This window comes from Dicentrarchus labrax, unplaced genomic scaffold, assembly GCF_905237075.1.
Source record: "Dicentrarchus labrax unplaced genomic scaffold, dlabrax2021, whole genome shotgun sequence".
Lineage (NCBI taxonomy): Eukaryota > Metazoa > Chordata > Actinopteri > Moronidae > Dicentrarchus > Dicentrarchus labrax.
Window position 1 is genome coordinate 8,178,905 of NW_026136704.1, and position 217,557 is coordinate 8,396,461.

Here is a 217,557-nt window from a genome sequence, read left to right on the forward strand (position 1 = left end):
TCACTGAATCAGAGAATAAAGAATTTAATTATCTGTATTTCTTACTATTGAAGAACGCATTTCAATACTTTTTAAAAGGAAAAAATACAACTTTTATTCAGATATAAACAAATTAAGCTTATTGTCAGCAGAAAATAGAATCTAGTTTATTGGAGTGTGTATACGATATGTATTACTTTCAGGTTCAAGGTCCACAACGAATTACAGTTGTAGCCATCGTAATTAGTAAAAAATAAAAGCTCATAATTTGTTGTTGCAACAGAAAGAAAATAATGAAAGAATGTGTGACTGCCTTTAGTTCACTGGCAGATAATGAACAACAAAACACATTCTTCTTCCATGTCAAAATCTGGAAGCTACATTACCTACATTGCAACTGGACCGCCAACAACTTGGTCAGAAATTCAGGTGCTATTAGCCACCTAAAGCCGGGGTCTGTCTGAGGTTTCTGCCTCTTAAAAGGACGTTTTTCCTTGCCGCTGTCACCAAGTGCTTGCTCATGGTGGGAACTGTTGGGTCTCCGTAAATAATGTTATAAGGAGTTCGGTCTAGACCTGCTCTATTTGACAAGTGTCCTAAGATAACTTCTGTTATGAATTACAAATAAAATTGAATTGAATTGATTTAGGTGTTACACACTGGACCTGTACGCAAGATACTGAACCCAAAATAGCTTCCGATAGCAGGCCAGTACCAGGCATGGCAGAATATGTGAATGCATGAATGCTACTCAGCAATGATGCTACTCTCTTAAAATAATTCATGGTGCGATTTGGCTCCTCCAGCATGTGAACCTTTATGTTTCATACAGCTGCTAAAGTGTTGTAAACATGAAAAATCCCAAAATATTGAGGTTAGTCGAGTGCGGCACTTCAGTAATTCAGCTCTTAACTCAACTCAAATGCTTTCCCATTGGGAGCGTTAACTGCAACAGTTGGCTCGGTAATGAACTGCAACCACAACACTTTTTTCACAGCCTCAATTTTGTGACTGCGTTTGTTTTTCTGTCAGTGTTTTCCTGTCCCCTCCTTCTGGTGTGTCCTCATTCTGCTCACACGCCTTCATTCTGTTGTTTTCCTGTGTGTGAATGAGAGGAGAGCATCTGGACTGCAATGGGTGGAGAGTGCAATGGTAAAAGCTTAATGAGCTAAATGAGTTCATTCGTTAAGTAGGCTGCAGTTCTGTCCCTTAGTGAGTTTCAGGTGGGAGCACGAAACCTTCTCTAGAGAGACGGAATGAGTTATGCGTGACAGTGTGTTGTAGAGATAGTTTAGCACTTTTCTGAAGCTTCTATTGTGGTTCATACATCCCTTATAATCTATAATTCACTCTAATATAACTGCCAGTTAATAGCCGTAGCGATGTGACACCTTGATATCCTGTTACACAACGTGTGTGACTGTGTGCCTGTCTGAGTGTGTGCAAGACAGAAAAGTCAAGAACGAATTGGAACAAAACAGGGCGGCAGTCGCTCATCTGTATTGCAATGAATGAGGTTAGAAGCACTTGAGCACTGTTGAGCCTTGTTGAGCAGAGCGCCATCTGTCCGTGCTGACGCCGCCCTCGTTTCTGATGAATATTAAACAAAGGTGTCACTCCAAAAAGTCTTCCTGCCTCCCAGTAACTGCTACAGTGTAGGAAGTGCTTGTCGCACTTGGAGACTGATTGATGTAATCGCTGGTAAGAGGTGCAGACGGGCCTCTGGAGACAGCCGCACTCTGTTCTCTGTCTGTGTGGGTGTCTTCATCAATGCCAAATCTCCTAAGGAGGATAGAAAAATGTCAAAGAAGTATGCTAAGTAGATCTTTGCTGTCTGTCAGTCTACAGTTAGTTTTTAGTTAGTTTTTATGAGTTGACATTTGAATTGTTAGTACAGTGTGATAATGTAAAGAATTCAAAATAAATTAGGCGACCTATCATTAAACATCAGTTATGGTTTGGTTTTAGGGTTCAAACTCAATTAATGTAGGTTTGACCTTCATTCTTCTTTACATTGAGGAGGATTTATTGACAGAAATGGAAGTTGATATTCATAGATCTGTTTTCATTAGTGTATAGTATAAATATAAGAATTATGTTTTTGTTACCTTAGATTAGTGGTTCCTAACCTGGGGGTCAGTACCCCAGTAGGGGTTGCCAAAGCTCCTTAGGGTGTCACAAGGAGTTCTTGATTTTAAGCGGTGTAAGAAAACTTAATGTACACAGTAGGCCTATATCTCAGCATTTTGTTAATTTCCGTGCAGGAAACTAAATGAAATTTTTATTTTTAAAGTTTAGATTATTATTTGAGACAAACATTTTGAAGATCCAACACAGGCTTCACTCTCTGATAAAAGAAGAGATTAGAAAGGGTATAACAACCAAATAGCTTACAGAACAATGGCCAAACAGCAGGGAGAAGACAAAGCTGAATTTGTAAAAAAAAAAAAAAAAAAAAGAAGAAGCCTATTAAGAATGTATGATTGTTACAAAAATAAAAAATACCTAATAGACAGAGAATTGTGTCAAAAGTTGCTAAAATATCAGTAAAACTAATTTCTGATGCAATATTCACAGGAAATAATCTGCACAAAACGTTTTCACAAACTCCATAAAACATGTCACTTAGTCAGGGGTCGTATGTTTAGGCAATGATAAACAGAATCCCTTAAGGTAAATAGTTGGGAACCTCTGACTTAGAATGAGCCGTTATAGAGTCTATTATATTGAACTTCTATTCATCTACAGTGGCTCAGGACTGACAAACCAAACACTGGCTCTAGATATGGGTTTTTGTGGCCACGGTAGAGACACTGTGTATGTATTCAGTTGGTTGCAATCTGCAATTTCACCACTAGATGCCACTAAATCCTACAAACTGGTTTATTAACAATGGAAAAAGGGGTCACTTGTCATAACAAACTAAATTATCACCCATCTTTTAAAAATCTCAATCATCAACATTGTTTCCAGTTGCTGTTTTCAGTGGAAAAACCTCAGATAAACCAATCTAAGGACCCAACAGCAGACAGACAATGTTAGTGAGTAGCTGGTAAACATAGTGAAGCCTTTCATAGCTAAAGAGCCAGAGACATTTCCCCTCCCTGGTAGAGACCAAAACAGAGCTAAAACAGAGTAAATATTGGATTCATTAGATGATTTTATAAGGTGATGATAAGTGAACTTTTTTCATCTGTTGCCCTCAAGTGCTCCAGAGATCTATTAATTCAGCTTTAATTCACTGTGTTAAACGGTTGTTGCCATGGTTTGTACTCCATACCTAGGATGGGTGTCTAGGATGAGGTTAGACATGCTGCTGAGGGATGAGGTTACGAAACAAATGGGCCTCCGCAGGTTTAGTAATTCAGCTGTGTGTGTGCAGACACAGGTAAAGGAGATGAGTGGCGACAGGCATGAGATTTCATTTTGCCTCTGTAAAGCCTCACGTCAGTCCAATTATCTTGATTGTTATCAGTGGCTCGGGACGAGTGTTTGGTTGTAGTCAGAGCCGTTGCAAACAATATTCACCCATTTATTCCTGAAGAGAAACTCACTGTGAGCTCAAATCAGCTGACTTACTTTGTCAAGAAGAACATATTTCAAACAAATTCAGCCTGAGTGTTGGGCTGTGTGGAGTGATTACAAATACTACCCTGTTCTCTGGCTGGATTTAACTCTCAGCTCTGACCAATGACAGAGCGGGAAACAGTTACATTAAACAAACAACCATCACAGTTAACAAAAGCTTCTTCTACATTTTTTTTTTTTGTAAAAACATATTTATTGCATGTTTAAGAAAATACCAAATATTCATACAACTTAACACTTGAGTTTGACACTGCAGATAAAGTTGGCAACTTGCTCAATTGCTAAATTTTTTAACACAAATTTAGAAGATGAACATAGAAAAAGTAGATTTATTGCATTGTTAAGATAAAAAGCTCTAAACTGAGTTCAGGCTACTTCTTGTGAGTCAAACTTCCAGTGGGTTTCAAATGTATGCCATGTCAAAAAATTGAAGCCACTGTTGCCATGTTTCCATTAATGTATTTTATGCTCATTTCAAAGTATCACATTAGAAAAGTTGATGGAAAAATAGTTAATGTGCTTAAAGATGAGATGAGAGATGGAAGTTCTGACATAGCAAACATTTAAATCACATGACTGATCAGCTGTTTCTGAGTCTACTATGGGTCTCCTCATCGCTCCCATGGCTCTATAATACACCCATGATGCTCTACACAGGTCTAATGTAACCTTCCTCACATTAATACATAAAACAAACAGAAATGTCATATTTCCATCCTGTTTTCTGCATTGTTTTTCACCCTTTGAGGTTCGGCAGGTTAGCTTTAATTACATCATCGAATTGCTGCCACTTACTGCTTATCTCAAAGAGCCAGCTCCTAATAATCGCACAATGGTAGTTGATTGAAACAAGCATTCTTTTCCATTTTATTTTGCTGATTTATTAAAAGTTCTGTAAAAAAAAAAAAAATTTGTTTATTGGATTGAAACACAGCATGGGTGTAGGATTTGAAAATATCTGACTTTGGCACCCCCCAGTGGTAATATCAAAAAATACATCACCCCCATGTATCTGATCCAAGCACATTGAAAAAGTGGTTTGAAAGCATCATATAGAGTGCACCAGTTTCACTGCGGTTGTCTAATTTAATAAAAAACCTTGCAAACCATTTGAAACTATAATCACATAAACGTTCTATACTTATTGGCTTTAATGTCAGTAATTGAACTTAAACCTATCTGTCCACCATGACAGTTACTGGCTGGACCTTACTAACAACACTATAATAAAATGATAACAGTAAAACAATGGTGGCTGAGATACCATGAGAAGCACTATGCAGCCAGAGGTCAAAGGTGAGCTTCACTGCGGTAGGTGGGGACACCCAGTGGCTCCAGTCCAGCCAGCGCTGTGGTCCGGCGGACACTCACCACCAGGGTACCATCGGGGTTAAGGGTCCCACTGACTGACAGGGGGTCCATATCCTCCGGGAACAAGGACTTATGGGTAAATGTGTCACTGATGCTTCCATCATCAAGTACCTGCAGGACAGAGACAGAATGTTAGGAACAGATGGGCTGTGGATTGAGGGATAAATCGTAGAAGGAGGGGAAAGACGTTGGAAAGGGTTAAACAGAGGGGAGAAAAGATGATGATAAGAAAGGTCACCGAGCACTGGAGGATGAGGAGAGAAAGTGAGAAGAGCAAAAGGGCTAAGAAAGGCGTGAGGGTGAGAAATGAGGGTGAGAACGAGTGAAAAAGAGAGAGATGAAGAGGTCAGTGCTGCTCAGCTGGTGGACAGAGAGGGAAAAACAGGACTGGGAGGAGAGGGAGAGGAAATGAACACTGACTAGTTCTCTCTGAAGACGTTTTTGGCTGTTACAGGCCTTTAATGCGAGTTGAACGTTTGTGGATTTTTGCCAATTTGTCTGCTGACCCCTGTTAAAAAGATCTCCCTGCACCGCAGCAGAGGCTCTCCCTTCTTCTTCCTCTCTCTCACCTTTTAAACATGATTATCATCAAACTGTGACAGAGGCGAGAGAGAAGGCAGGACAGGCAGCAGGCAGGCTGCAGCTTGTCTGCAGATTAGCTGACAGAACATGTCTGAGTTTGACATGGAGGACAAAATGTAGTTGATTATATATTTATTGTAGTACCATCGGTCACTGCTTGTTTATGAGAAGACACTAATATTGCCTCATTATCTGCTGCTGTATGCACAGTAGGGCTGATATTTTCAATATTATTCAGTGCTTCACAGCCTTTTAAGGTTTAAGTAATGTCTACTTGTGACCCCTCACCATCAGTGTTGGAAAGTAACTAGTTAGTATATTTACTAAAGTACGGTATTTAAAACAGCAACAAAGACCTTTTATTTTGTGTTGATTCTGGCGGCCCCAACTTGTTTAATTGATTTCGGGGGGGCGATCCGACCGGATCCAACTCCACTGACAGGCATTATAACAGCTATATAGAAATAGCCAGTATAAAGAAATATATATTTTTGCTGATTCCCTTTATCATCTGGTGAACTCTCATATTTGAATGACTCCAATTTGGAAATAATTTGATTCATCTATTCATTTACAATTATATAAAACAGGGGAAAGCAGCAAATCCACACCTACAGTACACTATGTAGCAGTTGTTGTTGTATTTATATTATTAATATCAGCAGCAGTAATTGTGTGATAATAACAGCTTTAAGCAGATTTGGTTGATTTACTTGCTGGTCTGAATATTATTCCTCCTCCTCGAAATTTGCCATGTTTCTACAGTAGCCCAGAAGGGACAAACCAAACGCTGGCTGTAGATAAGGACTTGCGTATTTTTCGCGCAGTTTCTCCTACACACTTCACAGCTCAATCTCATTCCCAGGTCATAAATTACAGATGTGAGAAGGGTTCAGTTGGTTGCAATCTGCAACTTCACCACTAGACGCCACTAAATCCTACATACTGGTCCTTTAAAGATGTTGAGTGCTTCTAATGCTGCAGATCAGATCCAAAATGCAACCAACTGCCCTCAAAACTGTGTGAGTCAGATAGCAGACGTGAGTAGGTTCCCTTTTACACCTGATTCATTCCTAGTTATATGACAACTGTGTGTGTGTGTGTGTGTGTGTGTGTGTGTGTGTGTGTGTGTGTGTGTGAAAACACACTTGAATCATTTTCACATATGCTCTGCTACTTCCCGCTCACAACATCAGAAGTACAAAAACACACCTCTGCTAATTCATTCACACACACACACACACCTTCTGGGCGTGAATGACGACATGGTGGTTGTAGGCCATCACGACTACGTCATGCGGCTCAAACTGGCTGACATCAGCTGACATGTAGTAGCTGTCTCCCAGACATCGCACCCCACCACCTGTACTGCTCTGTCGGCCTGTCACAGCACCGCCTGCAGGAGCTGCAGGGAAACAACACAGGAGGTCTGTTTAGAATGACATGTAGAGGTGTGAGAGAACACGTAGAGCAGTGATGGATGGATGTTTAGATAGTTGGATAAACACTGAAACTCACATACAGAAACATGCATTAATAAGAATGCAATTAATATAATATTATGAAATGTCAATGGAAACGTTTAGAAATGTATAGAACTGAATGAATGACAAATGTTATAAAATGAATTACAACATGGCATGAATTGTCTGGGATATGATTTTACTTATCATAATATTCTTCATTTTTGGAATACATTTATATTGGAAACATGGAGCCACAAAGTGCTCAATATGTCATAAATAAAAAATAAATATTATTAAATAAATGGTCATTTTAATAAATTGTGTAGAATGTTTAAATAAACATAAAAAATGATCAATAATTAATGGATTCTTTTTAAAAATCCCCTTCAAAGGTTTGTGTGTATTTCATAATGTCACTTTTTCTGGAAGTGTGGTTGTCACCAGTTCCCACCCCTTCACATTTTGGCCAATCACATGCCCCCAGCCGCCCAGGCTTCCTAACCGCTAGCTAGTGGAGCCACCACACAGAAGGACTGTCTTTTTTAGTTGTGTGTTTTCCTCTGAGGAACATCTTAATGCTGTGAAGGTGACTCCAGCACTGAGCTCACTGACTACATGTGGTAGCAGTTGTTGAGATTTCTTGATTAAGAGAGGCAAAGGGGGGTGTGATTGGCTGACAGATGAAAAGGGACATTATGAAATAAAAGGCGAGATGGAATATCTGGGAATTGGGGAAAATGCCATTATGAACTCAGATCTTCTTTAATGAAATAAAGTCAACTCCAATAAAACTATAATAATAAGAATGATGAAATAACATTTCATAATAATAGTCACAATTCTTTCACAAATTATTGGTTCATTTACAGATTTTACACAATTTGTTTACATAATTATTTATTTCAATGTCTTATTTATTTATTTAATATAATTACTGAGCACTTTGGGGCTCCATATAAGTGTTATTGCTCAGTTGTTTGGGGCATTTTTGTATTTTATGTTCAGACTAGAACACAAAGACTATTAAATACCACAAGAGACTGAAGATTCTGTTTTGGCTGTAAATGTGGTTTACTGCCAGTCTAGAAAAAGAAAATCTTTCTCTAAAGAATAGACTCAGGAGGAGCATCAGATACTTGTGGGTCTTATTTTTTATTAGATTTGACATGTGAGACCTGAAATATTGATTATGCTTTAATCTGCCTGTAGCATCACACCAGTAATAAACCTTTTTTTTTATTGTGGTGGTTACAGCTGTGTGCGGCAGCAGAACTGTTTTAAAACTTCATATTAAGACTTTAGTAGCGCCTGTGTTTTATATAAGCACTTTTTTCTTTTATTTTTCCACTCTGATATTAGTACTTTATGTGGCCCAGTAGACGGTGTCTGGAGCCATATAGACTCTTTTTCTCACAGAGCACAGAAGCTCTTATGACTCTGGCTCATTACTTTCTCTGAGCCACAGGTCTTTTTCTTCTCCATGGCACTTTGCTTTCAATCAACCCGCTACTGTAATGTGAGATACTAATGCCTCTTTCCTGCTGGTGGAGGAAATGAGTGAAAGAGGCGCTACCCTATGCCTCAACAAATGCTACCAAGGTGCCCATGAGCAAGGCACTTAAGCTTCAACTGCTCCAGTAGAGCTGTTAAGCATGATTATGCTAGAAAAAGGCTCAGCCTTTTTTGTCTAGGATTTTCCCAATATAATAAAAAATAGCCCATGATCAGTGATTTGTGCTTGGTTGACTGCCACAGAACAATGATTGTCCAAGCAACCTATGAGCACGGCAGGCTTTGGATTTCTTCACATCAGTGCTGTTCAGAGGGCAAAAGAGCAATACTCTGTCTGTTAATGGCTTAATTGATTCAATCAATAAGCCACAAAATTAAGATACTTGAACTTAAAAACATAACATTATTAGTGCACATTAGTAAAGCGTTGAATGGAAATTTCTTATTTATTTATTTTTTTCATTGAACTTAAGCCTATCACTTTGTCCAGTGGTTCCCAACCTTTCACTTACAGAAAAAATACATGAATTTCACATACAGAAACACATAAAATAATAATTTAAAAAAATGTACACAGCAGGCTTATGTCTCAGTATTTTGTTTAAATTCTACAAGGAAAGTAAATGAAATTGTTATTTTTAAAGTTTAGATTTATATTTAAGATCTAAACTATGAAGACCTGAATGCAAGCTACATTCACAGAGCCTTCACTCTGATAAACTGCCTCATCCTGCATTAGAAAAATAAACAGTTTAACAACCAAAGAGCTAACAGAACAGGAAGAAGGAAACATGGAATCTGTCAAAAAAAAAAAAAAAAGAAGCCTATTAGGTATGATTGTTAAAAATATTTAAAAAAATATAATAACATAACATAATACAGACAGATAATTGTATAATTGTATTGGGACCATTGACTTAGTCTAAAATGTGGCCATAACAGATCATTAAATTATATGTCTATTTCTAAATGAATGTGTTGAATTTGACACCCTTTTAGATCCACCCCTGCTTCACACCCCACCGGGAGCATTTCAGAGGCGCGGCATTTTTCTTAACTTGCTTAGATTTTGTTGATATGGTGATTTTGGTGCATCTACCATGGGTGAGTAGGCTGTGTAGTTAAAATGTTTCCTTTTTGTTTGTTTTTCCGATTAGGACAAAAATGGTCATCAAATGGTAAGGATGTTTTTTTCCTAGGACAAGCTTGAAGGTCAGTCTTTCATCAACAATATTATGTAATTTAAGACCTTTATACAGGATTCTTGTTTTAAAATGAGTCAGCTGGAGGCACTGTTTCCAACCAACTCATGCAGCTAATGTTAGCTTGCATGCAATGGCTATCTATAGGTGATTTCATTGTCTACCTCGTTCCAAAATAAAGGACCAAACTACTAGACATTTTGAGTGGTAAATCCACCAACATTTTCATTGCAGAGAGACAGGCTTAGCAACAGTAACTAAAGGAGACAGAGCTTAGAGATCAGTCAATTCTCTTACCAGTGTGTCCATAGGAAGATCTGCTGTGCCTGCTGAAAGGGGCTAAACAGCTGGGTCCCCCGGGGCCCTCTTCTCCAAACAGACTGGAATGATCAGCGGAGTCAAGAAAGGGCTCAAAAAGGGGATCCAGAGAGTCAGACGATCCTCCCAGTGAGCCCTCCGACCGATAGGAGCTGGAGGTGCTGTAACGCGATGATGAACGGTAGGATGAGGAGGATCTGCGGCTGGAAGATGTCAGTGATGCCATAGCAGAGGATATGTTGTAGCCTTTCACACTTGCACACACACTTAAAAAACACACTCCCACTCTCAATATGCCTCAGCCTCAGAAAACAAGACCTTTTCTCAGGTTTGATTTGTGTTCCTCTTCAGAATAAATACTGACAAAATAGAGTCAAACATGCGGGTTACGAAAAGCTATTAACCTCTCACTTTTGTCCAGGGGTCTGTTGTGGGGCTTTATAAAGCCCTGGTGCATTGTGGGTAAGTAGAGCACAGCGTGGGCGCTATAGTGTTCTTCCTTTAGCCATAAATGGCAGTTTGTCTGACCACTGGTGCCAAGAATGTAACGGACAAACTGATAAGGAGTGGAGACCCCTTCTTATTCGTGCACACTGCACAGATAAGGCTGAAGGGGGGCTCTTGGAGATGCTTACAGCATGTGGTCAGAAATAGAAGAGTGGTGAGTGGTCAGGTCGTCCGTTAGACTGGCCGAGCACACAATGCGAACACTCTATCAATAATGCACGAGAAAATTGGCCATTTAAGTTCTGCTTACCTGCTAATGGAATAACAGATACACTCTAAAGTTCAAATCTGAAATGGAGAGTGCTTCCTGGGAGAACAGATTCAAGGCCAAAATCACAAAATGTGCAAAATGGTTTTTAGTCTGACAAAAGCCAAAGTGTATACAGCCCCTGGTTGACCTTTACATTCCCTATTTAAAAGCTTAAATTGAAGCGATGTTTGCCTATTGACAACAGAGTTGTCCTCAGTGCTGCATGTCAACGATGACATTCAAGACTCATATTCATACTTTTATAGTGTATGTGTGTTTTTCATTCGAGGATGTGAAAAATGACATTCAGCAGTACGTCATTTTGCCCTTCAAGATAATGTATCCTCAGTCATAGCAGGGACACTTCATATGTGAGCTATAAAGCTGAACAATCCAGTTAATACAAGCAGCATATATCAACATGACAGTCCCAATTTGTGCTCTCAGGTGAAACACTTGTATCTGTCCTTGTGTAAAATATTATGCATTAATAAATCTTTTACAGCATATTTTAAGAAAGGCTTTTCAAAACATATTTAAAAAAAATCTTCATTACACACAAAATGACCTGAAAAAAGTGCAGCCTAATAGAAAATAAATGACTTTTTAAAATGTAGAGACTCAGCTATCTCCTTCAACTCCTCACAGTCAGCAGTAGAGGAGTTCATCCATTCAGCTCTCCTGCCAAAGGTCCAGTGTCTCCACTGGGGATAGTTTTAGTCTCTGGGTGGCACACTGTGGTCTCCAGAGCCCAGAACACAGTATCTCTCCTGACCTCTAATAAATGGTGTGTCTTTATGAGGTGCACTGTGGCTGTATTCAGAAGAGAGAGAATGATGTTAATGAGGTGAAAGCAGACAACTGAGAGGAAAAGAACATCAAAGAAACTGCATTTAGCATTTTCGAGCATCAGTTAATCATTGTCAAATTAACTGTGATCCTCCTAAATCTTTCGTGAGCACCATGGTCACGACCAGCGACTGCAGTGTCTTACACCGATGTGTAGTTAATGCTATGTCAGGGTGTGGCAACTGGTAGAAATTCTGGAGCTGTAGCTGTTTGCACTAAACCAAAATACCCACTCAACTAGTGATATTCCCGTCAGCCTCAGTTGTACTTTAGCTATATGTTACCTTGCTAACATGCTGAACATCTGAGCATGAGTAAAAATATCCTGGTTACAACCAAAGCTTTGTAGTAACATAAATAGCCTGAATTAGATATAGATACAAAGAGACGTATAACTCCGTCTAAATGTGTTGAATCCATTGTATTGGTGCTAAAGGTCCAGGATTTAGGGGCATCTAGTGGTGTAATTGCAGATTACAACCCCCTCACCTCCGCCCTCTCATTCCAAGCGTGTAGGAGAAACTACTTTGAATGCAAAACTCACAAAAACAGCTTATTCTAAGATAACAAAAACACAACAATTCTTATTTTCTTGTGATTATATACTGATGAAAACTTAACTATGAATATTTTATTCCATTTCTGCCAATAGATACTTTTAAATGTTACACACTGGATATTAGATTTTGTTAAGACGTTATTGCCATTATGGCCATTTTGTGAGATATCGTAGTTGTCAAATTCCTGATATCTCCATATACAGCTGCTGGATACCTGTTAAACATCAACATATTGACATTGTCTTGAGAATGTTGACATTGTTTGTATATAGCTTAAAGCACAGCTGTGCAACCTCACAAAACCGTTAACGTAGCTGTAGACTAGTGTTGTTTTAGCAATGTTCACATTTGCTTACAATAATTATGCAAATGTCTCAAAAGTAAAGATGGACTGATAGGAACCATAGCTCATGTGTCCTTATTGATATATTGGATTCAAACTGTCACAGACATCTTAAGTCACTGAAATGAAACTTCAGATATTAGGATTTATTTAAGTCTTGACCCAGATACTGCTGGTCATGTCCCGTTCACAGCCTGTGTGGCAGCCACCCAGGCCCGAGCCAATAAAACAGATTTTTTCTCTGTGACAGAGATCCGATCTTTTCTTGGCTGCCTGAACTGGGGTGATCAGATGTGGTTCCACCCTGTTTCCTCGGTTATGAAAAGATGAGAATTGTACCACAAAGAAACCAGATTGTCTGAAGTGATCTTACACTTTGCGCTAATTTCTTGAGTTGCCTATTATCATTAATTCTAGGTAAGAACCAAGGTCTGTTCTGCCTGTTTAGAAATGTAATTGATGCAGTAGCTACATTACATTATATAATGATAAATGCAGTGTCTGTTCCTCTTTTATCTCAGAGCAAGTCTGGTGCCCTGTCTACCAGGTAACCTAGGTGATAAGAGATGATCAGAAAAAAAGACGACCTGCAGGGTGCAAATGAGAGCGAGAGTATATACACGAGCAACAAACATCCTCCTTCTTGGAAATTACATGTAATTCTGAAGCCAGGATGACAAATGAAGCATAAATTTGGCATTTTCGAACAATAAGAATATGATCTTTTTGCAGAGGATCTGAAATTCCTAGGGGACTTTCCCTTTTGTGTGTTTGTGTGTTGTGTGTGTATGCCCACTAGTCTATACACTCCTTAGTCCTCAGGTGCATCCAGGAATGTTTGACATTGGCACTGGGTGAGAATCTAAGTGGCTTTCTTTAACAGTCTTGCAAAGTCAAAGTGCAGGTGCTGAAACAATATTGCCTACTAGCAACGTACATGGAAAAGGAAGGCAGGTAGAAATTCCAGCAACGCTTGCTGCAATGTGGACAATAATTCAGGTAGTTCCTGACATCAAGGTCATGTGCTGCAGGTGCATTGGTCTGATTAAAGACATGATGCTCCTCTCTTGCTTCTTGCTGTGAGGTTCTGTTGGAATGTTAGTGGTGTTTATTGCCCCCAAAGAAGATCAACTTTAGGTTCAAACTGTCAATTAAAATGATAAAGAAACATGGATAATTAAGATTAATTTTTGGTTGATTTTGGTCAAATCCTTAATGACCTATGTGTTCCTGACATAACTGTAACTGCATCATGTGACTTCAGCACCTGAGACCGCAGTTAACCTGTCTCCTACCAGCAGTCAATGTCAGTTTCTTTCAGCCATGACTATGATCACCCCGTAACCTTAAAGGAATGGCTTAGTATTTTGGGAAATACATTTAATCATTTTATTGCTGAGAGTTGGATGAGAAGGTCAATACCACTCCGTCTGTGTGAGAGGTGATTAGCTTAGCTTAGCATAAAGACTGGAAGCAGCAGTGGAAGCAGCTAGCCTGGCTCAGAAATACCTCTAAAGCTCACAATGTATCTCTTTTGGTATCAATTAAACTGTTGGCAAGAAAGTGAATAAGCATGCTTTCACAGAACATCATTGTTCAGTTTAGCCGCACCTTGTACACTGGCTTTCTTTAAAACTTACAGTTTCACCTATGCAGGACACTCAACATGTATCTTATGTTCTTAAAACATTTCATGGAAATCTAAAATTACATTTCAAAATACCTAAAACATTTCAAAGCCACCGCCTCCTTCACGCTTCAAAAGGGGAGGGTGATGTTGCAACAGACACTGTTATATTTCAATTTAGATCTACTCCACATTACCAAGACATCAGGAACTAACTTAGACTTTTCTCATTCTGCTCATTCTCAGACCATTCATTTCTTTAGTGTTTCATATAGAAAGTGTTTCTTTTTATTTTAAACCTCATCAAGGAGCACCTTAAACACACTCCAACAAACCAGAGCTATCTGCAGGGTCCATGTACTCAAAACCGTGATGATCACACACACCAGCCTTTATTCAAACTCCATCACGTCCTGCTCTGATATTTCCCTTCCCTTTCTCTCTCCCTCTCTCGACCCACCAAATGGATTACTGAGCTCCCCAGGGGTGATGATGTCATGGAAAAATGAAATACCTACTGCTGTAGGATCAGTAAGTAAGGCTTGACTGCTGTCCTTTGCTCTGGTAATAACTTAATAATGATGATGTCGTCATGTCAGGGAGTTAATTGCAGCAGGCTTCATGATGTGAATGTCCAGTAGTAAATGGTGTTGAAAGAGGTGAATGTAATAGTTCATTATCTGGCCATAACCATAAAACACTACATGGAATCCAATGAGATTAATTTAGCTCTCCACACGTCTCCTCCCATCTATCTGTAACTCTTGTCCATATATAACATGGAAAAATAATCACATCACACCAGATTTGTATATAAGAACAATAACAATAGTTTATTAACTCGAAATAATATCAGATGCAGCAAACAAAGATTCATTTTTCAAATCCAAGGTGGCAATAATCAAATAATTACATTCAGCCAAAAGAGGAAGAAAAGTATTTAAAAGAAAAAAAACAAGAAAAAATAAAGACAGGGTTGAGATCTCAGAGGGAGGAGAAGGTTGAGTGTGTGTTTGACTGATGCTGATGGTGATATGCAACCCACTTAGGATGTGGACGGGACAGTACATTCATTATGGGTCATCTATTATCCTCATACCCTGTTAGTTCATGGTGTCTTTGTCTCTGTTGGGTGAGTTGTATGGCTTTGCTCTCTGAACTCTCACAAGCCTCTGTTCATTGTGGTGGGGGGGTGTGTGTGTGTGTGTGTGTGTGTGTGTGTGTGTGTGAGTGCCCGGTGTCACTATGTGCACCCGCCCCCCCTGAGGATTGTGGGATGTTTTAATTACAACAGTGGAGGCTAATGTGGGTTAAACACAGACCATCCCTCTCCCTCTCAGTGAGGATTACACTCTCTATATTCCATTCCTACAGCAGTTCTCACACTCTCAGTTGTGTTCGCAGGTTTTGTCCTAATATTCACCAGTGGGGGCCGGTGGTGTGGGGAGAGAGGTCCCAAGGCCCTTTAGCTTTGTTCTAAAATGGTAAGTAGGCTATAGGGTGACAGGGGTGCCACCACCAACTGAATATTCATACGCCCTCCTGCCTTGAAACTGTCCAACAGATGTTTTGATGTCTTTTTATAGCGCTGGGTTCTCCCGCCACTATCACACACACTCACACACATAGAGAGAGAATTTGGACCTCCTCTCTCTGATAGGTATCCAATGTCAGCGCTTGCCTGAAGCAACAAACTAAAACACACTGCCCAGAGACACACACTCACACAAAAAGAACCATGTTTCACTCTAAAGACATCTGTCTGACTCAAGGACAGTGGGGCGCTTTTCTGTTATTAGGCTACAAAATATTAATCACTTCCGAACAGAGAGGAGAGCGAGAAACACTTCCCTTCATCATCCGTTGCTTTACACAAACCACTAGGAGTTTTCTGGGACAGCTAACCTCAAAAGATGTCACTTAGAAAGAGCTTGTGGCGGTGAGGAGGGGGGTAGAGAGAGTGAAACATGGAGCGAAGGGGAAAAAGACACAAGGGTGGAAAAAAAAGACAGACAGGAGAGAGATACGCATCTCCTGTTCATCAGGCGGTTTCATAATCGCGGGCTAATTGCCTGTCGGCAAAGGTAGCACTCAGACGTCCTCTCGGTTATGTAATGAGCCCCCTGTGGGGACGGATGGATGGAGGGAAGGAGGGAGGGAAAGAAAGAGAGGAGGGGGAGAGTGGAGGCAGAGGAAAGGACAGAGACAAAGAGGGGTGGGAGGAGAGGAGGGTGAGGGGTCAGGAAATGACAGGACAGAGACAGAAGGATGGAGAGGGGAGACATTCATCAGGCTGTCTGTCTGTGTGTGTCAACGGGAAGTCTTTCAATTCTATTCTTACGAGGACAAAATGTTCTCATAAGGATAGAAAGAAGTGACAATCCACCAACGTGCCACTTCTACAATGGGATTAGGACTTGGATTTAGGGTCAGATTAGATTCAGGATGGGGTTAGGATCAAGGTTAAGTCTGGATAAATGAATGTAGTCATGGTCTTCAGAAGTACGACACTTAAAAACACACTCCATGTGAGAGAGAGAACAAGACAGCTGGGTGAATGAAAACGCATCACACCAAGGTGTCCGTCTTCTCTCACACACTCACACCATCTCACACACGCAGTGCCCTGGGAGAGCAAATGCACTGTGGCGGACAGACTGATAAATAGAGGAGGAGAGGGGGTGAACAATGGCGCGTTCTCGTCATCGCGCCAGGACAAAAGCACAACCTCGTCTCGCCAGCATCGCCCGGCTTTTAATGTCAACCAAAAGGACAATCGGCACACAGGGGATGCAACAGGATGTGTGGTGCCGCTGTCGAGCTGAATTTAGTAGCGTTTTACTCCTGCTCATTCAGGGAGGAGGGAGAAGGGGAAGGGAGCCAAGCTCTGGGCTGAGCGACAGCATGGAGGATGTGATGATGGTGCAACTTGGGAGGTCAAAGGTGACGAATGAAAGGCACAGCTTCAGTGGTTCCCCCTGAGTTGTCGCTGTCTTTTCCAACTCTCCTGACTGGGACTCCTCGTTTTCATTTTGAGTTCAGAAGTCAGCTGATTTTTAGCAACGTCATCCACCTTCTATATTTTCAAGATCATTTTCAGATGTTATGTACTGTATGCTTTTTTTATATATATATATATATATCTCCAGCACCAGTAAAAGTTCAACCTCCAACGAGAGAGCTCAGCTACACCAGACACTGCTTTAAAGGGAATCGCTGCATTGGAGAGGTTTTGGAATGATATACCGTGCAAGCTTAAGGAGCTTGCTGACATCTTACAATACAGCCACACACACACACACACACACACACACTTGCACAAAACTCCAAACATACGGACTCGCACATTGAGGCTTATCTAAACAGTAAAGAAGGATGTGGGGGCTGAATCTGTGCTTTAATTATTTGTAGAAAATAACTGCGCACACAAGGCTTTCTCTCTCGCAGACACACAAAAATGCACCCACACAAGCACACATGCAGGGGATGAGAGACGAGTGGTGTTATGCATGCAGGCGGGATGCATTGATGCTCTGGTCCAATGGGATTTCCTGAGTTGTATGAATGACAGTCCCTCTGGGAGAACCTCAACGGGGCTCCACACATCACTAGGGAGATGGGAGTTTCTGCATGTGTGACATAAACATGCCTTTTCACAAACATCATAGAAAAGAAGGGAAAGCATAGAATAAAAGGCAAAGCTTTTCAGGAGTCAGTATGAGAGGAGAGAAAGAAGAGCATTTTGAAATTTTGGGAAAAAAAGAAAGAAACGAGAGCTCTTCGTGAGGATCATGACATATGGCAATAACAAACCGTATCACAGTATCCTCTTTTGAAATAAAAAATAAAATAAAAATTTTGTTCACATTGTATTGTTATTTTTTTTTCCCATTAAACTATATCACACAGTGATAACGAAGAAAAGGAGAAATCTACAGCCACGTTAGCTTCGTGCAAAAAACCACATACACTGGCACGCCGCATAGGCAAAGAGATCAAAGCAAGACAACGCATACAAAAATATAGAAAATCTCCGATGCAACTCATCTCTTCACAGAAAAAAAACTTTTCTGTCTTTTCCACCCGCGCCACTTCCTGCCCAACACCCATCACCAAAGGGTCACTTCAGGAACATTCTCAGTGTGTGTTGTCGTCACTGCTGCTGCTGCTGTGTATTTTTTTAAGACAACCAAAGTAGTCATTATAGTAGATCATTATGGCAGATGTCCATCATAATGATGTTTGGAATAATGTGAACAACAACATGTTTGAGTGATAGAAAACTAGTACAATAAAAGCATATCATTTCTGTCATATAATTTGTGACAAATCTTTTTTTAAACTTTGTTAAAATACATACTATGTCCTGTCACTTTGAAGACATTCCAGCATTTGCTCATAATTGGTAGTGACAGAGTTAAATAGTTTGGCATACTCAGCAAGCCATGCCCAAAAGGATGCTATTTTGTCTCTTGCAAAGGTAGGGGCAGGGAGGGGGGAGGGAGAGGTAAGGGCAGGTCCCAGGATGCAGTGTCAACCCTCTCTCCCAGGGGAGAGACGCTGGGGGAGGTGGGCGGGGGTTATACAGAACAGCTGAGATTACAAACCGTGCTAAAGACCGGGTCAGCCCATTGATATCAGCACTTGCAAAACACATGCAAAGATAAGTCAGAGTTTTGGACTCAGTCATTCTGTTTGCCTGTTGGTGGCTTCTGTTTCTAGAGTCGCCTTGCAGGTAGGGACGGAGCCGAAAACTGTGAGCGTCATACCCACGGGCGAGTCACTGGACTGCTGTGGCACGTCCAGCACTCCTGTTTTCACACTGATAAAAAAGATTGTTTGGACGCCTTCAAAGAAAATAGAGTTGGTACATCGAATGGGGGACAAAAGCAGTTACAAGGTGGAAAGGGGGGTTGAAATGCTGCAAGTAAGGCAAAGACGGATGCTTCAGTCCAAAAAAAACCCAACATGCACGGAGGTTCGAACTTTTCAGACGCCATGAAGGAGAGGGGGAAGTTGTTGCAAAAAAGAAATCCCTCCAATGAGCTCGGAGGGATTAAACACTGAGGTGAGATGAGAGGAGTCATTGGTTGTTTGGCTCTCCTGCCCTCTCCTCCTCCTCTTCATCCTCCTCATCGAGAGACACAACCCCAGATGAGGCCACGTCGGAGACCCTCCTGCGTGGGTCGAAGTCGGGCGCGTACTCGACTCCATTGCCCTCCGTCTCCACCTGGCACACGGTGCTCTCATAGTCCTTGCAGGGGGTGTCGTCGTCCTCGCCGGGTGACAGGTACGTCTCAGAGTAAGACATGGAGTAGCAAGGAGAGTCTTGACCCCCGCAGGGCCTGATGCCCCGCCCTCCCCCGCCCAGGCTGTGGAAACCGCAGTCCCCGCCAACGGGCGCGTTCTGCCCCGCCCTCTGAAGTCGGGCCAGCAGCAGCTCCTCCCCTCCCTGCAGCGCCGACAGGATCTTGGCAGCGAGCTCGGCAGCGTTGCTGTGGGAGTGGGTGCAACGGTGGCCGCCCAGGTCACGCAGCAGCGGGTGGTGCTCGTCCAGGCTGCAGAGGCTGGAGCACAGGGTGTCCGGGGAGCCGGCCGTGGGGGAGGGCTCTCCGCTGCCACCTCCCTCTCCGCCTCCTCCACCACCGTCGCAACAGGGCCCTCGGAGGCCCAGGTGCTGGCAAAGCTGGCTGTGGATCAGGTCCTTCAAGTAGGGTGGATATGATGGCACATCTAGAGGGAATGATACAAACTATGAGCATAAAGTCTTGAAGGAAAAAGAACAAATATGAGCTGAAACTGTAATATTTCCTGTTGGGTCACTGAGTGGTTATCAAATATGAGGAGGAAATACAGCAGCAAATGATGAATGGTGAAGAGAAATGTGGCAATGCACCAGCAAAAGCTGCCAAACACAGATGAATGCAGGCTTTAAAAACAAAAACCTGTGTTAGAGGTAATTTATTAATATCAATCAACATTATGTAAGGCCTCAAAGATACACACAAAAACACTGAATGTAAAGTTGACTCCACAGGCGGCTGTTTTTGCAACAGGAAGCCAAATTATTTTATGTCAAACAGATCAAGTGGAAGTTTGCACCACTAAAAGAATCAATCATTGGTAAAAACTCAACCAATGCATAATTTAAGGAAGAATAATGTGCATGTAAAGCAACAAATAAAATAAAATAAAAACCTGTTATAAAGCACTGCATATACAAGTCCAAAGTCAACTGTGAATGAATAGAAATATGAATGAATGAAAATCAATAAGAATTTATAAAAAACTGCATTACAAGGGTGTGAAAAATACCAGCAGTTACTGTATAAGAAAAAAGAGCAATTGATAAAAATATATAAAAATATGAGATATAAATTATAATTTAGTATAATTGTAGCCAGTTCTAAGAACTACTGCAAAATGTGAATTGATAGAGAAGTGAATAATCTTCTTTAATTAATGCAACACACAGGCTGCTATATATAAAGCTCTATTCACTAAATGGCCTTTGCCTGAAGGTAAGAAGCCACAGATGAATATATGAAGATAGAGAAGCAACACTGAGATGAATGTTATTAGCTGCAGTACAGTTCATTGGTGGTTCAGTGTAATCAAGATGAAAGCTCTGGTATACACACACTCCCACACACAGCCATGGTCAAATACACTCTGTGTATTTATAACCTGCTCACACACCATCCTCACACAGACACTGTCTCTGCAGCAAAGGAAATCATATTAAACTTGCAGGAGGGATATCAAATTGCGCTGAGGAACAAAAAAAAAATGTAGGGAGGGGATGAAAACTAGGGCACTGGGACAATGAAAGATACAGAGAGGCAGAGAGGGAGAGATGGATGAGGAAGATGGTGTGTGATAGGCTATTAGGAAGGAAATAAATGTGATTCAGCTTTACCACGACTATTGTGGTGTAGAGGTACACTGTGTGTGTGCGTGTGTGTACCTGTGCTCTGTGTGGTGGGCTCGTTGGCAGGCAGAAAGTCCTCGTCATATGAGTCATCGTTGGACTCGTCGCCGTCCACAGAGGACCAGGCCCTCAGCTTAGCCTCCGCTATGGCGAACTGCTCGGCCACACCTGCGCACACACACATACACATACACATAAGCTCCACATGTACACACACAAATACACGGTCGGCATGGTAACAAGGAGGCAGCAGGCCATTGTGTCTCCATATCATGTAGCTGTTTTTGATTGGCAGGTCTGCATGAGGAAAAAAAGTGTGTGCTGTAGTATTAGACTGGACAGAGACAGCGTTCCCATTACAGCCAATGTTCTTCAGCGGTCATTTGCCTGGTGCACTTAAGATGGCTGTCACTGAGGGTTTGATAGTGTTGTTATGCAGGTTGCATTCCTGCCTGTGCAGAGGAGACAGTGAGTTGAAGAAACACAGACAAAATCTGTATGTCACTGGGAATGCCAGGAGAAAAATACTTAAGCAATGTAATCAGTATTGGCATTCTCATTGAATTAATGATGATACAACATCAGGTTAAGTTTTTATGCCGCATAAGCCACTGTTCAAGTCATAGCCAGCATGAACTAATAGAGCAATAATAAAGAACAGGTCAAAAAACAATGAGCAGTATTATTATGGCTCACATGGTAATTACCCCATAATGTTCCACAGCAGTAATAAACATCATACTCACCATTCTGCCACTACTATCAGGTTGTCTTTAACATAAATGCTTGTTTTCATCCACCAAGGAGTTATTTTGTCTTTCCTTTCTTTCTGTCAAATTCAACACATCCTGATTTCAAATCAAAAGCCTGCCAATTAAGGGAAGGCTGCAATGCATTTAATGTACAAACATCTGCAGGAAGTGTTGCAGCTCAGAATAAAATAAGGCTCTGCACACTGAACTAAACTGAATTCACACTCTGTCCACTCGCTTTGTGTGTGTGTGTAGAGTCTCTAGCATAGTCCTGTTCTCTTAGTAAGGTAAGTAAGGTAAATAAAGGCCCTGGCCAGTATTTGAACATTTTGTTTTAGTGTGTCGTAGGTTTTTCCTGTTGTGTCCACCCCAATGACATCCATGAGGGGGACAGATTACTATAGGCACCTCTGGTTATAATACAACACATCTAGTAAGTGCAGCCTCATAAATGACCACATAGTTCAACAACACATTTCTGAGTCAACAAAATTAAACATCACATGCTTCACAAATTTTATTTTACTACTTTATACCCTCACAAATCTGTATATACATATATTTTACACTTGCTTTGGCAATGTGAATGTCTGTTTCCCATGCCAACAAATCCCCTTTGAATTGAATTGAGCTGGATTTATTGCATATCTGTACAGTACAGATGTATTTGAGAACTTGGTGTATGCTGTTGTAAATATTATATATTTGCATAGAAATACTTTGTTAAATGATTTTATCAGTGGCTGTGTTACTGTAGTTTTGCCCAGAAATGATAACCTCCACTACCATAACAATTAATCAAACATAAAAAGTAACCAAACATACACTCACATACATAGGCATGTGAAACACACACATGTAAGGCCACAAAGAGAACATCAAAGTGTGTGTGTGTGTGTGTGTGTGTGTGTGTGTGTGTGTATGGCTGAGGTGACTCAGCATGTGCCAGAACCAGTAAGCCACTAGGTCCAAGTGACCAATCACCTCCAATCATCATCAGTAGCTGGCCAATCAGAGAGCGAGGCTCCCTCTCTCTCTCTCTTTCTCTTCATGTCTCTGCTCAGCCTCGTCCTCTTCCTCTCTGTCCATCTGTTTTGTATTCCTCCCCGTTCATCTGCTCTCTCCTTCATGTCACGCCTTTCTTCCAATCGTCTCCCTCAATAAAATGCTCCATCGACTCACCTGACTCTCCGCATTCCTACCGTTCCCTTTTCTTTCACCGTGCAATCTTTCAGCCTTGTCCCTCACTCTTCATTTTGATTTCTATCTCTCTGACTATCTTCCCTCAGTCTCCCTTCTCTTTATGTCTCTGACTCTCTCCCTGGTCAATGCTCAGTATTCATGCATTGTCTCCCGCAGAAAGAAATCGATGCTCTCATTCATCTTCCACTGTAGCAGGGCCCTGAACTCTCCTCACAAACACTGGCATATCCTCCGGCAAAATGCAGCCGTGCGGGCTGCTCTTTAGTTGTCCTTTGAAAGCCTTTTATAATTCCTTTAACTCATGAAGAAAGAGAGTTTTCACCTGCATACTGACTTTTTTATGTCACTGACCCACATACCACACAAAAATAGGGATAAATAGATAGTTTAGACACACATAGACAACTGTGTTCTTCTGTCTGTAAAAATTCTGATTTTTATTACATGATACAAATGTATAGCTGGCCAGGCATCAAAGTGCCAACTTTAACTGGTGCAGATTGTCATATTGATTTCAAAATGAAATTATTACCGGGTAGAATGTCTCACATGATAATATGACAAAATCTAATGCAATGTAATTATAACCTTAATTACAAACTGTGCTTGTGACCCAACATTGCACAAAATGTGCTCACTGTGAAGATCTGAAAATTAAACAGATTCTCTTTCTTTCTCTCTCACACACACACTTTGTACAGTTCTACTATGACTTCATCACTTTATCTAAGGGTGTCAGTGATACAGTTTGGACATACTGTAGCATGGTACAGCGGTTTGCAGTTTTACACTTGTCTACTCTCAAACTTTCCTCATAAATATCTACTCAGAAGGCAGTAACAGTAACTCCTGTGGATGACTATAACATATTTAGATAATATTTATCACTTTAAACCTGCATTAACTGCGTTTTGTCCTCTTTGGGGCAGTGGAAAAAAAGCTGTAAACACTGCACTAATATATCATGACTCCAGCGAGCCGCTAACTTTGTCTGTGTTTCAGTTGGTTGTCGGGTCGGTAGCGTACGTACAGTGGGTTTATCAAAGCTTATTCCCTGATGAAAAAGGAAATGGGGCTGATGAGAGCTGTGACTGAATCAGAACAGTAAAGTTGCAGACTGTAAAAACAAAGCAATGGGCTGGAAAATATTCAAAGCTCTGCAGAGCTAAGGGAGTTGGGTGATTATTCTCTGCAACTCCTTTCACATTACACATAGTCATTGGATTTGCTGTTAATAAAGAATATTGGTTATAGCTGCTTTAAGAAAAACAAAGTCATGGGCCCTGGTAGCTCACCTGGTAGAGCTAAGGCTTAGTTCTTACCACAGCGGACCAGGTCCAATTTTGGCCCGTTACCCTTTTCTGCATGTCAACCCCTCTCTCTCCCACCTTTCCTGTCCTATCTTCAGCTGTCAAGTCCACCATCTCCACAATGCTGCATGGTTAGATTGTGCGGTCGCTTTTTCCAACACCCAATGCCAATTTCTCCGTTTATTTAGTGTAAACCTGGTGAGCAGGACCGGTCTGACCACATACACCTCTGCTATACACACTTTACACACAGCCTCACATGTATTTTCAACATATTCTCTCACTCACACTCTTGTCTTTTTTCATTCACACACACCCACACACACACACACGCACGCACACACACACACACGCACACACACACACACACACACACACAGTGACATAAGCCTCTCTCTGTGTTGGCAGCCAGTGTCATGCACTATAGAGAGACACTGCAGGATTAACTTCAAAGTGTTGGCACAAGTTAGTCTATCAATAGGACAACCCCACCGGCATTTTCAATTCTCAAGATGCCTGATACGCACACACGCGCAAGCACTGTTGTGTGTTCTACTGCAATAAGCTTGCACCAAAACACACCAAACACTCACTTCACACATTTTCACGTGCTCACTTTACGTACTAACACGCTCACCGACATTCAAGCTGTGCATCCAGTCACCCACAGTAACACTATCACTGGGCTACAAGGAGAGAATTGACAAAAAATAAAAGCAGTCAGCACAACTGGCAGCTCCCTGATGGAATGGACGCACACTGATGATGTAAGCTGAAGAGACAAGGAGAAGTATAATGTATCGTAATGACTACCCAACTCACCCCCTGCCAGTCAAATAGACCCTGTTTATGTGGCCAGGTTCAAACAGTTCTAAAAAGACCACCTACAGAGCTGTTAAAAGCAACTGAAAGAATATATTGAATGATTGATTTATAAAAAGAAGTTATTTGGGTGCTTTAAACAAGCTGATTTGAATCATCATCATGTAAGGGAAAACAACAATGGGGGGAATGAGAAGAGAAGTCATGTATATAGTAAGATATAAAAGAGGAAAGAAAAAAGAAAGGAGAACAGAGGAGGCACAGAGGAAAATCGCTCAGTCACGGTGGCACTAGCCAGGAGCAAAACCTTACTGTGCAAATTAACCTTGAGAGTCTGCATTGCAGGGAGCGAGCGAGAGAATGGAGGGAGAGCAGGCGGGAGGGACTGGGTGAAAAAGACAGAGAAAAAGAGGCGATAAAGAGACAGAGGGCAGAGAGACACATTAAAAGAGGGGACAGTGTAAATAGGAGGAAGAGGGTATGTGTGGAGGAGAAGAGTTAAGGGCAAAGAATGTGGCTGCATACAGTCGCTGCAGAATCAAACATACACCTTGCATTAACATGCAAACTGTACCTGGATAATGATATCTGATCAATTGCATTCACACCTGGTATCTTGATTCTGACCACATTGTGACTGGCTCTCAACATGCAAAAAAAGGTAGGCAGATATGTCCAGTTTAGCCATGCTGCTGTATGGACTTTGCTTTTTGACATGCATCTGGAGATAGGAGGACATGGGACATGGAGTTCAGTGACCTTACAACTTGTTGGGCAGATTTTTTCTTAAAGGGACAGTCCAACTATTTCACATGTCAACGTCAGTTTACTACTGAGTACTATTGAGCCAGTGAAAACTGTTGTATCATATCTTCTGTGGCTTTGAGGAAGCTTTGTCAAGACTGAGAATAACCCCAATGATGTCATAGTGATATCATTGGGGTTATCTCAGCTTGGGCATGAAGATAACCGATTAATAACTGAAAGTAGTTATAAACTGTTGATGTAGTGTTTGAAAGATGCCATGGATTTGCATGATCAGTGGTGTAGGGATCCAGTATTTTTGAAGCATCAGGTCAGGATATGTTCACCTTTGGTGCTTCAATTTTGATCCATCTTTATTAATTGATTTTTTTGTCTGTTCTGTCAGTTTGACAGTGAAGACAGACAGTAAATATATGGAAAGACAGAGAAGGGCAGTTGAGGTCCCTGGCCAGAATCCAACAGGGGACATTGCACTAGTATGGCCATACTGTATATGGTCTTGACCACTAGACCAACAGGACTCCCTTGTACTCGAAATACTAATACATTGGCTACAGTGTACAGACTGCATTTACACTTTGCCGAGATCTTGTGAACAAAAGAACCTTCATGTGGTCTAGCTGATCCGATAGTCTTCCAATTGCAATGCAGAAGCTGCGTTAATATAATTTTTCAGTCCACCATATACAGTATACTGTGACAAGACTAGCTGGTTTGAAGCTAAATTCTGCACATCCATTTCTGTGAAATGCTTACTGGGAGGGTTTTTTTTTATTAAAAAGTCAGTATTTGCAACATCTTGATTTAATTGACTGTAATTAATGATTATGTGACATGTGACAAAAATACTCATTTGCACCTTTTTACATATGTTTACTTTTTTGTTATTATGGTTTTTCATTTAATTAGGATGTCTTCTGTGATCTTTATTTTCAGACATTTTCATAAGCCCTCTTACCCTAGTTGTGTGAGTCACTTTTTGGTTTATTTGTTGTCAACTTGCCTGTGCTGTTCAAAACCCCCCCTTTCAGCTTGAACTTTGAGTGCAGCGAAGAGTGTTAATGAATCAAAATAAACTAATCGAACAAACAAGCAACAGACATCTTACCGGCAGCAAAGCGTGCCTCCTGTTCTCCCTCAGTGAGGTCGGAATAAGAGTTGAAGTCTGATTCCGTGGCTGCCGGAGTGTCAATAGGCTTACACCAGCCTTTCCATTCTATCAGATGGGCCACTCTGCCCTGAGCCATTGCTGTAGGCTTCGTCACATGGTCCTTCACCACCTGGGAAATACCTGCAAGGAAAGGTTTATTCTACAGTATATCTTTTGTGATAACACATTTTTATTTTCACATGGCTGCATGCTTTTACAAGATGTACAATCGGCTGCATTCATGAACTTTTATGTGATTAATGTTGCACTCACCATGCAGGGAGGATCGCGCTAATGCAGCAATCTCTTGAATGGTGAGAGCTCTTCTTGATTTTGGTAACATTTCAATGGTGTCATCAACATTCACCTGAAAGGACAAGGGAAAAAAAGTGTGACTCAGGAGAAAACAGGTGCAGTAGCTCAGCTCAGCATGAATGTGAGCCAGCCTCTCAATACATCCTGCTATGACTCACAGGAAAGCCCAGGAGGGACTCCTCTGTTCACAGTACTTCAACTGCCTCAGTGTACTTTAAGGCCTTGGAAAGTAAAGGATTTTTTAATGAGTCAAAAGATGTACACCAACAACCACACAGGGTCATGTAGGCCTATGTGCATGCATGATCAAGCACATACTGACTTGGGCTGAACAATCATTGTCAGCAGCCACTCATAAATAGGACTATGTTTATGTTTAAACAATAAGTTAAACATGTTATGTAGCATGATAAAATAATAGTTTGACATTGTGGGAAATACAGTCATTTGCTTCCGTGCCATGTGTTAGATTCAAAACAATACCGCTCTCATATCACTAATTAACATGTTTAATCTTGTTTGTTTAATCACTGAAAATAAAGAAACATAAAAATGACAAACTGTGGCTTACGGCGAATTATGTGCTATATTTCTTATCCAGGCAACTAGTTTTTTGTGCCAAATTGCTGAACTACTCCTTTAAAGTTCTGTTCAACCAATTGTTGCTGTCTGGTTAGCATATTACTTGACGTACAAGAGAAGAAACACAAGTTGTAACAAAACAACAGGCCAGTGATACTGGTGGCTAGTTGTAGCCACAAGTGGATTGTCAAATTAGCCGGGTGGTTAATGAGCAAATGGTTTGTTCGGGTAACTGAGCTGACTCTTCTCAAGTAGAGCCTGTTGGTGTGTCTATGGCTGCAGACAAGGCTCTATATTTGCACATTATCTGCACACAGCCAATACACAGGTGAACCTCTCCAGTGGTACCAGATGTGGCTGCTAGTAGATTTCTGATGCAACTGCAAATCTGCATGTTATTGTATAGGAAAGTACTTGAAAGGAAACTGATGAAGCTCTGCGTCCAGACGGCTAGACGGGTAATTTCCCTGTGGGTGAGTTAACAGAACCAGACACTAGACAAAAGATGGACCCCCTCCTTTCGCCGTGTCCTCCATCAAATCTGTCTGCTCTGTAAAGTCAAACCACAGAGGGAGTATCGGGTGTTGACGAGTTCTTTTGTCTGCTAACTCTTTTTATAGCCCTACCTGTTCTCACGTGGTAAGCGGGCACGTCAACCGCAAAGGCCACATGCTGAGCTGACGCTATCATGTTGTTACTCAGTATGGGTCAACACACCTGGCTGACTGAGCAATCTCATGACCGTTTTAGGCCAACAAGTTTATCTCAGCAGGTGCAGATTGTGTCAAGTCCTGTGGCGACTGACAGCAGCTCTCTGAAGCTCCACCTGCCTTCATTTAGAGTAGGCTCACTACACCAACTGAAACATAGCAAGAACTTAGATTGTTGAGGCATTTTGAAGTTAAATCTTACTATTTTCCTTCCATTCATTAAGGAGTCATCAACACAGACCACATCTGACAATGAAGTTAGCTCATCCCACAAACATCATCCTGACCTTGTCCTGTCAATTCCACTTAATGGAGACAAAATTCCAGCCGACCAAACAACAAAATGATCCATCAGAAGGGCCCTGCAAGAGTGAAGGGGGATCCTGGAGCTCATGATTGTATCAGCGGCTGCCACGAGGCGCGATAATCCTCTTGTGCCGCAGAGCAGCTCACAGATCAGAGGGAGGATAATCTGGAGATAATGTGACATATACCCTCGAGGAGGGTTAGAAAGATATATTGTATTGGTCTTTAAATTAAAAATCACATGTCAGGCTGTTAATGTTGTCCACCCACAGCTAAACATTTTCTATTTGTTTTCAAATAGTTGCCCAGAGAAATAATTTTAGTGTGGTGTGGGAGGATTTTATACATCTTCAGGGATATCCAATTCAAAAACTCCTGTCTCATTCTGCCTAATGCCCCTAAAGTTGATTTCATCACTATCACTATTTTTTCCCATGGAGTATCCCATGATGATAAGACTGCTGTTTCAGAGACATATCTAGTCTGACAAAAATACTATTTGGAAAGACTGGAGTCTAGAGACGCCAAATGGTCCAACTCAAGTATTATTCAAATGTATCATTATGAGCTTTTGGAAACTAGGTCCAACTGTATGCTTTGAGCATCACCTTGCCACACAGCTCCAGTTAACAGCACCGCTGGCTGCCGGCTCTGCTCCCCTCCCCCCTCCCCTCCCCCACTGCCCTACTGAACAACAGAGTCAATACAGAGGAAGACGAGAGCAGCGCTCAGAACAGAGTACAAGCGCTTCAGACTGCTGTGCCGCATCTTTTCCACCACACACTCCGACAACATACAGCGCATACATATGCACATTTACACAAATGATCTCTAGTGTGATCCTAACTTAAGACCAAGCTGAACGTTACAACCCTTATATTCAATATCATACAGTTGCACACGTGGTATCACACAACAGTCAAGATGTTAAGCTCTCAGAAGGATAGCAGCACAAACACACTCATAATGTCAAGAAGTCTTCATGGTCTGGTGAACACAGACAGTACTGAGGCCACTCAGGTTCACTTTTGGCTTTTAAAATGTTGGTTAACTGTTGTTTCCATGAGTCACTGCAGGCGGACTAATGCGGCCTCGAGGCACACAACAGATTCTTTGACACAACACAAATGTTAAGAGCTGAGAGCACGCTGACTGTGTGTGTGTGTGTGTGTGTGTGTGTGTGTGTGTGTGTGTGTGTGTGTGTGTGACATGTATCCAAGCTCGCTGGTCTGTGTCACCTGGAAGTCTGCACACACACAAAATCACAGTTAAACGATTATTTTTGTTTTCATGATTTAGATTTATTAAAATATAATTGTAAAATCTAATTTAATTTTACAACTTGAGTCTTCGGGCTCAGTTACATCAGAAACAGTTTTGGCTGTGATTAAGCCTTTTTGTTGCCGTCACACAATGCCACAAGTTTCCGTGGCTACGCTACTTGTATTTATTGATCAGTTTTTTGGGGGGCTAATTAAGGTTATATCACAGCAGAAATCTAATTTGTGCCATTGTACTGGCTGATTGAGTCAATTACCCTTTTATTATTTCAAACGTCCACGGCGGAGCACAATGGTGCAGACACATTTTGCTTGTTGCCTGGGTTGCTTTTTGTTCAATAACTCCTCTGTCTCTCTCTCTCTCTCTCTCACACACACACACACACACACACACACACACACACACACACACACAGGTGTACACAGAAGTCATTATACAAAATGATATGACAAGGCGAGTCATGAATGGTTTCAGTGGAACAGACTGGCGTGATATCTGCCTCCCTGGTGGAAAATAACCTGAACATCCTTCTCCTCCTTCGACATGCCACGTTTTTGCTCGACTGTGAGTCCCTCTCTCTCTCTCTCTCTCTCTCTCTATCTCTCAACTTTTCCACAATGGGAACATTTCTATGGCAACTGGTCACCATGGAACAATTCCTCCGGGTGTGCCTGATTCACTGATGATGTCACACACTCCCAACAGCCACAACAGCCCAATGAATGCCTCTCGCACGTGCCTCCCTGCTCTCATCTACTGCAGACGCCGCCGCTCAGAGAAGCCACGGCTAACACAGGCGTCAGAGATGAGGCATTTGCATCATCATAGGCGAATTTAATCTCTTTGGTGGCACTGAATAGGAAGCAGATTTAGATGTATTTGAGTTTTACAACCAACAGGTCTGATTGCTGCTCCAGTTTCTGTGAAAATATGATTTTTTTTGTTTTACTAAATCTGTCTGAATATGGCTAATGTCTGTCTTTTTGGGGGTCCCTGAAGTGTAACGATAAAGAGATGTGATAAGATCAGCTACCCAGCCAACCTGCCTCTTACAGTGCCCAGTATTCAATAACAGGCCTGCACATGAAGAGCGAGAGGCTGCGTTTCATAATGGATCACTTAGGCGCTGCTAATCGTCGCCTGGCTGGCACACATCAGATTCACACCCAGATGGTGCGCACTGATGGATAAAAGAGGCAAGGTGGAGTCATCATCCTCATTACCATCATCATCCTCATCATCTCTGAGCCAATTATAAGCATCCCACTAACTTAAATCCCACAGCTTAGTTTAAAAAGCCCAGACAGTATCTTGCCTTAAGGTCTTCTAGACACAAATACAGCAGCACCACCCTTACCAAAGTGCCCTCAAAACCCCTTCTTTCCTTACCTAATATCTTATCTTATTGACAGTCTTGGGTGCAGGCTACCCTGACAGTCGGACTGTTTGCCAAATGAAACCCCACAATTAACCGGTCAGAGCCTCTGGTGCATCCAGTGGACAGGAAAATGTGTTTTCTCTAAGGCTTTTAAACTCATAAAATAAACATTCAAGGGAGCCATTATAAATGTAGCATCTAACGGAGCAATCAGTCTGACTGTTCAGTAGTAATCTCTAAAGGTTTTGTGTTCTATTTTGTGCAAAGGTGAGAAGCATTACGCTCTGTGTCACTGAGATTCCATTTAAAATCCTAAATTGAAGATTAATTGCTAATTACGCTGAATGACTTGCAAATAATTAGAAACCAACTGGTTGACATTAATGGAAACGAAAATGGAGGAAGAAGTCGGGGTTGAATCACACATTAAAGATTTGGATGGCTTGATTAATAAGGTACTTATTAAACCAGGAAGGGTTGAGAAAATAATTTTCTGCTTCATGTGGCAAATTACTGAGAGACTGTCATCTTTGATTAGGAATATCGGTGCCTGACTAGGTTATAATACAGTAGGTTGCTTGAAGCTTGGTTCAAATGATGTGTACTGATATACTGTACACAGAACATCCCATAACGTGTTTATCAGTAAACATAGATGTCGCAAATGTGGTTCTTGGAAGGGATGTAAGTTTGTGCCATTAAACCATTTTGTGAGTGAGCTTGTGAGCAGTGAGCTCCACTAAATTGAATACGTCATTTGCTTCATTTGAATCGTCACTAGCCATTACAAAGCACTAAGAAATATCAGCTAGCTTGTTTTAATGATAAAAGGAGTCTATAGCTTTGGCTAAGTCTCTCGCTATCAGCGGAGCTATATTAGTTCGGCTATATGGGAGGGTGCCTATGTTCCCTCAACCCTATGTTCCCGCATTTCTTTTTTCATAAATTTGTATGAGATTTCATCCCCCTTTCTCCCAATTTGGTAGCCAATTACACCCAACCTATTCCCTAACCCTAACCCAATGTAGGAACACAATGCCTCATTTTGAAGATGTCCTAGAAATGTGGGAACATAGGGCTGACCCCGGCTGTATTACAAACTCAGACCAAGAAGAAATTATACAAAAATAAAAATAAAAAAAGATTGTTAAGGGCACCTCGCTGAAGTCCAGTGCGCCCAAAGGTGCTGTCAGAATCAGTCTGCGCGCCAAGCAGGTCCGCGTGCTCCCCAAAAGCGCGAGGTCAGACAGGGAGCTTGCCGCGCTCCAGTCCACGCGCAACGAACCGTCAACCACTGTCAGGAGGAAGAGAGCCACGTGAAGATTACAGCGGATGAACAATCGTAAAACTCATAGTAGCTCCGCAGCATATTCCCGCTCCAAAATAAACAGTAAATAGCCAATAAATAAATAAAATGAATATTATGACAACAACGCTCCCCGCTTCACGTGGCAATGAAACGTTATTGTTCATAATATTTGTTTTAATTACTGGAGCAAGAATTACCAACTATGAGTTTTAAGGATGGTCAAAGTTGCAGTCACCATGCCAACCCGTTTCTCCCCGGGGACTCCAGGGCATCCACTGAGGGGTGATGACCATATAAGGGAATGTTGCGGTATCTCACTGCAGTTTCCCCCCAAAGAAAACCACATTCAAACACCTACATCAAATGTCAAACGTAGGCCTACCAGCCAATGCCTGTCTCCTGGAAATCGGCTGTGATTGCAAAAAAGAGGGTTTATGAAGGGAATTGTGAAGCTAAAACACTCAAAGAACCGTCTGATTTGAGAAATCAATAAAGAAATGTAAGCTATTTAAATAGGATGTAGTTTGGAGATTTCATTTAAAATTGTTTTTTACAGCACTGTATGTTTCACTGTAGTGCTATAGAACTTAAAAGGCGTCTTTAGGCTTGTACCATGCACTTTCAGAAAGTGTTTATAATCATTGTACAGTAGTTTTGGAGCACCCTCCTTTTTATTATGCATGGTACGAGTCTAAGTGTTGGGCTCAGCATTCATAGAACCCTTTATTGCAGCGTACTCTGTGGAGACTACTTGTAGTGAGATAACAGGGGGATAACAGCTACTTCCATGCACTTTAATGCCATGCCGTGTCATGCAGGTAAGGCCCTGGCAGCAGCCCAAGCCTGTTTGATATTTCATAAAGTTTGCTCTTCTTTGTCGGAGGGAGAGAAGCAGTATAACACATAAAAAACAAAACATAAGGGACATGCCTGTGATGGCATGATGCATTTTTTTCACCTCCCTGTCGTTTAATGCGCGTTTTTTGACGTGATGGGGCACGTCATCCACACAACCGAGCAGAGGCACCAAATGTCACCAAGCAACCTCCTGGCTGCAAACGTCACATAACTGCCTGCAGGTATTCGTTTGCCTACATGATTTTAACCTTTCTAACAGTTGCCCTCGTCATGACCCGACACACTCCGGGACCATGAAGGTGCTTACAGACCCGCTCCTGTGGATGGGGCATGGCGGTGGTACAGCGCAGCACGCAGAAGAACATTTCAGCACCTGGACAGCTCCCGTCCGCCACACACACACACACACACACACACACACACACACACACACACACGTGCAAATCCTGCGCGTGCTCGCCACTCTTCAAATCAGATTTGCAGAACGAGATTAAGAGGTGGGTCTCGAAATGTCAGTGCCTGGCTCTCCTTTCCAGCCCTCCACTGCAGGGAGGCGGTTCTAGTTACTGTCCGTGAAAAGAGCGCCTCGCTCGATTAGTCGCCCGCACCCATCTCAAATATTGAGTCGAGACCAATCACTCACCCCCGGGTCAAAGAATCTGTCGTTTAGCGCCCTCAGCTCAAGTTGCCCACCAGCAGAATTCAATATGAGCCGTTTAATTGGGCGTGATGAGATCAGATGCCCGGGGTGTATTGTATCGTTGAATCTAGGCCACCTCTGTCAATGAAAGTATTGTTGAGAGGAGTGAAAGATGCGCACGTGTCTTGCATCAGATTGGTGTCCAGAATGTGACAGTCATTTGAGCCCGGTACATGTAGGCTGTGCCGCCCGCTGTGAACCCGGACCCAGAGGGATTTTATGGTGACACGTCAGCAACTAATTGTCAGAAAATGCTCAGATTTCGCCACAGCCTCCTCCTGTCAGTGCACGGGTCTGTTGCCCTTTACTGCGACACACAGACACAGTCGCTTCAACACAAATGTTTTGCATTCACTGTCTGCAATGTACGAGTCCGGTAGGTCATTGTAGCCACGGGTTTGCAGCAATGACCGTGAGCCAGACCAAGGGAGCAGTTTGTGGCAGTGGGATCAACGTGGAATGGAAATAAACTGATGTGACTGAGCTTTATTGTGAGCATTAATGGGCTTGATCAAACTGAGAGGTTGGCCTTTTTTTTTTACTTGGAGAAGCAGACGGAAACTTGTGGCGGCTCTTTTGTGAGGCCCTGCGGTCATCCTCCATCTGTGGCTAATTTGTTAATTTGTTCGACGTCTTTTTATCTTAATTAATCTCCTTCCCCTGACTGTGATCTTCCTAAAAACCCGGAGCCGCGGCTCCAAAAGTGTGTCCTCTCCCCTCGAAGCAAATGAGAATTTCAGTCTTTATTTATTTTTATTTTTTATTTATTCGTTTCACTTCGGTCTCTCTCTCTCACACACACAAACACTCATTCTCTCTGTAGTTCCCGTTGTCGTGGAAACTGCAGATAGGGAGACCTCCCTCTCTCTCCCTCTCTCTCTCTTTCGCGCCCCCCCCCTCTCTCTGTGAGTCTTTCGGGCTCTCTCAGAGACTTATGAGCGATTCAACACAATTAGGTCAAGACCAGAACCAGAGTGATGTCACACATATACGGGCTGAATGTGAGAGTCAAACAGGTGGCTGCTGCTGCTGACCTACTGTATATTACACTCTTGATAAATGTGCAGGAACGAGCACGCACGGGCGCTTTATGTGGGGTTTTATGGGACTGGGGCACGCACTCCGCGACAAGGAGAGGGAGACAAGGCGCCATAATCATCAAGTGACTGAAGCGACAAATTACATAACCAATTAGAGGCGGAGAAGGGGATCTGTAAGCATGGATGTGACGGATAAATCACAGTTTGACATGTAACACTGACATCAGCGGCCACGTCTGCTTGTGTGTGTGACAGAGAGATGGAGATGGATGGATGGATGTGGGGCAGGTTTGATTTACGGAGGAGACCCAGTCAAATAAATAACTGGGGGAGACACGCGTCAGAGGTCGGGGTAGCACATAGAGGACGGGGCCCTCGGCGACAGCGGAGCGGCTGGGAGACACGTACAGCGAAGGTGTAAACAACCGTGAGAGCACATAGATGCGGTGGCAGCAGGGAGCTTGTTTCTTGGCAACAAGCATAATGATCTACTGCTGCATGTGTGCGCCTGCAAGCACCGGTGGAGTCCGTTAAAATGTGGACCTCTGCGACTGCGAACTCCTCCATGTGTTTCACTTTTACACCAAGACGAGACCAATTCCGAAATTGTTAGAAATAACGAGTTAATAAAGCTGAAGGTTCGGTTCGGTCGCATGCGTGAAGATGCGAGCAGAAAGAAGAGGTGTCCTACCTTGCAACTAAAGTGGGTCAGCGCGGTCAGAACCATCGTGTCCGGGTGAGTCTTCTCGTTACGAATATAAAAGCCGTTTTAAGAGCGCATCCCTCAGCGGTGTCAAGAGCACCTCTGTCTTCTCTGCCTCTGACTGGCGTGCTCACCAAAAAAGCTCTTTGCAACTCTCGAAGCATCGCGATGTTTAGGCTGCAGATACCAGCCCCTCAAGCTCTCCCCCACCACCACCCCAACTAAAATGCACCCCTGCGCGCACATACACACACACACACACACACACACACACACACACACACACACACACAGCACACACGCACCATTTAACCTCTAATACACTGAAATGTCATAAATTCCAGTCACCCTAAAACGCGTTAAAGGCTCCTTATTCACATATGACTCAGCAGCGCTATCATATGCCTCCACATCTCCGGCACAGCATGCTGTGCACTACAAGCACCCAGATCCACTCACAGCCTCTGCACCCGCGAAAGGCTGCAGCAAAACAAAATGCGAAAAAGAAAGAAAAAAAAACCCAGGCTCCCCTCCAGCGTGCTTTTATGAGAGCAGATTAAAAACAACTCTTACCAACTGGCGCTTTGGAGCTGATACAGCCCATTTTCTGCTGCATGTAGAGCCTTTTAGGAGCGCAATCTATCACATTTATTTCCCCTAAATTTCCTTGTGTAAGAGACGCCGAGCCGTACCTCACTGATCGAAAGCCTCTGTCACTCTCCTCATCTACGGAGGCTCCGCTGGGTTCCGGTACGCGCTGCTGTGCTCAGACCGCCGGAGTGACGCCGAGGGTGGGGGGGAGTCCAGCCATCACTTCTGCTCCGCGTTTTCGGTTTCTTCTTTGTTTTGGACTTGTTTCAAATCCATACATACAATTATATATAATATGTGTGAAGCTTTATTTTGAATTTTTTTGCAGCTTTAGTCTCTTTGCAGAGTTTCAGCTCTACGTCACCGGTTGAAGGGTCGGGTCCTGCGGTTCAGCACCACAGCGGACGGACAGCGCTCCGTGAAACGGCGGCGGCGGCAGCATGGGTTTCTCTACCGGCCTGGCAGCTGCAGAGGCTGGGGTTTCCCCTCTCGGTCACTGCCGGTCAAGTCCACACACAACACACCAGCACGGGTCCCCGGTCCCTGTGCAGCTCTTGCTGTCGCCCGGTCAAGCAGTGGATCACTGGAGAGTGACACTGATACAAAAATCCCACGCTTAACCGCTTTTATACAGCCCAAGCGAGTTTCCGCCTCCTTGCACTGTTTTGCCCAGCTAGGTGGAAGCGGAATGAGATGTGATTGGCTGGTGTCACCTTACATGGCACAGAGGGAGGAGGGAGGAGTTAGCGGCGCACACATAGGAGAAGTTGTCAACTAAGGATTGCGTTTCCCCTCATCTATCAGCTGACATAATGATAAACGAGGAGCATACTGCATATTTCAACAGGTCTAAAAAGGAATATGGCAGAGCTGATGATAGCCTGGAGCAGCAAGGTTATGATGCTGAGAAATAATAATGACAGAGCAACAAAAACCCACTTGGGCAGAAGGCGAGATAGTCATTCATTTTCCTCCCTGTCCGCAGCAATCTAACAGTCGGATGGAGAAAAGGTCGTGTTGGATCTCACAGGCTTTATTTATACATGGTGTTGTGCGGAGATGCAATAATAGGTGCATCCAATTATGGCAGCAAAAAGCACACACGCGAGGAAATGTTCTGACATTTTTCACACGCAGTCTGACACGTTTCAGGACATCAAAAGTCCATTTCGGACTCCCACACCGTGTAGTGGTCTAGCTGCAGGCTCATTACGACCTCCACGTCCATGCACCCAAATATAGGCAACGTTTCTTAAATAAACAACTGTGACATCCTCTGGTCACGCATATTCAATCAAAGTAACTCATTACGGCGCGAAGCACTCGAAGAGGGCATGAATAGAGAAAGAAGGTCTATTGTGAGGCCTAATTGTGGCCTATTTGTAAGCGACCTACTCTCGTCTTCAGGCAGGTCGGCTCTGAAGCATCTCCATTCTCCCTCCGTCTCTCTCAACGCCCACCAGGACTCTAAACATAGACCCGCAGAGCTGCTGACCCACGCGGCCGCTCCTCCACTATACGGCTATTATCTGTTACCGGAGGACAGAGCCAGGGTCCTCTGATGGGCATTTTCGATTCATTCATCCTCAAAACAGGATGATGCAGCGGCCTCTGAATGGATGCTCAGTGGGTGCTTGGTTACATTTAAATAACTGCTGTATGAAGCGCATTCCCCACATTAAGCAGACCCACAATACTCATGATATTCTTTTGGATTTGATCCTGAGCGCGGTGAGGCTCAATGTGTGCCACTATTTAAATAAAGGAAAATATTAACCACATGTCCAGGTGCTTGAAATAATCAGGACAAGTGTTTCCTGTGCGCGTATCTGGAAGACAAATAGCACTGTACTGCACTGGTTTAATGTCTTGTCCTCATCATTTTCCACAAATCGTACCCCTATTATGAATGGTGGACGTTTATTACATTCAGTAACTTGAATTTCAGCCCTTCTTTACTGTGTTCAGAAGTAAGCAGACCGACCCCTTGTTAGATGAGTTATATCTGTACATCTGATACAGCCTAAAGATCTTTAGTCTGCAATAGTGCCGAAAGACCCCAAAATTAAACTTGGATCATATGTTGCCTGTGCGTAAATGCGCGCGATAGAGCCAGAGAATGACAGAGGTAGAGTGCGAATGAAAAGCCGCTGGTGCCACAGGTGTTTTCCCTCTGTGAATGCATCCTTTAGTGCAATCATGAGAACATTTAATACTCAAATATGACCAAGTTTATAAACAGTAAACACCCTGGAATGGAATGAGACACCAAATCACACAACTTTCAAATAAACTGGGGGAAATGTGCAGCATTGCTCCTCACATCTTCAACACGTGGGAGGACAGACATTCGTCTCAATCTTATTTTTGCTCATGTAAGGCCTCTGATTTTACAGTTTAAAGAGCACAAGACTGTAATCTTCTGTACCTCCTCTTTCTCTGCAGTGCGCACTCAGCTCCCATTTCATAACACATCAAAGTTGCGGCAAAGCCACATGCAGCTTATGTAGCCCGACCAGCCCTGTATGTGCCACATGGCAATTTGTCTGGTGCTCTAGCGCCACCCAAAGGAAGCTGTAGTGCAGGCAGCTGCGGGAGCCACGGGAGTGCGGAGTGCCTGTTGCGCAGTACAGTGTGTGACTGCATAGCTGAGACTGTGCTGGAAGATGCAATTATCAGAGCCTCTCAGGGCACACTGTGTTTAGGCTGCATTATTTCATGCTCTCAGGAGTGCAAGAAAAAGGCTGCGAAAAATAAATATTCATGTTTGAAAAACAAATAACCTGAATGTACAGTTCACAACTGGCATGTTTTGGGAAATGTTTTTTTATTTATTTATTTTTTTATATATATATATATATATATATATATATATATATATATATATATATATATATATATATATATATACGTAGTTCAAAATGTCTATGTTTTGCATATAGTTGGTAATGGGCTCTCATTTCTAAATTTGCTGAGTAAAGTGTGCATCAGTTAAAGTCATATTATAAGCATATAAAAATAAATGACTGGGGAAGGAAACAGCTTTTAGACCAGTTTGACTCATATATTCAAATAATATTAGTAAAATATAAGAGAAGTCAAAACAAGACAAGTCAATTCCAACTAAAATCTACCTTTCTCGCTTTTCAGGCTTAAAAATGGCTGAGCATGAGAGTTAATTTCTCAATTTGGAAATAATAGTTTGATGGTAATAATAGCAGCTTTCAACCACATTTTACAACCTCCAGTAGATGGCGTTTGCTCTGAGTAAACCTCATCAACTAATAAAGACGAAGATGTGAGTGAAATGTCTGGGAAAAGCTAATGAGTTGTAAGAGAAAAGTATCAAAACTATATATAAAAAACAAACAGCAGTGTATTTCAATGTATGCACAGGGTGTACTCACTTCTAAATCCCCTATCAATGGATAAGGTGTAAGATGTACTTTCCTGTCGACCAGAAACCCCAGGTTGCAATGTCTGCAGGAGAAAAAATGTGTTCAACACCAGCCTGCCATCAAGCCAGCAGCCTCTCAGCTGAAGAACAAGCCACCAACAGCACAAATGGACCAATTGCTGGAGCCTGTCAAGCACAATGGTTTGTTAATGTAAAAGGCCTTTTGACCCCAGCTGAGAAAACTGGCTGTTCCCTGCTCCAGTGAGCCCAGAACAGCATGGAACATGAGGCCAACAAGGTCAAGGCCAGCAGTTAGATTGAAGCCTCCTGCCAGCAGACCAAACAGGGCTCTCAGTGCGGAGACTGCAGACTCGACTGTCTGGCTTCTCGGAGGAAAATCCAGTGAAGGAAAATGAGGACAAATGGCACTGGAGCAGAGAAACACAAGAGAAGAACAAAGTGACAGCTGTTTTGACCCAGGCTGAGAACCAACTGGAGAGCCACTGTCTCCAGTGGCAGGACGACATGTCCCTGTCCCCTCAGGGCTTCAAACCTGAGCCAGCGGGGACCTGGAGGTGAAGCAGCCAGTGTGGCAGATGAGCAGGAGAGCTGTGATGGACAGAAGTATTCAACTGGAGCAGATTGTGGAAAACAAATCAGAGATCTTTCATCTCTGTGAAGACAGTTCTAAGAACCTCATTTAGATTTAAGATTATTTTAATATTGTAAATACATCTTAGTTTTCTTTTCATTGTAATAACATGCTATATCTTTAGGGATGCTCGATATTGGCTTTTCTGCCGATATCCGATATTCCGATATTGTCCAACTCTCATTTTCCGATACCGATATCCACCGATACCGATATATGCAGGCTTTTTACAACAAAACTGTTAGATAACAACATAACATATCTCCTATTGTGGAATTAACACATTAATTCAGATTACATAGGTCTAATAAACATCATACAGAAACTGTTCTTGATGTTTTATCTGGATAGATAAAGGGTATATACATACATATGTCCAACAACCGACGTTAGCTCACGTTACGTTGTCTGTCTCTGAGAGTTTGATTGACAGCCTGGTGGTAGCAACTGCCCATGAGGGTGTTGTGGCGAATCAACACATGGCTCATTTGAATATTAAAATTAGCCATGAGTTGATAGGTCACCACACGAAAATGTAACCAATGAAATGACTTATTTTGACACAGATTTTTAGCCAATAAGTGTTAAACTAACGAGGTAATGTGTCAAAAGGCACAGGGCTAGAGGATGAATACATAAATGCAACATGGCTTTCCAAATGTAAACACTGTCTGTGCACAATAATAGTTAGCAACCAACCAGTCTGTGTAGTTGTTGTTGTTATACGTCATCTAGCGCGCAACGTCCCATGCTGCGTTCATGCAGGCTCGGAAATGCTGAAGCCTACAGAACAAACATCGGTTATAAAACCCGATACCGATAATTCCCGATATTACATTTTTGGTGGATATCGGCCGATAATATCGGAGGTCCAATATTATCGGACATCCCTAGATATCTTTTTTGTTTTATTTAGTTTTCATTCACTATAACATTGCCCTCCACCCTCTCACACCACCACACTATCCCCAAAGTTCCACAAACCCTTTTTGATCAGGACACAGTGAAAATGTCAGCAAATATGACAAAAAGTAATTTTTATAAATGTTACCTACTGCAGCTTTAATGAGAATACTCTTCTCTTCATGTATTTAGGATACTGCATGTCCAAGTAATGAGATCAAATGATGAAAGAGACTCTCAAAAAGGGTCACCGTTTCTGATCTTCCTACCTATAAATATAACTTCAATACTTGCACTCAAGTTGATCTATAAATGAGTTTTGACTGAACTTGTGTAAAAGATGAGAACGGGTCCATCATCTGAAACAAAAATTAAGGCTTCAGGCCATGCAGTCGGAATGAGTACAAGGAGAGTCAAAACCAGGCCCAATAAACTCCAAACCCCAACAGATGTCCAAAATAATTACCACAATCTGTCACCCAAGGATAAAAATAGGTGATCTTTATATATTTTGCATTATTAATGAACTACTGTAGTAATGTCATCAAACCCAGTCGCCTCTAACCTCAATTAGCACTGCGGATATTGGAAGAGAGGATCAAAGGAATCAGGAGTCATTTTGACACTCATCTTCTATCACAGGTGAGAAAATTATAGGTTTCTTTTTTAGTAAATTCCCGTTATTAGATGGCAAATATAGAAAGGTATTTAATCTTATAAATATAGTCTGATTTACAGTATGCTGTATTTGAAAATGTACATGTAGAAGTAATGTATGCTAGCAAGATCTTTCAAAGTGAAAATCAATGTATGTCAGCTTCCTGAAATGAACACCAAAATAAAAAATTCATCAAAATAAACAAAATCCAGCTATTTACGACCTGGAACTATTTCTTAGGGAGCGCTGTCACCAGGAGGTTGCTAGGCAACCAGCACAAACTCCTGATTTGTAGTGCTCAGATATTAAAGTGGTATATATATTCAGATCTCTGCAATAAAATGAATTTCCCAAACTATTCAAACTATTTATTTTAAATGTGTTATGACAATTGTATTCTGTAACACGTTGGCTATATTTAAACGTGAAACTTAATGCAGAAAATGGAAACTAGTCAATTTGTTGTTAAAACTCTCCAAAGAAAATCAAAGGAAATTTAATAAATGTCCCTTTATGGAGAAAGGACAAAGATATTCTCCCTTTCTACCTAAATAAACCATATAAAGAGCCACAGGATTAGCTGAGAAAATGCTGTTGTTTTCAGCCTTCATGAAAAATAGACTCAGTGAAAAATGCAGATCTGAGGTTTTTATATATTTTATGAAGGGACCATAAATACTGTTAGCATGTATAAATCAGTTTATATTGATAAAGTGACACACCAGCTTTCTATTCAAGGACTGCTTTATTGGTATGAGACAGATTCAATAAAGTGCCAAAGTAAAAATAAGATGAATTTACATTCAATAGATGTTGGAGTCAGTTTTCTCCTATTAACACATTTTGTAGCCAAGTTAAAAGCAGGCAAACTCGGTATCTTAGTTTGTGACTAAAATCTTGACAAGATGCTCTGCAAGAAGCCACATTGGCACATCCACCCTGCTGAAGTATTCCGCTCCTCTATGACCCTGACCTCTGACTTTCCTGATGTGACAAGTGGAGTGAGATCAATAGTGTTTGCTGAGAAAAAGGGACCTTACACCAGCACTGCAAGTGCCAGCAGCACACTGAGGAGGCTACCGAGTAAAGCTACTGAGCCACGAGCCACCCCAGCTGCGTTCCTGTCATTTGTGAAGGTGCTGTGAAGCACGGATGCTTCAGTTTGCCCCTGGCAGTGCCTCTGGTCGGCGCCCACGCAGGCAGCATAGGCCATGGCGTGGGCGATGTAGTTCTGCTCTTGGACGCCCTGGAAGAGGTGCCCCATGGGCCCACGGGCGAGCACTGCCACATCCTCTCCGCTGTGGGTGGCCGACTCTGTGGGGACAGCAGACAGCTGGACGTAGTCCTTAGTTTCTGGAGAATAGACAGAAATATTACATTGCATTAAATTGCCACTTTTGTCCAAAGCAATTTACAATAAGGAAGACCTTTAATACACACTTCTTCCATTTCCTACTTGAACTGTAATCTATTGATTTTTGTTGTCATATTACCTTGTCATTTTCTTTCTTGGTTTATAAAACAAATATTGCAAATTAAATTAAAAAAAAGAATGTCAGAGAACGAGAACGTACAACTGATTATATTATAAGGAAAGGTTATACTGTATTATAGGACATGGATCTAAACACAGTAGGGTAAAAATGTAAAGGTCATTCCAAATAGTTTTCTCATCCCCATTTGTTTCTGGTTTATTTGTTTCTGGCTTTGTCCTTGAACGCATTCAAGATAAAGAAAATAAAGCTATATGTTGCTGACTGGACCGGACTGACTTGAGGAGTGTTGTAACTGCTCGGGGAATTTGATAAAGTCTGTGATATTCTCGTGTGGACCAAAAAGAAATAATGAGTCTTACTAGTGTTGACATTGCGGATGTCTGGGCGCTTGCCGTTGGTGATTTTGTGTCCCGGTCCGTTGCCGTACATCAGCGTGGTGTAAGGCAACATGTCTGTAGCCCACAGGGGAGATTTACCTGGAACATACAGAAAGACCATGAAACAATATCTTTGATTTATCTTTTTCGTTTTTTCCTCTTTGCCTCAAAGTGGTAAACACATACACGCATGAATACACACACACACACACACACACACACACACAAGAGAAGGAGGGGTCTCTGGATCCCCAGGGTGATGCGCAAGGTCTACAGCTTGTTGAGTATCTCAGTTTCTCTCCAGATGAGCCATTAGCCTGGCGAGTCTCCTCGCTGATGAAGAGCTCAGAGTTTCACAAGCACATTAATCACTGCTGCACCGCTGGGAGGAAGAGGAGGAGGAGGAGGAGGAGGGTAAAATAAGGATACGACAGGAATAAGAGAGTAGAAAGGTGGGAACAGCATGACAAAAGACAAGTGCTCAATCAATACAGGCTTTGAAGGCTCACACAGAGATATGTTTGTGGGCTGAATCTTTAAAAGTTAAAATCGTCATGCCAGGATGTTATTCTGGGCAGCGTGGTAATGCCTCTGAAACAGCATTTAGACTTTTACAAGATAGTAAAATTGCTTGTACATACCTGGTCGAAAGTCAACCATGGTTCCAAATGGGCGAGATTTAGGAAGTGTCAAGTTAACCCTTGTATGGTATTCGGGTCAAATTGAGGAAAAATTGTATAGGTATACATTTTTTTCTACCTGAAACTGAAGCTTATTTTCTTTGATAAACATGTACAAACAGAAAAAAACAAAACAAATTGAGCACACATGCTACTATACCCCACACATTTACGTCCCTCATATGATCTTCGGGTCAGTTTGACCCGCATACACACACACACACACACACACACACACACACACACACACACACACACACACACACACACACACACACAGATAATGTTACATTATTATAATCTAAGTACAGAGAAGCTGTTTGCTCTCACTATCCCGCACTCTTTACCACCTGTCATGTGTCCACCTGCAAACCCCTTTTTTACATTTTCTCGCACTATATGCCTTGCAACTGCACATCAAGGGGGTTGGACAAAAGAGATAAATACCTCTACATCACAGAATCTTCCACCCTCAGTATGACCATCAGAATACTATTCTATATATATACGTACATACCTATATTCTATATATTCTGGTTCTGAAAGTGAATTTGAAGATGGCCTTCACTCGGAATGTGCACCACAAGGAACAACACAACCGGCTGCTGGAGAAGCCCAAGAGCCAGCCACTGGAAGAGCCCCACATACATATTTGTCTAAGAATCGACAGATTGAATGGTCTTCCTTCATTTTTTCCAAGATAAGCATAATTTATGACAACCAAGTATAGTGGATTTTTAACATCAATTATAACCTTATGGCAAAAAAACTAATCACACTTCCATTGTTAATTGTGTTCTGGTAGAGACTGATTGCAATCATTAAACATGTACTTTATCTCAATTGTTTGAAATCAAGATAAAGACAATATATGTTAATGGTTTATGAAGTAAAATTTATTTCAGAATTGTTTTTAAAATGACCCGAGGGATACCAGAGAGTCCCAAAAGTGAAGACAATACAAGGGTAAATACTCACTGGCTACCTACAGGTGTTACCCACTTACATGGAGTAAGGGGTAACAAATTCAGTGTTTAGGAGGGACCTAGAAATAAATAATACTGCAAGTACTTCAATTAGCCAGTATACATTAAAGCTTCAGGGCACAGGCAGGGAACCAAAAGGCTTAGCCTATATTTCCTTTCACAATAGCTATGTATTGAATAGGAATGTGTGGCACAAGATTGTTCTTTAATGTCAGTTCTGATTGAACATAGCATGATTGTTTTCATAGCTACAGCTAAAGAGGTGCACCCTTTCTAATGCTTAGCCGGATGATTGAAAACAGAAGCATATAAATGGAATTCAGCCACCATTCATTTTATTATTTACACCCATGCTTTTCCAACATTGACATAAACCAATAAATTAGTTTAACCCTTAATAACTTCTGTTCCTGCATAGGGTAGGTTTAGCTGGGGTTTTAAGCCTTCCAGGTAAAGGAGAGGGTGAGTGTGATGGAGAGGAGAAAGGGAGTTGAAGTAACACAGTTAAGGAGCAAGTAAGAGAGATGCTCCAAAGGGAGATTAACAGGCGAGAAAGACTGACAGAACTAGTAGAACTTAAGAGAGAATAATGTAAAGGGAGAGAGAGGCGTCAGTGACGATGGTCAGAGACAGGCACAGGGGAAGAGAGACAAGGAGAAAGCGAGGGACTGAAATAGAAAGGCGAGGGAGACAAAGGCAGCCAGCTATATGTGTTTACCCGGGCTGTAATTGCAGGGGAGAGAAAGCAGAGGAAATGTCAAGCTGCTGGTGGCAGAGGCACACTGAAGCTGAGAGGAAGCAGGCATTACACACACACAATGACACACACACACACACACACACACACACACACACACACACACACACACACACACACACACACACACACAAAACAACAAGCAGAAAATGCCACCTTGGGTGTCTATTGTCAGGGGATATAAACACACCTGGAGGGGGGAATGAATGGATGGAGCAAAGGATGGAGGGAAGAAAGGAGGAATATGGGAGGAATTTTCCAAGGGGGTTGAACTGGTTCAACCAGGCTGGAGTCAAATCAATATAATACATTCTAAAAAAATTAGATGACAACAACCTTTAGAAGAAGTAACTGAATAAAGGAATTACCCAGAATGCTCTGCCCTCGGAATGGGTATCCATTGAAGGTAACAGGGTGGGAGTGGTCAGCCATCACTATAGTGAGAGTTTCCTGCTCTTTGGTGAGTTCAAGGCCCTTGGCAATGGCGTAGTCGAAAGCAACCGTCTCATGGAGCGCCATGAACGCCCGGCCAGCATGGTGAGCCTGGTCAATACGCCCACCTGACCACAGAGAGAGGAAGGGGTTAATGAGCAGAGCTGTCTGAGTAATGGCTTCTGCTACTGCTTCGTACTTTAAGTGACAAAGAGGACATTTGATTTTTCCCCTTAAAACGAGAAAAAGTGTTTTTTTTAATTTCACAGTGACAGTTTAATTAAACTACAGACCACTGATTCATTTTCTCATTTGTCAGGGTTTAATTAGGCTGACTCATTAAGACAAAGATTTATTTTACTCAGAAGTAAAACATTTATAAAGAAAACAATGTGATTAAGCTACTTGGTCCAGCAAATAGTAAACATGGTGGAGCTGCAGACCTTGGATATGACTTCTGTGAAAGACTTGATTTGAGATTTAAAAGAACATTCGAGGTCAAAGAATTACAATTAAATAAGCAGACAGAGCTTTTAATAGCCACACATCGTTAATGTTTAATTGTTAATCCTATATATTAAAAGAACATTGTCTTAGTTAGGCAAAAAACCAAAAATACTGTTGAAGAAATAGTTTTAAAACCAGCTGTTTTAATTGGAAACATGCAGAGACCTAAAAAACGTGCAACTGATTAGCAATTTTCGGAGGACATCTGATCTAACTTTGACTTGTCCTTACAGACTTGAGACTTATCTTGAGACCTTCTATTATAGGTCTTAAGATTTAACTTTGAACCTATTGTCTGGAGTGACTTGAAATTTGACATGGACTATTTTGAAATGTCTTGTCATTTGACTTGGACTTGATTTGTATGCATTTACTTGTCTCAAACTTGTCTCTAATGACTTGTGACTTGACTTTAACAACTTAGGACATTACTCAACTACTAAGTTGCCTCAGACTTCTCTTGACTTGAGACTTGAACATGCCTTGAATAACTTGACTGACTTGTCTCAGGTAACTTTAGACTTGACTTGAGGTTTGCTAGACCTACTTTAGATAAGTCTCAGATGACTTGTGACTTTTCTCGAAAGTTTGATAAATCGCTGAGGGAAACAGTGAATTGTAATTTTAGGAGCTAACAACATTATCAGAAAACACCCTTGCCGGGTGTAACGATGCATAAATATACAGCAGATTGTAGATTCCAAAATTGAGCCTTCAGGATAAATTAAAATTGCAATGCATTTCTAGTCACATTGTTAGAGGTGAGCAGACTGAAAAATATCTCTTGGAATAAAACATAAATTGGGGAAGGGGACCCACAGAAGAGAATTTCTTGCTGTTGGATTAAGCTCATGTAATGTTTTTTCTTTAGCGCATTCTTCCGTTCCCATCCTCTCCACCAGCCGTATTGGGAAGTGAGGTAGACTCCAGTTAATAAGTTGTGGGCTGTCAGTGATTGGGTGCACCATATGCCTGCTTCTATTTATACATTTGCCTGTTATTTTAAAGTCATTGTGAAGACACTCGGTAGCACTATGGAGTCCCCAGGCGGCTGCCTCAGATTAAAGGAGAGATGGATGAGGGGGCCGGTGAGGCAGCCGTGTGGAACAGAAGCCCGTCAGCCAACCACACTCGGCTATAGCACACACTGCGGCAAACTCATAGAGCTGTATGCAGAATCAATGTCAAATCAACAGATCCACTGCAGGTACGCACTGTTCTCTAACGTGCTGTATTGTGGAGGTTGCTGCTACGACAGATAGCAGGACGATCACTTCAAACGAATTCCACATCAGTGCTGAAGTGGCTATAATATAAATGTAAACACATATTGATGTTTGAGCAAACCACAACAATTACTAGTGTAGTCATTTAATTGCCACTTGGCCCTTTGGGATTGTAACAGGATCAATAATTCAATTGATCAGCCGAGAACAGCCACATGTTTTTTCACGTGTTAGCAGAACCGTCACCTCTCTAGGGATTTTGATAGATTAAGTGGTGGAAGGTGGGTGAAGCTGTTGTCCTCACCCTCCACTAGCAGGAAGAAGCCTTTAGGGTTTTTCTGGAGGATGCGGATGGCCTTTTCTGTGGTCTCGACAATGGACGGGTCCATGTTTGGGTCCCTCTCCGCCTCAAAGCGCAGGTCACCCGGTTCAAACAGAGCTGAGGGGAGAGAAGGAGCGATCAAATAAATAGATGCAACAGTGTTTTTTCATGTAAAAATACAGTGTGTCGGTTTTATCAGCCCACAGTGGAGGTGCTGCAGAAAGGAAAGTCCCATCTTCCTCCTACTAATACTACTATTTTCAGCACACAGGAAGTGATACACCACAGTGTACGGGTAAAATCCAAGTCTCTACAGTGGCAAGGGAGCACTCAGTCCAGAAAAAGCATGATGACTGAATCTCTACATTTCCTCCACACCATCACACATCACAGAGAAGACACTGTACTTCTGTTCACTCCCTGCAGCAAAAGATTCACACATTTCCCTCAGTAGTTGGCAGAGACCAAAAATCTCTTACATTCAGCAGGTGGCCAGAACCACTGTTTCAGCTAAGTTTAGAAGTCTATTTATTACAGATATAACACAGATATCTGGACCCCAAGTAACCAATCTCAAGGAAGGCTGTAGGTTTGGTTTATCAAAACAGGAAAGATAAGATTAGATATGCCAAGTTAAAGGGGAGCTTTCTTGTATGCAAACAAAAGTTATGAGCATTATTCACTGTTACTCATCAAAATGCATACTATGTATCCTTGAGGTCTACCAAAGCTGTTGCAGGGGAATGCTTTTCCCTTCCTTATAAAACATTTGCAAGCCAATTTTGAAGTATTTTAATTCCTGATTTTTTTTACATACATCTTTACTAGCTTGAAGTCTTCCAGTTGGCATGTTTGTTGGTCTCTCAGGAGAATAATGTGAAACCATTGGCAGGACTGTGTATTGTGTCACCCACATGTGCCTCCTCGTGCGCATGCACAAGACAAACAAAATGGGGACCCACTCATAAAAATAAAATAAAACATTATAGAATACAGAATTACATCATATATATATATATATATATAATGGAGGCCAAGAAGAAGAAATACTATGATTTGATGAACATTAGGACATGGCCACTTTTTTCTGCTGTCAGTTTATGTGGAGTTGCTTCACAAGATAAAGTTACAGATTAAAAAAAATTAACTGTTGTGCATTATGATTGGTTTCTAGTCATAATGCTTGTTAAGATAACTGGCTGCTAGCTCCAGCTTCAAACATTGGAATGGCAAGAAGGCATTAAGGGTATTTCCCAAAATGTGGAATGATAAATTTTACTAGGAAAGTATGGTGAAGCTGAAGCGTTGTTGTTATGGTTACCCTCAGTTAAAGCTGCAGTTAGTAACTTTTCTAAAACGTTTTGTCATATTTGCAGAAACTTTACTATATCCTGACAGTAGTATATAGGACAAATAAACACAAAAAACACAAAAACAAATCAGGTTCCTTTGGCTCTAGTGCTCCTAATGGCATTTGCAAGAATCCACCAGGCCTGAATGCAAACAACCAATCAGAGCCAAGAAAAATGGAAAGACGCTTTGAGTAGGTGGCTTGAAGATAGCGGATTGTCTGCATTTGACAACCTGGGAATGAGCTTCTGCAATCAAATATCTTTCTTGGCTCTGATTGGTTGTTTTCATTGAGGCATGGTGGATTCTCGCAAATACCGTTAGGAGCACTAGGAGGAACCAGAGGAACCTGATTTTTCACAGATTATCTGTCTCATGTACTTTTGTCAGGATGTAGTAAATGTTCCAGTATGACAAAAGGTTATTTTCATAAACGTTACCTCCTGCAGCTTTAAATATACTGCATGCACGAACTAGGAACGGGAGAGAGAGTTTGACTATACGATGAACACATTATTCTAAATTATTTAAAGGGTACCCATATAGTCACTTTACATACTATGAATACAACAATCATAGTAATATGACAAGAGGAGCTAAATGTTGATGTAATCATCTGTGTGTACTGACCACAGTCTCACGCTGTGAATGTTTTTGCACTTTGTTGAAAACATTATGTAGGTCAGCTTTAGTAGTTTGAGTACTTGAACATAGTATATTCATGACTAACAATAATACAAGATGAAATGAGGAACCTAGTGCCTGGTGAGTCAACCAAGGACACTACAGGCCTACTGATGTTGTGTTCTTCAAGGGCTTGATGGGGATGTTCTGCCTTTATGTATCGTTCAGCTCTGCTTGAAAGCAGAGAGGGCAAAGAGTAAAAAAAAAAAACTCACCCATGAGGTAGTCCGTGGTTTCAGGGTCAACAGCATCAAAATCTGTTTTATTCCACACATAGTGGGCTACCTGTGTGACACACAGAACACACACAGAACACACTGAGTAGGAGGAAGAGTAAAAGTGCTTTGAGTCACCAGGTGAACTTTGCTTCATGAGTCACAAACAGTTTTCTCATCTGACAGTGTTGAAGCTGTGAATTCATGTGTAGCAATTCCAAACAAATCAATGTAGTGTTTTGTCAAATCATTTGATACACTGATGTCAATGCTGTAGACAAGCAGCGAGTTTTACACTCTATAAGCAACTTCTGCTGTTCTTCTCTTGTTCTTCTGGGTGATAATATTGATTACATATATTGTAATTATGCCTAAATGTGGTAACAATTTCTGGATAACGAAGTAGAAAAAGCACATTTCATTAAGAGTCAAAAAAGTGTGGTAGACAACAGCAACTTTCCATGCATAGATAAAATTTTAACCAAATGTCCAGAAAATGTGCAAAAGAAAATGGAAATTAAACTGGATTTCCATTGAGTTTGGTGCATCGACATAAACAGTTGGTGGCGCTAATTCTCCAGCCAGGTCACACACACACACACACACACACACACACACAGATCAGACGTTTTTGTTTGCCACAATTTTTTGTCTCTTCAGTGGAGCGGACGTTTCAGTGGACATTTTTATATCACATGCTTCACATACGTCATCATTTATTCACATTAATAGTTGCATTTTGTTCTTATCAATACCTTTCCACATCAAACAAGCATTAAAATATTTCTACTCCATTTTTACGTGCATAAAAACAAATGTTGAACCACTACAGTTCCACAGTAGCTCAGAAGGGACAAACCAAACACTGGCTGTAGATAAGGACGTTTGCATGTTTTTTAGTGTTTCGCAGCCACCGTAGTTTCTCCCTCGCATTTGCAAAGGAAGGGTGAAGTGAGTGAGTTTGAATCTGAAACTACACCACTAGATGCCACTGAATTCTACACACTGGTCCTTTAATGTTTCTTCCTGGAACAGAATCCATGTAATTTCATGTAATATACAGACCTTGCTGCAGTTTTCCTTTCCTATTTCTTTGGTGCAAAATAGATCCCATAAAAATTGGCTGCAGGATGTGAGGACTGTGTGCCACTGCACTCTCATAGGTTCTGATCACTAGAAAATCTGCCGCCAGAGGGAACCTCCAGCCAGCTTATGACTTATCACTGACTCCATCTGTTCCTAACATATATATATATATATATATATATATATATATATACAGCTGTTAATGTTTATGGTGGCTGAGTTTGCCTTTCATGTCTGCATCAACCAGAGAACATTTATCTTAGTTTTGTTTTTTAATCACTCACTCCTTGTATTCTTATAGTCACAGGCAGATTTAGTCACAAACCTCAGCAGGAAAATCTGAAAGCTATCTGCTACTAATAATATTATTAATATTAAATGTCACGCCAAAATGACATCATTTAGTGGTATATAGCATATTAAAAAACGAATTGATTACACTTAAATTGCAGAGTTTGTGTCATACAGCAATGCTTGTATTGCTTCTAATACAGCCCCATTGAGAAGATCAATTACACAACAACACATCACCACTAATACTATAGTACACTGTTACATCACAGTTGGGGCGGGGCCAGAAGTTCCCACACTAGATGGCAGCAGAAGCGGAGCTTTTTCTCTGGATGTCTTTGAGTCAGAGACCCTACACCATGAAAAAATGAAAATGTACTGGCTCTGTAAGTGTTTTGATTTCACACCTTGCTGCCCTTCAGTTCCCATTAGTCTGTAATTTTGCAACGTCCCTTTTTATCTGAATCTCCTCACTGAAGCTGTTGCTATAATTAAGGCTGTTTTATTGGTCACAGAAGTGTTACCTTTCCAATTTTCATGCTCTGCCACTCATTGATGAGGTTGCGTCCATCCTTTCTTTTGCCCCTGGAGGAGTAATCCCTGGGGTATTCTGGGTCCTTAGTGCCCTTAGGGGTCATATACTTTCTACCTCCACCAATGATCACCTGGAAAAACATTCACAGGCACAAACGCATACATTTAAATGTAATTTAACTATTCTGAAACACAATCCAATTGTTTCAAGCTGATGATATGAGAATGGACTGAGTTAGGGAGAAGCTCACATCTATGTCTGTGTTTTTGAGGAGCTGGGAGGCGATGTCGGTGCAGCCGTCCCTCTTGGCAGCATCAGGCATGTCAGCATCACTGTACCACTTCCTGCTGGCACTGTGAGCGTAGCTGGTTGCTGGGGTGGCATGCTGCACCCGCGTTGTTGTTACGATGCCGACAGACTTGCCTACAAGATCAATTTGTGTAAAATATGAACAGGTCTCAGGCTGAAGTCTGAGCAGCTGGCAGTGTGGTGGTTGAGCCATTAATCAACAACTTTCTTAACCCCTGCAGATATTGTATGACCATGTTGAGGTATGGGGTAGCAAATATACTGCTCCCTTTAACCACCTTGATACACAGCATTGCTCTTTAAAGCCCCCCAGTGACAGAATATATATACAGAAAACACTGTGGCAGCCAGCAATGCACTACTGGAAGCAACATACAGACTGCACAGACCTTCACCACGATTGTATGATTGACCATAAACATCTTTAAATGTATAATGTGAAATATGTTATGATCAAATTAAAATCTAGACATGTTGTACTGCATACTGTACAGACATATACAGTATATTCTTTATCTGTTTGTTCCAACACTAAAGCAATGGTTATATAATGCTACTGAGTAAACATTCAAACCCATCATCAACCATAGCCTCTGGGAATTTGTGATGCATTTTCACATTTTGTTGGCATTTTACGGACAAAATGAAGAAAATGATGGTAAATTTATCCAACAAAAAATTAGGCTAATTGATTCAAAATTCAAATTTTGCAGCATTTCAACAAAGAAATGATATTACCTTTTCAGTTTTCATTTTAACATTTAATTGGAGTTTATTCAGAAGAATTGTGAGGAAACAAGGTTTTTGTTTATTCTGTCCCATCTTCTGAATCATCTTGTGACACATCAGATTTATTCTGCAACCCCTAGGGGTCCTGGCCCCCAGACTGGGAACATCTGGTTTAAATGGTCCTTTTTGCAACACAGATTTTGTTAGTAGAACAATTTGAGGACTTTGCTGTAAATACTAAAAAAACTTCCTTGTACAATGTAACACACACACACACACACACACACACACACACACACACACACACACACACACACACACACACACTTTCTTCCCAGAGCTGTGCTGAGGTCAGGGCCATGGCGAGCTGTGTGTGTGTTATGAGATATTTATGGCCGTTGATAATATGGGAACATGATAAGAGTCAAGGTGCTTCCCTGTGCAGCACATTATCCTGCAGTGCAACCTGCGGCCGCAGGCTGCTGTTGCCCCCAGCTCCCCAGTGGCCCTTGTAATGCTCTGACAGGGCACTGCAGCTCACAGCAGCGCATTCAGCTGTAAAATCAGGTTTTGCTGAGGCCATATAAGACCTCGGAGGGATATTCTTTTGTCAGGAGCCTAAACTTAAGTATGACATGGCAAAGCTGTGTCGGGTATCTGCCTGCTCCTTGACAAAGAGTCACAAAATCCCATTTGTTGCTTCAATCACGGCACCGTTTGAAGACATCCTGCATTATCATCCCCTCACTGTTGTCTCAAAAAATTGCCACTATCATTAGTAACAGCTGTTGTATTAGTTCAGTCTTTACAATGGATTTGATAAGTTTGGCATTTACAGTATAATGGGCTGACTGGTCAAACAATGAATTAACAAATACATTCTGTTTCTGCTGGAAAAACTGAGATACTTCCATAAATAATTCCTTTAAACCTCTTCTATACACATATTTATTATCTTGTATCATGTAAACATTATGGTAATGTTTTTACCCAGTATTCCTCTGCTGTACTACCAACTGGTATGAATATTGTAACTGTATAAGGCACACAGATGACATTTTCCACCAAAGGTTGGTTACTTTAACCAAAATGTATTCATCTAATTTTTTATTTTTTGGCCCAACCAGTCAATCAGTCAGTAGTGAGGGATGTATCCATCCCGGTGAAGCTGGAGTGGTTTTAAGGAGCAGTTTTTCACACCAATTAAATACGTTGATTTAGGAGTTTTTTTTTATTTCTTTGGCTAACAAACTATACAGCTGTGTTGAACTCATCCACATTTGTCGCCATTTTTGTGGACATTTTTTCGGGCTTTGGCAAAGAAATTTCGCTTACAAAGCTCTGATTGGCTCAACCATGTTTTGGACTGGAGAAACAGCCTTCAGTGAGCACATCAGACTTCTTTAAATCAATAAAACAGGAGTTGTGGGCAGTAATTCAGAGGTCTGGAAAACAGGCTGAAGTGCCATCATTCAAACTCTTAATGGCTAGCAGTCTTGCTGTCCCTACCCCTTGCCTTATTTCATTTTATTTTTTGTAATATCACACTGGGGGACCGTTCCGAATGACTTGTTCGAATAGTGCAATGTCCATCAAAGTGGGGAGGGAAAATGAGTAAGCCCTTGCTTCCTCAATTAAATATATAATTATAAAAGGGTATATAAAATATAAATGAAACCATAATAGGATGGTATACATTCTTTCATTTCTTTATTTAAAGGCACACTCTGCAAGATTTTTACCTTAATATAACAGCTTCGAAGTCATTTCGATGGTAAACGAACTTAGTAGTAGTAGTATAGTGAATCATCCCGATAGCAAAGCAGGAGAGGGACGCCGCTGGCAGAACCAGCAATGCAAGTCTGAAAGGTGGCGCCCCGCCAAATCTCGCGAGAATCACAAATTGCTTTACGGCGTGACGTCACATACATCAGCGACATAAGAAGCAGCCTCAATGGAAGACACTAGCAGGCATTCACTGAGACGTTACCTGGCCAGTAGACATCTCCGGAGTCTATCTTTGCCTGTTCGATATCCGACGCTTCCATCCTACTGAACATGTACCGGTATACAGGGGGGAGGGGATCAGGCCGTGAGTGCAGAGACGCAGAGCCGTATATAGAGACGGCTCTGGTGAGTGGTATTTACGACAATTAACGTTAAACACAAGTACTCCGCAGCGACACTAGGGGGAGCTGTTTGACAAAACCGGAAAACTGCATAGTATGCCTTTAAACGCTTTCTTTTTTTTTTTGCATTGCACTGTGGAGGGCTTACCAGCATCTTTGGCCCACTTCAGGATAGAGGTGACCTCGTTGCCCTTCTGGGACTTGCAGACGCCATTGCGGGCCGCGGCACTGACTCCGATGACGTTCAGGTTGGTTTTCACTCCACACAGATACGCTGTGGCTGTGGCTGCACTGTCTGGAATCTGGAAGTCCACACTGTAGGTCTGGACAATACACACACAAACACACATCACCATATTGATGATACATATGTGTGATTCTAGTGAATATACGTTGCACATGTACTTGACTACTAAAGATGGATTCTTGTAGAGCATAGCTATACAAATGTGGTGTTTTTGTTCTCTCCTGGCATTTTTAGATGCTCTGTGAGCTGTAGGTGACTCACTCACAGGATCACGATTAGCTAGGCGTGTTCCAATATGTTGTTTACATGTGATTCCAATGACGCTTGAAATTCAGCATGAGGCAGTGAAAGGCAGAATGGATGAAGATGGAAAGAGGAAAGCCTGTATTGTACTAGTTAGAGTTTACGCATTTTGTGGTCCCAGTCAGCATGTGTGTGAAATCTGGAATCACCCAAATTCTTGGCTATAAAAGGTCACAGTGACCTTGACCTTTGACCTCTGACCATCGAATTCTAATTAGTTCATCCTTGAGTCCAAGTGTTTGAGTGTTTGTGTGTGTGTGTGTGTGTGTGTGTGTGTATGTGTGTGTACCTTAGCTAGTCCAACATTAGGGAAGGTGTCCATGGTCATCACTGTCTCTTCACCAGTCTGGTTCTGCAGCTGACCCTTGAGGATACGAGCTGCAGTGTAGGTTGTGATTCCCATGCCTGATGCACACATAACACACACGCACACACACATCTTCTATTCATTTCAGCCTTGATAACTTCTCATAACTCATACCTTCCTCTGCCATAGTTGTAAAACAAATAGGTCAGACACTAAATCCTGATTCTGCTCATCTTACCTTTTCTGCCAGCAAAGAGTGTTTAGTGTTATTAGCAGGAGAAAATGACAGTGTTGCGTAACCTACCATCTCCAAGGAAAAACAGGATGTTTTTGGCCACATTGGTGTTGAGCTTCCTGTCCAGCACTGACTGCAAAGTCTTCTGGGCCTGTGACCTCCAGAACTCTGGGTTCTCCTCCTCAACTATAGGCAAACACACAGATCAGACTGATTTTGGTAAAAAAAAAAAAATATATAAAAAATATGGTTTCATTGGTGCAAATTGTGGAACTGCTGATTTTTAAAACTCATATATATCAGTCAAACCATGCTTTGGGGAAAGGTTTGTAGGTTTTATCATGTAATAAAGATGAGCAACTACAGCTGCAGATTATAGCTCAACATGGGCTTTTAGGTAATAATGTATCACACTAACCTTTCTTTGATCTTCAATCTGGTATCTGATACAGAGAGTCAAAGAGCTGTGCATACTGTAGAGATCAATGTGAGCAGAAATAAAAAAAACACTCAAGTGCTCTTTGTTCAGGCCTTTTGGGACTCAAATATCTGTGTATTATCCTGTTTGTTTGTAGCTGTCATACCTCACTCACATGCTCTTTATCAACTTTCTGTGCTGTAACAGGTAGTTTGATACGGTAGTCCACTAACAAGCAATAAATGCTGATAGCAGCCAGTTGCACAACTCCACAAGTCCTGAGTGTGCTGGTTTGAAAAGTTTGGAAGCCCCTTTCAGAACCAGCGGGTAGGAAAGTGTACAAAAAGAGTAAATTGTTGTAAAGGATCAAAGGAAAGGGGGAAGCTGAAGAAGCATTAAGGAGAAGAAGGGAAGACTGAAAGGAGGTTAAAAACAGAGGGCAACATGAGCGGAGAAAGTGAGCCCTGAATGGGTGGTGATTAAGTTTTAAAACAGCACACAGAAAAATAGAACAGAAGTCTAACTTCAGGGTAAAAAGGTCAGGATCATATATCAAGCTCAACATTTTCAGGCCTTTGTGATCTGCCGGTTTTTGTGTAAGCAAGAAAAGGAGGGAGAACTAGAATGTATGTTTGATTTATGTGTGTTCGCTGCTGAAACTCTGCAGTTGAAACACATCTACATCCACATACCTAAACGACTGAACAGAAAGATTGCCAATGGTACTCAAAAAGACATACTGTGAAACTTAAATTAAGTTCTTTAGGTGTATTAAACATCTTAAAGCCCACCGAGTCACCCACTTGAACGAGTTCTAAGCTGCTTGGATCACCTTCACAAATATAAATGTTTAAACTTTTGTCAATATGGACTACACATTGTTAGATCGGTTATATTCTCCACAATTTAATCGTTCAGTTCATTTTACAGAAACCGTAACCATTTTATGGAAATTTGTAACTAATATGGGCGGCTGTGGCTCAGAGGCAGAGCGGGTTGTTCCTTAATCGGAAGGTTGTGGGTTCAATCCCCGGCTCCTGGTGCCTGATGTCGAAGTATCCTTGAGCAAGATACTGAACCCCAAATTGCTCCCGATGCCGTGCATCGGTGTGTGAATTTGTATGAATGAGTTAGTTTCTGTTCAATGGACTTTGCCATCACTGTGTGAATGTGTGTGTGAAAGGGTGAATGTGGCACGTAGTGAGTGGTCGGAAGACTAGAAAGGCGCTATACAAATACAGGTCCATTTACCATTCCATATGTTATTCGATTTTTATTTTTATACATTTAATATTCTGGATTAAATGAACAATTTGATAGTATTTCCCATCTTTGCTGAGCAAGAGTTTTGCACAAAAGGAGTTAAAGGCCTGTCCCATATAGACACCAAATAAAGGCAGTTTGAGTTCAGTTATTTTATTTGAAATTTTACGGTATATGACCATTGGAGAGTACGACTAGCGACAGGACATTTGTCCTTACACAATTGACCTATACGGCAGGTTTTCTGTTGACTTGACTGGTTTAAATACTAAAAACGGGTGAAGTTGTTGTTGAAGTGGCTGCTGAAGTGGTGCTGAAAGAAGGTTAATGTGTTGCCTGAAGTGCAGCCAACTGTATACATTGAAAGCTGTTGGAGTAAATTGTGCATGAACAGTGGAAGTTGAGATAGAAGAGCTGGAGAAGTGTTCTTTTGTTGCTATTGTTCAAAGGTGGAGATCGAAGACCTGACAGGGTTTAAAGTATCCATCGATGTGTAAGCAGTTGAATAAGAGATGAAAACAGCTGAAATGTCACTTGTTTATTAACCACAGAAAGCAGTTGAGTTGTCAGTTGAGGAGCAAGTGGTTAAAGTAGCTGTAATTTCAGTTCAAGAGGAAGCACTGTGTGCACCGTAGGCAGTGGAAATGTCAGATTAAGTGTAAGAAGAATATTCAGTTCAAGTGTCAGTTGACGTTTAACTAGTGAAAGCAGTCAGTTAATCAGACATAGAGACACACGATATAAAATGTGAACTGAGCTCATGGAAAAACTGGGTAGGTATGAAAACGCTGAACTAATATGATTAAGTACAGTTGGTGATAATGGGTTAAAGTTTAAAGCTGAAAGTATGACTGAGTTTAGAGGAGTCGGCAAGATTCAAAATGGGCGAAATGTCCAGGGTTTGAGCTTTCAAAGCAGAAAAAAAAGAACAGAATATTTCAAAAAGTAAAAAAGTTTGCAAACATCTGAACAGAAGCACAGATCCTAAATGAGATGAACATTTTTAGGTTTGATTTAAGTTTCCAGAGGTAAGGTTGGAACGTTGGAACCTCCCAAAAAAGCACGAAGTAGCTCAACAATAATAATAATAAAATAAATAAATAAATAAATAAATAAATAAAGACATATATACACGTCTAAGAGTGGGCATCGATTGATTTTTGTCTTACCTTTGGCACTAGACGATCCAAATGCAAGCAGAGCCAAGATGGCCACTCTTGTCAACTCCATGGTCGCGTTGAGGCTGGAGAAGCGCTCCTCTAACCTTCCCAAAGATCCTCTCCTCGACTGAAATAAGGCTAGTCTCCAATCACACCAGCTGCCAATCACCTTTAACAGCATGTCATAAATGCATAATGACCCATAGGCCTTTGGCAAATTTATGACCTCTGACTGAAAAGACTGTGTTGTGGTTGGATTGGCAAAAAGAGGTAGGAAAAAGGTATAAAATTATAGCTAAATGGCTGAAATAGTAAATAATGGTGAGTTGATGTTGTGTATATGTGTCAGTTTGATCCAGTAAACAGTATTTGATTAACAATTTAAATCTCAGGAATTAATTATTGACAGTTATTAAAGCTTTAATGATAGTGTTAAATGATAGGGTTTATTTTGAGCATTATTTATGATGCTGTGCTAAAGATCAGGGGAATGATGGTGAATGTGCCAAGCAGCCATGGAAAGTGTGTGTCTTTGTGTGTGTTTGTGTGACTTCTAATCATAAACGGACTGTATCTGACAGATAATGCGGAGGGGATACAGTTATGTAAGTGAGAAAGTCCACTGGGACCGAGCTGAATGGTACAAACACTAGGCCATCTATTTTCCAATGAATACATTAGCAAGAGAAGAATATGTGTATCTGTAATAATGTTCTGTTTGATTGCTTGTCCAAAATTTCTCTAGCCCTGACAGTGATAAAATAAAAGGTAACATGGCAACTGATGCAAAAGCATCAAAGCATGTTCTAGCTCTGATTCAACAGGTACCGTGCGTCACACTGATAATGGAACCAGAGTTCATTTCAACACCTAATGTTCCCAATGAGTTCAGGGATTAGACTTGCAAATGTGGATGGGACCACTGATGACAAGGACTGTGGTAATTTGTTAATATGCAAAATGTGTTCTTTTTTCTTTCCACTGTCAATGGAAGCAGGTAGAGCTACCATAAGGGGAAAGAATTACATACAGAAAAAGAGATTCAAGATATACTGTATGTGACCCTCATTCCTAATGAAGAGGAAAAGAATGAAGAGGACATTAAAAAAACAACAAGGGTGAGTGCCAACTGGGAGCTCAGCCTCAAAAATATGAATCCGTTATCAAAGAAGAAAAAGGTGGTACACTATCAAAGCAGGCAAAGTCTCTGCAGCCCTGCGTTTTATTAAAATATCAGTGGTGATGGATTTCAGCCACAGGCAGTTCCTCAAAGAATGAGTAGTATTAATGTAGAATATTTCATTCATTTTATTCAGTTAAACCCTCTTTATTCCTTATTACTGTACTAACTCATTTTTGTTTGGTGATTTCATTAAGCAGGGATAGTAGCCATGTGTCACAACAATATGTATGTTGACATTAAATATAATTGTATATTGTACAATAAAAACTGAAAGTTATACACACACACACACACACACACATTTACCAGTGAGGGGGCACCAAATTAGGGCTGCTATGCTCCCCAAAAGGCAATTTTCACAAAACTAGTGCATTCTCTTGGCTTTCATGTATGTTCTACATTGACTGAAATGAATCCAAGTGACAAAAGATGCATCTGTTTTCACAGAGAACTCCAGCCAGTCCCTCCTCCAGTACAAGGATGCAAGAAACATCTCTTCTTATTCCAACACAAACTTTTGGGGTAGGTGTGGAGACTGACCTGTTTAGGCCCATCTTCTCCTAAATAATCCATGATGGTGTCAGGTTCAACAGCATGGATGGATAAAGGTTAGTGGTAGCTGGTGACACTGACAGCGACTCTGACAGCTCAAAAAATAGGGACAACATCATCAACCCTTGGCCGTGACCTTTTTTCTGTTGGGCCAATCATTTACTTTTTCAAATCAGTGACTCTGAACGGGATTAAAATATTCAGCTAGCTTCACTAACTGAAACTAGCCTATACCCAATGGCAGACAGTTTTAAAACTTGAATTCCCGCTCAACTTATAAAGGGTTATGTAACAGCATTCTAGCTTTACATTTGATTTTAACTTACCACGTCACGAGAAAACACTGACACACACAAAAGAGCAGTGGAGCCGACTGTAAATCACTTATAATCTATAAATGATTGGGAAAAAACAAATAAAAGCCAACTTTTCTGGTTTAGAATACTGTTAATAATTTTAAGTAATTTTAGATGAATCTCTGTCACATAAGCAACAGGTCTCTTATGTGGATAAAACATCCATTTAAGGGTTAACAAGACTAACAGTCAGCAGCCATACCAGCAGCTCCCTGTATTACCCCTGTATTTCAGCCACTTTGAGGTAAATGCTAATGTCACCCTGCTAACATGCTCACAATGACAACGCTAACATGCCACCAGCATGGCATTAAGCAGATATAATGTTTATTATGTCAACTGGCATACTAACAAATTACCACTAAACACCAAGTGTAAGAATGTCATCAGACTTCCAGGAATTTGGCTATAAACCAAAGTACTGGGCAAATACAGTTTTGAATTGGAGTAAAAGTCAGAGGATATTAAAGGCTCGTCGGGATTCATCCACTGGGGACCATGAATGTCTGCCCAAATTAAATAGTTATATCCAATAGTTTTTGAGAGATTTCAATCTGGCACAAACTGGTGGACCACTGACAACTGACCCCACACTGCAAACAATTCAAAGCCATATTCACAACTCGCAACATTTTTAAGGCTACATAGAATTTTCCATTCATCAAACACCCAAAACAAAGAAACCATCCAAAATAAACCTGACCTTGAACAAACTTGATCTCACACACTCAAACACACAAATCTCCGAATGCACAAGACCTGACTGCAGCTGTGTGAAGGCGGAGCAGACAGCTGAATGGGTTGGTGTGGCACAGTGCGTGGTGAGTGGAACCGGCTGACATGTTGTCAATGATCCTGGTGAAGAGATGCGACCACACTGCATCTTCCTCACTGGTGTTGGTCTCAACAGCCAGCAGGACAGCAGACTGTGGCACACACACGCCGCCATCTGCCACAGTTATGATTCATGATGGTATGATGTAAGCTCATTACTTTACTGTAGTAGGCTACACACGTTGTGTACAACCGTGATGATCCTTTTGGGAAAAAAAGGTCATGGCATCAGTTAGCTGGGTGGAGCCAAACAAAATAGTCGAACATATCAAAAGGGACAATTTTAACGTTACAAGAAATACTGAATATAGGGATCTGAGGCAAACATAGGGGACATAGTAAGTGTTTCAACATAGGGGCTTTTTGCAGCCACCGTACTTTCTCCTACATGCTTGCAATGCTGAGCTGTATTCAAATGGTTGCACTCTGCAACTTCACCACTAGATGTCACTAAATCATACACAATGGTCCTACAATGTGATTACGCCAAATTGCTGAACAATATAATGAGAACAAATAACATAAATATTAAGTTATATAAATACAACACAGTTACGCATCTATAACGAGAGATATTGAAATTTAAAGAAAGCAAATATGTGAAATATGTACACACTGTGTGTTGCCATATTTTAAGTGTGAACATGCATTTGAGCCGAATGTGAATGGTTTTGTGTGTGCATGTGTGTGTGTGTGTGTGTGTGTGCTCAGTGGTGTCACGTGTCTTGGGGTTCTGCTGCTGCTGTGGATGCTGAGGTCAGGGCAGAGAGGTGTTGGCAGCTGATCGCTGACCTCCGGAGCAAATCCTGGGGGAGGGGGAGTTCTTCGGGCAGCTAGAAAGAGAATGTCTCTCAGTGTAAATGCTAGTAGCTTACAGTATATGTTGGGCCTACACTCACTATGGTCAATTTAAAGCTCCAAAGCAGAACATTTTCCATATTGCAATAGTAGCAATATAAGATTCTCCTGTTTGCCTGCAGCTTTTAGTAATCTCAAGGATACTCCAAGTGTCATATACCATGGAAAGGTTAAAGCAATCAAGCCAAACCCTCCACAGTTGGCTGATTGGTCTAGCATCTAGCTTCCAGCCTCAGTCCAATCTGAGTGGATGTTCCAGACTAGTATGTTGTATTATAGAAGGAGATTTATGATGAGTCTGTGTCACTCTTTCACTTCTAATGACCTGTCTTTGTCCTCACTGAAGACAATTGTTTACCACTGGACTCATTCCAACAGCAACCTGTAGGCAACGCTCTGCTTCATCCTCATCAGTCAGAGATGTTCATGATAAAATGGATGCATATTGGAGATAAATGGTTCTCACTGGACAGAGACAATATGCAAGTTGATGTGAATCTTACACTTTCAATGTTTATTCACATACTATATATCTAGAAGTGCCAAATCAAAGGCAACTGAACAAGATTTCTTTAGATACTCAGATTGCTTCAGATATTTTGTAGAAGCTAAAACTATTTTCTTTAACTTTGCACTTAGATATAACACGGGGCACGTTCAGTCTGAAAACTTCATGCATCATCTTGCTTTGTTTTCCAGGTTAAGTGACATGTTTTCTTGAAACCGTGCGCAAAAGGCTTGGAAGTACGTTTTTTCTTGTTTGGTGGGTGTACAGAGGAGTTACCAAACCAGCAGCGACGTGTATATGAACCCTGCCGTATGAGAAATGTTTGTGCACCAGGAATGGGAAAATATATGATATTATCGCAATAAGACACTATTATAAACACAAAACAATTCATGGTGGTGAATTTCCGTTACCGTGATAACCGTGAATGGATTTAGTTTTTTATAACGGTTGTAGAAAGAAACATTTGCTCACTTGTGTCTTCATCAAACACAGGTTGTGTTCTCAAGCATTACAGTTTTACTTAATTGTATAAAGTATGATGTGTTTTCTTTATTTCTGTTTGAGAAATGTATTATTTCACAAGACATGTACAAGCTGTAGTGAAAATCTACCACAATACAATACTGAATGTGGGTGGTATGTACAGTCCAATGGCCCCCTCTAGTGTATCCAGGATGGTGAATACTGAAGCTCAACTCAAAGTGAGTGTGAGAAAGGATAAGATCTAAGATTTCTGGGCTTTTAGCTCATGTGAAGAGTTACAACAACAACTACAACTGAAAATGTACAAATGGTTTGTATTTTATATGCCAGTTTCAGTATTTCTAGTAAAACTGGACTAAAATACTCAATATATCTACTGTAAATATAGACTACTACATTATATATTTGTATATAATATGAAAAATCCAAATCAATTAATTTAGATTTTTTAGGTTAGATATCTGATAGTCTGATTTATGGGTGGGGTGCATTAAGGGATTTGGACTAAAGATAACATGTGATTGATCGCCAGGGGCTACGAGGTAAGAAAACAGACAGATAACTATTTGAATGGAAGAAATAAGAAGTAAAATAAAAATATATAAGTGATTTGTAAAAAAAAAAAAAAGAAAAAAAATCCAGCCACAACATATGAACTAATGTATGTATATACTGTAGGTATGATTAATAATAAGTACAATATACATACCTTAATCTATATAGTGTTATCATATATACACAGTATGCACACACTATACAGTAACAATAGAATTCTAGTATAATAACATGATGTATAAAACCCAACAGCACAAGTGTTTCTTGGTGTGCATACTGACTGAAGTTTGAATAGTTTAAATATTGTCACTTTTCCAGTGTAAACACACTTACTGAATCAATATGTAGTGTGGACTTGGGACACAGGACGAGAGCACATCTTGAAGTATTTTCTTACCCTGTATCTTACAAACAGAGATAAAATCCTGCAAACACTTCTAAAACACTCAACAGATGTGCACAGAAGGGTGTCCTATAAACCATTTAAAACCCATTAGCAGGCAGCAGATGCAGAAAATACTACTGAACAAATGTATTTAAAACCTTTTGCAGATGGCTTCAAATGGTGTTCCTGCAATATCCACAAACCATCAAGCACATGTGCAATCTTAAGTAAATGTCAAACCGGAGACTCCTCTCCATGCAAACCCACTTTCAGATGATCAAACTGAACCGATCCGTCTCATTTCTGTTTGCTGTTTGCATTTAATTCAAATGTTCACTGTACTGCCTTTACAAATCAAACATACAGCATGTAGACATAAACATTTGTAAAACTTGAAGACTTAAAGGTGTTACTAACAGAGCGCCTTTCAATATGTGTGATTTAGTAGATTAACAAAGGCAAAGAGTGGAAGAGGTGTAAGTCCACAGCCCTGCTAGCAGCTCTGTGAGGCTGTACTTGGAGCTAAAGCCGAGGCTGATGGGAATGTCATTAGTTTTTCTATTTAAAACTGAAATTTGGATCTGATGGCGCTAGATGGCACCACACAGGATCACCACAGTCATCAAACCTCCTCTGGGGACCCGGAATATCTGTAGTACATTTCTCCACAATTATCAACCGTATCACTGTGAATGTCTCTACAAAATGTGTGCCAGTCCATCTCGTAGATTTTTCAATTTATTTCACTGAATACCTCAAAAATGTGACCTGCTGGTGGCACTACACAAAGAGTCAGAGGATCACCAAAATCAGTACGTTTTATTCTTAAGGGCCCTTTAAAATGTTATAGCAGCCCAGTTAATAGTTGTTGAGATATTTCACAATGAATTACAAATATCAACCTCATGGTGGCGACCATGACCGTTATTGTCTCTAAAATGTAATGGCTGTCCATCTTATAGTCAGATATTTCAGTCTGGACCGGAGTGGTGGACTGACACTGGCATCCCTAGAGCCATGTTGCTACCACTGCAGAGATGGCTATTACTTAAAAAAAGACTTCAACCTGTGCATTCATCATCAGATTAATGGCATACAATTGCTCAAAACATGCTGATCCAAATGGAAAGAAAGAATTTCTGCCAGTAAGAATGCAACGTCAGTGATCCCTCTGTAGAATCTGAACTACAACAAACTGAAGTGTACAGTGCCCGCCTGGCCGCTTACCTATTCACAATACCCTGTGCAAATATGCTTTGGAAGGATTACATGGAAAGGAATGATAGGTCCCCTGGTGACGCAACAGTGTGAAATGTCATCTGAAAACTGGGTCCAGCTGAGTGTGATACTGCAGCCGAATGAAAGCAGGTTAAAGATAAGGCGATTCCCCCGAGGCTGAGCATGTCAGCAGGGAGAGAGCAGGTCTCGTAACAAGTGAGATAAGCTGAGATAAGGGCAGTTTAAAATGATGGCCTGACTCTGGGTAAGGTTACATAGAGGTTGAGTTACAGCCTACAAACGTTTCTGCTGTACATCCATTGTGTGGAGTGCTGTTAACAGAGAACATCTGAGCTTGGGTGTTTGGTTGAACTGTTAAGAGCTAGATGTGACTCCAAGAGTCTGTGGGCTGTGCAGCAGAACGCTGCAGTGATCAAAAATAATCTACTGCCTACAAATGTTGAAAGTAAAAATGTGGGAATGCTGAGGTGCTTATTTGCCTAAGGAAAGTTTGCTGAGCATACACACTCTTTTGGACCAGAATGCTTTTAGGAGCTGTCCAGCACAACCACACTATCTATTTCGGGCTGCTTTTGGGGGCTGAGTGCCCACTCCCCTCCCCAACACTGATATTTCTGTACAGTCTGGAGACTTGAACTGGCGACTTTACCTCTCTACCACAAGTAAAAGTCTACAATACAGGCGTATTCACAGCCGTGGGTTCCATGCAGTCCCTCTGACAAGAAAAGGCAGTGATACACAGAGCAGCTTCTTTGTTGCTGCTTAAGAATGTGGCTGGATTTCCAGGAGAGCCTCCAGCTGATCTGACCTGCAGGTCTTTGGACTGAGAGAGGAAACCGGAGCATCCTGAGGATATTCATGACCTTTTTCCTTTCTTTCTTTAATTCAGACACATGTAGTGCGAGTGCATGGAATTTGCCATTACATAACTTATAAACATGAATTATATAGCAGTTAACATTAAAATCCTAAAACAGGAGGCCGTCAGTCCAGTCTTTAAGGGTCTTCTTGACATGGAAAGGAATGGGGACCCCTGCCTTAATATATGCTGTATTCTGCTTTCAACATATGTGAGAAATACTTAATAATCATCCACAGTACCCCGCTGACAGGGACATCATGACTGCATTGTGGTCTTTTCAGTCTACTTCGTGGCAGCTGCTTAAAAACAAACAGTGACTGCAGTGTTTTTACTGGTTTCTACACCTTGTGTGACAAGACTGGTGATGATGCCTGTTAGAATAATATCCAAAGTGAGGATCTTTCTCTGCAGAGAAGAGGATTTAAAATTGCTGCTTTTCTCTGAAATTGACACTTATGTTGTACATTATTTGTACTATGTACTTATTTTTGTTGGCACGAGGTACACAAAGTATAAAGTGTTCAATGTTTTTCATATTTCATTCAATTTCTTTTTCAAGTTTACTTACATATTTTGTATTTTCACATTGTTTTTAAAAAGTAGACACTCAAACTATAAGACTCATGATTCTCTACCCATTCACTTGATAGAAATATTCTTATTGACCATCTATCTTAAATGTGTATTCTATTTTGTGATGCCCTAACCTATAAGTACAACCAAGTTTCAATGGCAGGATAAGTTACAGCTACTGTGTTTGATGCTGGTTACAACACTGACACTACAGACACCCGCTCCAAACACTCGAATTACAACGTACTGAGAATAAACTGCAGTAGCACCTTTAGGATACATCTGTTCAAAATGCAACAGTATGAGAGGTATTTCATTGCACCGTATGGGGCTATATAAAAGATAACGTTTTATTTGGACGATACGCAGTGATAGAATCCCATTGCAGCCAGAGTTAAATCCTGTGTGTGGAAACCTTGACAGGATGAAAAATGGAACTCCGAGCTTTGCAGAATCATTGTTGTGTTTCTTGGCTGTTTTTCCATCTTACACTTGGCCAACTACTTATGTAACCAAATAGTGAGGGTTCAAGGAGGGCGTCTTACTTTCTGGAGTTCCCCAAGAAGTCCAGCACTGTGAAGCCCCGTCTGTGTTTAGAAAGACGGGGATGACCTCACAGATGCTTCATCCAGTTCTGTCTACAGCCTGCTGCGACCACAGCCCTATTGCTCATAGCCAGCTGATCAGCTGTTGGTCCTAAGGCACTGTGCCTCAGGGCCATGGATCCTGTTGGTTCTCTGCCCTGATTCTAACCAAAGGGTTTTGTGTCTTTTAAACAAAGACTGGAGAAAAAAACCCTGTGTGAGGAAATGTGGATCAGAGGCTAGCTAAGAAAGAGGGTAGCCAGCTAGCTATAGCTACTGATAGCTTAGGCCTTTCTGAAGACCTCGTTATTATAGTTTGTGTTTGTACGAACGCCTATAGAGGAGAAAGAGAGTGAACGTTTTAGTTCAAAGTTTGAGCAGGAAAAAGGCAGGGAAAAAGAAATAACTCAAGGGCCAGCTTTTTCCAGAGCTTTCAACCACATCCCAAAGCCTTCATCAGCAGATGGTTTGTTTGGTTGTCATCCCCGATCTCAGTTACATACCTGGGGGGTGGGGGGGTTGATACTCACTGATAACTGAGCAAATTCCAACTGCAGATGAAGATCATGAGATGTGGTTGAAAGTTCAGGAAAAATCTTGTAGAGGGAACTCGATATTTTGTCCCTAGTAAGTAGCTCTTGAGTGAAGAGGTTTGTTTGTGAAATCCCCCCCCCCAAAAAATAAAATAAATCAGTTTAAAGCTTTGGCTCCGTTCACACTGCAAGCCTTTGCGCTTGATTCTATTCTTGTTGTTCGTATTTGTTAAATGTGGTCCATATCGGATTCCAGTGTGAACAGGTCACGGTCCTGAAGTCATGCGAATGCCGATCTAGAGTGACATAAAGGTGCAGTGTTCACACTGAGGTCACAATACATCAGACCTGTCTGATTTGGACCACGTATGAAAGTGGAATTGAAAAGGTCAGATTCCATTTGCTTTGTGCTTGTCATGAAAAAAACTGTTCTCACGTATAAGCAAAAAAATGTGAATTGACTTCACTTGTGCCTGCAGTGTGAACGTAGCCTTTGAATTAGGTGAGAATACATGCGGGAAGGCCCAGGTGGCAACAAGGGGAAACTTTAGCAGTGGAAATTCTGGCTTTGAGGTACCCTGTGGAGTGTCCGAGCACAAGCAGCGTTATTGAGCAGTGTTTTTATAAGTGGGTCCCTATTTCTTACAGGTGGTGGCGACGTGCCAAGAAACACTAGAACGTAAACCATGCAGGTTTCAAACTTCGAAAAATCAGCTTTGCAAATGTTTTATGAGGAAGGAAATGCATCCAGCACGTTTGTTGGACCTGAAGGATTCACAATGTATACAAAGGAAACTCCACGGGACACCTTTAAAGTACTCGGAGATCCTGTAAGGTTACAATGGTGTCAAGAAATTTGCAGAGTTCTGATCAGAGCTACAGGATAAACCTTTTTCCCCCCACGGTTGAAAGTTAACGTATACCCCCCCCACAGCATGGAAACACACAATACCTAGTACATACTACACAATATAAGCCACACCCGTGCATTCACAGAGCTTAGTGTAAATGGCTTGAGGAACACAAACAACAAGCTCTGAATGGGCTGCTGACTGTACAATAGATGTGATCAGCTCTGTTGTGAGGCAGAATACAGGGAGCGTATCATCTGTGATCAGAGAGGACAGCCCCACATTAACAGTCTTCACAAACGCACGGGAGCACGGGAGTTTTTCTTTTATTGGCAACGATCTTTATTATCTCTTCCAGTTTTGGATGTGAAAAGAGGCATTAATTTTCTTTAATTAAATATCTTTTTAATAAAGTAAAGCAAAAAATATTTACAAATTTTCAATTAACTTGTAATCAATGACTTGGGTTGGATAATTACAAGCACCTTCTGCCAGCTGAGGAGAGAAATATATAAATACAGGGAAAAGAGCATTTTTTCTTTGAAAAAAACAAAACAAAACAAAAAAATTCACAATCCATCATATATTTACAGAACTCTCCTGAAATGCATTTCAACTCATGGAAGCAGAAAAGGCCTTAGGATTCGTACTGTTAAACTATTTTTAAAGTTTTTCATTTAAGTGGATTTTTGACTGTATACTTTTCTCTTCAAGTTTCAATAACGATATTTTATCTTTTTAAAATCCGACAATGGGCTTCGTAGGAAGGTGCAGCCGTGAGCCCTCGCTCTTGCTCTCCCTTTCTCAGTCCACAGTTTGTTTTTTGAAGCGCAGGAAACATGTGAAACAGACACGTCGGAGGGTATACTGGGGTTTGGGCTTGGGTTTGAGGGGCGTCGGGGGCCGCAATCGTCACTCCCGAGCAGCAAAAATGGTCAATGTTCATCGCCCCCTCCCCATAGTGACACCGTCCTCATAAAGTCTGCGTGAAATCCTCGGGAGTCCACATCCGTTACACTAACTCCTATCTGAAATGTCCGCTCTCGCCACTTTTCTTTGTAGTTTTCTATTTTCTTACAAAACACACTCCAATCATCCAACACGGGAAAAGAAAGAGAAACATAGCTAGCCGTCTACACAAGCGTGTCATGTAGATCGAACACCATACATGTGACATGACAACGTGTCTGTGTCGTGTCCACATGACAAAGGATGAAGTCATCAAAAATATAGATGTGAACAGCCTTTTAAAGTTCTCTTATATATCTGTCATTAAGCAAAGTGTCTTGAATAGTGTTGCTGTGGCGCGGAAAAGCCATTGAAAACAGGAGATAAACCTAAAAAAAATACTGAAGGAAACATTATCTCCCACGGCTTTAACGCTTCTCAGCATTCTCTCTCTCATATCTATTCTCTCTATTTAATCCTGTATTTTCATTTACTTCAAAAAAGACATTCGGTTGCTCAAGGAAAAACAAGAAACCCAAAAAAAGGAAACAAAAAAAAAATAACACGATCGAACGTTCGATCCATAATACAATCTCTCCCAGTTGAAGAATTTTTTTCTTGTTTTTTTTTTTTCTGTTTATGCAGAAGGATTTTGTTGATTCAGAGTTCTCTGAATCATCCACAGAACATTCGCTCTCCCCAAGGATCCTCTCTGAACTCCCACCAGTTCCTCCCAGCGGGGGTCCCTAGCTGTTGTCAGACTCGTCCTCGGCCTCGCGGAGCCAGGTGAAGAAGGCGGTGACGGACTTGAGGGCCACGCCCTTGCCCTGCTGCTCGGCGGGGTCTTTGCTAGACTCCCACTTGTAGAAGGCCTCCTCTTTGATCACGTCCTCGTCGTAAAGAGTGTCAAAGAACATCCGCAGAAGATCTGAGGAGGGGGAAGAGACGTGTTCACAAGATATTTCTCGACAATTTTAACTAAAATTAAAACCAGTTTCACATCAACAACAATTAATAGAATTTACATCTGAAAAGTTATTTTGTGTATTTTTGTGGGAAATATATTGAAATAATGCACACAAAATAAAATGTTATATCTGTGGTAACAAAGACAGCCACTCACTGGCAGGCTGCTCCATCTGCACCATCAGGGCCTGCAGGGCGTACAGAGCCTGCAGCTCCTTCTGTTCGTCCTTCAGGTATTTCTGCAGCAGCTTGGCCCTCTGTTTGATCTTCTCACCGTCCACCTTGTAGGGGTTCTCATCTGCAGGCATTTTAGGAAAACTTAATTCAACAGGACTCCAAAGGCACAGTCTGCAAGTAAGCGTCGACTTGACATGCTACTGCAGTTGCACTGGACTACTCTAGTAATTCACTGACGTATTTTCATTCATAGTGATCAGTGAGAGTCTAGGCTTCAGTGAGGAATGTAAAGAATGCAAGGTGCTGACTCACAGATGACTGCTGACTGGCAGATGGAGGTCATCAGAGCTCGGACAAACGTGTTGGAGGAGGTCTGCTGTTCATCTAGGTTGGCCTGCACAAAGACAAATGCATTTACACACAGAAAACTGGAGCTTCAAATATCAATAAAGAAATAACATAATAATAATAACATAATGTTGGAACCTGTTAATATGTAAAAAAGACTCCTACTGCTCTGTTTGCTTGCTTACAATGAGCTGCAGGGGACAAATACAGCACGTCTCAGGTTCAGTATTCTGAATTTAATTACTTACACTACTCACAAAAAGTTAGGGATATTCCACTTTCGGGTGAAATTTATGGAAAATGTAAAAAGTTGATGCTACAGTGATATTATATCATGAAAGTAGGGCATTTAAGTATAAGGTCAAATTAAGATCACCTGGAAAGGTTATAGTGCATTTTATGTACATTCTGAAATTTCATCCAAAAGCCGAACTTTTTGAGTAGTGTATATTTGAGGTTATAAATGTCCATGTTTTTCTTTTTCTTACAGCCTTTAAAGTTCGGAAAGTCCATATACAAAAATGCTGCTATGCAGACCTGCACTCTAAAAGGTTGTTCAACTGCAAAAAGGTTTTTTTTCAGTGAGATTTGGTCTGATGTTTATGTCTAAATAGCAGAGCCATGACTAGCCCTCACTTTACCAGGGTTCCCACTCTTTTTAAGAAATCATTTTCCAGGAGTTTTCCAAGAGATTTTTCTTGACAATACAGGACAGCACTTGCTGTGGTCAGCGTTTATTCTTGCCCTGCTTGACTGTTTCCAGCGATTTGACTGCAGTTTTCCCCTATCAGTAACATTAATTTGGCCACAGCCCATAAATAACTATTAAAATCAAGGAACTTACTTTTTTTTTTTTCTTTACAGAAAACTATTCTCACCTATTAGGCTATTAAAATAAGAGGTAGGAAGTGTTGCATTTCCAAAAAGAGCTGAAGTGAGTGTTTTCTCTTCGGCTTTGCATCTGGTAAACCCGCTTGGAAGTTTCATACTGCACAACTCTTCCTACCAACAGTGGAGTTTAAAATATGCACACCTAGGTTCAAGAAATCTGAGCGAAGGGCTAAAATACAATTAAAATTTTCCAGGACAATGTAGATTATTTTCAGGATATTTCGTCGTCATTTCCATTAATTTCCAGGGGTTTCCATTAATGGAAAACCAGTCTCTAAATTTCTAGGTTTCAAGGACGCATGGGAACCCGGTTTACTTTTAAGAAACACCCTGAAATTAGTACAACTGATGTCATTAATATGCAATTCAAGTCAAGTGCTTGATACACACGTGACCAAAGCCTTATTAGCCCACTTAAAAACAAAGGAGTAAAGATTGTGAATGGAAACCAAATGGACAAACTTTAGAAATCAAACACAAGAAGGAACACAAACCTCAATCCAGTCAAAGATCCTCTCGTTGTCGGCCTTCTCATTGATCAGTTTGTCCACCTGTTTGGTCAGCTCTGCAGAGCTCAGCTCCTTTTTGCTCTTCTCGGACTCATCCCCCAGCGTGAACTCCACATCCTAGTTAACACCATGAAGACAGAAACAGGCTTAATGATCATCTTTTTGAACAAGGTCTTTTTATTTGAGATTTTCACAACAGGCAGAGCACAAACACAATACAAACAATAACCAATCCCTAGTCACCACCCACTTCGAAAAAGGGACAACAGTCCTCATCTTTGTTTTTATACTACAGTACAGTCTCATAACTACACCAACACTGTAAATACAACAGATGATTAACAAGTGTATACTGAGAGAATATTGTAGTGAATGTCCCCAGTTGACGGTGATTAAGCTAGTGAACAAACTCTCACCTTTTCTGTCACAAACTTGTTGACGTCTTCATCCTCAGGGAGGAAGTCTTTCCACTGGAGGTCAGCCTCCCTCCACATTGTGCCTGCCTTTTTCTGGCTCTGATGAAGGAGATACAGATTCACTGATCACATGTGGCTAACATTCATCGCAGTCTTATGAACTGGTTCAAAGTTACTGGTTCGATTGCTAGAACTGAATTACAACAAAATGTTCAAAAACACTTAGCGGTCAGAATAATACACTATTAGATACAATATAATCTAGATAAGCGATTATTGTTGATTTTTTCTCACCATTCCTTTGCAGAGTAAAGTGAGGATCTGGACCAGCAGGACTCCGGCTATGCCCAGAGGGATCAAAGGCTTTGAAATCTCCCTGGGAGGCATAAAAGGTCAACATAAGTCAGACATCTCACTAACAAATTAAAAAACAAGCCAAAAGCTATCTTCTCTTGCAAATTTCCTCTTCTAACACACCAGGGGGTCAAGTGAGGCCTGAGACTAACCTGAAAAGTTCTCCCATGGGGATCCCTCCCTCGTGGAGCATGGGAGTGATCAGTTCTGCCAGGTACAGCCACATGTGGGGGATGTCTATTGCCATATCTTCAGCAACCTCCAGGATGTCCTGAAGCCTGAGGAAACACACACACACACAGTGCACACATTACAAAGTTTATTCAAGATTTAAAAAGGAACATTACTCAACAGATGGGACTAACTAAGCAACATGGCACCACACAGACACAAACAATATGACACAATATGTAAACTGACTTGTATTGGCTGAGTGCAGTGGATTAAAGATTTCTCAATTTCAGCAACTGCTTAAAAAATATTACTTCTCAGAGACTAATTTACTAGTTTAAGCCAGTATTTCCCCTGTGGGCTTCTGTTTATTTAAATCCTGCTATTATAAACTTTATTTCAATCAACACTTGAAGCTGTGCTATAATACATCTCACAGAGGAGTATGGTCCAACCGTACTTGCTCTTGGATTTAAATATTTACTTTTTAGGGACCGAGCCAGCGACCGCTGGAGGTCCCTGTTGTATTTCTTCTTCCTTATTATTATTTTTAGCACTTTTGATTGCGTTTTTGCCCCCCTAAACATATACGAAAAGTCAATTTTATTTGGCAAAGTGGTCAAGCCTGGTGAAAAATGTTATATTCTATGCGTCGCTTTCAGGTTGGCCACTAGGTGGTGCTACAATCATAAAAAATGCGTTTAGTCTAATAACTTCTTCGTTTGTTGCACATTCAAAAAACTCGTATCCACGTGTTCGGTGAATGGAGCTGAATCTCCCCATATAGCCCACGCCCACTTCTGCCTATAATTTTTCTCCACTAGAGCGCGAAATGTCCATAAAGTACTTTTCAGTGTTCCCCCCATGCGCTTTGTCCGATTCGCACAAATTTTTTCCCGTAGCATCTGAGGACCCTCAGAATAAAAAAGTGATTAACACAATTTTGTTATTTCAAAAAAAACAGCAAGTTATAAAATTAGCACTTCCTGTGGATTTTTCGTCAAAAAAGGAAGGGGACCATTTCTCCACATTGGTATGTCCGATTGACACCAAACTTGGGTCCATAGTTCCCCATGTCTTCCTTAAGCATCGTGCACAACATCAGGCCATCGCCACTAGGTGGCACTCTTTAAATTGAAGAAGTTTGTATCTCTAAAACGGTATATGTGATTAAGATGAAACTTGGTACGATACTTCCCCATGGCTCCCTGAGGCTCGCTAAAGAATGTGTCAACAATCCGCCACTAGGTGGCGCTCTGGTGGCATGGTAAATCACTGCGCGGAGACCGTAATAGGTATGAATATGAAATTCACAGGGTACGTGTAGAGTGGTGCCTGAAGCTCACATACCAAAAATCATGTTCGTCGTGTTTGTAGCACCCCCTACAGGATAAAAAATCAGCAGCCCCGGCGCCACGTTTAACCAATATGTACGAAACTCGGTAGGCACGTGTAACATGCCGGGACGTACAAAAAAGCCTCTTGGACCCATACCAGAAACCCCACAGGAAGTCGGCCATTTTGATTTTCGGCGAACTTTTTGTGTTGTATTTGAACAAACTCCTCCTAGGGAATTTATCGGATCTGCTTCAAAATTATTCAGTACAGTCAAAAAAATGGTGCTGATTAAAAGCTGTGCTATTTGTGACTGTATGTTGAAGGGCGTGTCCGTGGCGTGCCCTCAAAGTTGGCCAGGTTGAATCGAATGTCAAACTGTGATGCTATTTCCGGCATTTAAGGACTTCTGTTATAACTAACTCCTCCTACAGATTTTATCAGATTGACTTCAAATTCGATCACTTCAATCTACACACATTGGCGATCAAAAGTTGTGCTATTTGTGACTGTATGTTTAACCGTGTGCCCGTGACGATGTGTCGAATTCCACCGATTGGCCATCAAACAGATAGTACTCATATCTTCAGTGTACAGTCCCACCCTGAACACGTCCTCATAACTTCAGCGTACATGATCCAATCTCAATGAAACTTCACGTGTTTGATAACAGTCCCGCCCTGAACACGTGTACATGACAATATTCAGACATAGCGATAGCGCCACTACTGACAACAAGAAGTAAGCGCTGCGTGGCGATTTTCATGTTGTGGTCCGCACGTGTTACGACGGCACGCGACACGGCCGCAGCACGCCCCAAGTTGCGTGGAGTGCGAGGTCCCGCCCAACGCTGCTTGCAGCTTTAATTTTTTTAATAGCTTCTCATAGGTTTTCTGCAAAACTCAAAAGACACACAACATACATATAACTACATGACTTATTGAATAACCACTATGGGGCTCCATACTGACCCTTTATAGTACTGCTGTGTTGGGAGAATGCCTGTTTTAATGAGCTGATGCAGCAGCTGGCCCATGTGCTCCCTGGCGATGGTGCTGCGCTCCAGCGTTGACTCCAGCCCGTTTCGCACAAACACAAACAGGAGCTGAGTGCTGTTCATCTCCTGCACACACTGCAGAGCCTCCTGTTGGGACACATTAGACACACATATTGTTGTCAGTGTTTAAGGTCGTTAGTGGGTGCCTTCTGTTAGGATGTACCTGTTCCTGTAATATACATGTATGAGGGATCCACAGTGAGCAGTGTATGCAGGTAGCTCAAAGTTACTGTTATTTCATCTGATTGATAGAAGCCTCTCTGTTCAGCGACAGACAGAGTCATATCAGAGCTGTATTCGTTACTGCTAATACAACCGAAGAACTACAGTGTGACTGGATCATTTTTTATTCTTTACAAGCGGGTAATGGAACAAGAAGCAGCAGATCTGTAACTCCTCTGTAGGGTTTTTTTCATTTTCATATTCATGTCAGTGTGTACCTTCATGTCATTGATATGGAGGTACTCTTCGATGATGGCTGTAGACTTCTTGTTCAGTTCTTCCTCGGTCAAGGCAGGCTTGGTGGGGGTCTGGGGAGGTGGTGGGGTGGCAGCCGTCTCCCGCTTGGCTGTTTACACACAAAACAAAGAAGGAATTGAAATTCTACACTAGAAACCTGAATTCATTATTTAAATTATTATTATTATTTTTTTTTTAGCAAAAACAAAAACAAAAGTATATATTATGTAAATGTTCCCGTTGTAGAAGTAGAAGTGTAGTATGTAGGTCAGAGTTCATTAGACGTCTAATAAAACGTTACTTTGGTGTGGATAATGTTTTTTGTGCCAACATTCCCTTTCTTTTGGGGAATTCCAAAAAATGACTGCGTTACCAGAGAGAGAATTTTATTCTTAACGCGGTAGAATTTTTTTATTTCAGCTTTCAAAATGCAATTTAAATCTATACTACCGCTACGTCATGCCACCTACCATTCTCTTTGCTCCTGGCTCTCTCTCTGCTGCCTCTATCTCTATCGTCCGTCATGCTCGCTACTCGGCGGACAGGGTCGGCTGACCCACGCTGCTCTCTCTCCCGGCACCGTTCTTCATTCTCTCGACTGAAGCTGCGCTTGGTGACCTGCAGCCGGTTTCGATCACGGTCGTCCCGTCGCTCATCCCGTCTGTCAAACCGGTCGCTGCCGCGATTAGACCGGTCGAAGTTATCACCGCGCTCTCGACTTGAGCTGTTTCTGTAGCAACAGAAAGACAAAGTCTCAAAAACAACACACACACACACACACAAAAACTGTCGCAAAGATTGCGTCTGAATACACCCAGATGGCTTCGAGAATTGTATCCTGTTCCTCACCTCTGAGGGACTCTTCTGTCTGAGTCAAGTGAAGGGCCTGAGGAGGACGAAGGCTGCTGTAAGGCTGAGAACCTGTTCAGAGTGCTGGTAGCTGGACGGCCGCCTGACTCTGAGCCTGGAGATAGAAAATACACACATAGCACTTGTTGAGTTTCAATTATGAGGTGCTTGACTAGTTACTAGGTACTATATTTGTTGTATAACCACATCAGTCTGAGAAACCTACCAGAATCTGCAGGTTTGGCGCTGGTGCCACCGCTGCTTCCCTTTCCCCAGCTCCCCCATGTACCTTTGCCTCCTGGGGCAAGCAACTGATTGTTGAAGTCAAGAACAGGAGTCTGAAAGAAGAGACTGTTGGTTAAAAACACGCTTCCTGCTAAAACTACGAACAGGATACCATCCAGCTGATTAACGCCAGGTGAAAAGCGGGCTTTCTCCCCTACCTTAGTGATTTTGCTAAGGCGAGAGGTGTCAATAGGTCGGTTCTTGGAAATGGGCACTGTATTCCACCCCTCATCCTGGGGAGGAGCACCACGGCCTGGGGTGTGAGGGCCCCCGCGACCGCCCTGACCTCCTCCGCCCATCCTGCCTCCCTGGCCGCCACCCGACTCCTTCTTGGAGACAAGGGCTTGCTGCACCTTCATATGCTCCCTGTGCTCCTCAAGCTCAGCCTCTTTGTGGATTTGGTCGATGGTCTTGGGACCCTGGTCGCCTCGCCGGGGAACCCAGTTGTTCTAGGATGGTGTAGAGGAAGAGATTGTGAGACTAGTCGTGCTAACCTAATTGTACTGAAGTATTTTTCATTATGACTGATGACACAAAGGAATCTAGGTGTATTAACGCTGGCACTGGATAGCTATTATGACTATGGTGTTTGTAGGAGAGACTAGAATCGACAGGGATCAAGATTCTAGTGATTCTTAACTCTGCGCTTCAGCCTTTGACTAGAAAGGAAATAAAGTGTGTTTCACAGTTAAATTGGGTCAATGTGCTGACTTGAAGCAGCTGATTTTGGCTTGTAAAAACACTGAAGACAGCAGGTTTTGTAACAGTGTGTGGGCGGGACAGAGAGCCTAACTACAGGACTGCAGCATTCCTTCAGAAAAATAAGCCTAACACTAGAGAGAACTGGCACTATACTGGAAATCTCTATTACTTATTTCCATACTCTATGAGGTGAATTAACATGCTACTACTAAGAAGAGATGATGGAGTTTGTGTGGAACGGTCTATGGCACAGAGCAGCTGCATTAAAGAGCTGAGGAGGACATTTCTTTCTTAGCCCATATATGAGACTCGAGCCCAGGACTAAAGGACCAGTCCGGGTGTCTCTGAGGATGTTGTACAGCACCACAGTCACAGAAAATGCCACTTTAAGGATAGTTTAGAATAGTTTTCTGTCTACACTCATGTGAAAACAAGAAAAAAAAAAAAGAGGGCAGAAATGAAAGGAATAGATTTAGCTAACTTAACACACACAGACAGCCCTACAAACAGAAACTATCATGGAAGTTTAACTCTAGGTGCTCAAACACAGAAAGTATAAAGAAGCTCTAGAACATATAGAACATGCTAAATATAAAAATAAAAAGGAAATTATTTAACTTTGGTGAACACTGATCCTTGTTTGATGATCAGTGAAGTGACTAAGGCATTGATTCAGTGGGTTTCCAAGTAATACGGTGCAATGGGTTTGATAATATATTTGACTGTTAACAGTCTGGCATAAAAACAAAACATTCAGTGCTGACTGCTGCTGATATGGAAATAGTAAGTGAAAATGTGGTGACAGTTCTTATATTGGATGTCTGACCAGAGATATTCTGACATCAAGACTCGACAGTGCGGTGGGTTTTGGACTGCTGGCTCTGCTTACAACCACTTTCCTTGTGTTGTTATAAACAGCTGAAAGGCTCCAATCCATGTATGCAAAGTATCACACCTGTAGTGTATATGTGTGTGTTTCTGCTTTACCCGTCGAAGGTCCAGCACATCCTGCAACATGAAGCGGATCCTGGAGCTCGTCTTCTTCTCCTTTATGATTTTCTCCATCTGATTGAAGTACTGGTCCATACGAGGCTGAGGACAACCACAACAGATTGGTGAGTCTATGTCCTGGACTTCAGTTCCAATTAAAACTTGATGTAAGTACAGATTTATGGGCATTGGATATGTGCATCTAACCATGTATTTGTGTGTGCAGGTGTGTGTGTTGTACCTTGGCCTTCTCAAAGTCTAGGTCCTTCCCGATGGTGGACAACAGTCTGCACAGGCACTCCAGGGACTCCTCGTCATGGTTTTTGAGCAGCTTTACAATGCAGTCATGCATGATGACCTCTGTGAGCATTTTAAGTTTGAACAGCTCACCGATGAACTTGATGTTGCCCAGTGAGCGCCTCCTGGCTTTGTCTTTACAGTCTTGTAGCTCATCAATGAGCCGCTGCTTCACCTCCTGCCAGAGAAACAGAGTCACATAAAAAGTGATGAAAAAACAAAAAGGAAATTGTTGAGGAGGACAGTAACTTTTGTGAGGCGGTATTATACCTCCGAGGCAGCTTCCAGCTCTTTCTGCTTCTTCTCAAATATCTCGTCATCATCTTTATCCTTTTCAAACTCCTTCTGGCATCGATTTAGCAGCAGCTTGCGGAAATTCACAGTGACTCCCGGCTTATCTGTGGTTTGGACTTTAAGCTAAATAGAGCAAAGAAAATGTACATTTAAAAAAAGGAGCAGGAACAGCAGGGTGTACAGTTATGTACTTTAAGTCACTCTTCAATCCCATCACTAAGATCAGTGGCCCAGAAACGTGGCACTATTTTAAAGTCATTCAAGAGACATTTGTAAAGTAGGACTGCCAGTGAACACATGACAAGCTGTTTTACTTTTTGTAAAGTGTTTTCAGGTTATTGATATATTTGTGAAGTGCTCTGAATTCTAAATTTATCATAAAAATACTTCCACTACTTCCATATGCTTCTTTATTAAACCCAATTTAAAAAGGTCCCATGTGTAGGATTTGGAGGATTAGAGGTTATAATGATATAACAAGGAGTTACTGATAAGTTCAATCAGCAAATAATTATTATCTATCTACTATTATCCTCCCCTTGGAGCAACTACTGGTCATTGTGTCACAGAGTGAGTTGGTCACATTACGAGAGTTTTGCATTAAGGGGAGTTTCTGCTGTTTTGGAGCCCCATCTCCAATCATCTTTAGTACATAAATATCTGTCAGCCAGTGAAAAATAACTGGTGAGTCTGAAAAATTCAGAGTCAGAGAAGCTTTCAAAAGCTTGACAGGAGAATGTGAGTATGTGACACAATGAAACAATTAGCTGCACTTACTTAAAACATACTTGGACAAGCTAAATTAATATGGAACTCATGATCAGGTTAAAATAGTCTGAGGTTTGTAAGCATCATCAGGAGGGCTTATGTCTTTTATATGACCAATAAAAAGTACTTAGTTTATCATTTAACACCTCATATCATATCAACAACACACAACTGTGCTCCTTTAACCACAACAGTCCTAGAGTAAACACATATTTCCATACTGTGTGTGGCAACACTTACCCCCATAAGGCAGCGGCACATGTTGGCATAGGCCACCGAAAAGTCTGGCTCGGAAATGGCCTTTTCGAAGGTAAGATCTATGACTCCTTTCAATCTCTCCTCAGTGTCAATAGTCAGTTCCGTCACCTGTTTCATTAGCTGTTGAAACTTTTGGGGGGTCAGTTTGTTCAGGATGCTGCGAACCCGTTTAAACAGCTCCTGTGTCTTTATTTGCTCCGGATCGTTCTCCTCAGCTTCCTCTCCACTGCGGCTGCGAACAGCTTTTTTTGTTGAAGGTTTCCACGCCTTTTCTGCCTTATTCAGCTGCACGTCTTCACTGAGTGACACGGTGGTGAGGATTTTCCTTAGGTCTTTCCTCTGGATCTGCTGAGAGCGACGTGGCCCACCAACTCCGATGCCCATACCAGGAGGCTGTGAGGAGAGAGAGGAGACAGAGTAGGAAGACGAGGAAGGAACAGAGATGTCATTTCATTCACAGGCTATGAACTTCAAGTGCAGAGCTCTTAGGATCAAATTAAGAAAATGTTAACTTACTGGTCCTCTGCTTCCTCCTCCTCCTCCTCCTCCTCCTCCTCCTCCTCCTCCTCCTCCTCCCATGCCGGGCCTGCCGAGGTTGGCAAAGGAGGGTGTAAAGTCGGGGCCACAGTTCATTCCTGGTAGACGACTGGGGTCCAGTTGACGCAAAGGTGTCTTATTAGCCTTAAACAACAGAAATGAACATCACAATGAAAACTTTACTTGTATATTATTGATAAAAACCGGACTCATAAGAAGGACAGATTGTCAACAGCAATGGAGGGTTATCATATTTATACAGAACAATTTAAACTACATGACAAAAAAAGAGAAATTATTTAAGGCCAAAAGTATGGCCATGTCTTTAGTGCGAGAGGTTGCACCTTGTCTAGGACAACATCACTGATGGCTGGTAGACCCTCAGGCTTGTTCATGCTGGCTGAGATGAACTGGAAGCCCAGAAGAAACTCTCTGTCATACTGCTTCTTCTCCTCTGGGTTGATTGGCTTCCATTGTTCTGAAAGAGGAACCCAAACAGTAAAGTTACACTTCCCTAGTATCAACTAGGAATTAAACCAGGACATAAAGTCATAGACACAATGCTCCCAACACCACTAGTTGTATAGTATAAATGTAGATGTTGTCATGCCTCATAATGTCCACAAGGTGGCATATAGGCTAGCAAATGAATGAATGAATGAATGAATGAATGAATAAATTAATGGGTACTGCAGTCTATAGTGTATGTGATCTGTGCTTTGTGTAACACAAACATCTGTGGATATATTTAAGAGGTAGTATTTAATGAACTTCAACAAAGCTGCTTAAATGATTTATTTACTGTTTTTTTGTTGAATTTATATAATAGAAAAAAGAAGTAAAGCAAAGGGTCATGACCTACAAGTTAAAAAATCACAGCTTCTTGTTCAAATATAATGCGTTGCCATCATATAACTATCATTTTCCAGTAAACACTCATATCAACAGAAGCACAATCAGGTAGAATGCCACTCCCTAATTTTCAACAAAGCAAATGTAAACGTAGCCAGCTGCCACATTGCTGACTCGTGAACGTACGTGAGATAAGAGCATTATTCACGCAGAATTGCCGGCACGAGGCACTGAAAGGTATCAAGGTTCAGAGACCCACCCTCTTTGTACTGGTACTTCTTGTCGGTCGGCGAATCTGGCTGAATGTTCTCAGCATCCAGCTTGTCCTCCTTGTCCTCCTTGTCCTCCCAGGTCAGGTCCGCCTCCTCTGAGGCAGGAGGGGAAGCAGCAGGGGGCTGGGTCTCTGGTGCTGGGGCAGGGGCTGGCTCGGGCTCTGGTGTGGCCACGACCTGCTCCTGGTTCAAAGATGTGAGAGGGGATTGGTCAGTGAGACTGAAATTTTAGAATGGATAAGATATGTTAAATGAAACCACGCTGCAGGGCTATATTCAAATTCAGAAAGAGAGAAGCCACTTTTCTCACTGGACTGACGTTTAGGTGTTGATTTGAATCATACAAGGAGTTAAGGCTTAAATTTGTCTTTGCCAGTGTTAACGGGTTTGGAGTTACTGATGGCCCATGAATAAATGCATTACTGCACACACACCTCTTTAAAGGCATCAAGGAGGTCTCCCACTGTCTGCTTTTTGTTCAGTTCCTTCATCTTCCTCTTTTTCTTTTGCACAAACGTAGCAGCTACAGGAAGACAAAAACAATCAGCCTCCCTCAGATGAGCAAAAACATATCTGTCAAAGCAGTCTTTATTAATGATGGAGATTATAATTCTAAAATATAGTAAAATAGTTATAACATGTTGTAGTTAACTGACGTTGCATAGTCGTTTCAACAAGGACAGGTGTGACTGTCTGGGGAGGAGGAGTGTCCTCCCTTTCCTCTGCTGTGGGAGGGGGAGGAGTCGGCACTGTTTCTGGGTCGCTGTCAGCTATTGAAACCATCTCTGCGGGAGATGGCTTCTCTTCCTTGGCGCTGGACTGGGGCACTGGGATATCTTCCTCGGCATCCAGGGTGACAGGAGGAATCGCGTCTTGCACCTCAGGTTGTGTGGGTGCTGCCTGGGTGACTGGAGCAGCAGGAATCTCCTGGACAGTGGGTGCAGGCTGGTCAGTGGGTGCAGGCTGGTCAGTGGGTGCAGGTGTTGCTTGGACGACGGGTGCGGGTGTTGCCTGGACGACGGGTGCGGGCGTGGCTTGGACGACGGGTGCGGGCGTGGCTTGGACAACGGGTGCGGGCGTTGCTTGGACAACGGGTGCGGGCGTTGCTTGGACAACGGGTGCGGGCGTGGCTTGGACAACGGGTGCGGGCGTGGCTTGGACAACGGGTGCGGGCGTGGCTTGGACAACGGGTGCGGGCGTGGCTTGGACAACGGGTGCAGGCATTGCTTGGACAACGGGTGCGGGCGTGGCTTGGACAACGGGTGTGGGCGTGGCTTGGACAACGGGTGTGGGCACTGCCTGACTGATGGCTGCAGAGGTCTGTACGACAGACTGCTGGCTAATGTCAGGTTCAGCGATGGGGCTGTCGTCACGCTCGGCTGTACTGATGGCAGGCACCTCAGGGTCTTGTGGGGCCGGCAGTGGCAGGCCATTGGGGAGGCGGAGCTCCTCGGGCTGTGCAATGGGAGACTCCAGAGGGGCATCCAGGTGACTGTGTGGCAACACGACTGACAGCCTTTCTGGCTCCACCTCTGCGACACCGTTAGTGGTGGAGGGAGGTGCGAGGGGTGTGTCCGAAAAGGCAGCTGCGTCTTCTACTTTAGCCTCCCCCTCCTTTGACTCTGTGGCTTTCTTGTCCGTTTTGTCTTTTGCAGCAGAGGAGGGGACAGGGTCAGGGAGCGGTGCGGGGTAGGCGGGCACCTCAGGCGCAGATTTAGGCGGTGGGGTGGGTTCCTTGGGAAGTGGGGGAGCATCCATCACATCTGCAACAGGAGGGCTTGGTGCAAGTGTGGAAATAGTGTCGAGAGGTGTGTCCTCTGCTTCTGATAGTAGAGGGGGCGATGGGGGCTTAGTGTTCGTGTCAGAGGAGGTAGCCTCAGTGTGGATGGGGTCACTCTTAGCAAGTTCAGGGGTCTTTGACAGAGGCGGGGGCGTAGGTTTGCCTCTATCATCTGGAAGGTAAGAAAAAAAAATGACTTCACTGTTCAGTTCATGTATTATGTTTTCACAATCTACACTTGTCTGTCCCTCCATATATGGACCACCACAACATCAAAGGTGTTCATGAAGACTTTACAGACATGGGACCACATTCACCAAACACCCATAGCTTCAAACAGGCTGATTTCATAGAAACAAAATATGATGTAACTACCCCCCTCCTGCTACATTGCCCAACCACATACTTATTTCAAGCCATCCATTTCCTGAACAAAAAAAATCTGCTTTAAATCACATTGGATCGGATTCTTCAAACAGTCCTCAGTCCAGTCCACCTGTAATCAGGCGACTAATCTTAAGATGTATGACACTGAGATAAAGAAAATATACAGTAAGTTGCATTAACTGTTTGTATTATAACAGTAGAACATCTTCTCAAGTGCTGTTGAATATAAGCAGAATTTAAGCTCTTTAGATGCCACATTGTCTGATAATTCATTTCCTTGAACTAAGCTGCCTTCATGGTTATAATTGGACTAGCGGGTGTAGTCACCCCTACAGAAGAAAAACACATCCAAATGATTGCATGGTCAACAGATAAAGACACATTTATCAACCAGAACACATGTATTAACTTCATCAACGGACAGGACAATGGGTGCAGGTGTTGCACCTAATATCAAGGGACATAGTTGATATTGTCCAGGTTGAACTCATGACTCCCTTATTATGCAGAGGCTGCTGTCTGACTTCCACTACTATTGACTATTCACCAATTAAAGTAGTAAGTAAGCTAAATTATGACACATGAGGTCATACATAGCAACAAGATCAACCCCAGCCTTTCTCTTAGTTTACAGCTCCATATCTCAGTAAAACTTGCTCTTAACAGCAAATTGATCTAAGAAGATGAAGCCATTTGTCTCATTTTTACACAATAAGATTAAATTCAGTAAGAATACTGCTGCCCAAGCTGAATTTAAGATATAATAAAAGGCTAAATGAAAGCTAATGATAGCTTAGAAAACGCAAAGAGGAACATTATTGCTGTTATTATTATTATTAGCATTATCTTAAAGTACTTATGCAGCAAAATAACCAGCCACTGAAATAGTAAGCTCTTCAATAAAGTGTTTATAAACATGCCTTGGTTCTGTATAGGTCCCCATATACCAAAAAAACAAACAAAAGCTTGTAATAAGCCAGGCAAATATTAGTAGCTAATGTAAAATATGAACAATATAACTTTGTGAAACTTTGACTCATGTGGCACTCACCTGGTCGAACCACTGCCGGTGTAGCAGCAGCTGTGACGCTCTCACCGTTGGCCTGGGCCACTGCTGTACTTTCTGATCCAGATACAGCTGACTATTAGGAGACCAAAAGGTAAAGTCTGACCTTAGTTGGTGAGGGCAACACTCATTTTTCCACATGACTAGAAAAAAAGTTTAATGTTGGCTATATGAGCCGAACATCAGGACTCTAAGAGCAAATCATAGATCAGTTTGAGTTTGACAGGTTGTAGTGCAACACGTTTATGAGCACACACTTTCTGCAGCATTCCCCATAAAGTAGTAACATATGGACAGCACAGGCAAACAAATTCTTGTTTTAAATCTATTTGACATGCTATAATAGACAAGCCTTATATTTGCACAGTAGAAACACAGGACTATATATTTTTAATATGGATCCCCAGATAACAGCAGCTGTTACCAGCTAAAAACCATGGACTGTATAAACATATATATATATATATAAAGTAAAAAGTAACTGTATATACAGTCTATGATAACAACTAATGGGGTCCCAAATAAACACTAAACAAAAAACGTAATGTTCCCATGCACTGAAAGCATGTTGGGGAACTACACCAACCCTAATAAATTGCTATGAGTGTTAGTAAATCACAAAACTTGAATTGTACAATTTGCATGAGAGAATTAAGTACCATAGGTGTCTAAAAATAAAACTAAACCCCTAACAGTGTGCTAGTATGTTTGCTCTGCCGACTGTCTTTGGTGTTGTAGCTCACCTGTGGTGGGGTTGGGGTAGAGCCGCTTCGGCCCCCTGACATAATCTCCTCTGTAATGTCTCGACCTCCTTGGTTAGGGTCTCTTATTCTGATCTATGGAGGAGAGGAAAGAGATCCACTGTCAGGGTTAGAATACAAATGATGACAGGAAGGACAGGGTAGAAGAAACAAATCTGTATGTGAAGGGAAGAGACCTGACTGTAAATGAAGAAGCGTACGGAGAAAAGTAAAGGGTTAAAATGTTTCAGGGTGAGGACAGCAGCATGTAAGAAAAGAGCCTTCCCATGATGCAAAGCCTACCGTGGTCAGCCTTTTCGGTGCGTATGACTCGCTAGCTGCCTCGCATTCAATGAAAGCTACATTTCTCACATTGTGAACACTGAGGCACACCAAATCCAAAAAACTAACCGCCACGCAAATTCCTCTGCTGTACAGCAGAATGTGCTTCAGCTTGTTAGTCACCACTGAAGCTGTTAAACTGAGCGAGAATCAAGTTAACCAACTTCAAGACAAATTGTCAAACAAATTCCACTGCTGCCGTTTAAGTTGTTATGAAAATGCCTGACTCTCATGAAGGCAATTCACAACCAGGCAGACACATAACACTCAGGCACAAGGAGAAAAAAAACAAGTAAAAATCAGATAAATCGCTCAAATGCCCATACATTACAAATGCATGCTTTCTATTCAGCACTCTTTTTTCTCTCACTCACACTCTAAATACTTACTCTAGGAAGTCAGAGCTGTCATGAAACTGGTGTGAGCAAGAAAGCTACTAAATAAAGTGACGCACACAGTCACTGCATGAGGATTAAACTGTAAAAGTTAACAGTGAGCTGCTAAAATACTGCTGCTCTCTGGCCTACTTTTGACTTTAAGAACAACAATATTTGCTTGTTGCTAGTGACCTTTACCTGGTTCAGTCCGTCAGCAACTCCTCTCCCGGAGGACTGCAAACCCTAGCGGGCCTCTCTCATCCTGGGGCTGGAGTAGTCGTTCCAGCGGACTTGGGGTTGGACTTAAAACCCCACACAGCAGGATGGTGGGTGGACGTAGCCAGCGTAGTTTTACCTCAGCTTAACTCGCACACATCCAGGCTGTGATAGAGAGCTACACACCGGCAGAACAGGACAGAGCAGGGCTGGGCCTGACTGTCAGTAAGCTAGCTAGCAACTTGACTCACTCTCTCCCTCTCTCATAACCCGAACAGAACAGGGAGGGGTGGGGGGGAAAGGATAAAGCGACTGGCCTTGTAAAGCTATGGTATTGGAATGCACAAGCCCGCCCACAAAGACTAACAGACAGTTAAAGGGGCCGGAGGGGCAGGGTAAAGGGGAGGGGGGGTGGGAGGTTTTCCAGGAAAAAAAAAGTTATCCTTATCAAATGAGCTGGCGCTAGCAGAAGAAACTCCCCCTTTTCCTCATTCTCTCTGTCTGCCTGGTCATCCTGCACACTCAAGTTGCTCCTGAGATTTTTTTTTCATGCTCAACCCCTTCTGAGAGCAGAGGAAACCAGGAGGAGGAGGAGGAGGAGGAGGAGGAGGAGGAGGAGGAGGAGGAGGACGAGGAGGAGCAGGGGGTGCCACAGCAGCAGAGGAAGGCTGGTTGGATAGCCCTTCCGGCTCAAAAGGGGGAGGAGACCGGTGGCCACGTGGAGCTGAGCTATGTGCTGACATGTCCTTCACCCCCTCCCCTCTAGATTTTCTCTTTGACACAGAGGGAGAGCAAGAGAGTAGAAAAGTAGAAAAAGGGCAATTTGCAAAAGGCCAAAAAAAAAGAAAAGAAAAAGTAAATGGTAGAAATGAAAAACAAGACAGTATAGGCTAGAAAACACCTGAATACTAATTTTAAGAACCAGAAAGTTCAAACACACACACACACACACACACACACTTTCTCTATGTGACCTGCATACAACTACATAAAGGAGGGTGTGTACCTTGCGGTTGCACATACACTGCCCTGTAAATGGAAGGCCACAGATTACCCACAGAGGGCTCTAGCTTGTGTTCTGTTGACAGACACCAAACCTCTAGCTGCTCTCTCAAAGTGCATCATTCCCAAAAAGCAAGAATGCAAAGCTTGTGGTGTGTACTTATGCACGCACATACACACAGACATACACAAAAGCCTTTACATACAATCTTATGCCTAACATCACTCACTCAAGTCATCTGTCATCTTAAGTTTTACATTGAGAGCTTTGCATTTTGTGTGGATTTGTGTCACGAAGACAGTGCAGGGCCTTAAAGCAAACGTTGTAGCACCGGCTGGGGCCCATGGGAATGTGCCAAAGTCCACCCCAGGCAACCACAGTTGCTGATAAGCAGCCAAGTTCCAGAGAGAGAGGGACCAGACATCATGCAAGTCTTGTGGCAAAAGAACAGAGTCCCAGCATTTAACACTAAAAGGCATTTCCTGGTAATACTGATAACAGCTTAAAGCATTTACACTATACGAATATGAATATTAATATATGAAAGGTTCTACATAGAAACTACAAACGATGTCATCATATTTCTTTCAACAAAGCATACACTGGATTTGGGAAGTTTAATCAGATAAAGACAAACAGAAAAGTTACCCAAACACACAAAAAGGTTCAAGCTAGCCAAAACTAGATTCACAGTCACACAGACAAAGTTGATGAACAGCGCATGAAGGAAAAACCATTCACTGTTCACGTTTGTGCTTCTCCTGTTACTACGAATTTTTACACTTGAGACTTTGGACAGCTGTTTCAGAGTATATACCTTTGCTTTTCTCAAAGATCAATATTCAAAAACCATAATGTCTAAAACAAGATGACCAAGGAGATTAGGTCACTTTGGCTGCAATCTTTGGTTGAATGAAGATAAAGTTACACCTAGAAGTTACACCTTGTGAAACAGGTTTAAAAAACAACTCAACAGTGAAAGAGAGACTAAATATTTTTCCTGTTAATTGGATAAAAGAGTCTTGGAGGATTCTGGAAAGTCTAAAAATTCTCGAATGCAACCGGCATCACAGAAGTCTCAAAAGTAAAAAACCATGATTATATGAGAGGCACAAACTGGGGCTAGAGTTCACAGAGAGCTACCACATACCAGGCGAGGGCCATCTTAGAAAGCAAAGGAAACACTAGACATACTGTAGAACTTGGGCAATATGTCATACGGCAGCTTAGTTTTACATCACACTAAGTTAAGGTCCTGCTCACTACTATCTGTGCCAATCAGTAAACTGAACTCCATGTTGAGACTCAAGAATGATTCTAGAATGATCTTCAGAAAGATTGCAACACCATTGACTAGCTGGGTTGTTCATACTACTGCAAAAGGAGTTGTTAAATGAACGACTCTTACACTAAAGTGGTCAATCCGAAACACTTATCTTCCACATGCCACATTTCCTTTGATGCCTACAGTGACATTCAGAAAATTATCAATCTGTACAGTTTTAACCAACCAACCAACCAACCAACCAAACTCTGCCTGGCTGACATTCATAACAATGGTTACAATCATGTATTTTGGCCCATTAATAAACACTGGGGGGGGAGGATCAAACTTGATGCAGCAGCATCATAGATATAATTTGTGTCTTTCACACTGCCAACTACTACTCTATTACCCTCAAAGCAACTCAGCCAGTTCAGTCAGAAATTCAGGTGTGTTATGCAAGTAGCCTTCGAGGTGCTAGCCTCAAGCAGAGATGAGAAGTGGGCAACTGAGGTCTGGTAAGCTCAATTCTTTTTACTCCACACCTCCAGATTTTTTTATTTTTCAAACTTTATTGTCTTCAGACCCAACTGACACGTATCAGACTTCACACAGCTCCCTCTGGAGCGACAGAAAGCAACCTAGTAGTTTGACCAACCTAAACTAAAACAACAAAAGTGGACAGATTTTATATTGTTTAAAGCTCTATTCAAAAATGCTAATATAAATTGAGTCAAATTTAGTTTGTAGAAACAACAGTTTTGATCAACATGAGGATAAGTTGTCAATAGCTATATTAAGGGACACTTCATAGCACACTTTACCTAAATGTATCTTTGCTCCTCACTGACTTCTCACTCAGTTTAAAAGTTTAAAGATGAGAATGACAGTTGTGTATACCTGGATGTATTAGTGTCTTGCATGCAATCATGCATGTATCATGTATGCAGTCGACAGGAAGAGACTTGACAAACTAATTAAGAAGGCCAGCTCTGTCCTGGGTTGCCCCCTCGACTCAGTGCAGGTGGTGGGAGAGAGGAGGATAATAGCAAAGCTATCATCACTAATGGACAATGTCTCCTACCCCATGCAAGACACCATCACTACGCTGAGCAGCTCCTTCAGTAACAGACTCCTTCACCCCAAGTGTGTGAAGGAGAGATATCGTAGGTCCTTCCTTCCTGCTGCTGTCTGACTGTATAACAACCAGCACTGCTCCCAGTAGACCCCCACCCCCCCCAATCTCGGCATCAATAATAATAATTAATGTTTATATATAATATTTATATATAATAACAATGTGCAATAATTACTGTGCAATAATAATAATAATAATAATAATAATAATTACTGTGCAATACCATTCCATATTCACTGTGCAATCTATTGCCCATGTGCAACTGCTGCTGCTACTATTTGTGTTATTTGTGTTATCTGTTGTTGTGGATTTCTTACTGTTTTTTCTCTTGTACAGTGTTTTTATTTGTTATTTCCTACTCTTACTGTTTTTTTCTCTATCCACTTTGCTGCTGTAACATTGGAATTTCCCCATTGTGGGACAAATAAAGGAATATCTTATCTTATGCATTCAATACAGTACATAGCAATGCTGAAACCTTTTTCCATCATTCGATTTGTCTCTAAGTTTGCAGTATCACCAAGATGTATGTGTAGATGTCGCAGATAGGTCTAAAATTATCAGAGGAAGCTTGAGTTTATTACACAGTAGCTGTGTGGGGCTGGACTTTTCTCAAGAGCAGAAAACACACATATAATGTAATCAAATGGAAATAACCTAAAATAATACCGCCAGTTAAAACACCTGATGTACACTGATAAACAGATCTTGTCCAAACAGGGCTGATAACAAACTTTTCCATTTTAGGGGAACTGTTCTTTCAAGTCTGTATTACTTTCCTATTAACATTATCATTAATTCTGCTGATGTTAGTATATGTATCATTAGTAGGCAATATGGAAATGCTGAGTCAGACAGCCATTCTCGGTAAGCCTTTTCAAAGTGCAAGACGTTTTGTGACTGTACCTGTTTACGTTCCCTTTTGGTGGGGATGTGTTGGGGAGGCTGAGGTGGTGGTTGCTGCTGTTGAGGGGCAGGGTTCATAATGACGGGTGCCGGCTGCACTGGGGGGGTGTACTGAGGCTGGGCGGGGTAGTAGGCCCCTGTAGTGGATCAGACAGAGAGAAGAATGTAAACCAACAGATAGTGACTTAATCCTATAACCATAACTTGGCACAAACACATCAGCCAACACACACACGTACATGGTTAACAGTACACAGCTAATGTTTACACAACAACATTATAGTCTATACTGGTAATGTTCTGAAAGTCCTGTTAGGCTGCTCTGAGGCAGTTAGAAAAGCTGCATCTAAAATGTGAAGGTTTGATTTCTTCCTGATTTATAGTGCAGCAGCTGCAGTTTTATGTCCACAGAACATATAATGAGGTAACTGCACCTTCTTAAAGTCTTCTCACTGCCATGTGAGGGTGTGTTACACTTTAGGCATCCATCAAATGCTTGAGAAAGAACAATGTACAATCTCATTAAACTTCACTTCTTAGATTACAAAATACATTTTTTTTTTTTAAGTAAATACATTAGAGGATATTTCTGTGGACACTGTAGAGACACCTTACAGGTGAGAGCTTGTAAAGTTAGGGAGTAAATCCTTTCAGCTCTACACTTGTACACGTGTGATTTTGTAGCCTATGTTCCCATGCAGTCTGAGTAACTGGTGACTGACATCAGCTGATTGCAATTTAACATTTTGAAAAAATACCACAGCCTCCAACTGCTTCTTTTCAAGCAGGCTCTTTTTTTTTTCTAACCCTAACCCTGCCTACACATCTTCAGATAGCTGCAAGTTGCCCTCAATCCTGATGGTTCCAGAAATCTACTTGAACAGACATCACTGCCTCAAATCTGCTTCTAATTGTACCTTTCCACTGACTTTGTATGCTTTTGTGCTATCTGAAAATCTCCCTTCTTGTTGTATCTGAATGCAAGTTAACAGAAGCAGACAGAAGTAACTGGAAGCCCTCACATGTAGGCCTTCAGACCATGACACAGCAGTCTCTCCCTCCACCCAGCCCTGCATTGGTGTCCCCATTTCTTAAGGCCATGGATGTTTATCACATTCACAAATTTGTCAAGAAAGCTGCCACCAACATGACCAAGAAAAATAGGTTTCAAGTTCAAAGAACCTCCATTAGCCTAATCGGTCAATAATATCAACAAGACCAAGCATTCAGTGATATTACCTGGCCTTGTACAGTAAATGGCCTCGACTACAGTTCAGAACCAGTTGTAGCCCACTTTCAAAGGACAGGGGTAAAAAAAAATCCTCAGGTTGAAGAGGCCTCCCTTTCAGACCGGCAGTAGCTAGCTCCTGCTCTGCCTCTCTCCCCTTTCAGGCATTTCAGTCTAACTCACATTACTGAGTCTGCATTGTTGACCAGGAGCAGCACAGCCTAAATATAGTCAAAACCCCACACCGGCTGGGGGAAGAGAGGGAAGACAGACATAGCGAGAAGGACGGAGAGAGGGAGAATGGGAGCATGCTCAAAACCCAAAACCCAGATTGAGACTTTTCTTGGACAGTGTCCCGATGTAAATAAGAGGACTGAGATATGACTCACTAAGTGCAACAGACTGAGACAACAAATGGGAAGGGGGCTGCAAAGAGACGCTTTATCTAGAAGACACCTACCCTCAGAGTCCTTCTGCTCTTGAGACCCACGGTTCCCCATGCTGAATGCAAAATCTGCGTATGGGCAGAAAAAGGAGAGGGGGTTTCTTCTTCAAACCCCCTCTCTAACTTCTTCCTGTCCTCTCTACAGGTGCCCTCTCAGAATGACTTCTTTTAATGCTCAGCCCTCCCCTCTTCCAGCGTGTCTGCATTTTGCTCCTCCCTCTGACCTTCCTGATTCCTCCCTGCCTTTCACTTTTTTCCACCTTCCTCCCTCCCTTTCCCTTTCCCCCCTCTAGGGAGTACTGGCAGGCAAGCAAAGCTATTTAGTTGTGTCATTCAGTTTGGCCCTGTTTGCCTGAAGACTCCCCTATCTCTCTGCTCTGGACAAGTGATCTGATTCATGCTGGCAAAGATGTCAACAACAACCTACTACAAAGGGGGTGGGGCTGTGTGTATGTACATGTATGAAGGAACAGTTAAGCAAATCACTCGTCTTGGGGGGCGGGAGTCTTAAAAATAGTCACTGTACTCTGTCAGCTCTGTGTATGTGTGTGTGTCTCTATGTGACTGCTAGAAAAGGACTCAGTGGTTAGAGAGACTGCACCACTTAGAGGTCCAGAGGGGGTGCTGGACTGATCTTCTGGGATTGTTACTATGCTCATTACAGAACTTTATGATGGGCATTATAGGTCCTTAAGGCAAAAAGCCTAATCATATCCAGATAGCCAGTATACCTGTATCACTGCCTTTCCTCTGACCTGGTGGAAATCTGCAGCAGCCCTCGAAAACCCCTGCACTTTCAAAGCCAGTATCGTGGTCAAGCCCATAAGAGAGTGGAGTTCGAGAGCCATGTCTCAATGTCACATGACCAGTTATTTAGGGTCATATGCCAACCTCATATCATGACATACCATGTGACTTTCAAAATGACCAATGTGACACACCCGCCAACATAAACACATGGGACGCTATGTCCTGTGACGTCATACAAATATCTGGCATAAATAACCCTCTGACAGTAGCCTGCTATTGAGAGAGTAAGTAATCTTGACAACAAATAGAAATCTATTATATTAGCACTAAGCCTGGCAGAGTCACATCAATAAACATAACAAAAATATAAGATATACCACTAAGATATGAAGAAAAGGCAGCAAGTATTTCAGAGGTGATTCATTGTTCTCCAATTAGCATTTCCTGTTTATGTGCAGCCTGTCAGTCAAAAGTATAGATCCAGAAGGGTTCCCATTGGGCTTAAACTGCTGGGGGTTTTCAATAGCACATTTTTACAATTTATGATAGTTAAAAAAAGACATATTAGGGATTTGGGTTTTCCCCAGAGCAGCAGTGTTCAGATCATACATTTACACTACAGATGTATTTGCAACTAAGCAATTCAATTTTATCCACAGTCTAGAGCAGTTATTTATTTCCTATTGTAAATGATGCGGTTCACACAGATGAACCCTGAGAACATGGACCGTGGTATGGGATTGGAAAGAACAAGTCCAGTAAAGAGGGCTGTCAGAGGATTGGTTCAGGACCCAACACACATTTTGTGGACATGGAAACCTGAATCTTCCACATTACACTGGAATCATTTTACTTGTATACCACAACAATTTAGTTAAGTTAAGTCATTGCATCCTTTAAAACTAGTCCAGTCATCATATGATTAATGTTAATGACTGAGGGGAAAGCATGAATGTCACTCTAACGTGAATAAGCATGTGAGATGCTCACTTCATGTAACAGATGAAATGAATGCAAAGACTAATAACTGATACTGTCTGAGGTCATCTCAGGCTCAAAGATCTGATCCTATATTTTTTTTCTCAAGGACAGTGCACATCGATAAACACTGCAGTAAATATTCCAGTATTAGCCAAAAGGCTAGTTTTCATCTGTAGTCACTGGTCAGGTGTAAACATTTGCAGCCTAAAGTCAGTGTAAATCAAGAAACATGTTAAAAACAATAATCATGATGCAAGGCATGACAAAACGTAGTCAGACACTCAAATTAGTTCCAAGTACATTGGTTTGCAGTACAGGTTTAGAGCGAGCTCTAAGATCAAAATGCATAAAATGATCTAGGCTGAATTTTATCTATTTGATGTTTGATGACACATGTTCTACATTATCTCTTCTTCACTGACTTCAGTTATACTTCTGTTTTAAAATCAAAAGTATTGCTGCCCTAGGTCAATAAACCACTATCTGAAAACAATAGACACAGAGGTTAGAATTCGTCCACAAACAATAGCAACATTTTTTTTTAATTTCTAGTTCTAGTTACATGCATACACAGGTGCAGAGGTATTGTTCAAGCACCATGCACATTGTACAGTGCACATACACTGATGTGCAAAGAACATGACATAGATAGCCTAATAGGCCTTACAGTCCTGTATTCAGGCCAGTGCCTTCTATTGCTGATGAACTACAGTTTAAACAAAGACTACACATAGTTCAGATGCCTGCTAGTGGGGGGTCAGCAAGTTTGTTTTCAGGGCATCATCACTTCTTGTGGTGTACTGACTCTCAGCCACCTCTAGAGGGTGTGCCAACACATGGGATCAACTGCAAACATCTGTAGTGCTACTCTATATAGTAGGAGATGTGAAGTAATAAGACAGAGTATGTTTGGAATAAATTAACCCAAATTAAAAGACAGAAATATTCATGTGTGTGAACTATGATAGCTACACTGTATGTGTATTATAGGAACATGCTATAATACTGTAACATATCGAACATTCATGCTCAATGCAGATGTTATTTTAGGCTGACATGCTTTCATTCACTTTTCTGGAGTGCCCATTTGGCTCAACATGCTATGATAGTCAGCAACTTTCAACATTTTCCATTTTTAATTCCAGCCACATTTCATTATGGCCATGTGCTCTATGTTGGAAAGGAAGAAAGTAATCTCTGCTGATTTCTCCCTGTGCTATTGCTGAATGTCACTGCACAAATGACTCTAGAGAGACGTTGTTGTTCTTTGGTTCTGAGGAACTTACATGAAAACACACATTGCTACTTCGTCTTCTTTAAAGCCAAACAGGTGCGTGTGTGTGTGCATAATAGGGTACAGATCCTAAGCAAGTACAATGAGTTTCAAACCAACCTCTAAACCTACTGGTCTATTTCTTCTCATTTCATAATAACAAGTGTCCTAAGCAACAAGACCGATCAGATGCGTTGACGTGACTTCTGGGACTGACTTCAGATAAATATGGCCGTAATTAAGAGCAATATCATATGTGTGTGGTTTAGGAAGACACATGCTTTTCTGTAAACATTGATACGAAAAGAAATACTAAACAAACAAGAAGGCTCTCAAACAATAGCTTAGGTGAAGGCCAAAACAGTGTAGCAGATGGACAAAACCCAGATTTCCAGAGCAACTGAGAGGATCACAACAAATGTGAAAAATAATAATAAGGACTACAGAGACTGCTGAAAAGTGGAGCTGAGAGGTAAAATGAAAAATAGATCTCAAAAATGGACCTCAACAACTGCCTTTACTGATGTGATGTGCAAGTCATCAAAAACCACTACTAATTATTTTGGTAGATTTTTACATTTGGCTACCTTTGGTCACATTTCCACTGTATGGAACAGCTCGACTCGGCTCTACCATACTCACTTTTGGAACCTCTACTTTATTTACCACTACATATGGTACCTATATATATCACACAACATACTATTATCTATATTATACTTATATTGATAATACCGCCTAAACCTAGGTGGAGCCAATTGTCATGGCAACACAGTTAGGAAACAACACACAGGAGCTTTACTTTGGTCTTGAGGAGCTGCAGCTTAAATTCACGAACAAAATGTAAACAACACTGTACATTTACTGCCAGACTGATAAATTCACTGCTCTCATTCCCTCTGCACGGCCCGCAGTCTCTCGCATCCACACACTAACTACGCACACAAAAAGGAGCTGCTACTCTTTGAATAGAGGATGTGAAGGTATGGCATTCTTCATACATCTGCACTTTGTCAATTGACCATGGGGTGGATATGTGGGCTGCCATTTTTATTGAATAAAAAAATACCTTCTTTTTTTTTTTTTTTAAATTGTGCAGGATGTCATGTTGCATTACCAATCAGTTGCCTGCAGTGTTTTCATGTCACCTTTTAATAACAGCTCAGCTTGTTGGAACCTTGACCGAGGTGGTACTGTCCATAATGGACGAAAAAACCGAAAAGAGCGAGCATAGTAGAGTCACACCATGTGGTGGAAAAGCAACTTAAGTTAACTTGCCACATTTTCCTGGCATTACATTATGCAAATACAAATTTTCATGCTATGTGGTTCTGATACTTTTCAGTTTTATACCCACTGGCTCTCTAATGATGGTTAACTGAATAAATTAGAGAACCATTGCTGACCAATTACAGGTCCAGTGTGTAACATTTAGGATGATCTATTGTCAGAAAAAGACTATAGTATTCATAGGTATGTTTTCATTAGTGTATAAATCACCTGAATATAGGAATAGCTATTTTTACGAGGTACAGAGCTACGATCTGCAACTACATCGCTAAATGCCACTTAATCCTACACACTGGACCTGTGTCAGTTAAAAACTCTGCAGTGTCTGTGTGTGTGTGTGTGTGTGTGTGTGTGTGTGTGTCTGTGTGTGTCTGTGTGTGTGTGTGTGTGTGTGTGTGAGTGTGGCTCAGGTGAGGCCCCAGGTAGAGCCTCTTACCGTAAGTACCATATTCAGCGGGGCTGGTGCCTGGGTAGTAGCCTGGGGTGCCTGCTGGGACTGGGTATTGCTGGGGTGTGGCCACATAGGTTGCTGACCGGTACTAATGAAACAAAGAAGAGAGGAAAAAGGGTTAGGGAGGAGAGACAAACAATGTTATTAGATACGGTCATAAAAGCAATTTAAACAATGAGTGCAAACATAGGCCTGCTTTAGACCATTAAAAGGTACGTCAGTATTGTTGATACATTGTTTACGAATTTATTCAAACTAGAAAAACACGAAAAGAAAAAGCTCGAGAGAGATGATATCAGGAGAAATTCCGTCGGTGGTGTCACGTTAGCTGTCCCTATACCATCTGGCTCGCGTAAGAAGAAGATTTGGCAGCATCAGTACTTGAGCTACCCCCAGTTTGTGCCCCCTACCTGTCCCGGTATAAAGTAGGCAGGTCCCTGTGGTGAGCTGGGGAAGGGCAACTGTTGTCCAGGGATCATCATCATTTGTGAGCCAGGGCCCGCCTGGTAGACATGGGTGGGCGTCACAGGCCGAGGGCCACTGCTGGGAGGGACGCCCCGAGGCCCACTGTTGGGAGGCAGGGTGGCCCTGTTGGTGTAAAAGGGCTAGAGAGGAGGCAGGGAGAAGACAGAAAAAGAGGCCACAAGAAAATGTGGGAAGAGGAGAGGGATAGAAATAGGGGTAGAAGAGAGAGACAAATACAGGAATTATTAGTTACTTTTCTAATACCTCTGACATAAAAACCATCCCACATGCCCTTGTTGGATTTTATCTCTTGGTACAAGTGGAGCTAGCTTGTCCAGCCTACAAGCTAGGCTAATAGTTTGTCCATGAATCTATGGCTGGACTCCAACTGGAAACATATTGGCCCTGCCTGCCAGAAGAGATAAAACAGCTAATGCTGGTTCATTCAGAGACTACTCATTGACATTCTGCTGCTGTCCTGGGAGCTAACTGCCGTAGCCAGCAAGATGACACCAAGCCAACAAAGCACAACGCTGCCAAATATTAGACACACACATATGCACTCCTCAAGAGGGTGAGAAAAAAAAGGGATGAAAAATCTGGAAGAAACCGGAAATTGAGTTACCTGTAGCGACCTGAAGCTTCCCTTCAGCAGCGCAAACACAGATCACACACAGAGACACATCAAATGGACGCAAGAAGAGGGTGGGAAGAGAAGGATTGTGAAAAAGAGAGCACCACAATCAGTTAGAGCAAAGCCCCCAGAAACTGTCTGTTCTGAGCCAAGCAACATGCAGCGAATAGGCAGAACACTGAATCCAAATAAACTAGATCTAGTTACTCTTGAACTTAACTGTAACTGAAAGATGGGCATTAATCATCTATGTTTACTTCTTTCAATTATATCAATCTGAGCACTTTTCAAAGGTTAAAAAAACAAGTGTTTTCAAGAGTGTTAATACATTCCCATATGAAACCCACAATGTTAAATATTCCTTACCAGTAATTAATATTATCTGTCAGAAGAATCTTTAATTTCTTAATTGGGTTGCATACATGTCACTTTTGGGAAAGTAACTATTCTTGTAAGTTTCCCATAGTTTCATGTACAAATATTTCCTTACAGCAACAACAGTCACCTTTAAAATGGTATCACATTAGGATATCAAGGTATTTGGTCAAAAAAATTGTTTGTCCTGTAGCACACCTTAGGAGGCTCACCATCTACTACTGCTTCTAATACGTGTTACAATATAGGAAACCCCCCTCTTGTTAGTCAGTTGTGCTGTTAGTACCTGTTGGTGTATAGGCCGGGGCCCTGGGGCAAACTAGAGGAGGAGAGGCAGACAGTACAGAGGTTAAAGACAAAAGCACAGGATCCATGCTTCACTCTCATTGACAGGCTCATTCCAGTTCTGCACCTTTACAACGGCACATAACCACAGCCATGCCCACTTTTATTTTCACATGGCATTCTTTTACCCAACTGGCACTTGCTTACCAATTTATTAACAATACAACAATGCTATTCTAAAGGACCAGTGAGTAGGATTTAGTGGCATCTAGTGGTGTAGTTGCCGATTACAAAACTCACAAAAAACGTGAACCATTTTTGGTTTGTCTGTTCTGAGCTACTGTAGAAACATGGTGGCCTCCATAGAAGAAGACCTGCTACATCTGCAGATAGCAACATCTGATTCTAAAATAACAAAAACATAAAGATTCTTAGGCGATTGTTCACTACATGACATAACTATGACTATTATATTCCGTTTCTCCCAATAAATCCTCCTACATTTCACACATTTCAACAAGTATTAAAACTGTAACAAATACATAATTAACCTGCTCAATCCTGTACACTGTAAATGATAAATGACTATAAATAAGACTCCATACAAAACATTTAAAACTTAAATGAAGAAAGAAGGGTCTGCCGGCATATTGGCCGAACTCTAATAAATGACATCAAATCCAGTTGGGGCTGCTTGCATTTCTTCCTGTCAGTCAGGAGCACTAAGCAGTTAAAGAGTTTAAATCATATAGCTGTGACACTTTGTGAGGTAGAGTATGAAGGCCAGGCTGACACTCAGTTAGTAATTGTGCAGAACTGGTGAGAAGTAGGCAGAGGGACATGCAGGCATTCTAAGAAATTCACATATGGATTGGGAAGATTTCAGTGACCAGTAATTATGCCAAACTGCCCACAGCGACGTTTGCAGTGGAAAGAAAAGGCCTTGACACTTTCTATCCTGATTGGTTTGTCTGTCACTCACATGACAAATGTGAGGTTTAGGAATTAAAAGGACACATTTTAGATTCATAATGCACCACAAAAGTTAACTCAATAACTGGTGTGGAAGACAATGAACTATCTCTGACATGTGATGGAAGAAGTAATTATTTTCGGGAATGGAGCAAAGTCCGCCACTGTGGGTGCACTGTGGGGTGGGTGAGCAGCGGGTAGGCCTACCTGTCGGGACTGCGGTGTTGGGTTCATTTGTGGAGGCGGTGGGGTGGCAAACACAACAGAAGGGGGCTGCCCAGGGGGGAATGAGGGCTGCAAGAGACAGGAAGTGATATCAACGGCAGAAGAGTGGGACGCAGGAGGAATAAGGGGTGAGAAGGCAGGGATGAACAGTAGACAAGTGGTCAACAAGGGCACAGATACTGAGATTGATATTTGAGGTCACATTATTCCGCTTTTTTCAAAATAACATCTTTTCATATTTAAGTCAATGGGGATGGAAGACGTTACCTTAAGCAGAGGGAGGGAAAACTTTCTGAATGTTATTACACTCTTAATTTAAAGAAGAAAAAAAATTTGGGGGGCCAGAAAATATATATTTTTTAAAAAAAGTGAAAACTGATGACCACTGTTTCCCAAAGCAACATGACTCATATGTCTTGTTTTGTCCACAACTGTCATAGAGGACTGAAGAAACCAGAAAATATTCATATTTGAGAAGGTTTGGATTTTGATTCTTTAAAAAATTACTCAAAACGATTAATGAATTATCAAAATAGTTGCAGATTAATTTAATAATTGATGACTAGTTGATTTATGGACTAATCGCTGATAATAACAATGAAGATGCTGCAAGGCAGCTGAAAATGTGATGGCAAAGCTGTAAATGGACCTAGCAGCAGCCATAGACGTAGCTGTAGTTATGTCTGACAATCACTATGGAGTACAAGGACTGTGTTGTGGGACTTTCTACTACATGGTTGAGAGTTGTACCAAAGAACTGCTTGCGGCTGCTGCAACCATTCTCCACCAGAGAGAATGCATTGTTTTCTGATCTGCTTTTCATTATGTGTGCAACAGCGCTGTCACGACAGCCCTTTTTCTTTGAGAAACCATGTGGGATAGAGACAGACGTCCTAAAAGAGCTGATACAGGAAGTTAAGAAGCAGGGTTTTCTTACCTGTGAAAGGCCAGGGGAGGGGGCAGGGTGGGGGGTGGAGGGGGGTCCTGTTATAGGCTGTGGTGCTTTATTCATTTCATGGAGTTCTGCATGGGGAGGCAGATGTGGACCTGTGTACAAATCTGGCGAAAGAGAGAACAGGGGGGTTAAATGTGTCTTCTGTCTTGTGTCTGATTTATGAAATTATGTATGCAAGTATGTGTAGAGAGTTTTAGTAGCATTTAGATTTACCAGGAGGGCTAAACATTTAAAGTTTATATTTCCTGTTAATAGTCACAGTCATTTGTATACTTACATTTATGACCCGAGGAACGTTTTGTCCTAAAAGACAGACAGAGAAGCTTTGTTAACAATAGTATTGGCTAATAATGCATTTCAAATTTCTTTTTTTTCTTCTTCCATTTTTCATTTCAAAGTTACAGCATCTAAGCTAACCAAATAGCCAAACCAAAGAAGTTAGTATGTACAAAACATTTAAAGGTTTTAAAGTAGATTAATAAAGGCATATAACTAATAGGATTTTTGATGACACAAGTCTGCAGTGTCATCTGCAAGGCAGGAAAAAGGATCATACCATACATTAGTGGTGAGTTACAGTTTTAAAATGACTGGAATTGGACTTAAGGTAGTACAAACAACAAGTCTTGTAAAATCCATTTGTATGGGATTAATTAATTAAAAGGGTTAATCCAGGTGAGTGTTGTTAACGAGCACCACCAGAGCAATGTGCCCCGTCAAGTACACCTACCGCTCTAGGCAGCACCTTATCCAGTGAGAGATTAAAGCAAGTGTGTCATCAAAATCACGCCTTTAACTCAACTTACAACAGCCAATTGAGCCCACATTTCTGTGCATACAAGCACCAATGCAGGACTGTGTACTGGAAGAAATAGGTTCCTATTCATCTGGTAAGCCAAAAACATCTCTCTTCTGCCCTTATACACAGAGACAGCCACTGTAATACAAGGTCGTAATGAGTCTTGGTCTTGATTATCAGTGCACCACGCAGACCTTATTTGAGACTTTGATAAAGATCTGCAAAAAGGCTGAAAAATGACACACCAACTCCAAACAGAACGGAAATAAACAAAAAGGACATGCATGTTGAAGTCAACATAGCCTCTATAGCCAATTACATACCACAACTATAAACTGTATTATACAATATTTTGTTTACATAAAAACATCTACTAAGGAGTTTTTCCATTATTAGTTAATCTGCCAATTATTTTATCTGGGAACTGATGAATCGTTTTAATCAATTAACCATCAATAAAAGTCCAACACAGAGAGAAGAGCCCAGCGTGATGTCATGAAATGTTTTGTTTTGTGCAACCAACAATCCGAAACCCGAAGATATTCAATCTATTATAAGGTAAAACAAGAAACAGCAACAAATCTCACACTCTGGAAGCGGGAACTTGAAATGTTTGGCATATTTTGCATGAAAATTGACTTAATTATCAAAATAGTTGCCAACTAATTTTCTGTCACTCAACTTATTGATAATGGATTGGTCTTGGCACATTTTTTCTTACTACCAACATTTTCAGTTAATGTGATAAAATGTCTAAAAAGAACATTTTTTATAACCAAACACTTCAAGGCACTGGAAAATTGGCTACTGAAGAGAACAAAACAGCAAGTTACCAATATTCTGAATGTTTTGTTTGGTCATTGCACTCATTCACAGTACACTTGGCACTGCCTGCCACCACTTTTTTAACACAACATTTAAAAGTATACATTGAACTCTAGCAGCCTAAGGCCAAAGTGTTTCAATTTTTGTAAAGAATCTACAGAGCATCACAACTGAATGTTGGTTGTTTAACTTTGTTGAGAGGTTCAAAGGGGACAACACGGAAAAGATTTCTGTTACATCTCCTGAACAGCAACATTGCCTTTCTAAATAATCACCAGTCCAGTAGATTAATTAAAAGCTTTCTTATTTTAGCCAATCACATCTACATGTCCATACATAACTGCATATGTGACCGTACAAAAACGTTACATGACACATATTATGTTACGTTATACACTAGAATTTGACCACTTGATGTCAAAAGACTCGGCTGTTCATTTTTTATTTCCTGCACCATTTTGGACGGCACTTTGTAGCAAAAGAACAAATTACTTCTTGTCTGCTTAGATACTGAGAATACAGGATATCAGAGTTTTTAACTCAGGAAATGTGGTCAGCAGCATATAGATACCAAAATTTAGGGTGTTGTCATTATATCAGAACAGATACCCATGGCCTTTTATTTATCTGCAGTTTAAAATCTGTTTACCTCGCTGAGTGACACTGATATAATGTATTCCTCAATGTGTAAGCTAGAAGAAAACAGTTACCTAAAGTGAAGACACTGATAATGTTGTAAATTTCTATCACGTTTATGAACTATGGCTGAAGGCTCAGTTTTCCCGTTGTATCCCCAACACAAAAAAGTTAAACGAGATGTGTGGAAATAATATGGATTGCAAACTAAAGAATGACAGGGAGTTCAGGTTTTTCTTAAAAAAATGTAAGGTAAACTGAATCCAGAAAGTATTTTGGTGATTATCAGCATAATACTGTATATTATATTGGCTTGTATAATTGTGACCTGAAATTTTCATATCACCCCATGCCTAATTGAAAATGATACCAATCCAATGTATCAGATAAATGCATCTAACAAAGTTGAATTGTCTTCAACTTCAGTGAAAGTGCCTCAGTTCACACCTCCTACAGGAATTCTTTGTCATTTTGCATCCACTGGCATACTTCCATTGGCTACTTTTACAATTGCACAACCTCTGAAATTTTGTTTGCATTCAGTCTGAACACACACTGACATATATACTTAAGAAACAAACCCTACATAATACAGTTTTTGTCTCAATGACTGAAACTATGTAGACAATTTTTTACATAGTACTTTCACCCCTCTGACTCAAGGGTCATTTCCTGATTCCCCTGTAATAATCCTCCTTAGGTTATATGGAGGTTACAATAATAACACATATGGTATTTATAGCCGAAGCCTACATTATCTCTGCTATTGACACACAAATACACCCCCTTTCCCTGAAACACACACACAGAAGCAGCAGTGTAAAAAGCCTGAGTCATGATGAATCAGGGTGTTTTTTTCATTTCTCAAAGAGGAGGAAATCACACTGCAGAAATGGTTGTAATCGCCAGTGTTACCATGACTATATCAGCACACAAACAAAGGAAGGCCAAAAGATAATTGATTTTAACTGAGGGAGGGTTTCCATATAGCCGGTTTAATCCCTGGCTTAGAAAAACACTGACTGACAGACATCGATGGAAGGCTCATCCCCGATGCTGAAGCCTTGGAGCTGGGAGAAAGGCGGAAATATGGTATATAGGGTTAGGAAAGGACTGTAGAGGGGTGTCAGGCAGCAGTTCAAAGGATCATCCACAAACAGAAAGATTGTCAGACTGAGCGGGGCTGGCTGGGAGACGAAATGCTGAATAAACAATCTCAGGGCAAAAAGAGGATCTCAGACCAACAACCTACACCACCTCACTGGCTTTACTTCTCTCACCAGAGAACACAAACAAAACCTATATTTGTTTGGGGGAATGCTTTACCCTGAAGTAGTGAGACGTGACCGGCTTTTTGAACAACTACTGTGCCAGTAACACACACAGTCAACCCCAGGTTAGTCTGCAGAATTTAGGAAAATTGGCAATCAGTATAAATTCAGGGAACAGTGTACAGCACTAAAGTACTGGCAAAGAGGGGTACCCCAGAAGCACGCATTTTTGAGTCAATTTGTGTTTTAGGAGAGTTATGTGAGCTAACGCAAGGCAGGTGCCTCACCACACCGCCTAATCACACACAGCCCAGTCATTTGAGCTGGTCTGACATGCAGCACCGTGGAGATCCAGCCACCAGAACCACTGCTAGTAAAACATGCTCCTTCAAATGTTGCATAAGCCTCTGCATGCACTCCCATGACCCTATAAAGAGGAGGGGGAGAACATTAAAGAAGTAGGCTATCGTGTCACCTATAGAGGGTGTAGCCACTGCGAATTTACCACTGTCTCTGCGTACACATGATCTACACTCATTGTACACACTGCACACTCAATGTGCAACTTTTGTTAAATAACTGCTTGCTGAAAATGGCCTTTCCCAATTTGATCCATGCTGAAAACTAAGCAAACTTTACTGCCTGTTGACGTCAGTGAAAAAGTACATGAGTCATTGGCTTTATGAGTTCATGGCCAGCTGCAGATTTCAAGATAGTTTGCAAATGTCATGATATACATTGAACTACTGCATTTACACACATTGAATCCTTAGCTTCTGCTTTGCCCATCATCCATCACTTTTATTAACTTCCCTGTTATATGCAGTTCACTGGCCTGCAGGCCATTATGGAAGTCTGTACCTGCCATCACAGAGCCACTGTGTTGGCTGCGGTGGTAACACAGGGACACAAAAAGCTCCAGTGGTGGTAGGCTTCACTTAACTCAGCTTGAGCACTTAAACTGTGGAAAAACTACTGCTTAAATTTAGCCCATGAGCCAAAAAGGGGGGAGCAACATGCCTGTTATGTCAAACAGAGTAGTGTTTTTGGTCCACTCTTTGTAGGCAGAACCAACACATTCTGAACAAATTGAAGTTCACTGACCTAAGCAGAAGGGAGTCTATGGTTAGGTTTCTGCAATACCATGCTGCTTCTTAAAGGGGAATTGCACTGATTTAATAATGCCCTTACACAAAGTTGGGGAGACTCACAAGAGAGACACCTCTGAAGGGTCATAATTCAAGAAGCAGAGGTTGAGATAGCCTGAATTTTAGTCTCTAGTCTGGTTTAAGCACCAAAAACACTGGATAGTACATTTCCAATAATGCAATGTAATAGCATCTGACATTAAACAATCCCTATCTGCTAAATGCCCACATCTTTTAAATGCCCACATCCCCAGTTTGTAACACAAGCTTTCTAATTACAAGTCCCAAATCAATCTGAAACAAAGCTTCCTTCAATGCGACAGAAGACAAGTAATCTTCATATGTAAAATGAGTGGCATGCTCCTTTAACATAAAGCTACAGCAGCTTAAATAAACACAAAACAACAGATTTACCAGAACAAACCCATTCTTTACAATACTGCCACTAACATTGATCAATACCTGAAACCAAACTGGTTTTCCATGATCACATTCACCCAGCAAATGTGGCTTCAGTCAGACATTTCAAGCTGAGAAGGATGTACAGACAGTGACAGTGAAAGTTAAACTCCAGTGACACAGCATCACACCAGCACAGCCGGTTCTGCCCCCCCCCTCTCAAATGTTCCTCTGGTTAACTAAAATTCTGCCAAAACCCACACACATGCCCAGACTCTAGGCTTTCAAGTTTAACAACAGGAAGCCCAGCAGTGTCCTTATGTCAGGCAAACTGTGACAGCCTGGCTCTGACACATCATGCATTTGTCCTGTGATTGCACTTCTGCTATTAGTTTCATTCAGTCTGACTGAAGCATGTTTGCATGTGTGTAGATGTACAAAGACATGGGAGCTATATGGTGTCCGTTGCCAGGAATAGGAAACTGCATCCATTTTAGACCCACATTCTCAGCTAAGGTCACATGTCTGCAGTCCTAAACATCAGCCTCATGCCTGCCACAGCAAGCAGGATGAAGTTATCAATAAACAGCTTTAATCATGAACATACCAACCCTCCAAACCAACAATCTGACACACTGTCAGTGTCAGAAGACAGCTGCGACGCTCATATCCAGTGGTAAAACACCGGTGTTTCGTCTGCTTGAACTGTGGGACACTTTTGCTATGACACAGGGGCGTGTCTGCACACACACACACACACACACACACACACACACACACAGCTATTTGCAGGGCATTATATTAAAAACACACAGCTATTAAATTCTCCCTCTTGCCAAAACACCTACAAATATGGATGCGAGGACGTGCTGCTCTATGTTGTGCTGTTAGCCATGTTGCTAACTTTCCTAGGCCCAATCTGGGTTTACCACGTGGTTTCCCCTGCTATTGGCGCGATGCAAACCCCAGCTGCCGGCTTCATGCCAGCCACACCTCAACCGATATCGGCTATAACAACCATGTTTTTCCTGAACAGCAAAACACAAACCAAGCACAAACGATGCTTTAAGGAGTCAGCAGTGCATAGAGACGTGACGGCGGTCGTATCAATGAATGGAAATACTAACCTAGATAACTCAAGCTAAGGAGGTGGCTACTGGTTATTAGCTCGTACATTTGCATTCAATATGTAAATATGCTACTCACATTCAGTGACTACAACTGCTCCAAAGCGTTGGCTAGCTAGGTATAAACACAGTTGCAGTGCTGTCAACGATGTCGTGACAACAATGAGTTAACGTTAGCCAGAATGAGTCAGACACCTCCGTTTCATTTCGCAGCCCAACATCTCGCCCAGATTACCAGCAACATCACCATCGTGACAGCCTGCGTTTGCATTCACACATTACAGGGGATGCTGATGGGAAATCCAGTTACAATGGATAACTTGAAGGCACAGCGAGCTGTCAACCATCCCAACAGGGCCACAATGAAGTCGTCACAGCTTTCCAAATTCAAAACAACTGTCCTGTCAATGAGTCACCAACCGCTCTTTAACCTCCACCGGCAGTTACAACTGCCTCTAAATATGTGACAGCATTAGCTTTCAGGTATTTTACGTTGTCTGGGTAACTAGGGGAGTAATGTCTGCTCGGCTCATGAACAGAGACCTCGCTGCACCACCACCTTTACATACACTGCCGCCCAACAAAACTGATTTCAGATAGCTGGCAGCAGCGTTACATGGTCCTCACATGGTTTCATTTCAGGTCTAAAGTTATCAGTGTACTCTTCATACACACCAAGGCTGACAAATGTGTGGACACAGCCTCCATCACTCTCTGCTAGGAGGTGGCACCAAGGCAAGACACAGTGTCGACACAACTAGAGTTATTTAACCTACTGCTACATATAGAACGTTAGCTCACTGTGTAGCAGGCTAGCAAGCGGTTGGAGAGCTAGCAGCATGAATTACGTTAACCGGCGAAAACAACAACAACATTGTGGTGCGACAGTCTACGTGTCGCTTTCCATGTGTAATATATCACACACAGTATAATATGTTTCTGAGCGTCACATGAGTAAAGGCTCATATTGGCTGTCTATCTAAGTGTTAGCTTGCTAGCCGGAGAAGCTAAAGTGAAGAAAGAACACCCACGTCGCATTAGCATGGGATGCTAGCGACCAGCTAGCTAGCTAATCCCTGAAAACACAGCAGGAACAGCAGAGAGCAGCAACCACTGAACAAAGTCACCACAGTTAGCTAAATCTCCACACTGAAAGACCAAACATACATCTGAATGTCGTCCCAGGGCCTCTATGTAACAGCGACTTAACACTCGTCTGACAATTTGAACATTTTAATAAAGAATTTAGCCCAGGACCGTGGCCGTTACCTTTCTCTCCTTGAGTCCGCAGAGCCGGACGGACGGAAAATGTTCCCGGAAGCCGGTAGTGATGGGCGAAAGCCAAAATCCCATCACGTGAAACTTTCCCAGTAATCGTGCTGTCGGCTGTGGAGATAGTGAAGTATTCTCATGTCGTTTATCTTTATTGTGTTCGCACATGAGTAACACGCCGGAGACGTTTTAATATTTTAATGGTTCCCAAAACATTTCAACTTTGTTCTCAAAATAAAGTTATATCCAATTTATATGCAGATCAAAATAAGGATTTTTTTGATTTCACGTTAAAGTTCAAATTACCCATCATCTATAAATTGTTCCAACACTGAATGGTTATTGTTAAATTCTCATTAGGTTATAAATAGGTTTCATTATAGGTTAAATAATTGCTCTGAAGAGAAAAGACAGTTAAAATACTGTGATGGTCTGATCTGTGCTAAGGTAAAAATACACATCAGCCACTGTTTATGGGAACAGACTGTGCATTATATTGCATGGCATACAGCCAGTGCTTGATATATAACACATACACTGACAAAACCATTCAGATTTGTCAACAATCCATCTTTAAAAACAAACATAATACATTTTTGCAAATGTTCATAAGGGTAAACTGAACTTCATCAAAGACCAAGGATACACAGCCTAACTGCTGTCATACTCCTGGACCCAGGCCCATGGAGGGATGGACAGACCCAGTGTTACATCTGCTTCATAGAGGTTTAGAATGAGAAACTAATGGTACATTTATTTTAAAAAAATAATAATGACATAGGCTAATTGTAGCTTTTTGAGTATTTCATATCTCCTGGAAGTTAGTTGACAAAGTATTAACTAATTTCAGCTAATAGCAGAAATATCAGAAGCACACTTCAAAAGTAAACCTTTTCTAAAAATGCTCTTACATCAGTGTTAAAATGTCACAACTATTGCTGACATTACTTTCCTCCATGAATATAAACACACACTACAGACAACTGTCGAATGACTTAACAGCTCCTCCTTGTGGAGAACCTTCAGCCTACTGAATTTGAATGACAGCACTTGAAAGTAAATCATAGGTTAGCCAAAACATACTTTGCACCTAAATCAACATAAAACACACAGCCATCACATTTCCACCATATGGATCTGACTTTTTTATTTTTGATTCAATCTTTTACAGTACTGTAACAAAAACCAAAAAAAAAAGAAGAAAAAACGTGATGAAGAATACATACTTTTAAATGCTCTAATTACAAAAATGACTGAGGATGTAAGTATTGGGGAAACACATTTGAAGCACTGATGGGGACTGAGCAGTTGTTTTCCCATTTACTGATGAAATATACAGGAGGTTGGTCAACAGTTCCCACACTGAACTGGCTCAGTCAAACAGCTGGTTCAGTACATGTGGGGAGAGGTGGATCAAAATTAGAGCAATGAGGAAACCATCTACGTAGAGTGGATGAGGTCCCAGTTTTACCCTCCCCTGTGTGATCCCAGTCCAATTAACCAGACCCCAACCATCCATTTTTAATGAGCGCTGGAGCTGGGCCAGTGAGAAGACACAGCGAGGAAGAAGGATAGGCCTGCCTTGCTCTTTTCAGCCATGCAATAAACAACTAAATATAACAACTGCCAAGAGCCATGGAGGGCTACCCTTACAAACAGAGCAAAAGGCCAGTAAGAATGGGGTTTTTTTTAGGGAAGGGGCCATCTAGGTTTCATAGTTGGGATTCTTGCGGAGGATAACAAAGCCCTCCAGGATGGGGGTGACGGGGAGGTACTCCTCTGTGGCCAACTCAGCCCTCTCTCCGTGAGCCAGCAACACCGGCGTGGTGTGGGTCTGGAAACCTGTGATGGCCTTTGGCTTGCCCGCCTGGCCCACGACATCCACAGCCTGCAGACATCAGACAAACTCATGTTAAACAGCCATTTCTGCTTTCACCTTCAGACCAGAATTCTTGGATTTTGGTTGCTGAAAACATTCCGTAAGTTCTCAAACATTTCTAAACAATAAGTGTTGGATGTTGGTCCACACTCCAACATCCAAAACTCAAAAGAATAGTTCTACATGTTTGGAAAATATGATAATGGACTTTATTGTGGCAAGTTAGGGGGAAGACCAAAAGCAGATCTCCGTTAAATATGAAGTTACAGCCAGGAAACTGTTAGTCCGACTCTGTTCAATTACCATGATATATCTTGTTTGTTTAATCCATACAAAAACAACAAGCTATGGTTTATGGGGGGGCTATGTACTAAACTGTTTCTTGGCCAGTCACAGTGACTTCCTGGAGTCACTGTTAACTGCCTAGCAACCTAATGGTGAGGTCAACATGATAACATAAGATTGAACTTAATTCATCCTGAGGGAAATGAATGAACATTAATCAGTGAGCATTAGAGGTGAAGGTAGGTGGTTACCTATGGACTGAGCAAGGATAACTTGTTTTCCCCTGCTTTTATGCTAAGTTAAATAGCTTCTTGTTTCAGCTTTTCATTTCAGACATGAGACTGGTATTAACTTTTCATCTTATTCTCTGCAAGAAAGCATTACAGCAGTCACACATGAAGGCAAGCGAGTGACCATAGTTTAACACTTCGTACTCGTTTCTAGTAGAGCAGTTTCTGTTGATAAATACAGTTTTCCATAAACAGAAAAACAATTACACACTAATTGGACAATAGCAATTTCTACAAATATTCCCGTCAGACGGATTTTACTAATATTAATTTTCCTAGGCTTCACCTGTCCAACTCTGACAGACACAGGCAGTGGTCGTAGCTCCTCATCGAAGGTGACCAGCATACGTGGCTGCATGGCTGCTACCAGGCCGTAGAGAATGTAGTGAGATTTCCCCAGGATTACTGTAATGCACAGTGAATGAACACCAGGAAGAATGTTAACACAGGATAATTTAATTACAACCTTCAAATTATAAAACAGAAATGGACAATGATAAGTGTGTGTGGAAGCAGGGAGATGTTGCGAAGGCAACAGGAGGAAAATTAACTGACTGTTCTTGACGTCGAGGAAGGAAACAAGCACGGTGAGCAGTCCAGCCACGGCGACCTGACTCATCAGCTGCCTGTCGCTATGGTAGGGACAGAGTGTCAGTGTGCCTTTGCCCAGGTGAGTCAGACCCTGTGGAGGCACAAACAGCAGACAGTCAATAGTAGCTCGTATACACACTCACACTTTCCCAAAAGTTCACATGCGTTTGGTACAGAGTGCCTTTTGTGTTGCCACCCACCTGAGCCAGTCGGACCATGAAGAGATTGTTAGGGTCTTTGGCGTGATACTGAGCCAGCTGCCGCAGCATGGCAGCCAGACGGGCGTTATTTGTGCCTGAGAAAAAGGAAAAAATGACGAGCCCTTTAAATATGTTGAGGAAGTCAACACTAGAGGCACTCCCAGAGGACGTGGCATTGTGCATCACTGAAAATGTCAAACACATAAAATACACCTTCAAGTATTCAATGCTATTTCTAGGGAAAATCATCAGTGGGGTAAGACTAGAAAATCTCCCTTCTACAATAGCACTTATCCGGAAGTCATCTGCATCCTAAACGCTTCACTGGTTGTATAAAGAACCTGTCTTTATGGGCATGAGCCATATGGTTGCACTACTGTATTTATTGTATCATTACTGCACTGTAATTGTGGCAGTGTGTTTTTCTATGTCATTATATGTTTTATTTTGAGCACACCATAACAAATTACAATCAATCATGGTTGAAGCGACAATACATCATTGAATCTTTTAATAGAGGAAAGCTGTCCACCTTTGGCAGATAATGTGTGATATCAGTGCATGATTATAGTAACAGCGCTGTGACAGCATCTTATTTCTATGTACTCAAAATAGAAGAGAACCTATTTAATGAGCGGGTGTTAATTTCATGAAAAAGTTGCAGCTTTGTTTTGTCAATTTTATTTAAAAACAGCTAAAGGTGTGTTTAGCTAATATATGCAAGTCATAATACTGCTAATGGTGCCATGACTATTGCATTCAATTATCTATTTCTGTATAGTTAAAAACAGGTTACTGTGCATCATGGCCGTTCAGTCAGAAATTCCAAGACCACACTTACACAGGAGTTCAGTATTGTCACAGCTGTCACACAGTTAACACTATTGTATGGGATGCTTATAACCAGACTTACCACTGCCAACCATGCCCATGGCAAAGATGGAGTTGTGGGACACCTCAGGGTCAGCATCGTGGGAAAACTTGCTAAGTGTATCCAAGATGTTCAAACGGGGGTTGGACACGGAGATGAGAGCTAAGGCTAAGGGCACCGCTCGCCTCAGAGTGGGCTCACCGTAACGCAGCTGATGATAGGAATACAGAGAATATAAGAGTCTTAGATGGTGTAAATTCATCAATCTGATGCAAAGAGAGGAACAACAATCTGGCTCTAATTATTTTAATTGCCTACTTAAGTGTTCACACCTCAGTATACAAAAGGAACTCTTTATGTTATGATCTTAGTTTGATTCATTAAGGACATCAAGATGACTAAGAACACAGTAACCACTGATGGATCGTAACAGAAGGAAGAGGAAAATATATGGAGCAGGATCAAACGTAGGAATGATGTAATGTGGATCAAAAGAATGGGAGGTGAACTGAAAATATGAAAGTACCGTTCAGTCAAGAACAAAAAGGTCTCTTTTTGAACAGACTCGGAGGAAGGAAAAATGTGACGTAAATCAAAAGAATAAAAAAATGAAGGGTGCTGAGACAGGGGAACAATGATGTATTCAGAAAATGTAAACAAGAATAGAAAACTGACAGTAAGCAGTGCAACTCACCAGATGTCCAAATGTTCGCAGTGCCATTTCAGAACCAATCTCCTCCCCCATGGCAATGAGTGCAATACCAAGAACAGCTACACCCTAAGAGGAAGATATAAAAAATAACCGTTTTCTCTTCTCACCCCATATACAAAAACTACACAAGGATCCATGATATAGCTGATAAAGGAACTACTGAATAAAGAAAAATAGTCAAATAATTGAGTGATTAGAGTTATGAGTCAAATGTTTGAGAATAATCATGATAATAAGTTAGTCCTTACCTGGTGGGAGCCCATGTCAGCAGCAGTCTCCTTCTTATCTTTGTCCTTCTTATCCTTCTTGTCTTTGTCCTCCTCCTTTTCCTTCTCCTTGGCTTCATAGTGCTCACTGCAGATATGGAGAAGCTGCTGCACCTTCAGCACATTACCAGAACCTGAGAAGGATGGGGAGGCAAATCATTACAGTGAGTTATGACAGTTTGAGATTAAAATCAGCAGACATTGCACTACAGGCACATCGGTGTATGATTGGCTTATACAGAGGTGAATACATGCAGAGATTGAGTAATGGATATGTGCATGTGTGCAAACAACGAAGTAACTTTGGAATGGTTGGAAGACAGTACTATGAGACTGACCTGCGTATGCACAGATATCCACTAGTGTGTTGGCAAAGCTGCGGAAGGGTTCAGGTACAACTTGCAGAGCTGCCAGGGTCGTCTCTATCGCCTCTCCTTTACCTATGGACAGTTAATAACACAAACAATAGTTACAGCAGCTATATCAAAAGGGATAGAAAGATACAGTTGTAATGGAATTGACTTTTGTAATAGACCAGAACTGATCTACACAAAGGTGTCCGTGCTTACCCAAGTGGTTGAGTCCCAGGCCTAAAGGCAACCAGCGAGCATACGAGTCCTTCAGCTCCTGTTCGTTCTTCTCCATGATGGTCTGGACAATGGTGGAGGTCACGTCACCATTACAAGATCCTACTGCGATCATACCGCATGCCAGCGCAGTCACTCCAACCACCTGCAGATTAAACAAACACACACACACACTTGAATACTGCTAAACTGAACATGTGCAGATTGAGAAGAGCACTCAGCACAAACCACACATCCATACCTCCATGCTGGATTTGGAGTCTCCCATTACAGGGAGAAGCAGAGAAAGGACATCTTCTCTGTTGGAGCCAGCGTAGGCCAGGCCCAGTCTGAAACAAAGGCACACAGTCATAATGTGTCAATAATGCCATCAGAAGACAACACTGATCCCCAGTGGAGAGGCTCAACAGCAGTACAAGAAACAGAACAAATAGATGCAGATACATGGAGGAAAAAACATTTAAAAGCCATATACAGCACTCAACACTCCTAGATCCTGAAAAAAATTTCCTGGTATAATTAATAAAATGTCCTTGTACATATGCTCTAATGTTTAACTTTCTCCTCACCCAAAGATGGCTCCTATCCTCATGATGTTGCTGTTGTGGAGAACGTAGTCAGAGAGCAAAGCGAGGGCCGGGTCACACTCGTTCCTCACACCTGAGTTGACAATGCCACAAGCCAGGAGGGCACCAGACTGCACAGAGAAAGAGAGATGATGCAAGTGTAAGAAAAACAAGAGCGACAGTTTTTCCTTCTAAGAATACTAACAATAGATAATAGTTGTTCATAAAGTCAAATTCAAAACACAGTAAGGAAGCAATCCTGACATAGTTTCAGTCTTTTGCAGAACTGTTAAAGATGTCGAGATGAGAGAATTATATTTTTATTGGCTTACCTTAAAAAGGTTGTGACATTGCCAATATATCATCATGTGAAAGTAATATGAGCTCTATTATGGAAAAGTTTCTTCGTAGCCTAATGTTTACCTTGATGTAGTCCTCAGAGGAATAGAGATATTTGTCGATCTGGGTCAGACCGCCATCCACGTCCCACAGCAGGATCATACCCAGGGAGGCTGCAGCGCTCAACATACCTGAGGACATTTATATCATCTTTAGTCAATGAACAATCACATAACATGCACTGAAATAGACAAATCACTAATAAATCACCATGAATACATGGATGTCAACACTAAGCACTAATGTCTAGAAATGTAAAGAAAATCCAGTGACTAAAATGACTACAGCGCCTATTGAGTACTACAACTACTATTGTATCTGTCTTTTACCGTGGTCCTTGTTCTTGTACAACCATTTGTTGCCGTCATCTGTGAGCAGCTTGTCTTGTCCAAAGGCTGCGTTGACAAAGCCGTTCACGAAGGAAGAGGCCAAGTTCATACGAGCGGAGTCCACCTGGGAGCCACTGCCTCCAAACCCTGTCGCATACAGCACAGGGGTCATGCAAAACACTCATCAATAAACAAAGCTCACCAGTAAATCACAAAACACAACAGCCATCCCTATTTTGCATTAGATAAAGCCCCCATCTACACAACCTAAGTGAACTTCCAGATATGGACTTACTGTTGTTTTCCAGGTGTGTTTTGTAGATATCATCTGGGACTTTGGGTTCCATGATGTCCAACTGAGGAGGACAACACAAGTGCATTTTTAATAAAGGTGACATGAAATCTCTTATAAATCATACAACAATATTTTAGCAGTGTCATCTCTCCTTCTCTCAGTTTCCAGTGACTAGTGATTTTGTGCCAAAATCATAAAATCACAATACAACAACAACACGCATTGCTCTATTCCATTTCACCTTTCTTCACACACCCAAAACCTTTCTAACTTCTTTGGGTTTCTTTTGTCACAGACCTTTGTGATACACAGCCCTATAACTGACTTATCAGCAACATTTGTCCAGCTTTTCAAGTGTATCTGAATAAATAATTCATGGCATTTTGAAAATGTGGTTATGCACCATTTTCTAGGCACAGTAAATAACTTTGAAATACAGCAAATTCCCCACATTTACCCCATCCGTGGAATTCCTAACTCGCCTTACAACTAAACAATTAAAAGTTTAGTCCCTGAGGTCCTACATGTCTCTTACCTCTCTGGCCAGAGCCAAGAAGTTGCTGTTGAGCTGCACATTGGACATGATCTCTGTTAAGTCCTCATAGTCCTCTACATCCTCATTGAGCTCCAGGAACATGCCATGGCGACCCAGCATGAAGGCCATCTGCTTCTGGATAACACTGCAAGGCAAAGAGAGTGTGTTGTTAATACACCACCCACTGTTAAGGAATAGGCCTTACATTACAAGGAAAGAGCATATATGAAAAGAGCCCAAAAAACGAGAATTTTGTACTAAAAAGACTGTTACCTTGAAAGAGACTTACTTGATTTGACAAACTCAGACTGCTGAAGCCTCATATTATTCAGTTTTTGCACAGGATGTTCTATAGATTATACTCCCCATCATTTACATTTACAAGTACACTGGGAAGGGATCTGGCCAGTACGATTACACCAAGCACAGACTGTTAATATTCCATGGACACCTGACTATTGTTTTTAAAAAATGTGTAACCTATCATTTAAAAATTGCCTTCATTCCTTTTCCAGGTCTTTTATCATTACCCACTAGTCTTGTGTGCTCAAGAAATAGTGTGTTTAATAGTTACATGTCTTTGCAGGATGTGAAGATGTTTTCTACTAGCTCCACATCGTTGAGCATCAGGGCCAGGCGCAGGGCCTCTGGATAACGGTTGAACTTTCTGAAGATGTTCAGGGCACATCTCAGTAGCGCTGAGTTTTCCGGCTCAGGGACGTAGCTCACGCAGCTGGAGGAGTGATGCAGAGAGTTAAGAGATGAAATGGTATACAACATGCTAAATAACAGGGTTTGTGTTTTCTGAGCAAAGTGTAAAACCGTAACATACCTAGTGAGGTACAGGCAGACTTTGCCGTAGGCGTTTTCGTCTATGTAGTCCTCCAGCATGTCCAGTCTCTCAATCTCCATCAGCAGGTCGCACGCCTCATGCTCGGCATTGTGGGCCATGTTGTAGGGCACAATCTCCTTCACTAGTTTCAGCAGCGTCTCCTGCTGCGTCTTGTCGCTCTCTTCCACCTCTTGCCACTCTTTAGCCACCTCACCAGCCAGGTGCCTGGAAGACAACAAACAGAAAGGTACTGCAGATACAGTAGAATGGTCCAAAGACGTTCACACTTCAATCAAAGGAAACCCCCCCTCCCCCCGTTTTTGAAAAAAAGCTTTATCTGCAACATCAGTCATAATTTCTTTATTCCATACTCTACAAACAATATGTCTCAAGGCAACACTGCACTCAAACAGTCAGTTTTCATCTCTCAAAGGCTTCTTTCATTTTTCTTTCTGAAAAGCTGAAACATAATTCCTAGCTTAATGGACATCAACTATGTAAAGGCTGGAAGAATCGGAACACCATCATTCTTAATAAAAGTAGAGGACTAAATAATTTGATAGCAATCAACAGCACCCATTTCTATTGTATAGGCCGATCTGTCTACTAACTTGACAGTGAACCAAATCACATAAAAAATAAATATTTCCTCCATTTACAATGCAGCTTCTTCAATAACCATAAGAGCGTAACATGAATAAGCTGACGATGCGGAGCCGTGTCTTACCTGACGTATTCATGTCCCCAGGAGGCCAGCTCTTCCTGGGAGCCCAGCAGACGGTACTTCAGACACTCCCTCTCGCCGCTCATGGTCATGGCCAGCACTGACACCACATCAGCACAGAAACGCTGCCAATACAACCACCAAACACAGTTTGAACTTAAAATCTTTAGTCAAGGCTAGAGCTGCAACCATTAGACAATTAATCAACATTAATCAGCAATTATTTTGATAATCGCTTCATAATTTAGGTCAATTTCCAAGCAAGAGCTACTCAAATGTGAGGATTTGTAGCTTTTCGGTCCGGTAATAAGTCCAAAACACCGAGGTCTAGAAAATGATTATGTTTAATTTTACAGTAGTAGTATTACAGACCAAATAACTAATCAATTAATCAAGAAAATAACTGACAGACTAATTGATTTTGATTATAATCATTAGTCGCAGCAATGGATATGGTTTCATTGTAAGTGTTGACACTTTTGTCAAAAGTGACAGATTTAAACTTTTCTGGTAGATAATACAGAATAATACAAAGGCAAACAGTCAATATATTTCTGATTATAATATGACATTTTGTGATGATTGCTCATATCATACAAGGAACATTCACCAAAAACATCCTTTTTCCAGAGGGAAACACAGAACAGATTACTGCTTGACATGGAAATATCAAAGATATTGAATAAGAGCAAAAATAGCAGCAATGTATAGGTTCTACTTCATGTATCTGCACTGGCATTTAAAACTTATATTTGTTTGATATAGTTTGGAGACAGGATTGACATTTTTCTTGTGGTGATTCTGCAGAAAAGAAAAAGATGCACCCAGGCATGAATTTCCTATTTTCTGGCAAGATAATAGAGCCTTACCTTGTTCTCTCCAGGAGCCATGCCATCATAGATTTCTTTGAGCTTGCCGTAGTGTGGGCGCAGGAATTTGAGGGGCTTGGGTACTGAGGTCATTGAAGTGGTTGAGGAGCGAATTAGTCTGCGCAGTTCTTCCAGTGCAGGACGGTGCAACTCTGTGTTCTTCTCCTGCCGATGTGCAGAAACATGTGAGGTTTTGCCTTGTTATGGCTTTTACACACTGACACACAGTAGTTGTTGTAAAATAAAAAAAGACATATAATAAAACTAATATTTTACTTACACCCAATCTCTCCACCATCATCTCCAGGTCCTCCTGTAACTGCTTATCTTCCTCTGACTGAGAAGTAGTGAACAAAGACAATACCATTACACGTTATAATAATCTAAAATTAAACACCTAAATCTAAAACAAAACACAGAAAACAAGGGCTTGACACTATTGCCTTTGGCCAAAAATGGAGAGGGGTGACCAACATTTTGCCGTTAATAAAGTTATGATGGCCATAATAACCTTTGTTTACTTAAGCTGCCCTTATGAAACTATTCATCATCACCATCCATTGCCAAATACCTGACTACAGCTGTTGCTGCCCAGTACTGTAATGTTGTGAAGTACCCATAGGGACAAATGAAGCTGAAGAATGAACTTGGTGACCTAATGACCTGGCATGATGCCAGGCATTGTTTGCTATTTGGCATACATAATTAGGTTGTACAATTTGAACCCATCAACACTTATACAATACTTAATTACAAGTGTGTTGTATTTCCTGGTCTACCAGCATCTTTGGCACATGACATGTAAAAGTCCTCTTATATATTAATAAAATAGCTGACCAAACAGCACTGCACTTGAGTGGATTTCAACATTTGGTACCAGCTAACTTCACATAAACCTATGAGGGTGAATTCAGGGTGTATTTCTGTGCATTGTGATGATGACATTTTAACTGCTTATAAATGTTGAAATGTTACACAAGGCATAAACAAAACAGCAATACATTTCCAATTTTCTAGTGAATCTCACATTGATATCCACTATCTAACGTTAACCAGGGACGACAAGCCAAACTACCACAGCAGCCTGTTAAAAAGGTTGATTCAGAATAGATGGTATAATGTGGTGAGAGTTTACATACACTAACGTTGTCCAATGTTAAACCTGGCTAGCTGACCATGCTAACACTGGTGTCGGTACAGACAGCAGCGATAACAACTAGCAAGCTAACGTTAGCTTAACGGCTGAGTTAGGCTAGGCTAAGGTGAGCTAACTGGACGAGTTCATCTCTGAGACTTTTAATGACCACGAAATTCAACCAAATAAAAGTGAGGGTGCTTTATTTAAGGAGTTATTTTAAAGTAAGTGAACGTCTGTAAGCTCTCTACCATCAGTAGCACTGACTTCGGCCTGCTCAACCATGTTGTCAAAGCGGCAGTGACTAAGGCAAAATAACACGTCTGGCTTCTGTAACATTAGTTAGCACACATTTCAATGAGAAAAAGGCCCAAACCGACCAGTTCTTGCTCCTCTTTCTTGTCCTTATCCTTCCCCGAGAGCTGCTTCCCCTTTTCCTTGTCCTTATCCTTCTCGTCAGTCTTTTCGGGCTGCTTTTTCTCTTTGTTTTTTGCCTCCTCCATAGTTGCGGCTCTGAACTGTCGGCTAGCAAACGGAACTGAGAGGGACCGCTGTGAGCGGACAGCTTCTTCTTCAGGGTGGGAAACGCGCTGTGAGCGCTCGTTAGCGCCCCTGCTGGTGGTGATTTCATGTGGTCGTTAGGGAGTACTTCAAGTCCGGCAGAAGATCCGAGAATGGAGAGACAACTTTGCGGTTAAAAGAGGAAAGCCCGCAGGAAAACTACAATTTTGAGTTGCTATTTTATTTTATACACATCCACAATATATCGGATGCCATATATAAGTAGCGGCACATGCATGTTTTCTCAGTTTTTAAGCATTTCGATTAAATACATAGCATTTATTTATAACCATTTTCACTTAAAAAATTATCTGTGGGGAGAATGTCCTGAAAGTGCAACAGTGGAATGAGGAAATGAGTGTGAGCTCATATCTCCCATGTTTTGCGAGTCATTGAAAGCAGCAGAAGAACTTGACGGTCATATGACCAAATGGAAGTCTAAATCACATGCCCCCGACTGTTTCCCCGTTATAGCAACATGGCTTTTCAAAGCTGTAGGTTGCTTCTAGCCTTCTTTCTCCTGTTTTCTCTCTTTGTTGTCGGAGAGGGACAGTATAAGGGGTTCAGGAAGTTTAATCGAGTGCAGGATGACAGCCAGAAAGCAGTGTTTGAGGAACAGTGGTTCACTCAGAAACTGGATCACTTCAATGGTGCAGACAGCAGAGAGTGGAAGCAAGTAAGTCTCCTTATGTCGTATGTGTAGTCTTATGTGTATCCTTACAAGGGCTGAAAGACATTTTGATGATCAGCTCACCAATGATCAGATTTAGCATATTAAAACTAGTTAGTATATGGTCCCATCCATCATCAGTGTGCATCTGTCAAAAAGTTCAACTTCTTGGCTCATTTTACAGATTACAAACATACTGATGCCAACTTGACCCGTGTCTGTAGGTCTTTGAGTAACTCTCCCTTTTTTCCCCTCAGAGGTACTTTGTGAATGAAGCCTTCTACAGGCCGGGTGGTCCAGTGTTTCTGATGATAGGTGGAGAGGGCCCAGCCAATCCAGCCTGGATGCAGAACGGCACCTGGCTCACCTATGCTGAGAAACTAGGAGCACTTTGCTTGATGCTGGAACATCGCTTCTATGGAAAGAGTCATCCGACCGTGTATGTTTAAACTTGCTGATTTAACCCTTGACCTTGTGTGGAGGTGTTCACTCGAAGCCTGTTTAAGATCAGTTTATTCAAACTCTGGAGGGTATAGGCAGGTGATAACAAGGCCAGGTAAAGGAGAAGTGCAGTTTGGTTTTTGCAAATGAACTGAAAGGCTCCAGCAGGAAATTAGCCTAAATGCAAAGTTATATGGATAGAGTGAGGCGTGCTTTAAAAAGCTGTTACAATTAAAAAGTATTGAAGTATTATTAACTAGTGTTGTTACCAGACAAAGCCAGTTGTGGCAGTACAAAAACATTTTTAGTTTTAGTATGGCCGTTTGACTCTGTGGAACATTTGTTTATCACTGATTCATATCTATTTTGGGTCCTGCTTTGGTCTCATGTCTTTATTCAGCAGAAACTGCTATTGCAAAAAAAATGCTCTTGAGCAAGACGTTGAACCAATTCTGTTGCTGCTGTTTTATTTCCAGAGCTGCATGAATTAGATACAATGTTTGGAGAGGCATTTGAGTCAGTACAAAAGGCAGATAAATTCAATCTGTTATAATTAAAGAAAGTACAGTATAAGTAAAATAATGAATCTTGATAATGAATGCTGCTCATCCAGTAATTTCAGAAAGTGGTTTTTCAGACCACAGCCGGTTTTCTTCACCTCAGTGGTTTGTTTAGTCACACTGTAGTGTTGTCCTACTGTAAAATGAACAAATAGCTTCCCAGTGGGGATTGGGGAAGTATCACTTTACAGTATGACCTGTGCAAAAGGGCAGACATTACCATCACCCTCGACACGTGTTCACAGCAATTTCAGAACATTCAACTATGGTTGCACAATACTGTGGGCTCAACAAAAGGACAAAAATGCACTAGTCCACGACTTCATGTGTTTGGTGTGTGTAGCAACTGATGCTGGTGCAGCTGTTGTACCACTAGATGGCAGCCCTGCATTCAAAGCACAGTCCTGCCCATATATTGTGCACAGTGAATAGTTGGATACACTGTAGGCACTCACTCAAAGTGCTATTTAAATTCCCTCTCCTGTCCGTTTAGTGACCTCAGCACAGACAACCTGCATTACCTCAGTAGTCGCCAGGCGCTGGCTGACCTGGCACACTTCCGCACCATGATGGCAGAGGCCCGGGGGCTGACCAACAGGAAGTGGGTGGCGTTCGGTGGGTCGTACCCAGGTTCTCTCGCGGCTTGGTTCAGGCTGAAATATCCTCACCTGGTCCATGCCTCTGTGGCCACGAGTGCACCTGTTTATGCCACTGTTAACTTCCCAGGTATGAAGAGGCATTGCGTGACATGATAACACACACACACACACATACACACACACATTCACATTCACATACACTTATATTGGTCTCCATTCTCAGCCCCAAGATAAGATAAGGCCATTCTTTTTGGAATAATCAGAGTTTTATGCCGAACTCCATTTAAAAAAACAGTTAATTTAAGTCAGATTTGCTCTCAGGAAATAAACTGTAGATCCCACATAAAGGATGACTTGAGATTGTTTAATTATATGTTTCACTGGTAAATTCAGCTCTACATAATGCACTAAACAACCCCTATTTAAAGAACACCCTCTTTTAAATGTATTTAGCCTGTAATCCCTACGTTGTGCTCCTGTATCAACATCTCTGTAGAGCACATGAAGCATTGAATTTAAATTTACAACACTTTTCCAGTTTTGTTCAGTGTCTTGGAAGTAAGGGCCCTAGACAGATCAAAGATGAGGAAGGGTTCACTCTCTATCTGTGTCTGTGTTGTGTTTGGCTGAGCCCATTGTTTTCCTCCGGAAGGCTGCAGGCTGGAATGAAGGTCAGAGTAGCTTTGAACATGGATCTGCACTGTTCCACCCACACACTCATGCTATCTTGAAGACACTATCGCACACATTCGGACCACATTCTCTTTGACTCTAGGAAGGTTTCCAAGACGAAACACACAGAGAATGGTGTACATGGTGTACTGACGTCAGATATCTTTCCTCCCTAGTTCATGGCACCACAAAGTTATTATTTCCCCTAACTGCACTGCAGTTAGTCAGCAGTAAGAGGCTGACTTTCACTCCAGGTGGAAATATTCCAAGGTTTTGTAATGTGGAGTTTTTCCCTTGAGAGCCTGCTTTTTAGAGTTTCATAAACTGTGAAATTTATTTTGGTCGAGACTCATCATTTCACTTTCAACCTCACGGAAACCTTTTTAAACAAATACTTTCGCAAAGCACTTGACCAGAACTGGCATCATGCTTTATTTTGAAGATGAATTGGTACTTTTGCAGTGTCTCAAAATAGCCCTGTATGTTTTACTGGAGTTTTTGTGTATTATTGTGGTCTTTCTATAGCAGCTCAGGTTTAAGTGTCCAACCCATCCCTCCCTCTGTCTTTATGTTTTGCCAGAGTACTTGGAGGTTGTGCGGCGTTCGTTGGCCTCAGAGAACGCAGAGTGCCCGCTACTGGTAAAAAAGGCTTCAGATACTCTTCTGGAGCGGCTGAAGGATCCAAAGACCTATGACAACATCACCAAAGACTTCAAGTACAGTGCTTAAACTCTCTGTAATACCTTCTCTGTCCTGTAATTTCCAAAAAACTGCGAAATATGAGCTGACCAAACCCTTGGATGATGAACACCATCATTACAAGACTTCTTTCAACTATCAAATAACTCTGTAATTGCACTTTCAAGCAGCTAACCAGCTTACCATGTAAAATAATTGGTCCTTGATTATCTGGTGAAGGATGAGAATGGGAATTATGATTATGTTTCCACAATAACAAATTATTCTACAATAGATAATATGTGATAAGATGGTCATCTGGGATACATCAAGCTATCTGTGGAACTGAAGAGGAGAGCACTGCCCTAAACTGTCAAAATTATTTTTTTAATATAATATTATACTAAATACTTTACTGCATTTTCAGTGTGTAAATGCATTTTTACTCTATTTTATCCCAGGCTTTGGCACAGTTCATTTTCTATTATCAATTTAACCCCAGTCAATATGTTGTTCTTTCAAAAAGTTTTGAATTCCATAAATGATTCCACAAAACATTATAATGATGCTTCTAGAGCTGCAACTAACATTATATACACACATTTTTATTATCAGTTACTCTGACGAGTTTTTTTTCTTGACAAACGGCTTTTTCTATAAACTGTTGGAAAATAGTGAAATATTATAATTTAATTTCCCTTAGCCAGAGGTCTTCAAATTACTTGGTTTGTCCAATCAACACTCCAAACCCCCAAAATACTAAGGAAAGCTGTAAATCCTCACATCCTGGCAAAAGCTATGAGTATTAAATTGATTTAGAAATGAATGATATTTCTCCGTGGCATTGCGTCCCTTGACCTGGGATGCATCTTGTCTATTGACAAGTCTGCCATGATTCAGCCGTGGTTTACCTACACAGGTGTTTGCAGTGAGCTGTGTGGGCGCGTGCAAACTGTACTCACTGACATCTCTCTCACTCTCCTGATGTTTTGATTGAAGTGACTGATGCACAGCTTACCCCTTTATCCTTCCTATTAGTTAATACAGTTTGATAACCTCAGTAAACTCCCAGCAGAGCTCCACCAGTCTTAACTGAGCAGAGGACAGAATCATACAGAATAAGTGAGCATGCAAAGCAGCAATGGACCTTTTCCTTGACTGATACTGGCCCAGGTGTAATTAATAACATTAACTTTAACATTAAATTAACGTTTCTGTTACATTTTAAGTGTCCCAGCAAGCCAAAACAGTGAGTCAGCATACACTCGTCGGGGTACTGGAGTGGTTAACTAAAATGGAATGCAGCCAAGATTAATGTTATTAATTACACCCGGGCTTTTCCTACCATAACATTACAATATCTGCTGTGGCAATAAGGCCTATAGCAGGTCTTCACTGTCAAATAGCAAAAAATGATCATAGAGCATGACATTTAGGAGCTTTTGGGAATGATGAAGTAATCCTATTCTATCGTTGCAGGGTTGATAAAAGCCATAGCTTTCATAACTGACCTTTCTTAAGCCCCGCCCATTTTGGAACTGCAGTCAACTTTCTCCATTTGAATTCTGAAGATGGTTAAAAGATAAAAGCGACATTTGCTCTTAAGTAGTCGCATCTTAAGTCAGCTAGTCAGCTAATGTTAGCAAAATGATAGCTACCTTGCTAGCTGATCTTCATTAATCATTAGCAAGCTACTTAGCTTCCGTTCTGCTAACATCAGCGCTTATATGTAACTAGCTAATGAGTGATGTAGATTAGCTAGCTAGTTAGCTAGCATTTTATTTTATTTTTTTGCATCTAACATTATCTTATTTTAGATGCAACTATATATATATATATATATATATATATATATATATATATATATATATATATATATATATATATATTTATATATGTCACTTTTATCTTTTAACCACGGACGAGCCTAGCACAGAGCATATCTGAGGAGAGGAAAGGAGAACGTTGACTTCTCTGAGTGATTTTGTAGTTTTGGGACAATTATGAGATTATGTGCATAATGTATCACCTTTGTTTTGGGAGGACATCAAAATCTTATTCACTGACTTGAAACTGACACCACCTCATACTGTATCTGTCCATTAAATATATGGCCAGTTAGCTTAGCTTAGCATCAAGGCCCAGTCAATGACACTACAAAGTTAACCAAATACACCTACCAGCACCTCATTTACACATAATATCTCATTTCTTTAATCCATAAAAGCACAGACCAATTTGTATCCATAAAAATGCAGTGAGTGCCTGTAATCTTTCCACACGCTGTCATTTTTAAATTTAGGATTTTGTACAGAGCCAGGCTTTTAGGCCAAGCTAAACGAACTAGCCTTAGCTTAACTATATAGTTATCAAAAGGATATCATTTGTATATCTAACACTCAGCAAGAAAATGTTTTGAATTATTCCTTTAAATTGGCTCATTTTGGGACAGTAAGCGGGGGCTGCATTTGAAGCAGCACCGTTGGATGTGAGCGCTCAGTGTAACATAAGGGTGGACTCTAGTGATACCTGGAGCTATGTGAGAGGTTCAAAGAGCAGGGAGGGTTGTCTTGGGTCCTGGTTTGAGTCGGGTCCTGTTACAGCTTCATGAGCATCCCTCGAGCTTTTTTGGACTGAGCCTGGGACTCACTGGAATGTGGGACGTGCTCCAGAGAGGAATACAATGGGCAGATATCAAAATAAAGCCAGCCAGTGTCACCCACCCGTTAAAGGATGGATGTGATCCAGTTTATCTACATCTGTTCATTGTAGGATCGATCAGCACTGCATTGGTTGTCTATGGAAACTAAACATTTTAATCATATTTCACATATTGTGTTTATTATTGGTGTAATTATCATTGTAGTCAAAGGTTTCAATGAATGGCTTCTTTTATTTTCTAAGCTCCTTGTTACACTAACCCCCCTCTTCATTTTCTTCCATTGATTTCAGTTTCAAGCATGAAGTTATTCTTAGCATGCTTGTGCTACGTGTGCAGTCATTGTGGCCGTCTCTGGTGTCGTTTTATATTTGCGTATTTTAGGTTTTTATAGTGACTGTAAGGTCAGTCAACATGATGAATAAACAGGCTTAAATGGCGTTTATAATGGTGTGGTTAGTCTCGCAGAAGTAATACCGCCATGGAGACACAGTAAAGCCCTGTCTTTGTGTCAGCTCTGCCACGACCACACTGGACACCTTTTATTTTAGCTCTTTGCAGATCACGCAGACCGTAGATTCAGACATGTCCTCATGCAGGCACAGAGGTCAAACAGGTGGTTTGGAGCCTTGTCCAGCTTCCAAACCACAATGCCTCAGAGAAAACAGTACTTGCATCCTGATTTCATCATGAAGGAAGCATGGTCACTGCACACACAAATGCACACGCACACACACACACACACACACACACACACACACACACACACACACACACACACACACACACAGAGAGAGAGATGAAATTACCAGATAAAGACAGACAGTAAAGGAAGCTGTCATTTTACCACCTTTTTCACAGTACATACTGTATGTCTACGTCTATACACACCAACACCTTGGGAAAGTATAACAAACACTTTCATTTCCACTTTGACACTGCACCTCATTAGTTATCAGTTTGACAGATGTCGAAACTGTAGTGAAAGGTGTTTATGTTCCTGGTATGGTGTTGATACCAGTATGAAAAGATTATTTTCACTAGAAAGGAGAAGGAAGGAGAAAATAGGTGAGAGTAGCACGTATTATGCTTATCTCTTAAGCACATCTTATTTGGCATGTTAGCATGTTAACATTTGCTATTTGGCACTAAACACAAAGTACAGCTGATGCTGGTGGATCACCATTCATCCTCTCATCGTCTGGAAATCATGAATGCCTGAACCAAATTTCAGACAACTCACAAACACCAAATATGTCAACCTCATGGTGGCGCTAAAGGAATGAATGTCTGTATAAAATTTCATGGCAGTCCGTCTAATATTTGTTGAGATGTTTTAGTCTGGACCAAACTGGCAGAAGGATATTGCTGTCCCTAGAGCCACAGCGCTATCATGACTAATACACTTTATTTATTCCATATTTGGAGAGAAAGTTGGTCAACACAGTCCATCCTTATCCCTGGTGGCCGGATACTGCTCTAAAGATGTGCAACTCTTTTGTCTTGCTGGTTCTCATACACAAGAAGCCGTAAACACTTGCAGGTGGCTAATTGTTGTACTTTTAGTGAAATGACCTAGAGGTTTCATTTCCTGACAACACAGGAAAAGAGAAAATATGACAAGATGCACTGTACAAATGCCAAAACACTCTGGTCTAACTCCAAACTCCAATTTGCTTTTCTGTCTCCCCCACATTCCCTCCCTTTCTCCACCTCTGTTTTCCCCCAATTTCCCCTCCTCCTCCTCCTCCTCTTCATCATCTCCCTCCCTACCTTGCTTTCTTCTTTCTGTTGCTCCTTCCTCCTCCATCTGTTCTCTCCTCTCCCCCTCCAGCCTGTGTTCCAAACTGCAGATCCAGACAGAAATGGACTCTGCCTACTTCCTGGAAACTCTGGCTGGCAACTTCATGGATGTGGTCCAGTACAATGAAGACAACAGGGGCTTTGAGGTGAGGGGTAACAGACGCACGCCAAACGACATCGTAAAACATCATAAAACATGGATTTTGGTGGCAGATGCTGATCACCTCGGGCCAACAGTTGCTGTCTTCAAATCAGTTTTCGGGCGCCCAGTTAGCTCAGTGGGTAGAGCTGGCGACCCATGTACAGAGGCTGAGTCCTTATTGCAGCGGCCCAGAGTTCGAATCCGACCTGCAGCCCTTTGCTGTGTGTCATCCCCTCTCTCTGTCCCCCTTTCCTGTCTATCTTCAGCTGTATCTATCATAAAGGCAATAAAGGCCCCAAAAAGTACTTTTAAAAAAAATTATTTAAAAAATCAGGTTGTTTTCATGCCAAAATAAGTATTCATTACTCATAAAGAGTATATAGACCATCATAAGATATTAAAACTCTTTATTGCATATCACACTAATGATGGTTATTAGCTGCATAAAGGAATAGTTCAACATTTTAGGAGCTATGCCCTTTCAGTGTCCTGCCAAAGAATAGATCGATACCACTCTCATATCTCCACACTACTTATGACACTACAGCCAGTTGGTGGTTAGCTTAGCTTAGTATAAAGACTGGAAGCAAAATCCGCCTACCAGCACCTCTAAAGCACTGAAGACGAGCTAGCTGTTTCCAGTCTGTTCTTTTAAAGGATAATTTCAGCCATAATTTCAATGTAAAACCTTTTTTCCTAATCATGCTGATTAATACTAGCTACATTTTCATCCGTTGCATTATTTTAGGTCGACTTGCGTAGCTCGCCAGTACAGTCCTAGCACTGAAAAATCAATCTCTATAATCCCCCAAGCACATCTTCACAATTTAATATGTATATACTGTCATGAAAAGAGAAATATGAAGGGAAAACTTCCAGGTTGAAAATAGCTGGAGCTGAGCTTTGAGGCAGGTTGAAATTTTTATAGACTGACCTGAGAAATGATTCGAGTATCTCCTTAGGGGTGACAGACAACTGATATAGAAACACCATATCAGATATGACATGATTTATGCATGTTGAACTGAGATAGAAGAAAGGGAGAGTTTGTGTAGAGCCTTTGTAGGTCAGGAGTTGACCTAGTATCCAGTCTTGGTTGAGTGGAAGGCAGTTATGAGGTGTGGGAGGGTTACAGACAGCCCAAGCAGTATACTGAAACACAATAAACCCTGCATTGTTTAACAGCGAGAGGCTCAGAGATGCTGCCTTTTAAAAAAAAAAAAAAAAAAAAAAAAAGGGGGCTGCTTGCTTGCTTACTTGGTCTGTATCCCTATATGAGAAGTGGAGCCCCTTTTGTAACCTACATACATTATATTTGGATTGTGACTCAGCAAAGAGGGGGGCCAACTGAGATAAGATAACAAAGGTGGGAAGTAGCATTTGACTTACTAACGCTGCCCAAAGTATCTGAAACACAATATGAACCCACTCTGAAAGCCCACTCAGTAATTCCTTTGTAGTGGTAATTTAAACAACCCAAAAACTTTACTCTCTGACACGACACAGGGGTAGGGTGTGTCTGTGTAACCTTTTGTATTTACTCTGCACACAAACGACTGTGCGAGCTCCTAATCTGATCAGTTTGTTGTGAAGATTTCAGACAACGCTTCTACTTTACCAGCAACCCTGGCATTAGCGGCCCCAGGTTTGGACAGGTTTGTGTACTGGTATGATGATCATCATTTCCACATCAGTGTCTGTAAAACTGAGGTCTCAGTTCAGTTTGCAAGTGGCCATTACATCAGACACTACAAATATTAAGGGGTACACAAAGACAGCAATGTTGCAAATTTCTGTGCAGGCGTAGGTTCGGGGGGGGGACTTGGCAGAGGACTTCTATTTTGAAAACCTGCTGGTCCCATAGACGCAACCATGGCTCCGGTAACTCTGTATTTGCTCATATACCAAAGCATTGAACCAAAAGTGCCATCCAAAAACATAACAAAAAGGTGAACATCGCCAGTCCCAGAGCCTTGCTGGTAAAAGAGCAACATTTGGAAATTCGGGTGTGTTTTACTAGCAGCTAATGTAGCTTCGAGGCGAGCAGAGATGAGGGGGGTCTGGTAAGATCACTTCTTTCTAACTCCACACCCCCAGATTCTTTCAAGCTTGTAGTGCTAAAAAAGATAAGATAGACTATATTGATCCCACACTGGGGAAATGTATTCACAGCAGCTCCAGATACAACACAACACAATAGAAGAAAATACACATTAAGTAAATAATAGAATAGAAAAATAGAATAAGAGAGTGGAATAGAATAAGAATAAGAGTTATATGTAAACCATATACAGGTTTTATATACAGATGTGACTGATAATGAGCATTGCACAAGTCACAGCAGGAGGTAGTGGCGTGGTGTAAAAATATCACTTGAGGAAATGTATCTGTACGCAGCTCCCTCTGGAGCCACAAACGGCTTTATACAGCTTCTTTCACAGTAGTACTCCTGAAGACCTGTAAACAGACTCTGATGTGTAAAATCGGTTGAGTTTCCATTTAAACTCATTAATGGACAACCAATGGGGAGGGGGCAGACAAAATGGTAGGAGGCCAGTCTGATAACTAATGGACAGTTCATACTATTATGTACTTACTGTTTAGTTTTTGTACAACGATTCCCTTAAGCTAAGGGATAATCCATTTTCTTTCTTTCAGGAGATAATAAAAGCAACCTTCAGTCTTAAAAACTGTGTAATGTAAAGATATTCCCATACTAAGATTATATACGTAGCAATAAAATTAAATTGCCCAGCCCTAGCCCTAAACTTGGGAAAAATCTTACAGCTCTTTAAAAAAAAACTGTGGTGAGATGTAGTACAACATGTGTCACATTTATTATCTGTTACTGTACTTCTGTCCTCTTTCTTTTTCCCTCTTGAAGCCTTTTTTTATTTATTTTTTACCAGTTACCCCCTTTTTTTTCATCCCATCCCCTCTTTGTCCCCCTGGTGCCTTGAGGAGACGTGAGTCCGGTTACCAATAAGCTGATGTGAAAAAGTAACAAAAGACTCTGTGGTCTCTCTGGTTTCCTGTCGCCCCAAGCTAAAGAGACGCTTATAAAAGAGTCGAGAGGAGCGGTGGGCTACAGAGTCCACAGCACCAGTGGACAAACACAGGCAACAGCTGCCTCTCTGACACAAAGGGCTGCGTATAGAGCAAGCTACCAGGTTTTAGGTACCACTGAGGAATTTTGGTAAGAACTAGGGCCGAGGTGTAACTCAATCAGAAGAGTCAGAGCGGTGGCTTCACAGACGAGGGGTTATCAATGGGGTGCTTTATAAAATACGGAAGGACATTATGTAACGCTACAGCTTGGAGAACAAGCCCTAACAGTTCCTCTTTTTACTCAGAAGATGCAGAGAGATACAGATGGGATATGGGTCATTTATAGTTAACAGGGCTTTTATTTCACACGTAAGAACAACTCTAACTACTGCCAACTGTTTACTCCTCCAGCTCTCATTCCAATACTACTTTTTGTTTTCGGAAAGTTTGTGCCAAGAAAGGCACAGTGTTGGCCCGATGCCACTGAGGAGCCCTAGTGTATTACTGAGGGGCATTGTGGGTTGGAGGCAAGCGATCACCACAGTTATCCAAAAGTTGCCATGAGCTGACTCCAATTCTTGGGCTAACCTTTCAATTAATGTCAAGATCATTTTCATCTGTATAGACCTCTAGCACTCCGTACTGTCTAACAGCTGATCCCCAAAGGTTGTAATGTATTGTAAACCGCCTATGAAGCATTCACATGTCAAATGATTGTGGAGGGAAAGCCATGCAGAACAGCACCCCGAGGTCCTTCCTTACATTTCACATGTGCCTCAATGCACTGTAGTGCTAACCTCTTATGCTGCCATCTCCTCACAAAGAGTTGTTCAGGTTCATGTATGAACTTAACAACACAATATTTTTGTGCTATTTGTATGCATTTTGTGCAATCTGTCACCAGTTGTTCATTACAAACTCCAAGGAGGTTATGTTTTCAGTGCCTGTTTGTTTGTTTGTCTGTTAGCGGGATTACGAGAAAACTGCTGGTCCCATTTTCATGAAACTTGAAGGAGCCATTAAATTTTGGAGTTGTTCCAAATCACAGGGCGGATACACAAATTACTTTCCACTTTAGTTAACATTGCGAGATGGGTAATAACTTGCAGATTTGCACATCATAGAATAATGGACTATTGGCTTTGGCGGAGGTCGGTACTCTGAGTGCTCTTCTAGTTTATTATTGTTTTGTTCCTATTGTAACAAAATGAAAAATGAACTCTCCTATTGCAACCACAACGTCCATATATTAACTTTAATTGTTGTTGGTCAGTTTTTCAGTTGGTCGATCCAAGTCTTTGGTCCCCGAATGAAAAATCATTAGTACTGCATGAATTGCTATTACATTTTGTACAGACATGGTCCTCAAAGGATGATCATCACTTTGGTGACGCTCTGACTTTTCCTTTTGAACCCCCATGAGGTTGAGGTTTTTATTTTTTCCTAATTAGCCTGTTAGCGTGCTAATATGCTAAACTAGATGACACAGTAAACATTAACAGTAAATATCAGCATGTTAGCACTGGCGTTATGAGCATATAAGCATGCTGACGATAGCACCCAAAGAGCAGTGTGGCTGTAGAATGTTGGTCATTTTGACTTTTTATATAGTTTTTAGAAATATAATTTGGTGATATTTACTGTACATTAATCGTATGGTATTTCAGTAAGGGTTTCCTGGTTAAGTAAAGGTTAAACTGATTTTAATGTTGTGTCATTTTATTATTATTATTCAGTTATTTGTCAAGAATGAACTGTAGTAATGAAGGTAAACACAGGTGTTACCAATTATACTGTTCCATTTAGTGTAGCAGAGCCTTTCCAGTGAGCCAACATGCACAATAGCAGCACCCTGACTCTGTTTGAGCTAAATGAAACGGAACCTGAATTAGTATCACCTGTGTTTACCCTACTATTTAATGTCAAAATGGCTGCTGTGAAAAAGGTCTATAAGAGTAGGGACCATGGGTTGTTGTGTAGGAGTCAAGCCATAATAAATCAAGCCAATTCATGTGATATTTAGATAATTGTCATTCTCCTTTTGGTGGCCAAAATTAAAAAGAGTTTTTGATCACATCCAAGCTCCAGAGCAACTATTAAATTAACCTTGAGATGAGATTGTTTTTTTCAGTTGCTGTTACCAAACCCCTCCCAAAGAAACCAAAAATGTAATTTCTTGCTTATCTCCTGTGGTTTCTAGCCATGCAGATTGTTCACGTTACAACATAATGACCTCTCAAACTTACCCTGCTTTGAGTGAACCAACGTTCTTACCATTTGTGTACAGTGGCTCATTGGGTGACAGTGTGTGAGAAAACAGCTATTTCCAGAGGTGTGAACACAAGTCACATGACTTGGACTTGAGTCAAGTCACAAATTTGTTAGTTTGACTTCACAAAAACCAAAAAGACTTGCAATTGCGCTTGGACTTTAACACCAATGACTCGTGACTTCACTTTTGACTTGAAAATACTTTAACAATCCCCCAAGCCCAAATATTAATGTAAATATGTATTTTATTTAAAATAAGTGTCCTACTAATCAACTAATTTCCTAAAACAACCTACCTTAACGCTATTCATTCCCAGCAAGCTGACACTTTACAAGGTCCAAGGTCCCCATGGAGTAAAATCAGGATAGTTTGATAACCCTGTACGCATATATACGAGTTCCAGGCTTTGGGAGTAAGGATTACAATTGAATATGAATGAAATGAAAATGAAAATATAGTACAGGACACATTTTTGATACTAAAATTCTTTCCATTTTCCATTGTCTTGTTTCCATCTTCTTTTCAAAGGTTACATTGTTCTGTTGTCTTATAGAATACACTAACGTCAATACTCTTTCCATTGTTATTTCTTTTCTCTTGTTTTTATTTGCATACTTGGTGTTGAGGTATCCAAATGTAATGAAAAACCATCAAGTTACGTTACTTCAATATTGTGATACTTAGATTAGGTTACTGACTTTATTTAACAGATAATTAATAATTGTATCGGATTCGATTTTTAAAGTAACCCTCCCAACCCTGAGTTCCTGTTTCCTGTCACAGTACAGGCTTGAGGAATACTTTCATCCTCAGAAAAGTACACAGAAATTGGCATTTATCATGTAACTGGGAGGTAATCATAAAATTTGGATACATTTGCTTCAGTCTGATATATTGACATGGTGATGGAAAATCATCTTAATTAATTTGCTTTTTTCCCCCCTCTTCTCTTTGGCGTGGTTGTCATTTTAGGGCGTTACAGGCACCAACATCACCATCAAGGTGCTGTGTGGCGTGATGGGTGACACCTCACTGGGGGAGCCTTATGCCCGCTATGCTGCCGTGGCCCGCCTCATGATGGACACCTTCTTTATAAAATGCCTGGATGCCAGCTTCAGTACCTACCTCAGAGACATGACTAATACATCCTGGGATGGCCCAGCTGCAGGAGGAGGTGGGTATGGCCATGTAGTGGGAAGCAGTATTTTTGTGTGCGTAAACATGGTTATTCTAGTGTGTTCTATTTTAAAATGTCCCCTTAATAACTTCATGACTGTTGGAAAACAGCTATTTTTGTGTTTTTTGGGGTCCATTTTTGGTTGTCAGGTGGTGTGTTTTTGTTCTTATGACTGGCATAAATGATGTGATTTTACACTCTTGTCCAACAATAATGCAAAAGCATCAGAGGCGGAAACTTTCAACAGTTCAGGAGTCACAATATAACACAGCCACAACACAGGTCGTGTTGGGCATGGGATGTGGTTACAGTCATAATGTAGAAATCCCATTTTTGGGTGTTGTCGAAAAATACTTTTTTAGAAAATGGTCATTAAAAGTAGACTAGGCGGATTCTGGCAAAGTAGCTCACCAAAAAAATTACCTCACTTAATGATTAAAAAACTCCCTGAATGATGTGAATGTCCCAGAATACTTGTTTCTTTTTCTTTGGGTAACGTATCAGACTTTAAAAACATCTAAGGTGTGTTTATTTTTAAATTGTACTGAGGAAGTACACTATTCTAAGGCTGGGTGTGTTATTTCTATGTTGTCTCATGTAGGGGCAATCAGTATTGAGTAACAACTTTGCATGTTTAACCAAAAATGGGTTCTCTATATTCCATGTTGTACCTTTGCCCTGGGCTGTGGTTCCAGTTCCCAGCTTCAGTTTCACGAGTGGGAGGGCTGGAGGGGGATCATTGGAACAGGAAATGGTCTCTTAAAAAGCCACTGGGATGTGTCTGCATAAATTCCCCCCAACCACCCCCACCCTTATCATGTGGGTTTCAGTTGCACTCTTTCCGCTCTTAATTGGGGCTGAACAACTGTAAGTGAATACTTTTTGGGAGGAATGCCATTTTAAACTGTTAGCTTTACCTGCCCTGTGTTGTTAGTGCGTTGATTTAAATGAACCAACCGAATACACTGGTGTGTGTGTGTGTGTGTGTGTGTGTGTGTGTGTGTGTGTGTGTGTGTGTGTGTGTGTGTGTGTGTGTGTGTGTGTGTGTGTGTGTGTGTGTGTGTGTGTGTGTGTGTGTGTGTGTGTGTGTGTGTTGTCAGGGAGACAGTGGGTCTACCAGACCTGCACTGAATTTGGATTCTACCAGAGCACCGATTCACCCAACCAACCCTTCACCGGCTTCCCTCTTGCGTGCGTACACTAAATATTGCCTCTCTGCCTAATAAACTCCTCATTAATACTACTACTATATTCACATCATACACTGGTCATTCTCTTTCTTTTCTTCCAGTTTTATTAGGCGTTGCATTGCTAATCTGTGTTTTCTCATCTAGGTATCAAGTGAAACAGTGCGCAGACTTCTACAACGTCAGTGCTGAGCAGCTGGCGGAGGCCGTGGCCCAGACCAACGAGTATTACGGTGGCTATGACATCCGCTCCAGTAGAATAGTTCTTCCCAACGGGTCCATCGACCCCTGGCATGCTTTGGGAATCACCCAGGACATCACACCTGACCTGCCTGCTGTTTTCATCAAAGGTGAGAAAGAAAGCATAATGGGAAATCCCACTAAAATGAAAGCACTGTGCAAGTTTGTGTTTACATCTATACTGTCTTCTAGAATCAAGATTTTAAAATGTATTTTATGGGATGTCCTGGTAGCGCACCTGGTAGAGCTGGCACCCCGTGTACCATGGCTAAGTCCTTACTGCAGCGACCACGGGTCTGACTCCAACCTGTGTCGTCCCCTCTCTCTCTCCCTTGTCTCCGGTCACTCTTCAGCTGTCACTATCAATTAAAGGCAATAAACTAGCTAGCAACACATTTTCCCATTTATCCCATTAATTTGAAGATTAGCTGATCAAAATCCATCTAGAGATCCAGGTAAAAACTGGACTCAGTTTTGGACTTACAGGATACATATAATCATTGTTTCAAAAAGAATGTGTAGCTATGTGTTACTGTAACTACGTGTTGAAATAGAGTAGTAAAAAATCCAAAATTTGATAAAAAGTCCATTTGTCTTGTGTGTAGCAGTTATAGCAGGTGCCTTGGTGCCAACTCTCCTTTGACCATAGTTCATCATTAAGCCTTTGAGGGACTTTTTGAATGAATGTATTTCCAGGTCTAAAATCTGTTGAGTAAATTGAAGGCTGATTTTTTTGTTTGTGGTTGCTTTATACTACAGAAACTAAGCAACAGATTCAGAGCAGAACAATGGCTTACTTGTTCAACTAGATTTATTAGGTGCATAATTGTTCTTGTAACTCAGAAAATCTCAGTTTTACGGTTTTTTCTCTGCCACATCCTTTTTATTTATGTTTTCTCTGACCCAGGAACAGCCCACTGTGCCAACATGTACCCTGCCAGGAGCGAGGATCTCCCCCAGCTAGCTCTGGCCCGTGACCACATCTTCTTGCTTCTCCAGCAGTGGTTGAAGCAATGACCCACAGCCCGACAGTCCAATCGATGGCTTTGCAAAGCAAACTAATTACTCTTTTTTCCTGATCATTGACATTGGAGTGAGACTGCTTATTTTACTGCCACGCTTATGACTGCTGCAGAAGGCACTTTACACAAGCATTCAGGTATTTTAAATGGGTGAGACAAATTTGATTTAATGAATAAACGTGTTTTTTTTAACGAGTGTCAAAGCTATTTTCTCTCTGCCCTTTCATTTGCATACATTCTGAGTTAACATTGTAAAGGTGAACATAATGAGTAGTTATAGAACCACTACATGGGCTGGTTTCTGGGTAGTGTATATGAAACTAGGAGTAGTAATAGAGTTTGCTTTCTCAGACATGGTTTAGAATAGTCGTAGATAGCCTAGGTAAATGAACTATTTAAGAAGACGGGTTTAACTTCATGAATTCTGTCAGTGGACTCATTGATTATTTGAATTATTCAGTTGAACACTCAACTGAGGCAGCATCCAGAAATACTGAGAGCAACACTATCAATAATTTCTACTTTTCTGAGAGCATTTTGTTGTGTACCAAAACAACGTCAAAGAAAGTATGTGAAATGCATAACATTTGCTTTTGGATACAATGTCCAATGTCACTTTTTTTTGTTGCATTATTGCAGTATTGACCAATCCTATCTACTCTTTGTGTAGTCAACTCTTGACAAATACATTTCCTATTGAGAAACTTCTCATTTTGGAAAATTTCATGAACTTAGGAAACACAGGTTATCAGTAAGTTAATCAACATCATAAATGCCACTTTCCATTTCACTGTAGCATTTGATGCTTCCAAAAAAACACAGAAAATCATGTTTAAACAGACAGCAGTGACACAAAGACACAACTTTCAGCAGAGAGATTTCCCCCAAAAAATTCCAGTCCCTGTGTTTGCATGGGATACGTGTTGCACAAACATGCACACATCTGGTCTTGTTCAGCACAAGCTTAGTCTTGTTTGATGATAAGAATGAAACTAAAATGTTGTCTTGGCTGCTCAACAGGAGCGTGATGATATCTCGAGGCAGGACCCAGAGATAGCGTATTGGGCACACCAAGAACTTCTGGAAATTGTATAATTTGGACTACATATTGCCATGTTCTCATCTTAAAAGAAGTATCTGCAGTAGAAAAATAGATGTGACCTTGCATGGTATGACTATAGTACACAGCTGTGTGTTCATTCACTACCTCCTCAAAAACACAGACACAATGACCCCACTTCGCTCAACTGTGTTTGTTTTCACAACAGTCCCATCTCTGTATCTCAGCTGGACATGCAAGACCCCCACTCCAGCACAAACCACACACACACAAAGCCAGCCCCACTATGGCTACCCCATGCTGCGGCAGTGAATTCTTAAATCCTCCACCTGGGTATTCACTCAGAGACTGTGTGAAACTAATCTATTAAGGCAGATGCTCAGCCCAAAAAATACAAATGTGGAATATATATTGTTATGGTGGCCCACAATCCAGGCTTTGTTAATGTAAACATTTACGATGGATTTAGTCTTAATTGCCCATACATTCTCATAATCTCCTGTAATTCAAACTGCACCTACTCATAATCCTCTCTTTGGCTGCAGTCAGGATGTAATTGAGCCTCAGCCTCTTTTCAGGTGTGTTTTTGTGTGTCGGAATCCAACTGTAGGCATCAGGTGGTTCTTTGTGAATGGGCGTCAGATGTGAACGAGTTCTGTTAAAATGTACCTGTGCACTTTTTTTCACTTTTATGGAGATTATGGAAATATAAAATCACATCACAGCTTGATAAGACCGAACTCCCCTATAAAATGGTATACAAGACCTGTTCATTTAGCAAACTTCCAAGTTAATATTCTGTTAAAAATTGCTCTGTTCAGGAAAGTGTAATTTTAAAGGAAACAAGACAATTTTATTTTCTAATCTGAGAATTGTACTAGTGTTAATGCTTTGAATTTGTCTTTTAAGTGATTGCATCAACATTTAACGTCAGCAGTTATTTTCCATTGAATATGACAAAACATAACTTAAGATGACTGTTCTTAGATGTTTCTAAACATCCACATCAGTCACTTCCTGTTGTAAACACCTTTTTTAGAAGTTGTCAGCTGCGTCAAGTTAGCCAGAGTTAGCCCAAACATACCGGAAGTAGCCACATGGACGTAAACATGAGACAGTTGAAACTATGAAAGAAAATATGAGCGACAACTCGGCAAAGTACAGCAACATAATTGTATCATAATGTGAAATTATGCGCGTTATGCTATCAAAGGTTGTGAGACTGTATGTCCGTGTTAACGGACAAACATATGGTAATTCAATTTATTTTGAAAGTCTGCCGGAAGCTCCTTCTGGAATTGACGCTAACAGAGACACTCGCTTCATGCTCGTCTGTTTGGGTTGAAGGCGGAGTTCAGTCCAATAAAGTCTCCTCAGAAACAAACGGTGGAGTCAGTAGTAGTTCTCACTTTCACTGGGATAAACAGTTGTTATCATTTACGGTGCGGACAGACCTTTGTTTCTCGTTTGGACCGCAGTGGAAAGCGGACTAACGAGGTTACAGTTTCACCTGCGGGAAAAGTCGAAGTCACCTCGTGATAGGTAAGGACTGTCGTTTTTTTAACGGTATTTTTTTTAAACATTAACATTAAATTAAACAAATGTAGCTATCCTAAACGGGTCCAAACGATATGTGTAGTTTAACAACGTTTAGCACCACCTGGTTGTCAGCAGTGTAGCTCAAGAAGTTGCTCCTTCCCATTTCAATGTTATTAGTTTACAGCTGATATTAAAACATGCACAACATTTCCGCCAGGTGGGTTTTGTTTGACACCTGAAATGAACTATGAAGAATTGAAGTAGACGGAGCACAGAAAACGTGTTATTTGTGTACGTTTGAGTGATGTTAACGTGACTTACATTTCAATAGTTGAAGCGGAAAGTGCGCCTCACATCCAGTGTGGAGCTGTTTTCTTAGGTTCCCTGCAGGACTGGGTGCAGTGGTTTCAATGTATGAGCAGGGTGGACAAGGAGTGCTTCATTCCTGCACATTTGACAGACACAGGACAAACTGTTAATACAATCTTGCTGTTTTTCTGCAGCGTTTTTGGTTAAAAAAAACAAAACAAAAAAAAAAACAAGATTGCCTAATTCTCGGCACACTGTACGTCCACTTCTCTCATATCATTCGACAATATTTTTTATATTCTGGAAGCATTTCCTGCGACTTTGCCTCTTACGTTACATTACAGGCTGTTGTAGCTTAACATAGCAGTTTTATTGAAACTACAGCTGACTGATTATGTCAAACTACCTTTATTCTCAAATCACTGTGTCCAAATAAGGCCATAAAATTGGCAGATTTTTGTAAATAGACTTTGGGTTGGCCATACAAACACACTGCATGTCAAGGCTATTCCAAGATTGTGAGAACAGTCTCACATGATTTAACTGCAAATCTAATCACAGTAAAGCATAATGGGAAAACCAAAACCTTTTTCACTGTTCACACAGAAACTATGGACAAATACAGCTCTAAATACCAGTAAGGCCATAGATGATTACATAGTAATATGTCGCTCCTAAGCAAGTGAGCCAGCAGGCATTCTGGCTGGCTCTTGTGGCTACATTCATACTGCTCCAGTGAGTGGGGTGCAGGCTGAATCACTCTCCTAAAATGGTCTGAAAGATTGAATTTAGTCTAAAACTGAAATAAAAGAACAGCCCAGTTTCAGTAGGCTGATTATGGTTAGAAAGTAATATTTAAACAGTGTGAGTAAGAGTTAGTCAGACCCTGCAGGTCTGGATAAATGGTTCTGTTGCCTAAGTGCAAGCAAAGGTGCGTGTGATAGCTGTGGTTAACCAGGATGAGTCATATGAAAGGGATATCCAAAGTGTTTTTAAGGAATGCCTACGGTGGTAGATTGATGTTTTCATAAATCTGTTGCTGTTCAGATGGTAGTTCTCATGAGTATCACTGATGTTTTATCATTATAAGTAAACAATACGTGCTGCTGCCGATAACCAGAGCTGCACCAGTACACTGGTTAGTCATTTAGTTGTCAACTATTAAATAAATTGCCAACTACTTTTGATAATCAAATCATTTTGAGTCCTTTTTTCAAGATAATGCTTTGAACTGTTTGAAGTTCTAAATGTGGCGGATAGAATATATACAATAGTGATCACTAATCAAAGATTCAAAGCTGCACAACATTCATTGTTTTAAAGGTACACTCCCTAATTTTATTAAAGCCCCTACAGCACCAACATATTCCAACATTTCCTGTCAGTTCTAAACTTAATATCTTTGTCTTGTGGACAAGACACTTGAGGACATCACCTTGGAAACACTAAAACACTTTTCTGTCATTTTGTGGACCAAACAACTGATCGATTAATTGAGAAAATGATTGACAGATTAATCAGTAATGAAAGCAATCCTTCAGTGGCAGCCCTGCCAATTATCAGTGTGTCTACTGGATAACAAATGGACAGGTGAGACTGTATGGTCCTTACAAAATGTCTGTAATATTCTGTTCTTTGTTTCTTACTAGGTGTGAGTTTAAAATGAAGCACCTCTCATTATTGTGCTTGATTGCACTGGTGACCTTGTATGGCCATAAAGGTGTGCTGTCCCTGGCTCCCTCCTACGGTGAACGGGGATCTGATCTTGGCATACAGGTGTTTCAGCAAGTAGTCCGCGCCAAGCCCCTGGAAAATGTGGTGCTTTCACCCCACGGGGTAGCTTCCATCCTTGGGATGTTGCTACCAGGAGCCCACGGAGAGACTCGGAAGCAGGTCCTCAACGCTCTCCGCTACAAGAAAAATGGTAAGGGCTCTTTCAGGCAGTGGAATAATTAAGTCTTAGTATTATAATTTAGTCAATTGGCCCTTCACATGAACTGCAACCAGATGAGTCTCCAACAAAGTTTTTCTTTATCTTTTAAACTCCAAGCAATAATCAAGAAATAATTCAGTTTACTTAATTTGCACAGGCCCGTACAAGATGTTGAGAAAGCTGCACAAGACCTTGACAGCTAGGTCCAACCAGGACGCTGTGCTGATTGCCAACGCCATGTTCAGCCAGGAGGGCTTCCCCATGGAGGAGGCCTTTGTGGCCACCAACAAGGCCAACTTCCAATGCGAGAGCAGGAGTCTGGACTTCAGCAACACCCATAGGGCAGCAGATGAAATCAATACATGGGTCAACAATAAGACCAAAGGTAGGAGTCATGGATGTACGTAGCAGCTGTATACACAATATCTGTATAAGTCAGTCAGTTATGTATTTTTGAGAGAACAGAACTGAGAGATCACTCGTGAGTTTGATCTCTTGAGAATCAATAATACTACATAATCAGACCACTACTGAACACTTATGTCCTTTTCACAGTGCAAAGCCTTGACTTTGTAATGTGGTCTGTTTCCTACTGTGTAGTTTGGAGTGTCCTTGTAAGATGCTGCTGCATTATTACTTCCTCATCTGGGCTGAAGTGAATGGAAACAGAGATGGTGGTTGCTGTTTTTTTTATCGAACCTTTCTGATTGAATAACGCTCCCGTGTTGCATATTTATCCAGGTCACATCCCCAGCTTGATCAAAGCAGACATGCTGGACCCGAGTCTGACCCGTCTGGTTGCTGTCAACTCAATCTACTTCAAAGGCTTATGGAAGTCCCGCTTCCAGCCCGAGAACACCAAGATGAGGCCCTTCAACGGGGGCGACGGAAATGTATACAAAGTTCCAATGATGTCCCAACTATCTGTCTTCAACATCGGTGAGCAGTGATGTGTGAGAGGTTTCCACTGATGGCCCACTGTGTGAGACTAACATTTGAATATTTCTATTCAGTATTTATGATTTTGTTTGATATATATATGTGTATATATTCATATATTCATTTTATATCTCACATATGTGTTTGATGCAGCATGATGCTGAATAAGTCATTTCGTGCCGTAATTAGAAGCTTCTGATGTAGATGGTTGCAGTATTGGATTCAGACTGGTTGAAATGACTTGCTCAGATAAGGTTATCATTTAATCAGTGATGGGCATCAAGTCAAATAAAACTACTGTGTTGTCTGCCATTATCTATGTATGTAAATCCAGAGGAATTGAATCCTATGATAGGTTTCAATACATTCCCCTGAGTAACCACTGTATGGTTCAACTGTCATCAATCAAAGTTTAGACAGATGGCAACAAATGGGCCTGTCAGCAGCTGCTATTTCACTCAGGTCTGCCAACTTGATATACTGTAGATTTATTTTTAATTTAGTTTGTTTTTATGATGCAATCCCAGCCATTGCCATTTTATGATTCACAGGTCAGCCTGTGTGAGTTGTAAGGAAACGCAGGCCGAGACATGCCACATCCGTAGGACATTATTTAGTACTGTGTGAAATGAAATTATATACCAGTCAGTCGTCTATATTTAGATGAGTTGTCAGAGCTGTGTTAGCATGCTGAGTGCTGTGGATAGATTATCATACAGTGCGAGAGTTAAACTGAGGCCATGTTCTGCTGTGAGGCACAGATGTTTGTGTTTTTCTTCAGTATCCTGCAGTGTGTTGACTTTAGTGTACATAGTCTGTGACTTGTTTATTGGATTATTGTCCCCACATTAAAGCACTTAGCCTATAAAGAGAACATAAGTTTGTAACAGTCCTAAATCACTTGGCTATTACTAGATGCAATTATGTTTTATGAATATGATGGGATTTACAAATACTTGGCTTAATGTCTTCTGAACATAGTGTGCTGTGATTTAGTTCAATGGCCACATAAAGCGTGAAGAACAGTGTAGGCACAGTTAAATGGATGTTTGCAGTAAGAGACTGTACTGTAAACTGTTAATTTGTCATTCTTATTTCTCTGTCAAGTTCCTTACAAGCTGGAAATGTGTTTTTATTTAAAAAGGCAAAGGGCCCACACGGTCCATCTCACTCGATGAATGCCATTTCAAGCTTAAATATTAACAACAGAGGTCTAAAACCAGTATCCCTGTGTGAATAAAAAGTCACAATCTGTTATTTTAATATCACTGTTTTGCTTCTGCCTTTTGCTGAATGATGTAACAACATATTTTTTCAACTGACCTGTTCAAGAGAGTCTGTTGCTATAATAAATGCCTGCTGCCTGGTAGGTCTTTTCTAAGAAACAATCTGTTTGTCGCCAGGAAATGATGCATTTTCCCCTTTCTCGTTTGAGCAGACTAAATAAAAATACTGAGCAGTTATAGCCTTCGTGCTCAGAGAAAAAGAAATCTGAAAATCTGGCAAAATGGATGGCATCAAAAAACATTACATCTTTATCAATGCACAAATAATGCAAGCTCATGCAAGGAACAATAGGAATAAAAATACCTACATTTACACATGTATATTAGGGAAAATGGTCATTTTAATTCCATTCTTGTTCTATCACAAGGAAGTTGAAATATGGCTTGTGCAGTCTCTCAAAAACAAGAGAAGTATAGACCACTTTCACACATTTGTGGATAGAAAACCCTTTTAAGGTGAAAGCACTAAGGATTTTCTTTAGTCAGATGTACACAAAGCACAGGAAGTGTCTTTGTTCCTAGTCAGCCATGCATGTCAAAAGCTTCAGTAGATACAAGAAAGATCTAGGGAGAAAAGAGATGAGTCACCTCTATATCAGTAAGGTGACTCACGTTTCATCCATACCATCACCCCGACCTTTGAAACTATTAACCCTTACCCCCTCCTCCCCTGCCAGGTATGGCCACCACTCCTCAGGGACTGAAATATAAGGTGATAGAGCTGCCCTATCATGGAAACACCATCAGCATGCTGATCGTTCTGCCCTCTGAAGAGGACACACCTCTGTCCCGTGTTGTCCCACACATCAGCACAGCCACAGTGCAGAGTTGGACCAAACTGATGCACATGAAAAAAGTCCGCCTGCTCATCCCCAAGTAAGACCCACACGTGCAACAGTTGCTCTTAAAACTTCTTTGACCGAATGTGACCGTAACATTGTGTGCACTTTGTATGTAGGTTTACTGCTGATGCGGAGGTGGATTTGAAAGACCCCCTTGCAGCCCTGGGAATAACAGACATTTTCAGTGAGGGCAAAGCCGACTTCAGACACCTCAGTGAGTGAAAGCACATTCAGTCCAAACCCAAAAGTGACGCAGTGCCTCAGAGTATTTACAACAGGCTTACTTGGTTACGAGAGAGGCTTGAAAGCGTTGTTGGACTGCCAGAGCCAGTAAGAAGAATGAATTTGAGTCTAGCTGTCCCTGTGTGAAAAACTGAACACGTTCTCTTTTCTTCCCTCATTCTCCCTAAGTGATGGGCTGCTGGGAGCTCTAATTGAAGTGCTCTAGTGCCACCATGTGGTGAAATTGTGTGGTGGCTTTGTGGTGTAAACAAAGGCATTTATAGGGATTACTTTAGAAAAAAATTATTAGCCAGGGTCTGTCTGACCGATGTGGATTTTTGCTCTACTGTCATGTGGTTTATACTTTTACTCAATAATTAATCAAACAGGCTGATACTAAACATTTTGAGAGGAGTTCATCAGTAGCTGTATAAGCTCCTTATTATGGATCTTTAAAAAATGTGTGAAACAACAGCACTACAACTATTCCCCGGTACTATTATTGTAGTTAGTTTTTTTTTTAATGTTTCATCATTATTTATTACATATGAGGTCTGGTTGCAGTCTGGACTAATAATGCTTTTAATCAGCTATTTCTTTGTGACAGCAGAGAAAATGAATACGCTCATAAGGTTCAGTAAAGTGCTACATGAGCTGCTGTCAGTCACTGCATGTGGGTAATCTGTCAGTCCTTATAAATTCATGTTTACACATGTTTGTATGTAACAAGTCAGTGTCATCAAGCCAACAATGCATCATTTCCTTCCTTGGTCTGGACCAAATTAACCAAACTACAGGTGTGAAAACATCCTAAGAGCAATCCTGTGTGCAGTCCGATGAAAGCACTGTATTATTTGCATTGTCCTTTTCACAGAAGACATTTTGACATGGGGGACAGGACATGGCGTGGGTAGTGTTGTAAACATAAACTTGAGGAGCTAGCATTGCTAGAACGCTAACAACAGCTGTTCACAGATCCTGTTAATTAGCAGCGTTTAACCCAACATTAACCTCTGTCACTGTACTTTCGCTCACTACAAGCAACCAGCATCTCTTCTTATCTGCTGCTTGTATTATTTCACCATGCAGTTGTAAAACAACAAGATAAACAAACAATATTTCCTCAATGTGAGGTCAGTCTGACTCGCTCTCTCAAACCAGCTGGATGTTGGAGAGCCAAAGTCAAAGTTCGGTCAGATTGAACTGAAAGATTGAGCGAAAGAGGCAGGACAATTTGCAACCGGAAGCGTATGTGTCTCGCCCTGTTCCACATAGAAATCACTGGGAGGAATGAGGGAGATGAGTCAGTTAAGGACAGTCTGTCCACAGAGTCCTGAGAAGAGCTCTGTTCAGGCTAACCAAGTGAAAACACCTGTGTGGGTGAACCATTAGCATGTAGGGCCTTTAAGGATGAATATTGTAGTTTGGTTCAATAATGCGAGTATATTATTCCACTAAAATGTACACAGAAACTGCATGATAACCGTCATGTTGAATGTGAAGCCCTGGCTGGTTAATGTCAGATTGTTAATAAAAGGCAATGATGGCGTAGCATATCTGTAAACTAACTCACTGTATGTGCTAAAGCTAGAATGAAAGCTTATTGTTTTCTCAGGTTCTGAGCCGGTGCACGTATCCAAGGCACTCCAGAAAGCCAAAATTGTGGTGAATGAAGATGGAACAAAAGCAGCAGCTGCCACTAGTGAGTATTTGCACAGTGAGCCTGGCCTTTGACTTGTTAAGCCAAGCACAAAGCTGTATGCTTAGTTGATGAGACTGTTCTATGTAACGGGTGATAATGTACTTAAAGTATTACTACATCTCAGTAGGCTCCTATAGTTTTTATAATGCGTTTGCTTTTGTGTTTAGCTGCCATTTTGCTGGCTCGGTCCTCCCCACCTTGGGTTACAGTGGACAGACCTTTCCTCTTCCTCATCAGACATAACCCAACAGGTACAGTCTTCTATTTCCATCTGGGTTTACTCACCTTTTAAAGGTATATATCATAGATTTATATAGAAGAGCTAACATTTGTTTTTGAACTAGACGTTTCACCATTAGAAATATGGTGTATAATATATAATGTAATATCGGTCACCAGTGTTAGGCTCAGTGAAACCAGGTAACTTACAGAATGCAGTCCCTCACTGTGAGTTCTCCCTGTGTCTGTCCCCAGGTACCATTCTCTTTATGGGCCAGATCAATCAGCCTTGAGCCCAGCCATCACTGGCCTGCCCCTGGTACTGTATCATCGTAGGCCAGCACGGGAAATGCTTCTACACTGCCACGCATGAACACACACACACCCACGCATGAACACACACACACACACACATACACACACAGACTTTGCTGTAGACTTATGTACAGTGTGGACATATGTTATTTGTTTTAAATATTGCTTCTTATGTTACCCTTTTTCTGTAATGCATAACATGCGTTATAAAATGTTCTGCAGACTAAATCTTCCAGCTGTTTTAATTTTTTTGTATACTTTTTTTGAATTTATTACATTTTTAAAAGACTTTGAATGTCAATTGTGTATTTTCTCAACTCTGGAGTAGGATAATCAGTTTGTTTATCATGTCACCATTTCAGTTTAAAAGTTCTCCATCTCAAGTCATGTCACTCCAGTCTGTTCTAAGTTTCACTCCTAAGTTATGGCAATGTACGTCACATGTTGAACGCCTTGCATTCAGCTACTTTACAATAATTGTTTCCCTCACTGAGGACGTCTTCTGTTATCATACTTGCTTCATATGTGATCAAATAAATACACATATTTATAACATCAATGATTTTGCCTTACTTATTTCTAGTAATAGTATTTCTGAATGTCAACATGTGACATGTTGCTGTGCTGTGTTTGCATTTTCAATGACAGTGTGTATTATTAAAACACATCCATGTATTCCAAACCATTAACCCTGTTGAGGGATATGGGTGGCAGGAATTTATTGAAGCACATTAGGCAAGAGGGGGGCTATATTCTGGATAGGTCAGTAGGTTTGTTACAAGGCTGAAACACAGACTAATATATACTTACAGTTTTGAAATCGGAAGTTCTTATTATAGTACTTATTTAGAATTAGTGCTGGAATCGCCAAATCTAAAATTAAAAAAACATGTCTGCAGATTCATAATTTGAATTTAACATTAGATACTTTGAGTTGGAAATTTCTATTGTTGAAAAGTAAATTCTGCTTCTAGAGTTGAAATTTAAACTTTCATTTTTAACTTTACATTTTCTTTTTTAGTACTTGAATTTTTAGTTCTACATACATTGGACCAGAAGCACAAACTGAACGTATTATCAGTGTCTTACAGGTCCAACGCAGTATAGACACACGTTTTCCAGAAAGAAAAATTTTTTTTAGAAGCCTCTGAGCTGCAGGTTCAGTCCTTAAAGCGGACAACGGGATTGGTCACATTTGGGCACCGTTTTTATAAAATCACTCGACTTGAAGGGCTCTGACTTTGTACATGAGTGGCCTTTCTCTGACATGGGGCTACATTTTGTTTCTTTTTCCTCTCCAGGGATTTGCTCAGACATTTTTATGGGCAGTGGCTAAAACACATTTATCTAACGTGTGTGCAGGGAGACACACACTGACTGTACCTTGTACCTGTCTGAAAAAATGATGAGAATATAATAGTACCCTAAACACTGAGTAGAATATTACACAGCATGTAAAAGATGGAATAGTAATGAACAACAAATAATAAATTATTACATTATATTTATAAATGACATGAATATGATGCTTATTTACTGTATAGATGCATGTATAGGAGTTACTGGCCCTAAGACATGCTTTGCTCAGGTCAGGTGGATCATTAATTCTGCATTAACATGTAACACAACCACAACCCACTGTACAAAGTGCTTGACTGTATGTCAGCATATTCATATCCAGCCCCCACTGCTATTTATTACACATTTACATTATTCTGCACTTTACTGCTTTTTGCACCTCTGGTTAGAAGCTACAGCATTTCATCGTCTTGGTTCTACTCTGTGCAGGGGCAATACAGCTGAAGCTAATCCAATCTCAGGCACCAATCTGGCCCTATATCCCTTTGCTGTGTTGCTGTGCAAAACATTAAAGGCCCTTAAACCTTGTGGGTAATATGGCATCCAGTGATTCACGTCCCAGTTGTTTCCAGTCTGAATGCGTTGGGAGCATTGTTGCAGTCATTACGGTAATCCTGACAGCGGCTCCGGGTGTCAGCTGATCCTCCTCTACTGGCGAGTGAGTGAGGAGGAAAAGCAGCAGAAGGAAAACACTACTGGTCGCACTGTTAAAACCATGGCTGCGGAGATTCATTCAAGGCCCCAAACCGCTAGACCTGTTCTTTTAAACAAGATCGAGGGCCACTCAGACGCTGTGAACGCAGCCGTTTTAATACCTAAAGAAGATGGAGTGATCACGGTCAGCGAGGACAGGTGAGTTTGCCAGGCAGGCTAACGGTAGCGTAACGGCACTGACGTTAGCTAGCGGGCTCGGTCTATTTGCTGGTCATTGCACTCATATTTCCTGGTTTCAGGTTGAAGAAAGGAAACAAAAAAGAGGAAAAGAAACATTTTTGTGGTTTCAGAGAGAAATGCATTGGTTGGGATTTTCCATACGGAGTCACGGCTAGCGTCGGAGGGTGTCGGGATAGAAAGCCATAAAGAATGAGTCATTTCCATAAACTATCCGCGATCAAACAACCAAGCCTAATAGTAAACGGGAATATAACAGTTAATAACTCTGTAAAGTTGGCTTTTACAACCCATAATTTCCTTTTGTATAACAGTATCAATATGTGTTAGGCTATGTTGACTTAACTAAGTTAGCTAGTTACTGCTAATAGTAAACAATAGTTTCTCAAACTAGCGACTGCTGCCTTCAAGTGCTCGTCGTATCCTGTAACGTTAACGTTATATAGTTATTTTATTTATCTCAAGTTTCTTTTAAGCTTCTAATAACATTTAACAACATATTCATTCATTACGCTGTTTGTCTGGATGAAAACATTAACAACCAAGAGTACATTTAGGTCTTATTTACAAGTTGCTTTATAATAAGTGGCTGGTACTACAGGCAATACTTGTTGAAATGGCTGCGTCCCCATGAACACCACATAAGTTACATAACTTGGGTATAATAGAAAATCATTCTGTTGTGGCGTTTATGAGTACCACTATACAATTAATACCATATTTTCAGCAAGACTTGAAGGCAGCAGTCCAAGTATAATGGGACAGACCTCTACCCTTACTCTCACTGTGGCAGGAGCTGAAGGTGTAAACATGATCATGTCAGTCCATCACATTCACCAAGTTACACTGTAAGTGACATCAGTAGAGCTGTCCCACTTGGTTAACAAGTGTGAAGATGTAACATCCTCATTTGAAGATAAAGGAACTTAGTTGCTGTAAAGAAAGTCTAACCTGCTTGATAATCAAGGGGGAAGTTGCGGGGTGCGGTTCCTTGATGAAACAGGGCTGTACAGTTGCTTTGCTGCTTTTGATGTCAGTTATTCTCTCACTTTGCAGACATTTTACTGGAACAGCAGTAAAACCTTGAACCCGATTCCTTAAAAAAAAGGCTGATGGAAGCTTAGTTTAAATGTACTTGAACTGAAAATGTAATGTGGTTTTCAAAAACACAACGTGACAGTATGTGATCTTTTTAAAGTTGTCCGGTTTCGTATTTTATTTTTAGGAGGGGAAATGCATACCATAAAGTGTTGTTTGTCAAAGTATCCAAAGTGATTCAGTATTGAATAATCACTTCTGTAATGCTGTACGGTTAGATGACACGAAAAAGACTACAAGAATATTTTTTCACATTTTTAACTGAAATGATTTAAACACACTGTTTATAAATGTGACTGCTTTCACTGCTGTTTTGTGAACAGAATCAAGCATTGTGTGTAAAGAGAATTAGGGCTGGTTTCCTAGACGAGGATTAAGCTCAGTCCTACATGAGGGCTTTCTTCACTGGATATTTCCCTTGAGTATTTCCACTGAAAGTTGCCAAGTATCATTTTTAGATCAAGTATATATTTGTGTAACTGCAGGTTAGGTCTATACAAACATTAAGTTAAAGATTGGAACTGCATTTTGTCTTCATTTAGATCAAAAATGTACCTTCAATACACAAAATAGACTACAGAATGACCCTTGGAGAAGACACTGGAGAGTGCTTTGAATGTGATGTTTTATCATTTTCCTCCAGAACCATCCGAGTTTGGCTGAAAAGAGACAGCGGTCAGTACTGGCCAAGCATCTACCACACAGTCTCCTGTAAGTAAGACGGCATTGCTTCAATGGGAAAAGGATGTGTGCGCACACTTTTTGTCTTTTGTTATTTTTAACCACTGCAGCAATATAATGCACACCTCTCTGCGATGTGGCGTGAAGATGGTGATTTCCCTGCTAATGGCGACTGTTTTCTTTCTCTTTTAGCTCCATGCTCTTGCATGTCGTACCACCATGACAGCAGACGCATCTTCATAGGCCAGGACAATGGAGCTGTTGTGGTGAGTGAAGCTAACTCAAACAAATGGCTTGTTCAGTGTAGTTTTAAAGAGCCTGCATATCTGGTTTATATAGGCCACAGCTTCAATATTTGGACTCCTCCAAATGCCTGTGGGGGCAGGATAGTTATTTGATTTGAAATGTGTTTTTTGTGTGTGTTTGCTTTTCTTCTAGGAGTTCCTTATCTCTGAAGATTTCAACAAGATGAACCACGTCAAAACATATCCAGGTGAGAACTGTGATGTGCAAATGCAGCTGAGTTGAGACTGTGGGCAGAACTACATTGTTTATGTTTCACTGACCATGCAGACATCACAATTTAACCTTTTTCATTTGTGATGTATGCTGGCTCAAATCACAAAATACCTTTCAAATATTTAACAAAACTAGAATATAAGCAAAATGAAGCACAGTTGACAACAACAACTCCTATAAGGCTGTAATAATGAGGCAGGACTTGCCTTCGTTAACAGGTAGCAAGTGTTTGCAGATATTTCCATTGAGAACTAGCAGAATGTCCAGTCTTATGGATTGCCAAGCTGTATGTTTGTTTTGATGTCAAAGTATCACAGAAAAATATATTCGTGTGAGAAAAGCTATACCACAAAACCGCATCCTTCATCTTATTCTCTATCTTGTATTCATCAGTGTTCATCAGCGACTGGTATTAAAATATTAGGGTGTGTACACAGCTTAAAAGAAGAAGCTGTTTTCTCAGGTGGTATGTCCACTGCAGATATTTGTATTACATTATAAGGATATATACTCTTGTTAGGCTTGTGTAAATCCTTAGAGTGAGTTTGATCTGTGCATATAAGGAAGTGTTTCTGTGTATTGTACTGTGTATTGAGACGTGGCCCCTCCCTGCCCCAGGAGACTCACGTTAAGCAAGACTATGTACACTACTGAGTAAATTTAGTGTTACAAAATGGTTTTATTTTCCTTTTTACTGCAAAGGGGATAACCCTATGTTATTCCTTGTGAGTATAATGATTTTAAATTATTAGTAAATGTAGATAGCTGCCAGTTTTGCCTCTCAATTAATAATCATTAAACTGTGTTGTTTAATGTTGACATTAACACACATAGATATAAGTAAACCATAAATTACTACAAGGCATTGTGTTTGTCAGTACAAAGAGTCCTACATCACCCTATATTTTGGCCCTTCATACTTAAAGGTGGCTTGTGGAGTTTTATTAAAACAAACAGTTATGTTTACTTGTGAGTATGACTCACCGAAATGCATCGCATGCATCCATGAAGCATGACAAATGTTTCCTTTGACTTAATTTATTTATGTCATCATTGTTTACATCCATGTTTTCTAGCTTACAGGCTTCTTCCCTGCCTTAGGTGGCACAATACTTTCTTTGCGTGCTATTGCCACCAACTCTTTGCTTACTGATACTGACATGAAGAAGTTACAGCTCCAGCAAGCACTCATTTACAGTGTTTTACTAGAGCTGTTCCATTGGTCAAATGATGTCACAACTATTGTGATCATCATTTAATCGTTTCTGTCAATTTTCAAGCAAAAATGGTGAAAAAACATTCTGTCTCAGCTTCTCAAACGAGAGGATTTATTATACATATGTATAAAGTGAATGTCTTCCAATTTTGGACTTTTGTTCGAACAAACCAGGACATCTTTGTCATGATGGTCAACGTGGGCTCTGTGAAGTTGAGATGTATTTTTTCACAATCAATAATGAAAATAATTGTTAGTTGCAGCCCTAGTCATTACATCTTGATTTCATCTCCTGTCATAATTGGAAGGTTATAAGCAGAACACAGTTCCTGTGACGGTATCAGCAGCCATTTAGCCTCCTCAGTGGAAAGTCTGGCTCCGGGGGAAAATGGCCAGCCTGTTGCTTTAGAAGGGAAAACGCCACGACACCACTGGAATGCTCCATCTGGTTTCTACCACTTGTAGCAAAATCAAGCAGCAGAGCCCGAACAGCACAAACATGAGTCACAATCAGATCAAACAGGCATTAGGATGTGTCTATGCACTTCAAAGACAGGCAGGGCTTAACATTGCTATTTTGCTTTTTGGCAGTCAGTGTTGCTTTCTTCACAGCTGCACACAAGGCAATATTGACTTCTTTTTTTAGCCACCCACTGGCCAGTGACAAAAACAGCTTACATATGCTCAGTCTGGTTATAAATTGACAGAATGATGGAAATGATTTTGGAAAATGCTTTCCTCTCTGTAGTTCGGATTAATTGCTTAGCAAAATCTGTACTACGTTATTATGTGAACATGTTCATGGTGGCTTGCACACAAGCAGTGTCTTCTGTACAAGGGACAAAAACAATCAGGCAGCGAGGACAGCAACAAGTTACAGAAAAAAGATAGAAGAAACATATATTTGAAATGTTTCTTAAACGCTTACAGTTACTTCATTGAATTCCAGGAAGAAAAAATCTTTGAGAAGAAAGAGGACAGGGAAGATCAAAGCTTCAGCCCAGAGCAATTTACTGCCATGGTTTGATCATGAGGCAGTATAAATATGCAGATCATTTTCTCATTCATTGAAAGAGGGTAAAATAGAAAGTACATGTACCATTAAGTTAGATTTCAGGGTTGACTCAGTTCTAATAGTTAATCTTACTATCTTGTAGACTTGGAGCTGAAAGACATTACTGTTTTTTTAGGGATGTAAAATTGTTTTAATTTAAAGCTGCTATAATCAGTATTTTCATATTAACAGTGGCTGAAATGTGTAATGAGAAAGGGATCGCTTCGGTGATGAAGAGAATCATCAGTCAGCTCTGCAGATCCCTACAGCTACTATCTACAGCGCGTTTAGCATCTTTGAGCTCATTGTTTTGGTTTTACAGCCTACAGTTAAACTGTTTGGGTTCACTCTTAGTGCTGTACATTACATTACATTACATTATACTTACCCTCATGTGTTGGCCAGAAAAACAACTCTGAAAGACTGCTAGTGTTGCCCTGTAGTTGCTAGATTCAGAAGGGGATAATATCATATGTCAGTGTTGTGCTTAAAGCTTGTTTTGCTGCCCCCATGTGGCCAAGAAATTTAGTTGTGTGACCAATGCTGAAAAGTGAGCAAAAAATCTATTATTGTTGTTGTATTCATATTGCATAGATAAATAACATATCCTGTGTATTGACTATCAGCAGAGTTTTAAATATTATTATTAAATGTTGTATTATATCAATATAGCTGGTGGTAAAGAGTTACAAAATACGGTGTTTACAGCGGGTAAAATCAGTGACATTAAATACAGAAAGTCAACAAATTGTGCCCCTTTTTAGCAGTGATCCCCAGATGGACCTTTAAGACTGAAGGGAGTTCAAATCGTTTGAAGGGATTTGTCTGACATAGTCTGGATTACAGTAACACTAAGCAGGTGGGATCAGCACATGCAAAGGGCAAATTAGTCTTAGATGGTGCTCATCCACGACGGCTCAGATAAAAAGTCCAATAGAATAGACGGGATCTTGTTGATGTTTATCCAACATGACTTGTTTAACACTTTATGTGTTTGTGCTTTGCAGCCCACCAGAATCGTGTGTCAGATATGGTGTTCTCCCTGGAGAGTGAGTGGGTGGTGAGTACCGGCCATGACAAGAGCGTAAGCTGGATGTGCACCCAGAGTGGCAGCATGCTGGGGAGACACTACTTCACTGCCTGGGCCTCGTGCCTACAGTATCCTTCATTCCCTCCCTGTGTTTACAGTACATGAGTGCACCTATCAGCTGAAGTAGCAACAGACTGTGTTTAAGCCCTGACTCCCCGCTCAGATACGATCACGAGACGCAGCATGCCTTTGTTGGCGATTACTCAGGACAGATCACGCTGCTGAAACTGGAGAATCAGACGTACTCCATCATCACTACACTGAAGGGTCATGAAGGTAAAGACACACACTGCATACATGTTAAGAATAGTCCACACAGAGCTATTGTTTTCTCCTAGTGTAGGTGAAGTCCACAGCACAAGTACTGCACACAAGCAGGCTTCTGATGCTGAAGCCAGATATGGCCGCAGTAAACAGTGGATGACCCAGATTCCTCTATGTGACATCATTATGTAAGAGAAAGAAAGACCAATTAATTCCAGCATGATGACACATGCTTTTTTGTTTCCATAAAAAACAGTTTTTTCAAATATGCATTTTGCATGATTAAAAAAAAGCTCTTGGCTTGAGTTAAACGCACAGTATGTCATTTCTGCAGTTATGGGTCTCTCAGTCAGAACAATAACATCATACAGACTTTGAGGACATTGTGAAGTAGTGAGGGATCATGGGAGTTGTTGTCTTCATTGTTTTAAATAGCAATTAATACTTGTGCTCCATCACAAGTGAGCAATACGAACAGTAAACAATGGCTGGCTAGCTAGTTCGCCGACTTCCTTCCTTACTCCCTGGTGTTTCCGGTGTTTGCCCAGGGGTTATAGTAACTGGAAGGGGGTAAAGGCATTAAAATCAAATGCACCGTTACCTGAGTAAAATTACAGATTACTCTGGGCATTGTTACAAACATTTGTAGCGTTGAGCTACCACCCACCGCAATAAAAGCTTTATGGGGTCTGACATTTAGTGTTCAAGTGAGTAGAGCTCTTTTGGCAGGCTGTGAAACCACTTTTCCACACAAAATCCCATCATTTGGATTTGATGATGATGATGAAGGAAAATGGCATCTCTTATGCTGCTCTGGAAATTCCCATATCTGCTTGTCTGGGTTGAGACTGTGTTGTTTCCATGCTTGTCAAGCTGCTCAGTGACACATTTGGGCTGTTTAGATGGCAGTATTAGTTATTATCATTCCCGGAAACTCCCATCACAATACAAATGCTTCATCAAAGGATGACTGTATTAGTTCTGTGGGATTCGTTTTCAAGGGTTCTGTGTAGCTATGCCAAGATAATGAATCCCTTAACAAAAATTAGCCGCCAGAACACTTCACTGAGTTCTCCTCTGGGCACTTGTCATACACGTGCTCATGAACTAGTTGAAAAAGGATGAGGGATGATTCATCTGACCAGATGGTACTCTTCACTATTCAAAAATCCTATTTTTACCACAGATGTATTGCGTACAGGTTAGCCCGTTGGGACAGACATGTTAATGTGCCATTACCTTTCAAATAAAAAAATACAAATCCTTACACCATAACAACTTATTATTTCCCAGCTCTCTCTTTGATGTGCAGATGTGCCCATGATAATACATACTGATTAGGCTGATAATAATGCATAATAATGGGCGTGGTGCTGGTCTCTAGCTGTGCACAACCAGGAGTTCCACCAAAATATTTATTGCAAGTTATGATTGATTAAATTTGGAAAACAGAAGGGAAAAGGTCAGACCTCGCCTTAGTCTTAAGGTTTGTATATTTGCCCTTGTTAGAAAAGGTTTTTCTTTTGTCATACTGCCCTTCTTTTCATCTTAACATGACGTTAAACTGGCCCTGAATGAGAAGATGTATATGAATATTCACAACTTTGCTTTTACATGTGACATTGTTTCGTTTTCAGATACAGGTCTTTTTGCAGTTTTTCCCCCACACGTCAGCTGGTGGAAACATGCCTTCAGCAGAGGAATATGAAGTTATAACTTTTCCACAGTCCATCCCTTCCACATTGTCAGTAATGTGGTCCAGCGTGTGGTCCGGCTCCCTACAGTTATATCATAGTGTGCTATTACAGTGTGTGGCTGTATGAGGATACAATGTGTACAAGGTGAAGTACCTGAGAAAGCTTTAAAAAGCTGTCAGATGACAGGATTCCACGGTAGTATGGTGCTCTGTGTATGTGTAGTGGCCTTGTTTCTCATGTACAGTAGCTACAGTTACCGCCAGCCTAGTCAGTCCACCACCACCTGCCTCAGGCTATTATTCATCACATGACTGGTCTAACTTCAAGAGCGTAATTGTCTGTCCCTGAGTTCTTTTCTTGTTGAGAGCTGAATGTTTCACTGGAAATATCCTCTACCCTCTGCCAAAAAAAGTCTGTGAATGACTGTTGTGAGATCAGTGGCAGCAGCTTTTGGGCTGTTTTTCTTATTTCTTAAACATGCACCTTGTTTCAAGATTGAAAATGATACCCCCAGGTTTCACATGTGGTCAGACCTTCCTGTAGTTCTCCCAGCGGGCACCAGGTGGAGCCAACATGTCAGACCATAACACTGTCCCTCAACAGCCTATTGTAGCACATATTAACACATGTAACAAGTGTGTCTCTCTCCGTTCATCCCTCTGTCCCCTCCAGGTAGTATAGCAACCCTGTGGTGGGACCCTGTCCAGAGGCTGCTGTTCTCCGGAGCCTCCGACCACAGCGTCATCATGTGGGACATTGGGGGCCGCAAAGGACGAACGTTACTGTTGCAGGGACACCAGTAAGTCCAGTCAATGTTTCGCATATATGCATGGATGACTTTGCTTTACCTCCTCTGTGTTTGTCAGGGATCGGGAAGCTTAAAAACTAAGTCAGGGGAAAAGGTGGTATCTGCAACAGCTGTTCTTATCTCCACTTCTTGATTTTCATACATATTTCACCACCTCCCCCTGTGACAGCAGTCATCAACAAAGCCCATGTACACTGATGCGTATCAGAGCAAGCCTCCGTAGATCCTGTTGCATCCTAGCAGGATTTACAGAAGGTTGTCTCTCAGACACCCATAAAAATGACAGTTTAATGCTGTTCTAGTCCTTAATCCTGTGTTGACCCAGTCTTTATCGCTTTTCGAGCCTTTTTGGTGTCCTTATCACTCCTTTTTTCTTGTCCTCCTCCTCTCCTCTGTTTAACTAACGTATTAAAATGTATTTAATAGACTTCCTATGCACAGTAGTGGTACAACAGTTGAGCATAAGTGCTTTTGTCAGTGTAGTCAGAGTGGTCAGCAAAAATATTAGAAGTTGTCATGAGTGCTTTATACATCTGTGTGTTTGTGTTTGTGTGTGTGTGTGTGTGTGTGTGTGTGTGTGTGTGTGTGTGGCGTGTGTGTGAGCGACTGAGCGACAATCATTGATTTGATTTAAAACTTTTTCTCCCTTTTCATTCTTCCTCTGTATCCAATGTCTCCCTCAGCGAACGGGTTCAGGCCTTGCGTTACCTTCAGTTGACCAGGCAGTTGTTGTCCTGCTCAGCCGACGGAGGCATCGCAGTGTGGAACATGGACGCACAGAGAGAAGAGGTTTGCATCACTATCATAACTGCCACAAAATAAAAGCTGTAATAATACAGGCAGCTCAGATACCTTTATTTTCACATTTTAGTGTTTCTGCTTTCTTCTAGCTTAGTTTTTTGTTGCCGTAAATTGAAAATAATAAAGTATCTTACATTAAATTTGAATTGACTTGTTTAACAGGCACTACTACTATAAACTGTACAGCACTCGCTGCTCACTTTGTGTAATGGTCAAAGCAGCATACAGTAGCTACCAGGACATGTTTTAGTTTTTAGAAGTTGGTCATAATTGGAGAGTTTTGTTTCTCCTCTGTTTTTGTCTCAGTTCTGGTTAAAGATGATTTTTGCAGCCCTTGAGATTTCAATTAGTGCTCTACATTACGGTGTTTGTGCTTGTTTAATAAAAACTTCACGTGTGTCTGCAGGCGCCCCAGTGGTTAGACAGCGACTCCTGTCAGAAGTGTGAGCAGCCGTTCTTCTGGAACATCAAGCAGATGTGGGACACTAAGACCCTGGGGCTCAGACAGGTAGGCTAGTCTGACCAGTGTCTCTAACAGTTGTGAGTCCTTCAACCTTCAGTCATGCTAATATATGGGTGTTTTTTTCATTGTGCAGCACCACTGCAGAAAGTGTGGCAAGGCTGTGTGTGGAAAATGTAGTTCTAAACGCTCCACATTTCCAATCATGGGCTTCGAGTTCCCAGTGCGGGTTTGTGATGCCTGCTTTGATACCATCAAAGAAGAAGAGTGAGTGAAGGGCTTTTTTAAAATTTCTAATAACTGGTCACATTATACTGCTATTTTCAGATAACTGAGGGCTCAAATGTTGTCTGTCTGTCTGTCTGTCTGTCTGTGTGTGTGTGTGTGTGTGTGTGTGTGTGTGTGTGTGTGTGTGTGTGTGTGTGTGTGTGTGTGTGTGTGTGTGTGTGTGTGTGTGTGTGTGTGTGTGTGTGGTGCAGTCGAACAGCATTGGCAACGTTCCACGAGGGGAAACACAACATCGCCCACATGGACATGGACCCATCCAGAGGCCTGATGGTCACTTGTGGAAGCGACCGCATTGTTAAGGTCAACAACAGTTCTTTGATACAAGATAATTCATGCATGTATTCAGGCTGTGTCAAACGCACACTGATCACACCAAAACGAAGCAAATCACTATTATTTTGTCAAGCTTATCTCAGATTTAGATTCCTGATAGGAAATCAGGGTGCCTGCAGGCAGTCCTAAAACCCTAAAAATGATCTGAACTTAAGTCTCAAAAGAGCCTATTGATTTATTGGTCATGTATGGTATTTAACATTTATGTGATTGCATTCTTATAAAAGAGCTATACAGGCACTTTCATTTTGCAGTAGATGTGGTTAACTTGAATTCATGTCTGTTACATTGTACTCAAGTTTTCAAACTTTCCTAAAAACTTCTTAAACTACTGCTGCAGCATTATCTACCTCTCCTCTGTCCATCTGTACGGTCCATTTGTTGACGCCCATTTGTCTCAGAGGCTACAAGTCTATAAAGCAACGGGAAAGTGTAGGATTACTAGGAAGTATTAGGAAAAAGCAAACTACAGACCTTTAACAGCAACCTTTACAGACCTAACCGATTCAAACACAAGATTTTTGATTGGATGTATCACTATCGCTTCAGGTCAGGCGGGGAGGTTTTTTTTTTTTTTTTCAATGAATCATGTTTTAATTGGTGCATTGTGTATTTTGTTCTAAATTATCTATGTGTCTTACATCTAGCATTTTGATAAGCTGAAAACACAAGTATTAAAACAACAACAGGAACAGTTTGAGTCTTCTCAGCAATAATGCAGAATCCTTAAATGCAGCTTTGCACCAGCCTTCTGTCATTGCTATTGGCTGTTTGTCTCCACAGATCTGGGATGTGACGCAGGTGGTTGGCTGTAGCTTAGCAACAGGCTTCTCTCCGCGCTGATTGGCCCGGCCCACTACATGCTCCGCCCACTCTTCCAATGTCATGGAAACCCCTCTGTACAGTATATCTCCCCATCACGCCTGGGATCTTCAGCTACAACCAGTCCCTGCTCTTGGTGACTGTGTGACCGTGTGTGTGTGTGTGCGCGCGTGCGCGTGTGCGTGTGCGTATGAGAGCGTGTTTGTGTGTGTGTGTGTGTGTGTGTGTGTGTGTGTGTCTGTGTGTGTGTGTCTGTGTGTGTGTGTGTGAGAGTGTGTGTGTGTCTGTGTGTGGAGATAGTGCAGCCCTCCACATTCATTTTACTTTTCATAACCAATTGGTCTTTAATTTCACTAACTTTCAGTCCTACATGAAAGTGTGAGTGACAGATTTTTTGACTCTCTGCTCTGATCCGAAACAGAACCCTAAGCACAAATGGTGTGTGTGTACATGTGTGCATGTATCGTAATGATTTCTCCTTTGGGAGGAATGGTATTGATATTAGTGTTTACATTATATTAATATTTCCAATGCTTCTTTTGACAAAGGTAATTTTTTTTATTACTCTTGCACTGTAAAGTTAGGTTTCACTAAATCCCTGACCTGCCATTCCTGTAGAAACATACACTAGCCTGCTTATTATTGTGGCCCACTAACTGCATATTACTCAGTCACTGTAACATGTACAAAAAGACCCTGATCATCTGTATATACCCCTGCATCATGTGTATACTAGATAGTTGCTTGAATTGACTCTCACTGATCAAAGTGATCAGCTTTTTCTGTCTTTTTTTCCTCTCTTTTTCATTTGTTTTCTTTCACTAGTTGGCCTTAAATCACTCTCAGGAGGTTTTACATCAGTAAGTTGTCACTGGGCGGGGGCTCTTCATGTCAGTCGTAAACCATTATTAATGTGTAATCACTCCAGCGTGGTAGTAAAATCAATAGAACAGCCTCTTTTTTAGATAGAAGGAAGTCCCTTGATTTACACACGAAGATGCTGCCATAGAAATGTTATGTTCTTGTCAGATGTTTGCATGACAGCACTGACCCAGCCTGGTGAGGCATGGGAAATTTGAATATGTTGCCATAGTGACATGCACTGACCGAGGCAGCATCAAACATCCTGTTGCAGCCATCCCGAGGTGCACCAGTCGAATTACAATTCAATATTTGATTGGTGTAACTTCTTTTCAGCTTTCTGGGTTTGAGTCTCCAACTTTTATTTTGGTAAAAACTAGTTTAGAAAATAGCACAGCATCACCACCTCCTAGATATTTATTACTCTCGGTTAAAAAACAAAAACAAAATGTACTACACTGGCTGTGTAGGTAGATACTACATGGCACTGATGGTGATGCAAAATTGGATTTCCTCCCACCAGAGAGGCACTTAGGTACAGACAGGTACTAAACTAAATGTAGCACTAAATGCTGGCGTGTTGAATCGTCCCCAGCTGTATCTCGGGTCAGATCAGGGCTGCCTGTGTTCCTTCAAAAGCCTTAAAAGAGAGGACACACTCACAGAGCCTTTTTAGCGGTTTTCCAGTGCTTACGACTGTTCACTCACCATCATTCACTCTCGAGCACTCACCTCATCATGAAGCTCTGGATGTCTCGTTTCCTTTTGTCCTTGTTTTGTTTTTGTTCCAAATCTTGTTCCGAGCCCTCCTACTTCCCCCACACATCTGTGCATCATAACACTCTCACAACTGCACTGAATTGCACAACTCGTGGTCTTTGTCTTTGAATTAAAATAAATCATTTTTGTAAGTTTGGGAAGGGGGTAATAGCTGGATTCGATGTAGCGTCCTTGTAAATAGCGGCTAGTATCTTCTAATGTTAGACTAACGCTTGCCTTATTGTAAGTGGAAAAATGAGCATTATAATGTTGGAATTCCTGATCTCAAAATGTAGTCACATTCCAGTTTTTTGATCATGTAGTGTATATTTATATTTGTAGTAAAGTATTTATCTGTTATCATTGTAAATGGTTGTTTACTTTTCTTTGTGCCCATCTAGTAGTCTTTATTTCCTAATAACAAACTAGAACATGTTAAGCGCTCTGCAATGAAGCACATGGCCTCAGTAGTGTTGAGATTGACTGCAGCACTATGCAGTATTTTAAGTCCTAAAAGGGACAGAGTTGATTGGTTAATGAAGTGACAGCACTGTCATATGACTGCTATTGTTTGCTATCACCGAGACCTTACTCCATGATATTTAGATGTCACACAATCATACTTGGGATTAGACTGAAAGCAAATTCTGATTCAATTTGTCAGTAGCCAATATTTAGCATGAATATAGTATTATGTTTATTATATTCAATCCATTATATTTTTGTCCATTCCTTCCAAAAATGGATTTTGGTCTAGATGGAAAGTATGTTTTTTTTTCTGTGCACACATCTGGATTCTGGGTGCTCTGGGATAAAACATGCTTTCAGAATTATCAGAAATCATTTGCAAAATATATTAGGAAAGTTGCAGTCATGGATTTTTTTTGGGTGCCGCCAAGAGTTAATAAAATGTGAAAGATATTAAAGCTGCAATCATCAAATGTATTTCTTTTTGGCCATTCGGGTGTAGCGACACGCTGTGAACACAACATTCACATATTGCCACTTTATAAAGTTGTTGTGAACGTTCTAGCAAACAGTCTGTCCACTTGATGAGGACCAGTACTCACTCTTCTCCTCCAGCTCCAGAGAAAAATAAGTCTCTTCCGCTGCTAAATGCTCTACTATGCCAACCAGCTAGCCACTAACTTTCCTGCCGTTTGGTGCCGGGCAGGCAGCATACAAGGGGATTATCAGAGCTTGTGCCTGCTGCTGCTGGAAATGAGGTGAATGAGAGAAGAGTTTGCGTGCTGGAAAACAAACATACTGCTCTAAAAGAAGCTAAAAAGCTAAAAGAGGAGCTGTGTAGAGCTCCAGAGTTGGGTGAAAATTATCTATGGGTTTCTCACTGTACTTAAGTGACATCTTTAACATTACATTTATCCATTGTTAATATAAAGATATTGAGTAGTGCAGCTTTAAGTTACTAAACAGTAAATGTTCCAGATGTTAAAGCTGTGTTACTGGTTTAAAGAAAGTGGCACTTTCTGAGAGAAATATCTGGCTCTTCAGCTGATTATGTTCATCAGACAGTCTCTATTGTCTGTCTGCTCTTGGTGCTGAGGTAGTTTACAGTCGCTTTATCTGAGCTTTTTTATTACAAAAACAGTTGGAAACATGGTGATAAGACTATATGTTGCCCATAATGTAGCCCATAAAACCAAAACAGTAAGCTTAAAGACTGCATTATCGGGGTAATTCTCTCTGGGCTTGTTGCTAAAAGTGTCCCCTTTCACATAACACAGAGACATTTGATCCATTGTGTATAGAAACATTTTGATCAATGCAGCTTTTTTTGCACGTTTTCAAGACTCCTACTAGCTGAACTTCTGTCATATTCGAAATAAGACAACATGAATCAGCAAAACTGGCAAGCTGATCTGTCAGTCCAACCCCAAGTATCCTGAAAACTCATGTCACAAAGCATCTGTTTGGGTCTACAGGGTTATTGATGCTACCGTACAATCAGGAGTCGAAGCTCTCCTTTCCTTTTTCAGTTAACTGGATGTCGAAGCTTCTTCCAGTCATTACCTCATCATGTCCTTGTAACAGATTGCATTTGGTGATAAAAAGGCTTTCTGGCTCTGGAGGCTTAAGTCCACGGCAGATGGACAAGAAGTTAAAGGTATGATGGATGGCAGGATTTGCTGTTTGCAGAAACAGCTAATGAAATAGATCTTCAGATTGCCAGCCAGTCGCAGGAAGGAAGGAAGAAATAGATTTCCTCATGTTGTAAACAGTTTGTTTTCTTTTCATTCAGCAGATGGAGCAGTCATGGGAGTCATTTTGTTTTTGTCATCTTTGGTTCATCAAACACTAGAACGGGTGGCCTACATGTTGACAAGAGGCCACATCAACACTTTAAAGATGACTCATTTTCCACAACACCACAGCCCATAATCTCAAACCCAAATTGATTTCTGTTTGACTTGTTCCTCTTCAGACGCTTGTAAAAGACACTCGCTGTTCCAACATGATGTTGTTTATGTAAATCTCAAAGTAACTGTATTTTTAAATACTTTTGTTGACAATACAGTACTGACTTTAGTCTCTCTGTCCTGGTTGGAGGGCACAGAGGGACTAAAGAGTTGATGCTTAATAAAGATATTCTGATATGTTTATTTGACTGTTTTTTGTATGAACTGAAATGTAGCTCCAGCTGCACAATGAGACACACAAAACATCATCAATCATTTTCTTTATTCAAGCAGGCATTTACAAGATAAACTCAAGCCAAAGTCACAGTCAGTAAAAGGCCTTTTTAAAGGTGCTGGGCAGATATTACTGAGTCATAAACACATAGGTTTTATTGCACATTTCAAGCGGTGGTGCTGTGTGGTGTGTTTAAGGCACGCGGCTAATAGAGAGAGCACCTCGTCCCCAGCATGAGCCCAACCTGCACAGTACAGACGCTGCACTACAACGTAGCAAATACACAGGTTATCGACGGGGCTGTTAGGTACACATCACGTGGCACGTTTGTAAGTCATCCAGACGACAAGAACGAGACTGAACCCACGGCTGGTGTTGTGAACTAACAATGCAGGGTGTGTGTGAGTGACTTCGGTCACATCAGATTCCCATCTGATTGACAACTTTCATAAAGTCAAAGTAACAGACTGGATTGTGTGTGTGTGTGTGTGTGTGTGTGTTTATAAAGGTGCTCTCTCCATAGGTAAGATGACATCCTTTGAAAATGTAAAGGCAGCATCACTGTCAAACGCTCTTACACAATAAAATGTTTAGTCTGTATAAGGTTAAGCTCACAGATGAGGACATTTGTTATCATATAAATAGTTATTACAAATCTTTCTCATCCCTCTATTATAGACAAGTTTAATCTGGCATTGTGAGGCTGCGTTTCCCAAACACATTTTATCTTCATTCTGTCCCATTTAAAGCCAGAGACCGCAGGTAGTGTTAACACTCCAAATGCTTTGGATAAAATGGACACAGATCTATTCCCTCTGCCGGCGTGTACAGTATTATATCATCATGGGGATGTAATACTGAGTCCAGCCTCGGTCAGTATGAACGGATGGTGTTAGTGTCGGTGGTGTACTGGTGACCGGTTCCCGCTGTCTCAGTGTGGCTGAAACGTCTTGGCCAAGTCCTCCAGTAGAGACAACAACTTCTGCTCCTCCAGGGCAGAGCTGTGGGTCCAGGCCAGCGGCAGGTGGGTGGACACCATCTTTCGGTCTGTACATAAACACACAAACATTTCAATGTAAAGGTGTGTACATGCAAGAACTACCTATTGACTCTTGGGTATTCCCTGACCCCCAGCGTGGTTCTGATTTTCACATAATATTGAGTTCTACAAGGAGTCAGAGGGTCGGCTCTGATGCTGTTGTCTGTGTTTAAAAGGCAATAAAGGCCAAGCAAGTGTGCAAACATCAGCCTGTTACTTTAAGGAGACTGGTGGAAGGAAGGCAAATACAGGATTCATTTTCAACCATCATCACCAGTGGCAACACACGACACTGACATTATTCAAACACCATGGAGTCTGCAGGGTTCACCAAGACTTTAAAGACCTTTTAATATCACATAAACTGCAATAGATTAATATAATATTAATACCTGTTTCACAATCACACTGGCCAAAGTATTAAAGGATAACTGAAAACCAGCAGGGAAGATATGGCCCAGAATGATCTACTGCTATATAATTCTTTTAAGTACTTCTCAGCAGTATATAACAATCATCTCTAATGATATAATTAAATAAATTAGATGGATTAACCAATGAAAAATGACTAGTTTATTTCTGTTTATGCTAAAGATTGACACTTGCCGGTTATCAGATGGTGGGCTTCCTTGCTGCTTTTATTTTTCACTTTATTTTTAAGAGTATGACATTTCCATAAATAGCCACTCACAGTGATTCAAGGGTGTCAGCAGTTGCCTTCAATTTGCTTGTAATACATGACCATACAACACTGAACCTCCTTGTACAAGATTGAATTCCTGATTTTTCAGCTTACATGGGATTGCCGAAATGAAATATATGTCACTGTTTTAGCACCTCGAGCAGTTTGGCTGAGCGGGTGTTGACATGAGACAAACAGACAGCTTGACTGGTATTTAGGGAGACACTTAAATATGTGGACTCATCCTGCAACAGAATCCAAACAAATTTGATGTCTTCTGCTAATCAAGCATGTCGTCTCCATGTCACTATCACTTCATACGAGTATTACATTAACATACTGAAAGCAGCAAGGTGGACGGACCTGCTGAGAAACCAGGACACCAGACATAACGGCCTCATAACACATCACATTAAAAGCTGAATGCAGCCTTATTGTGTCCCTGTTGAAGTGAGCATTTCATATTAGTTTGCAGCCTCCTTCTTAAAGGCCACTGGGGTCTTTGTGTGTGTGTGTGTGTGTGTGTGTGTGTGTGTGTGTTTGTATGTGTATGTGTGTGTGTGTGCGTGTACACCGAAGTGCATTTGTGAGTGTGTGCTCATAGAGGCACTGTACTCTCTGGCAGTATCTGGCACCAAAAGCAGCCCACTCCAGCTGCAATGGACACAGGCCAACCCGTCTCACACACACAGCCACACACACACACACACACACACACACACCCCTACCGACCCACAACTGACAAACACATAATTCAGCCAAAAGCGTTCTCTTCTTTTCTATTCTTCCTTTCTTGGGGTAATATTGGGGTATATTTTTTTTACACAATCCCTCATAAATGATGGGCAGGTAAATGAAAGTGACAAAGATTGCTTTAGTTCAGCAACATACCCTGGTAGAAACGTCCGCTGGGGTTTGTGGTGGCAGCTTCAGAGACAGCCAGCCAAACCACGGTGTCGGCGCCCTGCTCCGGGGTCCGCAGACTGTCCTTCATGGAGCTGTGGAAGTCTGGCATGGCATTGGCCACCGCTGAGACAGACAGACAGAGATAGAGGAGAGAGATAAACCAGAATAAGTGTCAGGAAGCACCAAGGGCTGATGTTTGTTTGAAAAGAGGATGATTTCATTCAACTTGTCCACATTTTTGGTAGCTGTTAATTCTCAGTTGTGCGTGCGTGTGAGCAGGCCCTACCTGGAGTGTCGACCCAGCCAGGATGCATGACGGAGAAGTGGATGTTAGTGTGCGTCTTTGCCAGCTGCTCTGTCATCACCACCTGCTGCCTCTGGAACACACACACACACACACACACACACACACACACACGAGAGATTCTGCACTGTGAGGATGTCTGAAGGGGTGGACTATAAGCAGGTAAAACACACGAAACAGACACAGACTTGAGGCACAGTTCTCTATGATATCATACTAAATTAATATGGAACATGGAAAGGCACATACTTAAAGTGATGTTTATGGACCAAAACTTCCTTCCAAAGCTTCATATGTAACATGCAGTATCTTTCATTTTGGCAAATTTCACCCTAAAGATTCTAGCAGGATAAAAGCTTTCATGCAGATTTCTATGAAATTCGATCTAAAATGTGTCAGCGCCATTCACACCATTCAACTGAGGTTTATTGTTGCACTAATGAATTCTACAGTCAGTATATAATCCAAAAGCCTGCCCTATATATATCAAAGATAAACTAAATATTTCAGTATACGATCAATAAATGATCTGAATTATGAATGATCTACACAGCAATATCTGCGCTGTAGTTTGTTAATGTAGCATACACTTACTGATACAATAATCACATTATTCTATTATACAAATTTGACATGAAGACACATTATATGTGTCTGTTTCTGTTTCCGAATTATCTCAGAAAAGCCTGTCCATCAGTCGAAGATGAGCAGGTTTCGAGCTCAGGTCTTACTTTGTGCTGGGCGTACACCATGGTGCCGTCATAACGGCCTCTCTCAGACTGCAGGTTTCCTGTCCTGAGCTTCTGCACCAACATCCCCCCTGATGACACTGTGATCTGAACATGGACAGAGGGAAACATCATGAAGGTCAAAAGAGCTTTTAAAACACATTTTGCATTGTGGTATTACTATTTTTACTTTACATGACATTACCTAAAAACTTCCCACCGCTACAGTGTCATTTTTACACTGAAATAATAATACAACATTTGGAAAATTATTATTTTTAATGAATTCATTTTATGTTTTCAAGATTAGGGTAATGCTTGAATTTGAATATACTCCCTGAAATAGCTAGATAAGTCCGCTGTTGATCCTTTACTCTGGAAATTAGCAAGCATTAAATAAAGTTAATATGAACAGCTGGTAAAATAAAGTGACAATTCACATTGGTTGCTGTGGGTATTATTAAACTATTCACAATTGCATTTATAGTAACAATTTAGATGTGGCGATAAAGGCTTAAAGAGTCTGGAAATGTTTGGTTTGGAATTTTACCCTTAAAAAGCAAACCCTGTAATAAATACACTGGATCTTTTCTGCAGCCTTTGACCCATGAATGAAATGTTCTTCTTTACTAGTTTTCAGGATGATTTCTGAGGACGTCTCATTGGCGTGACCAGGAATGAACCATTAAACAGCCCCAACCCAGTAGTCCAAAGCTATTAAGTGTTCATTAAAATGATGGATAACGTTGATCAGTGCAGAAATATAAGTCTAGTTTAGAGAACTAAAAAAAGTTTTGAGAACTATCTCTAAGTTCTGTGAGGTAAAACAAACAGACAGTAGAGATTCTGATGATGAGAAACAGACACTCATGAGGACTCACCACTCTGGGATCTGCGCTCTTCTCCAGCAAGGGAATGAGACTCTTGGTGAGAATGTAAACCCCTAGTGGACAATAGCAAAGAAAAACTGTTCACAACCCGTTTTCCCGTCTGTCAACGTTTTCTTGTCACCTCGCCCCTGAGAGTTGACTCACCAAGAACGTTGGTGGCGAAGCTCTTCTCAAGCCCCTCAGTGTTCACGTCCCTCTGACTCATGATGGAGCCTGCGTTATTGATCTGCACACATTACAACACACGAGACAGTCTGACTTATACTGATCCAAAAGTATTTTGCACAGTATGTAAAGTCAATACTGACGGTCAAATTGAGGTAATAACTTGCCCTATATTTCCAAATGGGATATGAAAATAAGTAACTCATGTGACTCACCAGCACATTGAGGGCCTTGTACTTCCTTTTGAAGCCCTCAGCAAACTCCCAGACCTTCTTGGTCTCAGACAGGTCCAGGATGTGGACATAGACCTCCTGTATTGACACCAGCCATGTAGAATAATAAATAATGTCACATCTGTCCCGTGTTTTTAAAAACATCTGTTGTGAAGCGAGTAATACTGTACTTTATTTCCCGTCTCCTTGACGATGTCAGCCCTCGCCTCCTCGGCTTTGTCCTTGTTCCTGCACACCATGTGGACCGTTCCACCTGCGACGGAAGATGGAATAAACATAATTCTTTACCAGCTGAGGAAAACAGCATCTGAACACATTCAAGAGGAAAAGAAGAGTGTTGGATTTATTGTCAGCTTTGTGGGATGCATCAAACCTCATATGAACTGTAAAGCTGCAGTTCCAAAATGGTAACTTAAAGTACAATATGTAAGCTTTAATGAAGGCTTGACGACAGCTGGGGATATACTGTAGTAATGAAAGCCCTAAACTGAAAAGATCATCTGAGACTGTGACTGGAAAGTATTTTTCTGAGGTATGTCAATGAAAGGTTGTAAATATCAAATCCTGGTTCACAGACTGTTGTTTTTATAGTGTTTTGTAAGACCGGAGGACACACAGACCCTACAGCTGCCTCGGCTGTGAGGACCAGTGATAATATCTATATCAGCCAGAGAACACTCTGTACACTCTCTACATTTATGCTATGCTCCAATTTATTGTCACTCTTTTTGATTTCCACTAAACATTATGACATTTTAATAATGTTTCCCTTTGGTGGGGGTCTGGGCTTTATCATGAGAGGTTGGCCATCACTACATGGCCTTCTGTATTGCACAGTGGGAGCTTTTTGATTGATTGAGAGTTGATGGTTTGTATGACCCAAAATGGGAAAATGTCATGACTCACTATCACAACTACAATTACTCCTCCTAATAATTACTTTTTGCAGTGTATTAGTATCAGTCACTGTACACGTGTTGTGCTGACAAACATCCAGTAGGATTGGTACCCTTCTTAGCGATGGCCATGGCAGTGGCTTTCCCGATGCCACTGTTGGCTCCTGTAATCATGAAGGCGCGTCCAGCCATGGACACCTCCAGGTCCTTCTCAACGAACCTCTTGGACGCTGACAGGAAGGCATTCCTGCAGGACACAGACATACTGCATTATACTCATGTTAGCAGCCTGTTTAACTGCACATATTTAATGTATCCATGCACCCACTGTGTATCTATGCCTCGGGATAGGGATGGACTTTTTAGTGTATGTGTGCTCAGGTCAGTGTTTGGGGTCAGCTGGGTCACTGTACGCCTCTTCACAGCTTTACTGTACCGATACAATGAAGACGAGAGTGTGCCTGGCGTCATCTCTGATGTGAAGGGGTTTGGGGTGAGACTACCGACGATGACAACAGGATTGGGGTGTGTATGTGTGAGCGTGAGCGTGTGTGGCACCAAAGACTTCAATGCCCCCGATTGTCCACGATGCCATTGTTGAGGGCGGCTGAAGGGGGGGGATAAAGGGGACAGGGAGGGGGGTAATACTGAGGCTAAATGCCCGCTCTGTTCCATGGTGTCATGCAGAGAGCTATTAGTGCAGGGTCAGAGCGGGTTGCCGGGCAGCTCTCTGGGAGAAAAGATAACACAGAACAAAGGGAAGCGGGGAAACAATCACAAAAGCACCTCTTCACACAACTTGGCTTGCTGTATAGTGATGAGGAAAGGCGCTTTAGGGCCGCAATAGATCAGATAGGACTGATAAGGCATTTAGAGCCCTGTTGTAGTGGAACAAGTGACTTATGGTCTCAGATGGCCACTGCTGAGTCACTGTAAACTTCGCTCTATTCATAAATCAGTTATTTCAAAGGAGCACTGCAGTTCAGTGATGCAGTGGCAAATCAAAAAGTCAGTAAACTGAAACCTCCAGTCAGTGATCGCCAATAACAGTAGGACCAAACACCAGCTGCATCTTCACCAATACCAGAGGTTCTACATCTTATCCCTTACATAAACTTTGACCTGACCCAACCTCATATAACCTCATACAATCTATAGATTTTAGGTAGATATTACTTCAAATTTCATTAAAGATTAATCTGGTGATTAATTTCTTGATTAACTGATTAATCAGTTGGTCTGTTAAAAGTCATAAAATAGTGATTGCAATTTCCCAGAGCTCCAAGTAACATCCTTGGATGTCTCGTTTTGTTCAGCCAGCAGTCCAAAACCACAAATATATTCAGTTTACAATCATATAAAACTGAGAAACAGCAAATATTTCGTATTTCTGCTTGAAGAAAGTCTCAAACTATTGATCAATTATGAACAGACAGTTGTCGATTTGATTTCTGTTGCTTGACTAATTGATTAACTGACTACATGTTTTAACTCTACCTCATATGGTATTAACTTTCACTAGACGTTCTTTCACTAGTTTGTTAAAATTTTGAAAAATGTATACAGTATATATTTATATATATATATCGTCTTTTAAAAAAAGGGCCTGAGAGCCCTGGTTACCTGATTACACTGAATAACATCCTACTCTATTACAGACAGTAAGCACAGTGACCCATTCCATCCCTGAGGATCTTTTCCTAAGGACAATCATACTGGAATATACATTTAAATTTCAAATAAACAGAAACTCAGTTTAGAAATAAAATAATAATATAGAGACATGTATAATGCACAATAACGTAGTCCTATACAATTTTTCACAAGAAGGAAATTATTATCACATGAACATTTCAGGCCCATATTGGCAGTTACAGTATAAAGATGATGTTGTTAGTTAGTGTTAGAAAGGTGCCTGCATAAGTTAAATATGGTAACAGTTAACTCACAGTGCCCTGCCATGTTTAGAATCAGAAATACAATAACATTACAATAAAATCACAAGGAAAAGAGCATCCAATGACTTAGTTTAAATAATTCAGTTTAATAATTTAAGCACCCACACAATGGGGTGAGGATGCACACAGAAGGTGACACACTGACTCCAGCTCCTCAAACACTACAGTGATGTGTCAGTCAGCAGAGACGGGGCAGGGTATCTTACCTGGTGAACTCGGTCATTCCCTTCAGGAACCAGGCGGAGTTGCGGTACAGAGACATGGTGCTGCTCTGGAAGCCTCTCGCTGCGCTGAGCTCTCTCCTCCGCTTTTAGCCTGGACCAGAACCACGTGTAGCTCCTCCACTGCATTAACATCAGTGGGCGACAACTCCTCCACCACCGGCCCCCCAGCGGCAGGACGCAGGGACACAGCAGCTGCCTTCACTTCACATTGAACATAAACGTACTGTTGTGGTGGCCATGTTGTAACATTCCTCCTGTTTGATAACGTTATTCCGACTCTATGTGCACTTTATTACTAGGTGAATGTGACTTCTCCCTCAGGTGGATAGTAGCTACAAAGAGGCTTGTAGTAAAACACGGTATGAACTATGAACTCATTCGCAATAAAACATACCTGACAGAGACAATGAAGCAGAACCTCCATGTTAATGAACCTGCTCGCTCCAGCTAGCTAGTTAGTTAAGCTAGCAGTGTTTAGTTAAAAATAACACACTGATATATAAATATAAATATAATATATATATATATATATATATATATATATATATATATATAGGAAAAGTCAATACAGACTTAATAGTATTGAAGATAACAAAAATATACACAAACAATATGAGAAACGATAGGATGGATAGTGATGGTACAGTGGAGATAACACAACAGAAATATAACAGATTCTCCATATTAAGGTTGAATGTTGGATACCAAATGTTATTATTTTATAATTTAAATGTAGTAACTCCACATTTAGGCTTTTAATCTCATAATTTGGACTCAGTACCTCCACTTTGTAACTTACATTTTGTAAAAACACAAATGTACCGAAATCGGACACAAATGAACTTAATGGAACCAAAACGTGTGAAGTTTCTGACTAAAAATATATATATATATATCTGCAGCCTGAACAGTGTTACACTCCTCACACACTGACTGCACTGATTCACCTGTGTGTGTGTGTGTGTGCAGCTTTGCCCGGTGGCTCCTCGGCAGCCAATCAGCAGCTGGAGCGCAGCGGGGCGCGGCTCCGACTGGAGAAGGTGAGAGCGCTGAGATTTCTGGGAAGATTAACAATGTCGCCGCATCTGAAAACGCTCAAGACACAGTAGGATAGGACTCTAGGATTCTGGGAGAGGGTTTATCACAAGCCCGAAGGACTTCTGTCGGACTGCTCTGACAAAATGGTGAGTATCCGGGCTCGTTGCTATAGTTTTGATTCATTCACCTGTTGGCAATAAGAGGCGTCACACTGCAATAAACGCCCAAGTCAGTGTTTAAGTGTCTCAAACGACTTCTTTCTTACTGTAAGTCAGTTTGGTTCTTCCTTGATCAGATGTCATGTGTTTGATTCTGTAGTGATCTTCCTTCTGTCAGATTGATCCCGTTGCATCGTAAAATGAGCTCAAAGTGAAAAGATTGGAAAAAGATCAGTTTTTGTAACAAGCATGTCCTGTCTGAGAGGCAAATGAATGCAAATCTCCACATGTTGGTTCAGTTTGCAGAAGTTTAAATGGGATTTTAATGATTTAAACGATATAATTAAGAGGAATTAAACAAATCACAAAGTCACACCCAAAAACTGAACCTTTGAAACCTTCTTCGTCTTTGTTCAGCAGACAGGTGTGTTACAGTTGCACTTCCTCCTTCCTCCACATGTCCTGCTTTATCTTGTTGCAGGCAGAAGCGGTGCTGCACAGGGCAAAGAGCTCTCATTAATTGCCCTTGCACAACACACACATTGTATTTGCTGTGATATTGAACTCAAAGGTGATATACGGTTGTGTTATGTTTCCCAGCTGACCCGCATTCACATTTCTAGTTGTGAAACCTAATTGCTGTGTGGTTGTTTGGTTTTGGTTGCAGGCTGTAGGTGGGGGCATTATTACACTGTGTGTGTGTGTGTGTGTGTGTGTGTGTGTGTGTGTGTGTGTGTGTGTGTGTGTGAGATTGCTTCACTGCATGTGTTTGGTTTGCTCTGCTGACAAGCTACACATTGACCACATTTTTAGTTATTTGTCTTTAACCCTCCTAACACAAGATGTTCCTCCTGTTTGGTCATGTTCCTCCTTCTCTGCAGCTGTGCTTGACACTGCAAGACAACAATTCTGAAAACACTTTTCAGAAGTGTTTTCTGCTCTCGTTCCCCACTTTCTGCCTCCTCCAGATGCGCTTCCTGTTGCTGTTCAGCCGGCAGGGGAAACTGCGGCTGCAGAAATGGTTCACACCAATTACGGACCGGGAGAAGAAGAAGGTGATCCGGGACATGATGATGTTAGTGTTGGCCCGTACACCACGTTCCTGCAACTTCCTCCAATGGAGAGACCTCAAGATCGTTTACAAGAGGTACCGACAATAGACACAGCTGCTTTTTCATTTGTGTTACAATTACATGATATTGCTCCTGTGTTTTGTCATAGGAGTGGTTTTCTGGCAGGTACAGACTCGGCTGTTGAGCAGAAACCACCTCTCACTCTGTTTAAGCTCAACGTGTGTGTCTTTATTTGCTAATGCTTCAAAATACACACAGATAACAAAACACACACCCATTCCCAACAATGGGTTAACAAGACCTGGACAGAGTAAAGGGGAAAACCCACAGAGCATGACCCAGGTCACTGATGGGACCATAATGGTGATGGTGCAACACAGTGCTTATCTTCTCATGGTTTTTCCTCTCCTTCACTGCAGTATGGAAGAGGGGTAGAGTGAATAGGAGTAGACACAGTCACAGGAACACCTCACAGTATAATGTGATCCACTGCAAGGACGAATTAGACTAAAATAAGTGAAATACATCACACCTTTTATGAAGCTTTTAGAGAGACCTGTGTCATCCCGTCTCTCTTTCCCCTTTGCTGTCACTCTTCAGCTGTCACTATCAAATAAAGGCAATAAAATATGCCTGTTGTTTCTCTTTTCTTTGAAATAGGTTTAATCCAAGGACTTCCATATATCCAGGATTGTAACATTTGCGCTCTGTCTGGCAGGTATGCCAGTTTGTATTTCTGCACTGGTCTGGACGACCGCGACAATGAGCTGCTGAGCCTCGAAGTGCTGCACAGATATGTCGAGTTGTTGGATAAATACTTTGGCAACGTGAGTAGAGCTGCAAGTCATGGCCCAAGCAGAATTCACTGTGGGAGTTCACTTAAACGTCATCTGTGTTTATGAGTTGTCATTGCTCCCACAAACAGGATGCTTTCGGTTATTCTGGCTAGTTCAACCTCTGTTCAGAGCGATGTCTGGATTCATGTGAGGTCACCAAACCTTTCGTGTAGCATAAGAATGTTAAATTTGTCCTGTCAGAGTGAGGCAGCTGTCAACATCATTTCATCCAAAATTGCAATGTTAATGTGCTTTGCTCAGTATGGGCCTTTTGAGGTGGTAGAACCACAAGAATGCTCATTCTCTTTTAATAACACTTAATGAATATGATCTGTTCTTATTTAAATAAACACAGAACTACAAGTGTTAATAGCATCCAAATAACTCTAAATTAAGTCTTTCTAACCCCGAATTGTTCCATAGCATAATAAGTGCTATATAGTGACTAATAAAGAGCCAATATGCTACTAATATGTATGCTGATAAGGAACTAGTTAATGGTGAATATGTGTACATTGATATAAAGTGTTACTGTTAATACAACAAATGTTAAAAACGACATTATAGTGTGTTATAAAGCTTTTATTAAATGTTTATATACTGCCGACTGAATTAACTTGACGTAAAGTGTACAGTATTCATTTAGCCACAGGCTAACTTGTTGCTTGATTTAATTTAGTTAAAATCTATAACTGAGTGCTTGTGGTTTTTTTGTCATTCTAAAGGTTGGCCGTTCAGTTTGTCATTGACTGTGATAGGTTTTGTTGTAGTATGTGGTATAACCATTGACAGTATATAATCGTATACCACAATACAGTTGTTGTCACTCAAGCATTGCTGTTAACTCTACAGATCAAATCACATTCTATTGTCATGCTGTTGCAACACAGACATAAATATACACCACATGGCAGTAAATACGTACAAAAGCACTGCATGTGACACGCTAACATCACACGTGCTTTGTGTGATTGTTGCACACCTCCTTCTAAAACCATGGGCATTAATCTGCTGCTACAACAGCCTGCACTCTTCTGAGACCTGGCTGCTGAGATTCGTTGCTAGAAAGAAAGGGTCCAACCTCACGCTGCTGCCACAAAGAAGCACATGCTGTCTAAAATATGACTGTAGCATTAATATTTCCCTTTATTGAATATCTGTGACAGCTGTGAGAACATCCCAAGATCCCTTTCCTCTCCCCCTGACATTTATATGTCATTGTGCTCTTTACCAGTCTGACTCCCTCTGGTGTCCGTAAGGTGCCTCTACTCCAGAACCACTTCATGTCCAGCTTGTTTTGATTCACAAAGCAAGGCAAGAGCCACGCCTCTTTATTTACAAAACCACAAACAATGAAAGTGAAGTGTGGAAGGAACAGATAGAAAACGGATGGTGTTTAATTATCACAAAGATCGTTTCTGTAGTCTTTATGATATTCAGTTAGAGCATGGTCATCTATACTAGTGCAGCAAAAAGTTGTTTATCCTCTCTCATGGGTGGAATTATTACCCTCTATACCACTGATCAAGGAAGTGTGATTTATCTCTAGTCTAATGGTTGGTCCATATATTCTGTTTCAGGTCTGTGAGCTGGACATCATTTTCAACTTTGAGAAGGCTTACTTCATCCTGGACGAATTTCTGATGGGAGGGGAAATTCAAGAAACGTCCAAAGTAGCTGTGGGAGTGTCTATAGAGGAGGCTGACACTCTCCAAGAGGTACTTTAAGCTTGAGCAGACATTTAGTGGACATAGGTTTTCCTCTTCACTCATGTGAAATGTGTTCTTATGCCTCTGCTCTTATCGACTTATAGACGATGGAGGAATACATGAGCAAACCCGCCTACTGAGCCGAGAGAAGACGAGGGTGTTTCACATTTCAAGACTTGAAGCAAAAGGTTTATTAGTCCGCAACATTTTTATTGAGTGACTGTAAATGACTCACCGGTCCTACAGTCCTGGTGATTTTTCTTTTTCATCTTAAGTTTTATTAATTGTAATTATGTTTGAGTCTGTAAGTGCCTTTAACGCCTCATATTTATTAATCTCAGGGTTTTATGACAGGAGATGTGACTGAAGAGAGTCTTTTTCCCAGTTTATCGAAACCATTTTTGTTCATATTTGAATATGTTTTTGTAATCTCAGTAGTAATACATGTGAGGCAAGACAAATTTAAACTGATACACTGTGTGATGGTGAGTAAATGAAGAAACACTACACGTAAGGAAAAAATAAAGTCAATGCTTTATTAACCTCAGGTATGTCACATATGACCACATTTAAGAAAGAGTTACCAAAAAAACACAAGTGAATCTAGGGGGGTCCAACACTGATTCTGGCTGTGTGTGTGTCTGTGTGTTGAAATGCAAGGCTGGTGAGTCACATGTACTGGTTGTTAAGTGTTGAGCATCAAACTCATGTTTTAAAAAAAAAGCATCAAATGAATGTCTGAACACTCATATGTCTGCTAATAAATATGAACTTTTGTAAACCTACAGAATAACTAAAGTTGACTGCATGTTTTATTCTTAAAATACTTTATTTTCACCCTCTCCCTCCACAAAAACAATATAGGCTATATATATATATATATATATAGTATATGTATCTACAGCCTAATTTATATTCCTGGGGCAGGTTTGGCATCAGCATCACTTTCTTCAGTTTCTGGGTTCAGGTAGCTCAACAATTTCATCAACGCCTCACTGTCAAAGCCTTGCATCTGCGTGTCATCCTCAGACTGTCTCTTTTCATTCGGGCTTTTATCGGAGTCCATTTGATCAAAGTAATCCTGTATCGCCTGCTCAAAAGAGCCCGCTGTGCCCTGTCCAACTTCGTCCCGCTTTTGGCTCGCCTTGTTGCCGCTGCCGTACCCGGGGTTCGGGTACTGTGCCAGCATCTGAGCTGCTAGGTATGCCGCCAGCTCGTCCTCGTCCACGGTGTCGTCATAGTCGTCCTTTAATGTGCTGGGAAGGCGCCGCTGCGTGGGAGTGGATTCCCCCAGAACGCCCCGCAGGCTGTGGAGTGTGAAGTCGTGACGGAGAGCTTTTGTACTGCTTCTGCTTCCTGACGGGAGCTGGATCCTCCCCGCCTCCCAGCCCCAGGATGTTCAGTATCTCTTCTGTCCTCAGCTCTTCTGGGGTCTTCTGTCTGTCAGGGAAGCGTCTGTTGTAAAATTTGGCTTCGGGAATCTTGTGCGTCTTCTTTGAGGATTTCTGAGGGAGCCTGTTTTCTGCTCGGGCTAATTCGTTGCTCTTTCGCGACTTGTCTTGACTCGTCGTTTCTCCGGTTTTGAGCATGTCCACCAGGTCTTCGGGTGGGATCTGGTATTTCTGGGAGATCTGAATGAGCTGGTAGATTGCCTGTGGATCTATGGTATCTCTGTACTGCGTCTGAGCCACTCTCCTCTCAGCCCTCTCTTTCTCCTCTTCCTCTATCTCCCGTTTCTGCTCCTCTTCCTTTGTTTTCTCCAGCACTTTCAGAAGGTAGTAGTCCACCAGGTTGGCAACATCATCTGGCTCATTTGACCTCTTGACTGGGTAGCTTTCATCATCTTCATCCTCATCGTCCTCATCGGCTTCTTCATCATCGTCGTCAACATAATCGAGTCCTCGGTTGGCCTCATGCTTGTTGTCCCTCTCCTCCTCTTCCTCCTCTTCATCTTCCTGTTCTTGTAGCGGACCCCAGTCTGCAAGATCCCCGCCATCGTAGGCCACATTCCTCACATTGAACATATCATCATCCTCTTCCTCATCACCATCCTCGATGTCATCCTCCTCATCCTGGCGCTTGTGCATGGGCTTCACACTAGTGAGCTTGTCCAGTTCGTCGAACACGGACTGCAGCGTGGCCAGGTTCTGAGGCGTGTACTTCTCCTCCACGTTCTCGTTGGTGCGTTTGAAGGGGCTCTCGTGATCTGGCCTTTCCTCATCCTCTTCCTCGTCCCCCTCGCCCTCTTCCTCGTCCTCAAACATCAGCGGCAGCTTCTTGTGAGGCCTGATGCTATGTTGCTTCTGCTGCACCCTGGGGTACGCGCTGTCCTTCCCGCCTGCTCCTTCGACGCCGGGGCGAAGGGACGGCGGCTTGGCGGCCTTTTCCGTTTGCTGGAGGGTGCTGAGCACAGCCTGGAGCAGCTCTTCGCTCTTATCTTCCCGTCCCTTCTCCTCTTCCTCCTCTTCCTCGTCCTCATATTTGTTCTGCGTAGGGTTAGAAGCCAGCCTCAGCATGGCACGCAACTTCTCAGCGTCATCCATGTGGCGGGGATCGTGACCTGTGGCGGGGGGGGCATGCTGCTGGGGGTCCATGCCGGTTCTTTGACGGAGGCTCTCGATGTACTCCAAAGCTTTGAGCATGTCGGCATTAGGGCTCTGGCGGACATTTCCTCTCGGGGGGTCTGACTCGCTCCCTCGCAGTCTGTGCTCTCTGAGAGAAGCCCCGTGAATGCCAGAGGAGGTGAGGAAGAGGAGGATTAAGAGGAGGTTGGCAAAGCAGATGAAGAAAGGTTTGCCTGTGGTGAAGGTCTGGGGGAGTGACGGCATGGTGACGCCTGCAGAGGGAAGACAAAGAGGCAAATGTCAGCTCTGACCTTTACACATTGAGCTAACAGGTTCGCAACGGTTGCTGCTCTGGCATTTCTTAGATGTCTGTGGCTCTTATCGTCACTTTAAATGTCTGCTCTGATGGTAACGTCACAGAGCACACAGACGTCTGAATAGATTTAAAGGCAGGAGGTCATGTTTAAAATCTCGTCCATGACTTTTGCTCTGGTGAAAACTAGGTCAAATAGGCTGCCTCCGTTTATCCTATCAGTGTTTGTATGGAATGTCTAAACTGCCTAACAAAATCCAGTTCAATGAAAATAAACCTCCTTCAGTGACAATGACTTTATTCTGATTTAGTTCCACTTTTTTATGCCTTTTACGTTGTTTTAATTCAAATATTATTTTATTCTGTATTCTTTTACAGTTTGCATTAAAGCTAAAATGAGAGACGCAGCAAAGAAAAGTGAATACTGAGAAGCAACTGGGGGGGGCAATCTCTTATTTATTATTATGTTATTTATTTATTAAAGCGGTAAATGATTGGCTCTCGTCTGTGAGTGTTTGTATCGCTCCTCCATTTCGCTGCCTGTTGCTGGTATTTTCGGATCACACTGGAATCCTGCCGCCTGTTTGCCAGCAGCAGTAACAGCAGCGGCATGCAGCTCCCGTGCAAATCTCATTAGTCGTCAAATTGCTGCTCTCTGTGAGTCACGGCCCCCGTTGTCAAGGTAACCCGGTAAGGCTGATGTTCCCTCTCCTTTAACCGCAGAAAACCTCTAAACCCAATTATTAATGTTTGCCATGCTTTAACCCTAATTGCACGTTGTTCTGTTGAAATAGATTGCCCTTCTGCCTGCGGGCTTTATTAAACAGGCGCGAGAAATATATGGAAATATTTTTTTTTTTTTTTTTTTTAAGGTAAAATGTGCAAATGCGTGCAAACTGAATGTGAAGTTGATATATTTTGAGACTTTTCCCCCCAAAACAGGAGGCAAAACAAGAAAAAAAAAACCTGCCTAACAGACCACAAGCGACGGTGCAATGATCTGCTCTCATCTGGATGTTTACTTTTCCCTTCAATTTTACAGCCTTCATTTGAATCGCTGAACTTTGCTTACTTTGCTTGTATTTTTTAACCCGTGACAGAAAAGTAGCACTTAACGAGCGGTTCGGAATCAATGTGGCGCGAAATGAGAACAAAGAAACTGCGGGCAAACAACCTCCTCGCCTCGGCGTATGTGGCGGTGCATCAGGTTGGCAACCAGCTGCCGTAACAGCAGCTGGTTGAAGTAAAGTAAAAGCTCTACACTGACAGCGAGCAGCGTTAGGTAACTAGGTAACACAGTCAGGGAGGTGCAGTGTGGGACATGCAGTGAAGAACGAGTCTTACCTTGTGTAATTAGTTTCTCTCCAGGCTCGTGAGTGAACTGAGCATCTCTCTGTCTCGCGGTGTGAGTCTGGTTTCAGCACCGCGGACAGCTCCTCGTGCTATTAGAGCAACCACCTGACTCGTGCGTCAGAGAGCGAGGAGATACGCAACACACGCGCGCGCGCGCACATGTACGCCACACAAACACGCACACTCAAACTCGCGCGCGCAGTTAATTTTGAGTCAGCCAAACAAAAATGTGCTCCTCTCTTTGCATATGAACTGGAGCTGGCTTTGACCCAGTGCGACTCAGCGGCTGCGTAACGGCGTTTTGTCGCAGTTTCTAATTGTTATCGGGGCTATTGGGCCATTGACTGGCTGATGTGTTCAAGAACGTGAACCTTCACGGGATTTATAAGCTTCTTTATTAAGAAGACGTGACGGGCGTTTTGTCGATAAGTCGACAAATGCTTGAGAGTGGTGGAAATAAAGCAGCTTAAACTAATTGATTCACCTTTTAATTGTCTTTCTTTGCGTGAATGGTGTTAAATAGCTGATGGACTCTCCATAACTGATTTATTTTTGTCTGATTTATTGTTTCTTCACTGACTGACACTGAGGCTCATAGTAGTGACTGTTGAACGGCTGTTGTCATTGACTGCTGTTGTGTGTCTGCTGCGGCACTGAGGGACAGAGACGGTTAAAGTCCACCGATGACTCACATACGGACTCCGACAAAGCCTGAGAAGGGCGGGGGATGACAGAGGGACTGCAGAAGGGGAGTGTGTGTGTGTGTGTGTGTGTGTGTGTGTGTGGAGAGAGAGAGAGAGAGAGAGCACTTTCGTCTTCAGCCAGCGCGCACTGTGGTCTCTATTTTTGGCAGCCTGTCAAATCGTGTCTATGGATCAGTGTGCGCAGTTTCATTCATAAATCCCTCTCGTTGCTGTGTTTGATGTCAGCTTAATTAGGCTATCCTCCGCTGACCTGCTTGTCTGATATTCAGTGGAGCTATCTTGTTTTCAGCTTTGTCACAGTTGCAGTGTATAAATACAAATGCAAACAACTGAAGGAATCAGTGGGTTTGGGTAAATATATGTCAGTATTTCTGGTTTGGAACATTTAGAACAACATATAACCCTTCATAAAATGTCCTGAAAAGGTGCCACATTCATGCCATATTAAAGACCAAGTTTTTAGTGTGGAGGGAAAAAAGGAGTGATGACTCATACACCCTTTCAAACTCATTAAGGAACTTTAAAGGCTCAGTCCTATCACATTCACAACTTATGGATATGGATTCATGTCAAGGCACATAAAATATTTGTATTGATCTCTATCTTTCTGAAGGACTGCAGTGAGAGTAACCTTCATTAGAATAAAGTCTAGCTTTCGAATGTTATACCAGACGTTTCAGCACCAGGAGACCAAAAGAAACCGGGACAAAAGAGCTGATTTTAATCTCATGTCCCCCTCAGCCTAATTACATTTTCCCTCATGACTAACACACATACACACACATACACACACATACACACACATACACACACATACACACACAATGCCAGTTTTGGACTGATAAAGCCCGAGCTGTCTGGCTAATTGCTTATGGTTGTGTCTGTGGCAGAATTACTGGTAAACAGAAACCAATTACAGCTCAGTTCCACCCCCATTTCCACTGCCTGTCCACTAAAAAAAACACACAAGGTTTTTTCTCAGGTCAAATGAAAAGTTTCTTGCAGGCAATTAGTAGTTTTCCCCCTTCCGCACAGCAGCGTGGTGTAACTATTTGGAGTCGCATTTTTTGTAAAATGGTTGATCTGAAACTTTTCCAGCACTGGATGAGGTGCATTTACTTTCACCTCAGGTTACTGTCTCATTATAGAGAATGTAATGGGGCTGGTGTGACTTATTTGGAGACTGTAGTGTGCTAATCCTGGAAACATATAAACCAATGCAAATTAATGAACCTTTAGAAGTTACTGTGACCTCAAATGAAGATAAAATAATACATATCTTGTTTGTGAATATGGATTAAGGGATTAAATTGTAGCTGTTAAGTATTCCAACAGACACATGTTTATTGCAACTCCATCCACTGATGAAGACCTTTTGATACATTTGAAAGCTCTGGAAAACACAAGTAAGTAGTCCATGAGTTGGGGTTGTTATGTTGGTTTTTTAGTTATTAGATCATTTTTAAAGATGGACAGACAGTAAATCCTCACCCATTTGCTTTTTGTGGGAACTGTGACAGCACACACTGTCATTATGTGTCAGGTTATAATGGGTTCATCCTCTAGTGCAGGTCTGTAATGAAATGGTCTAATAGCTCAAAGCCATTACAATCAGTAAATTGGTACATAATGCCATCATGGGCAAGAGACATAACTCTCTGGATTTTGGCACTGAAGCAATTTGCTTAGCCTTTGATTTACAAGTCAGGCACATCAGATAAAGAGTTTGGCTGTTTCTGTCTTTAAGTATTTCTCTCTAACACTAAGCAGTTATGACAGTATATATCTTTGAACTTAATATCTCTAATCTGCTTCATCTGGACTGTCTGGGCGTGGTGTGATCAGATGTGACTGACAACATAAGCAAACAACCATCACATTTGAATTCACATATTACTAAATTCTGATTGGTGCAAGTGTGACGTCACCTTTTTTTTCCAACTGAGCTCCTCCCACTTCAAACCAGTGAAAAGAGAACAAACAAAACAACAAAAATACCGAAATCTCTTGCAAAACTGTGTTCATGTAAGAATCCATTGTTCATAGTAAGAAGCTGATTGACAAACATGTTTTCAAGGACTTTGAAACACTAAATGAATGAATCCTGTTTGTGGGGACTTGGGCCGATTAAAGCACATGGAAATCTGCAACTATAAGTGCTCTTAACACACTAACACTAACCTCTCCTGGTTTGGGGCGTCATCTTCTCTCCCCTCTTTACCTTTTCTTTCTGTGTGTTTGTCCCGTGGCGACTGACCGGCTGCTCCCCATTCATTACCACTGGGCTTGACAGCCAATAATTCTGCCCCTTAACTCAGGTTGTCAGAAGCTTGGCAGGCACAATGTAGAGAGAGCGAGAGAGGGAGAGGTTGTGAATGGGTCTACAGGGTTTGACGTCAGCCTCTTTTCTCTGGTCGATTATGTGTGTGTGTGTGTGTGTGTGTGTGTGTGTGTGTGTGTGTGTGTGTGTGTGTGTGTGTGTGTGTGTGTGTGCGTGCGTGTGCATGTGCGTATGCGTGTGTGTGTCTGGGAATAGGTGTGATGCATCAATTTTTGCTCTTTTGTGAAATGTGAGATGTGGCACCAGATTGAGTCTCTCCGAGGCATTTATAGCACACCAGGGCAGATAGACAGAATGCTCCCCACTACATTTGTCACCTTTCCCTGAAATGATAGAAAACAATGAAATCATTCAGTTCCCAAAACTGCATGCTTACAGCCCTCACATCTGTCTGTGAGGTTTACACATACAGGAGACTAAATGTGTACTGAGAGAGAAAAAGGAATCATAGGGCACAACACAAAGAGCCTGACATTTATAAAATGCTGTTTTTGTGAGACAACCATTAAAAGACCCCAGGGTGCTAATTTTGAAGTACTTTACCCCGAAAACAGCATTTATGTAACATTTTCATGTTGCGTTTGTTGTTGTGGTGAACAGAAGAGGCAGGTAAAAATGATTTGTGTATCCACAGGAGCATGAGTCACTCGGTTTACTGACGCTTTGTGAGGAGAATACAGGAGAAACAATCAGTCCACTTTGGCTGTTTATGGAAATCAGAATAAAATTTTCGGAACCTTTAGCACGTATGGAAAATTAAAATAGGAAGTACATGATGAGGGGAATTTGGACAGGTAGTTGTAGGTATAACTGAGATCTGTATCATTACACAGATAATAGCACTGTTTAACACTCCAATACATCAGTAAATAGCACATTAAAACCTTAAAGTGTTCACTATTATTATGTAAGAATCGTTTAAACTCAACTTCATTAACATAAAATGTTATACAAAATTCTGTTTTTTTTGTTTTCTTCTATGAACAGTTTCATTTGTATTTCATATTGAAAGTCTGTTTCCACTTCACTGTAACACCAGATAAGTTCATTAAACTTGTTGAAACAGATTACATTAACTACATTTTTAATGTTAAGTAACTTTAATAAATTTAAGTGAGAATGGTTTTTCTTGTACTGTGAAAACAAAATACCTATTAAAAAGTTATAAATTAGAAATGGTTCTGTAACTTACAAAACTAAGTTAGTGCCAAAGTGGCTAAATCAAGAATATTCTTTTTAGTTTAGTTTAGTTTGTGTTACTTAAAGATTTTCATGTAATCAGTTTCGACAATGTTTGAAAATGAACTGGTTTTACAGTGTTAATAAGGGCACGGTCCCCAATGCCATTTTTATTTCATACCACATTTTATTTCATAGTGTTGTTTTTTTTTGATAAAGTCACATTTTATTTTATAGCATCACTTCCTACTTCATAATGTCACTATTAATGACAGTAGTCACTGCCCCTACAACGTTCAGCCAATCACATGTCCCCAACTCAGTTAGCTCTTTGTAGCTAGAGCAGTGGTACACACTCTTTTGCCTTGTGTTCTCCTTAACACATGCATGGTATATACCACTGACAGTATATACTGTATAATGGACAGCTTTTCGAGGTCTGTGAAGTAAAGTGAGTTCTATGTTATGGCCAGTGGGGTCAGCTCCATTGGCAATAAAACACTGATACTAGGCAGTCTTATGGAGAAAGGACCTGACTTCTCACTTGATTTATAGGCTCAGTAAACAGTTTCATGATGAGTTTATGGTCTCAATCTTAGTTTCAAGTCCTTTTCGATACAGAATTATGTTCATTTAGTAAATTATTGTCCAATTTAGAGTAAAATAGACAATAAACCATCATTATGTTATGCTCTAGGGCTTATGGCCACCTTGTGAATGACAAGTAATTCACAGTGAGTCCGTCTAGCTTAACGAACCAAACTGATCAAACTGAAAAACAGTGTTGATCAAAGGCGAACTTACTGCGTTGCCTATTTCTCTCCTTAAATCTTTTCACAAACATATTTTACTGTACTGTTTATTACAATATTGTGTGTGACCAGGCAAGCCACCATTGTTTCCTGCTTCAGATGAATCGGAAGTGAGAGCAGCTCAACTCACGGTACATCACCCCCTGTGCCTCTGACAAACCGTCATGACGTCAACCATAATGTCAAACCAATGTGTAAAGTGACGATAGCTTCACGCTTGGTATATACGCCTAATGAACAACTTTCATAGGAATAAAAATAATAATCTTTGAAAGTGGCATCCACTCCTTTATACAGCCACATTGTAACCCCTTACAATTAAACAATGTGTTATTGCGATTTCATATGAAACCAACCTGGTTTCAACCAGTTTTGACCAGTTCAATTGCTTTTTGTGGAATTTTTTTTTTCTTAAATTTTTTTTGGGCCTTTAATCGATAGTGACAGCTGTAGACTGACAGGCAAAGGGGGACAGCGGCTAGGAAAAACTTCCTTTTAAACTTCCGGGCTGCTGATTTTGTTCATTTATAGATCTCATGCTATTTATTAATGTAATTATTTCTTTTCCTTATTAATTTATTTAATATTGAACACTTGGAGATTGGATCAGTGTTATTGTTGTTATAACTAGAGATGACTTTCTGTCAAGTTAACTTCTCTAAACCTTTATAGAACAAAATGTCTCATGATTTCTATGAGATAATATTCTCTCTTTTTATCAAACTCCTACTCATTGTGTCTATTTTCGGCCACTCTGTATCAGTGTTGTCACAACACATCATACAGCAACATGGCTGTAGCACAGTAATATGGTACATTGGTGCATGATCTTTCTTCCCTGGTGTATTCAACATCTCTCTTTGGTCTCTGCCTTTCTTGCCTAAGGGAGCTGATCAGAAGGAAAAAGAAGAAGGAAGATTAAAAAAGAGATAAAAAAGAATTAGTTGTCTGAAGGGATTATAAAGAGGAGAGCACATTTTCTTTCTTTTCCGGGTTTATAGTCCTCTGCATCTTAAAGTATTAGCATCTATTCCCATATTATTGCTGCCAAGTTACACTACTGGGTTCACTGAACATCCACACTTGGTTGCTTATGAAATACAGTACAGCCTCATGTTGCCTCTTCATCGTCCTGAGCTTTGATGTTGCTGTTTTTGAATAAGGCCTCTGTTTCATTCCTCCATCTTAAAGTCACAGAGCAGATGTTGTGCTGTTGGCACGTAAGGGAATATTTGTTGTTTATCTCCTCCTGAAAGACAAAAATAAACCTGCCCCTCCCTCCTCTGCCACCCCACCAGCATCTCTGAGAAACAGCTTCTTTCTGCTGCGACACATCAGAAAACAGTGAGCATACTTGTAAAGGAGCAGGGGGCTAAATGGGACTTTTCTGAAGCAAACCATATAGCATTACTATTTAACATTTATAGAGAGGAAAAACAGGCGACAGAGAGGAGAGGGTGAGCCCTGGTACCACCACAGAGGATTTGATAGTTTAGTCTGTTTAGTATATCTGGAGGGATAAAGCCAAAGCCCCAGTTTGAGCTCCCTGGCCTCTTGCAGGGAATTCACCCTCTGCCTCAGTACCACAGTGGATAACAATTAGATAGACACCAGGGGAACCCATAATATACACTGTGCTACTAGAAAAACAACAGTTAAACTGTGACACAAATCAGTGGAAGTGTGATATAAACAGATGCTTTGGCTGAGAAGTTAAAAAGCATACAGGATCTGATCCAACATGTCAAAAGAATAACATATAACCTAGTGTTTCACGGTTTAAGTGCTGGGAACTCTTAAAGCTTTGCACAGGGATATATGGGAAAAGTAACATTTATTCTCGTCTCCTAAACAAAAGCGCTATCAGATGGATTTTCACTCATGCTAGCAGTGGTTATGTTATTCAGTCAATCTGTCTGTCTCTCGGTCAGTCGAATGGTCGGTTCACAACTTTGGCTCAGACTGAGATATTGTTGAAAGGCATGTTACATTCTTTGCTTTTATTGCCTTTCTAATTGATGGTGACAGATGAAGTTAGACAGGAAAGGGGGGCAGACAGAGGGGATGACATGCAGCAAAGGGCTGCAGGTTGGATTCGCTGCAGCAAGGACTCACCCCAATTTGTACGTAATTGTGTTGGTTATATTAATTTGATTTTGAACATTAATGTAGCAGCAAACAACTATTTGCTATATGAATATATAGTGGACTAATGGCTTCCTGAGCAGAAATGTATGTTATACGATAATGTTGTAACCTAAGATTCTCTTCTCTGTGTTTTGGTTGCCAGTCACGTGTATGTGAGGTCCCCCCCACCCCCGCCCCCCAAAACTGTTGGCTTTGAGGAGAGCAATATAACAGCTGTTTCTTATTCTCATCTAAGTCAGTGAGTTAAGGGTTTATTTCAACCAAACAAGAATCCAATGATTGTTGTAACTGTGAAAAGGTTAACTAAGATGGTTTGTTTCTGTTTCTCTGACACTGCCTAATAAAGGTCTAATAGCCAAAACCAATAATATATGTTGTGCCACTGGAAAAACATAGTTGATCAAAACAACAAAACATGGCCCCCGGTTAGCTCAGTGGGTAGACCCATGTACCGAGGCTGAGTCCTTGCTGCAGCGACCCACGGTTCAAATCCAACCAGCGGGCCTTTGCTGCATGTCATCCCCTCTCTCTACTCCCCTTTCCTGTCTATCTTCAGCTGTATCTATCAAATAAAGGCAATAAAACTTAACTAACTTAAAAAAACAACAACAAAACATTACAATTATATTGCACATATTTGTTTTGGTCTGAGATGCTGGTGTTTTAGTGCGACATCTAGTGACTTTGGTATTTATTCTTCCTATTTTATTTTATTCCAAGTTTTGTTTTATGTAGGAAACACTGACACAAAATATCTCTGTTCGACTTCCACCTCCAACACAAAAAAGAAAAGAAAAAGAAACTAATCTATCTCCAGCATTTACACTTTCTATGATCCATCTGTTTTTGAGCACTGGGACAAATTAAAACATGCATTAAGCGTGTCGGAACTTGTGGGGAGTAAATGGTGGGGGAAGACTGAGGAGAATGTTACCACATGAGCCAACATAACATAAAACAGCTAACAGCAGCAGTTTGTGCTGCAGACTCCATGTCCAATGTGTCCAAGACTGTAGCAGCAGAAGCCACAATCATAACTGCAACCTCAGTTAGTTTGGCTGAATTCCATTGTTCAACATTTTCTTTACTTTTTGACCTGCAGCTTCCACAACTTAGCTTTTTCATTCCAGTTTGGAATGAATTTGCCTTGGATCTGGTATCTGTTGCTTATGGTTATTGATTTTCCCCTCCACCCCACAGCTCCCACTGCACAGATCTTTTGAATCATTTATTATAAGCTATTTCCTTTCTCAGGTCAGAATACAGTCAATCAGGTCCTACTATCTGGCCTCCTCTGCCTCTTGTACAGATTACACATAGTCACATAGCCATAGTAATTTTTATAAATGCAGTGGTACAGGCCTTTGCTGGTATTTTAATACCTCTTTTTCTATGCTGTATTGGATTTTTACATTTCAAATGCTATCTCCCAAACACATGAATGAGGAGATCTGTTGCCATGTTATATTGTAGGACTAGAATATATAGCTGTGTTTTAATGTAACATAGAAACACTGATGATTGGTTCTAAAGTGCAGACAGGGGGAGAAGACTTTCCAGTTTGTGGACCTGAGAATTTCCTCGCTGCTCTTTGCAGATGATGTGGTTCTGTTGGGTCATAAGCCTGTGACCTTCAGCATGCATGGGTGGTTTGAGTCGAATGTGAAGGGGTCCGGATGCGAGTCAGCACCTCCATGTCTGAAGCTATGGTTCTTTGGTGAAATACACTGGATTTCTCCCTCTGGGTGGGAGTGAGGGTTTTGTTCATGAGTGAGGGTATAATTGATTCGATCAACAGACATCAGCAGTAATGTCAGCTTTGTACTGGACCACTGTGGAGAAGAGGGAGCTGAGCCAAAGGCAAAGTTGTTCGTTTAACCGTAAATCCACGTTACGAACATCACCGATGTCATGTTCTTTAGGTAGTGACAAAAAGAATGTGATTGCAGATACAAGCGAATTAAATGAGTTTCCTCAGTGAGGAGCTCAGACATCCGGAGGGAGCTTAGAGAAGATTCTTTGTGTTGAAAGGAGACAGGTCAGCATCTGATCAGGATCCTGCGTGCCTACCTTTGGAGGTTTTCAATTCCAACTAGTGAGACTATATATCTCTCCTGACTTGGGGACACCTCAGAATACCCTTAGAGGAGCTGGAAAATATTGCTGGAGAGAGGGAGGTCTGGACCTTGCATAGCTTGCTGCCACCGTGACCCTGCAGGCAGCAGAAAATGGATGGAAGGATGTATGAATGGAAACACTGTTTATTTTCCCTTTGTTTAGAGATGTGCCATTTGTAATGCACCATTATTTTCAATTGTGTTTGATATAAACTCTTTTAAGGTCTGAATAGCCCATTTTGAGACTGTTATAGTGAGTGTATGTTGTTTTTTCATTGGACATGTGGCTTTTGTGCTGCAATTTGTTTTCATTCACATCATGAATGGTATCCAACTATATAATCAGGGCTTTCAGCTGCAGACAGACACCAGTGAATTAAGATGCACAAGACTGATTCTCAAGTGATATATTGTCTAATCCATGTCATTTTAACAAATAGCTCTCTGATGATGGGCTGCAGGGAGAGGGAATCCTCCTTTTTGGGGATATTTGTCTCCATTCTAATGCATTTGTTTACCTAATCTGCTAATATGTTACTACAATCCTTGTAGTAAACATTTCAAGAAAAAGTCAAGCTAACTATATACAAAAATATATGAAGAAGTAGTTCATTAGGAGTTCATTCTAAATGACCTCTACCAATTTTATACAGGGCTTTAGAGATCAAAGTATATCGCTCAGACATTTAAGATAATATTGCTCTGAGCTGACCTCTGTGTCTGAAAACCTAGAAAGGCCTAATGAGAACACTACCACAGCCTCAGGTTCCACATATTCTTAGCCACCTGGCACATCTGCAGGTATCTGATATGTTTGTTCCATAAGGGCCAGACGTCTCATCAGATCATGCGGTGCTGGCCTTTAACTCTCCCTAAGGTGGGATCTAAACAGGGTTACAAACACAGCAGCTACTGAAATAGGAACATAGATAGTTTAAATTACAACAAAAAGGACATGATTGCACTTTGTAGTTTACTTTCTTTGGCATGCTTTTTTAGATCTAGTCCCTCTGGGTTTTGTCCCTGCTTTGAATCATGATTGTAAGGGCATCAGTCTATAAAATCCATCTGTTTTGCTGCACCCTGACTCACTATGCATTGGGTGAAAGGTACAGAAATATCTATAAATTCGCTCAGCCTCTCCCCCATTATGTTATTGTTGCTACGCCCAGGGGCGCGGGGGAGTTAGGACAATTCCAAGGGCCCATGACTGACAGGGGTCCCAAAAAAATAGGTAAAAACTAATATAAAATTATTAAACCATCATCATTAAGTATATATATTTCAAATATAATAATAAAATGAATGATCTCTTTGTTTTTACTTGTTTTTGGCAGTAAAAGTTAAATATCCCCACTGACCAAAAAGTAAACATCCATATTGACCTTAGCGCACTTATCAGTGACGGTGTTTCTTGCAGTCAGTAGATCCGCCAGAACTACAGTGATCACAATGTTAACTAGTAAATCAAAATCTGGTTTTCAAAAAAGGAAAGAGAGAAAAGAGAGAGAGGAAAGACAAAGGAAAGGATGTTAATCTGTAACCCAGTTTTTCACCAAGAAAGGAGCCTATAGTCTGTTAGTGGTAAACCTGTTGGTTTAATGTCCATAGGGAAATAATAATAATTAATAATTAATTTCGTTAAGAGAATTTTCCATTTTGAAATTTTACAATAAAAATACATTGAGACTGTAAAAGATGGCCTTTAGCACATTTTTTATGGTTGCTTTTAATCTTGCATCTAATAGTGAACTGCATACTGTATGCAGACTTGCATGCATGTACAAATCACCAGCAGTAAATATTGTGCTAGTACTAGTATTGAACTACAAGAAGCAAGACAGTTGCAAGCCTTTAATTAGAGTTATGTAAAGCTTTTGATGGGACAGTTAGGTCCTAGAGATGTGGTGACAACAGCTGTGCAGAGGGGGCCCAATTAGATTTTTTTGTCATGGGGCCCAAAAAAGCAGACTACTCAAATGATCAAATTTTTCACTACAAATTTTTAAGACAGAAGTACAAAAGCAGGCCTATCATTTCTTGCCAAAGACCACTGATTTTGAAATGACAACTGTCACAGGAAGATTATTTTATGCTATAGCTAGCTAGTTAGGTTAGTTAGTTAGTTAGTTAGTTAGTTAGTTAGGCTGCTGTGCATAGCAAGTTATTCCTAATATAATATTAAATATGTTCAGTGTTGGATCTCACATCTTTCCTATTTTCGTTGTAACATAACCGTGTCTGGCTGTTAAGCTTACATACTTAGAAAAGCAACACGTTCAATTTATTCTTTACTGTTCTTTAAACTGTGTGTTTTCACCTTTCAGGTTATAAGAGAAAAGGTTGAGGATTAATGAATGTGTTTGGCAAATGTGACGCCATCATAGTTGGTTGGGGTTGCTGGAGTTTCCAAACTTCCCCAAATACAGCTGTGAGCATTAGCCTAGCATTAGCCTAAACTCCAATAGCCTACAGTGCCATCTATGCCATACAGTGGGGAAACAGTGGATATGCTACTGTCACTGTCTTTCCAACATTTGCAGCATCATTAGAGAAGCTAAACCCAGTGTTTATTCCATGGTTTCAAGTTATGGTTGCTAAGCTATGATTGCATAATCACTGTGTGGATGTACACAGATACTCAGGGATGAACGACCTGTTGTTGTTTTCCTGAAAAAGCTCTCTCTACCCCCTTCTTATCAGAAAATGAAGTCAGGGACCTCACAGCTACAGCTCTCACCTTATGAAGGTCAAATGCCACTTCTAGTAAGCACAGCTACTGCTGCTTACCCCTCTGGCTGACAGGTGTGTTTTCCCACATGCAAGACCCAAATATCTTTTGTCAATATTTTCACCTCTGCTGGTGCTTTTTTCCACCCCACAGGCACAGAAAGTGGTCAACAAATTGCTGTGCAATTTTGCTGCAGCACCAGGTTCTTCAGTCAGATTTCTCAGAGAATGACAGTCAACAATACCGTCTGCGATCTTTGGATGCTGGCAGGGCTGTAGGCTTTCACCCCCACTGATCTCCAGCAAGCTGTTGATGGAAGTCAGGAGGTTCAATGTCAAATCCAGCATTATGACTGCCCTATTTTTTGTCCATAATATTGGGCCACAGGCGTGTTTTAGGGTCCCCTCGTGGTCACCGTGAATCATATCTTCTCTACTTTGACTAGTCAGGAACTTTTGTTAAATCTCTCTCTGCCTACTATTATTAAATCTCTCATAAAGACATAAAATGACGCTTCCCCCCAAAAAGAAAAAATGTTTTGATCTGATTTCAAAAAGATATATTTTGGGTGGTCAAAATAACATGTATAATATAGCACTATCCACTAAAGCAGTCCAGGGTGGACTCAGGTGGACAGGTTTACTGGATACTGTCATCCTTAATAAAGGTCTCAGTGTTTGCAGGGTCTGTCTGCAGCAGCTTTCGCAAACACCCTTAAGTTTGCCAGTGTTACTATCTTCCCTCTAGACTTGGCTACGACCAAAAATCTGCCATAACATATTACATTCACAGCTGTGACACTTCCTGTTTAGAACTCAAGTGTCTGAAACACCACACTGCTGTCATATGGGAATAACATCAACTTGACAGTTATAACACTTTTTAAGTGACGCATTTCAGTGTACTGTTTAGCTGTAAAACAAGATTTTCTGTGAGCTGCCATTGTTTCCTGCTAAAGACGAGTGGAAATTGAGCGGCCAATGAGAGGTATGTCCCCTCCGCTGGCTCTGACAAACTGTCATAGTGACGGCCATATTGCCAAACTCAAAACGATACTCCGCAAACCAATGGGTGATGTCACAAGACGAGCGAGTAGCGATCTGTAACTACACCGCTAGATGCCACTAAATCCTACACACTGGTCCTTTAATGGAAGAGCATAAGCTACTGGTTATATATGTCTGCATGGTAGAATTGCTAGAATTGCCTGAAGGGAAATTAATTTGAAACTGCAGGTTATCTTTTCAATGCAAAACATTATGCTAAATAATTATCCTTTTGACAAATGTTTCTCGTTGAAATATGACACAGTAAATGCATAGTCAGTGCCCTTGACCAAGGCACTAGCTCAGATTTGAGTTGTTCCCACAGTGGCTGCCCAGTGCTCCTTGTACTTAGGATGTGTCAAATGCAGAGAATGAATTTCCTTACAGGAATCAATAAAGGATAATGTACATAAAAAGAACCATAAACATGTATTATATTTGAATTTATATCTTTGTTGATTGGTTTTTGTTTAGCCATTTTAAATCTTCCATATAGGACCACCAGAGCTCACATCAAGCTGATATATTTTTAGGTTATTGGCCCTAAAGGTGCCAAAGCAATAACCTGACTGCAGAAGATCAATTCAGGAAACAGACTGACCAATTTCAAATTCCCATAAAGCCGTGAGTCATTTTGAACAAAGAGGCTGCTTGTTTTAATTACAACTAAACACTTTTGCAGCAGATTTACGCTTTACCCTCCTTTCATGCTGCAGATATGATTGATTGAAATTAACTTTCACATTCGTGTGAAATTTTAGTGTTTGTGGGTGATTTTTCAAAGCTTTTGTTTTGGTTTATCCAGTCCTCCACCTCCTCCGTGATGGTGAGCAATGACGAATTGCCCCTTTAATTGCTGGTTAAACCCGGCCTCAGCCTAGCGGTTGCTAAGTGCCCAGAGAGAGACAGGAAGCAGCATTAAGACTGCGGCTGTCTGCAGCATCCATCTGTGACATGGACGGTTAGAGAGTGGGTTCGGGAGGGAGGGGGAGCGAGAGGGGCGTCTGGAAGTACAGCCAGAATGACTCATAGGTCAGATTTGCGTGAGTGAATGAGAAAGTGTGCGTGTGAGTGTGTGTGTGTGTGTGTGTGTGTGTGTGAGTGTACCTGTGTGTGCATGTGAAATCACATCTTTGCATTTGCACATTATGCAAAGTTGTGCCTCAGTGTTAATTTGTTTCTGAGCAGAAAGCATTCAGGTTCCTCCGCCCTCCACTCTGTGAATCATACACTGACTGCGCTTTTACAACACAGATTATGAAAATTCATCAAAGTGATATTTCCCTTTGATGGAACATTTACTTTTCCACATGTACTTTATTCACACTCATATTCTAAGCATTTTACACACAGCTAGTTAGCAGGCTTCACTGTAATGCTTGGGGACCTAATGAAACAGTCTCTGCTATTACTAACTGTCCTGAATTACTAGAGGTAAATCTTGGGAACACAGAGTCCATTATTTGTCCATTTTGTCCTGTGTCCATTTTGTCCTCTTAAAGTGGCTATAATCATTATGCTTCTAAATATAATGCATCAAATGACTGTGTGTAATGTGAAAAGCAAAGAAAATAGTCACATTCATTCGCTCACATATATATAATATCTCTCACATTTCCAGTCAGCTCTAGCATCCCTCAACTCATTGTTTTGGTTTAATGGTCTGATATTTCCCCTCAGGAGCTAATGTAGATGAAAAACACAACTTAAAGGAGAATAAATACTGGTTTCCAGTAACATGATTCTTTTTCTGAGTCTTAAGTAGAACTAACGGTGTGCAGGATTTGTGGATTGTTGCAATTTCACAGAAGCTTTTCTAAAAAAAAACTGCAATGCATGTTTTTGGGCCTTTTTTTTGCAATAAAATGAAGGTAGAAAGTTAAAATTGCAAAAGATAGTTTAGTCATAAAGTCATAAAATCGTAATAAATGTGAGATGGCATCACACACATCTGCTGGGTCTGCAGCTATAAACAGGGAAGTGAGTTTGGTGACGCAGGCTATTTGACATTTTGTGCAGAAAACTACGATGATTAGTCAAATTTGCAGAAAAGTTGCGGTGATTGGACAAAATTGCAAGGCCGCACAGAATTCAGAGGGATCAGGTGAATTTGCGTTAACTGTTGGAATTGCAACACCGCAACTTCCTGGAAGCACTGAACTAAGCTAGGTCTACATTCATGCTAGTGCTTCATAGATCTTAGACACTGTAGTGTTTTTATCTTAATGCTAACTTCAGCATGCTAAAATACTCACAACATGCTGATGTTTAGCAGACAAATAATATTAACAAACGCAAAGTATAGCTGAGGCCAATGGCAATGTCATTAATTTCATAAACCAAATAAATAAAAGTATTGGACAAATAAAATTTTGAGAGGGGCATGACTGTATGTACCATATTTCATGACAATTCATCGAGACATTTCACTAAACCCCCATAATGTCAACCTCATGTTGTTGCTCAAGGAAAAGTCAGGGGATCACCAAAGTCTGTAGGACTCTGTAGATCCTCCAGAGACCATGAATTCCATGGCAATCTATTTATTAGCTGTTGAGATTTGTGAGTCTGGACCAAAGTGGTGGACAGACCAAAATCCACCAGCCGACACCATCCATAGAGCAATGCTGCTAGCGTGGCAAAAAAAGGAACGAAATGAATTCAAGTGTGTGATTGCTCCACAGAGGGGAATCGCGCAGGATGTCTGAGCTCTGATGTACGTCACGACTGGTTGACTGCCTTGTCAGTTATCTGGGTGTATTTGCAGCTTGACAGAGCAGACAGGACTTGCACACACACAAACACACACACACACACACACAGCACACACTCATCTTTTGCAACTGACCCATGCTGCTAATCTAGGAGAGTTGCAAGGACTTAACCACTTGAGACTGTCTGTCAATACAAGAGATCGATATTATATCCAGATCAATTCCGTTTAAATACAAGTTGGCCACACTGAAGAAATGATTGAAAATCAAAAACAGACTTTGATTTGAAATAGACACAAATACAAAGCCAGTACTGCATGCTGTTTTAAAACCTTGCCATGGATTAATAAACTGTCTCCTCTCTTTCCGTTTCTCTAATCTTTCTCCTCAGAATATTTGGACCAGTCAGGAAATCATTTGGCTAACAAACCACCCCTGGCAACCCAACAAATTAGTTCTTTCTTGGCTGTCAGAATCTGTACGCAGATCAGTTCCTTGTCAGACGACTGCAGGGCCCCAACTGTTGAAATACTCAGTTGATATCTCTCTTCATTAGCTTCTTCATCTTTTCATTTTATGTCTCCCTTACTGCCACTGCCAGAACTCACACGCATAAACCACACATACATTTTGGTGGAAGGAATTGATTGTGGAGAGTGTCAAAACAACTGGATTATCTGAGGTGTGTTGACAGAGGTTCATTGTGAATTAAATTAGCTCCCTTGGCACCAGAGAATGAGAACTGAGACCCCATACTTTTCGTGTCATGTCATGTTGATGCCCACGCAAAGAGTTCGATTACTGAGGGAGAAAAATGGCTGCAATTATACTGAGTCACCGGAGACAGAGGGACTCTGTGGGGGAAAGTGCAAGGGAAGGGTGTGTGCGTGTGTGTGTGTGTGTGTGTGTGTGTGTGTGTCTATAGGAGCATTGAACATATTACACTATGTTTATACTGTTACACAGTCATGATAAACTGATTTAAAAAGCTACCAGAACACACACATGCACACACACCTGTTGATCTGATGTATCCTCTCCAGGCTCTCACTGAACAATGAATTCCACTTTGGCCAGGTGCACAGTTGGTATCCATGGAGACCAAAGATGGTGCTTCTCTGGATGAATGCCCTCCCAAGGAGCGACTAACATGTAACACACACACACACACACACACACACACACACACATACACTAGATGTCTTCACACTCTTGAAAGTGATTGCATCAAAGTGTTTCATAGGGGAAAACACACAAATGTGTTGTTTTTAAGCATAACATAATGTGTGTATCTGTGATTAATAATTGTACATATTATCTAACAATTCACTTGCATGTTCCAGCATGTGCCATCAACATATATTATGAAATTGAGAACAGTTGGGATAAAAACAAAGCATTACATTCTGTTAAGCTATATTGTTTTCGGTACTTCCACCTCAATTGAAATTTAGACTATAGTACTTTTACCACGTACACTACGTTTCAACTGCATTCATCTCTTACTGCCTTAATCTCTCTCTATATATGTATATATGACCCTGTCTCCGGTTCACTGCTTTTCCTTCCTTGGACCACTTTTGATAGGTACTGACCACTGCGGACCGGGAACACCCCACAAGAGCTGCATTTTTGGAGATGCTCTGACCCAGTCGTCACAGTTTGGCCCTTGTCAAAGTCGGTCAAATCCTTATGCTGCCCATTTTTCACATCAACACATCAACTTTAAGGACAAAATGTTCACTTACTGCCAAATATATCCCACCCACTGACAGGAACCATGATAACCAGATAATCAGTGTTATTCACTTCACCTGTCAGTACTCATAATGTTATGGCTGATTGGTGTATATATATATAATGGACAGAGCTTCCGGGTCTGTGAATTGAAGCCAACCTGGAAGTGTCTTTAACCTGCATTCCATGTAAAGGCCAGCAGGGGGCACCTCCATGCTCTGCAATAACACACAAATACCATGCACTCTTATGGAGAAATGACCCGACTTCTCACTTGTTTTATTAGCTCAGTAAACAGTTTCCTGATGAGTTTATGGTCTCAATATTTAGTTTCATGTCTTCTTCCATACAGCATGATGTTCATTTAGCGAATTATTGAATTATTGTCCCATTTAGAGTAAAATAATGGGAGGAAGTCACAGTACATCACCTCACGACCATAATGCCAGACTGGAGGCTTCAAAACAGTACCCCACAAACCAATGGGTGACATGACGATAGGTTCACACTATCCAAAACACTCTAAATGTAAGTTTAACATGTAACAAGGTGACAGTTCACCTACTTTTAATGCTTACATTTTGACTGACACTTCAAACCCTTTCAGATCTCACGTCTTCACCTTTGATCAACAACGGCAGCAAAACTGGCTTCAGTAAGAGTTTGACTATGTTTTGAGATCTGATTGGTTGAAGTTTGCCCATGATAAATAGTGATAGACAGATCCAATCACCTGCTGAGTATTTTTTGAAAGTGCCTTCCCTTTTCCAAACTGTTTCCAACAATGCCTTCCCAGATGGCTCTGTGTAACAAAGCATCTGGCACACTCAAATTACATTTGAACTGGTAATAATTTCTATCACGACTTTCACCTCAACTGACACCGTCACATCAATATATCACAGACACTTAAATGGATATTTCAGCTCTTGGACTTCAACTGAATCTTCAGTTCCTTCCAGCTATTTCACTTCCAATGACAGACCTACTTCAACTTCACTCTGTGCTACTTTATTTCAGCACCACTCTCAGATTTTGTACTTTTGACTGCCACTTGAGCTAAAACTGCGTAAACTTTCACTATTGTACCTTTTTCTTTTAAAGAAATTAGAAAAAAATGTCTGAACAGATATAGTAACAAAGATATAACAGTCTAGGAAGTTATCTATATTTATAGGGGAAAAGAGTGTATGCATGTGTGTGTGTGTGTGTGTGTGTGTGTGTGTGTGTGTGTGTGTGTGTGTGTGGGGGGGAAATAAAAGTGTTAAACTGGAAAGGTATTCTAGTAATAAATTATTTTGTGCTTCTCTGACCAAAAATATCTTATTCCCAAAATATATGCCAGTGATTGGCATTCTGTCTCCAGCACTTTGAATCTTTTCCTGTGGAGTGTACTTTCTGCTTTGGCGTAATAAAGCATCTAATTAGTCACTTCCATCCAAAATATGCCAATGGGTGGAGTTGAAAATCATGATAGCTGTGAGAGGTTTGAAATATTAAAATCACCTTTGTTTTCCGATTTATTTTTAATATACTCACAAAAGCTTGCATGTACGACCTTGTGTTTGTGACTTTTTAAAACAGTTTCTAGGATAGTCAATATCTTAACATGCACACCCTGTGACTCATTAGATGTCTGTCAAATGTAGTAACTTACTGCCAACAGAAAACCTCACAGGGCTGCTTTAATGCTCTTATTATGTTGACACTTCACTTGAAGCGTTGTATTATGTAAGAGTTATCATCACAGTGGGGTTGACACTTATCAAAAGTAAGCTTTTCCTGTAAATGTCACTGAGGATAGGAAGCGGGGATCAAACTGAGAAGTGCCCAGGGCAGTTGTGATAAAAGACGTTTCATAAAAGGTTTATATTGATGTAGAGCTCCACTCTTGTTGACTCTGTGAGTGTGTGTGTGTGTGTGTGTGTCATTATACAGTGAAGTGAGAGAAACTGCAAAACTATTCCGTAACTGAGGAGGTGATGGTAGGACTGCCTGTTCTCATTAAGGGTGGTGAAATACTGAATTCAGCTGGGGATACTGTTAGCTGGTTGAAAGAGAACTTTTAGTTACTCCTAAACTGTTCAGGGAATAAAGTTGGAAGAGCCCATCTTGTTGGCAGTGGTCAGTGTAGTCAGTAAACTCCTTGGGGACATGGTGGTGGAGGCGGAGTTTAGAATGGTCCTCAAATACAGAAAATTGCCAGGCTACTGCAGTCAACATGTCTGTTTGTGTGGGTTTTGGGAACATTGGCATTGGATTTTCAGGGGGTGTTTTATGTTGGAAAGACTTATACTGTAAGTGTGTTTCCTGAGGTTGGAAGGCGCACTGTTGTATGAGGTGCAGTCACTGCAGCGGTACATTCATTATCTGTACATTCACGGTGTTAAAGCAATTCTCCATCCAAAATCTTTTTGAGTACCAAACATTTATTCATAGGGGACTTCAAAGGGGGCTTCAAAGGATCATTTCACCAATAGAAAATTATTTTTTTCTCTCTTTGGTGGTATCCAACCAAGCTGATAATACCTCTTCTGAGACTTCTTTCACCACCCCAATACAATGAGGGTGAAAGGAATTTGGTTTATGGTGCTCAGCATAGAAAATGAAAACTGAAGAGCTCAAAACCACAAAAATAATGTCCTGTTTACTCTGGATAATCCCCAGACCTCTGTGGGACGCAACCTTTTCAATGGTGTCAAGAAACCTAGCTTTGGAAGGAAAGAGAAGAAAAAGAAGGATTTGCACTTTGACCTACACAGATGACTGCATGTGTATGTGTATGCTCTCAAGCTGCAAATGCTGCAGTCTCATCAATGGAATCCATTTCAAACACTTTGGATCCAAACGAACTGTAACCAGCAGTGGTGTGGATGGCTTGATTGGTTGATTGATTCCCTTTATTTTACCTGAGGGAAATTAGTTTGCAGTGTAGGCCTAAACATAAAATACACAAAAAACATACATACAGTCAGCAGGTTGTTTCAGCAGGTTCCCCAAAGCGACATGTTTACATTACATTCAAGTAACAAAGCCTTCTACCTTCAACGCAAGGGAGAAAGTCATCTGATGTTGTTATAGAGTGACAATGTCTGTGAACTTTGGACTTCAAAACAAGGGGCCGCTGTTCGTTTCCATTTACAGCCATTGACAGTAAATATAATGGACAGAGCTTCTGGGTCTGCAAGTGAAGCCAACGCCAAAGTGTCTTAAACCTGTATTCTGTGTAATGGCCAGCTCCATTGGCTGCAATAAAAAACTCTTACGGAGAAATGACCAGATGTCTCACTTGACTTATTAGCTCAGTAAACAGTTTCCTAATGAGTTTGTTTTGCTGGAATATGAGCTTGTGTGTGACCAGGCGAGCCGCCATTGTTTCCTGCTAAAGAGCAGTACATCACCTCCACTGGCTCCGTCTAAATGTCATGGGGACGGCCAAAACGCCAAACTCGATGCTATCAGGCTGACAATCAATGTTGGGTTTTTAAATAACATGTTACAATGTTATTATTGTAACCATGACGACAAAGGTTCCCTAACTTCAAGAATTTAGCTATTTTAATCCAAATAATGATCATTCCCTAAAGATAAGCAAGTCTTTTTTTGTGTTTAAACCTAACCAAACTGTAACTATAGCATTTGTACATCATAAAATTGATTTCTTTTTCAGCAGTGAATATGTCACCGTTTTGGAAGGCACAGACATATGACAACCTGCCGATGGTGGCGTCAGATCAGGAAACGCCCTCTAGAGGCCATAGATGAACAGACTCGTTGCCTGCAGTACTGTAGTGAAGAATCTAGCTACAAAGCAAAGCTCTGAAGTTGGGTCCTTTCTTTTGGGTGTGGCCATGTTTTCTTTGAACTTTGAAATGATGTTCATGAAAGTCACATTCAGTTGTACTAAATAATACTCTAATTAAGGAGTTGGCTTTTATTTTAAGCCTGATTTTCGCTAGCCAAAATACAATGCACCTTTTTTCCCTGCTGCTATTTTGATATGAAATAGTAGGGTAAACAAGTGTTACCAATGATACTAATTAAGGTTCTGTTCCATTCATGTCAAACAGGCCTAAATGGAATGGAACCATTATTAGTATCATTGGTAACACTTGTTTACCCTACTTTTTCATGTCAAGATAGCTGCAGGGAAAAAAGTCTAATAATATTACAGTAATGTGAATTACGGATGCACCTTGCCAACCAAGCCAGCTAGTTAGCACTAGCTTAAGCTGATAAGATAGCCTTTTGTTGGGTCCACTAAAAATGGGTGACGTCACTGTGGCTATGTCCACTTCTTTTACACAGCCTATGAGTAATACTGTGTTTCCATGCAAATGATCATTTTGTGACATCCACCTCTAATGATTATTGCTTTGTTTTGTCCCTTTGTCTATAAATACCCTGAGTGGATGAGTCATAATTCACTACTTACATTTTATACTACATCTCTTCCTCTCTACTGCAACACAGACCCACTCAACAGATCAAAGTCACGCTGTAAACAAAAACTGTAATTAAACAAATACAAATGTTAGCAACAATATATATATATTACAGATCTGATAACCTCACTCCTTCTCCAATCTCTCTGACCTCCTCTCTACTGTCAGACTGAGAGTTGACATTCAGGTCATTTGTGTTTGCCTCCAAAGCACAGGCAGCACAGAGAATAACAGTGCTGGGGCTGATCAATTTCCTGTCCAGACAGATGAAGGCAGCCATTTGGAGAATCTGCTGGAGATCTGTCCAGCAGCACGGAGACTGATGATGCACTGACGTAACAGCCTCCACAAACTGCTGCATGTATACAAGGGTTCAACTAATAAGTATTTGTGTTTACTATTAATGAGGCTAAGATATTTAGATTGAATCATTATATCATTAATAATTATTACTAACATATAATACATATTGACATGCTGGCAGAGACAATGAAACCAGGACCTGTAATCTTTCTAATGCCAGTTCCAAACCTTAATACAATTTCATACAGTGCCATATTGTGAAAATTCAGTGTAGTGTGAGCTGACATTGAACTTCTTTCATCTATTGACCCTTCATGCCCACACATTTTTTTTTTTTGCTTATTCCTTTGCCAGTTTTGTCTCTTAACTTCTGGCCGCGATCATCAGTCTTGGTCCTCGGTCCACAGCCTAGTATACATTTCTTAAAACTGGGAACATGTGTGCATTTTTTAGGAGGTTATCGGGCCTGACACACCACACCCACCACAGATATTGGATGGTAAAAAGGTATTTGGTGCCATTTACAACCAGATTAACTAGCTTACTTTGTGTTGCAGCATCTTGTATAATGAAAAAATGAATAAGAGCACTGATACTTAACTCATCAGTAAGATGATGCAGGTTGTTCATTTATTCATATTTTTTGCATTTGTCACAAGCCATCGCTAAACCAGATCATTTTTGCTTTGTTGGTCTAGAAGCTGATTTGTAAACATGAATTAAAATACAACTTTCCCCTAATTATATAATATATAATGATATAAAGCATGTTACACAATAATATGCCATTCCATCCTTCATGTTAAACATATCATGTAACTGGTCAGATATTTGCTAAAATGCAGGTGCAAGGTGGTCAAAAGCAGCAGGTATGTACCTAAGCAGCATATTCCCTCTTGTAGACAGGAGGTTCAAACATCCTTTCATCAGTCGTACTTTTTGCCAAATGCTTGCGTGATATACAATATGGACTTTCCTCTTGTTTCCCTCTTAGCTTGGCTGATAACCCAACATCTAAAATTTCATCACCTTATAAAGTTGTGTTACAGTTGCAAAAAACAAACCTATTCAGCATGTTGTGAGCTGGACAACCAAAACAATAATCCAAAACAGGCAAAAAAAATTGCTTTATAATTGTAGGGTTGTGGATAGACGTACAAACTCTCCTCCTTTGCTGTCTTGTCTTCTTCAAATAGGAGGAGCAGGTTGGTGTTTTTTTGCTTTCGCTATAATCTCAGTACATAGTTGAACTGAATTAATCTGTGTGCGGTAGCAGCTCAATAAAAGAACTGGTCATACTCTTTCTTCTTAATGTTCTTGTCTTTAAATCTGTACAGTCTTTCTTCCCTCACTCTCTCAGTTTGTCTCTCTCCGTCTTTCTCCACTTTGTTCTGTCACCCCCACACCTCTGCACAGCCCTTGTTCATTAGTATAAATAACTGCTCTGCAGACCCACCCAGGCACATAAACAGTTTGCCTCCACTCAGCCACTGTACATACTGTTGTTATGCAGTTAGTCCCCAAACAGCCAGATACAACATCAGCAGCTCACTGCTACCTGTCTTCTGCTAATTACGCTGACGTTAATGTTACATGATCTTGGTGTTAATGAGAAACAGTTCAACAATACAGACTGGGTTCAGCCTACTGGTTCAATAAGTAATCAAGTGATGTGACTGTGTGTTTTAGCGTGATTAAAATGTCTTACTGAATAAAGATAAAAGTCTCCCCAACATCAGTTTGAATTTCATCATGCTCCAATATCTTTACAAACACACAGTGTGTGTCTAACTGTCTATATTAAAAGTTCTGTGAGTTACACTTCAGAGTGCTAAAAGAGCCAAAACGTTCTTCACTTAGGCCCACATTTATCAAGTGACTCACTCCTACTTACGGCAGAGAATAAGAGTAACCCTTAAGAACCGCTCTCAAGTGATGCCTAGTGCTACATGCTCAGAGCAGCAGCCAGATACAATGATTAAAGCTGCATTCACCCCATTGTTCATGATAAAATCTATTCATATTTTTCAGTGATTCTACAAAAGCTTATATTATTTTGTCAATTTAATTGTGGGGAATCTTTCAAGTTCAGTTTATCCATCATGGGAACATTATTCTATGCTGTGAAAGCAGTTGTATAATGTATCCTGTGGTTCTGGAGGGAGCTTTCCATCTTTGCAAAAAGCTAAAAACAAACAAACCCGGAGCATTTTCCAGGCGGGGAGGAGATACAAAAGAGATATCTAAGAGATGCTATCAAGTTGCAAAAAAAAGTATCCTATACATTTTTCATGCAACTTGATATCAGTGTTTTGGGAGCATGATCCACACCAAGGACTGACTATGCTGGCCTTTAAGCATGGCACTTAACACATGGAATTAATGTGGTATTCAAGTAGCTTCCAGCAGGGCTACAATTAAAATGAAAGGCCTACAACAACCCTACTGATGCAGGGAGGAACATCTGCTATCTAGTGCCATATCGACAATACAAGTGCAGATACAAAAGGTGCTTTGCTAAGAAAATTGCAAGCTCTATTAGAATTTGCACCTTAAATAAAAAATGTCAAAAGTGTGTTTGTAAACTATACTGTAGCTTGTAAGAAAGCAGCAGCTGCAATTGGTAAATTATAACTACCCAATTCTGAATAATGCATGATGCACCGGACAAAATACTACTATTCATTATGACTATGATTTTTTTGGCACACTTTTACCAAATCCTGTCTAAGAAGGTGTGTGTCTGCTTTTGTATGCATACTGCAGCATGAACACTGTAACAGATGACTCTTAATCACTTGGGCATAATCCCAACTCTTACGAGCTTCTAAACTAACATTGTGCTTCATTTGATAAACACTGGTCCTCGCCAAAATGTAAAAAGGAATATAAGATTTGTGGGCACAGGTAGGCGTTTACTTAAAAACAAAACCAGAACAATTTGAAATACTGATACTTCACTTCAGGCCAAAACGTTGATTGCAGAATGCTACCAAAGCACTCCAATCTCCTCTTCTTCAACAACACCACTTATGTATTTACCACCTGATAATTTAATACCTTCTCAAAATCTAATTCTTTCACTAAACTGGTTTGCAGTGGGGTAACATAACTGAAGCTATAATAAAATGCCAATCACACAATGATGAAATAATGACTGTAAAATGATGAGCATCGCTCAAGATGTTGCCACATTATCAGGCTTTATTAGATTCTCAACCCATGTAGAATGTAATTTTAGCTTATAATTGCTTTTACCATATGGCAGTTAATACACAATTAGCCTCCTTGTTCTCCAGACTTAAACACAGATGAGGTGTAATTCAGAAACTGACTGACAGAGCCGTTGCAAACTTGCAGAGGTATCGGAGGCGTTTAATCCATCCACAGGGGAAACATTTCCCACATGTATCAGCTACTAGCACACCATATCAGGTACAGAGGGGCACCACAGTAAAGTACTCTTAAATGTGAGTCAGACTTTTGATGTAGACACAGCTCAGTCACACAAAGCGTGGACTAGAAGAAGCATCTTTTCTTCAGATCAGTTATGTTCATTAGTGACGGTAACAGAGTCCCGCTTTCATGCAGATAATGATGGAGACTCCTGTATTGGTGTATGGTTGTCATGGTAACAAGCCTATAGGGGACAGGTCTTTGAGTGCGTAATTAACCAGCGCAGCTCAATTTGCCATTCATTAGACAGGTGTGTTTAAACAGCCAGTAGAAAGCCATGTCTTACTTTGCTTTGCCATTAGAGAGAAGGACTAGAGAGTGCGGCGGCTACATGTTGCCCGGCTTTGGTCCAAGTGAGTTCCAGGGAGAAATAAATGGAGATTTTGCCTTTTGACAGTGAACTATGATAGTGCTCATTAGTAGTGATGGAGGAAAAAAACTGTCAGGAAGGAACAACACCTCCCACTGACTTAATGAAGCTTCACACACAGCACTAACAAAGCCGTGACCAAGTATTTTCAAACCAGGGCAGGACTGGCTGCGCCTGGCTTCATGTCACATGTGTGACTGTGTCCACACACCCCCAATGTTAGTCAGACACTTTTTATAAAAGGAACAACTCACGCAGTGGGTGACATGGTATTTCAAGGGAGACATCACATATCCTTGGACCCTTAAAAGCAAAAAACTGATGATTGATGGAAGATATGGCAGCTTTTATGATATTTTCTTACATTAAAAACACTGTTGTATTCATTGCATCCAATGTTTTATGTTCACTGACTAGATGATATAGAATTTTAAATAAAAAGCCAGCAAATACAGCATTTTGGTATAAATCTGCAGTATCGCATTGATTTGAACAATTTCCAATCAACATAAGAATGAGACGCTTCATTCATTCATTCACATTATCCATGTGATTAATTGTCTTCTTCATTTATTCTGTGTTTTGGAGGCTCTCCTCTGTCTTGAATTGTAGCAGCGATCTCTCCGGACCAGCAACACAGATGCAAATTAGCCTTTGGCTTACGTTTCCATGGTAACGCTCATTAGGTAAAAGGTTGACTCTTGACTGCTGTTTGTGTACAGGAAGGCAAGGCTATCCACACTCTGAAAGCAACACAGTTGTGATGTGGACAAGCAAACATTTGAGCCCATTTGCGTTCTCTTTCATTGGTGTTGACAGGTGTGAGAGTGCATTTTCGGATAAGGGGCTGTTGACTGAATTTGTTAGTTAACTCAAAGAGGAGGAGGTCAGCGCTCATACCACTAAGAATTGTGCTACCTGCTCTAAAGCAAAAGGTGAACACTTCTTGTTTTGAGCCAGAATCTCAATAATTCAGTGAAGGTTAAGTGTCAGCACAGACAGTGACTCCTGCAGACGCCCGTTTGAGAAAGTTATTATGATCTACTCAGGAAAATGGCACATTAAACAAACACAATATAATGAGAAGCTTTCTAAGATTAGACTCTGTGAGATAAAGATCTAAAGGTCAGTCAAAACGAGGGCCCGAGAGAAAGTTGTGGTTCTTATAATAAGCTCATCAGCAGTAGTACCTCTGAGTACGTTTCCGTCACTGCGGCACGTTATTACTTTCCCAAAGAGGCTGTGAGCGACAGTATGTACAGTAAATAGGATTAGGGTGACATGCTGAAATGTCCAGACCGATGGAGTGGAGCTCATCTGGGTGAGAAAGGAAGGTGAGTCCAAAATACAAGACCATTTTTTAACATTCAGAATTCAGCTATAGATTAGATTTTTTTTTTTTTTAATGATTAAACCCTTTAATATGAATTTAGGGCATATTATCCTTCATTTAACTGCACTCAAACATGATAAGTGCATCATTCGGCTGTTAGTAATTTTGAGTCTTTCAGGCAGGCTGACCAAGAGAAGTTACTTCTTACACAGAATTTCAGATTGTTCCTTAATAATAACTGTCAGCCCTGGTAAGAGCCTGAGTGATGCAGACCTGCTCCTTCGCTGCTCCATCTGATGTGATATTATACTTTGCTCAATTTCCATGACCCAGAAAAGGTCTGGTAATTTATCACAGCCAGTGCAGACTTGCATATCAGCTGAAAACCTATTTGGCTTTTATCACGTGGAGCAAACGGCTTCATGCCATTTTAAGGTTGGTGGAGAACATCTGGGTACATCTGTGGGATTTTTCTAGGATGGTATTCATACCGATGGATTTTAACTGAAGCTGAAAATATTTTAAAGTGATAGAAATAAGCCTTCATAATGCTTTACAGGTGTGATATGTAAGAATTTTTGTTTAAAATATTCAAAAATTAAAAAGATTATCAACAGAATGTGAAGAAATGACTTTTTTGATGTTATGTCAAAGACTTCTATGTATTTTGTTGATAGAGCTATTGAGATTAATGGGTTAGCTTACACTTCAAGCAGACACTGTGCAACATTAAATTTAATTTGGAGTTGTGTTTCTTGTGACTTGATGAATTTCATTCCAATATTTTCCCTTCTTATAGCTCTATTTCGATCTCCACCAACTAACCTTGTCTGTCGTTTGGTGCCGGGCAAGTTTTTTGCTGAAAACAGCTTTCTGCAGCTGCTGGAAACAATAGTGATGAGGGCAGCGAGAGTAAATCAAACCTTTCATTTGATAGTCAGATAACCAAAACAATGAGCTAAAACAGGCTATAAAGCTACATGGAACTGGTGGGGGATTGCAGGTTCGGGTGAGAATAATTCTCTGTGGGTTTGCCACTTTAAGTAACCCCTTTCATATTACATATAGTCATTTGATCCACTGTCCATGTACAAATATTGATTAGTGCAGTTTTAAATTTTATCAATATCATGCCAATAAATACATTCAGTTTCTCCCGCAAATGTTTAGAAATGGTCATGTGAAATGCTTATTACTACTACTTATACTAGAAGTAATTCCTTTTATGGAATGTGATATAGAGAAATTCCCACTGACCACCAAGCAGTGTATAGAGATTAGTTATACACTCACATTACAAACCCTCCTTTCTAAATAATTCTCAACTTAATGAAAAGAAGTTTAATGAGGAAACAGAAGGGAGGGAGGAGGGAGGGAGTAAGAATGGAAACAGGGAGAGGGATGGTGGGTTTGAAGTGACTCATTTCCAGACTCATTATTGGCGTGTATGTGTGGGGCCTGAGGCAGGACACAGGCCCCACCATCGACTCCCACAGGGGGACACTAATGACAAACATCCTGCTTCACGGTGCAGGAGACACTCCATGCATCACATCTGCTTCTTATTCTCACCCTGCTTACTCTTACTCGTTCTTTCTCCAGAGAACAAACTCCCTTGCTTTTACTCCCACTATCTCTCTCTCACACACACACACACAGCCACTATTGCACCATAAAAGACGACAAGGCAGCTTGCACATATTTTCTTCCTGCTCGTTGCTACAGACACAGCAGTGCATCCCCCCCAACTTCCTTGTTGACAATAAATGAATGGTTCACTGTGTGGTCGTGTGTGTTTGTTGTACATGAATTATTCAGTGGGGTGTTTATGTTGTGTAGGAAATACGATTTGAAATGCTTCAACAAGTCTGTATCTGTGTCAGGCTCTCCGGAAGACAGGAAGACAGAGAGATACAGAAATACTTCTATCTCCCTCTTTAGCTCTTCTTTTATTTTTTTTTTTTTTTTTTACATCAATTCACTCTTATTTGATCTCTCTGTGGGTACATCAATAATGCAAAGATAATTTTGACTCTTTAATATTGGGAGCTTGTATTTTTGGTATCTAGGAAAGTATTCACCAATCCCTTAGAAGCTTTTATTTTTTATGAATCAGTGTAGACTTAATGTAGCTTTGTTTTTTACACTTATTAATAGAAAAAAATGGCAAACACTCCACCACAAAGACAAAGGAACACTCCAATCAACTCTGCAAAAAGATGACCTAAAGGCACAAGTCAGTGGATGGGAATAAGAAAATTAGAAAAGTTACTGAACATCCCTTGGAGTTGGAGAAATGATGACACCACATTAAATCTGCCCAGAGCCTGTTGTCCTTAACAAGACTATAGCTGTGCTCGCAGCTCTGTGAGACTGATTTGGGCTAAATGCTAATGTCAATGTTAACGTGCTGATATTAAGCAAGTATAATGGTCAACTGTTCACCATTTTAGTTTAGTGGGTTAGCATGCTAACGTTTCTGAATTATCTCTAAACACTGTGCACTGATGGGAATGTAAATCATTTTGGTTTTAGTAGAATCAGTATTAGTCATAAAGAAACATATAGGACAAAATAAAATGTTGACCTGATGATGGTGCTAGATGAAAAGCCACATTTCATGCCAATTCATTCAACAGCTGTTGAGATATTTAACTAAAAAACAAAATTGTCAACCTCTTGGTGGTGCTAAAAGGCAGATCACCCCCAAAGTCATTAGGATCCATCCTCAGAGAATTATGAATGACTGTAGCCAAATTTGTGCCAATCCATATGGCAGGTGTTTAAATATTAGGGATGAGTTAAAACTTCAACCTACTGGGGGCACTAAAGGAAAAGGCAGGGATTACCAAAAGTCGGGACTATTCATTGTCTGTGGAACATAAATATCTGTACAATATGTGATGGAGATCCATCCAGCAGATGCTGAGATGTTTCAGTCTGAACCAAAGTGTTGGACAGTCGGACTGACAACAGACAGACATTGCCATCTGTAGACCCACAACATGAATGAGTGACATGAGTGCAAAGAGACTAGAGAGGGTTGCTACCAAGAGACCTATGAGAACTTTGAAGGAGTTCCAAGCTTCAGGGTGCTTGACCACGTCACAGCTTCATGACACTCACATGACATCGAGTTGGGGAAAGAGGAAAAAGGAATCCACACAGACTCTGGGGTATTTGCTAGATACTGACTTGGAGGGAAGACTGAGTAGACCTACAAGTATTTTATATTTGTTATTAATTTAGATCACTTCATAGAGTTCTCACTTTGACATTAAAGGGTCTTTTTTGTGGAAACTTCCAATATTTTTAATGGGCACCATATTCTATTATACTAATAGGCTAGTTCTTCTTGAGCTCATCTTTAAAGTGTGAAATAGTGAGTATACCTGACATAAAGTGGGTTAAATAAGGAGCTGAAAGTAAGTGACAATGTAGCTGATTTCCTGCCAGCTGCTGTGCCTGATGATGCCTTTCAGGTCTCAAAGATGTATTTACACTGGTGCTAAATTGAAAATACCTGAATGAAAAAGGAGAAAGATCGAATACCATTCACACACACTCACACATGCGCATACAACCAGCCCAGGCCCTCGCAGGCGTCTTTTGGGCGTAGGAGGGCTATTACACTGTCAATACATGTACGTCATAAAATCTATGCATGTTTTCCCTCTGGCCATCATTGTTGCTTATGTTGATGTGGCGAGCTGTCATTGCTGTGAGTTGTGGGACTGAGAGCCTGCAGCGGTGCCGATAGTCTGTGTGTGAATGTGTGTGTGTGTGTGTGTGTGTGTGTGTGTGTGTGTGTGTGTGTGTGTGTGTGTGTGTGTGTGTGTGTGTGGCGTGTGTGTGTAGGGTTGAATGACGCAGCAGAGGGAAAACACAAAAGCACGTCGCCTTAGAGAAACAGAAAACCTGAAGCTGCCTCCTGGTGTCTTTGCCTGGTTTTATATCTTCAGACAAGGAAACAGTTCACAGAAAAAGGAGAAGAAAAAAAGCCTTGTGTGTCATTCGACGTGTGATAATGCAGCCTGATTAATCTTTAAATGGACTGCATGATGCCTTAGGGGGTCTTTTGCATGACCATAAACCTCCACACTAATGAAATAATACTGATAAAAAAATAAATAAAATAAACTACCCACTTTCTTCAGGTTCTTTAATTGCCAGCCAAAGTTTGAGCAGTTTCAAACATAGGAACATAATTGGGATAATTGGGACACAGTCTGCTGTGTCTATGTAAGACATAAAGGGTCAGATACAGGTTTAACTGAGGACGTGAGCTAAAAAAGATGAGTTAG

At 41.1% G+C, this 217,557-nt stretch overlaps 11 protein-coding genes and 1 non-coding gene across 25 annotated transcripts; 4 read left to right on the top strand and 8 right to left on the bottom strand.

Moving 5' to 3' along the window:
• Positions 1-1,350: 1,350 nt before the first annotated feature.
• On the bottom strand, positions 1,351-10,458 carry LOC127362141 (heat shock protein beta-7-like). Of its 3 annotated transcripts, none has more exons than XM_051397517.1 (4): positions 9,998-10,458; positions 6,765-6,925; positions 4,832-5,049; positions 1,351-1,761 (listed from the first exon to the last, which is right to left on the bottom strand). In XM_051397517.1, exons 1-3 carry the CDS (start codon positions 10,242-10,244, stop codon positions 4,858-4,860), a joined length of 600 nt encoding a protein of 199 aa, XP_051253477.1. In that variant the 5' UTR covers positions 10,245-10,458; the 3' UTR covers positions 1,351-1,761; positions 4,832-4,857. The 3 variants fall into 3 exon arrangements, with proteins under 3 accessions (XP_051253477.1, XP_051253478.1, XP_051253476.1); XM_051397518.1 differs by lacking the exon at positions 1,351-1,761 and adding an exon at positions 3,769-4,459; XM_051397516.1 differs by lacking the exon at positions 1,351-1,761 and having other exon boundaries at positions 3,769-5,049; positions 9,998-10,457.
• Positions 10,459-14,960: 4,502 nt separating this feature from the next.
• fam131ab (family with sequence similarity 131 member Ab) lies at positions 14,961-37,537 on the bottom strand. 6 transcript variants are annotated; one of them, XM_051398382.1, is made up of 6 exons: positions 36,962-37,537; positions 32,817-32,953; positions 27,361-27,454; positions 27,046-27,228; positions 21,122-21,253; positions 14,961-19,887 (listed from the first exon to the last, which is right to left on the bottom strand). In XM_051398382.1, the coding sequence occupies exons 3-6, from the start codon at positions 27,428-27,430 to the stop codon at positions 19,238-19,240; spliced, it is 1,035 nt and encodes a 344-aa protein (XP_051254342.1). In that variant the 5' UTR covers positions 27,431-27,454; positions 32,817-32,953; positions 36,962-37,537; the 3' UTR covers positions 14,961-19,237. The 6 variants fall into 6 exon arrangements, with proteins under 6 accessions (XP_051254342.1, XP_051254338.1, XP_051254341.1 ...); XM_051398378.1 differs by lacking the exon at positions 36,962-37,537 and adding an exon at positions 36,843-36,954; XM_051398381.1 differs by lacking the exon at positions 36,962-37,537 and adding an exon at positions 36,258-36,476.
• Positions 37,538-43,196: 5,659 nt separating this feature from the next.
• alp3 (alkaline phosphatase 3) lies at positions 43,197-60,660 on the bottom strand. The gene is made up of 11 exons (XM_051398376.1): positions 60,524-60,660; positions 57,743-57,859; positions 57,421-57,536; positions 56,730-56,904; positions 53,665-53,837; positions 53,404-53,544; positions 51,503-51,572; positions 49,236-49,370; positions 47,135-47,326; positions 44,326-44,442; positions 43,197-43,823 (listed from the first exon to the last, which is right to left on the bottom strand). The coding sequence occupies exons 1-11, from the start codon at positions 60,582-60,584 to the stop codon at positions 43,507-43,509; spliced, it is 1,614 nt and encodes a 537-aa protein (XP_051254336.1). The 5' UTR covers positions 60,585-60,660; the 3' UTR covers positions 43,197-43,506.
• A 10,531-nt stretch (positions 60,661-71,191) lies between these two features.
• Positions 71,192-111,693, bottom strand: LOC127362551 (eukaryotic translation initiation factor 4 gamma 1). Of its 6 annotated transcripts, XM_051398370.1 has the most exons (33): positions 111,631-111,693; positions 104,434-104,459; positions 104,139-104,260; positions 103,184-103,270; positions 102,006-102,038; positions 101,336-101,356; positions 100,656-100,850; positions 100,231-100,333; positions 93,828-93,964; positions 88,585-88,677; positions 87,827-87,917; positions 85,265-86,560; positions 85,043-85,131; positions 84,596-84,791; positions 83,829-83,962; positions 83,464-83,628; positions 82,930-83,340; positions 81,898-82,044; positions 81,572-81,805; positions 81,328-81,432; positions 79,797-80,087; positions 79,580-79,691; positions 79,354-79,468; positions 78,975-79,234; positions 78,486-78,613; positions 77,960-78,132; positions 75,635-75,760; positions 75,423-75,504; positions 75,129-75,227; positions 74,698-74,829; positions 73,277-73,358; positions 72,945-73,085; positions 71,192-72,749 (listed from the first exon to the last, which is right to left on the bottom strand). In XM_051398370.1, the coding sequence occupies exons 3-33, from the start codon at positions 104,211-104,213 to the stop codon at positions 72,568-72,570; spliced, it is 5,535 nt and encodes a 1,844-aa protein (XP_051254330.1). In that variant the 5' UTR covers positions 104,214-104,260; positions 104,434-104,459; positions 111,631-111,693; the 3' UTR covers positions 71,192-72,567. The 6 variants fall into 6 exon arrangements, with proteins under 6 accessions (XP_051254330.1, XP_051254327.1, XP_051254328.1 ...); XM_051398367.1 differs by lacking the exon at positions 111,631-111,693 and having other exon boundaries at positions 100,240-100,333; positions 104,434-104,454; XM_051398368.1 differs by lacking the exons at positions 101,336-101,356; positions 111,631-111,693 and having other exon boundaries at positions 104,434-104,454.
• LOC127363282 (small nucleolar RNA SNORD66) lies at positions 82,119-82,188 on the bottom strand. The gene has a single exon (XR_007884773.1). It is a non-coding gene; the product is annotated as a small nucleolar RNA SNORD66 (small nucleolar RNA).
• Positions 111,694-112,765: 1,072 nt separating the features above from the next.
• On the bottom strand, positions 112,766-123,567 carry psmd2 (proteasome 26S subunit ubiquitin receptor, non-ATPase 2). The gene is made up of 21 exons (XM_051398374.1): positions 123,379-123,567; positions 122,144-122,200; positions 121,864-122,028; positions 120,998-121,119; positions 120,271-120,495; positions 120,013-120,171; positions 119,439-119,583; positions 118,904-118,964; positions 118,609-118,755; positions 118,304-118,410; positions 117,884-118,011; positions 117,556-117,643; positions 117,297-117,459; positions 117,066-117,167; positions 116,710-116,861; positions 116,444-116,527; positions 115,792-115,960; positions 114,879-114,973; positions 114,643-114,769; positions 114,374-114,492; positions 112,766-113,521 (listed from the first exon to the last, which is right to left on the bottom strand). The coding sequence occupies exons 1-21, from the start codon at positions 123,499-123,501 to the stop codon at positions 113,339-113,341; spliced, it is 2,721 nt and encodes a 906-aa protein (XP_051254334.1). The 5' UTR covers positions 123,502-123,567; the 3' UTR covers positions 112,766-113,338.
• Positions 123,568-123,981: 414 nt separating this feature from the next.
• prss16 (serine protease 16) lies at positions 123,982-140,921 on the top strand. Its single transcript, XM_051398377.1, has 9 exons — positions 123,982-124,235; positions 124,487-124,668; positions 125,724-125,956; positions 127,082-127,217; positions 131,673-131,787; positions 138,076-138,277; positions 139,381-139,471; positions 139,615-139,817; positions 140,615-140,921. The coding sequence occupies exons 1-9, from the start codon at positions 124,038-124,040 to the stop codon at positions 140,722-140,724; spliced, it is 1,470 nt and encodes a 489-aa protein (XP_051254337.1). The 5' UTR covers positions 123,982-124,037; the 3' UTR covers positions 140,725-140,921.
• A 2,197-nt stretch (positions 140,922-143,118) lies between these two features.
• Positions 143,119-151,654, top strand: serpine2 (serpin peptidase inhibitor, clade E (nexin, plasminogen activator inhibitor type 1), member 2). Its single transcript, XM_051398385.1, has 9 exons — positions 143,119-143,331; positions 145,287-145,561; positions 145,728-145,955; positions 146,312-146,509; positions 148,473-148,671; positions 148,754-148,851; positions 150,475-150,561; positions 150,729-150,812; positions 151,036-151,654. The coding sequence occupies exons 2-9, from the start codon at positions 145,300-145,302 to the stop codon at positions 151,071-151,073; spliced, it is 1,194 nt and encodes a 397-aa protein (XP_051254345.1). The 5' UTR covers positions 143,119-143,331; positions 145,287-145,299; the 3' UTR covers positions 151,074-151,654.
• A 1,441-nt stretch (positions 151,655-153,095) lies between these two features.
• wdfy1 (WD repeat and FYVE domain containing 1) lies at positions 153,096-166,466 on the top strand. The gene is made up of 12 exons (XM_051398384.1): positions 153,096-153,306; positions 155,087-155,154; positions 155,317-155,390; positions 155,563-155,617; positions 158,921-159,071; positions 159,167-159,279; positions 161,637-161,763; positions 162,456-162,561; positions 162,980-163,081; positions 163,170-163,300; positions 163,513-163,621; positions 164,438-166,466. The coding sequence occupies exons 1-12, from the start codon at positions 153,170-153,172 to the stop codon at positions 164,495-164,497; spliced, it is 1,233 nt and encodes a 410-aa protein (XP_051254344.1). The 5' UTR covers positions 153,096-153,169; the 3' UTR covers positions 164,498-166,466.
• Positions 166,467-168,777: 2,311 nt separating this feature from the next.
• Positions 168,778-176,886, bottom strand: dhrs12la (dehydrogenase/reductase 12-like a). Its single transcript, XM_051398387.1, has 10 exons — positions 176,756-176,886; positions 174,705-174,838; positions 173,866-173,948; positions 173,678-173,773; positions 173,442-173,523; positions 173,289-173,350; positions 172,411-172,515; positions 171,662-171,752; positions 171,361-171,498; positions 168,778-169,795 (listed from the first exon to the last, which is right to left on the bottom strand). Exons 1-10 carry the CDS (start codon positions 176,809-176,811, stop codon positions 169,680-169,682), a joined length of 963 nt encoding a protein of 320 aa, XP_051254347.1. The 5' UTR covers positions 176,812-176,886; the 3' UTR covers positions 168,778-169,679.
• A 913-nt stretch (positions 176,887-177,799) lies between these two features.
• Positions 177,800-182,385, top strand: ap1s3a (adaptor related protein complex 1 subunit sigma 3a). 2 transcript variants are annotated; one of them, XM_051398388.1, is made up of 5 exons: positions 177,800-177,957; positions 178,851-179,116; positions 179,761-179,869; positions 181,459-181,596; positions 181,692-182,385. In XM_051398388.1, the coding sequence occupies exons 1-5, from the start codon at positions 177,955-177,957 to the stop codon at positions 181,725-181,727; spliced, it is 552 nt and encodes a 183-aa protein (XP_051254348.1). In that variant the 5' UTR covers positions 177,800-177,954; the 3' UTR covers positions 181,728-182,385. The 2 variants fall into 2 exon arrangements, with proteins under 2 accessions (XP_051254348.1, XP_051254349.1); XM_051398389.1 differs by having other exon boundaries at positions 177,801-177,957; positions 178,938-179,116.
• On the bottom strand, positions 182,110-185,927 carry scg2a (secretogranin II a). The gene is given in 3 exon segments (XM_051398375.1): positions 182,110-182,881; positions 182,883-184,423; positions 185,809-185,927. Coding segments are annotated over 2 exon segments (1,917 nt in total). The 5' UTR covers positions 184,416-184,423; positions 185,809-185,927; the 3' UTR covers positions 182,110-182,497.
• Between the last annotated feature and the right edge of the window lie 31,630 nt (positions 185,928-217,557).

Excerpts from the sequence above, each read along its gene's own strand:
- LOC127362141 (XM_051397517.1), bottom strand. The coding sequence starts at position 10,244 with ATGGCATCACTGACATCTTCCAGCCGCAGATCCTCCTCATCCTACCGT. Across the intron at positions 6,926-9,997 it reads ATCTTCCTATGGACACACTG|CTCCTGCAGGCGGTGCTGTG; the intron begins GTAAGAGAATTG and ends GTTTCCCTGCAG. Across the intron at positions 5,050-6,764 it reads TCGTCATTCACGCCCAGAAG|GTACTTGATGATGGAAGCAT; the intron begins GTGTGTGTGTGT and ends TCTGTCCTGCAG.
- fam131ab (XM_051398378.1), bottom strand. The coding sequence starts at position 36,885 with ATGCAGCAGAAAATGGGCTGTATCAGCTCCAAAGCGCCAGTTG. Across the intron at positions 32,954-36,842 it reads CAGCTCCAAAGCGCCAGTTG|TGGTTGACGGTTCGTTGCGC; the intron begins GTAAGAGTTGTT and ends TCCTCCTGACAG. Across the intron at positions 27,229-27,360 it reads AGCGCGATCCTCCCTGCATG|GTATTTCCCAGGTGGTGAAG; the intron begins GTGAGTGCAACA and ends CTTTCCTTGCAG.
- alp3 (XM_051398376.1), bottom strand. The coding sequence starts at position 60,584 with ATGGAGTTGACAAGAGTGGCCATCTTGGCTCTGCTTGCATTTGGATCG. Across the intron at positions 57,537-57,742 it reads CCTGTTTTTCCTTGGAGATG|GCATGGGAATCACAACCTAC; the intron begins GTAGGTTACGCA and ends TGTGTGCATCAG. Across the intron at positions 44,443-47,134 it reads CCGAGGGCAGAGCATTCTGG|GTAAATCTCCCCTGTGGGCT; the intron begins GTAATTCCTTTA and ends TGTATGTTCCAG.
- LOC127362551 (XM_051398370.1), bottom strand. The coding sequence starts at position 104,213 with ATGAATAAAGCACCACAGCCTATAACAGGACCCCCCTCCACCCCCCAC. Across the intron at positions 87,918-88,584 it reads CTACCCCAACCCCACCACAG|TCAGCTGTATCTGGATCAGA; the intron begins GTGAGCTACAAC and ends GTCTCCTAATAG. Across the intron at positions 75,761-77,959 it reads ACACAGCAGTACTATAAAGG|GCTTCAGGACATCCTGGAGG; the intron begins GTCAGTATGGAG and ends GTGTTTCCTCAG.
- psmd2 (XM_051398374.1), bottom strand. The coding sequence starts at position 123,501 with ATGGAGGAGGCAAAAAACAAAGAGAAAAAGCAGCCCGAAAAGACTGAC. Across the intron at positions 118,411-118,608 it reads GTACAAGAACAAGGACCACG|GTATGTTGAGCGCTGCAGCC; the intron begins GTAAAAGACAGA and ends AAATGTCCTCAG. Across the intron at positions 117,460-117,555 it reads ACTCCAAATCCAGCATGGAG|GTGGTTGGAGTGACTGCGCT; the intron begins GTATGGATGTGT and ends TTTAATCTGCAG.
- prss16 (XM_051398377.1), top strand. The coding sequence starts at position 124,038 with ATGGCTTTTCAAAGCTGTAGGTTGCTTCTAGCCTTCTTTCTCCTGTTT. Across the intron at positions 131,788-138,075 it reads AAGACAACAGGGGCTTTGAG|GGCGTTACAGGCACCAACAT; the intron begins GTGAGGGGTAAC and ends TTGTCATTTTAG. Across the intron at positions 139,818-140,614 it reads GCCTGCTGTTTTCATCAAAG|GAACAGCCCACTGTGCCAAC; the intron begins GTGAGAAAGAAA and ends TCTCTGACCCAG.
- serpine2 (XM_051398385.1), top strand. The coding sequence starts at position 145,300 with ATGAAGCACCTCTCATTATTGTGCTTGATTGCACTGGTGACCTTGTAT. Across the intron at positions 145,562-145,727 it reads TCTCCGCTACAAGAAAAATG|GCCCGTACAAGATGTTGAGA; the intron begins GTAAGGGCTCTT and ends TAATTTGCACAG. Across the intron at positions 150,813-151,035 it reads CATCAGACATAACCCAACAG|GTACCATTCTCTTTATGGGC; the intron begins GTACAGTCTTCT and ends GTCTGTCCCCAG.
- wdfy1 (XM_051398384.1), top strand. The coding sequence starts at position 153,170 with ATGGCTGCGGAGATTCATTCAAGGCCCCAAACCGCTAGACCTGTTCTT. Across the intron at positions 155,618-158,920 it reads CCACGTCAAAACATATCCAG|CCCACCAGAATCGTGTGTCA; the intron begins GTGAGAACTGTG and ends TGTGCTTTGCAG. Across the intron at positions 163,622-164,437 it reads GAAGCGACCGCATTGTTAAG|ATCTGGGATGTGACGCAGGT; the intron begins GTCAACAACAGT and ends TTGTCTCCACAG.
- dhrs12la (XM_051398387.1), bottom strand. The coding sequence starts at position 176,811 with ATGTCTCTGTACCGCAACTCCGCCTGGTTCCTGAAGGGAATGACCGAG. Across the intron at positions 173,949-174,704 it reads CATGGCCATCGCTAAGAAGG|GTGGAACGGTCCACATGGTG; the intron begins GTACCAATCCTA and ends CTTCCGTCGCAG. Across the intron at positions 173,774-173,865 it reads TCAAGGAGACGGGAAATAAA|GAGGTCTATGTCCACATCCT; the intron begins GTACAGTATTAC and ends GTGTCAATACAG.
- ap1s3a (XM_051398388.1), top strand. Across the intron at positions 179,117-179,760 it reads CTCAAGATCGTTTACAAGAG|GTATGCCAGTTTGTATTTCT; the intron begins GTACCGACAATA and ends TCTGTCTGGCAG. Across the intron at positions 179,870-181,458 it reads TGGATAAATACTTTGGCAAC|GTCTGTGAGCTGGACATCAT; the intron begins GTGAGTAGAGCT and ends ATTCTGTTTCAG.